Source organism: Lagopus muta, chromosome 2 (assembly GCF_023343835.1).
Source record: "Lagopus muta isolate bLagMut1 chromosome 2, bLagMut1 primary, whole genome shotgun sequence".
Lineage (NCBI taxonomy): Eukaryota > Metazoa > Chordata > Aves > Galliformes > Phasianidae > Lagopus > Lagopus muta.
Window position 1 is genome coordinate 103,632,529 of NC_064434.1, and position 288,358 is coordinate 103,920,886.

At 40.8% G+C, this 288,358-nt stretch overlaps 2 protein-coding genes across 4 annotated transcripts; one reads left to right on the forward strand and one right to left on the reverse strand.

The window, feature by feature from the left end:
• The first annotated feature begins 15,996 nt into the window (after positions 1-15,996).
• Positions 15,997-98,848, forward strand: BFSP1 (beaded filament structural protein 1). Of its 3 annotated transcripts, XM_048937069.1 has the most exons (15): positions 15,997-16,064; positions 45,637-45,773; positions 46,437-46,604; positions 63,969-64,095; positions 64,810-64,967; positions 67,246-67,352; positions 77,829-78,021; positions 78,727-80,248; positions 86,480-86,540; positions 90,657-90,752; positions 91,596-91,688; positions 92,342-92,449; positions 93,762-93,982; positions 96,027-96,112; positions 97,030-98,848. In XM_048937069.1, exons 8-15 carry the CDS (start codon positions 79,878-79,880, stop codon positions 97,965-97,967), a joined length of 1,974 nt encoding a protein of 657 aa, XP_048793026.1. In that variant the 5' UTR covers positions 15,997-16,064; positions 45,637-45,773; positions 46,437-46,604; positions 63,969-64,095; positions 64,810-64,967; positions 67,246-67,352; positions 77,829-78,021; positions 78,727-79,877; the 3' UTR covers positions 97,968-98,848. The 3 variants fall into 3 exon arrangements, with proteins under 3 accessions (XP_048793026.1, XP_048793027.1, XP_048793029.1); XM_048937070.1 differs by having other exon boundaries at positions 16,021-16,064; positions 45,711-45,773; positions 77,829-80,248; XM_048937072.1 differs by lacking the exons at positions 15,997-16,064; positions 45,637-45,773; positions 46,437-46,604 and adding an exon at positions 59,219-59,265 and having other exon boundaries at positions 77,829-80,248.
• A 2,196-nt stretch (positions 98,849-101,044) lies between these two features.
• Positions 101,045-193,073, reverse strand: PCSK2 (proprotein convertase subtilisin/kexin type 2). Its single transcript, XM_048935770.1, has 12 exons — positions 192,555-193,073; positions 175,794-175,898; positions 150,301-150,414; positions 148,558-148,666; positions 146,359-146,396; positions 127,459-127,535; positions 121,303-121,391; positions 118,803-118,978; positions 109,743-109,958; positions 108,355-108,455; positions 105,671-105,898; positions 101,045-103,322 (listed from the first exon to the last, which is right to left on the reverse strand). Exons 1-12 carry the CDS (start codon positions 192,747-192,749, stop codon positions 102,836-102,838), a joined length of 1,935 nt encoding a protein of 644 aa, XP_048791727.1. The 5' UTR covers positions 192,750-193,073; the 3' UTR covers positions 101,045-102,835.
• Between the last annotated feature and the right edge of the window lie 95,285 nt (positions 193,074-288,358).

Genomic DNA, 288,358 nt, shown 5'->3' on the forward strand with positions numbered 1-288,358 from the left:
GAGGAAATCAGATATGGTCTACTTGTTGAATTCTATCACAAAAAAGAATTTTTGAGGAAGAGACAAGGTAGGTCTTGTACATCAGAATTAGGTCTAAAACTTTCCTAAAATGGGCCACATACGCTGGAAATAGGCTGTTAGAAAAACTAATGCAAGCTAGCTTTTAATGTAGCTCCTGCAAGCTTTACATTAAGAATGCTCGTGTTCTCTTTAAGACTTGTTCAGCTGTCTCACATTAAGTTATCTAGTGGGTCACCCAAGTAACATGATATCTAAATATTTATATTCCTTTAGGCCAGAACCTCAGCTGCTGTAGAACAGTCTATCCCCATTGACTAAAGGCAAGCTGTTGTTGGAGCCCCGTTAACTGCAGCTCCTCCAGATCTACACATCATGCTTTATGTGTAGCCGCTGTACAGCTGTTCATCCACCACGGTCCAAATAATTGTGCTATATGTGTCAAGCTGTTTCTTAAAAAATACTGGTAATACCGTGAAATGATGCATTTGGCAAGTACTGTGCAAGGCAGCGTTTTGTGGTTGTTGAATTGAAATTGTTGGATAGTGAAACCAAAGGTCCCGAGTGCTGCCTTACAGATACACAAGTATGCTGAAGCTTAAAAATGGGGCCTAGGTCCCCAATAACTGCCAATAAGGCAACATGCCTTGCTACAGCAAAGGCTGAGGTGGTAGTAGAGGGACTCTAAAGCCACTGGGTGTGTGCAGGATTTCCCAGCTGCAGATGTGGTACAAGAAGTCAAAGGCCACCTTCCAAAAACCAGGGTCTTTGATGTAAATGTGCTCAAAGAGCAGCTCTGTGAGGCATCCAGGCTGCAATATGGGCAGCTATCTGTGCATGGACTTCTTCATCCCAGTAGCTTTGTAGCCAGTGAATCTCTTCTCCTAGGGAGAGAGCACTGGGAGGCTTTGGTGTGCCTGAGGGCATTCCTTGCCCACAGCCCATATATGATGATATCCATTTATCTCATGCTTACATTCTATTACGTTGTTTTTCAAAATCTGCACGTAAGTCTGGTGTTGGATTTCTGCATAAGAGTAGGTTTCTCATTCCTAGCTACTTCCCCAATGCTGCCACAACATTTTAGCAGCACATTTTCTGAGACCAATCAGTTTGACAAATTCAGTCAGAGGAAAAAAAAAGTCTATTCTTAAAACTATTATGTAAACAACTTGCATTCCTGGGTTTGGTTGGTGTCATTAATATGGTGGCAGTTTGAACGGGGAAATTGTTTGCAGGCTAAATTATGCAAAAAAAAGATTGCAATGCAAAGTACTTGTTTAAGGGACTTTCAAATAATGAATGTCTAAAGCTAACATTTAGCCTGGTAACAGAGCTAAGGACTCAGGCCTTTTATTTCAAAACAGCAAATGCACCATCTATTGTCCGAATTTTCTTAATTGCTAAATAAATTGGACTCGGAGCTATGTAATTAATCCCTGGAGACTTACATAAGCTTTGCATGAAATGTAACTGGAATATTATAGAGATTGCTAATACAAATCAGTTTGTGAAATGTGACAGGAACTCAGTAGAACAATAGCATCAAATATCCTTCTGGTATTCTGGAAAAATGAACAAAAGGTAGCAGTGCACATGGGTTACCACTGTCAGTGTATCTTTGCACAGCATTCCAACCAGACACTCAATTTAGGGATGTTAGTAAGAGTATGCATAATGAGCATACTGGTATGTTCAAGAAGGTTACGTTCAGGAGAAATTATTTAAGATATAAAGGGCTGACAAGAGTTCAGTATCAATCCAAGAAAGAGATTAATGTTGTGTGAAAGCCTTTCAGCAAGTAACGTATGCTGATTATTTCTGCATGCTCTTGAAATGAATCTGGGCCCAACAGAATGATGCTTCATGGCTGTTTCATTTGATGCTGCTCAGAGCATGAAACCACAGTCCTGGTGTCAAGATGAGTCACGACAAGCTGCTATCACCCATTATTTCTGCCCTGAAAAGGTTTTATGGTTCTTCAGTGTGATTTCACAACTCCAGGGTCAAATCAACCTTCTTCTCGTCATAGTTTTGAAGTCTGAGAGTATCACTATTGAAGTGATTGCACTGAGAGGAGACGAAAGGTATGTCTCTGTTCCACAAACTAGCTGGAAGTGAAGCAAATCCATCCCAGAAGGTACACATCCATGTTTTGATACAACAGCTGTGCCCACTCCCAGATACCCCAGGACTGACTGCTGTGTGAGCTACCAGGAATGTGGTGGAGCTCATGTGCTGTTGCCTGTCCATGGCACTCTGTGAATACATGCTGGGACTCCCAGTATCTGTAGGGACATAATCACAGACCTGTTGACTAGTGATATCAAAATAAATTGTTAGTTCATTGTGAGAAATAACATTCTGTGGCATATAATACAGAGACCAGCATAATGCTATTTGAGAATCAGAGCATAAGCTGGGAGCTGTGCAACTGGAGGAAGCAGGGTGATTGAGCAGATCACCAGACTGGCACGTTAGCTGCTGCTCTGGGGCTGCAGCAAGATGGCTTGCTGGTGGACTGCCTGCTTTTTTCCACGTTATTCTTCTGAACAAACTTTTATTTAAATGAGATTGAAATTTTAAGCTTGAAGTTTTCCCAGAGGAGATATCTAATGTAAGGCCAGCTGTCCTTTTCAAATGAAATTATTTATTAATCAAATTATTGTCATTAACCACTGGGAGGCACACCTGTAAAATCACTTTAACTGTACAAAAAAAAATCAGTTTCCCACTCTTGTAGTTTATGTAATCTTGCTGCAGGCAGTTCATTTTGAAGAGAAAAGGATGACAGATTGGAGATTTTGAACACAATTCAGGAAGATTTTTAAAGTTTGTTTCCTCTACTAACGCTCTCTTAAATCACCTTCAGATGCTTTTCTGTCCAGTATCTGACAGAAATACACATACCATCAAAGGTTTCTGTCTTATGGATACAATATTTTACCTTTCACTGTCAGAGATGGCTGCATATTCCAGGTTGATAGCTCCATGTTGAACCTGACCCTGCCGTTAGCCAAAGGTAATTGCAGTGAAAGGTGCTAAAAAGTTGTCCCCTCCTCATTACACAGGGACATTACAGTGGTTTTTTTCTTCCAGGGCAAATGGACTTTCTTGAGCTTTCTGTGTTTCTATGGGCAGAATACTTTTTGGCTGTGTTTTCCTTCTGTTTGGCCAACTAGTTAGGGGCTCATTTGCCAAAACCCACAGAAAACTAGACCATGCATGAGTTTACTTCAGCCCACTTAGGAAGGCACAGACACCATGGTGTGAAACACTGTGTGAAAGAGACTTTTGGGATGCAAAGAGCCTACTTCTGTCCCCATCTAAAAAAGACCAGCTTCAAGGCACACTTTGAAAGGACCAGTGCCCCCAGAATATCTCAACTGCCTTTTGTGCCTCAGGGCATAATTTTTTTACAGTGAAACTTGGCATCCTCCAGCCCCATCTCATGTGTACATCTGACTAAAGAGATTAAGTCAGAAAATTCAACATCAGCCAGATGGAAATGTGCCAGCCTGCTCCTGTGAATGAGAGTTCCTCCTCAGCTGCAGTTGTACCAACCATGAGGGAGTCTGGGTATGGCAGATGAGACAGATGAAGAATAAAATGCTGAGAAGTCTCAGCTATGTCAGGAGCAAGTCTTAAACATATTGGCACTTCTTGTGCACCAGAGCAACTTAGGAAGAAACTGCTCTAAGGTCATCTTGAACATTTTAAGGGTTCTTGCAGCGGTCCTTTGGAGTTCCTTCCTCTATCTGCAGGTTGACCAAATCTCTGCATTGCTACAGCACTGTCCTTTTCATTTTGCCCAAGGCAGCCTTTTTGCTGTCTTCTGATGCTGATAAGGAAATCTAAAGCTTGAACCATGGCATTGCAAGGCAAGAGTCTAGAACAGTTTCTGTAACTAAAACCACAAGCTGTTGGCCATTGACATCACTTTCCTGCTTCCTAAAGGTGAACTATAGAAAAAGATCTAATCAGAAAAAGATTTAAAAATTAATCAAAAGAATTGGATCACCCAGAGTTGCTCAGAGGTGGTAAACACTTCAGAACTCACATAGGGAAAAATGTTGCTTCTGAGCTGAGTGAGGAGGGAGGGTGATGCAAAGGCACTCTTCTGCTGTAAGTGTTCTGTGAGTGCTCCAGTACCATTGTAAGTCTGCCGTGGTAACTCTGTGTTATGAAATGATATATTTGAAGGCACATTGAAGCCCTCATTGCCTATCAATTCCTGCTTGACTCCTCTGCCAAAAGAAGTGACAATTCCTTTCTTTAAAAACATGATGTGATTTAACGGTTACAGAAAAGATATTTCAACTCTTGTCCAGCAAATATGACACAACACATTCCAAGAGTAAGATGTTATCCATGACATTATATGTCCAAAAGCAAAAAAAAATCCAAACCTTGAGTTTTCCACAAGTTTTTGCATACTGTCAATTCTAGATCAAGCATTTCTGTTTATCTCCTGAAAGGTCAATTTATTTTTTTTAATGTGAGGATTGCTCACAGTTCCTCAAAGATCATTTCAGTGGGTCTGAAAGAATTGGGCTTAATAGAGCCTGTCAGGCTGTAATACAAATAGCTGAACAGTTCCTTCTCTCCACCATTTATCATATGGTGAGTATGGATTTCCCATAGTACTGAATTAAGTATTCAGGTATTCATAACTTTTAAAAGTTGTCTTATTTTTATCACTCTTTTGGTGGTTACAAACAATGAATGATGGGACAAAGCTTGTGTTCCTCATTCCTCTCTTGCTCAGGGCAAACCACTAAACCAAGATTTCTCAGAGCAGCTAGTGATGTTGATCACGTTGAGCTTCAAGGCATGCAGAGGAGACAGACTTGGTAACTCTGTCTATGCAATCACTGCTCTAGGCATGTCTGCTCTCTGAGCAAGGATCACATCTTTGAAATGAGCTCCTAAAACAGACAGAGAAAAGCTGCTGAAACAATGACACATGTTTTTTATAACGTTAATTCCACCAACTCAGTGTCGGGACTCTGTAGGCTCTAAGGGCTCTTAATAGCCCTGACCAGCCTCACCAGGAGGCTTACATCCACACGTCCAACAGGTGTATGCAGGAGCCCAATTTTAGCTCAGTCCTATGCAAACCTCTCTGCCCTACCCCAAGCACACTACAGCTGTGTCCATTTCCCATCTTCCTCCTGGGTGGACCTTGAATTTATGCTTTTGCAAGCTTTGCTTTTGGAATTCTCTTGAGGTGTTCTGGCTTGCCTTTCAGGTTTTGTCTGGAAAATCATCCTTTGCTGAAACTCTTGCATTGAGAACTGTGGTTTACAAATGTGGATTTTATCTTGACTGTTATCTTCAGGCACAAGAAAGATTGAGGTGCCTGTTTTCAAAGCAATTTCATATGCTCTATGACCTTGTGCGTGCAATGTTACAAGCAAATATAAAGTCACATATATGTACCAGCTTTAGAAATTGTATTAGAATAGACAAGTAATAAAGTATTTTTATGGAAGAATGGTGAAGCTTAGGGGAAAAAAAAAAAGATATCCACAGTTATTTCTGAGATTAAGATTTAGCAATATTTTTTCTTATATCTGAGGAAGTTCAGTAAGATGCACTTACTTGATGTTGCTGTAATCTGTCATGTAATTTTGCCGAGAGGCAAAGATTCCTCCCAAATCAATTCAAAACTCTGCACAACAAAGAGGAAAAATACTAAAATATGCCCATGTATGTCTTGATACATGAATCAAATGTGTGGCCTGAGGCAGGGAACAGAGGTCAGAGACCCATGTTGTTAGTTTTACTGTTAGTGTTAGAATTTTCAAGTCACAGAAGGTGATGGGGACTCCATCAAAACTGTATTTCCAGTGGGTTCTCATCAGAGGAGTTTGGGAAGGGAATTTCACAACAGTTTATTCTTGGGCTGGTTACTGGCTTACTGAGTAGCTGTGGTTAATTTGTATGCTTTCTTGCTTTCCCACCCCTGAAATGAAAGGATAATATCAGTGTCCTGTGACAAATGTTTCAATATCTGAAGATGACAAGCACCATACAGGACATCATTTAAATTATGAGATTTCCAGCATGTTAGTGCTTTATTCCTTTTAAGTCTGTTTTAAGTTTACTGTTCTCTTTGAAGCAAGAGCGTGTAGTCTCAACTGGCTGAAAGTTCAGGGTAGTGTGTAACTGAGCTTGACTGATCTGTATTTAGGTGGTAGTAACAGCAACAAAAATGTGCAGTGTTATATGTATTATGATTAGGGATTTGTCTGTGCTGGTGCAGGAAAGCAGGGAAGTCTTGGGCAAACCTTGATCTGGGCTGGGCATAATTAGTAAACTAACCCATGCCATCTGCAGGAGAGAACAGCTGGCCTAGAAGGCAGTGGCTTAAGTGAAATGGGTTTGTATTTGGCAGCATATAGAAGTGAATACCATTCAAATATGGTTTTCAGATTGCTGCAGTATCAGAAAGGGAGATATTGATTTTTTTTGGATGATATGCTGAATCAGACCACCACTGACCAAAATGTGAATCCATCTCTGAACTGCTAGATCAGCAAATAAGGATGGGGGTAGAAGCTAGCATTTAAATTGATTTAACATTTATTTTCTAATAGGTATCATGGCAGACATAAATATCTTAGCAAATGTTTTTCTATAATTATTTTGCCTGGTACAGTAACATGCGTTATTCTGTCCTGAGATTGAAATTGGCTTGCACAATTCACAGAAGAAACTGCTTTTTCCTTTAGAAAGACTGTGGAAGGAAATTTTCAGAAGCAATTTTCCTTAAGCTCTTCAAGGTCTTTCAAAGTTTAAAATTATTATCTTTTTTTTTTTCCCCCTGATTGAAAAATAGCTCTTTGAAGAGATTTCTCTGTCGATGTGATGGCTGGCCTCTGGAACCACTGTAGAGGCAGTGAGATGCAGTGACAAGGTAACTGGATATGTAAGGTTGCTCAACCTCTGGTAGTACAGTGAGTAGCTAAAGTCCTTTGATATAAATGCCAAGGATTTGACAATGTGTCTTGAAGAAAACCATTGAAGAGGATGATAAAAATGTGAATTAAAAAGAGATTAACAGTAGATCAGTAGGTTACTTTGTTGTTCTACAAAGCTGTTCTCAACAGAAGGCAATTTTTAATGTTTTTCCCCACAGAATCACTGTTGGGGAAATTAACATTTTCCTGGTATTTTGAAATAAAGGAAATTATTTCATCATTTGCGAAAGAATTGTGATATGTAGGAATTTGGCTAACTTAACAGGAGAACTGAAATCTTTGGGAGGGGAAGGCACAGCAAATACGAGCTGCCAGTTGGGGACGGATTCTGTCCTTAATTTTATACTTAGGAATATATTGCTCACCATCAAAAATTGCCTTTTCAAAATGTGCTGCTGTGCTTTCATATTTCAGAGCCTAATTCACTGTTGGGTTGTCTTCTCCACTGGGGAAAGCATCTTCACAGGGAATTGTTTATGCTTGGTGGAAGGAAATTATAGAACGTTTTTTGCCTTGATGTTAAACCTTCTGCTTACAGAGTATTGTCTGTACCTTGAGAAGAACTTGAGCCAAAAAACAATGTCAGATGTTGATTTCTGGTGTTATTATTTTTATAAAGGTATAATGGGGAGTCCCCTCAGTTTGTGATTTGGCAGCTATTGCCACACAAACAAAATCACAGGCGATTGTCTTTATTGAGGCCAAGCAACTAGAGAGGCAGAACAGATGTAAGAAGGCCATCTGCTTTTGTTGGGATTCTGATGAACCTCCACACCTGAGGAGTACGGTAACAGGTACTGTGTTTTCATAATAGTCACTAGAATGTAGCTAAACACCTAATAGATTATCAAGCAAAAAGCAACCATCAGTGAGAGTGCTTCAGCTTTTGACTGTAAGTTTGGTATGGGGGACTTGCAAGTATCTAATTCTGTGTGTTAAGGTCAGAATGTCCTTTAGGTTGGTCTCTCTCCACTTGAAACTAATTTTGCTTCTCTTTGTTTGTCCTACCATGCACAGGATTTGGTAGTCCCTGTGCTTGTCTCCAGTGGTGGATGACTTGCCACTGATGCTGAGTAATGGTGCACATGTTTCCTGGGTAGCAAACATCACTGTGTGTGCTGGGGAGATGGGGTCAGAGCCTGGCTGCTATTGTCAGGCAGTGTCAGGAAGATTTTTGGAAAGCTGGCAGTGAAATGTGCATGTATCAGTGACTTAATAAGCCTGTACTATGTATATGAAAATGACTATCATTTTTTAAGCACTGGAAAAAGATTTTTCAGGGAATGAATTTGGCTTTAAATAAGACAGTTGGTCATATGAACGATGCTTAAACAAGTCCTGTTGGAATGAAGCAGTTCTTATCAATAGCATTTGATGGTGCAGTTGAAGGTATCTCCGAGCAGATCTGTTCTAGTGCAGTTAATGACAAATGCTGCTAAATGAGACAGTCTGAAAACAGTGTGCATTCTCTTTCTTGACAGAGAAAGTAAAATAGTGTCTGAAATCAGACCTCTGATCTGCCATACTTGCTCGGCTTCTCAACTGCTAGTTCTATAAGCCTCTTCACTGTGATGCAGCTCTCTCTTTTTGCCTGGAAGTTTCCCTTATATCACACAAGTTTTTATCAAGTAAGCATCTATGTGCTCTAGTGTGACTCCTTATAATTGCTTATCCCACTTTGCCTATTAATTTAGTAGTTACACTCTTGAAAAACAGGTCAGCAGTACAGGAAGAACTGAGAAGATTGGAAGGACATCCCAGTCCTGATCTCAAAGGGACTAAGGTCTAATTCAGTCTCTGCATCTGTTTAAGATGCCAAATAAACAGCTCTGTAGCATGAAAAACCATAGCAAGCCATTAAGGAGCCATTTTTAAAAGCTGAATAATGGAGAAATTAGTCTAGAAAGTGGCTTTTTGAAAGCTTTTCAATTGACAAAAGCAGCAAAAAAAAAAAAAAAAAAAAAAAAAAAAGCAGAAAGAGAAAATTATGTAAGCACTGTTAATCTCAAAGGGTGACTTGTCAGAACATGAATTGCTTGGGAGATAAACGTGGACAGTGGAAAAGTCAATGTACCATGGCAATGGGGACAAAGTACAGTTCAGCTGAAGATTCAGAACCCTACTGGGGCAGATAACCTCCAACAGAAATTTTCTTCAATTAAACTTTTGGCATACTATGAAGGTGACTTTGAAAACAGCAATCAGAAAAGAGGTTTTGTTCTTAAGGTGCTGATAACTCTCTTATAGGGACTGCATCTAATGGAGCCAATGTAGTATCAATCACGCTTAGGGCTGGTGGCACAATGTCAAGCTGATTGCAGCTTCTGTTCAGGTCATGTGTTGTTGTTTTTTTTTTTTCCCCCCAAGCTCCAAAATGTCAGATGAATCATTGAAGGATACATAGCAGCATTTAACTTTTCTTCTGGAGTTATCCCAAGACATAGAATACATAGAGACTAGAGTATAAGGACCTGCCGTTCTACTTGCTGCACCTCCTCTAGTGGATTTTTGGGGCTTTTTCAGCAGCAGTCAGATCCTCAGTGACCTTGCCTCTGCGGCACATTTATGCCTGTTTCCAATGAAGGTGAGCATTGCCCTGGCAGAGCAGCAGCTGCCTGTCCTCAGCTGCTGCTGCTGCTTTTTCTTGAGCATAATTAAACAGACTGCAGACATAGGGAGAATCAGCCTCTAGAGCCATACTTGCAGCTCTGACTTAATTTGCAAGATAAGAAACGAAATTTATAGAATCATTCCAACGCTCTTAGGAAAGATTAAGTAAATCCACGATGCCCTAAAGTTGAAGCAAGTTGCACTCTTCCCAAGGGCAGAGAGATTTTTATAATGCCTTCATGTGCACCCTGTAAAACTAAGATGGTGTTGGTAGATATGCTATTTAAAATCTCACTGGTAATTTTATATTAGGTTCAGTACTGCAGATGATTGGTTTAGCACACTGTGATCCTGAACATTTAATAGTGGTGCGGAACACAATTGATTGGAAGAGTTGGTGTGGAGCCATGGGAATAAGGAGAGGGTTTGGTCTGCTGAAGACTTTATCCCCATTTGCCTGTTTCAGAAGAGAAGGTTAAAATTCTCAAACATTAAGGCATGCATAAATGCCAATTCAGAAGGCTGCATGCGGGTTAAAGTAAAGGGAGATTAAGGCTGTTTGGATAGCATGTTTCTTCCCATGAAGTGTTTTCTGTGCCATTCAGAAATCTCATTGTCTTGATGTGACCATGTCACAGTCAGGACTCTCTTCATTCTTACCAACACCTGGCTGTGGTCTCTGTGTCCTTTCCTACTGGGTGAAAAGCTTGCTGTTATTGTCCCTGTCTTGTTGTTGTATGGTTATCCTGGGGTTTACTTCAGGGTACATTTGGAGGTATTAGAGTGAAATTTTTGTAGCTAATAAGGTTATCCATAATGCTCTGTCAGCAAGGCATCTCATGTTGTCTTATTATCACTGAATAGTTGCAGCTGGTTGCCTTTTGTTTCAGGTAGTGAGAATGGTATTTCTCTACACTTATATTTGTATTTTGGCATTGTTTCCTACCCGGCCTGGGAGTCCAGTTTGTGTGGATGCTCCTTTAATCTACAAGAGAAATGCCACTGAATGGTGGGGAAGCTCCATGGGACTTTCAGTGTTGTGTTTAATGCAATAGCCCAGCAATGCACTCAACACACTTGGTCATTCAACAGGACTGTGTGTGGAGAGACCACCGATTCTTTAAGATTTGGTCTATACGACTGTGGAGCAGACATTAGCACAGTACTTACAGATGGTCTTTGTCCCAGCTGAGCTACTGCTTTAGATTATGAATGTTTTTTTTGTTGCATTTATCCTTTCAAATGAACACGATTGTGTTATGACTGTGCCACGAGCACACAACTGGCAAAGTGGTGAAGGCAAGCCAGTGAAATTTTGCATTGAGAAACTGTGCATATGGGAAAAGTGCCTGAGGGAGTGCTTTGAAACCAATGTCAATCTCTTAAAGGTTGAAACCATCCTAACTTCTTAACAGGAATTATTTACCAGGATTAGAAAAGCTACTGCAAAAAGGAAACAGGGTGCAACATGCCTGCTCCTGTACGGTATCTTTTCTTTCCCATGGGCTGTGCATCAAGCATTGGAGTCTAGCTGTAGTTCCATATTCTGCACCTGAGTGCAACGCCTGTCCTCCATCAGCTCTGCTTGAGGCCCCTATGCTCACCAGATCCCAGTGAGGAAACTCCAAGTCCTTGGGCTGTGAGATGGGGCAGCATGAAGGGAGTTTATGAGTGATGATGTCTTTCTGTGTGAATTTAAGCACCTTAACTTTGAAGTGAGAGAAGCCTATGCAGGTCTTTGTAAAAACAAACAAACAAACAAACAAAAAAAAGCCTCAGTTACTTTCCTCAGCAAAAAGCGTGTGACTTAATTGCATGTTTGTAATAATTTGAGTTTGATGATTTTGTAATCCCTTAAAATGCTGTTTGGAAAGCAAATTTTGGCGGATTAACTCATTGAACTTCAAATTCGCTGCAGTCTTCCTTAAAGACTATTTTAAACCTGATTTACTAGATTGTTTGGAATGGCACATATCAATTTTGCAGGGCACAGAGCTGTGAATCCATTACTTTGTTCATTTTGCGTCCCTGCGGATGCTTCCAGGGATTGTTCATGTAATCAGTGCAGCCATTTTACACAGGGAGGATCTTGTGAATTTCATTAGATGTAAGATAAGCTAATCAGCCACCACCTGTGGCTTTTCCTTTGGTAATGCACCGTAAAAGCTAAATGTTCCACTGCTGTGAGTTTTATTTTGGGCACTAAAAATACCTCTGGTAACACTGAAGCAGGACTATTCATCTCAGGCTTACACTGTTTACTCCCGCTGCAGAAAAGAAAAATGTCAGTGTCTCATTCTCTGTTAATCTGATCTGTGTATTTGCTGCCTCCCCCATTAACTTTTGAAAGAAGTTAATGAGAGAAAACGTTTTGCTTTCTTTGTTAAGATAAATCCATTCTGTGTCTTAAAGCTGCCATCAAAGATTGCTGGATAGTTAATCAAAGCTGAGGCTTAACATTTCAAATCCAGCTGTTTTCAGCAGCAAATGCTTGCGGGTTGCTAAATGCACTTGGCCCCGATTAACAAGCCTTAGAGCAATTCTCTTTGACTGGGGAGGGAACAGTCTTCAATTAGCATTTATCTTCTGTTTATCAGTGGCTTTCTGTAGTTTTGAGCTAGGACAGTTGTACAGCACTCTCACAAGCTGCCTGGCAGGTAGCTTGCTGCCTGTCAGACCCGATGGGTTCTTATCATAGAGGGACAGGGCAGATCTGCTGATGGCGTAAAACCATTATTGATTTGTTGTATTCGCAGAGCTACCTAGCAGTCTGTCTACTCTTATTGACACACGTGACTTCTGCCATTTTTTTTCCATGCAATTTCCAGAAAGATGAACAGTGGAATTGGGCTTTGATTCTTCTGTAATGCAGGGTTGTTCACTGGAAAACTTGATATCTTTTAGTTAGATACTTGTCACTTAGTACAGAACAAAACTAGCTTTCAGCTTGTTAGCAAGGCAGTGCAGGGAGGGATTCAGCATTCACTCGTTTCCAACATTAGGGAATGTTAAGGCTCAGCTTGGTCACTTTTTATCCACTTGTTATTTGCTGGGTGATGGGAAAGCCAAACAAAATAGGGTACCAGTTTCTCTATGTTTTTTCATGTTGTTATAGCTTTATTCTGTTATGACTTGCTAACCAATTCCTAATGCTCTTATTCTCACATAGCTAAAAAGACAATGGTAACATCGCATGAAAACCACAGATAATGGTACAAATCCTTTCTTGCTTTTCTGCAACTGTAGTATAAAGTATCATGCTGCTCCTTGTTCAGCTGGCAGTGCTTCAGGTTACTGGAGTGAAAAGCCATAAAACAGATCCTTGACAGTGCATGCATATGAATTCAATGGTTTTGAGTGGATTAACCTTCATCCAAGGGGATTGACAACCTTGTCTTGATTTAGAATGAGTAGTTATGTTACCAAAGATAGTTAATTGGCTTGGAATGTTCTTCTCTATGTGTATTGTATTGCATTAGTTGCTAGCTATTCACAGAGAAACTGTCAGGATTTCTGTGACTAATTAGCTCGTGGCCATCCCTGAGATAGATGGCTGACTCTATCTAAAACCTCAGCATTTATCTCAGTGGATCATGCAATAGAGATGTGCAATAACTGCTTGTGATTTATTTCCTTTGTGAGGACAGTTATATTCAGAGCACCTGAGCTTTGTTGTTCCTGCTCTGACCTTTCAGAAATTGTAGTATTTTGATGATCTGAAATGCTGTAAATGGCAAGAACACTGCAAAGTTGGGGAGATTATGCTCCTTAGTAGTAAACAGATCATAATGTCTGAAGTACTCTCTTTCATTAACACTGAGAGCGTATCTGTTAACAATGAAGCATCACAGCTCATCTGTGCACTGTCATCACCTGGCAGCTTGAATGCTCAGTGAATTTTATGTGGATTTACAGTTTTTAAAAACCAAAATTACTTTGCTTAGACAGTAGTGCTAAGCAATAACATTTTGCAGCAAAGCACGGCCTCTCCACCATCTCTTCGCAACTGAAAACTGCTTTTCTTTCATTCTGCTTGAAGAATACATTGAGAAGAGCAGCAATAACTGGGGAATATCTTAAGTTCTGTGGATAGGAGGTGAGAAGCTGTTACCAAACTTGTAATAGGTGTATTTTCAACAATATCATTTGTTGAAGATCAGTGCCTGGCAAATTGCTGTAAAATAACAGAAAAGAGAATAGTAGCTATATTATTTTTATGGCTCTGTTCTCGCACTTTGATTTAGATTTTCAGTCTTATTAAAATCCAGAGGGCAAAGTAGCGTGTCTAGAGTTTGTTTGCATACTGTTCCACATTACCTTAAAATAAAATAGAGGATCAAGCCTATAATGTGTATATAAATAATTTTATTCACAGCACTGTGAGGTACTGGTTGCACTTCAGACAAGCTCACATTACAATTTCCATCCCTTCTTAGCAGCAGCTTACTTGGCAAGAGGAATTTGAAGTTACTGAATAGGTTTTTAACTTGGCTTTCCACGACCAGACAGATTTAGCAGGACTGAAGGCCTGTTCCTACTGCCTACTGTGAGATGTAGGGAGAAGCAGGAAAAAAAAATTGGGAGTTAATGGAAAATCATGGTTTGGTGGGGAGGCCTAAGGTACCCTCTAGGTTTCCTGACACTTAGAGGATCAGCATGTCAGAAACTCCTTTTTATGAGTCTGTTGATAGAAGATCATTGAGGACAAGGGCATCCCTCAATATCCTGTGTAACCACAGAAGACTCCCAGTCTGGCTTCCAACTAAAAAGCTCACAAATCCTGATTACATGTGGCAGAAAGGCAAAGGACTTCTGGTAGAGCAGAGTCATTTCAAACACTGTAGCGGTGTACTGAAAGCATCTCATGTACTTTTAAACTAGCAAGCTCTGAAATAAGCAGATGAATTAGTTCTTAAGTTTTCCTTATACGTTCTTCAACATGATTTCCTAAGGATGTCAGGCCAGTATGTGTTAAATGTTTACAATGCTGGATTTCTGTATTATGCATTTCCCCCTTTCCCTGTGAAGTAGTTGATGTATGCTTCTCTTTAGTACCGAAATGTTCAAGTAGCTCTTTCTTCCTGATCTTCTGTTAATTTTTTGGTTCTCCTGCATATTTTTACACATCTTCAAATTTCTTTTTTGCTTTTATCTGTGTCTAGCCATTCACACCATCTGCATCACACTGTATAGAAGCAGTCTGCCTGAGAGCTGAGCGCAGAAAGCCAAATGAGCTTCTTCATCGCTCACTTTGCAGCCTTGTGGCAGTGTGCCATGCCCCACAGGGATTTCATTCAGACATCAGCTGACAGCACTGATATTGCACTTGTTGCATGCCAGTAAGAGAGCGGTTCTGAGCTGTTTTTTTGCCTTCTCTGGAGAACAGACTGGAATAAATCAGAAGTGCTGTTGAGTTACCGAACACTCTTCAGTAGTACTTGTGTTGCCAGTAACTCTGTCATTAGAACTGCAGAAAAGCAGTTCTGTGACCACAGTAATATTTCTTCTGTGGGCTGGAGGTGAAGTAAAACTTCAGGCAGGTAGACCTATAGAAGGTCTATTTATGTTAGTGTCCTTGATAGTACTTAATTTTTTTCCGTCATCAGAAGAAAAACAGACTGTAAAAGGATGCGCAGATGGAACTGTCTCTCAGCTGGATGTAGGCAGAGCACAGTATGTTCGCAGTTCTGGTTGCCCATGCAATCTACAAAACATCTTCTGCCTCCTAGGGCAGGGCTCAGCTGCAGCCAGAGTGTCTCCTGTGGGCTGTGGCTCTGCCCAGCTGACATGCCCTGCAGTGGGGGGCCCAAGGATCTCAGTGTCCTGGCCGTGGAAGGACAAGGGTGATTGTGAGGTGATGCAGCTGTGCAGCCTTCTCTGTGCGGATCTGTGAGCCTCTCATCAGCCTTTTCTACTTGGCTGGCCAGAGCATGCAAGCATCTCATGTTCCAAAATGTCATTTTTGTGACAAAACTCATGAAAAAGAGAAGAACTTACTTTGTTCCCTTATCTACTATTTATTTGTTCCACCACAAGCATATATTTTCCCCATTCACTTCTGCTGCTGCCTCATAATCATGATAATCTTTGAAGTATGGGAAATGGTACAAATTTCTGCCTGGCTTTGAAATTGGAGGGATAAGGCATTTATGGGAAGAAGTTATTGTGTTTAAGATTGTTGATGTTGTAAACACACGATTCCTTGGTGTAGGAGAACTGTTAGATCCTGGTTTGAACTGCTGATTGCACACCTGGTGAAAGGCTGTAACTGCCCACGGAGCACAGACAAATTGTCTGCAGCTGTGCTCCCCAGGTGATCAGAAGGGGTGGAATCAGAGTAGGACCTCTCTGGGCACATATAAAAGCCAGCCACTGAAGGGAGAGCAGCTCTTGGACCTGGGCTGCTTCTTGAGGAGTGCTGCACAGCCAGAGAGCCCCTTTGCTATCTGGGTGAGTTTAGTTTTTCCTGTGTATGACTCTTTGCCTACCTGTGAATGCTTTACCTGATGATGCTAAGAACCTGTCAGAACCAATTTCCCTTCTTTGTGAGCAGAATCCATGTTTTCTCTTAAGCTCTGTGGATTTAACTGATTTTATGAGACATGGCTATGCCCTGAAAGCAATGACTAAAAGAGATGGAAATGAAATCTGGAAATAACCTCGAAAATATCCTTTCCAATTGTGCCTTCAGTACCTACACTTGCTAGTGTTACTGTTGGTGGGATTAGGAGGTGTTACTAGTAGAAAGCGTGCTGTTTGTTAGGAGGAGAGGACAGCCACAGAGGGTGCTGCAATACAGGAGCTTTCAGTGCCATCTCAGCAGTGGGCCCTCCACTTTAGTGGCAGTATGTTGATGGTTGCTCTCCTCTTTCCCTTCCAGTTAGGGTTCCCAGGCACTGGTATCTGTTTTGGCATCTGTAATTTCAGTATCAGTCTGAGGTTTCCAGTTGCTGCTGAGCGTAAGATTTGTAGAACTTGTGAAGAAATGAATTGCTTTTGCTAATTTCATATCAAATAAATGGTCTTTATTTGTGGCTATGGAAACATGAGTTTTTCATCAGGAAGGAAACCATGCTGAACTTTGCAAACCATGATAGTTCAATACATACAGCTTCCAGAAATCGTTGTGCGCTGACCCAGATAATAGATTGTCACCTATTCAATGGTAAATTTAAATAAATAATTCATGTAGACTGGGCAGTGGCATCCAAATTGCTACTTCTCTATTCTTTGACTTGTCAGATAATTACTTGGAAAATTGTTTAACTTTCATTAAACAATTTTGTTTAAATGCTGAGGGTTTCTGAAAGGATTAGACTAGATTAGGAAGGATTGGACTCAGTGATCTCTGGAGGTCCCTTCCATCCCCTACAATTCTGTGATTATACTTAACTGAATGAAGATGCATTATTTAGTAGGTATTCTGTGAATTTGCCACCCGCCTGACCTACAAAGATTTTTGCAGAGGAGAGAAGCTAGCATTCGATGCTTGTTTATCTTTGATCCATGTAGACGTTCTATTGGTGTTGGAGAACTTGTTTTCGTCTATAAAAAGCAATGAATAAACTGTTTCTACTAATTAAGCTCTTAATAGAGCAGTGAGGAAGATATTTTTTAATGGTCATTTCCTACCTGCTTTTCTTACTTATCTGCACCAATAGCTGTGAGATAACCTTTCAGGTGTTTCTCTCGAGCTTACCTATAGCGTGCATGGACCAAGAGATGAGGTACAGTACTCTCACTGCCTACCAGACCCCTGATCAGGTCACATTTTGGGGATGTTTCATCAGGGTTGAGAAGCCTCCACCAAACATCCTCAGAAATAGCTGATAGTGAGTTTGATCCTGAAAGGCATTTTGCACTCCTGTGCTCAGTTCTTGACAAGCTTCTGCTGGGCTTGCTGGTCACTGTGATGGATGCAGTCACACCCTGGAAGGGGCACAAAGTAAGGTTTTATTTCTAAAAAGACATGGGGCAATCCCCAAGTCAATGCTTGGTCTTGAAGTTTAATTTCCTGTTGATGCTAAAAACAGACCTTGGCAATGACTTGAAGTTCAGGCTATGCACTGAACATCTCATTCCCACTTCACAAAACACTTGATTTTTTTTCATTGATTTAGTGTTTTCTATTCAAACCACAACTTGTGTTTCAGGCCAATTTGCAGCTGAATGCAAGGGCTGCTTAAGTTTGACTCCAAATCTTGGTACAAACACTACTCTAAGCAGTTATCATGCCATTGTTTGCGCTATTATAAAACATTCCTTAATGTATGAACAACTTTGGTGAAATCTGATGTAACAAAAGCTTTTTTCAGACCTGGGCTTTGCAACAGTGGGCACCCAGCAGAGAGAACCAAAGGGAAGATCCAGTCTTCTCAGGGACACGCTGGGGCTGCCAAAGGTCAGAACATGTTTGCAGTCCTAGGATCATTTTATGATGTATTCTTCCTTGCTGAAAAAATTATGGGAAGCAAGATGGAATTTCTGACATGGTCAAGTTAGTGCTGGGCCTGAACTAAGGGCACTGGAGCTGTATACATAGGCTGAGAGAATGGGATTCAAGGAGGGGGACAAAGGCCACAGAGAATATAGAACTGAGAAGGAAATCTTCAGAAATATTCCCGACTATTACACAATAAAAAAAGTAGTGTTTCTTATGCATCTGGTAACAGGCATTTGGTTTCTGAGGGAGGCTGAATTTCAACACTTCCTATCTGCCTAGCCTGATCTTTTGTAATTATCTGATTGTTTTTGATTACTTGAGATTGTCTCAAGGGGTGTGGATACAAATAACTATTAACTTGTGCATTTTGTCACTTGGGAAAGGTAATCTGTTTATCTCTGCAGGCGGAAGAACGTCATCAGATAGTGAGACCTAGGCAGCCCTAGAGTTATGTCTGTGCTGGAAAAAGGCAGCTTGTTTTGTGCATTTGGGATTTGTCTGTCTTTTGTATGTGTGTGAAGAAAGAACTTTTTTTTCTCAGGGAGAAATCAACCATTTCAAGACAGCCTTAATTCTTCTCCCTCACCCATTTTTATATGAAACAGTGAAACCTTTGCTTGCAATTAGGATTCATCTGTGACTGGTTTGGGGTCAACATGAGCAGCTTTTGCTGCAGTGCTCCCAAGTTAGTGGGATGTTGCTTTGCCTTGCAAATCATTACCAGCCGGATTCACTACATGGATGAAGTTCTCCAGCAAAGTACAGGAGGGCCTCTGTTGACACTGATGTCTGACAGATGAGAACTTTCAGATCTTACCAGTTCAGGTGCAAGTATCTTCCAGGCAGCTCAGGCTGCTGTGCTACACGTTTTGTCTTAAAAGCAAATTTTTGTTTGTTAAGACTCCTTTAAAGAATCCTCAGCCCCAAGGAAGCTTTGTTTCATGTGTCTTACCTGTGCTAGGAAGGCTCCTTGTCGCAGTATTGCTGATAGTGACTTTGTAATCATTAACAAGATTTTTGATTAGGAACAAAAGTACTGCTTATTTTCCTCTTACAGGCACCAAATATTGCTACAGGCAACATCCTTATTTCCACCACTGTTGTTCTCTTCTGACTGCCTCGTTTTACCATTAATGAGATGGAGTTCAAAGAAATGTAGCCTAAGCTTTCATCTGGAATTACAGGGTGCTTATGTACAATACAGCAAACACCCTTGGTCTGAAACTCTTACCATTTGTAATAGTTAACAGAGAACAATTTGTGTGCTTGATTGTAGTTATTGTGTTGTTTTGGTGATTTTTTCAGTCTGGATGTCCCGCTATGAATGATGCAGTGCAGTTCTTGACTACAGTTAGTGCCTTTTTATAATTATGGTAGAAACTTGCCCCAGATTGATTCTGATGAGAGCAGCTAATTTTTATTGAATTTCTTTTTTTGTGTGATGTTTTTTTTTGTGTTCACAACTCGTAGCTGTGAAACGGTCCTGCAGTTCATTTGCGCTCACCTCCCATGTTTAGACAAGGACATCTTGTGCTCTGTACTCAGCTGCTACTATTTTAGACCTAAGATGGATGATGGGTGCAGGAGAAGAAGGGGGAGGGAACCTAGCAAACAAAACACATGTTAAAAGTAGTTTCATTTCTCAATATTAGCCTTTATTAGCAATACTGCAGAGTTCTTATAGCTTGGAGTCTTTTGCACAGAAGTTATAGGTTATGGGTATAGGTATGGGTTATAGGGAAGCCTTTCACTACAAAATGGGGCTCGGGATCTTATGGAGGTGTCCAGCCTCTCTGTGTGCCAGGTATGATGGGTGAGTCAGAAACTGGCTGTGTGATTTCTCACAGCTTTGAACACATGGAGAGGACAACTGTAAGGTGTGTTATTGCTGGTGGCAGATTTGTTGCTTTGCTTGAGGTCAGTGCAAGCACCTTTCTGCAGGCTCAGGATCAGAGGTGTCAAAGAACATTGGTGAAATAAGTGTTGCAGGGACTAAGGAAACACCTTTTGTTCTACCAAATTACAAAGCTGAAACAAAACTAGCTTTGCCTTTTCCTAATGGACCTGTTGCTCAAGTGAAATACATTCTTCTGTAACTCTACTTGTGAAATGCAGGAGCCAATTAGAAACAGCTGTTACACCTGTTGGACACTTTAATACAGCCCACATACATGCTTCAGTCACAGTTATGGGCCTGGCTTATTCTTCTTTAGCACTGGAACAGGCTGCCCAGGGAGGTGGTGGAGTCTCCTTCTCTGGAGACGTTCAAGACCTGCCTGGATGCCTACCTGTGCTACCTGGTGTAGGGAACCTGCTTTGGCAGGGGGGTTGGACTCAATGATCTCTGGAGGTCCCTTCCAACCCCTACAATTCTGTGATTCTGTGATTCTTTAAATCATCTGTTTTTGTATTATCGCTCAAGTATGCTGCATGATCATATAATTACATACAGATAAGCATTAATTAGTAATAATGCTACAGCTGATCTTTAAGTCAGTTACTGATATGCATTTTTCCACTGTACACATTCATTATTGCCATAATATCACTTAGCAATACCTCCACAGTCTAAATGACAGCAGTACAGCTCACTGGTTTGATATTTCAGATTTGTCTATGCAGGAAAACTGCTGGAAAAGACAGCCTATCATTTAAAATCAGCATTGTGGGGTTCCTACTGCATGTATCTGAAGTCACAGCAGAAATGCTGTGATGAGCAGCGCAGCTGAAGGCAGGTCCATAGCAAACATCAAAAGCCAAGCAGTCACTCAAGAAACTGTTGTGAGGAGCACCAAAACAATGTGCTTTGCAGACAGAAATACCTGTTGGCATTTGAAAAGACTGTTTTTATATTAATGATAAACTAATCCTTTGAATTACCTTTGAGTGTATTTGAAGGTATTCAGTGAAGAATATGCAAACATGGTATCTAATGACTAATGATGAGATTCAGTGATGTGTTAACACTGCTTTATAAAACTGAAATCTCAATAACAACAACCATTCTTTTTTAATTCTGTGGTCCAGAACACATCCTTTTCATCTACTGGATGTTGCTGAAAGTAGGAGTGTTTTCTTTATGCAGCCTATTGAAATGTGCTGGAACAGATGTTTCTCCTCCTAATTATTTAGTAATTACAGTTGCCCAGAGCATTAGTAGACTCAGTCTGTTTGACATCAGTCATTCATTTATAGGGCTGGGAATATCCGAGGGCAGAAGACTGTGAGATGTTTCTCAGAGATGCACCATTCCACCTTTTGATCCAACTGCATTTAAGTAGGAGTCAGTTGTTGTAAGTAATATTTATAGAGGGATAAAAGTAGATGTGGGACTGTCTTGTCAGCCTTTCTTTGTGCATCAAAAAGATAAATAAACACTTGTGTGCTGTGCTGTGTGCAGATCTAATGTTTTATGCAAGGGCTTCTAAAAATGTGATTCTGTCTTAGATTGTGCAACTTCTATTTGTTTTTTTTTCTCCCTGAGACTTCTGATATTTTGTGAATGATCAGATAGCGTGGTTGAAGGTATGAAAGAAAGTTTTGCTTAAAGGTTTAAGGATGTCAATGTGAGGAGGATGCACACATAAAATTACTTATTATGCTGCTTTTTTTTAATGAACATCTGTGTGAACAAAATCTGCTTCTGTATTTCTAGAAACAGGAGCCACGAGGATTATGTCAGAAAAAATGTGTGGTTGTGGATGTTTTTTATGCTTTTTAAATGTTTCTCTAAGGTGAGAAAAGGTATAGAAGAGCTTCTATTTGAGATGCTCACAGAGACCCAGATGTCCATTCCAACCTCAGTTATCCTGTGATTCACATTTAAGTGAGCTGAAACAGTCCCAGTGCTCACCAAGGTGTGTTGTCTAACTGCCACTTCATTCTGCAGTGCTGCTGTGATGTAGTTTTGTAAACACTTGAGTATGGAAATGTGTGTAACCAGAGAATCATAGAATTGTGGAATGGTTTAGGTTGCAGGAGACCTTAAATATCACCCAGTTCTACCCTCCTGCCATGGGCTGGCTGCCCTCCACCAGCTTGGGCTGCCCAGTGCCCACCCAACTTGGCCTTGGGCACCTCCAGGGATGGGGCACCCACGGCTCTGGGCAGCAGTGCCAGGGCCTCCCCAAAGAACTTACATAATTTCTTCACGTATGATAAGAAAGCAAGAGTTCACACTGCAGTGCTGAAGTGCTGTGATGCAGTGCATGCCTGTGTTTTTTTTCTTTGTATCACAAAGTTCCACAGAATAATGATGTTTGTGTGATGTAGGAAGTAACCCAGTGAGGCAAAGCACTTCCTAAGTGGAGGAACATATGCTGATGAATGTGGCCTTCAAACCTGTGTAAGGTGTCATTGCTACTGGAGCAAATGCTAATTGTGTTTCAGCCACAGTTGAGAAGTACTGCACTGGGTGATGGAGCATAAGGTCAAACTAGCTCCTGAATCCGTTTCCTTTTGAGGAAAGGAGCAGGTTGTTTCATTGTTTCTGCTCCCATCCCTCTCTGGCTGTGATGTGCGTAGGGCTTGTGCTGCATGTGTGCATAAGACAAGTTGGTGTGGGATGCTGTAGGATACCAGGATAAGATTATGGGGACTCATTCTGTTTCTTATAAGCTGCATGTTACAACCACTTCATTTGTGATTCATTGTCTGCTCCAGCTCGCTTACATCAGTGCTGTATTGTTGTCTGCAGTATAAATGAATTTCAGTTTTTTTTTGCTTTGGATGACAAGGAGAGCCCTGGTCTCAGATGAAGACCATGTAAGACATCAGAGTTGCAAAGCAAAGGAGATGTGACTTCAATTTAAGAGAAATAGTAAAGGAAAAAACAAACAAACTGCTACTCAGAAGAAGACAGTCTATTGCAGATTGCCAGTGCTTTCTTCACTTGCTTTTTAGGAAGAATGCTGATTTAACTCTGTTCCAGTCACTCGACTAAATGTGAGGTAGCTGTCATCTGCGTATCCTAATAATGACTCTGTAATGACACTGAGTCTGTTAGTTCACTGTGGGGTTTCCTGGCAGGCAATATCATGCTACATTAGCAAACTTCCTCTGACTTTAATAAGAAATTACCAAATTGTTTGTTTACAGTAGCTTTCCCCTCATTACTGAGTAGAATGTGCGGCTTCATCAAAACACATTTCTTATGGTCTTTCTCTGTCTTAGGCATTCCTATTTAAAACAAAAAACCACACAATGTGAGTCAGAGGGGAGAAGTGCGATTGACATGAGGAAGGAGAGAAGAAAAAAAAGAACAGAACATGTACTAGAGAAAAAGAAGATAGAGAAAATGAAAGAAGTATTGGTCTCTTAATGAGCTGGGTAGTACTGAAGCAGATGAGGGACTGCAGATAAAACTGAATAAGTTACTTTACAGCAGTGGATAGGATGAAGCATGTCAGAAAACTAATATGCCTTGACTCCCTCTGGGTTTAACTTCATACTGCAAAGCAACAGACCTGAACTGGCATAAATTAGTATGAGATGGGAGGTGTCACTGGTTTGAAGCTTTCAGTTCTAATTGTGTGCACTGCTCTGCTTACATCTCTTGGGAGTAAACTTAGTTATAAAATATGTGGTATTTCATAATTAGCTTTTGCAGGAGGAGCGGCTCTGGTCTCTGCAGGCTTAACACGTTTGGTGATGTAATGGCTGCATTGTCTGCCCCAGTGTTTTCCCTTTGGAATAAGGCATGGCCATTAGAGGTCTCTCTCTGAACCTTCTGGCAGTCTTCTGCCAAGCGTTGATGGTACGCTCACCTCTTCAGAAATGTGGCTTTGCTAAAGTGCTCTTTGGATGCGGGGAAGGTTCTGAAAACCACCTGCTGCTATCTGGATCGGTTTTCTGGGTGGAATTGTTCCATCCAATCCTTTATTCAAGTGATTTTATGATTAATCCTTTAAGCAAACATATTTGTTATTCTCCCCCCAAGAGACTTTAAAGAAGCCCTACTTCAGCTTAGCTCTCAAATAAGAGCACAACTTGTAGGTTTTTTACATGTTATCTAATGTACTAAATAAATAAATGACTGGTAAGTCTATAAATATTGCATTTTTCTTTGCTGAATGTCTCCCCTTTCCAACAGCTTTGCTGAAACTTGAGTGCTGTTTCAGTTTGGCTCTCACTTCTCGCATACAGATGGAGATATGCTATAAGATATTCAAACCTTCAGGCACCTCACCTTCTTTCCTGATTTAAAGAAATAAAAAAAAAAAAAAAAACACAACACCAAAATCCTTGTTAAACCAAACCAATGGGATAACTCTATGGTGACCACAGTTCTTATTCAGCCCTGTGGTTATCTGTTCATGTGTATTTATAATAAAAATAGATGTAGACACTTGAGGGGATTTTGCTTTTATTTGCCTGTGTGTGTATGGCATCTGATTCTCATGCCCTAAAGGCTCTTTATGCTACTCCAGTAATATAAGGGGCCTTTAAACATTACTACCTCATTTGAAAGGATTGCCATAAAAAGATTTGAGCGTAAAGGAAAATCAACTTTGTTGCAGTTTTATTGGGAATTAAGTCACTGTAAATTCACAGTAATGTTCTTCTGCTTAAATTGCTGTAGTCATTAAGAAGGGATATTTTCTATCCTAGAATGGGTTCTTTGCAGCCTCCATTATATGAACCCAGATCTGTGACGTTTACTATAAATGCTGGGCCCATGCAGTGCTCAGGGGAGATGAATTTTATGGCTGAGAGGGCTCTAAAATAGTGGGATCGCATTCTGGAAGCTCCTTGTGGTGAGTGAAATATTTTTCTACTTAGAAATCTTGCTTAGAAGGTGGCTGTCTCTTGATCTTTCCTCTCTGAGAAATCAATATGTTTTAGTTTCTTTCGGAAGCCATTAGTACAGTGTTGAGGATGCTGGCTTTGTTGATACAAGAGTAATGCATAAACTGGTCTCTCGTCTTTGCTGTGCCTTGATAGCATTGCTGCTGCTCAAAAGTTGATTCAGAGGCTGGAAGACTCATCGGTACACAAGTGTTCTGGCCTGGTAATAATTTTGGTACAATGTTCTTGGAAAAAATAAGACAGCAGAAGGTCAGTTTCAGGCTAAGTCGTGATCTCTAGGTTAAATTACCTGCTCCTTGGAGGGAGTGTAGCAGTATGAAAGGCAAGGGAAGAAACAGTTCTGCGTAGAAGCTGGGCACCATATTTTTGTTTTGGCATTGAATTTTAAGGCTTTGGCAGTGAAGTAGCATTTCATCATCACTTGCCATATCGCAGACCCTGAGGGTCTGTTCTTAGTTCTGAGGCACTGTGTGTTTCTGTCACAGTAAGAGCTATCTTTATATATCACACAAGGAGTAATATTCCTAGAAACTGCATTTCAAAAAATACAGATCTGTAAGTGTATTGAGAAATTTCATTCTCTATATTCTCCTACTTCTGTGTGGCAGAATAAAAAATGTAAAAGAATCCACATAAATAAAAAAAACACAGGTAAAAATCCCAAACATGATCTCTCACCTTCTCCAGTACAGTATTATTCATCTTAGTTTTTCTCTGTTGTTGTTCTTCCTCCTAGAGACCCGCGTAAGTTGTAAGATCTATTTTTCATTCAGGACTCTTTTTTTTTTTTCTTTTTTTTAATATATATCCATAAAATTCACTTTGTCATTATTCTGGAGAGTAGAGTTATTTAGAATGAAATTGGCCTCTCTTTTAAATCTGAAATGACAGATTGATGCAGGGAGTCCCGTGTTACAATTAACCACTGTGACTGCAGACATTGGTGTTTTGCCTTTGGGGGTGGGGGGGTTTATGTATTTATGTGACTTGGAGACCTCATATGTATCTTTTGTTTGTTTGTTTCCACTTTCCTATATTCATATACAATTGGAGGATAGGCCCACTGGCAATGAACCAGTGTGTGTTTGCTTATCCATCCTATGGACGTTGACTGTCTAGTGGGAAGCAGGGAAGCCAGATTGGATGCATGGATATCAGGCATCTAAAAATCCATTTTACTTAAGCAAAATAATCCTTCAGACTGGTCTGCAAAATGTAGGATGAGAAAGAAACCAGCTGAGGCTTCTTTTTGGATAAAAATTACCACCCCCCACAGACTAAAGGTTAAATGCTGGATTAAAAACAAAGACATTTTGAGGTGACTATCAGTAGTTTACCTTTCTGTATCTGGACTCAGAGTACTTCTGTGCATGGTTAGAAATTACATTTTTCACTGAAAATATCTATTTATCATCACCTTCAAGGTTCATGGTTATTTCTTACTATCCTGATCAATACTTTTTCCTGGTTATCTTTTTCAGCATTTTTGTACCTCATGCTATAGCAGTTTGCCTGCTGCTAGGTTAAGCTCAAACTGCTGCACTCAAAAACTGCGATGACTTTGTGTGTGCATCCTGTAATAATTGCGAAAGCATGCGGAACATTTACCTCACATCTCCTCTCCCCTTCCCTTTGTAAAAGAAAAATCCAGAATCCTAAACATAGAGCTACTGTTGTTTTTATTTCCCATGTACTTTAACTTTTGGTTAAAGTAAAGCACGTTTGGCTGAGATACTTCTAAAGGAGCTGAATTTCTTTTTTTGTCTGCAACTTGATATAAGCTTTCAGCACGTGGATACAGATAGTGAAGGAAAGCCAGGCTGCTGAGTGCAGACAATCACTGCTCTTTACTTTTACAGGAATGTTATATTTAATCTTTCTGAACGCTCTTCATGCTGATCTTAAGTATACTTCCACTTCTCTGATAGTTGCATCAACACACCTCTAGTAATACCCTGCACATTAAAGCCTCTAATCATCTAAACTTTCATAAATTAATCTAACATTTTGCATGGCTAGCACCCAGACCTGTTTGCAAATGTTTGTTTTTAATCTATTACATAAAATGTCATTTTTTAAAAGTAATAAATGCTTCTCCATCCTTTTCCTATATGCTTTAGAGGCTAGTGTCCTGAACTTTGCACTGACATTGAGGGATTTGTTATTGTTTTGATCATGACACTGACATATCCGTTGTGTGAGAACAGTAGCTTGACCACATGAGTACACACTGCTTAAAAAAAAAAAAAGTAAATAATTCAGTGCTAGACAATGATTTCCAGTGCTTTTCCTTCTGCTTTTATCATCTTTCAGAGGGTGTTTCAGCACATGTCTTTCACATTCTCAGTCCTTTATATTGAAGGAAGGAAATCAGTGATATTCTCTGTTATGGTTATGCTGAGCTGCCTCTAGTCATAAAACTGGTGCAGCAGAGCTGGGACTCTGCAAATCCTTTTCAACATCACTATTCTTCAAGAAGAATCAAAACAACCTTTCTGATTTTGGAGATACCCCATCTGTGCTTTTTGATTTTAAGCACAAATGTGCCACACTTAAACTACTGTCTGTCCTCTCAGTTCGGGAGTTTTATTAACAATTGGGAGGGAAAAATAGTGGCTCTAATTAATCCACTTTGTAATGGTGCTTAGCCACATTGAGAAGGTGATGTTATTGGTTGGACTGTTTATTTACTGAAACTGACAGTAAGATATTCAAAGAGCAGCCAGTGCAATTCCTTCAGAATCCATAGTGTACTGAAGCAGGCATCAGTTTTGCTTCTCCATTAACTACTGTTCTGATATTCTTCAAACCAATGCTTAACTTTATGTACTTCCCTGGCTTTGGGTGCTTTGAAATTGCCTTGTTTTACCAGCCACTTAAATGTTCGTGTTATCACCACCTTAAAATCATAATACTTGTGTTTAGCTACATTCTTTACTCAGTTTATTTGTGGATCTGCAGTATTGTTTGAGCAATTGCCTTCTACGGTACTCTGCGTGAGCAGATGTCAATCAGTTCTGGAAGGCTGCACTCATCATGCTGTGTCTGTGCTGAAGGCCTTCATGTTCTTTGTGAGTGCTGCGTTGAAAGATATGCACGAAAAATTGGGATGAAATAAATATTCTCTGTGGGGGTAAAAAAAAAAATAGAAGTAAATAATGCATAAAAATAGAGGTGTGGATGCTTTGAGCTTGATTATCAGGTTTCTGTCTGTGGTAATGTTTGGCTATTTTCTTCTGAAAATTTATTTCTAAGAAGTTCATTATCTAGCACTCAAACTTCCGTGGTTATATTTCAGGCACTGTTTTCATGTCTTGCAAGGGAGCCTCGGACTGCCTGTAGGGCTGGAGAGTATAGCACTGCTTCCTTGCTTCACAAAGGACTGCAGGTGCCTCATTGGCTTTCATAGCACCTTGCGATGGGGTGGTGACTGACGTCAGGTTGCTGCAGTCCTGCTGTCTGCTTAATGCTAATCTATCTCTTCATGTTGCAATGCTGAACTTAAAGATGTTAATGACCAAGTAGGCAGTAAAAAAAAAAAAAAAAGCCTCTGACAGTGTTTTATAGGGCAAAAAATTGAAAAGAAATAATAATAGTGACCGGCCTTTCTTGGGGATGTGGGTAAGCAACACAACAGCAAGTGCTGCTTTAAGTTCATGGTCAACAATTCCAGCTACTTCAGCACTTTACTGGGTGCTATGTATAACAATACCTACAGCATGAGTGGTTCCCTGTCTGGAAAAGCTTACTGGATAAGCAGCAGCCTTTGAAGAGAAACAAAAATGAGAGTGTGCATAAAGGATGGGAGGAAGATACCAGAGATCTAATGAGCTGAAAGTAAAGCATTTGAAATATAATTACATGAAGAACATTTGTTTTTCACCCTTGTAATTTTGTTTGAATAATGAGGACTGCGTTATCTGCAAAGAAATTGGGAAGTAAATAACAGTTACTTTCAAGAAAGACAAGATTTAAAGCTTAGTATTTGATTTAAATGATCTCCTTCTGAATTTGAGGTGCCGGGGAAATAAGCTGAAATCTGTTTATGTCAGACAGACCAGATCTCTTGTTTACACAACAGTGTAGTTCCAATTAATCTCATGGTAGCTGTTTTGATTTATTCCAGTATGTAGAGCAGCAGTTGCAGAAGTACTGGGCTGCCTTGCTTGCATTCAGTTGCCATTTGTGTGGGTAGGGTTTAGTAAATCATGTTCGTGCACCTCAAATGAGGGAATGGGACTTGCTGTGCATCCTTTGGATGGGAGAGGGGCCAGGTGTTTGGGGATAGATGCGTTTCTCCTTTTCCTCTCTCTTTGAGTCAAAATGTTCTTCCACCAACACGAAGCGTGGTTCTAACTGAAGAGCAGTTATCGAGTAAGGTGTGGACAGCCCAGGGGCTGCTGTACTGTGCACTCAGACTGGAAATTGCTGTGAGATTGGTTTAATTACATAAAGTATGCTGCTCTGATATACTAGGGTTGTTAAAGACCCGATATTCTCAGAAAAGAGGTTGGTCTTTAAAATCGAATGACTGAAAACAGCAATTCAATTAAAGTTTTAGTACTTCTGGGAAGGATTTTATGATGTAGCCAGAAAGACTGAGTTTACCACACTCCTGACAGTTTGCTACTGAGTGCCGGCTGGCTGGGACCAATTCTAGAGCTCCCTGCAGCCCTCATTAGGCAGCTTCAGTGTCTCCTGCCTGGATTCCCAGCTGTGTCCTAGAGGCCACACCAGCAGGACACCCATCGTGCTGATCCTGTGGGTGCTGCTGGTCAGGCCTCTCCTTTCCTCACCCATACCTTCTGTGTTGTGTGCGAAAGTGGTTTCTCCTAACCTTATGTGTACCTCAGTTAGATGTTCAACCCCAGGCAGGCTGCCCTAAGTTGGATGCTTCTTTCAAAAAAGGGGAAGCATCCTTTAGCAGGTGTCCTGTGAGGTGGCTGACCCCTAGAAGGCAGCTTGCTTGCTTTATAAAAAAAAATAAGCCAGCTCTCAGCTGACGTCTTTCTGCTGCAGAGCAGCTGAGCAGCAAATGTCAAGATACCTCCTTGGCATCCTTGACTCTTTTCTCTGCGTGCTTTCAAGTGATTGCAAACTGACAGTAAAGTACAGATAAAATAGGTCTGCTGGAAGCTTAAATGTGGTATTTAGCATTTAACGAGCATAAAGTCCTTTTTTTCCCCCTCTGAATTGCATGTATTCTATTTACCTCTTCTTCATTTCTAAGAAGGATGACACTTACAGGGAACCATGAGAGGCTAAAAGGGTTATTTTAAAACTAAAATATTTTTCATCTTCAATCTACTTGTTGGATGCTTATTCAATACAAGAAACAGATTGAAACGCATCAGGTCAAAAATGCCACCTTTAAAGCCTTGTTCAGTACGTAACAGCTCTTCTGTCTTTTGACTGCAGCACTCAATGTGGCTTTAAGACTGGATATTAGGATATATATATATTTTAAATTACTGCCTCTTCTCCATCAGAACAGGAAAGCTTTCAGCCACTGTCACTGAGGCTGGAGGCAGAATCAGTAACTAAATTTTTCTGGCAAAATACAGCATTTTTAACTTCTAGTAAATTAGAACCTTTCAGCCGTTTTCCTTTGTCAGTTCAGGATCGTAACATTTTATCTCTTATGCAAGGAAATGCACTTTGTCTTACTGCAGATGAGTACCAATTAATAATCTTTACTGGTCTTGTCCAGCCTTGCCATGGCTGTTTATTCTTGCAGTTGTGACAAATTAGAGTGGGAATTAAAGCATTTGAGAATGCCTGGTAGAAGTGAGACTGATCAGTTCAGGCATTTTCCCCCAACATTTGCTCCTTTTGTCATTCTCTATCAACCCCTCTGCAGTGTTATGCTTGTGTGAAAATGCAATCTTGTGATCAAATAGGATTTCAGTTTAGAAATATTTGTACCTAGAAATTGTATAGGTCTCAGATTACAATGATTAAAAAGGAAAAATAAAAGGGATCTTTATGAGGCTGGAATGTCTGGATTGTTCACTGAAATTTCTTGTGTTGAGTAATTAATACAATATTATGACTAACAATAATCATAGAATCCTTTGAGTTGGATGGGGCCCTTAAAGGTCATCTGGTCCAACTGCTTGGCAATGAACAGAGATGCCTACAGCTAGATCAGGTGCTCAGAGTCCTGTCTAGGCTGACTTTGAAAGTCTCCAGGGATGGGGTATCCACCGCCTGTCTGGGCAGCCCGTGACAGTGCCTCATCACCCTCACTGCAGAAGACTTTTTCCTTATATTCAACCTAAATCTCATCTCTTCAAACTTGAAACCATTTCTCTTTATCATATCACGCGTACCTTGCTAAAGAGTCTGTCCCCTTCCTTCTTACAGCCCCCCCCTTTAGATACTGAAAGGCTGCTCTCAGGTCTCTTGGAGCCTTCTCTTCTCCAGGCTGAAAAGCCCCATCTCTTTCAGCCTGTCCTTGGAGGGAGGTGTTCCATCCCTGGGGCCATTTTATTGGCCCTCTTCTGCATGCTCTCAAGCAGGTCCATGCATAATATATGAAAATGGTTTCAAATTCCATTAGATACTATCTTAAGGTGCTACCAGTAAAAAGTGAAGACTAAATCTCTCAACCAGTGATCCTAAAACAACAAATTAAGCACATAAAATACATAAAACACTGAATTTTCTGTAGGACTCTCTGCTGCCTTGTTTGATTCTTCTTGGTGGTGTTCTGGGCTCTGCAATCCTGCTGTCAACTCTGTTAAAATGAACAAGCAAAACTGTGTTGCTTTAACAGCAAAAACATTAAACATGTTTGTGTATCTGTGCAAGACATCCAGCAGGACTGGCGAGTGTTAGTTGGGCCCAATTTAACTTTAGTCCAGTCTGGCCGATTGTGTAAGCCTGAGTGCATGTTGGCACAGAGCTCTTGATGTAAGGGGCATTCATTGCTGTCTTGCAGTGTGCTCTTTACCAGACAATTGCTATCACCATACTCATTCCATTTATCTTTTCGTTCTACAAAAAATGCTGAGCATTGCTAGGAGGAGCAAACCATCTGAGCAAGTGGAAACGTGCAGTCTGTGAATTTGCATTTTATTCCCCTCTGGAAAATCACTTGCTGTACTTTTCCTGAATGCATTTAAAATCTTTTCTTCAAAAATTCTTTTACATAAGTACCTGAGAAGTGTTTACTTACTGTAGATGTCTGTTTTCATGGTTTTCTGCTCTGACACCTTTCAAAATATTAAGAATATTCAAAAGTTCTATTTTTCACTTACCTAGCTCTAGCAGATGTGCTAATCCTGCTTTGCAAATAGTTGTGGAGGTTCAGGGAAAGAACAACTTCAGCGTTTATCTACTGAATGGATACAGTGTCCTCTGCTCAGCACAAGTTGACCTTGATTTCTAAAATTACCTTTTAAAAATATTTATCTTTTTGTTGATATCAGCACTATGAGCACTTCTTCATTAATGGTAGTACTGGGGAGATAGTACTTTTGGCTTCCATCAATGGACAGTTCAGCACTCTTAGTGAGTGCATGAAATGGTAAATGGACTCTAGAGAAGCTACTTGTGTTCTTTAGTTCTCTGATTACTCATTAGTCTCTGTATGGATAGAGCAGGCCCTAGAAGTCAGGAGCTACCGTGGTATCTGTCAGAACAGTTACGTGAGATATATAATAAATCAGTGCACGGAATAGAAAGGTCAGAAAATTCCTTGCACTTGTGACTGCTGGCCACTGAAATACCTTTGAAATTTCAACCTCAGCCTCATCAAAATGCATCTTTTTCCATCAGCTCTTTGACAAAATGGAAAGTTCCACGGTTGTGCAAATTCACCAATGTTGCATCTCCAGTGCTGTGAATCCCTCATAGCCGCATCTGGGGTGGAGTTCTGCATCCTATGGGCTCAGGATGCTGAAGTCAGGTGTCAAAATCCTGCAGAAGGAGGTGATTTCTGATGCATCTCTCAAGTCAATAATTTTCAGAAACTGTTCCCATGCATATAGCTCTTGATGTGTTCTGTGAGTTGTAAAAATAGACTCCAAATTTCTGGAGCTCCACCAAAGCATATGGACCAGGATCAGTGCTCTCTGTGATCCATGTGTGATCAAGGCAATACTTTCTCCTGACTAAGCCATGGCTCCTTTTGTGCACCGGGCTGGTGAGGAGCTGGCTGTGTGCAGACCTGCTCGCTAATCTGAGTGAAATTAAAAGTGGGCCATGACATGTACTGAGGTGTGCATCTGACAGGCAGCCCACATGAAGCACTGTGAGAGCCAAGTGTGGAAAAATAGAGTGGTTTTTGTAGAGCATTGCAAAAGTGGGTGGCCAAGCCCATAGCTGAGGAGGATGTCAAAGGGGCATGGCTGTGGTGTATGATGAGATTGGGAAAATGTCTAGAAAAAGCAAAGGCAGAGCACTCTCAGAGGAGGAGGCAGTGTGAGTGTGAGGAGGTTGGTCAGGGTGCAAGAGTACAGCTCTGTGCCCTTACTCCTAATCTGCAGGTTTGGTGAGTGAGTCTTTATCCCAACTAATTTCTTCTCACAGGTAACTGAATGGTAACTTAAATGAGGCCTCACAGTACTCCCGTTAAGACTTTTGGGAGAGAGGGAGACTGACTCAGGGATTTTTGGCATTATTAGGATTGCTTTTCACATTAATAAGTATCTGAGGTCCATATAATGAATGCTGCACAGAAAATCTTGCATGGAAAGCAAGCAAATGAGTTTCCTTTCCACTAAGCCTGCTGCCCCTGTAAGAAAAGCAAGTCGACCTGGCTGGTGCATCGACAGGGAATTGTAAGAAACATCCCTTCTAAGCCAACATGTAACCCATCACACAGGGGTGCGCTTCAGGTATATTTTGCTGTTTAGTCATTGCTGCAGGTAAATTTATCCAGAGCTGTGTGGGGAGAAGAGGAAAGAGAAGAATTACTTCCATGTAATTCCTGCAGTGTGCTAGGGATACCGGCTGTGTTGTGTTTTATGATGTAGGTTCGGATCTCTCAGTACTGAAATACGGGGCGGCCGGGGGAGGGGGAAAAGGATACTTGCAAATCTGAGTGCCTGGCTACCGTTCCTTCCCAACTATGCCTGGTATGGAGCAGGTGATGAACAGGCTGTGCCTCAGCAGCAACGTGCAGCCACCAAACGCTTGCTTGGCTCAGGCTTTCTTGCACTGATGTGACCAAACTCAGACCAGAAACTGTCATTGAGTTGATGTGGGACTGTTCCCTTTACCTCCCAGCAGCTCAGCAGTCACACTGCTCTCAGGTCAGAGTTGCTCATGCCTACCTGGTTCAAAAGCATGAGTGTGACCGTATGCTCTCTTCAGTGTAGACATTTCCTATCTGCTAATGCAGATATGTGACCACAGACAGGCTCAGCTAAGTATGCACATCCCTCTGTCTCACGAGGGTGTTACAACAACCAGGACTGCAACTCAGTCCTTTAGCATTGCTTGTCTTCCTTTCTAGTCTTCAGTGAAATGCTTTTTCCAATGTCTGGGCATCTGCAGAGGGCTCTAGTGCAAATCCTTCATATTTCTTCCCAGAGATGAAGGTTACTCAGGCACATAGTGCCATACTTACAGATAATAAACACACTGACAATTGGCGTGATTCAGAGCTTGCTGTTGTTTTTGACAAGGCTCAAGTTTGGGCTTTTCTTTGCAGAGGAGATTTTCTCTGTGCTTCGGCTCCTATACACAGATGGTGCTTCTGTGAAGGAGGCAGTGACTTCTTATCCTACCCTGAGCTGGGGAGAAGAGGACTATAACAAGCCTTTGCATTCTCTGTGATGGAAATAGCCTCTGTTATTCTTGCAAGCTACGTTTCTCTGAGGGTCACTGAAAGATTATAAACGTATCACTTGCTGTCATTTGCACAGACATATAACAGCAGCACCCCATCTCTGTGGATGGAGTTAAGCTAATCTTTAGAAAACCAGCTTTTTGAGGAGTTGGAATTATCCCTAGCTAACATAATTATTGGTTTCAAAACTGTCACTTCATAACAGATAACTGCTTGTTTTTTAAAAAAATAATCTATTTAGTAAGTCCTCTCTCCTTTTGCCATTTCAAATTGATGACTTTCATTAACTTTCACTGCATTTTTTCCCCTGCTTATAAACGAATCAGAAGACAGATACTGTTTTCTCTGGAGACCTGTTAGATGTCTGAGAGCAAATCTCTGATCACCTGGTGGAGCTGTAGGTGTCCCTGTTCGCTGCAGGGCAGTTGGGCAAGATGGCCTTTAGGGATTCCTTCCAACTCAAATGATTGTATAATGTGTTCTTAGATTCATATGCAATAAAGTACTTTTGTGTGTTTTTAATGCAGTAGCCAAAAATATTTGTCTTGTTCTGTGATGTTTGTAATGGCAGGGAAATCTTGTTGCAGAACATTTTCACAAAATGAAAATAATAAAAATCTGATTAGATTTAAACATCTTCCTTTAAATCTCATTTCCAACATTTAGCTTTTGTATAAGCAAAAAGTGATTTAAGAGAAGCAAGAAAGCAGTATTTATCAGAAGTATAGATAAATTATTTCTATGGCTTCGTAAGTTGAAACAAGTTCACATGCAAAATTCCTCAAAACTGAATTTCACTGGGACTAATTTTGTTAAAAAGAGATGAACAACTTCCAGTGAAAACTATATAGTAAAAAAAGAGAGCAGCAAAAGTACTACAACTTTAGGCCTGTGTGTAGTTCCCTTGGTTTCTAGGGGGATTCTCTTTTTCCAAATGGACTCGTTCTGTGCGTGTTTCAGGTTCAGCCTTCATAGGTAGGAAGAGGCTGGGAGCACCATAGTTGATAAAAAATGAGGTCTGTTAGTTAGCATCTCGTTTAAAAGGCAATGAAGGATTAGTGTACTGGTGGGGATTTTCCATGGGCTGTGATATCTGCACACGTAACAGCATGTGCCCTGTGCAGAAAGGGCCAGTGTAGGCATTGGTGAGCGTAGGGTGAAGAGGCATCTAGAAGCATTAAATTAACTGGAGAGAGGAAAAACACTTAGCTTTACCTAGATGTCATTTGAAATTTCTGAGGTGTTGCAAAAACATCAATTAATCTTTGCATTTACAGAGAAATATTATTGCTATTATGAAGCCAGTGCTGGGTAAGAGTCGTGGTGCAGTTATTACTTTTGCTATCTCTCTTCCAGATGCGGGACTTATTTTTATTAAGCAGCAGCAGTCTCCATTAACATGAAACTTCATTTTTCATCAGAAAAATCGGGTGTTTAAAAACATCCAGTGTCTGTCTGGTCTGCTCCCACTGAAGTTCTGCCTGTGCCACATGCTTCAGAAAATTAACCTTGAATGTTTTGTACTTTGAGCATTTCAGATGGGTATGAAACTGGAAAAGAAAACAGGAGGGGAAGCAATGAGCTGCATTGCCTGAATAGCTTCAATAGAGATCGATAGGATATGCTCAGAATATTCCTGTAAAAACCTGTGGTAGAGATTCATATTCTTATTTAAGCATGGCAGAAGAAAAATTAAGCTCCCTGTCCTCATAGCTCCAAGCAAAAATGTCATTATTATTTTTAGAATAGTTTGTTCTATTATTTTTTGTTTGGTCAGTGTTATGGCTTCTGCGAGGAGTGCCCCTCCACTCTCAGAGCTGGTAATTACTGTAGAGAGAGGGGACAAAGCAGTTAGGTGAGCTCCTTCCTAATATGAAGAAAAGAGGAGTGTTGCAGGGCTAAGACTGGGAGGCAAAACTAGGAAAACTGAAAGTGGATAAAGTTCACTGACGTGGAAACTTTTGTATGCTGAAAACCTGTCCATATTCAGTAAATGCAAAAACTGTGTGATGGCTCCTGACTGGGTTTGGCCTTTTAATGGCAGTCTGGGCTTCAAAAGATATTTATTTTTTAACATCAAATCAGTGCAAACAGAAATCACCTCCACTGCTATATGTATGAGGAAATTTAGGTGTCGTTGAATAATGTTTTTGTGAGGCCCACTGTTTTGCTGCAAGACTGTTTTGTGGCAGAGTGCTGTAAACAAGAGTTGGAATTGTTTCTCTGTTTTCTATTTTTGCAATTAAAATTCACCAATAGGAAGATGAGGTACGTGAGCTCATGTTGGTGAATGTCCTGTTCCAAAGCAGAAGAGTACAAAGGGTCAACATTTACCTCAAGCAGCCCCGATACTGGTTACATCTCCAGCCTCTAGAAAGTAGCCCACGTCTTGGTTGTTTTATCCCTAAATTTAACAAATGTTTTGTGACTGGATGTGAAAGTTTGTATTTGTGCAAGCGAAGGCTTATGCAAGAATTGGCAAATACATGACTGCTAATATTTTAGCTGTCGTTATGACGAGGAGGGTGATGTTGTTTGTGTAATGAGGGGATGAATTGTATTCCCATCTGAGTGCATGTCCTAGGCACTCTGCCACAAGCAGTGACTCCTGACCTGTGTAGGCAGCTTACAAACCACTAACAACGCATAGATCTCAGCGCTCTCTGGAGCCACCTCTTCTCTGACAGCTGGTATTCAACATCCAAGGGAGCCTAAACTATCAAGCTGTATTTATGAAGTAAAAGAGTAGCCTTTTCCTCTGAAGTTATGTCCTCAAGTAATTCTTTGCTTTTCTCTCTTGAGAAGTTTGTTGCACACGCTGTAGTTTTGGCTTTCTGCTTTGACATCCTGAGATTAAATGCGCATCTCAAAGCAAACCTTTTTGTCACTCTCTGACAGTCCCAGGCAACAAATGTGCAAAGGATCCATCTGTGCTGTATCACCACGCTTCTACTGCTGAGAGCTCATTTTTTTGTTTGATTTCTGGTTTCTGTGGTTACCATCGAATGGAGAAAAACACAGCAGGAACAGAAAGAATAACATACAATAATGTTAGGAAAACTATTAATAGCAGTTATACAATTGATGCTTTCTGTGCCTTGGAAGTACCCAAAGTGTTAGTTTCCTCAAATGCTGAGGTTTACTTCAGAAATTTTCTTTCTTTTCTTGTTGCTTGCAACCTGCTCTGTCATCGCTGGGCTGTGGGTGCTTGCAACTTGTGGTTGTGAAATGAAGCAGGCCTTTTCCCTCCCACAGGACCCATGCAGTGTCTCTGTAGGGCCCTTTGACAGCACAGGCACAGTTGCCCATGGGCACCCTCCACAATCAGTTCCACAAGCTCCAGAGTCAGTGAAGAGCCCACAAATTTATTTAGTCATCTACACCTTCAATGAGAAACCTAAAACCTGATCAGCTTACAAGATGTGGACAGCCTATTTCTAGGGACAACCTATCACTTAACATTAGTCTGCAATGCTTTGGGTGCAGCATCCTTGGTGCATTTTGATCTTTTGGAGACCAAAATACTTTTGGAAGAACTTTCTTGTAAAATTCTTCCTAAAGTTACGCAACAGAATGCCTGACCCCAGTGCAAATAAATACTGAATGTATGAGAGTCATTGCTCTGCACTCCATTGCTTTCTAGGAGAGAGGGAAAGGATAGGTATCTCACACATCCGAGGAATCTTGCAGTTATTCTTAGCTGAAACTTCTCTGCTCCTCCAATGGGGAAATGTCAGTGGCAAGATTGAGAAGATGCAAACAAAATCATTCCATTTATTTATTTACTTGCTTCAAACTGAAGGAATAGGAGTGCTTTTCCTTATTTAGTTGTAAGCTGACTGTTTAGGGAGTAGGAGAGGTCATGCTGCAGAAGAAGCCCAGAGGATAAGAGAAACTTTCTGTATGAAGGAAAGATGAAAAAAATGAGATGCTGTCTATTTACTTTTTTTGTAATGTCTTGCAGCATGGCCCTCTACTTAACGAGTTGAGTTTCCAGTCTTTTCTAAATCTCATGTAATGCAAGAAAGTGTACTGTTTTGGATCATCTTTACTCAAGAAGAATGATTTGGTATGCACTGATCATTACATTATTGATTTATATATGTTTTCAGGCTTACTGTGTAAGGTCAAGGGAACCAGGAGTAACAGTGCTAATAATTGAGCTCCAGGTCCTGCTGTAATAACTGTTCTGCTGTCGTTTGCATGTAATTAACATTTATCATGGTATTTTAAAAGACTACATTAATCATCCCAGAAGATTTATGGTATTTTTTAAAGATCTTTACCATCAACATTTATAAGTAATTTTCTTTATATTTGATGTAGATTCTTTTACTAGGCAGATCAATAAGGCAAAAGGCTAGACTTCGGTGATGACCATTTTTCTCTCTCAGCATCTTTACAAAAGCAGAAACCTATGGAGCCAACTTGCCACTGACTGTTGTATTTTTGTCATTTCTTCCTTTAGCCTTCTAATCCAATCAGAAAACAGAGCTGCAGATCAGTGCTCATTTGATATGTAATACTACAGTCAGATTTCAAACCTGACGGTGATGTTGGTTACAACTCTTAGATTGTAAAACTGCTTGCTCCACTTTTATCTCTGATTGTCTTCTTTTGTATATAGATTTCTAAATTCAGGAAATTACCACCCATCCACGTATTTTGGTTCTTTATTGTACAGTTCCATTTCACTTACGCTCATTGCTCTCTTTGCAGTCTTCACTTTTGCTGGCATTTCTTGACCCTTATTCTCCATAAAACTGACAAAATGTTCATAATACTCAACACCATATGCCATAACTGCAAATACTGAGGTCAGTAGATTTATCTCCCTGTTATCTTCCAGGCACCACAAGACAGCTCAGTGTCCTTTGAGCACTCTTTAACATTTGTGCAGTCCCACATTTTCACATTCCAAATGAGATGATAAATCCAACTTAATGCGAAATTTCAGTGAGAAATGTTCCAAGATCTCATTTTTTCTGATTGCATTTATCGTACAGCATGCAGAGTAATGTGGAATTATTCCTTCAAGTCATAGCTTCCATTCATATTTCTTTACATTCATAGTACTGAACTTTTATATAGCACTGCATGAGTTGAGATGACTGCAGATGGCAGTTGAATAGTTTAGGTAAGGGAATATGATTTTTGGTAGTGGGAGCCATGTTGGAAGGGTTCCTAAGAGTAACGAATTTTAGCCAAATGTTAAAGCAAGGAGAAAGAGAGCATCTGGCCCACTGGTGTCCCATGTGGGACAATGTTTTGGAGATTCTTTTCATCGCTGACTCTCTCTCTACTTAAATCACAATTCTGTCTGGGGGACTTCTCCTACAGTGTTGTTGTAATTGTAGGTTGCTCACTGTGTTGAAAGCATCTACCCAAGTAACATATTTGTGATGTAAAGGAGTGCTAAAAATTCATTTTACAAACAGGGAAACAAAGAACCCACCCACACAGACAGATGGCAACAGATGCAAACCAATGACTGCTCAGTAGTAGCGAAACAGAGGCTGTTAAAAGCCTTCAGATATCAAAAACTTTGCAGGAGATACATCTGTGTTCAGCTAGGGGTTCAGCTCTTACAATAGAAATGCTGGATTCTTAAGAGAAAAGAACTATGCTTCCACTAATGAGAAGCTGTGCAAGGTTTACTAAGAAGTTGCAGTTAAAGCAATAACAAACGGAGAGTCTGCGGTGGATTGCATTCCAATGTTGCCAAAACTTGAGCCAGAAGAAACATAACCACGTGTAGTCACAGGTACCTGAGCAATTTTCTTCGCATCTTTAGTATCGGGTGTTAGGTGTGTGTAGCTGTTGATCGCCTTATTTTACCCATGGGATATTTCAGTGGTGGAGTTTCTGCCTTTTCATATCTGCTTCTGCAAGGCCTATTTTAGGACTTGCTTTTGAAATTTTGTTTTTCACAGTGTAGGGTAGAAGGGTGCTTTTCATACACCTGTCAAAAGGAGAACCTCTCTGAATTAACCACGTCAAAGAACCTCTGATGTGAAAAGAAAGAAAAATCACTTTCTAGTGTAGCAAATGGCTTCAAAGTTCACGAGAAGAGAATTCTCTGCACACTCAGCTGATCAAAATCCAGGCTCAGCATTGTCTGCAGGATTTGCTCTACGAGCTCTGTGAACTCAAAGCTAATTTCTAGTTAATTGACGTGCTAAGCAATGTGTTACTGTGGCTACACAGCCACTACCAGGATAACATGGGTATGTTTACTTCAATGGTGGCACTGTGGATATGCCCGATAAGTTTATCATAGCTGGGAGTGTGTCTTCCACGCTCTAAATTCAATCAATTTCTGAAATCTGAATACTTTTTCTTAGCTTGCTTCCTTTCTCATGACTGCAGCAGTGTAAGCTCTGGTGCTATTCCCAGGGAGTGCCTCCCTGTTGCAGTTTGACATTCATTTACTTAAATGATGGGGTTAATGAGAATGTAATGAGGATGAAAAGTGGAAGGGATTTTCATAACTGCTTTATACGTTGTTGCAAATGCAAAATAGAAATAAAGATCTATTTTCTGTTTTTTTGTTTTTTTTTTTACCTGATAAAAGTGACACATTTTAAGGGAGATAAGTATTTCTGTGAATTTTTTTCATTTCTTAGAAAATTATTCTCAAATGCCTTGATGGTAAGTCTTCAGACAGCTCCAACTATTGATCAAATGGCCGAAAGCCAAGAGTTATTTACCGCCCAAGTGTTACTTAGGGCAGAGCAAACAACCGAGGGTATTATCCCCATTATACAGTGATTATTTTGGAGAAAGAATATGCCATTTGCATCCATAAATAATGCACTTCACCATCTCAGCTTTGCAAAGGGGGGCACTTGTGCTGAGTAACTGCAGGCTTCTGAGAAATTGCTTTGAGGAGATAGTCAAAGATGCCAGCAGGGAGGCAGGCATCTGGTTTCTGGAAGTCAGGTGACAAATGGGTATCGGTTGAGTGTAAACATACCTGATGTTTGGTTCTTTCTGCATTGCTGCTTTTTGTTGAGGACTGCCATTGCTGCTTGGTGTTTCACTGACTCTGGAGCAAAAGAGGAACTTGGACCCAAAACTGGTGCTTCTAGGTAAAAATGAAAGAGAGCTTTGTTTGTGTAGATAAGGGACAAAGCTTTACTGCAAACTTACAAATTTCAGAGCTTGTGTTCAGACCTTATGTTCAGAAGTCCTGACCGTCCTCCAGCACCACTGAAATGAGTGGGAGCAGAGTGAAAAACAGTGAGAGAGATGCTTCATTTTTCCAGGACCCGAAATGTGCTTATGAAGGCCTGAAACGATACTTGTACTTTAAATCTTAGCTGTCTTTTTGCAGTTGGGTTTGAGCTGTGTTGCACTGAGCATGTGAGGGAGTACAGGAGAGCAGCAGCTTTGTGCCCTGAAGCACTCTCTTTTTCAGACACACAGCACAGCTGTAAATCCCAAGGAGAGTTTCAGAATAGTCTCCATTGCTGATATCTTGTTTTTAAGAGCTCTTTGATGTTCTTAAAGACATGTTGGTAGTTTTCTTTTTCTAAATTCCTTGTTAGTTGAGGACAGGTTTTCCATTTATCTCTTTTCAACCTCTCTTAACTAATATTTCTGTTGCTGGCCTCATTTCACATGGTTGGAAATTACAAGGAAAGTTGAGGAAATATCTGGGAAACAGAAAGAAGTGCTGCGTTGATTTACCATACTCTGCTTGTTCATTGCTCATGAAACATACAAGCCTACATAAACTGCATTCACAGGCTGAGTTATTACCTATTTCAACTAAAATATTCATAGAGTATTTCTGAACAGATTCAGAAATCATTCATTATTGATTAAGGTCGTGGTTAGCAGTTTGAATTTATGCTTGGTTTGATGCACAGCAGCACAACTTCTCTGCAGCTTGAGAGAGAGCGCAAGTAAACCCAGATGGTGTGAATGCTCTGTGGGTCGAGGTGTGGCTGGGACATAACCCCATGTGGAAATGTCTGACACTGTCTTTGCTCTGATCCTGAGCTCTTCCCTCTGGCCAACGGTCCTTGTTGGATGCTCCTCGTAGGGCCAGGTATTGTATTTCCCAAATCAGTGAAGTCTTGTGGGACAGGAAAGTGAAAAAACAAGTTGGAAAACAACTGATACCAGGAGACAACATATAGTAATGAAAAGCATACCGGACTGCCTACCTGTGCATTCATAATTAGAAAGATAATATTGACTTATGCAGACCTTCAGTTTGACCTCTTCTCTCTTAATTCAAGCCCTGCGTCTGGAGGTGTGTAGAATAAAACTGTACATTTCCTCAAAAAAAAAAAAGTTACCCTCTAAGGAAAGTCTTTTCCTAACTTCATGGAGACAAAGTGATGTAAATTTTGGCTGCGCCTGAAAAGGAGTGAATTTAATTTTTTCTTCTTTTTTTTTTTTTTTTACCTAGACAAAATGCATAGTCTTACCAATTGCATCCTTTTTTGGCAACTATTGACAACTGCTTATTAGAAGGATGTTGATTTTAAGAGTAAGTGGAACAAACAGTACAAGAGGTAGATGAAAGCTGTGCTCTCCTGTATGGACAGACTGGAAAAGAGAAGGGAGTACATCTACCCTTAGATGATTGAGTTGGCTGCTCTGAGAAAACAAGTGATAGATGTTTTCTGTCCATTTTCCAGCAGAATAGAAGTATTGTAGAGTAATATCTATAAATTTCCCTAATTCCCCAGTTTTTTTTCTCCTATTATTATGATTAATTATCTATTACTTTAAAAGCCAAAAAGCTTGTGTGCCTTTGTGCAAGATTCTGCAAGATATAACCAACCACAAAAGCTTCGATTAGTACATTTTAGACAGTTATTCCTCCAAAAGAAAATGAAATGTTTCTGATTACTTCTCTTCAGACACAGGTACTTTCAAATCATAAATAAGCATGAGAAGAAATTAGCTTCAGCTGTGGCATCTGTAGCACTTCGAGGCAGGTGATCATTCCTGATACCATGAAAGATCTTTATTATCTATATTATCACTCCAGCTGGGAGTGAGAGAGAGAAGCATTGTTGATTGGTAATGACAGAGATATGCCCAGCATTTGAATCCCATGCATAGGCTACAGTTACTTGCTTTTACCCTCTGCTTGTGGACCACTTCATACATGCTTGAGGTTATAGATGAAACAAACTGGTTTTCCTTGTGCTGGGAAGGCACTGCAGAAATGTATGAAGAACAGGTGGGTTTAGAGAGAAGTTGAAGATGCTCTTGTAGCACGAATGTTAGTTTTCAAGTGGTAAACACCAGTGTAAACTGTTTTATTCACCTGCTGCTGGATGATAAAATCAGCATTAAGAAATAGTAAGGCACCTGAGACAACTGTAAAGGTGGATTGAAAGGCATAAATGTAAGCTCTGTATGAGGATTCACTAACTAACCTTGAAGTGAATGCCTTTTACTAGATTTTATAAATGCTTTTTTTTTTTTTCTATCATTGCTTTGACTGTGATTAGCAAGGGCAGTAAAATACAAGACAGTTAATTAAAGTCTGTTCCCATGAGATAACCAGCTTTCTTCCTTCCATTTTGTCTAGTGTGGAAAAAACCACCTGTGCTCACTTCGTCATATTTAGTTGACATGTATTACCAAATTGCTGCTTACTGTTCTCAACAGAACTTGGTCCCTGGTGACCAATGCATCCATTTGTGTGTTCCAAATTCAGATCTACAAAAATCCCTAGATGCAGATAGTATAATCCATTATACCAGTGATTCAACCTGATGGAGAGGAGACGTTCTTGTTCTCTGATCTGTCTCTTTGCACACTTTCATGAAGCCCTGCTGTATATGTAATGTTATAAGCTGTGACCAGAGTTCAGCTTTACATCTCTCTCTCTCAAACTCATCTTGATTCCTTTCCTTTAGCAGAATACAAATAAGTTAATTGGTCATTTGACTTGTTTCTTGCAGAAAACCTGTTTGCCAGGTTCAAAGTGATCTATCACTTTGTTACCCTGTGATGACCTGACAAGAGAATTAGAGCTAGACCTTTCTCATGCATTTATACTTAATTAGAAATAGCCATTAGCAAGTTCAGGGCTCTCAATTTATCTATTTCCTGCTCGCATTTATTTTTTCTTGTGATTGGTTTCCTATAACTCATATATTAACCAGTAATGATAGAGTAATTGATTGTGAGCTTGTAGGTAGGTGGTCAGAGCTGGTGAGTGCTTTTGGCTCAATGAAGTAACAGCAGGGCTTCTGATAACTGAGAAACACCACGTAATACCAAATTTTTATGTGTTTACTCATACTAATTACACACTTTTGTTTTGGTTCTTCAAATGGCCTTAATGGACCCTAATAACTATCTTGGAATAACCTGTTTTTTCCTGAATGCCAATTAGAGTGTCAGCATCCTACCCCTCAGATTTGCCCCTTCTGAGAAGTTCATTAAAATCAATTCTCATAAATTTTAGAGTAGTGCACTTTTATTTCAGAAAATGCTAAGTATCACAAAGAGGTAAGTTGCTGTTAGTTACTCAATCAGATGAGCCTAGATACCCATCAAAAAACAATTAGTACTCACTTTAAAATAGTGTGATAATGAATTGCATTAATTGTTAATGTTCACTTTCAGTGTCATTACAGAACACATCCTAAATTCTTCCCCATAGGAAAACCAATTGGCAGAAAAGTAATGCAAGACTGAGTGCAATTGTTTGTAATGGCTCAAGTTCCATTGCTTACTTGTGAGAGTGATTTTGGTCATGTTTTCACCTGCTGGTTTTTGCTCGCAAACCACACTAATATCTGTTTCCAGGACCTGATAGTGTGGATCTTTTCATTGTAAAACAGTTTGGGATGGCTGGAATCCACTAAAATAAAATGAACAATGTTAAAAATGGTATCTGTTTCTGCTGGAGGTCTAAATTTTCTAAGGAAAATAATAGGTGAATGTTAAGCAACTTCTTGAAAACAGTTTAGGCTCATCAAAATCTTTTGCAGAGGTGTGAGATGGATCCCTGGTTGACTCTATTTGTCTGCCTGTTTGAATTTATGCTGGTCGTCAAAATAAAAAGCCTGGGGAAAACACTGAGTTGTGAATGTGAGAGGCAGCTCCTCCAGACTTCTCTGCAAAGAAGGTGAGTCATTTGGGAGGGTAAATGGGCAAGGAAAAGTCTGAATGACATTTGGAAAAGGAAGGGGGAGTGGAAAAATGATGCACTGAATAAAGAAAAATAAAAATGAAAGGTGAAAAGGTTGAGGTTCCAAGAGAAAAATAAGTGCCATGGAACTCTTGAAACAGCCAACAAATAGATAGATACCTTTAAGGCAAGGATTTTTGTCCCTTTGATTAGATGGCAGAGAGCTGTACAAAGTAAGAAAACAAGGTCTCTCTCTTCCCTATGGAGGAAATACAAGGGAAATTCACCTGCTAGTGAATGCCATCTGGTTTTATGAGGGGGAAAGATCAGGCAAATGCAGAAAACTGCCATAAAACAGCAAGTCTGCAGGTTACTGAGGAGGGTTGGCCCTCACATTCCCTCATTCTGAAGCTGGTCCATTTGCCAGGACAGAATTAAATGTTTACAGAGCAGGCCAATATAATCTTGCTTTTATTTAGTTGTTTATTATCATTTATTGGCTTTTATTAACACACATAAAACTTCACCCAGTCTGCAAGCCAGTTGACCCTGAAGCCACTCCAGTCAGCACTGCAGCAAGGCACAGTGGCTCACTGTTGGTGGTTAATGCAGTCATACTGGTGCCTAATTGCTTGTTATGGTTGAAATGCTGATTTGCAGCCTGCCAAGGAGTTACAGATGGGGACACCAGCTACCTGATCCCTGAAATACCAAGGTCTTGCTGCATGTCACGACAGCAGATGCTGGCATGGGTTGTACCTTGCTACAGGAATCTCTTCAGAGCAGGCATTCTGCAGACAGATATCTGCTCCAAAGAGAAAACTATGGGTAAGTGCATTTGAAAATCCCTTTGGTCTCTTGAAGATGCTTTATGCCACCTGAAAGCCTTCCACATTCTTGATCTGTATCGTTATCAGTGCTTATTAGGTTAAAGTTAAAATAGGGAATGAATTAGCTGAAAAAAAATGCGGCGTGATCAACAGGTAATGCACTAGCAAACCTTGACCTTGTAAATACACAGAAGTGACTCATGTAAAGGCATTCCTGCTTAATTTTGGAATAAGGATGCTTGGGAGACAATCAAATGAGACACTTTCAGCAATAAACAGTGAGCACTTGGTCCCATGTGTACTGTGAGCAGGTTTCAGGCAGGATGCAGCTAACCAGACATCATAAAGGCTTTAACAAAGTTGTAAGTAATGCTGCAATTCTGCACCATCAACAGTGTTTATTAACAAAGAGGTCAGTTGGAGCTGCAGGTGTTCAGTGTTACTTGAGATGTGGCTTTGGTGCAGTTTTGGAACAAACAGTCTGAATTCATTCAAGGTCTTGCTCTTTTTTCAAGCACGAAAGGCCATATCTTATCTTGCCAAAAGGCAAATTTCTGCTGCTTAAAGATGCCAGGCACACATAACATACAAGATACTTTGCTATTTGTAGTGAACACAAACGTGAGAGGACTGGAGCTGATCAGAATGCAGGTGCTGGCCTGCTAAAAAACTGTTTTCTGCTTGAATTAGCGTTGTGGAGCTTCAGTATGACAAGTTCCTGCTGCTTTTGCAGTCTGAACTCGGCATGAGTACGTACATATGCCTACACTGAAGCAGACCAGGGAGATATTAACTCCTGGTTAGTACTAACTGCACCTCAGTTTGACATCTAGACAGATTTTTACACCTCTTCATAAATGTAAGGCCTTTTCTTATGAGGTGCAAGTGAGAGCACTAGGGCATGCGTTCAAAATTTAGAAGTTCCAGTTCTTCAGCTAAGAGAAAGGAAATGGTATACAAATAATACCATTTCCTTACCTTGGCTTCATGAGGAACAACATAATAGAAAATTATTTTTCAGTAATGGGTGCTAACATCTCATTTTTTCTGAAGACTAGGGGCCATTCAGGTATTCTACAGAAAGGTGAACAGCACTGGTGAAGGAGCTTTTTGAAGCAATGAATGCTTAAATCTGTCATGAGCAGAGCAATGAGCTTAATGCTTCTCTCACCTTTGCTTGTTTAGAGGGTATCCCAATCATGAGGACCTCCCATTTCCTTTGCAATCTCAGCCCAAGGAGATCGTTATTATAGCTGTTATTAGATCTAATTATAAATTTAACTTGTGTGTTACCCAGAGATGCTATCAGTCCAAGTCTTTGGTGTACTCGTGTATCTTTACTGAAAAGAAAGTTTTCAAAGTCTGTTAATTTTTCAGCTGCCACAAGAAACCCACGTTTGTGCCCATCAGAAGGGTCAGCCTTGCAGAAGGACATATATTGAAAAAAGGGTTGGCTCTTTTTGAAACAGAGAGTTCAGAGGCAGTTTTATGAGGGTGGAGTGATGAAAGGAAGAGGCTGTAGTCTCCCTACCTCACTAGCACAGCACTTTACTGGGACCATGACTGCAGTATGCACTTACGTGTGCCAAAATCACTTTTATAGGTGATCTGAATGGTTGGTGCTATCCTCTGAAGTGGGAGACAGGCCGCATTTACCTTTTCAGAGAAGTCAGAATATATTGATGCAAATTGCCTGGAAACACCTTCAAGCTCTCAAGATGTGCTATTACCTGTTTTAATATTTATGACACCCTTCTTTGGTGACAGCGACTTATAATTCCACCAAGAAGTACTGGAGGGTAACAAAAGTATCACAAAGTGCCTGTTCTCATACTTTCTGCCAGCCACTGCTCTTTGTGATGTTTGGAATAACAGGCTGTTGCCCAGTGAGCTCTTTTTGCCCTTATTTGCACTCCTGGCCACACACGGCCTGGCTCTCTCGAGAACATCAATAATACTTTGCCTATTGACAGCAGCTGGGGATAGGAGTGGAGCAAAGTATGAAGTTCATGAAAGCACATGGAGTAGCAGGTAGATAAGCAATGCAATTCACTTTGCAGATTTCAGAGAATGACTCCCCCAGCAAGCTAGTGCCCACGCTGGAGCTATAGGATGAAACTATTTATTGTACACTGCATGTGAGAAATACAGGTTTTATAAATCAGATCTCTCCTATGAGTTGACTTGGTGGCCCTGTCCTGAGAGTTTTCCTCCAGAAGGCCCCCTGAGGGATATCTCGACTTTAACTAACAAGTCCTGACAACATTGAGGCTGTAGTTGTACACTTACGATTCATGGTTAAGAAATTCACTTTAGAAATAAGAAATTGCATATTCATTTCATTTCTCATTATGAAAAAGGTTTCAATTGGCTTTATTCCCTCTACTCCCTTGGATGATTGCAGCAACTGAAAATGTTCTGCCTTAGAAGTGACATATTCCAGCAGATAGGATGGTACTGCCAAATAATTATCAAAAAGAAGCCTTTGGCATGGATAAGGGCACGTTGCTGCACTACTAGCAAGACAGACTCATATGCCTTCAGGTCTGCTTTTGGTACCTTTTGACCACGTTTCGGAGAACGTAGCTATGAATTTATCACCAACGCATCCCTCAGATAGTGCATCTGGCACCAGCAGGTTGATCCAAGCCTGTGCAATTCACAGAAAGGGAAATGAAAATGCTGAAAAACTGATTTGCCAGAAAAAAAAAAAAAAAAAGGAGCCTCAGCATGGGGAGGAGGTCTGGGGAAACTGATGCTGTGTGTGCCAGAGCTGAAACATGAGCTATAATAAAAGGCAGCTCACTGAATGGTCAGAGTTACAGCGGCTGTTTCCTTGTGATTGCTGCTTCACATCTAATTAGTCCTCAGCAAGTTTTAAGACCATTCTCAGCTATGATGAGCATATATTTGAGAGGGATGAAGGAAACGTGATTTGCTTTTGCAGGACCTGAGGTGCCCTGCAGGCTGCACTGCTCACAGCTCCCAGTGATTTCAATCACCATCCTTTGAAAAGTCTGAAATTGAGCATTCAGGGAGTAAATTAAGGACAGAGTTCCCTGATCCCAGCTAGGCCATAGGAAAGCTGATCTGGGGAGAGTCTTCTGTCATGCGTATTGTAAAGTGAATTATGAAATTTTTATGCTGGAGAGATTTTGTTCTTAAGGTTGGCAAAGGTGGAATGTATTTCCCTGCTTTTTTATTTTTGACTCATTTGCTCTTCTACCCAAGTTGCAAAATAAGGTTCCTTGATCAGTTACTGGTGAACAAGATACTCTCTTCATTATAAAGTTTGGTCTCTGTAGGAGCTTATTGGTCTTTCTTCAAATGCCTGGAAATGATTTCTGGGCTCAAGGGAAGGATGAAGAAAGAGGAGCTTTGACGTGAGGCGTTGGCTGTTCCCTGCACTTCTCAGGAGGGAGGTGTGCTAATGCATTCTCAGCAGGACAGCCAGGAACAGGAGAGCGCAGTTCCTTCTGTGACTTCAGAGTTGTGCTGCTGCAAGCCTACGATTGAGGGTCAGTGTTGTCCTCTGCATTGGCTGTTAAACAGATACCTATGTAGTAAGTGCGAAGGTAGAGTAAATGAGACCATCCCTTCCTTCTCTTTCAGCCTATGGCTACTTTCATTTTGAGGGGATGTCTGTGCAGCTATGTCTGTTTAGGTTATTCTAATGCCCCTCTGCCTTTCAAGTGCATTAAAAAGCACTGTGGAAAACGAGGAGGTACCTGGAAGGTGTTGAGGACAGACTGTGAGCATGGAGTTTCCAATAGAAACATCTAGGAAGAGAAACTCATGACTAAATCTAGGCTGTGCTTTGGAGAAGGGCTATGTGGGTTGTTTCACGAGGATCTACTAACTAGACAGCAGTGCCTTTCTTTTCTCTCCTTTCATGCTTAGTGTTAGGAGCTGGCAATCCAGGAAACTTAATACCCATCCTATTCTTGCTTTCTCTTCTGAGAAAATGACCCCATGTGTAAGAAGCATTTTGTACACGAAGAATGAGAGCTTTCTCATTAGAGCATTGGTACGTAAAACCCAGAACAGGAAAGAAAGTCAGGAGTTTGCATCAGCAAGTGACAGTACAGATAACTAAAATACTGGCATATCTGAGGAAATATTTTTTGCCTTTTTCCCCCCCAAAAAAGATTCACAGAAATGGAAGCTCTTATTTCGTGCTCAGTGGCTGTCTTCTTAAGGGAAGGAAAGCAAAAGAGATTGATCCTTTATGCTAAGTCCTGTCCTTCAAGCTGTATTCAGTTGGACCTGAGGAAAGCTGATAAACCTTATCGAAAGTGGACTGTGGTTGTAGCTCAGATAGATCCATCTGTTTCTCAGCAATTATTAGCCTTTGTACCAATTTTCAAGAATTTTGCTGTCTAGGAGATATGAGACTGAAAATGACTCCAACATTAATTCATTTACTGAACAGTTCCATGCTTTGCTTAACACTGAGAGCATTAAAATGAGAGCTCCACAATGGAAAATTGCAGATGGTTAGCTAGCGTGGAAGATACAAGAGTGAAGGTGAAGTTCAATTTTAAATAATGCTGCCTTTTCTTGAGCCTTACTTTGATCAGGTAGTTTTGACAAACTGAGCAAAGCAACTTAATGCATTGGGCTCAAAAAGCTTGAAGTCCATTTCTCCTATAAGCTGTTGCAAAATAGCTCTAGGTATTCCTAAATAGCTTATTGGAGATGGTATTTGATGATGTATGAAGACAGATTTTTTGTGCTGTCTTACAAAGGTACCTGCCTTTGTCTTCTGTTCAGCCTTAAGGGAGACTGTAAGACTTCAAAAGCTCTGCGATTTTTCTGTGAATTATCCCTAGGCTTCAGCTTTCAGCTTTGCAAATCCAGTTATCCCATCAGACCTGCTGACTTAGCACAAAAATCTTCCTAAATGTGGCAAATTCTTTGTTGAAATCAATAAGTATTTTGTCTTAAAAGATGCTAACAGAGCCTGTCCTAATGGCTCCTCTGGATTTCATCTCTGTCCTTCCCCCTGTAAAAGCAAAATACAACAGAAATTTACTCCTATGTAGTTTTCAGTAGTTGGTATATTGAGTGATGCCTGAGTTTTCCACTGCCATTTTAAAATGACAAATACAATCTGTTTATACCATGCATCTTTACAGAAGCCATTTCAGCATAAGCTACCATATTTAGTGAAAAGTAGACAGGAAAAGACAGCTGCTAATAACTGCCTCCTTCTAGAAACAACAGCCAGAGATTCTGATCCTTCTCATCTGAAGTGGCTGGATGTTGATCCAGCATTCACTAAGATTCAGCCAATTCACAAGGAAAAAGAAGCTTAATGTATTGGGTTATTCACTGCCTTTCAGATCTCCAGACATACTTAAATAAAACAAGCAGACAAAAAAAAAAAAAAAAAAAAAGACCAACAGATACCAGTCTTTATTATTATTCACCACTTGCAAATGCTTAATATCTGTGTCTGGGGAATAGGACCTGCAGCAGTGAGTAAGATGACAGTCTGTCTAACAGAGTCATCTGTTTGACAGAGGTTTACAAAGTGTAGAAATGAGTGGGGGGATGCAGATTTCTAGGAGGTACTGGAATAGAAGGAGAAAAAGGCATACGAAAGACTTCAGGCACCCAAAGCAAGCCATTCGGAGCCCCCTTTGAATGCCTGGAAATGAATTTCCCAAAGCTGTAATTTTAAACCTTATGACTGCATCGTGCATCCTTTGCAAGACACGTTTTAATGCATCCAAACAAAGTGGAAAGTTTTAATTCTTTCTGCACCTGCTTATTAAAATATGAAAGGCTGGTTCACGTAAGTGTTCTGAAAAAATACCAGCTTACCTCATTATGGGCGACTAAGCTGCACCCAGACTGTTTTTAGTGCTACTTTCCAATCATATCCAGTTTTCCTACCAGGCCCTTTTTGCAAGGGCAGCTATTTCAGATGTGACAGTCCCTTTTGTTTGCACAGAATGGATCTGTGTGAGATGTGTTACGTGTACTGAGCAGTGACAGTAATTTTGCCGACAACAGAGAAGTGAAAGCTTCAAAGAAAACACTAGTGACAAATGTGCTAGAAATACAAAATACCAGCTGGCTGGCCCTCCCTGGAGGCAAACCTTTTATTTAAATTAAAAGATTTTTCTCTTTAGATGGCCTGTCTATCTGTCATAAATTAATAGGATATATAAATGACCTGAATTTATTTCTCAGAAGATAATCGCCCTGGAATTTAATCACCTAAATCTTCCTGACACTTTACTCTTCCGTTCTTAGGCAGGTTCTATGTCTCCCAAGCAAAGCAGTGCTTTCCCTCGCACAAGCAGTCACCTATTAGCTGCCACAGAGGGAAAATACCTGCTTACACGGGGAGGTAAGAGGAGAAAGAAATACAGCAGACAGGCAACGGAGCTTGGGAAACAGTACTTGTGTACTCTCTCTAGCACACTGTTAACAGTGAATTGAGAAAAATTTCTTTATGGCTTTCTTTGTTTGGGGAGGCATTTCAGTGTAGTGAGTGTCAGCTCCAGGGGTTGACCCGATGCTCTTGGAGGACTAGGGTAATTTGGTAAATAGTGTGAACAGCTGAGGATCCAAACACACTGGGCAATGTGCCACCACTGACCTGTGCAGGATTTGCACCATGAGGCAGTTTATTATGCAGTATTATTTTGCTATCCTAGGTTAATGCATTTTGCCTCTAAGTGATCCCCCAAATTTACATGTAATGGATATTTTACTAGGATTGTTTTTGACCCTTTTGCAGTCAGTAAGAGTTTGGTTTTCAGGTTCAATATATATATATAATATATATATATTGATATATATATATTATGTATTGATATATATGTTTATAGGGATATCTATATCTATATAACATCTATATGTATCTATAGCCCTAGAAACATTTTGTTTGTTATCTTATATTTGATTGCTCTTAGAAAAATATTTGGTGGTGGGTGAGGTTTGACATTCCACGTTGTTCAGATATTGTGCGAAAGGTTTGAGAATGCAGCAGAATTCACAGCAGTGCTTGGTTTTGAGCATCTGCAAGTGTACTTTATTTTTTTCAGAGGAACAATTGTGCTGCTCTGAAGCTTGACAATCTGGATCCTTTCTGAAATGCTTCAGTTGGTGAAGCTGGATGATGAAATCCCAAAATCTGGCTCAAAACATGCTGTCATTTTAGTTTTGTTTTTTAAAGCAAGCAAAGTCAGCGGGATTGTTTCAGTAAAGCAATGTTCTTTCAAAGTTGTAGGTAGGATATCAATGTTGGGAAAGTTCTAAATAAGTGCTTATGTTTATTGGTGCTGGTAGATGCTTAAGTTTCCTTATCGTGTATAACATCATCAGCCTTGTCTATTTGCAGATGCTTAAATCATTTTGGATTCCAATGCAAAAGCATTTTTGAACCTCTAGCCTGAAGAGTCAGTGAAAGTTGCTGGGATTCCTAGTCCTACCTGTTTATGAAAAACAAAATTCTTGAAAAATATGATTCCTATAATTCTTTGAAATACTTGGTGCCAATTGCACGTTTCCTTCTAAATTGTTAAAGTCTCTGTGTAAATTTCTGCTTTTCTGTGGGGAAAAATGCAAGAGTAGAATTCTGCATTTTGCCAGATCCTGCTGGGAAGCAGCTGTGTGTGTACTTTGCACATCTGTCAGAGCAGGCTGCTGAGATCTCCAGAACTCAAGACTGCCCCAGCTGATTTAGCTCCGGGACATTTTTGTAAGTAACAGCGTCATAAGTCTATTGGATAGCGGTGGGCGTTTATTCTTCTGCAAATGTATCTTGACCTCCACTTACCACTGTTAAAAATTATTGCTTTTGCAGCTTCTGGGCTAGCTTAGGGCAGTTCTTTGCAGGGCAGCTGACTTGAAGATTTAGATATGTGAGACGTTTATGAATGTGATGCACTGAAGGGATCCAGGGATCTTTACAGCTTGGGCAGCATCTGCTGCCTTTTTCATGCCAGCAAAGACATGAGGACTGAGAAGGAAAACAAACAAATGGGGACGCAGGGAAGGAGATAAAGAATTTTTATGGGAAGTCCTCTCTCTCTCTATTTTCTATTCCTTAGCAAAGAAATGGTAGAGAGAAATATTTTCATCCCGTTTGTGACGGAGGAGGTGTACACAGTAACTGCTAATTCTGCTCATAGTTCTTATCTCATTTCTTAGTAGCTCTACCAGGAGCTGCTGTGCATCCAGGCGGTGAGCTATCAATTTCCTGCTGCAGGACAAGAAGAGCATAAGAATAAATTTCATTTTGTGCAAGCCCATTAGTCAGCTGTTAGGGGATTTTCCCTCCTGACTACCTTCAGTGTAGCCTTTGACTTCTTTTTGTTGGTTTTCTCCTGTTTCTTCCATTGTGATCAGTAACAATTTCCAGTCTGCCCTACTGCTGGGAAGAACTCCCAGCCCAGGGTAACAAGATGCTATTGCTTGTTTCTCAGCCTCACCAGGGGATCTGTGCTGAAATTGAAGGATTTGTTTTCATCATAGTAGTGTGCACTCAAAAAGTTCAGCCTCTCCACCAGAGTGCAAAGGGACCAATGTCCGTCTGACCTCCTTTCTGTAATTTTTGATAGCATTCAGTTTTCTGATGCCACTTTAAGAAAAAATAAAAATAAATCCTATTATTCATATCCTATTATGATAATTATATAATTATCCTATTATAAATATTTTTCTCAAATTTCTAGTTTTTATAAAGATTTGCTGTTGATTTAAAATGATTACCACTGCTTTTATTGAGAGTATAGGGAAAGCCTCCTGCCTCCAAAGGTTTTAACAGCCAGGGCAAGTTGGAAGCAGAGTGACACATGTGGAGCACACGGCCGTGGAAGATGAGAGCCCAGCACGCAGTCCCTGCTTTCTTCATGTCTATTGGAGGGATTTTAGTCCAGCAGCAAGATCCATCATTGGTTCGTTATGACATGTTTGCTCCCCCAAATACCCTTCCTCCAAAAGGCAATTAACAGGTTGTGTTTGTGGATCAGCTTCCTAATGGGAGCGATGAGATGTTTGTATCAAGAGCAATTCTGCTGTTGCTTTATTTTTAGCAGGCCTCTGAGCTCCTGACTAATGAAATACATCATCTGTCATACTCCGAATTTATTTTTACTGCGAGGAACATTAATGCTGAAAAGACACCAACCCTGCACTTTGATGGTCTATTAGCACATAGTCCACGGTGTTTACCTTCTAGATCATAATGTACTTCTGTGAAAGAGGCTTAGATAGCACCATCCCTGTGCCCACCAGTACTTCTTCCAGCTTGGGGGGAAAATCCCCTGAGGTGATACTGTATGTTATGGATCAGCTGGAATGAGCAATGGTTAAGGTGGGGGAGTGCAAGGGAGGCTCATCTTCAAGAAATAAAAATACCTAGTTGAAACTGGCAGCTGTAATGTGGTGGTACTGGCCAAATGAAAACAGCCCTACTCAGAGATCAGTTCAGCTAACACAGCTGCAACCAGCAAAACAGCAGAGAGCTACTCTGCATGAGAGGGAAAAGGAGGAGCAAATTAGTCTTGGATGTCAGTAATTAACAGCTGGCTGGCAAGGGGGCATTTTGTCAGCCCAGTGGTGGGAAGCTCTTTATTACAGATAAAGTCTCAGCATGGTCCGGGCAGGGAAACCTGCCTCTTGTCATGGTGGAAGTGAGGAAGTCTGCTCCTGTTTTGCACTGATTGATGTGCTGCAATAGGCAAATAGCGTGTTCATTCCTCATTTTCAGAAAATATATTTCTCATAACTACTATATAAAGGATGTATCTCAGACCTCTAGCATGAGTTTATTAGGGAAATAGTACCTTTAGTACTGGGCTAGGAATAAGATGAAACTTCTAATCATACACACATGGGAAATTTGCTTTTTAACTTTGAAACAGATGTTGAATGCTAGAATTTTGCTTTCTAGATCAATAATTCTTTTGAGATCTCTTCCACGTGTGGAAGACTAATGTGGATGAAATTACCCAGGTTTTGCTTTTGCCTAACGTGATCTTACAGATGATAAGCTGATCAGAGTATGATTCTACCAGTTAAAATTACGGGGCTGCTTTTCCTTAGATTTTGATAAAAGATTAACAAAGTTTTATTCCTAATCTCTCAAAATATTTTGCAGAGCTTCTGTCATTGATTCCTGCTTATGAATAGGTAAAACAGCGTACTGAAAACTGCTGGGCAAAACTGTTGTGCTGAATTCTTGGCAAGTTTCAGAAAGACAAATGTGATGTTTTCAGACCATCACCCAGTACAGCTGCAGTCACCCAACAGGCCAAAAGCAAAATCCTGATCTTGGGCACCTACTTTCTCTTAAGCAAACCTTTCCTCCTTGTAAGTAATGTCCCTGGCCTTAAAAGCTCCCTTTGTTATCAATTGCCTCTATTTGAACCACATGAGGTTCTTTTTCAGGCAAGAGTTGATTGCAAGCTAGGCAGACTTCAGTCCTCACCAGCTTACTGTCTTTCTGCAAGGCAATTTTCTCTTGGTTGGTATTACACTAAATGTACTTATAGCAAAATGTACCTTCCTGCTTGGTAGAAAGAAGGATCAAAAGCATGTAGGTGCCTTTTCAAGTCTTGCCTCATTGCTCTGCCTTACTTCTATGCTTGGAAAATCCCATCATTTTCAGGACAGATTTACATCCTTGAAAGCACATTTAAGCACAAGGGTATATATCTCCAGTGATGCATCTCATGAAAGAAAGTGGTTTGGATGTAATATCAAGGATGAATTCACCTTCTGTCATCTCTTTATGAGCACATTACTTGCTGTTTCATAATTATGGAACAAAAACATTTAGCAGGCATTGTTCCTCACTGTTAACTAGCAAAAGGAGGAAAGGGACTCTGAGCAAACAGATCAAATCCAGAGGAGAAGATAGGATGGAAGGAAAAAGCTGGAATTTGAGGAATGAGGGATGTAGGATTTGGTTTGGCTTAGTTGCAGTTGCAGCAGCACCCCATTGTAGTAGAAGATGGCTTATTTACTTTTTTTTTTTTTTTTTTGTTAATGTAAACTGTTTGAGAGCCAGAAGATATATATAAATAAAATACATTTTTAATCCACCATGGTATTAAAGTACTCTTTGTAGAACTGTCCAGCGCATGCCAGAAATGAGCATTGCTGGGCACTGCTGCTTGCCAACTTCAGTCAGTTCAGTGGTAGTGGAGGAGCTGCTAACATGGTCAAAAGATGGCCCTGATGCCCATCTCTTCCTTTTACGTTTGGTCTCCTAAAACAGTTGAGAAACAAGAAGGCAGCTTGGATGATTCAGTCTGCAGGCCAACGGCCATGGTGTGTGCAGCATGTGTCACTTCTCAAGTATTGAAGCATATCGTGCTGTAGGAAAAGTCACAGACAACACGGGTGATCTTTAGTGTGTTAGGATCAGGACAATCTATGCAGTGAGGTCAGATATGGTAGCACTGAGGGCAAGCTACTTGAGTCAGGTAGATAAAAGGTTCTTTTAATTAAGGGATCTGCCAGAGAGAAAATACTGCTTTTAAGCCTTTGACATTCTTCTTATTTGGCTAAAGAATATTGGCTGTTTGTCAATTCTCTCTTCTTCTCTTATTTATATGATTCATAGCACTAACACCAGATAAGTTTTCCCTTCTCTCTCTGCCTCCTTCAGTTCAAGGGATGCTTAACAAGATTTCTGGTGAACAGACACTGCAAAAGCAGTGTGCTAGGTCAACACAGCCATCCCACTGCAAAAGTGACTTCTGTCATTCAGTAGGGAGATGCTGCCATCATTGAGATAAGTGGATAGTCAGGCTGAGGTACTCCCTAAGGCTCAGCATTGCACAGAAGTGAAAATCAGTGGGAGACATCCTGTAAGAGTTGTAGTCTTTTATAAGTTTGGGACTCCTGGTTTTGTACAGCTTATTTTGTAGATCGCTCAACTTTGTGGTGATGACTTTGGTGTGGGGAATTATTTTTGTTGATGTGAACAAAGCTTGTAAAGACAAAGCTTGTATCATAAATGTTGATGGATGTATATTCTAATAATTAAAAAGCTGCTTTTTTTTTTCCAACATCCAGAGCACCCTGTATGTCTGCAAGGAGCTGCTGCTTCTAAGCAGAGGCCATGTATGACTCCAAAGGTTTCCTGAGCTCAAGTAGTTAGTGATGCCAGCTGGAGCTCTGGAGAGGCATTTCTCTGAGTTAGCCTGGCCAAATGCAAATAAGTCATAAGCCTGTCTCTCAAGCCCAGCTTTAAGGCAGCCTCTGCAAATTACCAGCCTCTCATCACTGCGTCATGGCTTGCTTGTCTCTAGCACAGGGCTCAGCTCACAGCCTTTTACTGCTTAGTTTCTGCCATCAGTCTATGCCTCTAAAAGCAACTGCAGAAGCCAAGCTAGGGCACCATCAGCTTTGTTATCATGGGCAGCCTCACCTGGGGCTCACCCACACCTGCTGGCTCTAATTAAGATCAGCCCTGGTGTCATGGTTTTATGTTTTTTTTTGGTTTTCAGTAATCCGCATCAAAACATCATATAGTGTACTGGGAGTTAAAGTGTTAATGCTCCAATTCCAGGTACCTATCCCTGTACGTTACAGAAGTCATGGGATCTGGCCCTTCTGAGTGGGGCGGTCTCATACTGCCTTGCAGTGAGTGCTGGAGGGTGCTTTCCTAGCCGTTCCAAGCTTTTCAGGTTTGACTCGGTCTCAGGAACTCTCTCTCTCTCCTATCTTACTTGATTTATTAGTCTCAATTTTTTTAGATTATATTACATTGTGTTACCTTGCATTTGGATATCATAGTTAGTAAAACAAGTTTTCCTCCATGGATTGTTGCCGCTGTTTTTTCTCCCTTCCTTCCTTCCCATTTTGTGGGGCTGTGGTGTGGGGGAGGGCAGGGACCTACTGCCCCCCTGTCGTGGTCATAGATTGATCCAGTCAACTCCGTGACACCTGGGCATCTAGAACTTTCTTAGAGCTGTTGTGCTGCTCCTTCTCTAGACACGTCTCTTATATGGACCTCAGCCAGGCTGATGAACTAAGTCTCTTTTCTTTAAGCTTGTCTCTGTCCTGTAGGTGGTATCTCTGGTTGATGTGGTTTTGTCTGTGGTCCTCTCTCCTCAGTGCTTGGCCCCTGACCTGATGTATTGCATCACCTGGCTTACCTACCTTTCATCAAAGCATTTTGGCACGGAGGTTGTCTTGCTGGTACTAACTCACCTGCTTTAGCAGTAAAATGTTGTGAAGAATTTTGAATCTAGTAGGGGGGAAATATCCTTTTTCTGATAAGTCATCCATACCTTGTAGGCACTAAACAAGGTGCATCAAAGAGGATTGCATACATGGGCTGCTGCTGAACTGTGAGCTGTTATCTTTTAGTAACGTGTCTGGAATCCCTTTGTAGTTCACAGTGCGTGTTACAATCCCCTTAACAGGGTAAGCACATTTGTTGTGCAGCAGCACAGCTTCAGCAGCACAGAGTTTTAGTGCTAGTTCACTGATAAGCCATAATTAGTCTCATTTCATTGAAAGAATCCGTTTTAGCTTTAATTAATGGAAATAGGACGGCCTGTACTGTTTCAAGAGGTGCTTTTATGAGTATGGTGTGTACAGGACAGTGGGGGAGCATCGATGGTTTCTTCTGTGATGAGGGGTGTGTGTGTTTTCATGTGACAGCTGAGTCCTGTCTGCCCATCAGCAACACAGAGACTTTGGTCCCAACACAGAGTTAAGGTGAAGGTTTTCATTCACTTTTGCAGATCACCTTGGATAAATGCACATCATGTAATTAAGAGTTAAAGCCTAGGGATCTGAAAGTACTGATCTGCGGTGCTGGCAGAAATGAATCAACAGGAGGCATTTACAAAGCTAAAAATCACAGTGGCAAAGATGGGAAAAGAAGTAATGCAACTTGAGGAAGAAGAATTTGGTTTTTTTTTCCCTTGGGCTCTTCTGTGTCAAATTATTTCTAATGCAAAGTCTTTGGTGGTTTTTCTTGATCCAGATTTGTAACGATAGACGTGAAGAATTGCTTCTTTTCTCCAGTGTGTCTGGCAGGAGTCTGATTTCTGAGCATCAAAGGTCTGTGGTTGACCACTATGGTCAGAGCACATAGAGAGCAGGGTTGGAATGCTGTAGTAATTAACTATGAGTTAATCATACTTACTGCAGCTCTATTGTTAGAAGGTTCTCAAGCAATAGCTAAATTCAACAAAACTAAAAAGTACCAGATCTTAGCTGATAATATTGCTAAAGCAGTTTGGATGAGAGAGTCTAACCAGCACACAGCGAATGTTGTGAAAGTCGTGGTCAGTTGGAAGTAGAACTAAATGCAAGTCTTTGCTTACAAATGCTTCATGAGGCGTGAATGCAAACAGGGTCAGACCTCTGCAGAGGCCATAAAAACTAAAAGGAACAGCGGCGTTGGGGGAAGAGAATTCTGATATCTGGCAGCTGACTAATGTCAAGTGACATCTGTTAAGTGAAAGAGTTGCACCCTTGGCTGGTGAGGGCCAGCCACACAGCTGCAGAACTAATTCTGCAAGCTGCTGTGCCACACTGGGACTGGTGTCCAGAAGCATTAAAGCAAAGAACACAAATCTAGTCAGACAACATCACTGAAGTGTCATGAAACATGAAAAAGGCTGCTGTGGCCCTGCATGTGCCCAGAAATGCTCACTGAGGAATGTTTGAGCAGCTGCTCTGAAGCCTTACTTCAATGTGGGGTCAGTGACCAGCACTGGTTCTTGTTATACGTGTGCCTGCCTGTCTAATGGGTGGCTTTGGAGTGTTAATAATTTGCTCCCTGCTATGCTCTTTCTAAGGGATAATGCACTGCAAAGCTTCCTACTGACTTCTTGCCAGTGGAAGAAATAGGCTGTACTTAGCGTGATTTAATACACTAAGCTTTGGAAACCATTAGTGTCTGCAGCCCTCTTGCAACAGTGCCGGCCAACACGTTCTATCAGTGTCCTGCAGCTGCTCCCAAACAAGTGAGCGAACCTACTGCTGTCTGCTTATCCAGAACTGAGAGTTTGTGGCTGTTTGTATTCCTGTAATCGTGAGGCAGACGCTAAAGAGACTTTACAAAGAGAGATAGAGAAGAGTGAAACCAAGTGCTTTCTGCAGCTCTTGTTCCCATCAAATAATTGATGAAACAAAAGGGCAAAGAATACATCTCAAAGGCACTCTGAAATTGAAGTGCAAATCACTTGTTCAAATACACAAGAGAGCAGTAGCATGGGTGTTCCACGGATGGACATCTGCTGTTAAGCACTCTCTGGCTTGCTGAACTTGTGGCTGATGCTGAGATCCCAGTGCTGCTGTAAGAGCTAGAGATAAGAATGGCACACCAAGATGCAGATATCTGCATGGAAATGGGGGTGTGTGTATGAGGAGTCGTGCTGCTCTGCCATGAAGGCTGCTCCGAAGGGCTTTCACTACTTCTCTTCTTGTTCTGCTCCCCTCAATGAGCTATTGTTGCAATTGCTAAAGATTTCCTGTTATAATTCTCTAATTGCATCTTCTTAAAAGATTCAACCAAGCTTCAAGTATTTGAGATGAAATTCACAGTGCGGAACTCTACTATGAGCTAAAAATTAGATTTAAAAAAAAAAAGTCATTTGAAGCCAATTTTTTGGTTTTTTTTATTAAACTTCTTGATTTCCTTTGGCCTTGCACAGACGGGAGACCCTACGAAGAATACAGGTGCTCTCTTGCTGAAGGGTCTCAGCTTTCTGTTGAGACAGCTAAGAAAGCTCACAGTGTCCTTTAACACTTCAAGATCTATTAATGAAAAAGAGCGAGTTAAGGCTGAGAAGTATTCAGTTCAATTTAGCTGTTCTTCCATGTATAGAGTTAAAGCGATAATGAATCGTAATGCAATTATGAATGCTATGGCTTCTGGGTACCTGGTTTGTGACACTGTTAATCACATTGGAGATGGAGAGCACTCGGCTGCAATCCAGGACAATTTGTTACACAAGGCAGAGATGGAAGTCGTTATTCTTCTGGTGTCTCCGGTGGTTAAATCTGCTCTGTCAAATGATGAAGTGTGGAATTGTTAATATGAGCTCACAGATTTTTGAAACAAAAGTTATTGTTTTTTGGTTTGTTTTTTTTTTTGCACCTCGGCTGTGAAGCTGCAGATTTATTTCTAAAATCTTAATGATATTTAATATTCCCTAATATCTTCTTGGCTCTGTTCCCTCAGTAGTTTGGCCAGTGAACTAAATCTGTTGCCTGCAGTCTTGTCAGAAGCTTATATTAAGACAGCAGAGGCCAGTAATGTATTTCAATATGATACAGAGCTATCAGTATTGCAGATCTTAATACTGGAATTCAGCAAATAAGGTCTGTAATTCTAATCCCAGCACTGCAGGATCACATTGCTTTTGTGGAGAGGTGACTAATGGTAGTGAAAGCAATTAATTATGAAATGGAATTATGAAGCAAATGAATTTCCAAGTGAATTAGATCACAGTTCTTTGGGCTTCTTAGTGAACCACAACCTTAATGAACAGTGTCAATGGATATCACAGACAAAAGAAGCAGACAGAAGGCTTTTAGATGTATCACATCTCAGAGCAGAATTTGATATGATTCTTATTAGCTATGTATTTAGTGAATGATACCTTTTCTTCTGCTGTTGCCTTTCTGTTATGCTGTGATACCAAACCTACTTTGTGTTTCCAAAGGGAAGTAGAACTATGATAGCAATATTTTCTCTGAAAATATCTCAAGCAAAGATCTTAGTAATCATGCATCAGTGTTTTCATGTCCATTGCATAGCAGGGCATAGTATCTCAGGCAGCCCTGAACTTGGAGCTCTGGTGCTTTGCACTAATTTTGTTGCTATCATAACACCACGGCACCTGTAGTAAACTCTTACACACATGTGATCCCTTGTGAGACACCCAGGCTGTTGTCCAGGTGGAGATTTGAGCAGTGGAACACAAGCCAAAGTATGAGGTTGTGAAGTGTAATAGGAAAGGCTGAGTAATGTCAGCCTCAAACTAAAGTGAGGGGCAGTAAGAAGTGTAACTAGACTTGATTAGAAGGAAAGGCAAAGTAACAGGAATTAACCTCAGAGTTCAAGGGTTTTTTGCAAATTTGGAAGTAGACAAAGGGAGGTCCTTTCATATGAGGTGGTCAGATGTTCTTTGATAGGAAGTGTTTCACCTGAGCTGCTTAGAAGTGAATTTCAGTGACTTGTTTTGTGCAGTGGCTCATGAAATATTCACATTGACTGACAAAAGAGCTTTCTCTGACATATTGGCTAATGGCTGAAAGACTCAGCAACAGTGATAATCGTCAGACCTGAGCTGAGCCAAGGCATCTCTAGGGACATGCTGTGGAAAGTGGTAATAGCTGGTGTCCTTTCTAATACCTTTCCTAGAGAACGGGATGAAACTGCCTGGAGATCCTACCACATTGAAGGGAAAAGCTCATTCAGAAGGAGGGGAAAATGGGCAGAAATCAGATCAACTTCACCCTGAGAAGAGAACTCGCACCCTGCAGAAGAGGTGGGTGGAAACAAAGATGAGGAGTGAGAGCTGGGAAGGTGTAGAAGGCAGCAGGTGCAGAAGGGAACTGAAGACCCTGTGGAGCAAATTTGGTTCTTTTTCATAAATATTAAAAAAAAAAAAAAAAAAAATATCACTACAGGGAAAAAAGAAAAAAAAAAAAAAACAAAAACATTGCAGCAGACAAAAGAGGAGTGAGAGGGAACAGAGGACTGTTTCAGCAGTGGTCTTCTCAATGGATCACACAACAGTTTCTGACCATTTAGTTACCAGGAAAATGTTGACAGGGTAAAGGATTTTATGTGAAAAGGAAAAATTACTTGGAGAGGGTTGGAAAGGTAGGGGAAAATGAGCAGAAGTGAAGGCCTGGGGAAGAAGGGAGGGAGGGAAGCAGATGCCAGAATCTAGATCAGGCCACCAGATCTGGGTCCACTCTGGATAGGAACATCCTCCTTAAACACAATCTCTATTTTCTTTACTGTGGATGTACTGAAGGGGATCTGGGGCAGCTGTGGGGCTTGGGATCGAAGTATGAATGGCCTGGTTTGGGGTTGGGAGCCCAGCAATTGTGCTGCATGGACATTCCAAGCTCCATGGGAAGCAAGAATCCTGGCAACAATGGCACTGGGAGCTGTACAGGCTTCCTATCTTTAGGACACAAGGTGTTTGTGCTGCATGAACACACCTCAACAAATTGTGTTGGTATCGTTGCAGGAGGTGGACATGGTGGCCCTTGGGGGTCCCTTCCAACTCAGGATATTCTGATTGCTGAACTGCTACTTACAGCTTTTCACAACCTTCCTGCTTGTTGTTCTTCACTGCGCCTGTTTGAAAGTGTCTTGAAGATGAAATTATTTCCTGGAGGAATTCTGGTATGTTTTTTTCCCCCAACAGTTCATCATTCTTATCTGCTGTATTCATTGTCAAGAAGCAGGTGTTATTTATTGTACGTATACTGAGTAATTTAAACCACTATCTTTTTTCTTTTTTCTGGAAGTTTTGTTATTTACTAACTCCTGCCAAGTCGTGTCTTTTTACTGTTCTAGAAGTTTGACTTCATGTCCCTTTTTACTATCATCCAGATGTGTTGTTTTTTATTTTTCCCTACAGAAATTTTTCCTTAATTCCTTTCTCAATGTTTACTTGACTGAAAGGATACGATTCCACTGATTAGTCCATTTTAAGTCCCTACTTCTGTATTGAGAGAAAACAGAATGTTCTACTTTCTTTCCTTCCACCATTGGATAGCAAAGGAACCAAAGACCAGACATGAGTTGTTTGGTGCATGTCCTCTTGTAATGACACATCCATCATATGAGCTGCATGTCAAGCCAGGCAGTAAGCTTCTTGTATTTCATGTGAATGTGGGAGTTTCCTTGCCCCTGTTATGGGGTCCTAGAGAGGACACAGAGATCAGATTATTCATCTGCCCTACAGACACCCATTTAAACATGCCAATTATTATTGGATGCCCCTCACTGCTCTAAACACTCAGCACTCACGCATCATGTCCCAGTCTGATGCTTATCTCAGTTACAGATGTGAGGATATTGCTGATTCCTGGTGAACTAATCAGCCCTGTTATTACCATCAATTCTTCTCCGCGGAACTGTCATCTTCCTAATTTCTCCTAATCTCATGCTTAGGCAGATCGTTATTATAAATTAAATGTAGGGGCTCTGTTTTCCCTTTCTACTCTTCAGTTCACCCCTGTGCCTTTCTAACTGTTCTGAATTTTGTCCTAAATAGTCCTAGGAAAGTGTGTACAAATTTGCATTCAAAACAATCTTTGTGGAGATTCACCATCACAAGAAAATCCAGTTGAGTCATTGTTAAGGAGAAATGGAGAACCCAAAAAAGAGGCTAAGAAACACCACAGCTAACCTAATTAACCAGGGATTGTGCTTGATGAGATGACATTTCATCAATAGTGATATAAGTAGAAAACAAGAGGTAGCAATAAAAAAAAGTGAGTGGTCACAGGAAAAAGAAATCAAAGCTACAGTCATCCGCATTGTTAGATACTCATCTGAAGTGAAGGAAACAGAAATACAGGCTCAGCTGATAATGGAATCTGTACCTGGAATGAATCAAGATATGAAAGCATCAGGAGAGAACAACATTGCTGAGAAATCTATGTATCTTGGCTTTGTTAATGAAGTTTGGAGTCACGGTAACACCTTTGTGCTTTGCAAGAGTGTGCTTGCAGTGGCTATTCTAATTACAATATGTTCAGCTATCTCAGTAAGCAGGCACTGGGGTAAAATTGCAACTCTTCTGATATGTGTTTATTGACAGCAGTGGAGATGTGAATTTTGCTATTGTAAGAGGGTTGAGTCTTAGGCTGTATAGTCAAGAGTTTGCTTCTGAATGAAAAGAATGTACTGAGAATGTTGTTAATTTTTTCTAACCACAAAAATAGATGTAGATAACATGTCATCGTGTCTGCTGGACCACTGATGTTGTTGTAATTTGACTGCACAAAGTTAGTGTGTCATATAATATTTCTGTCAATGTATCTTTCTATTTTCTAAGCAGATGGTGCAATCTGCCCTTTTTCTTTAGCTGAAAAAGGACAGAGGAAAATTTCTGGCTTCTGAAATCATACAAACTCCCCACTGATATCTATGTGAAAAAAGGAAGAGCTGAGTGAGATGTTTACTGGCTTGCAATTTCTAATTTATGAGACTAAAGGCTGTTTATTGTTGGCAGTATTTATTACTTGTTTTCAGTCAGTTTAATTTGTTGTGATTTGGGGTTTGTTTGTGCTTGGACAGGAATTGTTATATTAGTCATAGTAACTGGAGAGGAAGAAACAAATGAATGTTTCATGGAAAGGCTATGAAGCAATTTCTTCTGTAGAAGAGCTGCCTGAGGCTCATGGTATGCCCTCGAGGACAAGCTTCTGATCTACCCTTCATAGCACCTCTTGTTTTTCTGTTCTCTTTTCCCCATCTGTGAAGATGTGAGCAGCCTAGGAAAACACAGCTCCAGAAAAAAATTATTACCTTCATTTCACCTGAGACAGCAGAGTACCAAAATTACGTTACTTGGAAAATAAAGATATCAATAGAGAGAGGTGCTTGTGATACTAAAGAGATGCTGCTAGAGAGGGCATACTTAAAAACAGGTATGGTTTTCTCTTTGCAGAAGGCAACAAGAAGCATTTTCTCAAAGAGGGGAAAAAAGCAAATGCTGGAGTGACTTGTCCGTAAATCCTGGAGCAGAACAGAGTGGCGACCAGGGCTTCTTACCAGGTAGGACCAAGCAGACTTGAGTGCATGTTGTCCTGCAGTTTATAAGGAGTGAAAGAGATAGAGGTCCTTTTGAGATTTACTTTGTCTTCAGCACTGCAAATCTCCCGCAGTAACAAAGAATCGTTTCTTCTCCTACCCGCTCCAAGACACGATTTCTCTCCCTTTTGCAAAGGTATGTGGAAGGGTGGGAGCACCCCTGCTTCATTAAGGCTGTTCAGTGACAGTTCTTTGTAAGTTTAAAGGGAATGCTAAGCAATAGGGAAACCGGTCAACTAACTCAGCAACATAAACTGCATAGACTTGTGATGAAGGGCGCAGTAACTAAGATTACAACTTTTAATTCCAATGTTGGTGGGCCGCTAAAACTACAGGTGTAGCTTTTAGGAGGTTCAGCCTTGACTTTGTAACTGATAAGAGGAGCGAAGCAAGATGAATAGCAGGGATGTGGAGTACTTGAGTGGGAACTGTCAAGCTATGCAAAATATACGCATACACACAGTTTCAGTCTCCTTGACTTAGAAGCACTTAAATCTGAGTATGTTATCATGAACAGCACTAACCATAAAAAGGGTGTTGGTGATCAAAGATGCCTTGTGGGTGCTTGTGCCATCAATAATGCTGTGTATCTGTAGGAATTAGTATGTATTTACATGCAGAGTGACTCGGTCTCACCCTTTGATTTGATTGAGCCCTGCTTCTGAAATAGCTAATAAATCAAGAGGAAGGGGAATACAATCTGCTGGTGTGGATGTGCTGCTCATTTCAAGTGCATCAGGCTGTAGCCTCAGCAGAGGCGCAAAGACTGCGATTACCTGAAACATTGTGCTGCTTTGTGCATGCTGGGTAAGGCAGAGGGAATAGTGGAACTTGGCAATTGCTGCCATGGATTGAATGCAGAACAGTTCTACCCTTCCTAAGGGAAGATTCCACATGTTGGTGTATAAATACTATTTTATGTGCACAAATAGACCTGGGGCAAAGAGAAATATCCTAGCTTACATTCTGGTGGAGAACAGAACATTTAATTCTTTCTAAAAGCAGAGGTAGCTTTGCACATACAGATTTTCCTTTTCCTAGCTTTCATTCTTAAGGATATAAATGCTTGTGTTAGCCAAACTACACCACGCTAACATTGTACTTACACTTTAACTTTAGGTGACTGTAATAGAAAATAGCCCTGCAGGTTGCTTTTTGAATATTCCCTCACAATTAAAAATAGAAAAGTTTTAAAAAGAGCAAAAATCAGGAAGGAGTGCCTATAGTTTTTCCTGCTGAAGAGCTGGATGGAGCGGGATAAGCCTACGCCTGTTGCCCATGCTGCAATGACCCAAAATGTTGAGCAGGAGTGTGGTCCCATGCAATGCTCACACAGCTGATTTCTTCCAAAAACCAGGGCTACAAGCAGCTACGCTGCTATTGCCAAAATGCAATTCCTGTTTTGTTTTATTTTACCCCTTGATGGGTAAAATATGATTGCATTCTGCTGAACCCACGGGAGCAAACTGGGACGGTGTGTCTGAAATCTGTGTGTATGTTCAGGCACATTTTTCCATCCAGCAGCTAGACTCATTTACAGTATATGACATTACCTTGGAGCTCACTGGACATAAATTGACAGTTAAGCATAGCTGTGGGCTACTGCTTTTGGTGCACAGTTGCAGTAAATAATTTAGAGTAATTTCTTTAGCTATTTTGTTATGTTGGTTTTTTAACATTTGTAAACCATTTAAAATGAAAAGACATACTAGGGAGTTTGTTATGAACGTGCCTCAAGATGCCATTTAAAATAATTGTGGTGCTTCAGCCCTGCACAAACCTTTCACAGCGAGAAGATAAATGCACTTTATTAAACAGGAAACATTCACAGTGAAAGTCAACATTTAAATGACTGCAGGAAACAAAATAGAAATCACTTCTTTTGAAATTCACTACTGTTGGTGGAAACAGAGCCTTCACTGCAGCTCAGTTTTGACTGAAGCATTGGATACTGAACTCAAGAGTTAACAATAGGTGAAATTTGCAGTAAAAATAAAAAATACTAATGCTAATAGATAGATTATGGTAGCCATATCTTTATATATATATATATATATTATGGCAAGAAGTCATTTTTTGTATAAAATAGCTTGCAAATGTGAAAGCAGTTGTAAATTCTGGGAGCAAAAAGCAGAATTTGCCACATTAGTTTGCTGGGAACACTGGGAATTACAGCACTGCTGTGGAGGTGACAAGAACAAGAACAAGCACAGGAAAAATGCATGTGGAAAGTTGTGAACGAAAGCAGTGAGTCCAGCCTTGAGCTAGGAGAAGGCTGAGCTTGAAGTTAGAGAAAGCAAAAGATAGTGTCAAAACAGAAATTGTACGATGTTAGAGCAAAGAGCGGATGGGTGAGGTGGAAGTGGATGTGCTAAATATAAGCGATGACAAAAGGGTAGATTGGTACAGACACTGTAAGACAACTGGGAATATGTAACTTGGGCACAGTCTGTACGGATGTGAAGCCAGAGCTGGAAGACAAGGGAAATGCAGATAGCAAGTGACATGTTGTGTTCCCTTTCCCAGCTTGCAAGGACAGCGGGTACAGTAGTGACAGCCAGGGCCAGGAGTCAGCAACGGGAGCAGCACAGGCATCTGCAGCTTGGCCAGATCCTTCCCCTGGTGGGTGCGACTGGTGGTAGCCACTCCAGTGGAGTGGACTCCAACAGGAGAAGGCTTATACCATGTGCCTGACTGCCATCAGACTATTGAAAGGTTCCTCTGTCCCATTATCTCCTGAGCAGATGGCATTGTAACAACCACTTATAGAATCGTAGAATGCATTCAGTTGGAAGGGACATCAGAGCCCCCCCAACTGCTGCCATGGGCTGGCTGCCCCCCACCAGCTCAGGCTGCCCAGGGCCTGTCCAACCTGGCCTTGGGCACCTCCAGGGTTGGGGCACCCACAGCTCTCTGGGCAGCAGTGCCAGGGCTTCACCACCCTCTGAGTGAAGAATTACCCTAGCATCTAACCTAAATCTCCCCACTTTTTGTTTAAAGCCATTCTCTCTTGTCCTCTTGCTATCTGACCATGTAAAAAGTCTCTTTGAGACAATGAATGTGAAGTCAATTATAACTGTTTTGCTTTTGTCAGATAGTAGGTTCTTCTCAATCCCAGTGTAGTTTAGGGTGCAATCACTTTTTGTGTTTCAGACAGGCTGTTTGCAGCACAAGCCTAAGATAAAAACCTCTCCTTGAAAAAAACCCTCTGTGTTCAGGTTGAATCAGAGCAGGAGGCCATCAAATAATGCTGCGTTGAGCACCAAGTGATGTTTTTCTTGCTTTGAAAAGCAAAGGCCACAGTGTCAGGAGCGAAACTCTGTGTGATGGTGCCCCAAAGTCAAGCATGTCTGCTTTGGTTCAAGGGTGGCAAGAGGCAAGGTCTCCTGGGGCAGTGTGGCTCTTCCAAAACAGGACCTCCCCTTGCCAGAGACCTCGGCATTGCTGCCCTGTTCCGGTATCGTCTGCGCTGTATATTTATTTCAGGCTGCACAATCCTGACATTTTGGCTTTCTTAAGCCATGCCACTCCAGAGTACTGAGGACTACAGCCTTGTTGTTGCTCAGTATCACTGCTGGTGTCTCTTGCATTAATTTGGGAGGATGCTGGTACTTCACCAGCTGCGAAACGCTTTAAATTGACCCCAGGATCTATTTGCATAATGATCTGATCCATTTACTGCTAAAATCAGTAGCAGTCTCCTTGGAAGTTAATAGCCCATTTGGGCTCTTTGTGCACCTTGTTAACTTCATGAAGGCACTCAGCAGAAGACATTCTGTGTTTGTGTTTGTAGTCTCAAGCTGCATAATTTGTTGTGACACAAATGGTTTCTGTTGTAACATATCGGCTGTTTTCTGCATTCTGGGAGATTGATGATTAGCAAGTATTCACAGAGCAACTTGTGTTTTAGTCTAATCAGGGAAACAAGTAATTATTTTTCTCAAGAGTGGAACAGTGATTTGAGTGTTTTCATAGTGTGACAGGCACCTTGATAAACCCTATTAGTGAAAGACTTGTATTCTAGTATTCTACATTCTTCACATTTCTGACCTTTTTTTTTTTTCTTTCTTTTCTTTTTTTTTTTTTTTTAATTCCCAAAGACACAATTTTTGCCTTTTTGTCTCTCTGGGGATTCTTAACAAAGAAGGAAAACTGCGGTGTTACTGCTGGGAGGATTTTTCCTGATCTTGGGGGAATCCATTCTGGAAGCTTGATCCAAATGACAGCTGCCTCCAGTTACCACTCTGCACATTGCTGTGGGTATTTGGTTACAATCAAGACTGGAGTTTTGATGACAGCCGAAAGTACCAGCAAGGAAACCTCAGGTGGTTCAGGCTACAGCAGCACAGGTGCAGGATAACCTGGATGTAAGTCAGCAGAACACTTACAGGGCTAATTAGGAACATGACCTTGTAAAGACATTTTCCAGTACTGTTCACTTTGGTTGAAGCTAGAGACAGAGGGAAGGTATGCACTTCCCATTATGAATGCTAGTCCTAAGTTTTCCGAAAGTGCCAAGTATGGTGGCTTTGAAAAGTATTTTAGAGAGTTGACAAAGTGTTTAAAGCAGATGATTCATAACAGGCTGTACTAAAACAAACAAACAAAAAACCAATCGGAGTGGTCATTAATTTGTGAGGTGAGCAGGCAGCACTCACCAAGCAAGTGGTGCACTGCCTGTTTCCCAGCCTGCCTCCAAACATCTGCACACCTCAGAAGCAAGTGTAGTGTTATGCTCCCTAAGTGACCTCCTGCTCTGCACTGCAGGAGAATGATGGCGATGTTACAGGCTGGAATGGAGTAGGGGAAGGTGAGTTAATGGAAGGTGAAATCCCATGCTTAAAACTACTTCTGATGTGCTTTCTTTGTGAAGCCCTGCAAACCCACGGGGTGGCCTTTCTCTTTTCATTCCTCTGCCTGTATGCTTGGCTGAACCCCAGTGACTGAGCTGCAAGAAAGACCTTACAATTTGCTGGGATGGAGGAGCATCCAGAGAGCCTGAGAGACACCGAATGTCCCCAGGCACTGATGTACTCTCTCTAATACCCACAGATGAGTCAAGCAAGGCTCATCTTTCCCTCAAGTTCTGAAATAGCCATGGGAGCCCTTCATGGCAAGCTGCCCATGGCAGAAACCAGTCAGAACGTGCTTCTTCTTGATGCAGGCAATCAAGGAAGAGATGAACAGGAGACTTTGCAAATGTCTTTATAATAAGGAAAACTTGGGATTTATGGTGCTAACTAATGTTTTCAGCAATATGCGTCAACCTGATTAATTTCTTTCTAAATTTATAGCTTGCATGTCCTTTAATCTATCTTGTGCCATAGCAACAATAACAAGCTGATTGCTGTACCATTTCAATCAGCATCAGTGGCAGTGAACAGATGTATCACTGCCTCAACAATAGCATAGGTTTTGTTTTTGAAAAAACATTACTTAGGCCTTTTACTCAAGTCACAGACATTATCTTTTTGTTTTCTGAACTTCTGGTGAAGGAGAGCTAACAAAGTGCTATATAATGCTTTGTGTTTAATGGAACTTGTGGTAAGGAGGATTGAAAAGCAATACAAGCAGAAAGGGAAATCATCTTCTTTTCAGCTCTCATTCCTTCATTTGTCCTTCTACATCCATTACTATGCTATAACATATCCTCCTTCATTTTCAATGAAAAGAAATCAGGGAAATGGAAGAAAACATCACCCATGTGCCTGCTGTTTTCTTGTTGCACTTTGTTTAGTGGTGTTTTCAACTTTTTTTTTTTTGTTAGATCACTTTTGTTGCAGTCGGTGAGTTCTCAGTTTCCTGTTCCCCAGACGCATCTCCCTGGTTTATTTCTCCCTATCTGGGTTTCAGTTTGTTGCTAGACTGCCCTTGACAGATCTGTGAGGCTGAGTGGTTGTCCAGAAAGACAGTGCAGGTTTCCAGAATTGCTTTTTGAATTAGAAGCTGCCTGGTCTGCTTTCATGAAGATACACTGAGGACATGATCCTGTAGAAATCAGCCTGGCTCAGTACCTTTCATTACGTATTTGCTATCAGTGAATTCAAATATCCTATCTAGTTTTATTAAGTTCCAGAATTCCAGGGCAGGATTTTTAGCCATTCTTTGCTGAATATTCAAGGGAAGAAAAAAGAAAAATCTTTGGTAAGTGTTTAAGATCTCCTTTTCTCAGTGCTTTGAGTGTGTAGTGCTTAGTTTCAGGTCTATGTATTCAGCTCCAGACCAAATATTGCTGAGAAGGAGCATCTGCCATGAACTCTGTGAGGCAAGCAGGCACCTCCGTGCATGGGAGCCATTAGGAGAAAATCACTGTTTGCCAATGGTCAGACCATGGTTTCCTTTGCAGAATAAAGGAGGGACAGCTGCTCTGGCCCATGGTGGGGAGGAGTGTGCACTGCTGTGCACACCGTGGTGCTGCCTGGCCTCCATCCCATCATTTTTTTGGTCCTTGGGGGCAGGAGGAACTTGTTACACCTGAATGTTAGATTAACCCAGAGAATAGGTGACTTTATTAGCTGTAAGGACCAGAGATAGCTTTTTGGATTTGCCCATGCTGGAATGCGTGTGACTTCTTGTCCTGCTTCTCTTCCTTTATGAAGGTGGCTGAAGGCATCACCTGCCTGCATACGAGGCTGTTTCACCAAGCCACCCCAAGGACAAGGGCAGGAGAGCAGTGGGGCCTCCACTGTCCCACTCTCCTCTTCCCACCTGTTGGAGGCTCCTGGTCCTTTGTGTCGGGTTGGACATCCCATCAGCATTGCTTCTGAGACACAGTGAGCTCTATGTCTTCATCTCCATGAGCATCACTCCCCAAACTGCCAGGCTGGCATGGCCAGACACCTGCCATGTACCACCCCACCACTGAGATTCCCCCTCTGGACCCTTTTCCAGGCTCTTCTTATTGCCCTTCCCTAGTTCTGCTGTTTCATTCATTCAAGTTGTAGTCTTCATTTCCCCAGAGATCTCCTCGCACTCCTGCTTTCATTGTTCTGTCGCAGAAATGCAGATTATCGTCTCAAGGGCTCAAGTAGAGTCCAAATTCACTCTGACTTCATTTCCTCAGGTTTGTTTGTTTGTTTCTTTTCACCAAGCACTCTATCAGAAAACTCATCTTCCTACTCAGTTTCTTCTCGGTGAAAGGAAAGGCCATATGGTTTATCAAGCACACCACATCTTCTATCTTCCCTTGTATTACAGATTCTCTGGGGAAAAAATTGTCTTTTTTCTCTCTCTTCTGTATTGTAAAGTATTGGCCCCATCAAAATTAGTTATTGATTGCAGTGTTTTTCCCTAGAAAAGGGAATGACAAACTTTAAGCTTGCATGGAAAAACGGGGGTTGAAAAATGAAGTTTCTGGGAGACATTCTGAAAGATAAGACATGTTTAGATGAGTTGGTTTTTGTTCTGCAGTACCAAGAAAATGGACGTAATATTTTACTTAAGGTCTTCTGAATCCTAACAAACAAATGTTATTTCAATAAGGAGAAAAAAGATACTTCTGATTTTCATCAGTTTTTGGATGAAAACATGCAAACATATGGATATACCTCCAAAAAATCCTATCCTCCTAAATCAACCATATTATTCAGTAACGATGTAGAGACATGGGGGATTGAAGGTAATTGTAGGTAGTGATCTACCTACCTTTTCTTTTTTTTTTCAGAAAGGAAAAAAAAAGGTCTAAAGCAACTGTTATCTTCCAGAGATCTCATGCTTTTGATGATCTGTTGTCCCTTTGCTGCATTGTGCGTTGTTCAGAAAAAGAAACAAGTGAACAAAAGCAAGTGGCTAGATTAAGACTAAAGTAGAAAAATAAGAATAAAGAAATAAAACCAAAACCCGGAGTATTTACCCAGTTTTCATCTTTGATCTTCTATTTTACTCTTTTACAATGGTGTGCTTTTTTTTTTTTTTCCTGAATGATGGCCAAAATGACAGGAAAAAAAAAGTAGCTTGGCTTCTTAGAGTTTGTCTAACGCTGCAATTTCACAGCTTGCTACAGCTATGGACTTGCTAGGAAAAGCAGGCCAAAAAAGTAAAGCTGGTTTTATTTTTGTTTATGATTGCCATGGAGAGTTGTTGGTGTTCTTCCCCTTGATTCCTCGTGGTATGCCCAGCTCTCAATAATTCTGTGCTGGCCTGACTTCACAGGGACAGCTCAGCGGAGGATCTGTCCCTAATGTTTATTAAATTCATGGTGTTGACCTGAGCTTGCTGTGTGTCCTGAGCAGTGCAGCATGTACACAGCTTCACAGCTGCATGTTCATCTTCATCAGGGGCTGCCCCAACCTTGGTGATGTTGGGTCTCCTTGACCAGAAGCAGCACGTTTTGTTCAGTACATTCTACTGTTGCAAGAAGGACAAAGTCCATCTTGTTTCAGAGCAAATTCTCTGTAGGAATCACGTGTTACTTCTGTCAGATGCTGGTGCTTTTGGCACAGGATCTCAAACGCACAGCCTGTTCCTGCTGTTGGACTACAGCCCTCTGGTGGTACACGACCACTGCTTAACCACCGAGCTGAAACAGCCCTGGGCCCTGATCTTTCTGGTGCTGCCTGCAGGGATAGCAATATCTCTGCTCTCTAAGTTCATACATGAAACGTGGCACAGCTATTTTCTAAATTCCCTTAGAGACAGCTGCCCTGATTTGGGGTCAGGAAGAACAGCATCTGGACAAACCTCCTGTTTTTGACAGCAGTAGTATTTAGTGTTATGTGGTCCACTGGGCTAGGCATGGTGCCCTTTGCTTCACTCAGGGTAAAAATAAACAGGATGTCAGCATCCAGCTGTGCTGCAGTGTGCTGGACATCATCCACTAGAGATCAATTTCTAAAGCAAATAGGAAGACTGCACATAAAGGTGCTTACAAGCGGGAGTGTATGGCTCTGACAGGATTGGGAGAGGTCTCAGAAGTCACTGTCACTCGTTGTGTCCCCCTGGAAATCAGCAGCAAGCTCTCATCATTCCTATGGCTGGATGAATGAAACCTCTCTCAGCCCTGAGTGGTGTTTGCTTAGTCTGATCTGTAAGTGCTTCAGTGACAGATTTTGAAGCCTTTTATTCTGGTGCTTCATTATTCATCCTGTTAGACCACTTTCCGCATAACTCGTTTGTATCTTAAATTACACAGTTTAAACCCATTATTTCTTGTTCTATTCTATTCACTATGGATGTGGAAAAGAAACCTCTTTTTTTTGTTTTTCCTATATAATGGACTCTTTCTTATTTGAAGTTACATCCCTTTGAGTCTTCCTTAAAGCTAATCAGCCTCAATTCATCTCATCTCTCTCATTAGTCATGTTCATGTTCGCGGAGATGTGCCCTGAATGCCTTGCACCACCGCTCTTTTCAGCCATGCGATGTGACGTGGCCTTTTGAGCATCAATTCTCTACATGAAGAATAACCTCAATTCTCAGCATGAAAAATAATCTCAATTTCTGCCTAATGAGACCTTGCCATGAAATGCACATTTGGAATTTCATTAGCATGCCCTGCTCTGAAGTTTCATTCTGGACTACAGGAACAGGATACTTTGGGCTATTAGTGTCAGGCTCTAAATAAAACAAAACAACTTCAAAGGACAGCAAGAGAGAACAGAGTGTAAAGCCCTACACTGTGGGCTGGGATCAGTTCATGTCAGCTAAGTAGGCAGACCAATGAGCTGTCATGGTCTTACTGAGAAAATAGCAGGAAGAGGTTTTGTTTGGATGGTTGTGTTGTGTTTTGTGTGTTTGATTTAAATTGGTTTGATTTAGCATTAGAAACTTGTGTTGGTGGAGCTGAATAGCAAGGAGTGCAAGCAGGTTGGTGGCATTGGTAAAATATGCTGATGTTGTACATAAAGGTTATAGCCAATTTAGATTGAGAGGGAGTTCATGGCAATACAAGCAATTAAAGAGGAAGCAAAGCACCCACTGCATCAGGGCTTTATTGAGCTGTGCAGCAGTAGGTAAACATTTGCTCTGGGGCGATAATGATGTATCATAGAACACATTTAGAATGTAAAGAGCCAGCCTTCAGATTTTGTTCTCACAGGAACAAGACACGTACCCTGGGAACAAAGAAGGAAAGATAGGAATCATTTCTTATCGTTACTTTTTATTGATATTGTGGGCAATGGGTAAAAAAGATTCTCTATATATAAGTGATTTTTTGATACATGCACACTGATAAAAATCTAGGAAGCTTCCAAGCAGCAATTTGCCAGACGTTTCATTAATGTTTATTGATAATCTTTTGGGTTTTGAGCCATCACTTAAGCAAAAAACAGCCTTCAGGATCCCTTTGTATGAAATTCACCTTGGTGGTCCATTAGATGAGCCAAGTAATTTGTGCACAGCAGGAGTAGATTGATTTTTCCGTGTTGCTTTTGACATTCTTGGTTTCAAAAGAAACAGGGTAACATCTGCAGTGTAGGCCAAGCTGTTTTTGTCTTTCAGGTTGTGTCATTCTGGTTTGCTGCATTGGATTGACCGCGAGCTCTCTGGAGGCCAGAATGTCTCCTCATGCTCCCTCACTGAAAGTCAGAGCCTCTGTCACAGGAAGCCATGAGCACAGAGCATGAGCCATGCATACTTGCTTCGCCCACAGTAAAGCAATGTTTGCAGCAAGCCAGCAGAGAAACAACCCAAGGTGAGACTTTACTGAGTCAGGAATCCCACTTGGAGAAATGCAGCCTGTAGCAGAACATGACATTTTTGTGTTTATTGCCTAGAGAGTTAAGGTTCATGCCTAGTGTGGAGTCAGCACTGCTTCCAGCCTCAGGAGGAGGACTGGGAGAGTTCCCTCAAAGGCTATTTCTGTTCTGATAGGATACCTAAGGGACGTGGTTTAGTGCTAATGGATAAGGTTTAGTGAGGAGATACTGGTGGTAGGTGAGCAGTTGGCTGGGATGATCTCAGGGGTCTTTTCCAGCCTTGGTAATTCTATGATTCTAAAGCTTAAAAATCTCTTGCCATAAAAGTATGGTGCCCACAGTTCAGCAGAATCTGCTTTCTGATCTCTTCTGGAAGACTAACTCTGTAAAAACAGCAGCAGCTGCTGCATTGTTTGGCTGGGCAGGCTTGTCTCGCCACAGAGCTGCGTGTTGGTGCTGTGTGTAAGGCTTTGCTTTCTGTGCAACATGCAGATGCAAATATATATATATATTTCTTTATAACTATCTGTTTTATTGTTTAACTATTTCAGAGGCTGTGTACAGAGGTGAATGATATGTGCACAAGCCCTACTTTGATTTTCTGAAAGATCGTTTGATCTTCCCCTATTTACATTTCCAAATAATGTGAAGCAGAATAGGGAAGATGCAGAAAACCTCTAATGGGCTTTTTATTACTCTAGATACAGATTTGATTAAAGAGCAGCTGAATTTCAGAATTACCTGAGCACCCAGCATCTTTCTTCTCCTCTGCACCTGCTGTCAGTAGGGCCACTCTCTGTTAAGGTTTCAAGACATACGATCTAAATATCCACACTGGATGCGTCCATTGAAAAAAAGTGACTTAAATGTAAATAAATTATTAACAGAGATGTCAATATTGGGCTGTCCTGGTGTTGGGCTTCTTGGCTGTGTGAGCGCTTCTGGAGGAACAAAAAACTGTGTACGAAGAGGTAAAGACTTCAAAAGAAAAAGTTACAGGAAGTACATCTATCTCTATTAGAGAAACTAGAGACTCTCTGGGAATGGTGGCATGTGAGGGGGGTTAAAGGGATGGGAGGGAAGGATGGTGATTCTCCATGAGGTAACTTACTGTCCGCCACGCCATGAAGGGAAATGGCACTTAGCTATTCCTGAGTTGGACTACCAATTCTATAAAGTATGACTGTGATCCTCCTGCTTTCATGCCTCTTGTGCTTGGTAAACTTACTGCACAGGAAAGGCTGATGTGATGAAGTATGAGGTGAGAACCAAATGGCCAAATTTTGTATCTGGAGCAGGAGCCATGCTGACTTTTTTATATACCATAATGTAATCCCAAACAACTGCAAAACTGCCAAGTAACAAAAATCAAGCTGTTCCATCCGCTCAAACCAAAATCCTGGCTCAGCAGGAGGCCTGTACACAGTGCCTGGAGACAACAACAAGGGACAAAGCTCTCCCCTGCAACACAGCCAGGACAGGCTTTGAACTCAGCCTCTGAAACTGCAAAGCGCTCATTTTGTTGTCCATGGATAATCCACCAGGCAAAAGCTGGACATTGCTCTCTTTTATTCTGCCTATGCAATTGCAACACTCGAAAAGAAAGCTCTTCTGAACTGCTGACGCCTGGATGGGCAGCCCCAAGGCGGGGCCATGGGGATTTATTTAGTTCACTGCTGCAGATGATGCCTTTAGTGCCACAAACAGCCCTGGAAGCAACTCCTAATCATCTGGGGGGTGATTATGGTCAATTCTTCCTCCCCAAACCCCCCAGATACAAATCAGATCCAAACTGGAGAGACAGGCAGGCACGGAAGAGGGGACACCGGCACCACACAGCCTCCCCGAAGCCATGTACAGGAGCAGCTTCCTCCGCGAGGTTCGCAAGGAGAAGTACGAGCGCTCGGACGCCTATGATGAGCTGCGGGGCTCCCCCGAGTTTGACAGCTTGGCCCAAGCCCAAGGCCTGGAGAACCTGCAGGAACTCAACGAGCGCTTCGCCAGCTACATCAACAGGGCGCGCGTGCTGGAGCAGCGCAACACCATCCTGCGCAAGCAGCTGGAGACCTTCCAGCGCATGGATGAGCTGGTGGGCTTGGATGAAGCCTTCGCTGGGCAGATCGAGTTCAACCGCCAACGAATGCGGGAGCTGGCGTCCGACCGGGCCAAGCTGGAGCGGGAGGAGAAGGATGCCCAGCGCATGCTTGATGAGTATCGCAACAAGTAAGGCTGGAGGAGGGAGGGAGGAGGTAGTATTGCTTCTGTAGTTGTGTCCTAAGGATAGGTTTGGTCGCTGGCTGCTTCTCTTGCGTGGTGATGTCTCTCCTCATGTTTCAGACTTGTAGCCATGGATAGCATGCAGTGTGTAGGGAGCACCGGCTCTGCTCTTCATGCTGTCCCTACTACTAGGGGGGCAATGTTCCTTCACCATGGCACACGCTGTCATTTCTTAGCTTTAGCAGTGCTGTGCTCTGAGCTGCCAACAGGGAAAAGACCAATTAGAAAACCATCCTGGCACAAAATGAGCCAAGCGTCTGAATAGCAGAGTTACAAGACTCCAAACACTTCCTGAAACGTTTAGGACATCTCTAAGAAACTGTTATTATTTACAGGTGTTGTAAATCACCTGGACCAGCCTCTACGGATGCAGGATGAAAAGAGAAAATAATTATTTTTCTTGGTATGTGAGAGGGATTTGCCTAGTTAACTTCCTTTTTTTCCTTGCGTCCCAATATTTCTGGCACGTGCTACTTAAGCAATACCTGTGAGAAAATTTTCCTCAAACTTCATTTCTCTTTAGCTTCATTGGTACTTTAAATAAGAGCAAGAGAATTATGGGTTGAAGCATGCAAGAGCCTCCAGACACACGTAGTCCCTTCTCTTTAGCAGCAGCCAGTTATGGCCATGTTGCCTAATTACTTCTACAACAAGACCTGGAGAATGTTGCTGATAAAAGGGCCGATGATGGAAAAAAAGGGAAAATTAGGCAGCAGTATACAAGCTGAAGTAAAACTTTTCACTTCCCCACCAAAGGATGAGAGAAGAACACCATGTAAGCTACTTTGGGTTAGAAACACTTACTGACAAGGATAGGAAGGAGGCAAATGAAGTATTTTCAAGAAACAGTCTTGATAGAAACAAAGCTGCTCCCACGCAGTGCCCACTGGACTCACCAAAAACACTTTTAAGAAGGGAGGAGGTGAACCAGCTGGAGCAGCACTGTCTTGCTGCTGCAGGAATATGAGTCACTCGACATTTCATCCCTTGTCACCACCACAGACTTTGGTCTGACCTTAGCCAAATCACATAATTTTTCAGTCTGTTCCACTACGGATTTCCCACTCCTCTGGACTAGTAAGTATAAGACTGCTTGTGTTTCCCTTCAGTTTCTACAATTGTCTCGGTTTGTTTGGGTTTTCTTTGAACAATTGGGAAGAGCCAGAAAGCAGGTGTGAAACAATTGGCGATGTGACCATCTGCATCTTGATGCTGTAGTTTGATGATCCATCGCTCCCAGCAGCCATAACCACCCTAACACATGCTCATCCTGCCCTCCCGAGCCCACCATGCTGCTCTACAGTGCTGCCAAAGCTGTTCATGGGGCAAAAAATGAGCCAGCCAAAATAAATAAATATCAATAGCTCCAACCCAGTACCAGCGAGCTGCCACACAAAGAGCTCGTGGGAGCTGTGGCACAAATAAATTCCTAACCCTCGTCTCTGTTTCTGATCTGCAAAAACAGAGAACAACCCATGCAGGTGCACTGAGGCTAAATGCTGGAAGTGGTCAGAAATTCATGACTCCCTGGCTGTGAGTCAATGAGTAATGAGTGCCAGATTAGGCAGTTCTGTATTCCAATAGCCAAGAGCAGGAAATTCAGCTAAGAGCCAATGGTGTAATTTAACTGTCAACTTTGATACTTTTTTGTATGTTTTATTTAAGCAGTGTCTATGAGATTTTAACTAAACTTAGTGCCAGCTGTGTATTAGTTAAAAATATGTGCAAAATGGACAGAAATACCTTTTGATAGATTCCTGCATCCAACTGCATGCTTTGTGGATTAGTGACCTGTACAGCTCCCCATCAGCAGGATCTGACACAGCATCACTTGCTTTTTGTTAGCGCTGTTTTGCATAGGTTGTGAATGAGTGGGCAAGAATGCAAGGCTCTGGAGATCATAAATACTCATAGAAAGCACTTTGCTTTTAGAAAATGAGGTTTAGGACCTGGTACAGTGGTAGTTAATGATTTTTCAGAAAAATTAGTGGGTATCTCATCACACTGCCCTGGGATGTTCACTCAGTAGCAGTAAAAAAGAAACTCTGGGATAATCAAAGGCAATTTGGTCAAAAAGCAGCCACTGTCATTCCATTGCAATGGCCTTCTATATCTGTAGCTTTGAACTTTAAATTTCTGTTGGCTTGGATGTAGCCAAGGGACTTGATTTAGCGGAGGCTTGTTGAAATAGTATGGTTAGGTTGTGGTTGGACTCAATGATCTTTAAGGTCTTTTTCGACCTGAGCAATTCTAAGGTGAATTTGGGCTTTGTTTTTCCCTTTTTGGAAGCTGTTGAACTTGACTTGCAGAACAGGTGTGAAAGTTTTTCAAAGACTGGTTGGATTTAAAACAAGGTCAGTGCCCCAGCACTATGCACCCTCAGTGCTCACCTCACAGCTATCCATGCCTGTGCTTTCTGCTCCCCAAATATGGAGTGATAACCATCTGTGCTGTGTTGGGGCTGTGGAAGAAGAAATCGGGGCTCCTGCTTTGCAGTGCTCCAACACTCCTACCTGCCTATGCCTTCAGTCAGCAGCACAGCATAGGGGAACATTTTGGAACATAAAGCACTGACTTCTGTGCTAGGATTGATAACATCTCCTGGAGAATAATCATAGAATCATATCATAGAATCATAGAATGGCCTGGGTTGAAAAGGACCAAAACGATCATCTAGTTTTAACCCCCGTGCTACGTGCAGGGTTGCCAACCACCAGACCAGGCTGCCCATATCCAGCCACATCCAGCCTGCCCTTTAATGCCTCCAGGAATGGGGTATCCACAACCTCCTTGGGCAACCTGTTCCAGTGTGTCTGTGCTTTTCACTAAGGCAAAGAGTTTTAGCTCTCACAACACGTTCTTTTGCTCACATTCACCATTAGAGAAATAGATTTATAATACATACAGTACACCCTGGGACCACTTTGTCTGTAAAATTAGAGGTATGTGAACCACTGGAAAGTATATCCTAGGTTTAAATTTATTTTTAAACCCTCTGTAGGCACGTCCATAGCTTTTCACATCAATGTGAATAGTTCAGATTGTGCCAGAGGAGAATTTGTTCCCTTGGAGTTAGAAAAAAGCACAGTGAGGAACTGTTTGGATGCAACTCATCAAAGGGCTAATTATGCTAATTTTTATAGAGCATCGTTATTACAGCAGCAGTACATCTGTTTGTGGGAAAGGACTGCATTTCTCTCTCTGTGATATCTGGAAAGATGCTGAAAACCAGATTTTAGCACCCGTGTCTGAGCGGAATTAATTAATTTCAGGAATTAAAAGTCTTGCTAATCGATCATTCCATTTAAAATTCATTCAGTGCTAATATTGTGGGTTTTGCATGCTGCGTGATTCCCTGGAAATCACCAGACACAGAAATGGGCACTTGGTTCTCCTACCTGCACAGTGATGCTCAGACAAGCTGACATGCGATGGGGCTGCAGCATAGAAACTACACCGATGAGGGGAAATGAAAGCAGGTACCACAACACCAGGGCTGGGACCTGCTGAGCTAATGATGGCTGATGAACACTGGCAAAGCTGTCTTCAAGCCTTGTCAGCAGGGGTTGTCTCTGCACTGCTGCCTCTACTCTGGCCGTAGTTTTATCCTGCAGGTGAGGAGGCCCAGTCTGCCTCCATACACTCCTCAGAGGGCTGAAGTCTTGCACTTTGGTAGCAGCTTTGTAATAACGCAGGTAGCAATCTGCTCACAAATCAGCAGAGCGGAGCCCACACATGGCTCGTCCCAGCCTTCAGGGCATGAAATACAATCCTTATTAGCTTGTCTGTCATCCTCATAGGACTGGTGTTTTGCAGTTTGTGCTCTCTTTGGTGCTCAAATGACTGCTGTTTCTGTTGAGAAAAGGCTAGTAAAATGCCTCAGGGAAACTTATACCTAGTAGTAAAGTTTTGTCTTGCCTTGTGATGTGCCGGGAAGCTTCCTGTATTGCTGGAAGAAACTCAGTAAGGATCAACAGAGAGGCATCATTCCCACATCTCTGTATATTAAAGGCACAAACTTGACACCAAATTGAGTCTCTGTCCATTGAACCTCACTGTGATGTATTGTGATTGTTTTCTCTGTGGAGAGAAGGCAGCCCTTGCATTGCATCAGAGACAAGGTGTGCATGAGAGAGGCCTTCCCTGCCACATCTTTCAGGAACGGTCTTGGCCTGGCAGCAGAAGATGGGAAAAGTTGTTTGCAGCATTGTTTTCCAGCAGAGAATGAAGCCCAGAGTCAGGCTTCCCTCCTGTATAGCCATTGGTCACACAAGGCTGATACCTGTAGCTGTGCAAGGGCTCAAGATATCTGTAAGTACTCCAGCAGGGAGCTGCTAACCTCAGAAAGGTGAGCTAATGGGATCCTTTACAGCTCTGTTCTGCTGTGTTTGAACCTGGCGGCCACCTCCACTCCTTTTATTTTCTTCTGTGCAAAAAACGAATGAATAATGCTTTTTCTAAACAGAGTCCAAAAACATTTGTTAAATCTGTAAAGCTATTTGACTGCATGAGGAGGATTTTTTTTATTTGTTTAAAGAAGCGGATGAGTCTTATGGCTCTTAAGGGCAAGCAAAGGTCAACTAGCAGCTATCTAAGAAATACAGACCTCCTTTAAACATTTCCTGCTAATTGTTTGAACTTGGACATCAGGTTGGAAGTGTAAGAGCATGCAGCTTATTAGCCACTAGCATACGTTTCAGCAGCACAGAGGCTTGCATGTTGCATCATGAGATCTCTGAAGCATTTCTAAAAGGTCCTTCATCCTTTTGCACTGAACTTATTGGAGTACATTAAAATCCCTTAAAGGCAATCCTCATTCAGAGAATAATAATAGATATCCACTGCTCATGACTGACAGGTGGATTTCTGTGTGACACAGCAGAGATTTGGGTTATTTGAGAGGCAAGGAAAATGCAGCTGAGCGTTGGTCTCGATGATCTCTAAAGGTCCCTTCCAAGCCCTACAATTCTGTGATTCTGTGATTTTAGTCATTGGAAGAATTTTTGACTGAGGACCTCACAGCTAGCTAGGTTAGAAAAGGCCTGAATGGCACTGGGGCTGAGATTTAGCCCCTGACACTGTTGGAATTTTTGCATATTATTAGGAGTGCAAATCCATCTTTATATTGTAGCCATGCATGTGATTTTCCCAAGCTGGCACGATCAGCTTTATTCTTGCCCAGTTGCCAGAAAATGTCAAGTGTCCACAAAATATTTATGAGATAGAAAATTTGTTGGAGGTGACTTATTTAATAAATAGCAGAAACAAATGCAGTCTTGCTTTTGAAGTTGAATATTCTTGGTTGTACCCTTGGAAGTGAAACTTGTGTTCCTGCAGTTTGGCACAATGACATTGTTTTAGTTTTGTTAGAAAATTAGCAATTAGCCATTTCATAGCATCACGGAATCGTTGGAGTTGGAAGGGACCCTTAAAGGCCATCCAGTCCAACCCCCAGCAATGAACAGGGGGCAATGAATAAGCACATTATACATCCATTGCTCGCTCTGTATAGAAATATGCACACTAGGCACTCACTGAATTTTTATACACGCACAAGAGTTGTTGGCTAAATGCAGTCCATACTAAGACTGATGTGATTTTGACTAAACTACTGTATGAATTGATATTGAAGAGGACATAAAACTTAATCCATCAATGCATTCAAATAGAAAATCATTATTCTTACGCAATCAATGTACAAAATGCAACTTCTGTTTCACGTTTCTGTTATTTTTATTGAACAACACCAGTTAAAAAGAAAATCAAGTACAATGTAATTAAATGCTAATGTAATTAAATGTGCCAGCATAGCAAATACCCATGTAGTAGTCACTGATGAGAGGTGATCACTGTAGCCCAACATCAATCCATTATGTTTTTATTGTAAACAATCTAATTCTTGGGCTTCCTGTGACAGCGTGATAGCAAGTATGTGGCTTTCTGTTGCCTGTTTCTCTACAAGCCAGATACAAGAAGTTGGTCAGCTCTGGAATTATACTCAGCAGCTGGGGCAAAAAAGAAAAAAGTAATACTAACGCATAAATAAATCTTCTGGGACTTCTCAAGGTTTGTATTTTGCATTAGTGTGAAGCACATATTGTGCATGATAGTGAAGTTAAAAATACAGTTTGTAGAAGGATGGGCCGCTGAACTTCATATCCTTCGTTCTATTTGCAGGTACCGAAATGAACGTGAATATCAGCAGAAGCTAAAAGAGACCCTTGAACGCCTGAATAAGGTAAACCTGGGGAAATGGAAAAGCAAAGGTCTTTGTCAGTTTTTCTCTTTGATTTTTTGACTGTTAGGAACCTTTGAGAATTCCTACTGGTGCCTAGCTGCTTTTTATCTGAATTTGTTTAAAGCATCAGTGTCAGCAGAATGGAAAGTTCCACATGAGCACAGTCAGAAGGAAGGTATGGGTAAAGACCCAGCAAAGTGGGAAAGAAAAAAAGAACTTTTCATTGCCATTTTTTCTTCCATTTCTAGTTTTAAAGTATCTTCTACCCAAGAGATCTCATGCACACCCTGTTTATACATATATATATATATATATTTGCTTTGTGCTGGCTGTTAACCTGTCATAGCCAGCCAACCTCTCCATGGTGGGTTGGGGCAAGGATAGACACAGGAAAGGCTGACACCACCCACCCAGCATGGCCCTACATCCTTGTTCTGTACATGGAAAAGGAGAAAGAAGTATTGCTGTCCAGAGCCCATAGTCACCATGTCCAGCTGCCATCATGCTGCAGTGCTCTAAGGAGCAGTGCAAGGATTTATTTTAGCTGTCATATAACTACTTCACAGAAAATCTCTTGAACACAGGAGGCTCTGTCCAAATTTTCCTTTTATTTAAGGTTATATGTCATTTTAAAGTTATTTCTAGTGCTTTAGAAATAGGAAGAGGAGCACCGTAGTGGCATGCATACGGATATTCAAAGCAAGGATGTAGTGTTAATAAAGCCAGAAGGTGTTAAGGCAAGTAGGCTGAGGCAGAGCCAGGATTATAACCCTCATCTTCTGTTGAAGTCTTAATTAGTTTTGTGGTCTTAATGACAGTTACCTTCTTGATATGCATTGGCAAAGAACTTTTCCAGTCTAGCTCTTGCATTTACGTTCTTTGCCGCTGCTTACAGACAGTCATCTTAATATAGGGCTAAATATGTGTTTGCAATGATGCTGGTGTCCCATTTTGTTGAGTTTGTTCAGGCCGAGGATCACTGGTGTTTAAGAATACTCCAGTGGGTTACTTAGTGCCTATTTCTAAAGATGTAGTTCAAAACAGGTGCTGTATTTTGCATGACGGAAGATTTCAGATCGGGAATGATGTTCTAGAAATGTTACAGAGCCTGTAATAAAACAGAAAGTTGTTGAATTACAGGGGAAAAATGTCTTAGAGGAATACTTCAGGCAAATGCTTATATGGCTAATCTAACCAGATGGGATGGCAAGGAAAGCCTGATTCTGGTTATACAGCACATGCTGTCCACAGCCCATAGCCTTGTCCTCGGGACTTCGTGAATTTTTCAGTAAGACCAGGGACTTGGAGGATCTACTGTCTAGCACACCTTTAGAGCAATACCAGATGGCTCCTGCATTCATTTTGGGACCTACTGTTGAAATTTGTGTTGATTCTTCTGCATTCAGTGTGATTTTGCAAATTCATGTTTAGGTGCATTTAGTAGTTCCATTTAGAAGACAACTCCTCTCTGAATTTGAGTCTACACACAGGGGCAAGAAGAGCCCATTTATCATTGTTATGGAGAGTGAAGATCATACAGCCCACGATAAGACTGGAGAAAATATGTTTGTTGCTAAGTACATTCAGGTTTCTAAACAAAAAGAAGGCACAAAAGATCATGATTTGTTCCTTTCCTAGTGCAACATGAGAAATGGTTACGCAGAGCTGCTGTTTCCTGAACTAATCTCGAAAGAATATTAATAATAATAATAAAAAATGGTCAGAGAAAAGATAAAAGTTTACTAACGTATTTAGGAAGTTTCCAGACCAGGTCTGTGGGACAGCCCAATTCATTCTCGTTTTGCTAATAGCTTTCACCTAAGTGTCTAAGTGAAGGAAGATGCAGTATATCTTTCCCCAGTTCTGTTTGTCACAGCTTACCCTTCATCTTCTGTAGTGAGAAACAATTGGCGGTGGATTTTTTCCTCCCCCAAGATAAATGGGAGGAGATGTTTTGTGTGAGCACAGTCACAATTGCATGTTCTTTATATATAATTAAGAAAATGTGTTTTAGCTTTTCCATCTCCAATGAGCTGTAGACCTCTTGCATCAATACTATTTTTCAAAGTGCTAGCAGAGCTCTCATGCACCCTGTGAACTCTTAAAAACATTGGTGGAGGTCAGTATTTTGTAAGGCATAGCTGGAGCGGCTGGGTCCATCTTCATTTCTCCTCTCAGCTGATTTGTGGCTGAAGAAAAGAGGATTGACGGACTGCTCCGGGCACAGCCAATGTGATCTTGAGCTGCAGGAAGCATTTTTAACCCAGGCTACAGCTAGGCTGCTCCTTGCTTGCAGCTGCTCCTTGCTTTGGGGCACCAAACAGTGAAGAGGACACGGTTGACTGTATGCATAGTGCCCAAGATATAGCCTAGAAATGTGCACAAGCAGATGTAAGCATTTGCCTTTTCAGAGAGAAGGAGAATCAGTTTGGAAATCAGCAAACAGCGGCTCTGGTGATGCTTCTTTATCACTTGGATCAACTTTTTGGAATCAGCACCTAAGGCAGAATGGTTTTTGCTTGGAAGCGGAGCGAATAGCAAATGCTGCAAAGTTCAGGAGCAGATCTGTAGGCGCTGTATTGTTTTATTATAAGGCATTGTCAATGAAATAGTCTGTTTGAAAGAAGGAGAAAAAGGGAGAATTTTTTCCCTTTAAAGGAGTGTTTGGAAAGCTGACCACTGCTTTTGCTTACTACTTGCAGAAATATGTGCTTACCTAAGGGCCGAGGGGCTTTTTTGGCTGCCCACAAGCCTCCTAACATCACCATTGTTGCACTGATCTTCTACTCAATGGGATGCAGAAAAGCAGGGTGCAGTCATGATGACTGGCGAACGTGCTGGTCTGAGTGAGCTGCTGCCTCACAAAGCAGAGATGGCTCTGGAGCAGAGTGGGTCCATGGGCAGCCTCCCATTGCGTCAGCAGGCCTGGCTGGGAGGCTTGGCAGCATAATGAAACAGCAGCATCTGCGCATTTTTGGAATAGCGCGTGCTGTGCATATTAAAAAAGAACAATTCCTTTCTACCAGTCACATGCTGTGCCCGTAGATTTTAGCATTTTATCTTCAACCCATGATCTGCTCACTGAGACAGAATTACACAGTAATGGCACGTCCATCGTTTCAAAGGGGCACCTTTTAGTCTTGTTATCTTACTCACAAGAGTCAAAAATCTCTTGCTCTCGAAAAGCAACATGAGGGGTGACACTGGCTCAGCTCTCCTCCTCTTTAAACTTTCCCTTTTCTAAAAAAGTTGGAAGCTGGGGAAGGAATGCATACCCTCATGTTTTGGTACGATGGCTTGCTGCTCAGTGGGGATTTTTCAGCTATAGTAGTCAGGATTTATATCCACCACTTTTCAGTCCAATGAGCTATGCAGTCAGAGTCCTGTGAGGTATGGCGAAGTTTTCTGAGAAACAAAAATTGAGAAACATCAACTTTGGGACTACCATGAGTGACAATGATGGTGAAATTCAGGTTTCTTGGTCTGATCTTATCTCTAGCGCTGAGGATGAGTTTGAGACTTTGACATACAAATAACAGAAAGTTCTGCAGCAGACCAACTTTTTGGGGCTTGCTCATCTGTCATTTTTAGTTCCAGAAATGGCTTCGAGTCTGACAAACATTTGTGATATATGAAATAACGCCAAAAGGAGAAGTGGAAATAGTTTGGACCAGTCTGTTTGTTTTCAAGGGGACATTTCACTGAGAATATTAAAAATGACTCAAGATGCCCTATCATAAGCACTAGAGAAATCAATGCTTTACTCTGTTGATGTCATCTGTTTAAGATTCATGCCCCACTGCAGTCTTTTAGCATCACCAACCAGTATTTCACTGTGTCTATTACTAGGATCCCAGCATTCATAAAGCATACAGTAAGCATATTTTGACACTGCCTATGCTAAATTGTACCATAAATTATATTTATGCAGAAAAGCAGTGTGTACAATGTGTACACGATATATAAAATGCTTATTGTTCATTGCTTTCAAAATATTTTTATTTCTCCCAGTAGACTTTAGTTCTCCATACACCAGTGAAGCGACTCACATGGTGGATCAGTGGCACTCCAGCCCTATGTACTGTCTGCATGTCCATGTCTCTCTGTGCGTTGTAGGAAGCGGATGAAGCCCTGCTGTGCAACCTGGAGCTGCAGATCGAGTCCCAGTTCCTGCAGGATGACATTAATGCCACAAAAGACAGATATAAGAAGGTAACTGGCTGGATTTGCCATCTTTTTTAGAGCTTTCTTCTAGAGACTTGTGTGAAGCTTTATCCTTCTCCGTGGTCTGTTCTAGTGGCCAATAAAAGGAAATCCAGTTTGTGTTTTAATGTGTAATTTATATATAGTCAGTGATCAAAACAGCAATAACTGGGTGGCTGAAGGCATTTGAGTTGACTTACTCAGAATCCAGTATCTATACCAGTAGCAATGTTTTCAATTTCTTGACCTGTTACCATGATGTGGGTCCTTTCCAGCTGAGGATATTCTGCGATTCAACCCAACAAGCTGATCAGGCTGTCTTACATTTCATGCTAGGAAGCTGTTGGGTTTGCAAAAGGGAGGATCCTGATTTTCTAGGCTAGAACATTCTGGTTAGTCAGTGGACATTATCCTGTGGCTGTATGATTAAGTTGCTGCCAACTCTAATACATGCATTCCCCTTCTCCTTGGGAGGGCAGTGGGGTCTTGCAGCAGGCCAGAGTCTCATCTTTGCCACTTTTGAAAGAAGAAGCTTCTCTTTTTAGATCACATGCAAAGATATTGTTTGATCCTCATTTTGAAAATTTACTGTAAAACTAGAAGTCACATCGCCTTTAATTAAGACTGTACTACATTGTAACCTAGACACATACCTGTAATACCCCAAGCACAGTAAAACTATAAGGACACAAGCAGTTTAAACCAAGCCTAAAATTACTTGGCAAAAACAAGTCTTAACATGATCTGAACTTCCATGTGTTGGAATAAATAAATATCTAGCAGTAAGACTCAGAGTAGAGCATTACAGGCAGCTGTGATATTTTCTGACAAATGTCTTTTGCCTTGCCATAGAACCTCATGGAAATCCAGACCTATGTCAACATTTTACAGCAAATCATCCAGACAACCCCTCGCGTGTCCCCTATAACTACTGGCATATCTGAGGTAAGTGTTGCTGTTGGTAAATGCATGCTGCAGGGTCTGTACTAAGTGAAAAATAATCCATGTTGATTCTTAAAGTATACCAGATCTCCCAGCTAGTTAGATGAAAAGTGCAACAAATGTGGTTAAGTACTGAATATTGATTATGGGAAAAAAACTAATTGTAGCTTTGGGAAACCAAAGTGAACAAGAGAAGGGACAACGTGTTACAGGTGCATGTCAGCATGGGTGTTAACTGCAAAAACGGTAAGATCAAAGGTGGTGGAAGTAGTTGTGCTTCTGGTGTGAGCTGGAGCTGGCAGGATGTATGCACATATACAGAGAGAGTAAATCTTGTGACGAGGCATGATGTGAATAACTGTAGATAAATAGCTACAAACAGGATGAAAACTTGGTAATTCACACCAATCTGAGTAGCTGCCTGAAGGACATTTATTAGAAGACACAAACAGTCTACTTTCAGCACAAGCTGTGCTTTTACAGCACCGCTGTATCACAGCTTTTATTTTTTGTCATGCCAGAAGGGCTTTCTTGAGGTTCAGTACCCAACTTTTCAGTTGTCTGTTGTCATTTTCTGTTTGTGTTTATGGATTATTTTCAGTGGTAACTTTATATAATTGAAACTTAAATTCCTGCATATGTTTTCTTCCAACCAGGAAAAACTTGTAGCAGAAAGGAGGATCCCTGTTCTTCAGAGCCAGCTGGAGGAATACAAGAGCATCCTCTGCCAGCTACAGGCTCAAAAGTACAAGTTGCAGACAGAGGTACTGCTATTGTTAGACATAAATGCAACCATGACTCTACGGTTTCTATGGACACATTAAAAACTGAAAGGTGAAAGAGGAGAGGACAGAGGGGAAGGAGATGGAGCAGCAGGAAGAGGCTACAGTGAACAGAAACCAGTTATGTAGAACTGCATATGGCACATCTGTGAAGTGGAATGTTTTCTTTGTAGATAGATAGGACTGGAGAATGATCACCACATCCCCTCCAGGTGCAGCTTCTTTTAGGCCTCAAGATGTGAGTCCTCTGTATATGTGAGTGAGGATGATTGTAGTGGCATAAAATAGCTTTTGGTGGGATTTTGAACTCCTTTTTACAGCCACAGCAGCAGCTGAGTGTATTTTTTCTCACCATGTTACTCTCGGACAGCAATACCCCTGGTCTTTTCCTCAGACTCTTTCTCAAGTCTGATGCTTTGGTGGAAAGGACACATGGGCTCTGGGAAGGGCAAGAATCAATAGAGTAACAAGTGAGACTGTAAGTCCATGTAGATTTGAGGAGAAAATCAGCCATCTCCTGGCACCTGAAGAAGCATGCTGTGTGGAAAATTAATCATGCTGCTTTCAAAATCAAATCTTCATATCTCATTACATCTTAATTGATTTGTTCTCAGGCCTTAAAGTTAAATAACTTTAGGTGTGGGAGTTACTTGTGACAATGAAGGCTGGATCTGATGGCTGAATTGTCACTGAGGTCCTTTGCTTTCCATTTTCCTAACATGACAACTGTGTTGCAGTGAGTTTATCAGTTCCACCTTCTTAGCACTGAACCTGTACACTCATCAGCGCTCTTACACCACAGTATAACTGAATCAGTGCTAAGGGAATTAGATCCTAAATTTATTCTCTTAAAAGGTTTCTGGAAATCCTGCCTGTAAAATGCAGAAATCATTCAATTATTAAAGAACCCATTAACCAGTTGTAGCCCTGTCACATTTTTGTGCATCTCTTTAATAAAGGATGCTTGCAACGGGAAAAAATCCCAAGTGATAGATGAACTATAGCAAATAGCCAAACAGCAGATGAAAATGAGAACAGATTTGGTGAAACAGCCCACATGTTTAGTTCCATCCCTTGCTTTGGAAGGACCTCATCGCCACCTCCTGGTTAGTGTACATCTCAGTGACTGGCACTTCAAACTTACTGCACATATATTACTTTTGTTTGCCTCTATGTGTTGGCAGCACAGCTCAACAGATCATGTCTTGCCTTGAATCGCCTTTGTAATAATTATGAGATGGGGATACCCAATAATTCAGAGCTGATTCTGTTACTCACCATCTTTGTTTGCCAGACAACTATGCTGGAGCAAGCGATAAAAAACACCCAGGAGAGTTACGACGACGAAATTCAGCTTTACAACGAGCAGATTGAGAACCTCAGGAAGGGGATAGAAGAAGCAGAGAGGACCTTGGAGAAGTACACGACTGACTGCCGCCAGCTGGTGATCTACCAGCAGTCCCTGGAGAACGAGCTGGAGCGCTACAAGCGAATCATTGAGAACGAGGACAGCCGGTAAGGCTGGGTTCCTGCACTCTGTTGGAGGGCCCAGGGGTCTCTCTTACTACATTTGGAAAAAAAAACAAACAAACCCAAACCTGTAGTATTTTCAAGGGCATTTGATCTACCTATGGTCATTTCACATCTTTCATTGGTATTTTTCCAACAACAGTCTACATAGATGCAAAACCTGCTCACGTCCCTACCAAAGAGTCAGGGCCGTTCTGTGCTTCTCCTTTCAGTGTGCAGAGGTCAGAACCGTATGGAAGCCAACTGAATGCCCTCTCTGCTGCCTATGTGCAGTCAACCTTGCTGAACATTCTGGGCAGGCTCATGGGGCCCTGGGCAGGGAGGGCAAACATCCTGCAACGCGAATTTCTCCTCCACAGCAAATTCATAGCAAGGAGGGGAACAGAGTGCAAGAAGTGTGCAAAGCTTTGGATTGTGTTGAGGTCTACCGAGGAGCTCTGGCACCCTCTAGTGTCAAACGTCAGCCTCTCCTGAGGCTGACTTTCCGCATCTCATGTTGGACGGTGCGTTCTGATGAGGGGTATCCGCTAGGGTCGTTTTCTGCACCGAAAGCCTTGTCTTGGCCCTCTCTCCTGGCTGCGGGAGGAGCTGCAGCTCGAGGCTAGGCACAGAGATACCCATCAGAGTGTCTTCACATCCCCCCAGCAGGCGGAAATACTCTCTCAAATTCTGGCAGAGCAGACTGGTAAGGCCATGGATGTGATTTCATATAAGCCAGCCTCTCATTGTTTTGTTGTTTTCTTTTGTTTTAATTTTTAACCCTTAATACAACCAACTCCACAAATATTTTCCAAAAAAGACTGCTCAGTTTTCCTCTTGCCCTTCTGAAGTCAGGCATTAGCAGGCATTAGTCTATACATTGTCTGTTGTCTAGACTAATGTCTAAACATTACCAAAATTCATATTTTACTGTCCAGCTTTTACAAAGTGATGATATCATTTGATGAATACAATCTCTGACACGTTCAGAGAGCTTGTGCTGTTCAGGAAAGATTTGTCAGTCCTTCGTTCTTTGAAAAATCACATCTATTTCAGTTACCTCAAAGAGAAAAATCCCCACTGCACAGAGACCTCCAAGAGGTTTGGCTGTAGGAGAACTTAGGTGATACCATTGCAGCCATTATTTTTTCCTTTGATACAAAGTTACTTTCATACTGTAGAGATTAAATAACGTATATGAACATATCTTGGATACGAGATGCTAAGGCAAAGGATAGCATTTTTTCTCTGAGATACTCAGCCAGCTCCAGGGTAAACAGAAAAAAGCTGCCTTGTTGCAGAGGGTCACTGAGGCAACTGATTGAAAAAGCTGCATGTGCAGTTTTGCATTTCCTTCACAGGACTGTACTGGGGACTGTTGTATAAGTTGGTTTCAGTTGAAGCAAATTTTATGGTTCAAGACTTCTCCCATGTACTGACAAGCTCAGAAACCATGGCAGCTGACTAATCTTGTGGCTTCTGATTTCTTTGCCAAAGAGGAGTTCAGCATGGGAACAGCTCTTTATCAATAGCTTAAATATTTCTGACTTTTCAGTACTTAGAGACTTGCTAAGGCTTTTTTCCTCTCCCATGACAGAAGAAGCCGCTCTTAAATGATATAAAAGGAAAAACAAACCTGTGCCTGTTGATGTGTGGCTGTCTGCTTTCTCATTTGCATCATATTGCCCCTTCTTCTGGAGCAGGTCTCGTTGTCCCTGTTTTGTCCCAAGCACTGCTGGAGGCTAACATACAGCAGCTCTTGCAGAGGCACAGCTTTGGATAGGCATAGATGGATAGTTTGCCATTCAAATCTTCCCTTCAAGATGTTATGATAAATTACAACCTCATGCTGCAGTTCTTTACTATCTGTGTACATCCCAGCTCTTGTGGAGGCTCTGTAGCTGTGCTGCTCTCACCACTCTTTTTATAACTCCTCACCGCAGAGAAATATATTCTTCCTTCAGTCTCCATGTTTAGTTTTGCACAATTTCACTTGCTCACGGTGGAAATGAGGGGGAGAGGTCTGACTGTTGCGCGTCTTCTCCGGCAGGTTAAACTCTGCTATAGCAGGAACGCCAGTCACACTCTTCACGCAGATCTATAGACCTGTCCAGCCTCAAGCTTCGAGGGGAAGAGGTAAACCTTGACATGTCTTCCTGTGTCTGTCATGAGCAGCATCACTGTAATTTAAGCTGTTTTTCCATTTGTCTTTCATACAAACACCAGGTGTGACAACCTGACTTCAAGGCTTGCTTGCTAAGTGAATGCAGCAATTTCAGCTTTCCTCAGCAGGCTTTGAGACAAGCTGTCCAAGGCCAAAACTCCAACCAACTAATTTCTTTGCTTATTTTTGGAATTTTCTACTTAGGCCAATCAACAGAACCCAGTCAAAAGGCACCTAAAACTACTGAAGGACTGGAGTTTGTTTTGCTGACTTGTTGCAAATTGACTTCAGCTATGTGGAGACAGTGTCAGCAGACTGGCAGAGAACACTTTTTGGTCATATGTTTATGGGCCATAGCAGGTTAAAAAGACTGCAAAGATCTCCAAGTCCAACCCCAACCTGTCCCCTCCATGCTCTCTAACCACATCCCTCAGTGTCACATCTCCACAGATCTTGACATGGTTACTTCTAAATAAGGTGTTTCTATGGTGTTGTGGGATTGCCTGTTTGATTTAGGATGCTTGTAACCTTGTGACTAGGGACAGGACCAAATAGAAAGGACACACTTTACAAGAAGAGAATTTACAGGTGTAAACTAACTGTTCTAACTGTTCTGTGAAATGTAGCTCTTCTAATGGAAAGGGATCCATAAAGAATGAGGCCATACGCTCAGGTTACAGATGTGGTTATCTCAGATGAAAAATGACTGCTTGGCCAAGGGGGCCCCAGCAAAAGAAGAAGCTGTCAAATGTGCTAGTGGGAAGTGTGCTCATGTTTGCTGCTGCATTCAGCTCTCTAACTGAGGCAGTGAGAGGAAGAGATGGCTCCAGCATTTGCAGCAGCTGTGTTCAGGACTGTCTGTTGTTTGCTTTGTTTTTGTTCTCCCTAGATATCACCCAGGCTATGCAAGAGATTGCCAGTGTAAAGCCCAGACAAAAAGCGCTGACAAAGAAACTTTCCAGGAAAAAGGAGATCATGTCTAAAGACATAACCGACGGGCTCTCACCTGAAAAAGTGTATGAAAGAACTGTGGAAGTTTTTGACCAAGATCAGCTGGAATTTAGACATGAAGGTTCAGTCACATGTGAACCTGGGCAGGAGGAATTAGAACTTGTTGAAAAAGAAGCAGTCCCAGAGGACGTACCGGATGGAGCCCAGATAAGTAAAGCCTTTGATAAATTGTGTAACATTGTGAGGGAGAAAATCAGAGTTTACAAGAAACCAGAGGCTAAAGCTGATTCCCACCCCAAAGGGCGTTATGTGCTGGTAACAGGGGAGGAAGGCTATGAAGAACCTTGCTTCGCATCCATCCCAGCTGGGGGAGGAATCACAGTTTCTACCAGCAATGGGAAGGTAACGATTGGTGGTGATGTGGAGCCCATACCGGAGCTGCCTGAACCTACTGAACCATCAGAAAAAGAGAAAAGGGACATCTGTGAAAGGAGAGACGAGACTGAAACCCAAGATAAACTGAAAGAGGAGGAGAAAGAAGATCTGTTTGAATGGGGCAAAATAAGGGGGAAAATTGAGCAAGTCACAAAGTATCCAGACGTCTCCGAGCCCGAGGCAGTTCCTTGCCCGGGTCTGATAAGCCCTGCTGAGCCAGGAGTACTTCAAGAGACAGAGCATGACCGAGAAGATAAACAGGGCCTCTTGTTCCGGGAAGCAGGCTTGCCTGGCTCCGTGAGCTACGAGAAGGTGGAGGTGGTGGAGTCCATCGAGAAGTTTTCAGATGACAGAATTCAGACATATGAAGAGACAGCTATGATTGTGGAGACAATGATAGAGAAGACAAGCAAGAAGAAACCGGGTGACAAAGGCTCTTAAATGACAAGCAGTCAACTTGTCTGGCATAGTTATTAAATGATGTAATTTTTTTTTCCTGATCGAATGATACAATAGTGAGATTTTTGCTGTTTGGTATGGAACAGATTGATACTTTGGTGGCAAAATTCTGTCTGATGTAGGCTCGGCTGTGTTGTAACGAATGTGAGACTGCTCCAGGACAAGAGTAATGGGCAGATCCTATGCAACTTATTTTCACAATAAGGACAAGTTGAAATCAATTACAGAGCTGCCTGACTTTCCGAAGTATCCAGGGCAGATTTGCCAGTGAGTATTCCTCTACTTCTCCTATAGCTGCCACAGGATTCCCCATCTATCAGACAGCTGCAAATGTTAACTTGTGACACCCGATTCATTAAATAAAAGCTTTGCCTTCTACAGAAAGTACCCACTGTGGCTGTGTGTTGCCTTTACTGTTGAATAACAGGCTGTATTGCTAAAAGTTAACAAACAGATGTGCAGGAGTCTTTCCAAAGGAGGAGCTGGAAATTGAGTTCTCTAACCCATTCCAAATCTCTCTCACTCGCTGTCTTTAACTAGAGGTGACCTTGGGCAGAACACTCTTTTTGGATTTGAAGACAAACCTGCTGTGCTTGAAATGAGCTCGTACTGCACATCTACTCAGAATAGAAATTGAAGTGCCACCAAAATAAAGCAGGGGAAAACCCTTCTAAAATACTCTAAAGGTGTTATTTTTTCCTTCACCAGTATGACTGAGGCATTTATGAGAGCAAACAAGCTTTTGCGCAGACTGCAGGCAGTTCAAAAGACTCTTCATTTTGTTTGTTTCATTTTTCTTGTTGCTTATTTCCTTGGATTGTAGCATTGTACAGAGTCTGATGCTGCCACGTGATCCTGTTGCATCCCGGTCACTTGCAGTGCCACAGAGCTCCATGGGAACAAGGGCTCCTTGTCCATGTGCCTGGAGAAGCATGAAGCAGCACTCCTGCATCAGATTCTTACAGCTTCCAGAAATCCTTGACTCAGGAAAAAGACAAGAAAAAAAAAAAGGGAAAAGAAAAAGCAAAAGAAACCTTTGTGCATGTGCTAGTGTAGAGCACTATCTGAAATAAGGCCCGAATTCTGTTATGCTCTCTGAGCTGCCAGCCACAACCATGGCAGCAGACAGTGGGCAGATCGTCGTATTTCTCTAAACATATAAAGAAAAAAATACTGGGAAGTTATTGTTCATAATGACAATGATGCAATGTGTAGTAAATCTCACGATTTATGGATTATCCACTGCTTTAATGCAGACTCTCAAACACTAACGCTGAGACATAGCAGTGAAATGTGTGAGCATTTATTCAGGAAAGCCTGGGATAAGACATAGGTTACTGCTGACACACTGTCACCTCAGTGATAAGAAGAACTAGATGAGGAGATTTCCAGCTGTCTTCTACTGCTGCAGGAATGGTAAGAAATCACAGCTGTGGTTATTTTAAAATCACACATATGCTGCACTATGGGGGCATGTGTGCTTAAAACCTACTCAGAAAATATGGGTCGGAGGTAGAGGGAAATAGGATTTTTTGTGGATCAAAGTGCTCCAAATAGTAGAGAAAAATACTGCTGTGGTAGATCCTATTACTTCCTCCGGGCCAGAACTGCCACTGTGTATGAGACAGTGCAAAATTGTCAGTGTCTTCCTTGAGCATCCTCTTCCCCACTGATAGCAGCAATTCAGCAATCACACATCTGCAGAGCTTCCCTTGGAGCCACTGGGTTTGAACCATGTAAGCAATGCCCAATGGTCTTTCCAGCCTGCATCCTTGATCTTCTCTATCCCACCCTGACAACAAAGTTAACACCAGGCATGCTGCTCTTCTCTTGTTCCTGTCCATTCTTGCAGGATCGTGTTTGTTTTTTCAGTAACCAAGGTGGGATGTAAATTTCCTTATCAGTATGAGAAGCAGGAGGTTAGGAAATCACCTCGCTGACAGCACAGTGCCATCAGATAAGCAATGATGATAGGATGTGCCAATTTACAACAGCTCTTTATCTCACTTGGATTAAACAATATTCACCTGTTTCAAGAGTGTCAACTTCCCCCTGATTATAAAAGCTAACAAATTAACTTTATTTCCCATCAGCAATATCATGAAAACTTAGTTAACTTGACATATTTTTCAGTGATTCCCCTGATGCAAAAATTCTGAAGAATCTGAAGTAATCTCTATGTTGCATATACAGGTAGCTTTAGATGTGTACCCATAGCAAAACCCACCATTTCTGTTTATCACTCATTATTGTGGTCTTTCACTTCACACAGTATGTCAACATTAGGAAAATATGATCAATCATAGCATTTTGCTGCTAAATAAGTTATTTAATGATTGAACGGAATTGCAAAATTACATGAATGCAATGGAAAGAGATGCACACATTCATTTAAGATTTCCATGTGGACTTTTCTTATTCCACATTCCAGAAATCCATAAATATCTTCCAGTTTTATCTGTTTCTTTGAACACACACATGCAAAAGGTAATGAGGTGTGAGTATGTGTTATACATTACGTACTGTATGTATTCTTTAGGTATTTATAAGGAAATGTATGTAACATACTCTGAGTATACATATTGTATGTAATACAAAGGTACCACAGGGATGTTCTATGCACCTAGACTTACAGGAGTATGCATAAATACACATATATGTGGTAAATTCTTCCCTCTGATATGCATATGATGCTCTTTCTGGTGCCTTCCCTGAACACCTCCTGCTGTCAGTGTGGGCCCTTCAATTCCAAACAGACACGAGCAAGCCTGTCCCCAAGCCTTTTGGGTTATGCCTCCCAGTCATGGTTTGAAGCAGGCCTGTCTTGTCCTTGGCTTAATTCTTAAATCTGCAGGTTAAACACAGCTGACACTGTAATGTATCAGAACAAATAACAAAGAGTGCTTTAAAAACAGAAACCACACAGGGGCTGGTTCTTGTCCTTCTGACACCTGTGTTATCCAAATATGACCCTACTGTCTCTGCATGTAGTGCAGAACCTCTGAACAGCATGAGGCTGCTTGTCTGGGGTTTACAACGTAATTCACAAAGACTGTGAGTAGATTTAGCTCTTTATTTTGCATTTGTATTTGGCAAGGAAAGAACAGGCCTGATGGAAGGATAGATGATGGATATTCACTTGAAGTAACAAGAAGTTATACATTTTTAAGTGAAACGTACGCACCATATAACCTTTGGGTTACATTTTTAATTTATTAGATAAATATTTATTTGCTTACTATGTTTCTGCCACTGCACACCTGATTAACCAGGAAAATTCTTAGTAAAACAATTTAGATGAATACTCTGTATATTAAAAATACATAATAAAACTCTGAAACCAGTCACTGCCAAAACAGTGGATGTCTAAGCAGTGGATGTTGGATCCTTCCGACATCTTAAGCACCTGCTTTACATCAATGCTTCAGTAGGTCTGCTGCTGTTACTGTGAGTGCAGTACTTGCAGAATCAAGACCCTTTATTTCTCAGGCGTTCAGTTTGGGCTCTCACACTTGAGAACCTGTAGTGGTTGTTACCTTGAGTCCACACAGAGGGGAGCGTGATGTGGCAACAGCCAGAGCAGACCCCAATGCAGGTGAGACAGACTTGCATGTGAAAGCTGAAGGTGGGACTGACACCAAAAGCAAGAATTACTGACAAATCTTCCCAAATGCACTATATTTTATTTTCCGAAGAAGGCCAACGTTGCATTACACATAAATTACATAGGCATATTTTTCTCCTTAAATATATTTGTATAACACAAAAATAACAAATCTCTATTTTTAAAAGTGAAATTTGAATTAAAATGGTTTGGGGACTCAAGCTGCGTTTTTCTTATTTCCCACAGCAATTTGCTGACAGCCAGGCTGAAAACCCCAGAAAACAGGGGTCTGAGATTGGAAATGCTGACACGGCTGCATCTTCTGCTGCTGTAGTACAGAGCATTAAGTATAGAGGTGGACAGATGCACTTTGGCACACAGGTTGCAAGAAACCTTACAGATCATTCCCTACGTACTCATACCACTGTAAGATGGTAAGCTGATCTAAATTAACAACATAATAATAACAAAAAACAACCCACTCTGAAATTTGTGCTTCTAGAATGCCCTGACTGTTTGCAATGCACTTCCCTTTATCACCTGGCCCAAGCATTGCCTTGCCTTCCTGATCACATGCTTGTTGCAGAACCATTCTGTGGCTGAAGTGCTAATGTGTATACTGTCTATGTGTTTATACTAAAGAAAACTAAAACCGGTTTCCAAAAATTGGACTGAAAATTTTTCATCTCTAGCTCATCTCTTTTTCTAGGGTCTAGTGCTATTTTGGTTGAACTCAGTGGGGAAGTTCCCACAGAAGCCCATGATTCAAAAGGAGCTGTTAGACATTCAAAGACCTCTCCAGCCAACCTCTTTGTAAATTCCCTCTTTCACAATAATTTTTTAAAATGCACCCATTATCATCATCAACAGCCAATATTAAAATTCACTTTTTTTGTTTTTTTTTTTTTTAAATACAAACAACAGATACCACAAAAATATGAAGGGAATAGCTATTGGTATGTTTACAGGTATTACCTATTTGTATGACACAAAAGAAAAATCATTTACAGTCACAAACTGTACATAGTTATTTGGTGGGGGACAATATATTTGTGGTTTAGAGTAAAAAAATGATTGCTTTGGTGGTGATTAAAATAATTATTGACAATATATAAGACTTTAAAATCAAGAAAGTGATAATTTGGCTACAGAGACGATCATTGTTATATGTCTAACACAGAGGTTTGGATAGCAGAAAGGTGAACAGAAGGATCTGGGAAAGGAAAGACACTCATGCAGAACAGCTCTAGTTCTTGCTCAGTATACTCTTCAGGCTTCTCTCCACTGCTTCATCTAATTCTTCTTCCAGCTCTTCCTTCTTGGACATGGCCAGTTTGGACTGATAATCTTTTACTATTTGGTCTATGTATGGTGCGCTCTGGGTCCCGTGCAGCATCAGTGTCCACTCCTTCAGCACACCCCGCTGCGGCACACCGCCAATAAACCCAATCTCTAGAACCCAGGTGCCTCGGGGGTCTTCTCCCCAAGTGTGCGTGGTCATGAAAGGCCATTTGTCAAAACCCACCTTGGAGTCATCATCCCTTGGACGTCGGCTCAGTAGGATGGACTTCGTTCCCATTGGCGAGGTCATGTTGATGTTGAGGTCTCCTCGCCGAGTTGAATTCACAGTTATAACTGCTTGGACGTGTTCAAGGTAACGGACAAAATTCTCCTTCCCCTCACAAGCATCAGTTGTAAGTGTGAGGACTAACTTGCCACTTGGTGGTATCTTTCTGCAGTCAAAAGATAATTAAGCAAATTAAAAGGATATTTACAGCACAATGGCTTATTCTAAAACCATTATTTATTGATGCCCTAGAGAAAAACCTGTACTGTTTGCCTCATTAATATATGAAAAGGTAAGGAAATAATAGCTGCAAACCTAACCAGAAATAAAACATTCTCTTTTTAGAAAATGATAGTAAAACCCTAATTTGAAAATACATTATGAAATGTACACCTACACAATGAGAGAAAGAATACTATTAAGAAATGCATAACTGCTACTTAAGAAACATTAACATTTACTTAATAGCTGCCTCTACTTCTCACCGCTATTATTGGGTATTTGCATAATAATGTGTTTTCAGTTAAAGAGCCATGAGTAGTCGTTGTGTCAGCCACCTCAAAAGACAGCAGCAAACTACTCTGGAGCCACTTGCACAAAAATTCAGTGCAGCAGTATTCAAGTCTGTATCCTTGCTGTGATTCGGAAACCAATGCAAATATTGAACCTCATTTCAGCTCACTTGAAAAGTATGCTTGCAAGAAAATTATTGGCCTCGAGCTGATCCCAAACAGGAGTGCTCAGGAAGGAAGCACACTTGTTTGCTGAGCTGCCAAACACGCATGCACTCACAGCGCTGTTGCACCCCACACAGCTGAGGAAACCTGGGGAAGCATTAACACTGGCCCTGTGCAAAGCAGGTTGCACACAGCACCTTCCCAGCACTCGCAGTCCTGCTCAGGACCTAGGTTTTGCAGTGAAATATGGAAGTGTGTCTCTTTCAAGGGGCACTGACTGCACTGTGTAAGTGGAATGCCTTCTCTTGAAAAGAAATGAGTGTAAATCCAACCTTTCCCTTTGCTACTGAAATAGTGCATTCTTCAGAGAGCAGTGAAAGCGTTTCATTCAAGCGTTTCCTGACTTTCAGGAAATCTCTTCCTGAGACAAGCTCTAAGTCTCAGACTAAGTCTCTTTAAGTCTCAGACTGAGACAGTCTCTAAGTATTGTTCAGCACATCACTAATACCAGCTAAGGCCTGTCTCTGTCCTCCTCTCCTAGAAGGTTGATTTCTTGGGACTACTTGCAGAGTAAATACACATTTGTGCCCAGATCCTCAAGGCATTCACTTACCTTAAACGGTCTAAAAATGTAGCATTCTGAATTTTCAGGATGTGCTACTGCAGAAGCTATAGGTATAACATAAATATTATATAGCTAAAGTATTTGAACACCTCAGTCTGATTCCCTCGAGATGCATTTTGTGTTCCTCAGCACAAAGAAAATGCGCTATATGGCAGCTGGAAGTGAAGGACATCATCTCACAGTTGCTATCTGCTTTAAATTTCTCTGCATGGGAAGCAATCTGATTTGTTATCATCTGATACCTACTTACAGTGCTTTGCCATGCTTATACCCCTGGCAGTGAATGAGGGAGGACCTCACAGTGTGAGTCTTCTCTATCAGCACCAAAATATGGTGCCCTGTTTCTGCTAATGGGTAATGCTGCTGTGGTACACACCCCTGTGCCATCACTATCTACCTAAGTATACAGGGAAAATAGATACACAAATATATGTATATATAGACATATAGAACACATATAGCAAATGCTGCTGCTGCATGATCAAACTGGAAAAACAAGTGGAAGTGCAGTTATCAAATACAAACCCATCTGGACGATGGGAGCAAACTCAATCTTTGCTTAGTAGAGCTATCTACAAGGGAAGCATATTGGATTAATTTCTTCTTATGACAGAATAATGATGCTTTCAGAAATGGCACCGAAATGTCAGATTTCAAGTGTTTCAAGACATAAATTGGCCATCATTAGGTCAATTTTTCAATAATTGAATTGAATGATAGCTGTTGTAGTCAAGTAGTATTAATTCACTTGTTGACTCATTCACTTTAGCACGCAAAGGTAATCAGAAAATAATTTGACAACCTAGCCTGCCTGCAATTAGTGACTTGAAGAACAAGCCAAACACAATTAAATGCTGTAACATTCAAACTGAATGTCTGGTGCCTATAGATGACTGTTTCTTCTGAAGATAAATCTGCCTGCTAAAATAGGTCAGCAGGACTTGGCTAAGAAGTATTTCATGCGGCAGCAATTTGGGCAATTTATGGGGCCAGCCTCCCAGGTTTTCACTCATGCACAAACTCTTTATTCACACAAACTTTGGTGCAAACATACCAGTAAGCACTTACGAGAAATGGGTGCTGCTATTGACACTACTGGTGTTTATTATGTGTTCATTATGTTTCTCTGCTTATCGAGCTCTTTGTCAAGGTATTTGCATGCCTGTGATCTCTTCAATGACTGAAAAAACAAAACACATATACTGGACTTACTCAGGTTCCTGTATTGACCCCCCAACACAGTGGAATCTCTCGGGAACGGTCTTCCAGTCTTTTGCCATCTTAACCATTGCTCCTGCATCTAGGACACCATAGCCAAACAAATGATTGAACTCCAGCCCAACACCATTCCTACGCCACCGATGAACTTCATCATGAAGCTGGTTCCTTTTGGAGGTGAGAACTGTCAGATGCTGCATGTCTCTCCAGGTCAGATCCAAGCTGTGGAAAAGTAACAGGGAAAACAAACAGTACAGTCTTTTCCCAGAGATATTAAATAAAATAACGTAAGTCCTTTGCTGAAATTTGCTTCTGTGAATCTCACAGAAATTGAATCTATGCACATACCAGTAAAAAGCTTCTGTTGATTTCAAGGGAGCAAGAATAGTTTCTGAAAGCAACTGCTTTCAACTAGACATGAACTATCTACTATCTACTGGGAATGAGTAGGATAATATACCAGATCCTGAAAACAATGCAAAAATAAATAAATAAATAAATAAATTATGGACAACTTTGTGAAACCCTTGTCTTAGATGTCACTCTCTTCTCCTTGCCCACTCCACCTGCTTTTTCCATGGACCTCCCAAGGTTCATCCAGAGCAGCTCTGCTCAGATAGAGCTGGTGAGCTCTAACAATCAAGGTCTCGGTCATTTCAGCAGACTGCAAATGTGGATATATGAGCTGTGGGTGGCTGCAGGTTTGCATTGTAAGTTACTATAGAGCTTTATCACCCGTGATCTGCTAGCACAAATGGATGCAGTAAAGGAACATTTGTCTAGATTTTGTGATCATTTTTCATCATCAGCTCTTGTCCTCCTAGCTTTGCAGTGATTATGACGATAGGAAGGGCACTTATAAGTTATTATTCTGGAAGATTCAGAACTGACATTTTAATTCTACATAGCTGAAGCTATTCCATTTGTTTTATGATGAACTCTTTCAGCATTATAATATGTCTGATTCAAATCATCAACCGAAAAGGTTCTGTTTTTCAGCTTTCTGTGCCCTAAGTAATGCATGCATGCATGCTGAATGTACACCAGAATAACTAACTGCTTTCATTTTTTCAAGGTGACACGAGATACAGAACACCAAAGATCACTTGCAAAACTTTTTAAAATGGAACTTCCCATCTCACAGATTAGCTTGTTTTCAGAGACATGTCAGATGCACACAAGCTGAGAGACATACTGCAGGCAAGAGCAGCCAGCATGGGAAATTGCTAGCCATTCCTGTGAAGGCAAGTGTTACTCATCCAGGGAAATTCTGCACAATACAACAGAAGTTTATGACAGCCAGAGTGGTAGGAGACACAGACAGTTCTTTCTTTCTTTCCTTCTCAGCAAAGGCTAGAGAACCAGCTGCAGACCAGGGGGATTAGTCTTAATTTCTACTCACAACAGTTTGATAAGATTTATTACCCGCTTCATGGGCAGCCCAGATAAAGAGTAATGATCATTATTACTGAGAAATTAGGACTGTAGTCCAAGTTAAACATGCAGTGGTCAGAAAATTCATTAAATCCTTATTTGTATGGCCATATTAATTTATTACATTGTGGCTGTCCCACTGAACAAATCTGACAGTGGAAGGATTGATCGTCCAAAGTTAAGATACTTGGCACGTTTGTTTGACACACATAAAATCTGAAAAATGAGAACTGGCCCAAGTTGTGCTCTGAGCACAATAATCACTGCTCCACTGGTGATATAAATTTTGTCTCCTCTGCTAAATCTTCATTCTTCTACATACTGTCAAAGAGAACTATGTACATAGTGTTCAGTTCATGCTGAGATTACAGCAACTGAAGCTGTATAGCTGAGCAAATGCTCTTCCATTTCATAAAACAGTTCAACACAAAGGAAAGAGATGGTGTAGATTATTGTAAGGAAAACTCTTCCTAGTCATTAGGAAAGAAGATAATGAGGCAAGATATACTAGAGGTCTCCAATGTTATAAATAGCATGAAGAAGGTAAACAGACACTGGATATTTGTTCTTCCACATAACACAGCAATTATATAGCACAAAAGCAGATTACCAGCCATGGGATAAGGAAGGACAAAAGAAGCATTCCACACCACTGCCAACAAATATTATTACTGTGGAATTGATTGACACTGGATGATGCAGATGCCAAATCACTGACAAGCTTAAAAAGAGTCAGACAAATTCGAGCTCTGCCTGCGGCTGTTAAAAGGGATAGGCTGATTGCTCCCTCCCCAAACAACTGATTGCCCAGGCTGCTTACATGAAAGATCACTGTTAATCCCTGCTTCTTACTCACTCTGCTATATATTTTCCACTGTGAACAGTCTGTGGGACAAGATGAACTCCCATCAGATACTACAGATTCATTATTTTGCTTTTGTAAGGTGGGTGCTCCCCACTAAATATGTGGAGAAATGAAGTAACCTCTCCCTCAGATAGTGCTGGGAAGACAAACCCCTGGATGTACAGGACACACAGAGAGAAATTCAATCAAAATGTATCTGCCTGTGGCTTGGGGAAGACCACAGGTCACCCTGTAAGTCACCAGCCATGTCTCTGCTGTATCCAACAGTGCATCAGCTGCTCATCCTGCTTAATCCAGCAGCCATGTTCATATGATGAACATTAAACAAACCCCAGGCCCACTCCTCTCCGAGCTCACAAGGAATGCCTTAACAGCATACTTAGCCTCCAGGGCCAAGGCGAACACTCCTGCTGCTTCAGGGGCAGCTGCAGACGTTCCTGAGTGACGCAGGGTGCAGTTGCCATACAAGTCTGTTGTAGCCTGCAATGATATTAGATTTAATTAATGAAATGAGTTACTCCATTTTCCTTGCAGCTGCAGATGTAGAACAATATAGAGAGTGGAGTTTTGCACTTCAGAATAATTGTGCATTTGTTCAGAGGATCTGTCTTCTTTGGAACTGTGTATGAATTTAAAGTATTGGGGGACATAGTTACAGAAGGTAGGAATGCAAGAATAGGTTACGATGTAGGAAAACAACTTTCACTACCACTTAGGTCTCAAACTTAAACAGATATCAGTTATTTCCTATAAGCAAAGTTTAACCAAACTTAAGTTTCGCCTTAAGTTTCATTATGGTTGTCATGAGTGTTGGAAACTAGAATTGTTAACAGTACTGAGATTTCTAAGGCTTATACAACTCCAAAGCCAAGACTGGCTGCAGTCTTCCATGCAGACCTAAGGAAAACCTTAGAAGTGCATTTTATGGCAATAATTACAAAGGTATCACTTCAGCTGATACCAGCACAATGCTGACACCAAGACAGAAAGCAGTATTTTTCTATCTGCTATTGCACACAGGCATTTAGGATGCTACCTAAAATGAATAAAGTCTTTGGAGCTTGAGATAGAGTTAAGGAAAACGTATAATGGTTTTTGGGAAGGGCAGACCTTGAGTTACTACACCACAGTTTTCCCTTCTGTGAATCAGACTACATCCTGGCTAGTCTGGAGGTGCTGAATAGCAGTATCAGTATAGTGGAAGGGAATCCCAGCTAGACTCGAACATAAAACACATATTTTCCACTAGTAAGTATGGCCCTGTAAAGGACTTGAGTATGGTGCTCCACAGTGCTCTCAATGCTTGACTGTATCTCTGAGGGTAATCTGAACATCCACATTTCCTCTAAGGCAACTGACTGTCTGTTTGCCCTGTTCAGCTCTTAGTACAGCAGAAATCTGATTCGTGACTGCTCTGCCAGAACAATTAAGGATGATTTCAGATATCAAACCCTTTTTTTTTTTAGCTTTAAACAGAAGCCTTTTGTCAAATTGTCCTCTGGAAAGAGGGCAATTGAACTTCTAAATCTGGTTTCTGATAAAGGAAAGCACGAAATATATGAATCTCTAAGATATGGAAGATCACTGTTGTTCTCAATGTTAATTCCACATCTCCTCAGCTGACAGCCTTGGCACAATCACATGCTGCAGACGAGAAAATATCCATCTCAACAAAGGACCATCTGGAGCTCCAAAGCAGTCAGAGTTGTAATGGGTCGTGGGAGTGCAAAAAGACAGCAGCAACACCACAATAATATCTGGACTCACCACGCCAGCCTCCGGATTTCTCTTCCTCCCATTACTGAATGTGGAGGCTAGGGTTGAAGAGCAGCTTTCATCATACAGAGCTGTCCGTCCATCATTTATTGCAGAATTGATGGAGATTGTCCACATACTTGATGCATAACCGTCACAGTTGCAGTCATCGTAGCTGCCCCCATCTCCAGAGGCCCAGACGTAGATGCTTCCTTTCCCTCCCCGGCCCTGTGAAAAGGGAAAGTTGGCCCTCCTGGATTAAACTGCAAATAGAAAACAGCACCTATGCTCAACAGCACACGTAGTTGTGAAACTAAATGTCTCTAAAGGAGAAAACTGGTCCAAACAAAATATACGCCAGCTGTAAGCTGAAATAAAATGGGCTTCTGCAGGTTATTAAAATTGGTTAACTGGCAGCCACAGCCAACTTTGCAACTTCATGCACACGGAGCGTTTCCATTTATCTCCTGCTTTGTTTGATGAAGGTTTCTGTGCCATATGCTAAGACATTTTATAGATTCATTAGTGCTTATGTCAAGGTCTAAATGCTTTAACGAAGGTGTTCTTTTAAAAGCAATATAGGTCATCTCAGACACTGGCTTTGTAAAATCTAATTAGGTTTGGACAAGGGCTACAAAATCTGTACAGCCGGCACCTTTTTCCTCTCAATACTCTCAATAGATTTTCTCTTAAGTATCACTGACACAGAGCTGTTTGGTTTTTGTTGGTTTTTTTTTGGTAAGTCAGCTTCTATGACCAAGCAGAAAAAAAGAAATCAAATGAATCATCTACAGAAAGATGGTCTACCAAAACCACTGCAAAGTCCAGAGATGAATGGGAGATACTGAAGCTATGACCTTCCTGTTAAAAAAATTTGTATCCTCTCTCCCATTTCAGGTAAGCAAGGACTGGGAAGGGATCAACCCCACTCCATCTTCTCATGCCATCCTAAGACTGGAGGAAGGTAAGACCTCAGAGCCTTGATGCTTGGAGGAAGATCAATGCCACTGAAACCAAGCACAGATCTCCCACTGATAGCAGCACAGCCAAAATTTCTCTCTGTTTAGTCTAATGTCCAGTGTTTACTTCCAGCAGCATCACTAGGGTACAAGGCCTCAATTTAGCATACTGTTTGTGTGTGCACTGGGTAGAAGATGAGAAAAAATATTTTCTGGTCTTTTCATTGTCCAGCAAAAAATGGAAATTAAAGCATATGCAAACAAAGCAACTTGCAATGGTATTTTAATAAGAACCTTTTCTGCAAATAATTTAGATAAAATCTGAACTCTCAGCAGTAGCTTCTATTTTTCATCATACCTCACTGAACAGAGCAACCTCATTATTTCAAGTATCTTAGAGGGTTACATTATAATCCACTGAATTGCACAGCAGGTCTGCTGCCACTGGGGTACGTAACACCTCAGGACAGAGATTTTCATAATTAAGATGATGACTATGAAATAAGTGTACTGAAATCAGTCTGAGAACTCCTACCAGGATCTGAGATCAATCATTTTAGTTTTAAAGGAAGAGGATGCTGTGGCAAAAATACATAAAATCAAAATAATGAGCTTATGCTAGACTGCTGCTACCTGGGCTTTGGACTCGGTTCCCAGACTACATCACAAGCTTGCTGTCCTGCCCACATGCACCATCACACCACCGTGTCACCATCTGTGCCTTTTGGACAGCCTCAATGACAGCTAGAGCACCCACCCATCCCCAGAAGACACACTGCTAGTGCCAGGAACAGGATGTTTGGCATGTCTGGGACTGATCTTAAACAAGCCTTTCCTTCTAGCCATTCTGAAGAGAGATGAAACGCTTAATTTTCATGTGACAAATTCAGGAAAACAGTCTGGTGCCAGGCAGTTAGCATTCATACAGTGTCGGGAAGCAGACTTTGCCCTGCATGGCAAATGGCTCCGTGCTGCCAAAAGCGGGAACTGCTGCAAAGCAGCACAGCCCACAGATGGCATTTGTGGTGGATGGCAGAAAACAGGTAGAACAGATTGCTGGTGGGTTCAGGTGGCATCCACAACGGAACTGAAATTTGGGGTTGGGTCTGTGGGTGTAGGAAGCCTGCTAAGTGCTAGTGAGGGCAGGTATAATGCCATCACTGTCTATTTGGAGAACAGTCAAAGGATATCACTTCTATGAGAGTTGCATCCACAAGTGTGGCGTAATGGTGTTTTATGCTGGTTTGTTTGGTTGTTTTTCTTTTTAATTACCTTTTAATACTCTAATTTCTATTGCATTTCCCTTTCAGCCAGAACTTGAAAGGGAAAAAGCTGATAGCAGCCCTAGTGCAATATTTGCAATGATTCTTAGGGCGGGTTTGCAGATGCAAACTGCTCATTGACTGTCCTCAGGCATTACTCCAAGTACCATGCAGAGATGTATGGCTTCAAAGGAAGTTAATTTTCAATTCCCTGGATGGTATTTGTGCAAACCAGAAAAATCTCACTGGGGTCAACCAAACATCATACTTAAAGCCAACTGAAAGCTCCTTTTACATCTCAACTTTTATGAACCTCAACAATTTCAGTGGTGTCGCTCAACTTAGACTGCTGTAAATTTAGGACAAAAACAAGATTGAACAAGATGCTAGTAATAGGCACTAGAAACACCAGAGGGAGCCTGAAGGAAGATCGAGAAATAAGAGGGAAGACTGCAAGACAAGAAGGTACATTTTAAAGAGTATCTTTTCTCCACAATCCTGTTTAAATCTGTTCATTTTCCCCAAAAGCAATACAGAGCTTGTCACTCACACTTCGGAGCCATCTGAAGCCACAACTCGCACTCACAGCTGAAAATGGATCTCAGTGCATTGAGGAGCAGCCTAAAAGAGTCTCACCTCTCAAATCACACTAATCCGAATGAAATCCTGAGCAAGGCTATATGCTCAGAAAGTCACAGACAGCTACTGAGAAGTTTTCTTGGCAGAAACAGCAGGTTTTCTATTTCCAGTGCTCTTTGTGAGATGTTGTGCTACTGGCAAAAAATATCCCAGAGAAGTTTTATTATCCATTTTCTCAACTTCTAAAGACCATAATCCCAGGAAAATTCCTTTACTGAACAACCTTGCAAAAGCGAGCAGGCAGGGAACTGCAGTCTAATCCATTTTATGTAACTTCAGGTGAACTCTTTTTCAGTTTTTTATTGTGTTCATACATCATGCTTGCTGGGCTAGTGCCTAAGCCAGTATTCCTCTAAGCTTTCACTCCTGGATCACACTTTCCAGATAAAAGCTGGTGGTATTGGCAAATAAATCTCCTTCAGCTTCCCCTGGCCCTTCTTGTAAAGACTGTCAGGTGTTCCTGTAACAGCTGGGCCCCTAACACAGCTCAGCCTCTGCTTTAGCTCCTGTAAGCTGCTCATTCCAGCCCAGCCATCATGGTTGCTGAAGGTGGATGGAAGGAACATCACAATCTTTACAGCCTGTCTCTGGTACAGACTCTCTGGCTTTGCACTTTTTTTTTTTTTTAATGACACAATAGTAATTCTGCATTTCTTCTGAAGAAAAAAAAAAAAGAAGTGTCTCACAGCACCTTCTGTATAGTTTAGTAGCAATTTTTGTGCCTGCTATGGTAAGACATGAGCTATTTTTCCAGGAAAGGCAAAAGAATTCTACAGCTTTTTCAAGTCTCTGCCATTGGTCTTAGCAATAGGATAGGACTTGACCAGTTACCATTCTTTATTATTTTCCACTTATTTCCTCCTTAAAGAGTCCTTGTTTCTCTTTCAACAGCATCATTAGAACTTTTGGCACTGAATTATTTGGAAACCCTTACATGTTTTGTAATTAAGAACTGTATCTTTCAATAACATTTGCTAATTATCCTGCAAACTGTGGTTTGCAGCCCAGGGCATGGCATATCCAGAACACGCTGCTCTGCCTGGAGGAGCTTTGCAGCACTGGAAATTTCCATCATGTTCCCCAGCTGGGGAACCCCAAGGCAAGGAAGGATGTGGAAGAGCTGCAGCACCATCTGCCTGCTGTTGGGACCTGGTGGATGTATTGGGCTGGGCTCTCCAGCCATCGAGGAGCTCTCCCCACCTCTGCCTTGTGCAAGTAGCCCAGCTGTGTGGTTTAAGCCAGCTGGAATCAGCAAGACCTTGGCATCACCAAGCTGTTGCTGTTTTTATTTTTGCACTGCCAGGGTTTTCTGGAGCCTGCCTGTGTTCTCCTGCATCTCTGACCTGCTGCCAGCTAGCAGCCCATTGAGCCCTTATTGACTTTGCTAGCTGGCTGACTGGTTCCTCCTAGCAGATTTCTAAAGCAATTTGGGTCAAGTCATAATCACCCAAGTGCATGAGATTCCTTTATGAGATTCTCAAAGAATGAGCCCTGGAATTGTCAAACCCTAACAAAATGCTTTATATAACTTACTCCAGTCTCTATTAGGTCACAGAAGAATACTGAACTCCCCTCCAACAATCCCCAATTAACTGTGCAATTGTTAATACTTCCTTTCACTAAAAATAGTGCTTGAGCTATTTTCTATGCCTAAATTATTGTTGAAACTAGATGGGCTTCTGTTAGCCAAGAGAAATGAGTGGAAAAATACAGTTTTGGTGAAAAGAAGCAGCATCAGCTTTCAATTATGGTTCACCTCAGCAGGAAGGGAGCTTGGAAAATGCCAAGAGAAAAGCTTCTATTTAAAAATAAAATAATTCCGCCTGCTCAAAATCAAACATTTCTTCTTTCCCTTCCAAATTTACTCTCCAACATAAATTTGATCCATTTTACAAAAGAAAAGAACTTGATGATCAGTACAAAATAAGCAAAATCCATCAACTGAAATGTTCTGGCTCAGCCTAAACTAGCAATTCCTTTTTGTTGGATCCTGAGCTGCACATCACAAGTGATAACACATTACTATAGCCCAACAATTCTGCACATATAATTCTGATATTGGTAACATCTGTAAAAAAAAAATCAATCCCATTGCTCCATGCTGGTCCAAGCTACTGCAGTACAGCAGTTTTCTACTCCTTATGTGACAGTCATCTGAATCTTTGTGAAGGGCAATATTGAACGTTGTCGCAGGATCAGGTGGAGCACAAGCCTTACAACAGCCAAGGTCTTCAGCTGACCAAGGCATGCCCGAAGCAGCAGATATCACAACAGAAACCAATGAGATTTGGGATTTACACCTGTCCTGTCCCCCAGATATGTGTATTCATTCCCTGAGCTGTGGCAAGAAAGTAGATGCTCACAGACTGATCTCCAAATCTGGAACTTGTTCATGGTGATGGGGCGTGCATCCCATCACTAGGTTAGAAAAGCTGTTCATGCTGTTTTACTGAAGCCTGAAAGTATCCCACTCAGCCAAATGGGTAAACATCAGAAAAGCTGACATACAATATACTCATGTGGGATTGTAATTTGGTTTGATTTTAGCTTAAATACATAAGACAAGACTTGTAATTGCAATGCATATTCTAGACACAATAGCAATACGATAGTAAAGGACTCCAGAGTTACAAAGAAGCTTGTAAGCTTCCTTAGAAATGAAGTAATCAGAAGGCAATGTCATAAAATAATTTCCCTATCCTCACTTGGCGACTGAGCCAACAAAACAATGTTAAATGTAGTTGCATATACATTAATGATGTACCAATCTCAGCATATTTCAAACAGCAAGAATGCAACGTGCTTGGCCTTGGATGGAGGCAAATGAGAAATATTTCATTTTCCATGCTATCCTTTCTTCTTCTACTATTGAGCCCAATTACAGAGCCATGATGAGACTATAAATTCTTAGTATTGCTCCCTTGGCAATTTGCACTCGTATAGCATTTTCTTAGGTAGAACCATATTATGGAAGCAACATTTTCACCAACACAGGCATGAATGGATCATGTCTTATATATCCTGGATGAGCTGGCAAAGTCTCAAGAAATTAATTCAGTCCATGAGCAACTCCTTGCAACTCACTAATACAAAAGCCTATATCATAAAAATGCAATAGATAGAGACTATTCTTTTTTTTTTTTTTTTTTAATATCTGCCTTAAATTCCAATTGCTGAAGCTGGAAATATTGAACTCATAAAACAGCAAGTAAGAGATGTTTACTGGATATTGCATTAAAGATGGGTTATATCCGTAAAGTGTGGGTGGAATAGTTCTTGAGCTAGTTACATTTTTCTTACCTTACAGTTTAAGATGTCTGATGACATAATCCTGATTGAAAGGTACCAGTGAACAAAAGATACATAACTAAGAGAGTTGTGCTACCACTGGGAAACCACCTGTCCCTCCAAGTTGTATAGCCCCCAAAATAGGTAAGCACAGGTCACACGAGGGATACATAAATCACACAGCATTGCTCTGTCCAGCCATATTTTTTACAGAATGCTACTACAGGCTCACACCCCTTCTCTGAAATGAAAGTTCCTCTCAGCCATGATACAGCTGTTACTCAACACTGGGCTATTTATTCCCAAATCTACCATGGCAGTTTCTGGCCCTGCTCTGCGTTTTAGTTTGTAGCTCTGCACCTGGAATAACCACCCTCCATAGCTCACTGAAAAAATGTATCTGTAAACATGCAATACATTAGGGGCAATGCAACTGAGCATATGGGAAGGCTGGTTGGTACAGGTGTAAGGTATTTCAGGACATCCAGAACAATGTTAGGTCGGTGACTTACTGAGGCTGTAAAGAAATATGACTCTTTTCTCCCTATATGCCACAATATGCTGCTGTCCACAGATGATGCCTAGAAGCCAGACAGTAACATTTCATTAAATAAATCCGTTACAGCTCCTGGCAACTGTGTTTAAAGAGGGAGCAACAGAGCACATTCACCAGACAGAATCGCATTTGTCCCTTAGCCCATTGCAGGCTACCCTAATGAACATCTGACTCAGGCACAGTCTAGCACAGTTGCCTGCCCCAGTGAGCAGCCAGCATCAGATGCCTTGCAGCTCAGGGATATTTGTGTACAAAACTACTTCAACCTCTACCCTCAAGTGCCTGCTAATTCAGCAGTGAGCTCATACATCTTTGCAATGCAACTGCCACTATTCAGTGACCCAGTCACACTGCTGACTACTGCCCCTAAACAAAAGTCCTGAGATAAGACAGTGAAGAGCAGATTGTATGAAAAGTGAGTGAATTGTGGCCTAGCCAAAAAACAGCTAACTACTTTCTGATTACATGTATTACACTTGGTTATGAATGCATGGCTTCAAACCACACATCCAGACACACAAACTAGAAGTGTTATCATCATGTTACAGTTGTCAGGCAAGTGCTTGCAACAGGCATCCCAGCAGGTTTGGAAGGAGGATGCCAAAGACAAGACACCAGAATGGAGTCTGGGTAAGAATGAAACTCACATCTCTCCTTGAGATAAATTCCCAAGTATGGCAGCAACAAAGCAAACGTTACCAGTGTTTGTCAGTTCAGTTAACTGCATATTCCCTTTAAGAATTTAATCTCATTCCCAATTTCTTCTTAGTTTATTGCCTTAGAGGCAAGGATATTAATCTTGCTCTGTGCAAGAGATCTTCCATTTCCTTCCAGGATATTTGAAAGTATTGCTTTTAGTTCAACAACACATTTTTATTCTTAGCATGTTGCTTCCTCCCTGCCAATATTTCAGCTTCATCACTAATTTATGAACCACCACTCTGGTGAGAATCAGCCCTAGACTGAGAAAAAGCGTTCCTGCATTTATTTGTCTCAGTTTGTAAAATATGCTACTTTTCTCTTTAATAGGAAGAGTTGTTTTAATATATATATATATATATATATATAAATTCTGAAAAGTGAGGTTTACATTCGTACACTCAGTAGAGAACTTTGTGCGTAGATTGTAGACCTAAGATAGGTAGAATGGTATCATATCAAAAGCTTGTTAATCTTCCCTTACATGCAGGGAAGCCTGTAGTGGGTTTTTCAAAGCACCATGGAGAGTTCCCAGCATCCACAGAAATGATGAAATGCCTTTGGGAAATCTGGCTCTCCATGAAAAGAAATCAGAACAAATTATATCCCCAAACCTTTCTGTGACAGGAAATGTAATGAACATAATTAGGATAGATAAAGCTATGCCAAAATGCAAAGGGAGTTATCTAGAGGGGAGCTATCTCTTCTTTCGTGCATGTATTGCCAGGAGATATCTAGGATACTGCCACTATAAAATTAAGTGTAATTGTTCCTAGACAACAATATCTTTCTCAGGTACAATCCAATACTATTCCTTCTGCCCTCCAACTCCACAGTGGTTGTTTGACAGAGCTGTTTCCTAATTTGAACTCTTCTGTTCATTTCATGCTTTCTGATACGGTATGAGAGCTATCTTTCCCAGAAAGCACCTCACCAGCACCCTTCTCTCTCTCCTTAGCAAGCAGCCTAAGAGATCTAAGAGATCCCAGATCCTTCCTCACCCTCATACTGTAAATTACTTCTCTAATGTTTGTTTTGAACCAGATTGTTTTCTCTCTGAGCTGTGGTACACATTTTACCTGAATTTATTAATAAAGTACAGTTTTACAGATTACAGGATGATAGTGAGTGTCTTTGAAAGAAGTGAAAGGATAGAAATAAAACAAGGAGGGACCTGGTATTGGAGACTATTACTCCACAGACAGTGGTGGTACAATTACAGCTGTAATAAAGACCATGCAAGTGACCTTAAAGACACAATAAATTCAAAATGACAATTAAACTGGCAGCACATCAAAAAAGACAATGTGACATCAGTAGTATAGCTAGCATCTTTTAAGTTAGGGAACATTTACAGGGTTCTGGAGCCAGGATGTGATCAGGCTTTTCAATTTTGACTGTGATGGCATATAAAAAGCCTATGTAAGCTGAACAGAGATGAAAACAGTTCTGTGCAAGAGGGCACAGTATCTTGAGACAACATGATTAAAAAAAGAAAGCCAAGATATTGCAGAGAGAACATCAATGGAACCCACTGAAAGCTGAGACAATTTACATAATTGCACTGTGTTCTGCAGCACCTATCACATATACTTAAGCTCCTGGTGTTACTGCAAGTGTGTACATATCCCCCTGACCCAATACCTCAGTTATTTAATAGGATTGTTACCTTGTTCACACCGTCTGCCATCGCTTGTAGTGTTAGCTCTCTAGGCCCATCCACAGTCTTTCCATTATCAGTTGGTCCCCAGCTGGCACTGTAGATATCTATGACCTGAGGCATGTGACTGATAGAGGAAGCCTCAATAATGTCTGTCATAAATGGCTGGTCAAGCATCCGAATACCTGTGGATTTAATCAGCATAAACATGACATCACCTAGCAGAAGAGTAAACATGATATTACCTAGCAGCACTTGAGTAACTCCCCCAGACCCGTTGGCAGTTTTGGTCACTCAGCAGTTCTGCACTCACCATACACTTTGCATCATGGTGTGCAGCAGGATGCAAGCACATACACACCCAGCCATAGCAATGTGGTGTGACCCAGAAAGAAAAAACACTTCACTGCTTTCTGAGTACATAGCATCATTCATCTGCTATTCAAAAACACTTGAAAAACACTCCTGTTAAGAAATCTCAGCATTTTATAGTAATGAAATACTAAAAGTATGTAGATCACATTTTTTATATAGGAATTGAGTCAGAGTTTCAGTGATATGATCCAAGGATGTGTCAACTTTATAAAACCTCAGAGCACTGTCCCAAAGCAAGGCAGAGTGTAGGACAGAGGCAGTCCAAGCCCTTGCATCTATCATACTCCCCTATGCAGGACAGTGCTGCTGACAGCCAACCTCTGGACCTTTGAATGAGACCTGAGCAGCCAGGGACACATTTCAGATCTCATTACGGCCTTGAGTTGAAGTTTTGTGTTTTTCCAAACAGCTTCAGGACAGAGATGTGGCAGAAGTCAGCACCACAGAGCCAAGCAGTATGAATGGCAGTGGGAGCTTGATTTGGAAGCCAGTGCTTTCACTGTATGCAATACAAAATCTATGGGCCAAACAAGGCTGGAAAGAGTGGTATTTGGAAAACTGACCCAAGCTGGATAATCCTGATCTGCTAATTTAGGCTAGAAACTACAAAGTTTCTACACTGAACCTCAGTGACTGAGAAAACCCATGATGTGCTTGTAAAATGCAGGTCTGCACTGAAACCACAGAATTGATGACTGATCCTAGGGAAATGAGGGACAACAGACAGTGCCAAGCCATCTGGTTTGACCCGAGGGGAAAAAAAACAAAAAAAAGAGGTAAAAGAAACAAAGCACACAATTCCCCACATCCTTGCTTACCAACTTCTAATCCAACCTGCAAACACACCTTTGAATCACGTCAGATGCGAACTACCAGCTCCTATTAATTTTCCACTGACCACACGGTGGTGCTGCAGGAGCACACTGTCCTCATATACAAAAGCACCATTCCCCCAAATCACTGGGGATCTTGCTACAGAGCAGGCAAATCTGGCAGGCTGTTTGTCTTCAGAAAAGGCCTTCAGCTTTCAATCTTTAAACAACCAGTTTGATGCAGTAGATTATACTACAAATAAATATGAGGTGCTGTTAAATTCCTATGCCTCAATTCACAGTCCTCTAAAAGTGATTGCCAGAATGCACATTTCATGAAACGTTGCATCCTTGGAAGACACATCGTCATTACTGGTGGAGAAAGGCAAGCACCAGACCTCCTTGGCCAGTTACTAATTCCTAAGTGACATTTATGGGGGTAACTGCTTAGCACATATAGCTTGGTGTCCTGGAGGTCCTGCTTTGGAATGTGCAGGTGACAGGCAAAATGTGGCCTTCCCTTACTCCTCTGTGTCAGCAGTGAACCAGGCCAAGCAGAGGAACCAACGAGTGCATTTACGATGGAGTTTTCTGGAATGCACTGGGGAATTAAATGTAATTCCTAAGCACCCATCTCTACTTGCTACTCCCTCCCTAACATTGTGGAGCAACCATACAGTGAGGAAAATGGATTTCTTTAGGATGAAACTCAACTGACATATCCTGTTCAAGAGCTCAGCTCCAATCTCTGTACTCAGTCCATCAGGGCAGAAAAAAAGCTACCTCAAAGTAAAAATATCCAGCACACCTGAGGAGAGAATGTTGAGTGCTAAGCACCAGCCAGTCTGCTCTGGGCATCTGTTCTTACCACTCCACATTCTTCATTAGAAGGGAGGAAAGCAACAACTGCAGAGATTTACAGCACTGCAGGGCCTGCACTCTGAAAGCCTAAAGCATACAAGCAGCATAGGATTTGCATTTTCAAGTACAGGTTCCAAGCGCAGCAAGAATTTGCACCTTCTCTCCTGAAAAATAAGATTTGCCACAAACGATTCTGCCACGACGCAGGGAAGGAGCACTGAAAATGGTAATACAGAGGTTAACAAAAGGAGGAAGAGAGCTGTTCCTTTGCAATGTCATTGAAGAAGCTATATAGGGCCCTCAGTGAAGGCAGCAGAGACTCTCCACAGCTAGTGTGAGAAGTAATAAACACATGGCCCAGTGCCAGCCTGCAGTCCTGGGCTGGGCTATGCTCCCTGTCCCTGCAGAGCAGTGCTGCATGAAGCACAGTGCTGTCAGGACTGCTAGGGTTGGTACTGTACCTGCCACCTTGGAGTTGTAGGCGACTCCCACACCGCAGATGTTGTTGTTGGCAGCTGCAGACACCTCTCCTGCACATCGAGTCCCGTGGCTGCAGAGGGGAAAACAGAGACACCACATTAACCCCAGCTAATGCAGCAGTCACTCTGCACATGCTGGACAAAGGAGCATCACTCTGGTCCTGCCTTTGTCTCACTGCAGTCAGAGCCCAGCCCTTCAGAGGAAAACTCATGGCAAACTTGAATGCTGCACTAGGATACTTGGATGAGTTCATTCCATCCTGAAGCAGCAAATAATCAGTTTCCCCTCTGCAGCATGAATGATGCTTGCTCTGAGGTTAACGCAGAGACCTGTGCTTCATTTAGCTGTGAAGTTATTCAGCCCATTCCAACTCTGGCTGTCAAGCAGCTTCTGCCTTGTGACCAGCTACTAGACAGAGGAACCATTCCTGGAAACAACAGTGTAAAACTAAGATCAGCACCAGTTCCTGCATTTTTGCGACCAGGCCACATGACGCCTATTACTTTGAGCCCCATGAATACGTTTTTCTCCTCAAACACCTATCAGATACGTACCACTGCCCACAAGGAATGCTACAGAAAGAGGTGGTGCAGCGTCAAGCTGGAGTAGCAGAAGAGAACCACAAAGACCAGCACATTCCTTGGCAGCAGAGCTGTGGCCAAGGGCATCCATCCCTTCCAGTATCCAGCTGCCAGGAGAGCCACAAGCTGGCATAGAGCTGCAGCTGTCAGCGCCCAGATAGCCTGCAGTCAGCTTGAATGTGAGATGCTCCTGCTCTGACACCGAGGTCCAGGCTCAGCCTGATGTGCAGCATTTCAAGAACACTCGGTGTCTCTGAAGTGCTTTACAGCTCTTAGCACAGACCCTGCTGCTGTTGGGGGCTGCGAGGCAGGCTTACAAGAAGGCAGATCGCAGATCGTTTTTCTTCCTCTTAATTCACCACAGAAATTAAACCGCAGAGAAGATAGAGAAGGGCAATATAATCTCATTTTAAAACAAATAGCAGATATAGCAGAGAAACAAGCGAAACCTATGCAGCTGTCAGTTTGGTTCCTTTGAGATGCATCGATATCAATCTTTTCCACCCCTCACATCCACCCACTCCGTGTTCCAGCTGGCATTGCTCCTACAGCATGCTAAGGACTCGTGCAATTAGCAGTGCTGTCTTCTAGAGGCTGTGGAGAGTCCCAGACAAACCATCCCCAGGGGCAGCAGGATTGTTTTGTTTTAATCATCTTTTTTCTCCCTCTGTCCTTTTTAAGCACCTCTGGCAAAGGTGAGCGTAAAATTAATCAAGGGGCGAGAAGGAACACATTCTTTTTATTGCCTCACTCAGAAGAGGGTATTTTTCAAGGTAGCCTCCAGAAAGAAAACGACCGCTCTCAAATGCACACAGTGCTGTGATCACAAAAGATCGCAGGCAAGTTCCTTTTAAAAAGGGGTAGAGAGGTGAGTGGTGAGGACTTCTTCAGCTGCTGGAGAAATGTCTTTCAATAACCAAGCAGGTTTTCCCTCGTGCCCTTGTTCAAGGAGCTGTGAGGAAACACACCGTTGCTAGGCATTCGTTATCTGGTGGCCTGTGGACAGCTACAAGCCACAAAGTGGAATAAATGGCTTTGTTAAAAAATTGCCTTGACTGAGGCTGGGGTGCAAAAAAATTTAAATAATATGGGTGGAATCATCAGGTGGACTCTGTCTCAAAGAGAGAAAAAATAGGAGGACTGTTGGAAGGTCCTCTCTCCTTTCTCCCCTCCACACTGGCCCAAATGATGAAGGCTGCCAGTAGCCCTGCTCCAGCAGCTCAGGGTTCAGGTAATGTGCTGCTGAATGGAGGGGAAAAAATAAGTCACACGTGAGCTACTGCAAATGCATTTGGTTGAATTATTAATGGCAAATAGCAGACTTTTCTAATTTAGGCCTATTTGCTGTTCATGTATCATTGATAAATCCATTGCGGTTTCTACGAAGTGACCTGCCTCATGGGCACAGATCACAGCTTCCTTCTCTAATGTTCATCTCTTTGCTACATTCCAGTCTTTAAAACAAGGGGATAAAACACATTCGAGAATATTTTCATCTACGAATGAGATACATCAAAGGCAAAGTGGATGTTAGCACATAGAGCAGCTTTTTCAATGAACACTGTATAAATGCAAACATTTTATATGAACACACATGAAAAATTATGGTGGACTGGGAAACAGCTTTGCCTATCTGAACTAGTTATCAAAATTTGACTCCTTGATTTTGGAAACCATTTCTATTTCTGAAGCCCACTGCCAACCCTATTGACAGTCTCTTCTATTTAGATGTTTTTGAGAAGAGGTGGCCCCAGTTTTCAGGGGAGGTTGTTTTTTTTCCGGCTTTGAAATACATCAGCAAACAGCAAAGGACAGAATTCTGCCTTCCTGATGCCAAGTGTCTGTAAGAAGGGCTATGCTGAGCTACAGGCTCAACAGTGAGGATAAGCTGCCTGTCCCAACCACCTCAGGTGCTTGCAGTGGGCAGCAGTCAAATATGCAGAGCTCAAAGGAACATTTTTGTAAGTCAAATGCTCTCGCCTTTTCATGTGCATGATGCTCTCAGCCTCTGAGCACTGGGAGAGCATAGCATAGGGGAGGATCTACTTGTGGAAGGCGCCCCTCCACCGGCATCTGAGTGTGCAAAGAACCTGCAGTAATGCTGTGGCTCTTTCTTCCCTTACAAGAAATGCTGCAGACAGAATGAGCTGCTGGATATAAGAATTCTCAATTAGTGCATTGTTTGCAGCGTATTGATTGGGAAAAAAAAAAAAAAGATGAAGAAGAGGGGAGCAGGTGTTTTTGCTCTGTTAATGAGCACTGTCTGGAAACCAAAGGGAGACTCAGTGGGGTTCTGCTAGAATACATAATAAATAACAGCCCTTTTTTTTTTTTTTTTTTAAGCCTCTGAAGAATATGGATTTCCAAGACAGGCAATATTCGAGAACATGGATTTCCAAGATAGAATAACAGCAAACTCTCATCTAGAGAATATACTGAATAAGAAGCTATAGCAGTGGAAATAGTTATTTTTATCCTGACAGAAAGCTGTGATCTCAGTGCTCTAAGATGGAGGGCCTCGTGCATGCCCACAACATGAAAAGAGAGAGCTGTACAGAAAGGCCAAGCTACTCCTGACTCCCACAGATACCTCTGCACCATGCAACATGGTACCTACCACATCCCAAACGTTATGCAGGATTAGGTGTTAAAATCACTGCCAGTTCCTAAAACGGGTGCTAAAAAGCCACTCTGAGCTCTGGGGGCTGCCTCTGCTTTTGGGAACTGGGCTTGGTTCAGGTTTGTGCACTCGGCATTCCCCACCCCAAAATGGTGACCTCCATGGTCCCCAAGACATGGGTCTGAGCACAGTCAAGCAGACAGTGCAGTAAGGATGGCAATAAGTAACTCTAGTGCCCAACCATCTGTATGCCTCTGCCCTAACAGCAGCCCAACTGCCTGCCTGCAGCTTCCTGCCCACAGCACCGAGTTGTCCCCCTCTAAAACCCACTCTGCTTGATTTCACAGAGAGCCAGTAGCTCTCAATAAAGGCCAGAGTGCCTCCAGCAACCTTACAAAGAACAAAGTAGAATCTGTGCCTATAAGCAGAGCAGCTGGAATTAATGAAATACTCCATGCAAAAACCTCTTCCTTTTTTTCTTAAAGACTAATGACACTTTGCACATGCAGCTGGCAGCTCACAAAAGCCCCTTGGTTCATCTTTCTAAAAAACAGTCTTCTGGTTCTTATTCTTGAATTGCTTACAGAGAAACATATTCGTTATGGAAAAAGGGATATTATCCTATTTTGAGACTGATCTCCTGCATGCATAAAATTCAACGGGTGATACAGAACTTACTGCAAACTGAGCAAAATGGAGTCTTTATTGTAGGTTGTTTTGAATGTTTTCTTGTGTAACTGTAGTCTATCCAGAAGCACCTGTGCAGTTACACACATGCATGGACTGTCACAGGCAGGCAGTTGTAAGCACCAGGTAATAATAATTCAGGAGTAAGGAGTTATGGCAATAGCTTATGGGTGGGCACATCAACATAATTAACAACACAGTATAGAAATATGCAGAGAAAAACATAGCTACAACTACTCCTGAACAACTGGGTACAAGTTGAGGAGTTCCTGGATTGTGCTGGCAAGAAATGGCTGCTTAATTGATGTGTTGCTCCTTGATTTACCTTGCAAGGCAGAAAATCACCTATTCCACCAAAGAGATCTCATGGTTCATGACAAAGAAGGTACTATTTTTCTGGAAAAATTAATCAAGAAGAAATTCAGCAAAACAATTGCTACTTTTCCCCTCCTGACTATCTCTCTTCCAGCTGAAGCATCAAAGCAGAACGCCATTCTCAAAATTTACAGATCAGGGTGCAGATAACCATGCTTCTTACTCTCAATTCTTCCCTTGTGTGCCCAAATTCAGCCAGAAGCCCTGAGGCCAGGGGCCCTGCCACATCTAGGATGCTCAAGGCTTCCCTAAGAGAATTCAGGAGGTACCTCTGCCTCTGGTGCTACCTTGCTGAACACGTGAGGACTGTAAATTGTGCCCTACTATAAAATATTTGATAGCAGCACAACTGGTGTTAATGGGGCTTGGCAGAGCACACATAGTTTTATGAAGTTCTACGCTGAAAATGACACAATCAACCATTACCCACTAAAGCTAAATTTAATTTTCCTCTGTGCCGCTCCACAACATCCTTCTCCTACAAAGATCCTTCTCTTAAATAAAGCAAGAAAGGCAGTAGACCTTCACAAATTAGAGCCCCAGTCTCTCTCTGACTTTCCATTCACTAACTGGATTCATGCTAGTTTAAAAGTGTCAGATGTCCTTTCCTGAAATAAAGGAGAAATATCATTGGCATCTCAATTCGGCTGAAAAATAGCCGGTCTCTGAAAGAGGTAATCGGGGACATGGCAGCTCCTAAATCTGTTTGATCTGTTCCAAGAAGCCTGTGTCTGAGGTGGAAGCACAGTTGCCCCAAATCTTTCTTGTGCTACCTGACTGAAGTAACACTGATTTCTTTAAAAATAGAAGCCAACAAAGCAAAATGAAAAGAAGACCTGCACATCCAAAACTCAGAGGCCATTCATGCAGCTGTACTAAGAGATGAAAAATACATCAAATAGGCCTAAAGTATTTCTGTAAGTACTGTGACCGAGCCGCGATACTTCTATGAGTTTCCAAATCCTCACTGCTGCTGCTATATAAACTCTGATGACATCAATTATATTTATATCCAGAAGACCTTTGCAAACTTCCTTGGAAATACTCTGAAACAAGTTTTACAAATCTAAGCCAGAACCTATCCGAGACCTTGGGGAAAATGTGGCTGAAGAGCTGAAGAAGGAAAAGTGAGTCTTGGGCAATCATGTGTTAGAAGAAACTAAGCAACAAACAGCTGTGCTGTTGATTCCAAGCTTACAACAGAGCAGGTTCCCAGCTAGTGTACAAGGACTTCAATTCCTAGCCTGAAATGCTACTCCATCACAGTCCTTAAATTGCATTGAAAAGGCAGATGATTCAGAACTTATGTAAGACTTAATTGTTTTTAAGCTGGTCATTCTACACCACGCTGCTTTTCAGCCTCCTTAGTTTACAATCAAGAGAAAATATCATTTCTTCCCACCCCAAAGCCTTTTTCTGTCAGGCTCCAATCTGCATAAAATTTCTTCTTCCAGCTTACTCTCTTAAAAATTAAACAGCAGTCATACAGCATTGGATGCAGTAGATAGGAAACCCATCAGAATTATATTAAACTTACAGAGCTGGCTTATTATATTGTCATAGGATAGATGACAGAAAATTTTATGTGGCTATCACCCATAAAAGCAATTTAAATATATACTCTTTTGAAGCAGCATCTTCATTTGAATACTACAGTGAACCATTTTAAAACCATCTATGAAATGACATTATCTAGAGATGATCTAAAAAATGAAGTTCAGAAGTAACATCCAATTTTATAAACTGTAGTGAGATTGAAGCTACCACTTTGGCCAGCACAGAATCTAGCAGAAAGTCTTCCACAAGTCTTAGCAAATACTTTTAATTTCCTATGCAAACAGAAGTGAAGAGCAAGCCACTCGAAATCCACTTACCTGTTGAACCAGTCATCTGTATAGCGAGGGTAAGGGTAGGGATCATTGCTGCTGAAATCGTAGCTAGCTTGGGCATTCTGCAAAACACAAAGCTCAGTGAACACGTAGGAAAGCAGATATGGTGGAACACTAGGTGAAGCAGGACACACGTACCCACAGAAAATCTCATTAGGTATTGGGTTCTTTTTTCTCCCCTGGAAAAGAAGATGTCATTCCTTCTCTGTGAAATTCTGCTTGTTTGTGTTTCAGCAAACACCATTTTGGATGCTCAACACCACTCCCAAAAGTGCTTTATTAGAGGATTTAGGTCCTGTTTCAGCTTAATTTGATCACCCCACCAACATTTTCATGAGCTATTAGGCTACTTAGTATGGCAGGACAAAGATTAAACAACATTTTCCAATCAGTTTTAGAAATGGCCACACACTTGGGGTCTTCCTTCTTACTAAGAAAAATAGTATGGCTATGAAATTTTTCTCAAAATTCTAATGTGAAAACTGTATTAATGTTCAGGACATACATGTCAAAGTTCTCTCTGCGTATTTTCTTGATCCTTCAGTTGTTTGAACAGCTTTATAAATGTGGCTGTCGGACCCTTCTGAGAATTCCATCCCAGCCTCTCCTTTTTACACAATCTAAACCACTCATGATTTTGCCCCATCAGCAGAGCTGAGGACACTCAGCAACTTTTTGATGCTATATTTGAGAAGCAACTGGAGAGTTTCAGAAAGTCAAGTGCATCTTCTTTCTTCTCTCTCAATGAAAAGAAATAAATTAAGGGTGACTGAAAATTAAGCCTTTAAAAATATTTAGAAGCTTCCTCACAACTGTATGATCATAGAGTTTATATTTTAATAAACACCATACACAAGGAGTAGAATTATGTTAATTCTTAATTAATGTACATTCTTTTTAAGATTTGGCTGAGCATGCTATTGAAGATAATTTGAGTCTGAATAGCTTTGCTCCTAAAAACATTCCTTTTCAGCAAATTCTCAGCTCCAGGGGTGCAGGAATAGGCAGTCCATTAGTAGCACCAAAGTCTTTGGATTTTAGATTCAAAATCCCCAGCTCCCAAAAACTCTTGTGCCAGAATGAAACAGAGACAATATTGTCCTTGACCCTTGGAGGGCAAATTGAAGTATCTTTCTGGTTGCTGTCCAATGAGTTTTTGGGTCATCATTCCAGAGAGCTTGGTTCTTTATATTCAATATGGACACTAAATATTCTGCAGTATTTGAATGGAGTCCAGGCTTGCAGAATGCCAGCCACATGGTTCAGTGCTGTTCTCCAGCTCAGATATAGCCAAATACCTTTATAAGTATCTTTACTGATCTCTCAGTATCTCTAAACTTAGGCCCTGATTTTCAGCCTTAAGATGCCTGTTTATAATTTCAGCTGTAGCCACAGGTTCTCAGTGCTTCTGAGCCTCTGTGCCCAGGTGCATGTTTAATTTACCTCTTTTAATTATCACAGTTGCTTATACAGCACTTTGAATGGCATGGATCTGTATGAGCAAAGAGTAAATAGAATATGACTTTTCAGCCGGGGAAAAAGGGGAACTTGACAGTTGTCTATAAATCACAAATAGCACAGAGAAGGTGGACAGGGAGTTATTTACTACTTCTCATAATGCAAGAACTAGCAGGAATCCACAGAAATTACCAGAGGGAAGATAGAGAAGCAGCAGAAAACAGCAAGAATTGCTTTTCCACAGAGTATGTAATGAGTTACAAAATTCATTGGCCCCCAGCAATACAGAGGTCAAAAGCCTGAAAAAAAAAGAGGTTAGACAAATTAATAGAAAATGAATCTGGAAGGGGCATTAGATGCTGTGCTTTCTCTCTCTCCAATAGTCCAGAAAACTGCAAACACTGGAAGCCAGGATGCCACAACCATGTAGGCACCTGATGGCCTCTGGCCTGGTGGCTGTGCTGCTCCTCCAGCACCCACTCCTGGCTGGCTGTTGCTGGAGACTCTTTCTACTATTGCAGGAATTTCATGAGTAACACAAATCGTTCTGTGAGATGTGGCAACTCACACAAGAGATGGATGATGTACCACAACTAGGGTCCTGTGTGACAAAAGCTCTGGGCAGCCTGGTCTGATGGTTGGTGACCCAACACATAGCAGAGGGGTTGAAACTAGATGATCATTGTGGTCCTTTTCAACCCAGGCCATTGTATGATTCTATGAAAAACCTTGTGGCACATATAGCCTATCTCAGTGATACAGAGGAGGTTTGGATTCTGCAACACCCAGGGGAGTTGCAATAAGGATTTGCACAAGGGGCCAAGTCTCATCCCACACATAAGAAGAAATGAGCATCAATAAAAACAAGTGAACGTGTCAACAGTCCTGTTCTTTATTAACAAGTTGTATGGGGCTGCTGAATCATGGCCTGAACCTCTAATTAATCACCTGAGGTGAGCAATGAGTCAGCCACGAAGCACAGGTGCAGGCAATTCACCTGTGCTGCAGGAAGGGGTGGAGCCTGGCTGCACCTCTCCTAGACCTCAACCAAACTCCTGGATATACTATATCATCTGTATATTCACTGATTGTACACAAGTGCAGTATCTACTCCTAGCAGAACAAGGTGGAAAAATGCATCTTATGGTAAAATTAAAACAGAAATGATGACTCTCTGAGCAATTTAATTAGAAGACAAAATCTACTCTGTCAGTCTAGACTTGGAAACCTTTGGAGATAAATGAATTCCAATCACAAATTAAATAAACTTCCTTATATTGCTGCCTTGGACTAGACATGGCCTGGAAATAATGCAGACTGCAGATAACTGAGCTTATTTCCAGGGATTTCAGATCTTTTTCACATAGCTATGAGCTCACTGGGTACTAAATGTAATCCAACATATTGCCAATTCCTTACTCAGTTAGAACTTCTGGTTTCACTTCATTGTATGGATGAGAATTGAAACTCAGTTGTGAGTAAGCTCAGGTTTTTTTCTCATAGGGAAGGAACACAGTTGTACTGACATGGGCTCTGAGTTGACAGGAGGGCTGCTGAGGCTGATTTTTTCAGGAAAACATGAGACATTCAAGCGCATCATGAAAGCTATCAACCACTCCTGACTCTGTTAATTTCCTTGTGTAGAGAATTATAGATGGAAAAATCCTTCTAGCTGTGCAGACATACCACTTGTGTCTAGAATGGTGATGGGAAAATGGATTCCACAAATGATTCAGCCCACTCTGCAGAAGACTGAAGCTCTGCTCTATGTCCCATGTAACCAACAGCCAGACTATGGAAAGGTTGCTTTAGGCAGGCTACAAACCAGGTTGCACAACGCTCTTCCAAATCTTTCAGTTTTTACTCACTTGATTTTGGATAGCTGCACTCGGAGGAAAAAGATATCTAATTTAGCAGGAACCATCGACAAAGTGCAAAATTAAGAAGAGTTCTTGGAAAGAAAACAACTGCTGACTGCAAGATTTATCTTCATTAAGGTCTTTGGAAAAAGACGGCAAGTTTCATCTTCATAAGCGAACATTCTGCCCACGCTGTGAAAGCTGTGGAACTGGAAATGAAACAGCACTGACGAGTACAAATGGACTGCTTCAAGTCCCTAATTTAAAGATCAAATTCTCAAATATCTAAGCTAGAACATATTTTATTTTTCCTTCCCCGTTCCCCCCCCAACCCCTACAGCACTGGATCAAAAAAGGAACGGCTTCAGTTGGTAGCCAAAATGAATCATCTTGTGTTCTGGGAAGTGAACGCTAAAATCTGTGACCTGCCGTTCTCATCCACAGGCTGGCCCTTCCAGCAGGCAGCAAGAGACTGTTTATCACTAACTCAGAGATGAGGTGGCAATGAAAAGCAGTGCATGTGAAGATCTGCAGCAGAACAGTGAAATAAAAATATATTGCCTTTCAACTCATGTAATTTGGTTTTTCAATATTAATGTCCTACCAGTAGGTATTTCTCTTAGACTTGATTTGTCTGTCTGATATTTGGTTGTCAGTATCTGATGTAGTTGCCCAGTCTTTCGACCATCAGTGGAATGATCAGATTCAGGAAGCAACTCAGTACTGTCAGTTTTAGGCTGGAGTCTAGACCTGGATGAGTCCTGAAGCATGGCATTACAACAAGATCAATCTTACCCCCTGTGTTCAATCAATACCAGTTCCTTATTGTAAAAAGATTTGAACCTGACGTTCATCAATACATAATTACATGTAAATAATTTCAGCTGTATAACAGAGAATGGCTGTTTTGCTATGAAAGAGAGCAATTATCTTGTATTTTAAGGCATATCTCTACTTCTGCTATCTAGTTTTCTGCATCTTTATCCCAAGTAAGATGCTGACAAAAAATGATGATGAGATTCTTTCAATCATTTACTAAGTAATAGTTTATATACTAGGATACAAATTGATGACTTTTACCTGGGTATAAAATTTAGCTTTCCTTAAAAATAAGCTTTGCCTACCCAAGAATTGCCCTGTACTTTTAAAAATATATGCAGTGCCATCTTCTCTGTAAAACATTCATTCTGTATAATACAACAATAACAGTAAATCAATTGTCCCATGTGTTGCTTAGATCTGTAATAAAATTATGTACCTTGAGTAATGCAGCAAGCCCATAAATTTTTATATAGCTTTACAAGCCTCTAAAGAGTAATTCACATATAATTCTCTTTTCCTCCTTAACTCATGAAATTTGCCTATGCTTACATGAAAGTCCATGAAAAAAAAAATTAAAGAGAAACGTCTACTGGCCACAATCTGATTCTATTAATGATGTTAAAGCACTGATGTATTTAGCCCAGAGATTTAAAATAAAAGAAACATTTTTAACACAAATGGCATTTGCCTTACCCTCTTCAAGAAACTGCAATTCTTTGTAGATCTGACACAGTGAGCTACCTTTTACTTGTTTGAATTCTTTACTCATCCAAAGAGGGAGCAAACTCCTGAGCTCAAATTACAACGTATGACCTCTTTGACAAACTGTATTAAAATAACACTGCATGTCATACGGTGGGAAATGAAATTCAGCTTTGTAGACTCAAGCCTAAGAAAATAGAAACGCTTCCTATGAGGCAAAGAAAAGGAGGCAACGTGATATTTTGCCTAGGAGGAATGCCATAAAGCTTAAAGGTCATTAATGAAAAAGAGTCACAGCTGCTGAGTCAGTAGTCATACAGTAGCCATCTTCCTCCGCCATGGGAACTATGCTATTCTAGATCTTGGTTGGATTTTTTATTTTGTTTTGTTCAGAAAAAAAAAAAATATCTGCAAATTCTTAAGCAGCTTTGCTTTTCCATGAGCTAATTTACCTGTCCATACTTTTACCCAGCAAATCCAGAGCTGAATTCAGGACCTTGTCAACATCAAGAATACATCCACAAATGGGTTGTATTCGAGTATATTAACCACAAAAAGTGAATTTGCTGTCAGAGTGTACTTTCATCTCCCTCCAGAGACATAAGCTTTTTACCCAGTTCTTACAGGTATATTATAAAAGAAGGAATACTCAGTCATATCTTGAATAATTTATAAGACAGCAGCACACTTTTCTACCATCCTCCTTTTCAAAGCAGTCACAGAAAAATAAATACAAATCTCATTTGAAACAGATGGAGAGGCATGCCAGGTCCTGAATACTACCCAAGGTGCCCATAAACCATCCTAGCATTCTGGATTCAGGTATTCATTAGAGGCTCTGCTTGTCCCCAAAGTGAGCAAGTACATAGCACATCACAACGTGATTTCACAACGCAAAGCAAACCTGCTGCACACAACAGATGAGTGGAATAAAACACCACAAAATAAGGAATACAAGTAAAAAGGTGTGAAAGATTACTGAAGTAGGGATCTTTGAAGCCATTACTTCATGAGAAGCTAACATCATTGCATTGTTCTTGATCAGTTTGCCCTATCTATACAGCAAAGTGTGGGTTTTCTTGCAATATTTGCTGGTTTGTTGAAATGAAGAATTGGGAGGAAGCTCTGATGTGGGGGAAATGGCAAATGACCCATTTTGTCCCCTCAAGTAACTGGTCTTGCCCTTCAGCAGCCTGTTAGCTGCTAAAGAAACCGCTTTCCAGCTTCCTGGATCTATTAAGAGGCCAAGAAGTCTTCTTTTAACTGGACAGATTTGAAGTTACAACTGAAAAATCTCTTACCTCAATTCTCTTAAAACTCAACATTTTAGGTTTAGGTAAAATACTAGGTAAATTACAGCCAAAAGAGTAAAAGCTGACTATTATCAACATTTGGCTAATGCTCATTTTATAAGAGTAAAGGCATTTGGGGTAACAGATGTTACCACTTCTAATAATCCAATTGTCAAAATTTATAGGAAGACATGTTTACTGTGTCACCTGCAATATTGCTTCTTATTTTGCAAAGCAGAAAATCTGACACATCTTAGGTTTTAAAAAACAGAACAAACAAACCAACAAAAAAAGCCCCATGCAACTGAAAAAGAGATGGGGCTTGCGTTTACATTTATATCTATCTGTGCTTCAGTAGTATTATTTTTAAAGTAACAGCTATGATGAAAAATAGCTTAACAAGATACCTTAAACTGCAATCTTTCTTTAGATTAGACAGATTTCCTTCATCAAGTAACTGATCAGCTTCTCTTCATCTCACTTGGCACTACCTCTTATTTACCACTTATCTTATTTTTTTTACTAATTTCTGTTCTGCTTCCCCTGCAGATCAAAAAAATAAATGAATCAGAAAACCCAGATGAGTTACATTGCCAGCTGGCACTTTTTGGCATGCAATCATCCTCAAAGTAAAGCTTGCAGCTAAAATTGACTCATTAACCATTTCACATGGGGAAAAAGCACCTATGTAGTAAGTAAAGCAGTGAAACAGATCAATCTAAGGACAACAAAGTTTTTCAGTCTTCAAATAATAGAAGAAATAATCCATTCCATTCTTAGCTATCAAGACTGCTGAGTGTTTTCCCAGTATAGTAAATCAAATGGAAGGCCAGATGCATTCAGCTACATGCAGTCTAGCTCACTGTGGCTGCTCTTTGCTGTTGCTTGGCTCAGAGGTATACAGTCAAACAAGACAGAAAACAAACAAAAAATAATCACAGAATCTTAGAGAAAAATTAAGTTGAACTTTTTTTTTCCTTAATTTTGAAGAATGGAGCACAGTTTTGATTCTTCCTCCACACTTTTCAGGATGATGTGGAAGAAACCTGAAGTGCACCAAAGCTGTTAATTACTTAGAATGAGAGCTCCTCAAAGCAAGTTAATTTAGAAAAAATGAGACATTTCTACTCAGCCAAGCACTGCTTAAATTTCAGAGCAGATGCCAAAAATCTCTGAGACATGCCTCAAACTTACTAAAGAGTCACTGAATGTTCATAGGTAGGCACATTACTGAAGACGATTAATAAATCAATTACAGGTAATGAGTTCCAGGGCAAGTGGCAAATTTAAAGCTATAAGTCTTCAGCTCATGAAATGAACTCTTTGATTTCTTTAACTCAGGGAGAGGGTATTTGTGAAGAAGAAACATGGTTTCTGAGTAGCCAGAACCAGAGAAGCCCTTGGACCATTTCATGATGTTAGCAAATATAAAGAGCAAAATGAATCTTACTGAAAAATACTGTGAACACACACTTGGTACACCAATATCATGTTGGGTGCTAAGCTGCAGTAAAGGTTGTGTTTGCAGAGCTGTGATAGCAGCCAGCACTTTCAGCCTCTGTCAGGGATGAGCTGGAAGGAAAGGGAGCTAAGCTCTCTCTCCCTCCTCTCAATGGGCTCAACTCAAAGCCTACCAAAACCAGCCACAGGCTTTCCTACCATAATACCACAGGCAGGATTTGGATCATATCCAACACAAAGGCCTCATTCTTAAGTGCCACGGGGTGGATAAGGGACATGTTTCTCCAACGTGGAAGAAAATCTGTAGCTCAGTTTTTGCAGTGTTCAGCAGTAACTCAAGAACAGTTCTGAAGCATGACAGGGCAAAGAGAAGCCGCTTGTGCTGGCAGAGCAAACGCTGCCCTGCAGCTGCATGGAAACATGCCCCTCCATAATCACAGAGGCACTGCAGTCAGAGTCAGTAAAAACTGATCAGTTATCAGCAATGCTTCCAGCGAAGTGCACGAATACTGGTCATATGGTTGTAATAGCACTCATAAAACAAAACTGGCAGACTGTTGAGGCTGGACACTTAAAACCAGTTACACTAATTGTGCTTGTAAAAGACAGGCAAAGTGCACCTTTGCAGAAGATGGAAATCAAGTGGCTTAGATGGTTTGGTGAGGTAACGACAACAGACAGATCTAGTTGATGGTGTTTGTGGAGAGGAAGAGGAGGACTGGGAGAGCTACCCTTGTTACACAAGAGCACTGAAAGTAACAAGGGGCAAGACAGTAAAGTGAATGGTTTCTCCTTGTTCTGAAAGGTTTCTTAGCTGACAAGAGAAGAACCAACTGTTAACAAGCACTGAAGCAGTTTCACCTAAATTGCATGAGTATGGATGATGACAAAAGGACACAAAAAAAATGACATTGTAAGTGGATCAAAAGGAGGTGAACAGTTCAGAGAAGAGACTTAGAAAACATAATGCAAGCCATTATGTACATTTATTTCATCACAGAAGCAAATAGAAGCTGATTTACATGCCTTGGAGTTACAAGGTCTTGAAGATCTACTCTTTTATTCCAATTGCATGCTGACCTCATTAGCATAGGTTGAGTGCATTGCAAGAGAGTATTCCTGTCACTAAAATCTGTCAAGTCATGCTGGGTTCTCAGGGACTTTAATGGACTAGTTTATATGCTTTTCTATTAATTAAAAATAGTTTCTTTGTTTATTCTATGTGAGAGACAGGGAAACCATTGAACAGCTAGATCCAAAATTTCAGGGAGATAATGTGAGATTGCAGAACAATCTCGTGTAAGTCTACATGTACTATGTACTGTGCCACTGTTTATGCTTTTAAACAGTACATATCATTCCAGACTCTTCTCTTAAATTATTCTGTTTGATTAACAGCTGATGTTTTCACAGCAATTTATTGGATGCGTAAATTTAAGAGATGTCCTAGACATCATTAGCTGACAATGAGAGATTCACAATTGTATCAGTCAGACACGGTATCGCTTTTGACTAATTTTTCAACTAAGTGCCTCTCACTGAATTAAAGTGATCTTGTTTCTTCCAGTAGGTAACAATTGTTAAAACATACACTAGCATTGAAATTGCAAAGTCCTTAAACATAGCACAGATTTCTGTACTCTTCTTTGTACATAGTCAAAGAGAGGCCTTTAACAAAATGCAGACCACAGCCTGACTGCAGGACATTTCCAAAGAACTTCCATTTCAAAGTTTAAGAGCAAAGAATAGGGGGAAGGTGTGACTGAGCTGTGCACTGGCACACCTGTGTGCACTAGCACACCTTTCATACAATTGCTACACAGAATGGGAAGAAGCAGAAGCTTCATCAAATACAAGCTCCTGTCCTGTAGTGAAAGACGTTATCCTGCTTGGTCATGTTTCCACAGCTTTTGGGATCCTTATTTGCTCTGATGAAGCTATAAAGCCTGTCTCTTGTGATGACTGAAAAAAGCAATACGCAGTAGAATAAATCCAATAAACCTGCTGTTTGTACAGTCTGCCAAATTTCTGACTGCCCTGGACTTAATGCAAGGGCTACTGGTGACTTCAATGAGACCAACATTTTATCAGACACTGTGCACTGCTATTTTGTTCCCCTCTAAGAAAGGCTCATTATTCTTACTGCTTCTGTTGGGAGTGCAACAGAAAGTACATTATTTTTAAATCAAAGCAATGTGAAATTGGGCAGACATTCAAAAATATCTTAACAACCTACATACCACACTAGTTCATCTACCAAGAGAAGAACTATTATATACAGAACACATGAATGCATACAGCAGTGTTAAGCAATGCAAAGCAAGTAGCTGCATCAAGATGAAGTGCCAAACAGAAAAAAAATGAACTAATTTCAAATGAACCAAAATAACTTCCAGGCACAGTGAAGGAGAGGTGTTTAAGTACTGGAGTCCTTTTGCATCTTTCTCTACTGTATTTAGGCTAGCATTTGTTTGCACAAGATAGCAGGTTCTTTGTGCCTTCTTGCTTTTCTCTACTGGAGGCTTACCCAAGGGACTCCACCAAAATCTCCTTTTTGCATGCCATTGTTTGTCATTAGCACGCCCACTAATAAACAGAGGGTTTGAGTCCTTTTTGCCAAGTCAACACTAGGTCTGAAGGTCCATCCTTGTCACCTATCAATTTTTTACAAAGCTTTTTGAGGGATAAGCATTCTCCACAAACGCCGTCTAATTTAGACTTCTCTGCTAAGACCTTAAGTAGACAAAACGTAACTACAACATGAAGTTTAATGAAGTTCCATTTCAATGCTGAACGATATTCAGGGATTTCAACATCAGCAGTGTCTTAAGCAGGATGAGCAGTTAAAGTAATTATTTTCACAAAAAACAGGAACTTCCAAATGCAAAAAACTGCAAAAATATGTTTGGCTTTTTTCAATTAAAAATGTGTTATTTTCTCTTTGGGGAATTAGAAGCTCCTTACTTAATTTTACTGGACTTTGGTTTAGTATTACATGGTAGGCACTGCCTCCAGGAGGATCTGCATTTGAACCTGTCCTCCTTAAGCAGACCATAAACTAGAGTGGCATTTTGTTGCTGCTGATTTAATTCAGAAAGTTCCAGCAGACAAATATTTAAAGTTGAATCGATCCAAAATAGAAATATTTTATTTGTATTGCCCCATGGACACTTACAGTTTATAAAAAGCTCATCTTTGCTGGCAAAAGATATTGTTCTATTGCAAGATTTCTGGCCAGTTCCAAAAGCTAAACAGTCTCCAGAAAAGAATGTAATATACAACCAAAACAGAACAGTATCAGATCCCTTCTTAGCAAACAGTGAGAACTGATAACTTTCCTCTACTTGCCTTGTCTAAATAAAAGAAGAAATTCATTTAAAAAAATTTCTTGGAGAACTCAGGAGAGAGGCACAAGCCAATTTTAAAAGTGCCTGTCAGATGAAGAAATGTCCTTATCTGCTTTTCCACCTCTGCACATTTCTCATTTCAAGCCCTTATTTATTTTCCTTGAACGATGCCTTAAGTGAAAACTAATACCACAGCTTAATGATTAAAGTGATTAGCCACCTTACACTTTCTCAGTGTGCGGTTGATTAATTAAATACATGGATTACAGGGAAAAATAACTGCTGCGGACAATGTGTGGTCCTTAGCTTGCAAAATGAGTATCTTTGGCACCACGCCACATTGCTTGCACATGAAGCATGCATTTAACATGACAAATATCCTTTTCAGGTGGTTATAATACAGCAGAAAGCCGAAAACGTTTTGCAGCATTCACTGTTTGGAAATAATCTCAGGTAAGTGCAGCTACCATACATGAATCATTCTGATTCTGGAAGAATTGTACTTTGAGGATATTTTATAGCCAGCATAGATTAGTTGGCCTGAAGAGGTCCACATCCATGGAACAGTGCCAACTTCAGCTGAACACAGTGCACTTGGAAACAGCCAAGTATTTGGAGTCTAGATCTCCCCCAACGGACTCTGGCAAATGCATTATCATAACATCTTTTGACATGAGCAATCCTGTTTTCAGCTATGAAAACAGCTCTGTGTGTGACACAAGCTGTCTCTTGCTAAGGCAGTTGTGCCTCCTTCACAAGTTACTGCCTCCTCTGCAGCAAAAGCCTCTTTCTATGGCTCATGGCCACACTTAATGATCCGAAGGAGAAATAGTTTTAAATTCTTTCAGCTCTTCTATTTTTAATTGAGTTGAAAGCTATAAGGCTTTGATAACATCTTTGGTTACAAAACATTCTTGTTTTTCATGAAGTAAGAAGACACTGATGTCTCCCTTACACAGCACTGTGCCTTCTCTCTCCCAGCAGCAGTGACTATTTTAGGTAGCTATGAGATAGAGAAGAGGAACTGTGCAGTCATCTTTAGTAAGCTGCAGCACGTGAGCTCCAGTGTAACATGTACCTGTAAAAGCAGGTGCTGCTGGGAGCAAGGGCAGGAGGAAAGGACTGTTGGAGGGGCTTCATTATGTATTACATGACATTAAGCATTTTCTGTACGTGGTAAACTCAGGCCTTCCAAGTATGCAAAGCACCCCTTTTGCCTGGCTGATCTTATCAGAGGAGGCATCAGCTCTTTTTCAGCTTTCCATATGTTCAGAGAAAAAAAAACAGATTGCCCAGAACAGAGATGAGTCCAGAAGCTGATCCTGCACATAGTAATAGAAGAAAACCTGCCAAGTCTGACACAGAGATCTTCATTCCCTTCCCACTAAATTCTAATTCATCCCAATGAAACCTCAGCGTCTTGCATGTCCGTAACGACCATCTTCCAAAGACTGAAAACCAGCTTCCTAGCTGCTAGAAGTCATCTGAGCAACATAAGCAGCTGACAGTAGGCCATCAGTTTCTGTTGCTAACGCATCAGCCAGCCTGCATCCTTTTAGCCTGGCTAAAGAGAGGTTTCATTTTATCACTCAACAATTTCTTGATGAAAATTCTGACACAATCTACTTCAAGAACATCTATCACAGCATGCAGAGTGAATGTGCAAAGTGTTAGCAGAAGGATGCAATTAATCCCAGATTTTGGTGGATAATTTTTAATTGATATGCTAGCATTTATTTTGGAAAATCTATTTGCAAAATACCCAACCCCACAGCAACGCATTTAAAAAAGAAAGAAAGAAAGAAAGAAACCAAGCAATCTAAAATCCAATTAGCAATGTATTGAACTATCTGAAACAGTTTGTTCTTTATCTTTTGATATGGTAATGTTACTTCAACATTGCAATTAAAAATAGGTACTAGCAATAATGACCAGGGTGTAGAGTTTGCCCATAAAATACCTTTGATGTATTAGCAATAAAGCTGTATTGACATTAAGCGCACAGTGTATGCACTCAATAAACCTTTGAAATGCAGGAGGAGCTGCAACTGTGCAACTGTGACAGGCTCTTTTGAAGTTCTCTCCGTACCAGATCTCCTCAAGCAAACTCAAATCACTCACTGATGCCAGGCAGGGTTTTCAGACAGTTTCCTCCAAGTTTTTGTCTTAGAAGGGCAAAGTTTTTCTTGCCACCACTTACAAGTGAATTCTGTTTGACTCAGGCATTGTATCAGTTGGGATTTCAGTGAAGTAGATCAGCAGGGTCATAGTAGCATGGTTCAATAGCTGTCAATGGAGCCCTGTCAACTTACAAAATCTCACCACTAGGCTGAGGAATTTTAGGGCAGATGCTGATGATTTACAGTGCTAAATCATCACTGACATACAGCCTCCCTCTGCATGCAAGGGAGGCTAAGAAAAAAGATCCTTTATGCCATAGCTAACTTTACTGCGGATACCACAGTATATAATTTATTGCCTGCACTACTTATTTCTCTTCTGGCTGTAAAAATTATTCAGCAATGCATATGTTCCTCTAGTAAACAATGGAAATTGCAGGTCATAACAGAAGAACATTTCCCTGCTTCTCTGCTTATAATTATGCTAAAAGTATTCTGTGTGCCTCTTGGCAGGACAGGGGGACCTGTTAGCACAACTGCTGGTGACAAGGCCCCAAAAGTTGAGAGAGAGATTGCTTTGCCTCTTGAGCTGTAGTCAGTCGGAGAGAGAAGACAGGCAAGTCCAGAAAGGAAGTAAGGAAGTCACCTTACCTGAACATATTATATTACTACTGATCACTGAGAATGGCTGCATGATTCCCATTTTACAGGTACAATACTTTTTAAATAGTTTTCTGCTCAGTCACTTCTTGTTCTTCAATAACAGATGTTAGACATGCCCTCTTCCTTATCCCTCCTTCATTTTTAAAAAAAAAAAAGCTTTTAGCTTCAGGCATTGAAACCAGCAATTTTTTACTCCTGGTCTGAGTGCCTTGGTGGGACTCTGATTTTGTTCACCACTGCTAATCAGGGATAAATCTGCTTACACAAGATGATCAGCTCCCTGCTGCTGTAAATGGGATAATGCAGCTACACTGACCTTCAGCAGCAGACACGAGACAAGTGTGAGAGTTACAGAATACAAACTCATGTGAGGGAGAGATCAGTTCATATTTCTGCTCATGGCACAACAAATCTGCTTGCTCCCTTAGGCTTTTCTTTAAAAGAACGTTCTAAAGTTTGTACTGCACAACCCCCACTGCTGCTTCTCCTCTTTTACTAGACACATCTAATATGCAGCCCTTGTTACTTTCCTTCTCTTTCTCACTCAGATGCTGTATCTCAGAGAAGTCCTGAAAATTGCTGGCTTTGTAAGCACAGTCTGAGTTGAAAGAAAAGCACGGAGTGCATTAGGCTTCAGCTTTTTAATTATCAGTTCATAATGAAGGGTTCTCTTTGTGGGGAAAAAAAATAATTTCCTGAAGGCTGAACCTCTGCAGGGTTTCCAAGGCATGGAGGAAAATATCGATCCTTTGACAATGAGTCTCTGCATTCACAGTGCAGAATGGAAAATTCCAGCTTTGCAAATAACCCCCAAAACCCAGAGGAGCAAGTGCCTGGACTGCAGCTTGCTGAGTGGGGTACAGGGGGAGCAGTCCACCCAGACTGTGAGAAGGCATGTTCCTTTTCATGTCTATAGGAAGGTTGTCAGGAAGGAATAAAGGTTCATAATTCTCTTGGCCAGCTAAAAAGAGCATTTGGGGTTTGGTTGGAGTGAGCTGGATACAAATGGAGAATGTATTTCATTCACATGCAAAGAATAGATGTTACCTATTTGAATTCTGAGGTTTCTTGGGCTGTTGTAGGAAAAGCAATGAAATATTTAACTTTGGGAAACGTAAAACATCTTGAACAAAATTATTGAAACAATACATTTCCTCATTCCCCCATCCCATTTTTGCGGCTGCAACGTCAATTCTGCACTCCAATTTGGGACAAAACCAACTTTGACATATCAGACTTTCTAAAAGAAAAGATATCCATGACATAAATCAATCCTAATTAGAAAGTTTCATATGCATAAGAGTAATCTTTTACACTAACTCAGGCATGTCCAACCCATGACCACATAGCACACGTGTCCCAGCCCAGCCCATCCCGCCCCACTGAGTGACCTGGCCCAGCCCGGCTTTGGGCTAAAACCAGGGCAAAGGGAAGATGCTGTGCAGTGCTGATAAATGGCAAATAACTGTGTGCATTGTGTTATACTGGCTAAACACAGTCCTGTGAATAGCAAAAAATATGCAGCCGTGCTTTCTGTTTTGATAAAGGAATTTGAGAATAGTTTTCAAGATTTCGGGGAAAAAAAAAATCACCAATTTTTTGATGTACTTGAGATTCCATTTTCAGTTGACGCAAATAGATCACCTGCAACCTTTCAAATGCAATGGTTCAAGCTGCAATCAGATATTCAACTCAAAAATCTGATTACGTCTGTATACCAGACTTCTCTAAAATATATCTTAGCAGAGAGAAATACTGTTCTGTTCACAGTCTGCCTTATTCCTGTCACTGCTTTTTGGCAGTATGTACTTCTGTGGACAACTGTTCTCCAGGATGAAGCACACAAACAGTAAAATGTCATCAAAAATCTCTGACGAACACCTGAGAGCTCACTGAGAACTGCAGCCACTGCCACTGAACCAGCCTGATGTGTCTGTCATAAAGACAGGGTCACAAATCACACTGGTTTCTGGTTTTGTTGCTCTCTTTTGTTATAATAAAAAACATTTAAAAATAAAATGTTTTGCTACTTATATACATTAGCTATATCATATATTTTATATGATATGGCCCAAACAATCCCCCTTCATTCAGTGCAGGCCAAGCAAGCCAAAAGGTTGAACACACATGGACTATGTGATACTAAAAAAGTGAGATTGTGTGAGTGCCTTGCAAGACAGAGACAGATCACATATCATTGAAATTAAGGAAAAAAAATACAAAATGGTTTGTTTTTCTTTTAGAGAGCTCTTTCTCCTCTCTGATCCTCATTATATCTTAGTGCTAAACCTCCGCTAACCTGGTCAAGCAAAATAAAACAGCAATTCAAAATGTAAAAGCCAACCGAAACCATTCAATGGAAGCCAAGGTTTTGTACTTGAACAATGCTAACGTGCTGAAAGCATCACCTTTGAGAAACGTTCTAATTGTTCCCAGTTTTTCAAGAAAATGAACAGATATTGCTGTGATATGCAAGCATTTGTGCACTTGAAAAACAAACTTTTAATTTCCTAAATATAAGCAGTGCAGCCTAAAAGAAAGCTGTCCCAAAGTGTAAATGCCATGAAACACTAAACATGTGGTACAGGAACTGTGCAAGGGTGACTGCAATTGTTGAAGAGAATTAAAGATCCATTCCTAAGAGACTGACTTCATTGCCTTTCCAGGTCTAAACTAATCTTTCCTCCAGGTTGGAGTTAAATTCTTGCCTTTAGTTCATGCCCAAATTACTACCTACAGGGAAATAATGCCCTTGTGGCCTCTAAGATGCAGCAGAAGCTATCAGAGCAGGGTCTCCTAGGACTCAGAGGCATGTGCAGCCTTGCAGAGAGAGGAGGAGAGGTAAAGCAGGGGTGAACTGAGGCCTGCAACCGCTGTGCTGTGCTTCAGTGAGTGAGGAGATGGAAAATTTAGCAGCAGGAGCTGGACTTGACCTTGCCCTTCAGCAGCCACCTCTCAGACAGGGCTACTGCAGCCATCCCTGCGAGGAGGTGCCAGCATCCCTCCTTGCTTACCCTGCACATAATGCGCCAATTTATCAGCACTTTTTCTGGCAGCATCCTCTGGCATATTCAGCCCCTGTTTTCATATTTCTATATTAAAAGCATTGGGTTTGTAATTACTGTAAGTCTGTGATCTTTCAGATGGAGTTTCTGCTGCTCCTTAATGGTTATTTATCAGACCAACCCCTCGTTCCTCAGCCTTCTCCTCTATCTATGCCTGGCTATTGACCTGCCCTGTCCAAGCCAGGCCGAACCCAGCACTTAGCACTGCTGTTCATCCCTCAACAGCCTGATTACTGCTTCACAACCAGATCAATCTGTGTTTAAATAAAGCCATTCCTACGCAGCATTTTTAAGATTCTCTCTTCAAGATCAATTTCTTCACAAGTCTTCCACGCCTACCGCTAAAAATTTGTTTTCTCCTTTCCCAATCAGCTTGTCTTCTGTTTCAGCCCAATAGTTCTTTGTCTATCTCCAGCTCCATTGCTTTCTGACTTCTAGCATGATATCTTCATTGTCATGATATTCTCTACTCTATTTTCCATTAGATACTAAAATACTCACTATTGCCACTCTAAGCACTCACTTTTGCTAAGCCTGATGAGTATTTATCCATCAGACAGAGAACATTTTTAGAATTGAAAGACAAAACACAGTATTACTAAACATCTATTTTTAGTTTCTGGGCATGATCCTAGGTTCACTGCTAACAACAGAAATGTTCCTACTTTGCATTAGATCAGATACAGGTACACAGTTGTAGCTTGTTTATTCAAAACACGATTATTTTAGAAACAGGGTATTCTCTTGTGCTTTGTTCATGCCTGCTGCTGCAAAAGCAAGTAAGTGAGCAAAAAGCACGTTCTGGCCCTAGATCGCATGCTAAAAGCATTCATGCTGAGAACAATTCCTGTGATGACAAAGGCTATCTTCTAATAACATTTTTAATTCATACAAACTTAGTGAAACATCCTACTGAGTTATTCTTCTTGGGTGAGGGTTTTGCAGTTAGGGCAGAAGGTTTAATTAGCTCCTATCGAGTTATTAAGCCAGTTCATAACAAGTGAAACAGGTTATCTTGCACTTCACCTCTCCAGTCAGCTATTTCCCAAATCCTTTACCCAAAGTCTCTACCCATATATTCTCCACCATTAGCTATTTAATACAAGGAACAGATTTTCATCCTGTGTGTTCTCTTTTACTTTCCAAGTTGTAACAGCTAATATATAAAAGTAATTGCCCTACTCTTTCTAATTTTGGAGCTATTCTTTCTGCATGGGTCATTTTACCAAAATTTCCAGTTGCTTTTGTTCTTTTCATTTAACTGCAGTTGAAAACCAAACCACATTGCTCTACTGAGGAAGCCTGGGTTACTGAAAGAAAGCTGCTGACTGCAGTAAAGGAGCAAGACCTAAAGCTGAGACACTGCAAGTCATCAGGCAAAGAGCCACAACTTTTCACCCTCAGTGCCTTAAACACAGTGTGAAAGCTTCACACCACAAAAGCAGCCTGAGGGTGCTGGGAGCCCTTCTAGACACCTGGGGACACGAGTGCTAGTGACCACGAGGGGCTGGGAAGAGTCTGGAAGAATTAAGAAAGATTAAAAGCTGCAAGTCTAAAAGTAAGCCTGAGGTATGTATGAGGAACAGTCAGTTGACACTGTGTGTGCTGATAATACACAATCTGCCCTGCGCATGCTTTGGAGCACCAGACCAAATCACCTGTTATAAAGGAATTAAGCTGTTCCAGGAGGTTTCAAAAGCTAATGCATGCTTGAGCCATGGTGAACAATAGCAGCCTTGCAACAGCCCACAGCTCCACGGCCTTCCAAGTGACAGGTGTGTTCTGCATCTTAATAGCAGGATTTAAAGCCAATTCCCAGGTTACTCATTTCTGTCCCAAATCCAATACTGCAAACTGCAGCTTATTTAATGTGCCCAAGCACTGTCATTCCTTTATAAAAAGCCTTGTCAACCTTTTCATTCCTTGCACAGGCAGCCCCATTTTTAGTCTGCTTATTTCAATATGAAATGTATCATCACTAAGATCAGCAGTTCAGCCCAACCGTTAGCCTCTTCACTGCTCACAATTTTGTAACAAAGAAGGGCAATAACAATAAGAAAATTCACATTTTACAGAAAAGGTCAGCATGTACTTACATAATTAGAGGCAAGATCAGGATGCAGATAATCAATTCCTGCAATAAGATAATGAGAGAAAACAAACTGAAGGTTAAGAGTTCCAAAAATATTTTCTAATCATCACAGAAAACAAGAAACTAAACTCCCTTGCAGCTGTAGGAAAACAATCATGGTGAATAATGCCATTGATAGAAATGAAATTTCAGTTTTTATGTATTGATTTATAAACTGGGACATCACTTCTGATGCAGCCCCAGCTAGGAGATGTCAATCATTTGTGCCAAAATTCAGGTGCAAATTGAGAAAGCGAGCTTGGTGATGACATTTATTGGCCTGCTTTGTCAATTGCATCATATCTGTTTAGTAAGACTAGCTTAAATCACAGTGTATCTATATACAAAGAGCTGCCACATACAGCAAAGTGTACCAAATCTGTGAACATCAGTGAACACTAGATCAGTAGAGCACACAAAAATGGATTTTTTTAACCACTGATAATAGTAACCTAAGTAGAGAGAAAATGTGGACTAGACTGTTCTAGCAAATATCTGAGCATAGGTTGCAGTCTGAGATCTGGGCTTTATGAGATACAATAATGAGACACTTAGATTCTGAGCATTCCCATACATGGCTTCAAAAAGCTGACACAAAACTGAAATCCCAAACAAGCTAAATGTCCACTGGAGCTCATCTGGTTTGTGCTTAACACTACAGACACTGAAAATGCCAGAAGGAACTCTCAGATCTCTGGAATTCTAAGCAAACCAGACACTTAGGTTGCAGCTCAGAAGAAAAAAAAGAATACCATATCCAAAGGATCAAGGAGATGCACAGAAAATAGTAACCCTGATATTTCACAAAGCATGAGTTTAAAATGGAGGCTCCACACCTCAGCAGTTTGCTGAACCCTGGAACAAGGCAGTGGTGTGGAATATGCACACGCAAGAATTATTTCCAAAGCTGATAAATACACAAATCCCCATGGATGGAACAACAGAAGTGGCAGATCTACACTCAGATGAAATAAATCAACCTATTATATATCCAGTTAAAATGTACAAAGAAATGGCCACCAATTTCATGTTTTGCTTTGAACATTACCCTGCCCTATGCTTCCAACTAACGCCCATGCATTTTACTATGTGCTTAATTATATCTGCAAGTATAATGGCATATTACTGTGATCATCCTGATGAAAATATTACTTTCCATCATGTAGGGTCCTTAGCACTAGATTTGCAAGAAGGGATCCTTGCATCTGTGGAGGCCCTTGTTGATTCAGAAGGGATTTGGGCAACAGAGGACTCAGTGAAGAATCATTTCATGCAGGAGCTCCATTCCATACTTACTGGAACTGAATACAGATCAAATTACTCCCTTCCCTAAAAGCTACATCTGATGGACTAACACTTCTCAACAGCTTTCTTTGACTTTAAGTTTAATCAGTTTGTTGTCAGCTCCATGTCCTAATCACATCCAGTCATTCTGAAAGCAAATTCCTGCCTCTGTGGGAATAGTAAAAATGTGATTTCTCATGACATCAATATCAATATGTCCAAATCTACTGTCTAATTTCCATGAAATCTTTGTCTTAGGGATGAGCAAACTAAAAACAGAAATGAATGAGGACCCATGTCAGCTAATCCCAGAAAACATACGTGGATCCAGCCTCTTTATTTATTTTTAATATTATTCAGCCATCCTAAAAGCAAAATATTCAACATCTAGTCTTAACAGCTGCTGCAACTTCAGCTACACCTGTTATGTTCATCTTCCTTGAACTTAGCCTCAAATTAGTAATATGTTTAATATGCAGGTCTTTATTGACATTCAGCATGAAAGTGTTCAATTATTTCAGCTGTAGAAGTATGACTTTGAGAATAATGCAACCCAGAAAATGTTTCTGTAAGTACTTTTTGCAAGGCAATTAAGTCCCCTAGTCAGTACCTACAGAAGTCAAGGGGAGTCTTTCCTTTGGTTTTATGGTCATTATAATGTGCCCTCGAAAACTGGTGTTTGATAATTGCATACCACTATGACTGCTTTGGATATCTGTGCTTCTCTGTCCCTACTGGAGACTTCATAATGTATTTTCCCTGAAGACTGGTAGTCTCAGCACTATAAGCAATTCATTATTACTTTTTAATCTTTTTTTGACTTTGATTGCATGGAAAAAGCTACTTAAAAATATTAAAGTAGCAGGCAGGCCTCACTTACCATCATCCATAATTCCTATGGTAACTCCTTTCCCTGTGTATCCCAGCTCCCACGCCTCAGCTACGTTAAGATCAAGTCCAGGCGTCCCATCTGCTTGACCAGTGTTAATCTAATAGATCAGTGAAGAAGAACAGTTCTTTTTACCTCATAGACACACTTCCACAGACACCGATTCTGTCTTTATGTCTTTGCATGCATATTTGGTATAGAAAATAAATCCCATCTGCTTTGGAGTATTAGTCTCTCTGTAAGCTTATCTACTGCCTTAAGTTTTAAAAAAGAGTTACAGTGGTAAATTCACTTCTTTGCGGTTTATAAGACTTGGTTGAACTCTGAATCTTTGCAACGCAAAGGAATATTTTTCTCATCAAGTGTATCAGGGTAGTGGTTAAGCTAGCAAAAGTTGCACCAGTAGATACTACAGAGGACTCTTTATGAGCAGGTAACGGTAACAGTTTTTAGGGAAAGCAGGGAGCTACTGAAATTCAGTCCCACTGGTTTTAACATCAGAAATGACTTTGTGGATTACAAAGTTAGGTCTGCTTTGAGCAGAAAGGATCACTAATTGGACTTTATGGGTCTCTGTGTGGGTATGACTCCTAAGGGCAATCCCCTGCCTTCAGACAGAAGTTGTGCTTACCAATCTCATTCACAATTTTCTCAAGTTCCACATTGCACAGAATATTTTGCTATTCCAGACGCAGAACTATTCAACTTTATGTCAGATACCATTTCTCATTTCAAATTGCACTTCTGTGCACTTCATAACCTAAAATCTGAAAGTATAGCTTGATTTTTAAAAATGGTTATTGTCATCACTGTGATATTTTGATTGATTGAAGTACAACAACGAAGTGAATCGATCCACATTTTAGTTCACCATTTCACCAAGGGTAAAAAGTCTCAGACATGCTTACACACCCTCATTCATCTGGCAACTCTTGTCTTGGGAAAAAAAAACAACAGACATATCTGATAGATTCACAAAATGTAGGAAATGCATTGGAAGGAAAGAGATTGAGAAATACTATTCATAAACAAAGAGTCAACTTAAGTGAACAAGATGATACCATATTTACAAAATTCTACATTTGTCACAGTGTAAAAATTGAGGAAAAATACTTTATCAAAGTTTTAATAGAAGGACGTCTTTCTTAGTTACTTTTATGCAAAAAAATTTCTTTCAAGACTAAAAACTTCTCCTGTAAAATATGACACATTAAAAATGAAACAATTCAGTAAAAATATTAATTTCTTTTGACATCGGCTTAAAGCCAAAATTCTGCTTTTGACTGAAGAAAATCAATTAAGCACTATTCAGATTTGCAAAAGAAAAGAAAAACCTCATTTTTTTTTTCTAGCAAGTATACTAGAACTTTTTGTTATAATTCTGTAACTGTTTTACCTAGCAACAGCTCAATCAAAGACATGATTCACATGCAGTTTTAGGGGTCACATCAGCACACCAGGAATGCCCACAGGACAACAAGTACAGTTCTCTTTTAAGTCTTCTGAGGATCTTTCCATTGACTGGAATGAAATCTAGCTCCTGAAATTTGCTGGGTCTTTCCAGCATAAAAAGAGGTTCAGTTAAAAAAAAAACAACACAACAGAGCCTTGGATTCATTCCCAAATTCTTATAAGATAATTGGAGAGAACTCTTGCAAGACATTGTACCAGCACAAAGTAATTTGAATGCCAATTACTTAGTCAAGCTTACTGTGATTTTCTTTCAGAACTTACCAAGTACCACTGCTTCGTAAATAAAGGATCATTCATGTTGATGTCAATGTCATTGATGTCCCTATATCCTCGCTTTCTTCTGCTGAAGCCTTCCTGCTGCACAGCCTTCTTGACCTGGAAGGATTAATTTTTACATCTTTAGCTGAATGTTCTTCACCATAAAGATGTTTTTGGCTTTGTTTCCTTTCTCTCCAGGAGAGATAAGGGTTCTGAAATCACATTAATTGTGTCTGCATCACTCACTAGCAACCTGGGGCAGATTTCTGTCAAAATCTGCAGAAGGAGCTCAAGGAATAATGTAATTCTGGGGAAGATGGCTGTGGAGAGAAGAGAAGAGACTCTCAAAAATGCCCTAGCTGGAGAAATGCATTTTAGATAATAGAGGATTTGTGCAAGAAAGAGACCTTACTCTTATATCATTGACACAGACCTTCTTGCCATACTTTTCTTCCTCCGAGCCATCAGAATCAAAACATCATTATTAGATGACAAAATTATGTAACTAATTCCAAGTATGAATATTCCAAGCTGCATTTGATAAAATGAGGCCTCAGTCACACTTTTTTTCAGACTTTTCTCTAGGGCATTTTCAGAGTATTAGATAGCTGGGAGATTAGATTTGCTGGGAGAAAAGTATGGGGCTATGTGTTCTCATTGTACTCCTGAAGTTCCTGGAAACACATCTTACAGAGAGATGCACTTTCAGGGATTATCTCTGTTATTAATAAGTGATAAATAAATGCATTGGCAAGAAAAGCTAGAAGGCAAAATGGCCACTAAATGGACCAAGCTGGCAGTGTAAGATGTGAGAATACTGGCTGTGCAAAACAAGCTGCCACAGTTTGAGATCCTTTTCTTTATAAACAAACAAACAAAAAAACACTAAAATATATTCCTATGCACTATAAAAAACAAGAAAAGTTAGACACACAAGAACCTTTGGTGGCAGAAACTACAAATGTCAGATCATAATCACCTTATTTGCAAAAATATAAAAGGACACCACTGAATGGTTCTAATCATCATTATAATATGTGATAACATTCAGCCTAACAGAAAGAACCAAGATTGCATAATAGTCCAAATATTTCATTTATACCTCTTAATCAAAGAGGAAAGCTTAAAACTATACATTGAGTAAACTTTGAGATGCAGAAACAAGGCAGCAAAGAAACGAAGATTTTCTTAGGCATTTTATTTAAAAGAAAACAACACCACCACCACCACAATGCCAAAACAATCCATGGTTATTAAAGAAATCTCATAACTTAAGTAGCCGTTTCTACAAGCGTGGCTTCAGCATTTCTGATTAAGAAGATGTATACCCTGATGTGTCACAGTAACTCACGTAGTGTCAGACAGAATTCAACAGAGGAGAAATTCCTCCAAAGGCCAAATTAGGCCTTAGAGGAGTTGAGTCATTCTTGGAGGTGTCCTTCCATCTCCGTTAATTAAAGCAGGAGCGTCAAAGGACAGGGCTCAGCGAGATGCCTGTGACCAAGATGAAACTGAGATCCAACTGACTGGGGCTAAAAGCTATTTTCCTCACAGCTACATTGCCTCATTATAACCTTGAGAGCTTAATGCCAGTTCATAGTGAGCAGGATGAGGCATATGTGACGCACTCAGAAAGAGGATATCAGAAAGAACTGATCTGTCCTGAAGAGGCAGTATCAATGTTTCTAAAAACTTACTTTTATGAATTCCAATTCCTTAACTAGAAGTGCAAAGTGATAAAATATTGCACTGGTAGATGCTTTCATTTCAAATTCATTAAAACCAAAGCAGATGGAAAAGAACGTGAAAAACTAATGCAAAGTAAGCTGAAAAGAAGACAGTGACTAAATAGGAACCATACCAGGTGTACTTTGTGGTGCCAGGTACCCGTATAAAGAAAGGTATGAGCACACTGTTTGATACCTCTAAGATAAGGCTCACTGATGCCATGGAGACAACAGAGCAATCACCTGTCATTATCCCTTACTCCGTTACCACCCCTGCATCCATGCTTGCAATTGCAAACCCCAAGCTGTCACCACATGAAATAATTATGAACAGAAGCCAACTCTCAGTTAGAGGGATGCCAGAGAGAAAGATTCATGCATTTATGTGCCCACGCAGGCTTGCTGGCTCTGTAGGACCTGCTGCATTAAGGCACTGAATTAGGATTTAGTACAAAAAGAATTCCACTAATTAAAAAGCAGTGTTTTGGAGCCCTGGCTTTTCTTTAAGACAAGCTGAAGAAAGTGAGGAGCAATTTGCAGAAACAGCACAGACTGACTTCACTCTTCAGGATCACCTCATTTCTCTGATTTGTTATATCTGTACAATAAAATATAATTGGTATCTTTTATTATATTACATTACACGATATTGTAATTCCCCGAGAGGTGGAAATATATGTGAAAAGGATGTATAACCCTCTCTGAACTAAAACCACTCTTAACACGCTATTTTACATGGACATGAGGCATGCAAGATACTGCCATTCAAGGAGTAACTATTTCAGAATGTCTGAAGCCTCCTAAACCCTACAGAAACAAGGCTTTTCTCATTAAGTTCAGTAATGATAGCAACTTGCAGAGTCACATTCGAAACAGACCAGGCTTTCTTGCCATGAAATGAATTGAAAGGTTTGGGTAAAGCCTTGGCACCTTCCCCATCACAGAAGCTACAAAATGCCTCATTCAGTTGCCTTGTGCAAGAATTTTACCTGCCCAAGAACACATTTGCCTGATGAAAATGCTACCCTAAGATCAGAAAACATTCATACATTCCAAAAAAAAAAAAAAAAAATCCCAGGTGGAGTAAATTTATGCTTGATGTAATTCCAATGATTTCAGCAGAGAACTGCCAATTAGCAGATAGCTGATGGGAGTGAAAACTTGTCCTCTTGCCAATAAGGTACATCTACCAGAAAAATAGTATTTTTCCTCAGCTGTAAACTTGTCCTTGACCTAGTCCAGATCTGAAGAGGAACCACATCTTATTTTGCTTCTATCTGAAGGATTTCTTTTTACAGGCTTCCCTATGATATCTGTAACATAAATGCGTTAAGTATCTTCCTGCAGGTAGTAAGCTTTTAAAATGCATACAAGAGAGAACTTGGGATCACATTTTTGCATGTGGAAAGGTAGAATATCACTGAAGAACATTCTGATCTTATAATAGACACAGTATAAAATAAAAGTATAATAAACGTATTTTTTTCCCATGTTCAGACTTGGAATCCAACCAGCAAAGAAATCCATAATGCATCCTCATGCCATCTTCTAAATACTTATTTCTCTAACTGAAGCAGGAAAAGCAGTGTTTGTAAGACAGACTTTTGATAATAGCATCTTTAAAGGCTTTGAGCCTGTTAAGCACGACACTTATTAGAAATTAGTGGAGGAACAAGACTTCCTTTCAAAATGAGCCTGTTTTTCACTGTCTCAAATTTAGACTTGTCAGCAATAATAGCTTTTATTTATTTCATTCTTAATACATTTATTTCTTCATTATGATAGAGGAGTGAGAAGTGAGCATGTATTTTATTAGCATGTGGCTAGATCATGCTAAAGTTAGTAGGTGTGTTATTATCAGAAAAAGAAGGTCATGCATCAAAGAAGGTGCAGTCCATGGATGATGGGAAAGAGGCTCAGGTATTGATTTTTAATACACTTGTACTTAAGCATGGTGCATAAAGCCACTTGGATGATAATAAAAGAGCAGGATACTGATGCAGAACAAATTAACAAAATAATCAATTGTCTGCAATACTGCTCCGGGAAGGCCAGCAACCACAGCACTCTAACTGTGCTCTATGCTCCTATGAATGCCAAGACAATCAGCTCCTCGTTTTGAAGAAACGGGGTTAATTATACTGTTGAGTTCTTGCAGTTAAATGACTCCATTATATTGAGCATAAATGACAGATTTACTAAATTATACCAGTGGGTATAAAAAGTGAAACAGTACACACAACCCCCAACCTCAAGAAATAAGAACGTGACAACAGGAGAATTTAGGCCAAATTCCAGTGGAAAAAGACAGTACTAGTGATGACATCTAGTAAGCATGACTTGCATGGCTTTAAAAAAAAAAGCAACACAGCAGTAAGATGATCAACCCAAAGAAACTGTGGATCTTTTCTCTCTGAAGACTGAGTACAAAGTAGGTCTGCTGCTGAAGGCGAAGAAAGAAGTTGGAAGCCATTTCTCCACATTTTTTAAGAAGTCAAGACAATGGTTAGTCTTAAGTCCTACAAATTGTGCAGAGGAGCAGCCTCTCATGAAGGTGGCTTGGAATAGCATGTCCACATACCTGAAGGCATCAACCAGCAAAGTGTTTCTGTCTACTGGAGAGCTGTCCTGACTGGTGCTATTAAACACAAATTGTGACAACAAAAGATGGAGACAGAAAAGTTCAAGTGAGTCTGTGAGATCCTCACACCTGATAGCCTTCAAAAAGGAACGAGAATGGGATATGAAACACCTACAGCACCTTGTCAGGGTCTTAGCCACAAATGTCACTCTCTCTCTGATCCCAGTCTCCAAATGTTGTCTGTTATTCATCTCTGATTTCTAAGTAAACACAGATGAAAACATTTAATTTTACTGTCCACTCCATCCATGTAAAGAGAGGGAAATACCGATTCCATTCACAGAGTAAACTCTCAAACACTCTCATTGCTCATTACACTCACATTGTCCAGCAGCAGTTTCACAGACCACAGAATCACCCGGGTTGGAAGGGACCTCAAGGATCATGTAGTTCCAACCCCCCTGGCCTAGCAGGGCCACCAAACACACACGTTTAGATTTGCTGAGAAGAAGCTCAGGAATGTCTGAAGAATACCCATTTCACATTCTTCTACATTTTTCCTAAAGCCCCAAAGTAATGAAGTTTAGTGAGACTTTCCACTGCAAAGTAGAAAGAATAACTTTGACCATCCTCACTAGAGAAAAGAGAGTACAGACCTGGCGTTCCTTGAACTGCAGCCGAAGTCAGATGAATCAAAGAAAACCAAATGACTTTTAAATGTTAGCACAGGGGCTTCCCTGGGAGTGTATGTGACTAAGTACTGCTTCCAGGCTATGGTGTGTTACCCATTCTCAATCAACCGTTCTTTCAAGGACTTGGCTTCCTGACAAATAGAGACAATTCTCAGAAGCAGAGAGCCTGACGCCATACGACAGGCACTTCACTTTTCAACCTAATGGTTGATTCTCCTGTTAGCAATGGGAAGTTAAGCTCTGAAATACAGTTACAGGAGCTGGATGTGGCTGAAGGCGCTCTGGAGGACAAGGCAGCAGTACCAGAGCTCCAATACAGAGACAGGACTTCAGCCATTCTCAGCTTAGAAAACACAGCATTTTTCTTCAAATTACACTTTACACCTGGCAGTGAAAATGCCTGCAAATTATTCAGAGAAAAGTACAGAGCACCAATAGCAAAATGTTCCTGCTGCCATTTCCAGGTCGATATATATTCCTGTGAATGTAAATACCCAAAATATCAGTCAAACACTAAAAGCAGATATTTGAAAACAAATCTTCAGCAATCTTTTCCCATCTTCTACATCCTCACAAGGAGGGATGTTCCCCCCAGCATTTTAAATAGCTGCCCCCAGTCCATGAAAAAAAACAATTATTTCCTCCCAATAATAACAAGAGATTGGTCTCCAAGCATAGCTAGTTAACGTAGCCATTTTTCTTTCCAATATAGCAGCTTCTCTTCTACGAAATTATCAATCTTCTCAAACTTCTCCCAAAGAAAAGAGGGACCATCTCCAGCTAATTACAGCTTGTACGAGTGCCTCCAGAAGTACTGTCAGCAATCAAGTTTGTGCAAGTCAAGAGGAGGTAACTGGAAGGAAAGTACTACCTGATTTAAGAGCTGCTCCACCTGGCACCAGAAATTCACTTAAGCTGGCAGCTGGGTTCTTCCCCCATTCTACCGTTCTTCCCTATATTCATTTATGATTCACCTATGATTCTAATTGTAGTTGGATTCCTGACATCTGCTGTTGAATTAATAATAATTAATAACCTGAGGTGGGTAAGGCTAGGAGATTTTGTCCACATGCAGAAAATAGATGCCATTTACTTTGATATTTTGATTTTAAATATTCTGAGCCTATTTTGAAGGCCAGAAAGAGTAAGAAGGGATGTCAGGGAGCTTGGGTGTGTCACTAATCACCCATTATTTACTAACTAAATGACAACCACTCTCTTCAAGCAAGCTAATTACTTCAAAGATTCTCACAAGTCTCTCTATATGTAGGAACAAATCCCTTTTGGTAACCATAGGTGTCTGTTATTCATGTAGGAGTCTCCAAGTGCCTTCTCCACCTTCATCAGTCAATGGGGAGTTTTCTATACAAGGATTCTTTTCTCCAGCTATCCTGTCCCACCTTGATTGGTGCAATCAGAACAGCTACAACAAAGATAAAGCAGCTGTTGAAGGACAAAGTATCAAACAAAGTTTATCAGCACAAATGTCCCTGCGATTTTGAAGCAAAAGACACAGGAATAAAATTGTTGTTGATTTGAATGATTTCATGAAAGTAAAAATCCTTCCATTAAAATTCTTGTATTACTGCTTTGTTTCATAAATTTAATAATATCTATTCAGTGACTAGCATAGAAGCACAAGAATTTCTTCGATTCTAGCAAACCTCACATTCACTACAAAATGTGTCCATCTTTCTCGTTTGTCTTTATTCCATTGTTCTTGTTTACTACTTGTATATCTTGCTTCCTTTAAAGAAAGGCTACTAGCTGAAATAGTGTCACTGAATATCAAGGTGCTGCTGATTTTTCTGCTTATTAAACTTGGATGTTCTGTACCAGCCATAGTTTTCCACTTTCTCTAATAAGCCCCACATGACTGCTCAAACACTTCTAACTTCATGTAGACCATCAGCAGATTTCAAGCCTTCTGGACACTGAGACTGCCTCCAGCCATCCCTCTTGAGACATCATCTCAGTTTTCCCTGGCTTCAGCTTGTGCCTTTTGAACTTTTGTCTCCACTCTCTGGACACGATATTGAAAAAATGTCATGCTCCCAGTAAAATAAAACAAGGGTAAAATATTACTACTGTTGAACTCTATGGAGAAAGGCTGTTTCTTGCAGAGCCTTGCTGTGTCTTGCACAGTAAAATGTAGCATAGCTGAGGCTGGTCTTTAACTTCTCACTGAAAAATCATAACACCAGAGGTATGGCCATTTAGGAAACTACTACAGAAGTTCAGCATCCATCAGACAACAGTAAGACACGAAAGTAAACAGCCTCAGCTCAAAGGTTCCACTCAGGCAATCAACCTTTTCTGACAGAAACATAATGTAAAGAACTCACATGTCAACCAAGTTCATGTAAAATAAAAATAAAGTAATGCCAGAACTGACTTGCTTCTGCCTTACTTTGTGACCTTTCATTTTCCCGATACTAGTTCAGTGCTTGGTAAATAAGGAGCTTTCAAAAATAAAAGAAAGGGAAAAGAAATCAATATTTTTGTCCATTTAGCAGGTCTCTCACAGTTCAGTGACATTCAGGAAGCAGTGAGTAAAGAGACAAGGAATCAATGTGTAAGAGGAGGCTTTGGATCATATTCAACCAGCTCAACTAAGAAATCAATAGTGCTCCTCTAGATTCTACTTTGAAATGCAAGTGAATTGTTTAGGCTGCAGTGTAAAATGAAAGCTGAGTATAGAAGGCCCACGGAGGAAAATGCCAATTTGGTAAAACTGAAATTTTCATAGGATTGTGCCTTTTTAGATGGCAATTTTTTCTCAGAGTAGAATTTATGAAGGAACAGTGAGACTGAGAAAATGCCCTGAATATCAAGATATCCAGTGTGCAGCTTTCAGGAGCAAGCAAACTGATTCATGTCTCTGCTCTCCCTTCAATTTGGCATGAGGGTCACATCAAGAATTGCACTATCACAGATGCTGACTATTCCAGGAATGCTGTCCTTATTTCCATTTTTTTCAGTGCTTAAAAAAAAAAACACACAACACAATCAGAGCAGAAGCATTTCTGAAATCCTAAGGTGTTTCCAAAGGAATGAAAAACAGCTTGTTATTCTACCCAGAGAAGGTGCCATTACGCTTTATGGTGTATTTTGAACAACATCTCTTTGCAAGACAGCAGGACAGCTATCCCAGTTACAAAATCAAGATCGCTGTGAGAATGAAATTCCCTGGAGATGGGATGCAACTGCATTTGTGAGTCTCACCAGTGGGTCAGAGTGCAAACAACAGGGACATTTTATCAGCAGCATGTGGGCATCTTTTACTACTTTGCAGTCTCAGCATTTACATCAAGCCACACAAATCAATCAGAGGAACCACATCTCTGTGCAGGTGTAAACAACATCACGTCTGGTGACAGAGAAAAGAATTAGGCCCCATGCACGTAGGGCACTTTATTGACTGCACACTCTCCCTTCTTAGCTGCCAGATTAGGGGCTGCAAATAGCAGCTCCCTCTTCCCTTACAACCCTTGGCCAATTACTGCAAATAAACCTTTCTAAAAACATCATGTTTGAAAAAAGACACCTTGTTCTTCCTCCTCAGCAGTAAAATATCTTTCAGGGAGTTATTCTCCTTTATTACTAAGGCCACCAGCTGATACAGGAGACCCAAAGTACATTTCAGTTATATTTGCACTCTCTGTGGCATAAAACGATTGTAATTTAAATGGAAATCAGGTGTAGCTCATTTTTAAGACTGCAGACCACTTGGCACTGGGAGTGGTTTTAGGATACAATTGTGCAGTACAAAGAAGAATGGTGCTCGCTGGATCTTCTAATTTAATAATTCTCTCTCTGCCATCATTTCATCATTTATTGCTTTGGTCTGTTTCTTAAAATCCTGGGCACTCCTCCATCAAAGGACTTTTCTTCCTGCTCCACAATAGTTCATTGGTCCTACACAGACAGAAATACTAAGAGCCCACCTCTGTATCACTTCCTCTTTGAAGATTCTATTAATATGGTTGCTGCTCCCACACAAGCAATGAATATGCTATCTGATCCATCCCAAGGGAAGAGAACTGCTCCAAGGCTAGAGATTCCTCTAATTCTGTTGATTTTAAGTTCATTTACTTCATGAAACAAGCCTCCAGATAAGTGGGGACAGAGAGAAAATATCACTAGAGAAAAACCTGTTCAGTTTGGTCCATATGGGAAGAGTCAACTGTCAGATAAAATTACTCCCTTTGCTGAAGCATACCCTTGACCCATCCTGAGGGAGAAGACACTTCTTGCAAATATGTGAATTTCTGTCATAATGCCCAAACACATTTCCAGTCATAAAGCATCATTTGTAGCAGCTCTACTTCTAATGTCACGCATTTTCTTTCTAAAGATGCCAAGTTGCTTTACAGACATTAAGTGTATTCCATATGGAGCCCTGCCATCCGCCTGCATCTTATGGAAATCAAGTCAGAAGAGAACGAGACCTTAAAGCAAGTCAGTAGCCCATATTGAAAACAGATCCTCCTTATCTCCAAACTGATACCTAGATCTGCACTTAAACTCTGGCTTCTGAGCCGTATCATAATTCAATATTGCCGCTTCATTCTCCACAGCCCGCTTCCCACACAAATTGTACCTAACAGCTCATCATCTGCCTTGAAACATCTGCCTGGAAAAATACAGTACACACTTCTGTCACGGAATTACTGGCATGGATTATCCCTTTCTCACGTCAGCAGTAAACATGCCATATTGTCACACTTGTTGAAGAATTACATGTTGCTCTGTGATTTATGTAATCATTTTGCTTTCTACATATAAATCTCTTCTAAATGGATTCTGATCAAGTTAAAAAATACACATTTTGGTACAGCTGCCCCCAGAGCTCACTGACCGTATTCAGATGTGGTAACAGTATTGAGAGCTGTCTGCAGTTCTCTCATGCCGTCGGGCTTAGAGAAGTTAACTTCAGATCCCTCTGATGCTCATGGCCCTTCCAAGCAGATTGGCCCTGCTGCACCCAGTGGTGGCGAAAAGTTATCATACAAAAGCATCACCAGAATCTCAGCTAAAGGGCAGGTTCCCAGAGTAAAACTGCCTCATGGCATTAGGAGTAAAGAAAGGTTAACTAATGTCAGTGCTGTTGTCCTGTGCACAGCGCATGAACCAGGCCAAAATCAATTTGCTTTAAGTCTGGATTAAAAGTAACTTAAACTAGTTGTGGCTCCTCAGAATCTGGAGCCATGAGATGAAAACGAAGAAAAGGTTGGTTGAATCATGTAGAATACAGGAGTTTTCAATCCTGAATTCAAAAAGGGCACAAAGACATCGAGGCCCAAGGACATACTCAAAGAAGGGCAACAAAGCCATGAAGGCTCTGGAGCACAAGTCTTATGGTAAGCATCTGAGGGAACTGGGGCTGTTCAGTCCGGAGAAGTGAAGGCTCAGGGGAGAGCTCATCACTCTCTACGGTGACCTAAAAGGAAGTTGTGGTCAGGTGGGGGTCTTCCTCTGTTTCCAGATTACCAGCAACAGGATGAGAGTTAGTGACCTTAAATTGCCCCAGGTGAGGTTCAGATTGGATATTAGGAATAATTTCTTCTCAGAAAGAATGGTGAGGTACTGAAACAGGCTGCCCACGGAGGTGGTGGAGTCGCCATCCCCATTGGACCACAACAACTTGGTAGCAATGATTGCTGCCCAGCCAGGTGGGAAGGACATTTGCAGAAAATCCTTTTAACCTTAATAAAAACAAAAAAAAAACCCACAAAAAAACAAAAAAAACCCAAAGCTTATTTTTACAAAGGTGCCTTCCTGGAGTGATACAGCACAGCTGCCAAAAAAAAAAAAAAAAAAACCCTAATTTTGTTCTAATATTTCAAACTTGCAATACTTCAAGGTTCACAAAGCAGTAGTGATCTATTGGTGAGTCTTTCTTGTCCATTTTTAACACCTTCAGAGATCTGTTGCTATCTCAATGGTGATGAGATATGCAATCACAGAACACTGCTCTTCCTGAAGTGCTGCCTGGTGGGAATTAGATAGGCTGCACAATGTCTCCTCTCAGTAAACATCATATTTAGAAACCAGAGACAAAACAGAAGCCAATCTTATGACAGAGGGAAGCCACAATTACGCTGCTGCTCATAGTCATGTATCTGCTCTTGCAGCCAGCAGCAGAGTGGCTGGGTATAGCGCAGCTACCTCTTTGTTGTGTTACCGTAAATACTCTGGACAGAAGAGACGAAGGATTTTGCTCCCTTGCATTCCTTTCCCAGCCCACTGGGAAATAACTGGAAATTGCACTGATGGGGCTGTATACTGTAAAGGTTGCAAATGCACTTCCTCAGCTCCTAGATTCAGAGGCTGATGGATCCCTGTCACAAAGCACGTTAATAAAATCAGCAGAGGTTTGTGCATCGCTGCTGCACAGTATCAGGTTAGCAGTGTATAGCTGCCAGTGCCAGGCCATCTGCCACAACAGAAGCACCGAAACAGAAGGGTTTCCACAGAACAATTTCTGTATCAAGAGGAAAGATAGGAAAACCTGGGAAATAAGGGATTGGTTTGCAGAAGGAAAAGAAACAATCCATGCCCTTTAATTCTAGCTTTTACCCAAACAGGTCTTTAACTTGATACTTTCAAAGGACTAACCTTGATGGTTGTCATGACATTCTGTGTATCAGAATCCTTTATTTTAATCCTTGAATGTTTTCCTTCAGTTTCCATCAGGGAGCTTGCAGAGAGTGCAGCTGCTTAGCTCCCTGGTGTGGAAGGGAGCACAACCAATGATGCAGGCAGATCTCAATTAGGAGGCATTTCCCATTTCTTTCCAGAATCTTTCTGCCATAGATCTTTACAGAAATAGGACACTAGAATGTTCCCTATGGGTTTTCTTGAAAAGCCTGTAGCTGAGAAGCTTTTTACATACGTGTCCATGATCTCCAGCAGCCTGTTCTACCAGCTGCTGCTCAGGCCTCTTTGCAAAGCGCATCTGCACAATTAAAATCATTTTCAAGTACCTTAGAATCAAAGGAGTTCTGGTTAGACTTCATGGGACCAGGACGTTCAGCTGGTTCAGGTTATGTCACAGGTGCCCCTGCTTATCCATTGCCTGCAGCACTGAAAAGTAGACCCCAAAGACTACAAAACTCATTATTAATTGCACTTACATGTGCACTACTGTGGATTTCGGTGCCAGTATTTTCCCTTGTTCCCACTGGACCATAGAACAGGCTGGTTTAAATGAAGTGCTAAAATGATCATGCTGCTCCAAAATCTTTGAACTGCTTCCATATTTTTTTTGGCCAGGGACAAGGAAGTATCTTTGCAATTTAGTTATTAGCATAAAATAATTAGGCTTTGGAGCATATTTTCCTCCCAGAGCATACACATAATTTGCATTGGCATTTATAGGAACTTTTCCATTGGAAAGAGGCTGGACCCCAAGGAACCAAGAAAATCTAAACTCTAAATACACTTCTTCCTATCACCACAGATTTCCATTGAGTCCTGTAAACTACTACCCTCATTACATAGTTTTTACTCTTCCTATTTGCTCAGGCTTCACACAGCAGGCAATGAAAAAATGAGCTGAAATTCACTGAAATGAATGGAGTGAGTTTGTATTTACCCTTGGGCAAGAAGAGATGGAGCCTGGTTCTTCACACTTCTGGAGAACTGCAGAGATTGCTCTTTGCGTCCAAACTTTGAGACCTACTTCATATTACAATTCCACACAATAAAAAATGAATGCAAAAGCCTCCTCGATGAAATTACATTTCTTTGATAAAAAAGTAATGAATCTCTAGTTAATGCCAACAGTGCCTGCTGCATGCACCTTTATGGATTCTTCCTAGTTCCAAATAGCCAACATTAACCTGTGGTGTGCCAAGCACTGAAGAAGCAATTTGAGAGCAACAGTACCTCAAGGAGAAATGAAAGTGAGTTTTGGGAAAATAAGCTACTAGAGCAGAATGATCATCTTTGTGACAGACTGAACAGACACTTCCATATCCTGGTGTCTCAGAGAAATGCAAAACATCCAGTGCTAACATACAGAATCACAGATTATACAAGATGTTGTCAACACAATGGCATCAGACATGATGTCCTTTCCTTTAGAAGAGAGGTGAGCTGTACCTATAAATGACTGTAACAAAGTGAAAACTGCTAGTGAAGCACTGCCAAAGAAACAGTAAGACTTAAGGATTTAAATTGCCAAAGACTTGGCTTAAAACACCATTTTATAAGTCTGATGGTAACAACAGTAGCCTGCAAAACAGGGAACACTTAACAAAAAATAGAAGAAAATAAGAAAATAAGTCCTTTTCAGGACTGAAAAATTAAGATCACTTCCTTTTTATCAAGGGTTTAACCCAGTTTAAGTTATTCCCTCTTATGTTACCTCACCTTGTGCCACCCCTGGTCTAAACAGCTGATGAGATCAGAGAAATGATCTAGCTTGGAATCATTTTCTTTGCATGGTATATTTAAAATGCAGTCAGATTCTTTCCCCAACAACAGCTGTTCCTTCAAGAGGTGGGAATGGTGTCAGAGGAACAAGCAATGAGGACAGAGAAGGCAGGAATACCTAAAAACATCAGGTGAAACCACTGTAGTAGAAGAACAGTGCGTATTTGTTATTAGCTTCTTGGCTGACATTCAGTTCTCCAGAAGTGTGAAGACCCAGGCTCCATCTCTTCTTGCCCACAGGTAAATACAGACTCACTCCATTCAGTTCAGTGAATTTCAGCTTTTCACTGCTGCGAATTGGAGTAATGTCTACCTCTTACATTTAATGCCATTCTCCTGAGCCTCTCTGCAGTTCAACTCGGGTTCAATCATGCTGGGCTGAACTCGTGAGGACAAATTATGATTCTCTGCTTCAAGGGAGCACGTCTATTTCCAAAGAAGTAAACAGATCAGAACAGAACCTGGTAAAGAAAAGTTGCTGAATTATTGAGGGGGAAATAAAGAGCGAAGTGCTGAGAGCAGCGTGCAGAGTCTGGTGAATTGGTACACACAGCACTGCAAGCAGCAGCAGCACTGCAAGCAGCAGCAGCACTGCAAGCAGCAGCAGCACTGCAAGCAGCAGCAGCACTGCAAGCAGCAGCAGCACTGCAAGCAGCAGCAGCACTGCAAGCAGCAGCAGCACTGCAAGCAGCAGCACTGCAAGCAGCAGCAGCACTTGAACGAAGCCTGGACGCTTCCTTGTGTACGTGCACTGCTGCTGTACAAATGAACCCCCAGTAACTAGGAGGTGGCTTTGTAAGTACCTCCTCTCCAGCACATCCCACTGGGAGGTTGTGGGTTCAGCATAAGTGCCTATGCACACTCAACACATAAGTACTGTGAAACGTCCAGTTTGATCCCCTCTTGAGGCATGTGTTGTTCCTGTGCTTCTCCTCCCTCCTGTTTAAGTCAGGTACTTTCTTCCTCTGCAGGTGCCTATAGATGTTGAAAACTCCAAAGCAATTTCTCTTCTTGTCACAACTCACAGCAAAGGAAACTCTGAGGTAGGAAGGAGGAAGGAGGCAGAAGTTCTTTGTATCTTATACAAGTATGCAATGGACTCATAGAATCATAGAATGGCTTGGGTTGGAAGTTGTGATTTAGTCAGTGATGAAGGAAGCAGACGGCAATTTTGTTTGTCTCTTCTTGACATCTGCTACGTGCACAGAGTTCTGGAAAGCTACAGTCCTGTCCACTAAAGCATTTGTTCCCTGAAGTTCTTGTGGAAAATATACCAAAGAAAAAAAATTCCTTTTCTACTGCTAACACTTGGGACCAAAAATAAAAGTAGAACTGAGATTAAGCCCCTCTCCTATTCCTTTCATTTTATGCCCTCCCTCTCTCCAACTCAGAAAGTGATATTAAAAAAAAGCACAAATCTGCAGGAAATCATTGATCAAAATCACTAGTCAGATCAGGTAAATGGCTGCTATTTTAATTGGACAAAACACAGTATAAGAGGCTTCAAATTATCTCCTAAAGGAGATGGAAACTATTTATCATTTCATTGCACAGCTCCATCTAAGAGCAATACGCTCAATGGAGACAGAACATCGGCCTGGAGGCAGTGCTGTACTTTGAAGATGCCTTGTCCTAGCATTACACTGATGCTCCTGGCAGCTGGGGCCAGATTTCTCCTTGCAGAAACTCCAGAGATCTTGCAATTCCACAAGCAAGTATTATAATAATACCTGTGCTACACCTACACAACCCTAATTGCTGAGACATTGCTGACACATCTCCCTGAAAAATCACTCTATTCCCTGCTGATCAACAGTAATCTGGGGAGCCTAAAATAGGTCTATCTGAGAACGCCAGGGCTTGGGGGACTGGCTTTTACATTCTGAGAAATGCTGCACCTACATATTATATATGGATAAATTGCAGCACGTTCAGCCATATAAATTGTGCATAATCTATAATTAAAAAACAAAACAATTAGTTATTGTACACCAAAGAAAGAAATAAGGAAAATGTTGTTCAGGTTAGAATCTCCTGAGCACAAAGACCTCTTACTCAACACTCTATTAATGCTAGAGAAGTAAATGTTCTTTCTCCATCTGCTGCTGCTACTCAGGATGAAGAGGCACAGCCCTGGGAAAAGCTGCAGTGAGCCATAGGGAAGCAAGGGTAGGAGCAGAGGCAGGACCACTAGTGCCATAATATACCCAGGGACAAATGCCTCCATGCAATTCTGTTATTATTTTACGCTTAGATAGCCTCTAGCACAGTAATTTCCCTTGAGCTTCCAGATCATGCATGTGGAAACACTAAATGACAACAGTAATTACAGTTTAAGGTTACTGTCGTTTGTCTAAGTCTTCTGGGCTTCAGAGGATCTGCACTAATCTCTTGTTTTTATTTTCTCCCCTCTGTTCTCATCTCAGGTTCCTCATTGCCCAGGTACTGTTAAAACCACTGAATACCAGAAATGGCCATAATCCAAATTCTTGTTGTTTTTTTCCCCCTTCTTTCATCAGATTGGACATCTGGAACCTACTCCTATTTTCGCTCTTCTCTGCTATATATCCTTTCGGAAACTTGAAAATTCCCTCTGTTTATTGCCAGCATTTTGCCAGTGTTCAATTATGGTAGCATCCACTGCCCTAGGAGAATAAGAAACGTACTCCAAACTGTTAAAGGTCGTTTTTGCCCCTACAGTCTCAGATCCATGAAACGCGAGGGCCCGGCTGCTACAAGAAGAGTTCAGCCTGTTTTGAGTTGAAGAAAAGCCATAATAACAGTACTTACAAAAGGCATTTCACATTTTTAAGATGCCCAGCGTACACTGAGTACAACATAGCTTCAGCAAGCAGAGGGGCTGGGATAGCAGCTGCCAGTTGGAGCTAAGAGCTCCTCATTTCTCCAGGGAGAAAATGCTCCCAGGCACAGCAACCACAACTAGGGTAGAACCAAAGGCAGGACAACAGCAGCCCAGTGATCCAGGAGCAGCACAGGGGAAAGCTGGCTGAGCACCAAGGAAATCAGCAGAGTAACACATAAGATGGGATCGAGACAGAGCTTGTCATATTTGCCCCATGACAAAGCCAACTTAGACAGGAACAAATGCAGTAAATCAGTCTGCCTCAGCTTTCAAGACAAAACAAGGCATCTTCTAGCCACAGTGGCTTCTCTTACTTTTCTTTTTGATAAGGATGCAACCAACGCGTCTGGACTTCATCCAAAGAAAAAAGAGAGCGTGTGCAGGGTGGATGAGGAAGAAGAGAACCAGCTATTAATGTTCAGAGGAGCACTGCAGTGTTACATAAGCCAGAGTCAAGCAGTAATCAGCTTAGTGATATTGCTGAAAGACCAGGAGCATAAAAGAAACAATTACATCTGGCAATTCTGGATCTTCTGTGAAGACTTCAAGTTTGCAAGTCTTGTGGACCCATTACTGCATATTCCTCAGTATGAAAGAATAATGGTTGGAATCAATGAAGATTAAATGAATGGAGACAGACTATTTACAAGATATTAAGCCTGTATGCAAAATAAGTGTATTTCTCTCAGCACTCAGACAGTAGATGAGTATCAATGCAGAACATGAAGCAGCATCTTGATAAAAGCATGTCCATTCAGATGTTGTCTAATATAGCATAAGCAAAGTTGCAATATTGAGCAGAGTCCATTTGTGACAGCGTAGAGCTGATATTATGCAACTAAGGGAACAAATTTCAGCTGGAGATGGTAACGGTATTTATTAGTCCTTCCACGATGCTTTATTCTACCCAATCTTGTTCTGCCTCACAGGATGGAAGTTCAGAAGGCCAGGAAGCATTATTCAACTCCATCACCCCCACGACGCGTGTATTTGCATTCTAATTACTACTGGCTATTCTCAGATGTTAGAGGCATCATTTTACTGAGAAGCCATGTTCTAATGCAGCATCAAATCGTTGCTGCAGAAAATTCTTCAGAAACAATTTCAATTCGAGCCTTTATTTCATCTTCATTCTGTCTCCAAATACTGCAATCAACTTTCCCTGACCTTTATAAACTCCTTTTTGTATTCACGGAATGCATCATGCATACAGGCAGTGATTTCACAGATGTATTTATAACTCCTTGGTGGCTCCTGGGCTATTGAGTTTGTGGCAAAATAAATTAATATTATGCCTGGGATACTGCACACACACATTCAAGATCTGGAAACACGGTACGCTTGTAGCAGTGGTGCTTTGGAACAGATTGCAAAAAACCAATAGGCTGAAATACTGTTCACAGAGGAAATACTCATCAAATTTTAAACAACAGTAAAGCATATTAAATGGCATGAGTGCATGTACTACCTAATACTTCGTGAAATAACTTCTGCCATTGCATCTTGTAGCTCAAGTCTCATAATAAAGAGGTGGTGATTTGTTGGTGTTTTTTGTTTTTTTGCTTTTTTTTTTTTTTTACTATTGTTTTCTAAATGTCACAGCCCTATGTGCAAATCCTGGCATACTTAAATACCCTAGAAAACCATAACAAGCCAAAAAGTGTTCCAACCTCACGCTGCTTTTGATTTAACAGTACATCCTTACCTGTACTGCCTTGTATTTATTGCCAGTGTCTTGTAAAGTAAATGGTTCTTCACATCAAAAACCCAAGTGCTTTAACAGTCAAGAAAGAATCAAAATGAACTGTTCAAAATCCATTTTGTTCCATTCTAACTCTACCATGGCGTAGTCTAAAATATGTGGGCATCCTATACAGTCAATGGTACCCAACCAGTGCATTTCCAATCTTTTTAAAGGGTTTAACTCAAATACAACTTTCCACCTTTCCACACACCACTCTATACCTCTTTTTTTTTTTTTTACTTAGGGATTTGCCTAAAGAAAATAGATACTGAAATGCTTTGCACTGTTTCCAGGGAAGTTCTTTTAGCACAGAACAAATTCATCTTTAAACCAAGAATGTATAAGTGAACAATACAGCAATTTTCTAAACTCAAGGCAAAGCTAATGCTGAAAATGGGTTTGAATGTGGCAGGCTGTGTCCTGCCATAACTCAAACACTGGAACAGGCTGCCCAAGGAGGTTGTGGATGCTTCATCCCTTGCAGACATTCAAGGCCAGGCTGGATGTGGCTCTGGGCAGCCTGGGCTGCTGGCTGGTGACCCTGCACATAGCAGGGGGTTGGAACTGGATGAGCATTGTGCTCCTTTTTGACCCAGGCCATTCTGTGATTCTATGAACTTGAGAAGGGAGACAGCATGCTTTTGCACCCTACAGTTTCTGCCTTCATCCCGTCAGCACAAGGCATATATTCTCACCATGGCCACTGCTCGCATGGTAATATTAAATAGAGCACATCAAAGAGCAAATTGCACAGTAAATAACAGAGGCAATGCCTGCTCTGCAACACAGACTGTTCTCAAGACAGGAAACAAGAGGTAGACAGAAAATGCAGAGGAAGACTGGAGCACGAGGCTGCTGTCAAGAGAACAGAACTCAACAATAAAGCAGAGATGTAACTAATGCCAACTCAGCAATTTACAGGCAGCAGAGCAGAGGCTGAATGAGGTCAGCTGTCTCAACAGTTATTCACAAAATTACTGTACTTTCACATAGCTACAAATATTTCTGGGGAATAAACTCCATCCTAGTGCCTTTCCCTGACCTTATCCCAAGCATCACCTTCAGCCATGAAAATGACGTGACTGGAAGCAATGCAGTGCTGCAGCCCATGATGGGTGCTGCCCAACCTTCCCTCAAACCACAGCCCCAGGATGGCACTGCATTGCTGTATTTATCTTCAGAAAACTCCACGTGGATCTGCATAGTGCATTGTCTTCACAGTCAATTACCTTGCAGCACATCCATTTACTCGTTTTCTAACGTTCTAGCTTGCCCTGTAATTTTAGTTATATGGCATTTCCATAAAAACCACATACATTTGACTTCAATGTCATTTTGATAGCCTGTTATTTTATTATGTGGAGCTAATGGTCCTTTTATAGACAACGTAGCTATACAAGATTTCCAGCATTCATAAATGCTGATATTGCTGGATTGCTTTTTGCTTCCCCCCAGTTATATTTCTAGTCACAAAGTAACTGATCAATTCAGCCTAGCTTTTACATTCTGCTGGATATAACAGCATTCTCTCCACTAGCAAATTGCTCAAAATACTTGATTTTCTACACTCTGTAGTGCTGTGATATTTTACTTTACAGTACAATACGCAGTCTAAGTAAACAAGCCAGCAACACAGCACATAGTATCAGGAAATCAAGCTTGGAAACCAAGAAATCCTTCAGCACCTGCTCAGCATGTTTCCCTTCAACCTAAGTGACAGATTAAGCACCTGAGTGACTCGAGGCCTCATTACTTTTATATCAGAGTTCTTTTTTATTCTTATTATAGAAGCTGACTCCTATGCAATAGTTGTGATATCTCAATTAAAGAGCAGCTACGTGCTTTGAAGCTGGAGGCGCTGTCGGTCAGCTGTGCCAAACAGCTGGGCAGGGCTTTCTGCTGCCTGTTTTCACCAGCCTCTCCTTGGGCACATACAGAGCTTACAGAGGCCAGGGACAGCTAGAGATAGGATCACCTCAGAGAGAGTTCTCCAAAAACAATCACAGAGATCTGTGGAAACCCTTCCTCACAAGCATTGGATAAAGTGCAAGACATCTTACTCCACAAATAAGACAGTGACCCACTCCTGGAAGATGCTGTTTTCTACACCATATACTTTTTTTTTTTTAGAATGATTTATGACAGAAATGTCTCCAGTTCTTGTTTGGTGATCAAACTAGCAATGCAGTTTTAACAAATAGCGTGCAGGTTTGAGGGTGGCTCATTTTGTTTCAGCATTGGAAAGAAGACATTTCCTCTAATGAGTTTTCCTTGGCTGTTCAATATTTATTACAGGTACTTAAACAGAGCTTTTATTACTTAATGTTCCATTTCCTTCCAAAAGGATAACACCAGTATTTGTGTAATACTGCCCAACAATCTCATAAAACCGATGGCTACTCCAAACTTGTCTCAGGTATAATCCTACCAGCATGCCAGCCTAGGCACATTGTGTAGTAGAGCAAAACTCCAAACAGCCTTCACTGGGAATTCTATCATCTCGACCAGCAGCAGTACAGATTTACGTAAGAGTTGAAAATGGAAATTGCTTTTTATCCTATCATTTTCTCCCCTCTATCCTCATGCACTCATCCATACCTCCTTGTGCGACTAGGAGACCAGATGCCTCCTCCATAGCTTTGAGATGGGGCAGGGAGTCTTGGGACTAAGTTCATTTTATATAATGCTGCTCTGTGGAGAAGTTGAAAGTTTTGGACAGATCTGGTGCCACTGTGAAGTGCAAGGAAATTAATCCTTGTGAGGGCAAAAAGAGTAAGCAGCAGGAATGCTGAGAGCACAGAGTAAGTGCTGACCCTTTCTATGGGATGGATTTTGGTATGGCTGCTTCTCTGCTTCTGGGAGCGAGCCAGCTTTCTTCTCAGAAAGACAAAGCACCTCAGGAAACCTGAGCTTTGATCAGAAGCTTAGCAGGGAAAGAAAATAACCATCGCTGGACTGGAAGTTAGGAAATCAAGATGTGGGGTATGGAGCAAGACTGAAGATGTCAGATTTTGCCATTTTCACAGAAATAACAAAAATATGCCTGTTGCTATGTTTCAGGAACAGAACTGCCTGTCACCAGTACAGAATGCTGGTGAAACAGGTTAAACCTTCATCAGCAGTTACAGAGATCTGATCAAACCCACAAGGAAAGATACAGACCAATGGCTCCTGGCCCCTGAGGCCCGAGGTCACCTTGCTCTACATTGGCTGGAGAACTTGGGAAAAATGGCTTCTTCTGATCTCACTGGGAACATTTTTACTTCTACAAAGAAGCAGATCTGCTGGCAAAGGAAGTAGGATAAAAAGCTCCCTCCTTAACTTATCTCAAGCCTCTCATTAAAGCTGCCAGAAAGGGTACAGGAAATGGCTTACAAAGGCTACATAGCCACTGCTGAGGGCTGCTGCCTGCTAAGCAGCAGTAGCTCTCCCCAAGTTGCCAGCCCTCTTTCCCCCAGTCCAAGGTGACTGTGTGAAGGCACTTCTGCCTTCACACTGCAAGCGGTGGGATAGCAAGGGAGCTAGGGGCTCAGACCACACGTCCCTGCATGTTGAAAACCAAAGAAGAAAGGAAAGTAAGTTAAAAGATGGCAAGATGATGAGAGAACTGACAAAGGTTGATGAGGTTGGCAAAGGTAAAGCCCAGGGCAGCACCCAAAGTTACTGTAATTGCACCTGAGGCAAGGGTCCAATCAAAAGCCAGTCACATTAAGGGGCATGAGAGGTATCTGAGGTGAGGAAGAGTAGAGACGATAGTGATTTGCTTTGCTAAAAGCACAGATGTTCTGCATTTGTAGCGTCCTTCTCTTCCGTTGTCTCATGACAGAACTGGCAGCTCTGGGCACATAAGGGTGACATCTTGAAGCTGTGCACCTGCCCTCCCCAGACAGCTGTACCATCACATGCATCAGTAGAGTTCCCCATTCTAATCTTTGTTTAGAAAACTTAACAATTGCCATCACTGAGATGTTGATAACCAAAGAACTCAGCAGCTAAGTGTCAAACTCACTCTCAGTGGAAGATTCTCTTTTCACCTCCTCCCCCCTCCACGCATATGTATTTACTCCTCAACACCAAAACAGATGCACTCAGATATAGATATCAGTAAGTGCCTCTGCTCTGTACATTAAAGCCTCTTTCTGGACTGGAATTAATCTTGGCAGCTGTCTGACAGAAGAAACTGTGTGGGAGGAAAATGGTTTTATCTAAAACTTGAAAGAAAGCAAAATAATCTTAGAACAAACTGTTTCAACTCTTGCTCCTTCAGTGGAAGATTATTTACTAACAGAAAATATCCAACAACAGCAAAAACACAAATAGCTCCAAAAGGTAACTAAGGACTGTGTATTTTTTCTTTCCATTTATTTTTGTGGTCACTTTTCAAATCATGTATTAATAATCCATCTTAGGTTCTCTATAGGATCCAACAATCCAAATCTGTTTTGAAAATTAAAATGAAGGAAATCCCATGGCTTTCTCTTAGCTATGGTGAAGGAAAGGGCTCTTGCTTCAACCTGCCGCAATCATTCTGTCCTCACCTTCATACTGATGGCTGGTCCCATCCTATTTGGGCTCCTCCTGGGCTTTATGTCACTCCTGGCCATTATCCCCTGCTGTCACCCTGCTGTTTCTACTTCCCAGTTGCCCATGACTGCAGATCACTGCAAGGACCATCCCACTGCTTGAAGCCTTCAAAGAACAGCAGGTCCTTAAGTGAAGTTTCCCAAAGCAAACCAATATTAATGGCTAATCTTTTGGTCTGACAAATTAAAGCTGAAACTATTAATAAACAAAGGCAGATGAAAATGCAATTTCTCACGGTGAGTACTGGTTATCTTTCTGCTATGCCTCGTGTCATTAAAAGCTCAGTTTTAACACAGAAAAATATTAGAGGCCTTTTGTTTGTTTGCTTTCCAAAAATCTATTTGGCCTCAATGGTACATGAGGAAAATAAAGTACAGGCACACCTGGAAATTATGGAAATTTGCAACTGATTACAAAAGAGGGGTTTCCAAACCAACCTGTCCTAGAAGGTTCTCTGTACGTCAGAGACTCTACTTTCAAGAAAAAAAAAAGCCTCCATTTGAAATAGTTCAGCTCACTCTGGAGTTTGCCATCCTGAGTGAGAATCCCTGAGAGGAAACCAAAGGCACAGTGCTTTCATGAACCTGCACTGTTCCCTTAAACAGTTCAACAGCACAACACATGACACTATTATACGTGCCTTCACCTGCTGCCAGTACTGCTTCAGGCCTCAGTGACACTGTTCTATAAAATAATGTCAAATTAATCATATTTGAGGCTGGTCCTCTGAATAAATATTTGAAGTTATCTTAATAACATTCCACTCCTGCCCTCTGGAAAGCAATGACTTTTATCATGGGACGGCTCTGTATGCTTAGCATATCTCCAAATTACTTTGGTAAGACATACAGTAAATTTTATGCATAAAAGCTTTTTGAAGCATTTTAAAAGACAAGTAGAGCCTGAAGATGATGCAGTAACCTGTTTGCATAGTGCTCTGCCATCTATCTCTCCAGACTCTTGAAAAACTGACATGGTTCCTCAAGGGACTTCCTTGATTAAAGAACATTAATTAATTGAGTGAACATCTGTGCTGTTTTTCAACTAATAATTAAGATTAGTGAGGAATTGTAATCTCTTTAGAAGTGAAAAGTATACAGAACAACTGCAGCCCACTATGTCACAGAATTTGGGTAGGGCTAAGCAACTACAACGTTTGCTGTAGTCGTTCCCAAGAGATTTGGAAAGCTGTGTGGTGGAAGCAGTCAGTTTGCTTCCTCGCTAGCCCAGCAACAGGAACATTTTATTTTTGGCTTCATGCGTTAACAGATTAACCATGACAGTGCTGACATCTGTTGCTAAACAAAATTGAGTATAAATGGTCCAGAAAACTGCCGTTAAACTCAGAAATTATTTTTGGAGTTTGAAATTAAGAACTGTCAACACAACTGATGTTTCCACTTACGCACAAAGATGACAAGAATTTTAATGATTTCCCCAAGTTCCACATGCAAAAGAAAGAAGGAAAATAAAAGTAACGATTTTAAGTGCTCTCCAACTCTATTATAAAAACCAACTGACCTATATGGTACCATCAGAACTCAAAGACTACTTAACAGGGCTAGATGAGAAACTGTCCTACTACTTATGGAAACGAAATAGTGCTTCTATTCCACTTCCATCTCAGTGCAACCCACACGGCTGAGGCATACCCAGGACCATTCTTTTCCTCACAGAGGAAATAATCCTAATTGTTGTAATATGGGGCTTTATTCACTGAAACCAAGGAGAGCAAATCTTTGGTATGCAACACCAGGAAGAATTAGAGAATCACAGAATTGCAGGGGTTGGAAGGGACCTCAAGAGATCATGGAGTCCACCCCCCTGCTAAAGCAGTTCCCTACAACAGGTCACACAGGCAGGCGTCCAGATGGGCCTTGAGTATCTCCACAGAAGGAGACTCCACCACCTCTCTGGGCAGCCTGCTCCAGTGCTCTGTCAACCTTACCATAAAGAACTTCTGCACGTTTGTATGGAACTTACTAAGTTCTGTCTTAGGCCATTACTCCTTGTTCTATTGCTACACAGCAAGAGCATGACCTCATCCATTTGCTTTCCACTTCCCTTTAGATACTTATAAACATTAATCAGACTGGGCGGAGATAACAGCAAAAATGAGATTTCATTGCACACGACAGAAACCAACTGAGAGTCTAGAGACCACAAATATTGGAAGACTGCAAAAGAAAGTATTTCTGAAAGAGAAAATAGACTCATTAAAGCTCTTTCAAATACTTTCTTAGACACACTTGAGTCTGAGATAGCTCATTAAATGGTCAGTCTGGAACAAGTACAGGAGTGCTCAGCTCGAGGCTGAGGCTGCAGTGAGCACCAGCAGACTCAGGACTGGCCACACACATCCCTGTTGCACATTGGTCAAGAACTACTTGAAACTCCCGCAAAAGTGGGAAAACTAAGTTGGGAATTCATCAGATCTTGACTCCTGTGGTGTCACAACAATTACAATCTTATGCAACCTTTTTTTCCCCCCCTATTCATTTCTTCATTCTCTTAAGTGTTCCAATAACATATAATAACTGGCAATAAAATTCTTTGGATAAAATTATTCTCTCCTCTTTTTTTTGCTTGCAGCACAAAAAGTTTAAAGCCTACTGAAGGATTAAAAATTAATCTATTTGTTGTCATGATATCACTCCTCAGGCTTATCTACTTTACTTGGGCAGCCAATGCACTTTCTGTGTCACTGGCCCCACTCCAGTCCAGTGTTATTCTGGTGTAGCAACTCAGACAAAAACAAACAAAAAAAAAGAATGAAAAAAAAATACAAGCTATTGCCAGCTTGTAGACTTCAAAAAATAAAATACAACAACTTGTCAGTTGCAAATAATGTAGATACACTTACCCTGGAATCCTTTTCCAGATGAAGCTTATGGTGAAGACTTCGTCGCCTTCTGGCCTTGGCAATGCCATTGTGATAGAAGTAGTAACCAGTATCTAGAAAAGGGAGCTGAGGAAAAGAGAGAAACACACAGAGCTATCAGCCACTAATAAGGATGCCATGGAAGACTTTACCTGTGAGGCGACTCAGGTGCCAACAAAACAAGACTTGTGAGGAGTTACACCACAGTGCCCAAATCACTCTTGAGAACATCAGTTCCAAGTTATTTTTGAAAGGTGTGCCCAGCAGCATTAAGGTTATTTGCTGCAGTTTTACCGTGTATGACTTGTATGCATACTTCATATTATTTTTGGCTTAAGCTTAAGGTTATTAGCACTAATATTCTGAAAGGCAATCCCTTGCTTCCTGAAAAAGATGGAGTAAAAGAACAAAATAAACTGCAAAATGATTTGAAACTACCACAAACGATCCTCCACCAGTAAGCTGTTACACAAGTACGTTTCCAAGTCATTAGAATGCATCAGAGGCAATGCCATAATTGCCAAATCCTGGGATGAATAAGGGCAGCAGGATCCTGTTATCATAGATGAGACTCCATACCTGTATACAGGTACATGCAGTTCACAGATACAGTTTTCCTACTATGACATTATTCCCTGTTTCATTACATTTATCACAGTATCTGTTGCAGTTCTGCAAATGTATTCTGGAATTTGCGTGGAGTAGCATGGGAATGCAAGTTTCTCAGGGAATTCTGAAAGTTTAAAATTTGATCACACTACAAAAATGACTGAGACCTAACTTCTTTTTTCCTGCAAAGTCTTCTTTTTATGCTATTTCTGTGTCAATGAAATAAAAAAATTCCATTTTTGCTTTTAAAATCCCACTGTGTGTGATACAGTAATGCAAAGGAACTTTAAGAAAAAAAAAATCAAAGCACTCCGTTCTGATACAAGGACCTCCTTCTAACTGCAGGTTAAGCAGATTTCATCAAAATCATCGTGGACCCTTAGAGCTGAGTCTCAGCTCTGTCTGGAGAGCTTTTCTGGGCAAATAACCAGAATATCTTGTATCAGCTTCATACACACGTGAAGAACAACACAACTGTATTTGAAGGAGAAACAAGACTACAGAAAGCTCATAGCAGTAGCCACAGAAGTCCTCCCATCTACCCACATAGCTATGCCTCTTAAGGCTCCAATTCTGTTCAGAAAGGGAGCAATAACTGAAACATGGCATGATCAAACACCATGAGTTGTGAATAACAACAGAAATAGCAATATGCAGAAAATCTAAACTCTTCAGGAAATCTTTAAACTATAGGAAGGCAGGAAAAGTCAGATGCCAGCAAAGCGCTTAAGACAGTGCATGCATTGATGAGGGTTTTTGCAGTGAAATCCATGAAGCCACTCAAGTGCTTCATGTTTGACACACTCCTGTGACTGACTCCAGAACTCCAAACACCAGGATGCTGGTACCTGACAACTGGGTTGCTTTTCCTGCCATTAGGTTCTCTGGGAGCTCAGTTCCGCTTAGGAGCTCAGCATGACCACATAAACACTGCACGTAACAGTGTGAAATGAAAACCAAAGGGTTCACATGCACCGCAAGCCCTGAAGATCCACCAGCAGTAGCTTACTCCATAATACGTTCACTGTAAGCTGGAACTGAATTGGAGTAGAATCCTATTTCAGCAGCAGACTGTGCACAAAACATGAGTGAATAATTCACTCGATCTTGTGGCTCCTTCTGTAAGAAAGAAACAGAGCTTCCTGCCCTCACACAAAAACTAGCAATTATATAAAATTGTAATTACTGGCAAGCACTTGAAAATTAAAGTAAGAAGGATTATTAAGAGCGATAAAAAACAGGCCTAATATTGCCTTGATGTATAAATAAGGCAGACTGAGAAACTCAGGAATTATGTAATGTATTAACTTGTATGAAATTACTGGTGAAAAAGATGCGAGCAAAAACAGAATCACTAATTGAACACGGCAAGGAGAGCGAGCCCTCATCCATCAATCTGTGCCAACCTTTGCTTTAGCTTTGCAACTGCCTTGATGAAGTACTTAACCTCCTTCCAGAAAAGAATGAGGACCAGAAAATTACTTTTGAAATTTTGGTGTTCAACTAAGTGGAGGAAAGAAAATAACTCTTTAAATGGAAGAGGCTTATCTAGAAAGGGAAATGGCTGGGATCTCTGCTTTTATCAGATTACTGCTGCAAAAGAGCAGTACAGGTGCAATTAGTACTGAAATAAAAATAAGATAAACTCATGGCCCACAGCCTTCCTGCACTCCCCTTTCATATGCAGTCTTTCCCATGCAGGAAATCTACTTGGCGCTGTCCTAGATGCAGAACTCAAGAAAAGGGGCTGTAAATAGGCAGCTAGGATTCGACCCTGCTTGCATTGCTTCTGGGCTCACGGACTCTGCTACAGCCTGTCAGTGAACAACTGCTCCTAATGGGGGCACAGGGGTTGTACCACACAATTGTGGAAGGGACAAAAGGGAAACAAAAAGCACAGCACACTGCTGAGCCTCCAGAAGCAGATCTGCTCCAAGAAGGAAAAGCAGCCATAGGATATCGTCTTCCTCACAGGCACCTGTCCAGGTCAGGGTAGCAAGCAGCTCCCTTGGAGTGGATGTCCATCCCGCTTTGTCTGCTTGACAGGGAAGGTCCAACTTTATTTCCTTGTCAGTCCTGTGTTGGACAATGCATAGCAGCATCAGATCTAATTTTGTCTGTCTGAAAGCGCGAGACATGAAGATCAGCTGCACAGCAGTGCAGGGTTTGAAGAAAAGAAGCCACAGAAAGACTGAACTGCAGCTCTGCCCCTTATCTAAACCAGTAGCATCTGAGCCACCTTGGAGAGACACATTGGTGGGGAAAAAAGGTACAATCTAGCCAGGAGTTTATGTTTGCAGCAAATGTGCTATAAAGCACCAATAAACACCAACATTACAGACTCACAAAATATTGAATAAAGCCATCAGACAGATCACTATTTCACCTCGACATAGCGAGGTCCAGTTCTCACAGCCTGTCTTTAGATTTAAGAAATGACAAATGCAATGCAAACCCAAAGAGGAGCCTTGGTTCCCAGGCTTATCTTTCCCATCAAATGGCACTGACTTGCTTCAGGGCTCTATTTCCCATACATCTCACAAGCAAATTATGGCACAAACAGGAAGCAAGAACAGACTGAATAGCTCTGTCCTGTTTTAAGGAGTTTTCTCTCTGCCTGGGCTTCACATGCAGCCTGTCCTGCTGCATCCTTTAACACAGCATCCCTGAAATACTCTGCTGGGTTTCATGTCTCATTTCCAGCCATTCTTCCCCGATACCAGATTACTCTAAAACAGTAAATAACAGATTACTTGAACCTACTGCTATGGCTCCTTTTCCTAGTCTGCAGTGGAGACAACAGTCTGCAACGACTTCTGTAGAGTAAAATAATTTAAAAAAAGCAAAAGCTGCTGTGTTTTTTGTTTTTTCTTTTTAAACAGTTACCCTTCTTGATTGCCACTGAAATCAGCATAAATGGATCTGTCAGTAAGATTGACTGAAATTCCTTATCTAGAGAAGATGGCAAAGACCTTCTTTGCGGCTTCTTGCCTGCACAAAGATGGGACTGGTACATAGGGTACAAACCAAGACTGGTGCTGAAGAAACCTTTGATCCGCTCTAAGGAAATAAAAAAAACACCTGCCCTCAATTAAAATAAATAAAACATACTAACACAATCTCTCCTCAACACAGCCTTAGCACAGCTCCTGCCTTTAAAAGGAGCCATAGATCTCCACAGGTGAGTTTCATCCCATTACTGCTCAGTAATTATACAACCCAGACCTGGCACAAGAAAATGTGTTTGGAGCCTTCACGGCCCCTCAGGCCCTGCTCCTTCAGTTGCCATTACAGCTGAAGCACAACGAAGTGCCTCGCAGCAGAAATTAGAAACCTTTTAGAAACCTTTTCATCCCAGCTTCCCCAAATGCACCGAGGATGCTTATAAATATTCAATATGAATTTTTAAAACTCTCTCTCTCATTTTCCCTCACCCTGATTAGCATTAGAAATCGTTTTACTTTTAAATATACAGATGGGAGCCAAATCTGAAGTCAAAGGCACTCACTCGCTATAGCGACGAGGACCACATACAAGTAGAGCCAGCTAGAAACTCAGGCAGCTCGAGGCATAGAAATGAAACAGAACAAAGTACAAATAAGAAAGGATTAATTCAGATGGTGGTAGAGAAGTGCGGAATAGCACAGAGGCTATAGCTTTGCCAGAGGTTGCTCAACGTGAAACTCAGTCCACAGTGTGCCCAAGGCCCCAGGCAAGGATTTCACGCTTTCTCATTAGTTCATTATAATTATTCAAAAGCCTCAGCAAAAGGAGCTCAGGTAGAATCTGCACAAGCTCCAAACAGCAACCAGGCTCCAGGATTGAATGGTTCAATGCTCTGATTTGGTCTTCCTGGCCCACTTCACACTGTACTTACTGTGCTACGTGTTAGTTGTCTCCATCCAAGTAATAATCAAACTTAAACCTATTTAGCTTGGCAAATTTGGCAGGTGGAGGTGTTAGCCAAAGCTTTAACACCTCCAAAATGTAAATCTCATTAAAACATCCATTATACACAACACGATCCCTGTAAAGTCAGCTGAGATTCACACAGTTCAGCATTTCTTCTACTGACGAATTCAGAAGTGCCTGGCTTAGCTACTTGCATATGTTCTTATCTCTGTTGTACGTTCTTCCAATCAACAGGCAGTAATACAACATTACATTATAAATAAAACATTATAAATGCAGATGTGGTATCCAAAGACTGCCAAACAAGATTTTATTTTATAAGGTTTTTTCCTAGTGCCTTTTGAATACAGTGAGCACAAGATTAAAAGTAAATGCACAATGTAAATGGAAGAAAAGGGACCAGCTTTTGGCTGACTAGAATTATGATTACATGTCCAGTGTGTCCATGTGAAATTCAGAATTCATGTGAGCTCCCCATACAATTCACTGCAAAAAAAAAAGAAGAAAAAAAGGCACTTTCAGAGCATGATTCATCTGACCTATTTTAGGTGGCCATGCTAGATGAGCAGAGCTGTGCATCAGGAGCACCTTTTTTTTGCTCCAGAGACTGTAAGAAGAGCACATCTACCCATATTCGGATAGGGTCAATTCTGATACCAAAAGGACAACTCTCAATTTCTCATTAGTATTGTTCTTACACTGTCACACACAGTGCTTGCAAGAGCTTACAAGAAACTGCACCATTGGTTTGGTCTCAAGTTCACAATGTTTGGAATTTGATTTACAATTGAATGACTCTAAGCTTTTACGTTTTATTGTGCTCACATCACTTAAGTTTGTTGCTGAAGAGCTTTATCCTGAAAGCCTGCAACAGTCGTGTAAGTCATCAACAACAAGGTTGTGGATTTGCTGTGAGTTTTATCAGTTTGTACACGCCATTTCAGGCTTTTAAAAGAGACATTTTACTTTAGATGAATGGATCTGTGCATTTTAGAGTTTTATCTGTTACTCCTCGGTAACCACAGAACACATTATTGATTCTGTCACGTGCACTGCTGAATACAGCCAAAGCAGGACAGTTCTCGGATTTAGAGATGAATGTTCTTGCTTATGCACCAGCAATTACATTGGACTCTATGGATTGATCCAGATCACCGTTACCTTGAGTTGGTGATTGTTACTGTTGGATTGAAAGCCTCAAGTGAAGGCTCAGTAATCATCATTATGTCCATTATACACAGATGCTGAGGATCCTATGAGAAAAAGAGCACCAACAAAACAAGCAAAAACTAAATAAAAAACTCATACCCAAAAAAGCAAACAGAAATTAGACTCCAGACATTCTTCGGAGAAGTATCTGTAACTTAACTTTCTTAACTTGGTCCTGCTAGTAGCTCAGCTGTGCGCTACAGATTACATCACACACAGAAAACTGGTCAGAATCTGACCAGGTTAACTAATTAGTTCATTTAACACATGACATTTAACACTTTAAGAAGATGGGGGGGAAAAAAAAGATGGTGCCCTAGAAGTGGATCTGCTATTTTTATTTTACAACTAAAGAATAACAAGACTAATGCTATTCACAATTATCTCCTAACTGGAGAAACAAGGTGCTTCTGGGTCTCTTGCTGCTCTTTCAAGGCCCTTCTGCATTTTCAAAGCATCTCCCAAGATGGTAATATTTTGTGAAATTTTTCACACCTCAAATATCCTCCCCACCACTATTACCCCGTCCAGGAGCATTTAATTTTCCTACTCCCTCTTGGCTCTTCCCCTCCCCCCCATGGCGGCACTTGTAGGACAGAACCAAAACTAAGACTCGCAGGGCATGATTTTCAATTATAGATTAAATACTTCTTGCAGCTTAGCCCTGGCAAGTGCTCTGAGATGCTGGGCAATCCCTGTTTCTACTAATGCTAGGAGAAGCTTAGGCAATTACAGCTGTTAATATTCTTGTTTCAGTTGCATGTAAAATAGCATAGTCTAATAAGTACTTGTTTACCTATTTTTATTTATTGATAGAATTCATGTAATTAATGATTGCACAGCACTACTGAAACTATGAAATGCTAAGTGCCATTGTCAATACTTATTAGTGGGTAAATCTATATGTATATATCAGGTATCTCTTTAAAAACTGAAATTTGGTAAATATTTTAATGATTAAATAATACATGACAAATCTCTTCTATCAGCGTGCCATAGAGAAAATTCAAATTATAATAAATTTAGTTATAGTCTGCACATTTCAGTGATCACGGTTTATTTCTAACAAAGGTCGATCAATATTGACAGCAATTACTACTAACTAGTTGTTTTCCCTCTCTTCTGATCTACAACACAATTCTCTGTCCTTTTAAGGATGTAACTAAAAAGATAGACTCCTATTGTTACTCCAAGGTCCACTGTGACATCAGCTCTAAGAATATGAAGATAGAACACTTGAAATAAAGTTTGTTACATTTGAAACACGGCATTAAGATATAGCTTAACCCTGCTAAAAATAACTGGTATCTGCATCTCAGAGATGGAGAGGGGTTCAGACAGCTACTCAAGGACACTCTGAATTTCAGCAAAGCGTTATTCAGCATTATGTTTAAAATCAATGTCCACACAGTAAAGTGTGTAGGACAAGTGTGCGCAAGTGCTCCGCTAATGTAGTGCCTAAAAGCAAAGTCATGAACTCAAACTCTAAGGAAATACAGCTATAAAAGCAGCTCGAACCAAAATAAGCTGGCTACTGACAAGAACTACTCAAGAAAGCACAGAAAAGGTGAACCGTACTAATGTAGAGATGCTGGCCTTCCCCAGCACTTAAGAAAGGCTCGTAACTCTTTCTTTACAAACCCTTTATTCTCCGTGTCTATTTAGTGCCAGGCTGTCAAGCAATAGCTGATGGATAGAAAGTTCTTCTCAAGGAAGTTCAGTATGGTTTAGCAATAGAAACAAGTCTGGCAGGTCCCAGAAAAAAACTCAATTTCTGGAGAAAAATAGATGCTGTATGGGAGAAAAGCTGATGGGCAGTAGTTAAAAACAAAACTGCCCCATTGAAAAAAAAAGAAAAAAAGAGACAAGATACTAGGTTTGAAAAGAGCAGTGCAAGGAAGCTTCGAGAAAACATTTTCATTGGAGCCAAGGAAAAGTAACATTTCAGAGCATTGCTGTTTTCCTTGCTTTTGTGAAGCTGCTTGACTGTGGTAGCAGAAAGTCATGGACATTTGTCCATATTAATAGAAGACCATGTCAGAGATGAATGGGTCCATTACTCACATCATCATGAACTGGAGACAACTCATCTCAGCTCCAGTATGTCCTGTACGATCCTCACTTCACAATGGAGGCTAACAGCTGTGAGTGGGTTCAAGAGCTCTGTGTTAGATGGTAAATAAAAGATAAACAAAATCTGCCCAGATGCTAGCAATAATGATGAGAAAGGAAAGCAAATTGTATCACCAGCTCTTTCCCTTCCTCGCTGACCTTTCAGTCAACTATGAAATGTCTTCTTACTATTTGTTGCTACAAACTGATGGATGACAAACGTTTACTGCTGACAGAAATTGTGGTCAACCCAGTATGTGCTGATCTTTCTTTATTACATCAGTTAGGCATGGAAAAATATAGGTTTTTAATTAATTACTTAAGCATGCTTCAGTTTTTGGAGCTTGGAATATTGGTTTCTCTACCAATATATTTAATGTGGATAAAATGTCTTCAGTTAGAAGGGGAAAAAAAGGTATTTTATAAGGAAATTGAGTATTTTAATCCCATCAGAAAGAAGAGAGAAAACAATCTGTATCAGTTCTGTCTAGACTTCATTCTGAACTATATCTGAATTGCATGAGAAATGGAAAGGTCTTAGAACTAGAAGTACAGTGACCTGTAAAGTTTTAGGGTCTAAATGGTAATGCAAAAATCAATAGACTGAAATGCTGTAAAGATCAATCTTCAGATGGTACCCAGACTCACAACCATCATTTAACCAGCGTAAACAACTGATTTTCATCATTACCTTTTTTTGCTCTAGCCTGCAAGTATGTTCAGGCCCCAATTTGTCACACTTCTCCACCCAAACTCAGAAATGACAATTATGCATAACAGTTGATTCAGAGTGACTTCTAAGTTGCTAAATTTCACTGACAGACATTTTTTAGATTAACTGACATGGGAAAGCACAAGGTCCCCATGGGGACAAGTAAAGGTTATAGCTAATTCACCACATCTCGCATGTAACTGGAAGCCTTAGGCAGAAGCTTCAGCTGTACTCAGCTCTGCACAATGAACACTGAATGCAGGGTTCAGCTACAGAGCTATTTCAGACTTGCACCAATTCATTTCACCTGTGTTTCATGAAGGATGAATAGGCAGAAAGGAGGATACTCTCATCAAGAAAGCATACACGATACCCCATCCTCTCCTGTTCACTCCTCCCCTCCCCTTTTTTTAAAACTACTTATTTAAGAGTTTCAACTGCCCAGCTCTAGTTTGATACTGAGTGCATCCCTGATAACAGGGCTCTCTGCTTTATCATTAGTGCATACAAAGTTGTTGGGTCTCAGTTTTCACAATCTCGTTGCACACTCTAGGAGAAGCCAGGTGTGACACAGTACGTTTTACTCATCAGGTAAGCAAATAATCTAACTCACTCATGAGCACTGGTAATGCACTTTTGCTGACTGGTTTGATGCAAACACTGAGGTCACTCTTTCCATTTGCTTTCTGTGGACAAAGAAATTAAGGATGTAACATTTACACAAAGGTATTGTTTGAGAAGGTAGATAATACATGATGAAGAACATTATGTCCCTGTTCATTTCTTGAGTGACTAAAGTAGCAATGCTGCCGTCCACCTGAGCTGTTTACAGCCCTGTATATAAGCGGTAAGACTGAGCTAGCTTGTACTCCCTAATTCCAGGTATAAGCTCACACTACTTGAAAATACAGCCAGGGCTCACTCCAACCAGACTCAGAGTGACTGTTATAACTTCATGGCCACATCAGGTTTCATCATGCAGAACAGCACAAGGTGGTTGTGCAGAATTTCACACAGCTCACTCCGTCCCAAAGCACAGCCCAGGAGCATTTCAATGAACTTACAAGAGTTAAACACAGAGCTCGCATTGATTTAGAGCAAGACCAATGCACCAGATTACTTCAGGTTTCTTGGAGAAATCCCATCTTTGACAAAGAGTCAAGCAGTTCGGCTTCCTCCCACCAGAGGCCAGTGATAGATGGAAGCACCAGGCTGCTCGCTGCAGTATTTATAGCCACCATCCTGTAGATGCAGCCAGCATCCTGTAGAAACCTGACCTATTCATTATTTGAAAAGCTAAAATAGAAAAGAACAGAACTTTCTGTTGACTAGGACAGCACTGCGTGGCAAAGGTAACTTCACATCCGTACAGTCCAGCCATTGATTACTGCAGCCCTCACAGAAATTAGCCACTTGTCCTAAAACCAGACCTGCACAAGATGGCTTGCTTGCTCTATTATTTTAACAAGAGCTGGCACAATTTATCTTTCACTTAATCATTCTGGCTTGATTTCCAGCTCGCAGAATTTTCCATGAACACGCTCATGTCTCAGAACTCACTGATTGAAACTATCTACCAAATAAATCCCACATATATTTCAGCAGCTTCTTTGTAAGTGTTTAATTACGAGCATTTGACGCTTGAGTCGTACAGATTCATTTTAACTGGAATAATTCCATACATGGATGAAGAAAAGGATTGCATGCAAACTTCCACTTAACTGCCACATCAAGTGTTACCACTATAACTGTTCCAGGAAGTCTGATATATTTTATTTATTTTTAAATCAGCACAGGCTTACTAGTAAAAGTTCTAGTTTAAATGAAATTTGTGCTGTTATTGCTCTGATCTGGCATTTGTTAAACATGTTAGCACTCCTACATTGATGATAACCGCTTTGCAGTTGGGTTTGCTTTCCCATTTTAACCACATTAGTATTGTTAAAACAGTCTTCTAAGATGGATGGGCTATTATATCTTATTGCCTGCACATTTTGAGAGGAAGACACAAAGCTATCCTCCACCTTCACACAAGTTGGCTCTTCTAAAAGATAACATCTAATAAATTCAGGAATCCTACAGTTATCTCCATGCTTCTTGAAGGCACCCAGCCTAGCAGCACGGTCAGTCTCCAGGACCATTTACCTGCTAACAAATGAATACCAGGGGACTCCTCGAACTCTCACATGGAAGCACTCTGAGCTGGGAGAGCACTGACAATTTATTTTGGTCTAGAGGTTTGATATGGATGTGAACTCCCAAGCTGGAAACAAAATGTTCTACCTCATGCAGAGTAACTGAAACCATCTGGTTCTGGTTGTCACATGGCAGTAAGATCTGTCCATCTGCTCTGATACCAAACAACAGCCATCCAAAACCGGGTTCTTTTACAAAAGCAGTTATCCTTTTGCTGCACAGATTTGGGACTGGGGACAAATTTGACTTAAGCATAAGTAAAAGCCACAGATACCCACACTGCTTCTAAGGGGAACAGCCAGACTGCTCTCAACATCTGGAAAACCTGTTCAGAGGAATTATAGCACCAGAGTCCCAGACTGAGCCACTGCTTTTGGATCAGAAAGCTTTAGTGCATACAGGCAGTTAATATACCCATACGATGTACCATCCAGAAGCAGCCTGAAAGTCACAAAGGAAAACTGTGCGGGCAAAAGGTAGGAGATGCTAGGCTGCCAGCAGGGTGGTATATTCACAGGCAGTGACACCATGCTAATGGTCTTCGTTTATCTAGCACCAATATTAAAATAACTATAAATTCCACAGCAGAGGTCTGAAATAGCCCAGTGGCAGACTTAAAGCAAAGGGGTTATTTCTGTATACCAAGCCTGTCTCTCTTGGCACAGAACACGAACCTTACATGCATGGCACTGAGATCTCCATGTAGCATCATGGAGATAAATAATCTGAGGAGCTGAAGTCACTGCATGCAATGCTGCATGCAGCCCCAGGAGGCTAGCTCAGGACTGGGGGCAGTTAGGAACTGCCAGAGCTGCTCTCCTTGCCTGAGGATGAAAGGGAGCAAGCAGCAGGAGGCACCCAGCTGCATCCAGGCTTCAGGAACTGGTGCTCCTTAGCAGTTTAAGGCCCTCAGACCCTGGAGCTGCAAGCCATCCCTGGTGCCTTGCAACACACTGCTGCACAAGTTTTTATCAGGCAAAGGCTCAAACTAGACCTCAACGTACCTTGTTGTTCTGGTGTGAGCACAGTATCTGGAAATGCTGGTCACTTCTTTGTGCATTTTCTCTATTTTTCTCCTTGACACTGGTAAAACTAATTACAATGTAAAGAAATCACTGCATGTCCTGAGTTGGGCTGCAGCTTGAAGAAAAAAAGTGAAAAAAGTCTGTTGGGGCATTTCCTGGTTCTCTGTCACATAAGCAATTTTGCCATTGAGTTCAGGCTGTATGGAATAAATAAAAACACAAGCAGCTTTACAAGCAAACAATTTTTCATTTGAGCTGTAACACGTAAATAAAACTTATCTGTAAAAGTAAGGTTTAACTTGCATGTCTTGCCAGGAAACAGAACTACACCATGTATTGAAAACAGTAATAGAGCAATTACAGCAGGGATCCATAGCAGGGGAGTCTGACCTTGTTTTGCATTCAAAAAATAGATGCTACAGAAAGCTGACAAGGTAATTATTTTAAACCTCAAACAGAACGCTCACCGCCAGCAAGCAGCCAGTTTGGGTCTGTGACAGGGAAGGAGCTCAGCAGACACTGGCTGAGGGATGTGCATGAGCATTTGTTTTCTTTATGTGGATAGAGTCCAGCTTTCACATGTCTGAGCAAGTGCACTGAAGTAACATGGGACCTTTTGTGCTTAGCCAGCTGAAGTGTTCACTACTGTTGCTGCTCTTATGTCCAAGTTGGAATTTCAAATAGAATATAACAGCAACAACAAAAAAGCACCATTTTGAAAGGAATATATTGTTTCACATATGAGGCAAACTCCCTGCTGCCACAGTATAACTGAATTAATTCCTCTAACACTTCTCTAGGGTGTAAACAGGAGCCGGTGGGACTTCCCAGCCAGAGCCTGGCCATGCACTGCCAGCATTCTGCAGGCATGGAACTGACGTGGGTCCAGAGCCTGGTGGCTGCTCCCTCCACACCTCCAAAATTACTTTCTTCCAGGGTCTTTCTGGAAAAATGAGCTATCCATCATCCCCCAGCAGCACATCTTACCACAGCAGGATCAAACTTTCCCTAGCAGTTGTTTTTTCCCCCTTAACTTGAACACATCAGCTCAGATTTACTCTCGAAAACTGAAGCATTTTCTTTTATGGTGAAACCTACTGAAATCTTGGTAGCTGCACAATCAGTATTTGCAAGAAGTTTCTGCTTGTCCTAGTTTCTTTGTACATTTCCTTAGTAACATTGTACCTTCCAGTTCTAGAAAGGCTTTTTCTGTTTCTACAATGAAGGATTACTTTGCGCAAACAAACACCCTTCCCTCTAGGCCAACATAAAATGCAAAGCTAATTAATTATTAAACATATTAGCGCATGGAAATACTGCAGTCTGAGACTTGACATCAAGTCTTCAGACTCCAATGGACTCATATGGGGAGGACAGGCTCCCTGACTCCCCTTTGCATGGGATGTTCCATTGCTGCATCATCTGTTTCCACATTAGATGCAGACAAATTGGGCTGCCCAAGTAATTCTGGCTTATTTATGGGTAAGTTTTGCTTTAGGCAAAATGGTGTCTGCACTGTGTAAGTGCACATGAGCTCCCATCATTTCATCCATAAAGTCACAGGCAGCTCCATAAAGCTTGGTCCTAAACTGGCAGTCTCCTAAGCAAAAAACTGAAAGCAGAAAGTCACTTTGGGTGACATAAGATTCCCCATGTTCTGAAATCTGAGGCCACTCAACACCAACTGTTATAAAACCTTTCACCTCAGTGCTACAAGCAGCAGAATATTTAGATATGGTGGCATTTTGTAGATTGTATCTGCATCAGCGTTGCTGGTGAAATGGAAGAGATACCTGAGCTCTGATCTCCAGTTATGAGACCTATCCAAATGTTTCTTTCAGCTCCCCTTGGTAAAAAGGAATAAGAACTGCAGTGCAAGATCAAAAAGCAGCTTTTTTTCAGCCCGCATTAAGAAATGCATTCTGGTGGTAAGGTGCCAGAAGGCAAACAGAAAAAAGGAAGTTGTTCCTTTCATAGTTCTCACAATTTAACATGATGTAGCTATTAGGGGGTTGCCTCCTGACTCCTGTTTGCTTGAAGATGGCATAAGCATTTTAAATAAGAACATGCTTTATCACAGCATTTGTTTCATAGGGAATATACAGAAGTACGCACAGACTGCAAAACTGTAAACATTAAAAAAAAACAATCAACACCATTAGATTTGCAGAAGTCCGTATTTGAGGTCAATTCAGGAAAAGTTAAAGAAAATTGGTCAGCATTCTTGAGACTCTGCCTCATGTTAGGGCCCGAAATCTAAATCAGGCAGCTGTTTATGTGAGCACCGAGCCCTCCTGAAATAATTAAATGTGCACCACGTTTAAAGCACATATTTTCGCCCACCTGTAGTCTTGCAGAAGCGTTGGAATGATGGCAGGGAACACGGCCAAGGAATCAATTAGAAAGCACAGCACACTGTTCATGACATTAATCTTCAAGGCAATGTTCTCCTTCGCATTCCTGCAGAAGTTTGTTGTTAAATAACCGCAATATGCACTTGTGCACAGTTTGTGTGTTATCAGGGAAAAGCCGTGAGCACTAAAAATATGTAATTTAAAAATCAGCTCCCGCAAAGACATGGGAACACACATCTGTGATATATAACAAGTATAAAAGCAATCCCTCTTCTACACATCTTAAATCCTTCCAGAAAAAAAAAAAAAAAAAAAAGCTGTACCTGCCCTTTACTACTGCCAGGAAAATACCTGCACTGAAACAAAGGTGACCGCTTTCAGACAGCAGTATTTCCTCAGTATTGGTAAGGGTAACTGGATTTAGTTTAAATAAATAATGCAGTGTATTGTCCAAACAGTACATGTGAAGCATGGAAAAAAATCACTTCTCCTTGCATAATTTTTTCCTAATTTTCCAAGAACGCAGACAGCACGTTCTATAGATGGTACTTTCACCCGGAGAGTTTACCACTCCCAGCTCTGTTTGTATGCTCACACACGTCCGCGTTTAACTTTTTGCACTGCTGTTATTACTGTTAAAGTGAGGCCTGCAGACTATAAACTGAGATGCTAGATAAGCCCAATGAGAGCAAAACAGATCAGGAGGCTCTTCTATCCAGCAGTACTGAAGAGACACTTGTGTAGATGGCACACGCTTTTACTGACACCCACCTGTCTCCCCGTTCAGATTTCCCCTGCAGATTGCCATCAGACTCTGATGGATTATCCTCAGCTAAGTGCCAAACTCTAGGAACTCCTCCCGCTCCCTAAAATCTCTGCCTTGCAGAGAGCAGGGCGGTATTTTCTCTCAGATTTGTAGGCACAGGGTGGGAGGCTTTCTAGCTTTTCAAGGACTAGGATGATGTAACCTGAAAACCTCTTGGGACAGCACGTGCACAGTACAAGAGCCTCTGCCACCTCCTCCTCACTGTGAGCACACACAGAAAGCACCGCAGCTCTGCAAGGCTTTGTTCCATGGGACTCCAGCATCCAAGGGACACAGCATCCCTGAGATAGGCACAGGAAAGCAAATCCTCTCCTTCCACATACCTGGGGGATCTCCCTCCAGTTCTTGCCAAGACGAGCTAAAAATCCAATTTCCATGTGGAATCAGTATGCATCTTAACAAGCACTGGGAAGACAACTGTAACAGAAGCTGCTCTTCTTCATTCTACAGTCGTTTCCCCCCCCCCCCCCCCCCCCCCCCCATCTCTTCAAGCATCTAGCTAAGGTAAAAAGAAATTCAGCTCCACAGCAAGGTACTCTTCCCTCCTCCTGAGGCCTTATCAGACAGGTACCCCCCAGGATAGGACAGAATATGAAGGAAGGAGTGCAGGCAGAGAGCAATAACAAGGGAAAACTGTTGACCAAACAACACTATTTACAAAGTTTCAGGTAACATGACCAAATCCCTATAACAGCTCCTGTCCCAAAGGCAGCAGGGGAGCAGCCCCACCATCACCAGGACAAGCCCAAAACAAAAGCATCTTATCAGCAGCAGGCAGTGGTGGTGTTCAAAGCAACAAAGACACTGTCCTCATTTCTGTAACAAGCCCCCACTGGAGTCAAGGCAGCCTGAGGAAGTGAGTCTCACTTCATAGGACAGACACACAGGTATCCCAGGGGATTAAATCATTTCACTTATTCAAGTTCAGCACGCAATTTCCATTCCTTGGAAGTCAGATCAGGATCTCATTGCATAACTACCAGGGAAAGAAAAAACCCAAATAATGCTCACAGAGCTCTATTTCCCTCCACACCCCTCCAACCAAGTACTGCCAGGAATCATCCTGACCAGTACACTGTATTAGACCCACTGATTGTACACTAAACTGTTTAGAGCTCTGATTACTATTGCAGTGTTAGAGATTTCTAGCACAGCAAGGCTCACCAGGAGCTGGGCAGGGACTCCTTGACACAAAAGCTACCGAGGACTTTCTAGGACCTGAGGAGAGAAAACAGCCTCCAATGGAACTCGAAGTTTCCCAACTTACATCGAATTGCGATGTGCACTGATTGCATACCACGCTTAATATCAAGTGGATTCTCTGCCCTGACAATGTCCTATTTCTCCACGAGAATAACAGGGACACGAAGGAGGCTGCCAGCCTCTCAAACTTAAGTGTCAAAATCCCTAAGAAATCTGCCATTTAAATCGTGTGCGAGCTTCTCCATGGAGATACAGCTTTAATTATTTTCAGCGCTCGGAGCAGTTTTCAATTCCAGCCGTGCTCAGGAAGCTCTCGGGCGGCCCGGCCCCCGCTGCGCTCTGCCCCACACCGCTCCCGAGCCCCGCAGGATGAGAGCTCAATTGGAGGATGTTTACGTAGCGAAGTCCAAAGACGCCGCCGAGCTACCCAGCATGTGGGAAACTCCTCACCTCCCAGTCCGAGCAGAACGCCCTCCCGGGAGACTGCCGTGCAGCGGCTGCGGGAAGCGGACTCCCGAAGCCGTGCGGCTGTAGGACGCGGCCGTGCTCCATCCCCGCTCCCCAGCGGCTCCGGGCAGCCCTTACCTTGCGCACCCCTCCGAAGCCGTGATCCGCCGCCACCCGCTCGGCCTCCGCCTGGTCCCCGCCGTGCAGCTCCACCAAGAACTGGTTGGTGTAGACGGCTGCCCGGGCCGGGGAGCCGAGGGAGAGCAGCAGCAGGACGAGGAGGAGGAGGAGGACGAAGGCGCCTCGCAGCAGCAGCGCCGGCCCCACCGGCATGGCCCCGCGCTGAGCGCCCGCCGAGGCAGCCCGCGGGGAGGGCGCCGGGCGGGCGAGATGGGGAAGCAGCCAAAAGATGCAAGAGGGGAATATGCGAGGTGGGGGGGAGGGGGAAGGAAACAAATAACAACCAAAAAAAAAAGAAAAAAAAAAAATTCCCAGGCTAAGGAAAGCGGCGGGAGCGGCCGGGCTGCAGGGGCTGCTCAGGGCGCGGCGGTGTGCGCGTTGCCGGCGCTGCAGCCCCAGCCCCTCCTCAACGCGGAGCCGGCAGAGGGGAAGCACCAGCCGGGAGGGGACACCGCCGCGCTGCCAATCACGGCCGGGCAGGATCGCCCCGCTCCCCCCCGCCCGCGGCTGGCGATCGCATAGCCCGCAGTGCCCCCCCGGAGCCAACCTCGCTCAGCATCCCGGCAGCCCCACCCCGAGCCCCAGCTCTGCCTCCCTCGGCGGGGGGTTGTCCCGCTTAGCGGGTTCTGACTGCCAGCAGCTGTAAGGCTGGGGGGTCGAATGCTCCAGCAGAACGCACCTGGGCAGCTGTCGGCAATTTGCGCGGTCCGGTGCCAGCACCTGGCTCCCGTAGCCAGCCCGATAAGCGGCAGGTGCACCCTGCCCCAGCACGGGGTTCCCGTGCCCCTTCTGGCACAAACCGACGCACAGAGAAGCATTCAGGGGAAAAACTCTGGGTCCGGGGCCCCCACAATGCTGGGAGCACCGAGTGCGGGGCTCTGGGCTCGAACAACAAACTCTATGCGAGATGCAAGGAAAGCAACGGCAGGATTGCACCTGTGCAGACAGCCTGGGATGGGGTCTGTGTGCTGGGGGGATTTCAGAGAGGTGGCTGTGCCTAAGGGGAATGGAGCTCTGCTGAATAGAAATCTTACCCTGTTCAAAACTCCTAGGGGAAATGAATAGTACAGAGTATTCACTGTTCCATCAAGGTATATGATAACCTGTTCCTACGACTATGTTTGTTAATTTGTCATGCAAAAAAAAGTTAATCCTCAGACTGATCCCTGAATGGAGCCCTGGGAACAACCTAGGACACAGAAAGCACAGTGAGGCAGCACTGCCTTTAAAACAAATTGTGATAAATTTACCACAATCCATTCTACAAATGGCCCAGTGGAGTACAGTACCTAAATCAATTGGGGAAAACAAAAGAAAACAAAGATCACAAGGAAGACTCTTCTTCCATTAACCTCCAAAGCTTTAGAAAACGACAGAAAAGCTCACCATGTGATTGTGGTTCCAAATGAGTGTTAGTTTGCCATGACAAATTATTGATTTCCTTCCTCTGGGTAAAAGAAAATCCCTCTTCAAACAGAAGGGAAATGGTAACTCGGAGCCTGATCCAAAGCCCTTTTAAATCAACAGAAGTGCTGTAAATGAAAGCCTGGTGTTGGGGAAAAAAAAATCAAACACTGGGGAAAGGTAAAATATGAGAAATGGCACAATAAAGAAGGAAAACATCTTTGCAACCTCATTAAGACACTACATCAATAGAATCCTGATTTTAGATGCTTGTTCTTAGCACACACAGTTATTAAAACAACTTTATATGATATTTCTTTAAGCCAAGGTGCTTGCTTTCATCAATATTCAGCAATACCTCTCCTCACAACATCTCTCCCAGCATTAAAGCAGACCCTGCAGTTTGATTTGTTTCCAGGTGACTCAGGGGCTGTGAGGCTCTCAGATCAGTAACAGCTGCTGGCAATGTCTCACCAGCCAATGGAGGCCCCTCTGGTTTCCACTCACAGCTGTTCCTCAGGATGAGAAGCTGAGGGAAATTAAAACAGAAGCAGCCAAGTGGGATTTTCTCTACTATAAAATTTCCTATATGTGAGAATACATGTAAGACTTTCTTCCTCCTAGTCACTCTTCTTTTGCTTGCTATGTATCCATTTTGTTAACAACTCAAAGGAGGAACCAATAACAAAGGCAATGGAGCAGCCCTCCTGGCTCCATCAAACCAGCAAGACAAGATCCTGCTCATTTGGAAACTAGGGCCACATCACAGATCTGGGCAAGCAGTCTGACTTAGTCACAGATCTTCTCTCATCCCTTGCTGCCAGCTGACACTGCTGTTCTGCAAGTCAGTGCTACCAAAGAACATTTTGGGGTGGGACATTACACTGATGAAGAGATGGAGCCAGCTGGTTCTAGCTTGTAAACCTCATGCTGCTGAGCTTGGATGGTTCCAATTATGTTTACAGAAAAGAGTGGGGGAAAAAAAAATATGAAAGATTGAGTTAAAAAGTCAAATCTGAATAGCACCAGGAAAAGTCAGTTCCAATATGTCTCTCTGAGTCGAAGTTTATAGCAGTTTAAGATCAGACAGCATCACTGGGATTTCTAACCCGGTGCTTTATGTAAGCTGTAGAACTTACATGTATCCATTTTTGCTTCTAGTCCATAGTCCTTTTTATTTCTACTTGGTGTGATAGATTTGAGTTAAAAATCAAGACTGCTCCATTACAGCCACTGTGGAGATGTTATAGTGATTGCTTACAGTCATTTGCAGAAAAACCTGTAACTCTGCCTCTTCTTTAGAATACTGATTGGTCCTGCATTGACTACTGGATAGTGGTTTTATTATGAATTTGTGTGCTGACATGCTGAAATTTTACCAAATTTCTCCTCTCCTAATAGTAACTTCAAGGTAGTGATGATAAAGACATCTAGGTAGCACTCCCTCAATTACTTTCAGTGAAGCAGCCTTTCAACAATTCCCATTTAATCTCCTCAATTTGTGAACTATAACTGCTCCAGATATTTCAGCTCCAGATATTTCAGGTCAGGCCAGTGCTAAATGGATGTTATATAGCTCTCCTTTTCTTAGTGGATACCCAGTATTTCATCAACCAGGGTGTCCATTCAGTCTCCTCCCCACTGAGAATCCCGGTTGTTTAGCAGACCACCCCAAGCCAACTTATACATTTCTCATCTACCTCAAACCTTTTTCAGGACTGCTGTTATTACATACAGTGTGGCTGATGATCTTTGTTCCCATATATATGTTACTCTACTTTATTGAAATAGATGTAATTTACTATGGAAATGTACTTTGGAAAGTAAAATTTACTTTCCAAATTTCCAAATTTACTTTGGAAATGTACTATGGAAATTTACTTTGGAAAGCATGGGGCTTTCCAAACAACCCAGATCAGATCAGTCAGCACTCCACTCTTTTTTTGTTTATGACTTCCTTCTCTAACCTACAAACTTTATCAGTACATTGATGTACTGGATTTAGCAAGGTCTTACAAAGATGATTTCTTGGCCCCAGTCCTCTGGAATATCTCCAGAAACAAATCACCTTCAACAATGATTCCCACTTTGTAATTATACTTAAGCATTTAATCATGTTTTAGTCTGCTTCAGAAATGCCATTTTGACTTTGTATCCAATTTACTCATCAGCGTCATGCAATATCAAATGTCTCCCAGGTACAACCAATATAGCAGATATGATGGATCAAAAAACCTGCATATTGTTTTTCCAACTACATCAGTTCATCCAGTAAGAGAGACAAAGCTTCCCCATACATCTTGGCTTATCTTACAGAAAGCTAACAAATAACACCACTGGTTTTACCAGTTAAAACTACAACAGTGATTTAAAAAGTGATGTAACATTAGTTTAACAATTCTATGTCCCATATGGGTAGCTGGCTACATCTCTAAGTAACCCTTAAATCATATCATTGTGACTATTTTACAACAAGTAGTTGGCTTTTAGTGTGAGGTCATCAAAGTACTAACATGATAAGTATTTCTCTTATTGGGAACTTCACAGGGTAATGCCATGCCAAAAAGACCAAAAGGTAAGAAGTTGGAAGAACTCGTTTCCTCACTGCGGAAGTCAACTGAGTCCTAAGCACAAGATTAATATTGCTTATATCTTCAGTTGGTCATCCCAGCAGGTATGCAAGCAGCAGCATTCTGAAGAGATGGACACAATTTCATGTACTATGAGTGAATCACGTGAGCATCCTTTTGCACAAGTTTTATTCTCCCTTAAACCTATCCTTGTGAAGCTGTGAACTAAGTGTATAACCAGGCTGTAACTGGATTCTGAAGCAGGCTTATGGATAATGCCTGCATTTGGAGCAACATAAATGAGGCTAAAAAGACGAGGAGAGATTTAAAGGAAAAAAATTGGTACATAGTTTACAAAAAGAAAAACATGGCTTGGAGGGCAGGAGTATTGCTTGACAGTCTTGTTTAGAAGTTACTAAGACAGGGAACAAGTAGGTGTATCTGAAGAAAAGCAAGTAGAGCCCTACTTTCTCTGTATATCCAAAACAATTGAGTATCTGTGTAACTGAATGCACACCATAAAGAGAATCCAGTACATGCCACCAGAAACTTCCCTTTGACCTACTGCTGTGAGTTGGCCCACTTCAACTACAGGATTAAAGTCACTTAGAAAGATTCCTGCACAAATATCTTAAAGGTATGATGACTGTGCATCAGCCTTCCTGCAGATCATCCCATGACAGCCTTTAAGAGCAGGCTTTACACTGGTTTATTTTGATACTGAGCAGCATCAAGATGAGGAAAGCAAAGCAGACTACAGTAAATGAGTTGAGGGAGAGCACAGCCACTACTGCTCCATGTTGGGCTGACTGCCAAATCAGCCATGGCTGTCTTACAGTGGGTTTTCAGAAAACACATCTGGGCCATTCAAGCACAGCAGTAAAAAGATTGCAACATGATGATGCTGAGGAAAACATAGTTTTGTGGCGAGGCTCTAGGTTAAAGAGCTTGGGATACAGCTATCTTAGGCAATTTCAAGATCTTCTGCCCTATTTCAAAATACCCATCTGAACCTTTTCATTGTTTTATGCTATAGGGACATTACTGTTATAAACACATTAATGATGACAGTATCATTTGCATTCAAATAGATTCTGATTGATATACTTTATGTTAAATGAGTTTTTTGGAGAGAGAAAGCTACAGCAGGCACCACTTTCTATGTAAGTTATGTGTACCCAGAAGGGTTGGCAGCTACCAGACACAGAAATGAAGAACAGAGTTGAAATGTTTCATGCCATCACTGCATGGGACTGTATGGACATTGCAAACTTAAGGACACCAGAAACCTAGTCCACACTTTCTAATTAGTTAGACTTCAAGTTGCAGGCATAATCCTCACAACACACATTTTTCTATTTAAATTTTTGCTGCCAAGCACCAGAGTAGACCAGAATTATAATAATTCTACTAAATTAATGACATGATAATGCAAATAGTAGAAGACTATCAGAAGTGGTTTTCAGAATACATTGATTGCAGGGTTTGTGGGCTGAGCAAAGAGAGGCATAATTTCCTTCCCAATCAGTTTTTATTTTATTTATTATGTCTAGGTGTAAGGAGCAACAGAAGGGCTGCTGCATAACACGGTGTCTGATAGGCAGAAGGTGAAAGGCATTGAGACAAGCAGTGAAAGCAATCTCCCATGCTTACTTTACAAGTCTGCAATTCGAAAAAAGACAGAGAGAAATAGCTTATGTGTAAAATTCACATTCACAAAACAGAACAATAAAGTCCTTGGAAGAAAATAGCGTTTAACTGAGCATTTGAGTATGCTTAAATTTAGGCATGTGCTGAAAGCCTCACGGATTTCCCTGGTACTACAACGTGTGCGTCTGTTTACTAAATGGGAATATGATTACCCATGTGCTGAAGTCGTTTCCTGAATCTGACTCTTAGCCACTGCTTAATATCCTCATAGACAAACGTTCAGCTCAGGCAGCCATGGCAGAGAGGTACTAAAAGTAATGAAAATATGTGGTCCATTTATATTAAAGGGATGCGTTTGTCAGGTTTACCAGGCTTGTTTGGGTATTATGCTACTGAGTTCTCTGCTGAAGACGGAGTCTGTCTGGAAAGGATGTCTGTGCAAACAATGTTAGAGAGCTACTGTTGCTCAGCAGAGCCAGCTTGAAGCAGATGGTTTCAGTGACATTTTAGGAGATAACAGTGGTGAAAGAAAGCTCCTAAGCAAGGCCTGGAAAAACAAGCAAAGAAACAAACAAACCAGCAGACTTGAGGGAAAAGGGCAGAAGAAAGTAAAGGTAAACAAGATCTCTGAACAGTGGGAATGACTGGGAGAAAGGAAAATTGCCAGATGTGTCAATTTAGGGCAAGAGATCTGCCTCGAACAGATCCCAACGGTGTCCCAAGTGCATTACAGAACGGCTCCGGGAAGGTAGGTAGAGAAGGAGGTAACTGCAGTTCATCCAGCTTTCTGTGCCCTTGTAATTGTTCATCCATTTGATAAGAGAGGAATGGGGGATGTCACCCAGAGGGTGGTGAAGCACTGGAACAGGCTGCCCAAGGAGGCTGTGGATGCCCCATCCCTGCAGGCATTCAAGGCCAGGCTGGATGTGGCTCTGGGCAGCCTGGGCTGCTGGTTGGCGACCTGCACATAGCAGGGGGTTGGAACTGGATGAGCATTGTGCTCCTTTGCAACCCAGGCCGTTCTGTGACACAAGTGTGGCACATCTGATAACCAGCTCTTCAGCACTTTGTTGGAGCACTAACATGTAAATGCGTGGCTGCTGAATGTCTGAAACATGGGACAAAACAGCAGCTCGTTACAACTAAAACCCATAGGCAGTGTTGACAGTTGCCATGACAATTTTGTTGGTAAAAACCAGACGCTTGATTCTTAATTAAATAATGTTGAAAAATTTTGGTTTTACTGTTGTCCATTTCATTTTAGATTTAATTCATTTAATTCATTAAAATATGTTATGCTCCCATAGTATGCTTAATAATTTTCATTTATTAGTTAGCAATCATCTGTTGAAACAAAGATATGTTTTCGGAACCTTGCTTTTAATTTCCATCTACTAAAATTGGGGGCTTTGTTTCCAAGCGAGAACAAAAACTAATTAGGAAAGCTGTGGTTTTGTGTGTTTTTCTTTTCTTAACTCAAGTGCTAAAAAGGAGTTATGATCACAAACTAACTCGTAAAGGCAAGACTGGAAATGAAAAAAAGATGCTCCCATCTGAGCTGAAAGTTCTTATGTGGGCAGAATTAAAGTTATTTCCATAAATTACAGATGTGGCACCGTATATACAGATAGGGTTGGTTGTTGTTTTTTTGTTGTTGTTGTTTTATCTTTGAGATTGCAAGTTTCTAAAGGGTAAATTGAACTCTTTCATTAACTTTGTTCTCATGTTGACAGGAAAATAAGAAGATTTATTTATAATATTTATAATAAGAAGACTATTAGAAGACTTAACTGTATAGCTGTCCTTATGATGGAACTTAGACAAATTCTGTATATTCTATTTCAAGTTAAAGCCTCCCACCCCACTGAAAAATAGAGGCAAAGGCAGAAAAACAAACACCTCCACCATATCTGTTGAGCTTCCTGGATCACTTTTCTCATAATTCAGCTGCCAAATACTGCCAGAGCTAAGTAGCTTGATATGAGACTGAAATGAACTCATCTGTGCTCTTTATTGCCCCAATTTCATACGCCTACAGTTCATCCCCCTCCCTAGAGAAGGCTGCAGACCAGCAGTTCTTCCTTCATGTCACCATGAAAGTCTTAATCATCGCCTTAAAAAAAAAAAAAAAAGAAAGAAAAAAAAGAAAAAGAAAAAATCCCAAATAGCTTAAAGCATCTTGCCAAAATAATAGTTAACAGCTATTTACCCGTCATGATTCACTTCCTACAGGATCCCTGCATGGCTACCTTTAGATTTTATCACATTCAGCTGTCACCTTTTCAGGCCAGGTGATAAAAGCTTTCTCCTGGCAATCAGTAGCTCCCTCACACTCCTGGCCTGGAGGTTTTGAAGCTGGGATGCTGCCAGAGGATAACAGCTGGGACACAGAGATCAGAGGATGCTGCATATATTCTTCATTCTTCTGCAGATATCGGCTTGGGCTTTGGGAGGGTTATGTCCCAGCACGGTGGCACTGAGTGCAGGCTGCCATCACCCAGCAGCCCAGTGTTTTGCCTCCCATCATGTGGCACAAGGAGCTGCTTCCAAGAGGCTGGAGCACAGAGGAGATAGGTTAGCAATGGGAAAGGCACAGGGAAAATGGAAAACTTGAATGTTTCCTTTCCACTCGTTGGTACCTCATATAATAATTACTGAGACTGCTTGCACAGTAAAACCTAATTCCAGTCTGAGGTTCCGCTGCACTGTAGACAAGAAGAATAAACTTTTTTTTTTTTTTTATAAAGAAATATGAAGGGTTTTCTAAGAGGCAGGACATTTATAAGCCTACTGAAATTGAGTGGGAGATGGATGACAAAGCCTTTCTTCTCTTTAAGATTCTCCCCTAGCAGAAACAATTTTTTTACATCAAACATATCTATTCCTATGCCTTCTTTTCCATAGTGATGTTCATGCCCAAAGCACTCTGAAGACTATATATATACATATTGTTACTAAGCGTACACAGTACTAAGCAGTACTGTGGTTTCCCAGTCACTTCACTGACAAAGTCACTGGACAGATTCAAAATAAGAATACAACGACAGATAAAAGGCACTTCTTTCAGAGCAAGACAAAAAGAGGGGAAAAAAAGAGCAAAGAAAATAATTAGGACAAACACATTAGGATTGCTCCAGGGGACAAGTCATTCTCTTCATGAAGAAATTCATTATTTGCTATTACTTCTGCTGTGAGATAACTGTAATGCATATCCCACAAGAAATGAGCTCAAGAGCTCATCTTTAAGGCACTGAGAAAAAATGATGCTTGGCTATATCTTAATTTTACTTGTAGCCTGCAGTCTTCAATAATGAGTCTTCAGTAATGATCTTGAAACAGCAACAATTAAGTTTTTAAGGAGAGTTTAAGGAGTGAGAACCTTTTTGCCACCAGAGCTACAGTCCTGCTAAGGGGAGATGTTCAAGAGACTTCTCAATAATTGGGTGATTCTTTGTGACCCTTAACTCCGGTCAGTGTTCAATGGGTGCAGAGCAAACAGTTCAAAACCCAATGGAAGGACTTAGGATTCTGCAAATATTCTGTTTGATTTTCACTTTAGACAAGAGGGTACAACAACATCAGAGAATTGAGGCTGACTCTTCGTTTGAAATCAGCAATTTCAAATTCAAAACAAGTGGCTTTTGGTGGGAAAGGAGAAAACAAAATGTCGAGTTTTTACTACAGATTTTCCATATTAAATTTACCTCACCTAGATAATATGATAGGGTACTGGTTTTGCTGGATCTATTTCAATAACATCAAAAAGTAAAAGCATCTGGGTCCCCAAATATATATTGCTGATTTGTCCAAAAGTTTGCTTCAGCAGGTTCTTTTAGCCATATCCTTAGGCTGCTCTAAAAATGCACTCCCTTGAAGACACAGGAATAGTTGGCATGATGAAATAAAGCACCAGGATCATCAACTTCATGAAGGGTATCACAGACAAAAATAATCTGAGTGGGAAACCTATCAGTTCAGTTTTCTCATGGAAGTTCATAATATAGGACAATCCAAATAATTTTAGCTATTAAAAGGTTACAGTAACAGAGTTTAGTTTGAATAACTGTTTCTGTTACCAGGAAATCCCAGGAAATAATGAAAAGATATATGAAGACCAAAGAAAAAATGAACACTGTAAAAGGGAAAGAAGTGCCTGCAATGTTCTACTTGCAGTGCAACCATCATGCATCTTATCAAATCATGCCATTGTATCTCTGTATAGACTCCTCTGCCTGACTATTGCTGTCATGTGGGGCAAAGTACATCCTATACTCAATTGATACAAACTGCATAACACTAAGCACTGAATAAAGGAGATATATATATATATATATATACATATATATATATATTTTGTAACAAGGAACAGATGGTCACGTTACTGAAGCAGCTGTTGGGAAAAAAAGAAAAGGAATTTACTATCAGGCAACAGAGGCTAAAAATGGTCAGATTCAGATGTTCGTCCTCCTGCTAAATAGTGGTATCAGCATTTAGCAACTAACTGGTGTAAGACAAGATAAAAGAAGCGAGCTGAAACAGCTTCTCCTGGTCAGTTCTGCCTGCTGCTTCTGGTGGCATATGAGCCATACCCACAAATCTAAACTGTTGCTGAGCACAAGGTATGCCTCAAAGCCTTTTTGCTGTCCAAGTTCAATGCTAGCAAGTAGATTTGCTGGAAAGTGCAATAAAGGAAAAAGAATGTTGAAATCTATAAAATTAGACCAGTTATTTCAAGAGACTATATTCTATCACTAGGTGGCATTGCTCCAAATCTTTCAACAGCTGTCTCTGGAGCTCTGCTAAATGGGTAGTACTGAACAGTTAGTAACACACGCCAGCCACAGACATGGTGCCATGCTGCTCAGAATGTGTACAACACTCCAGTGAACCCCTCTGGTTAAGAGATTTTATTCTAACTCTAGACCTCATCTCTTCTGTTTACTACTACAGAAATAAAAACAGTCCCTAACCAGATGTGCAGCTATTCCATGTTTATACACTTCATATTTAGAAAACACTGGATAAGAAATAAGGGACTGATTAAGGGACTAGGCCCCAGAGCTCCTTGTTCTTAGCTGTGGACCTTAGATGTCAACTGAGAAATCACAATCCTTACGTGTTTGCATTTGCAAGACATGCCAAGTGAAGGCATTCAGCCTTGCACAAGAGACCCCTGCACATTCACTGTGTTAACAGCTACAGACTCAATCCCATTGCTAGATTTTCCTTCTTGTCCAAGACAGACCCTTTAATAAAATGCATTCCATGCCTTGATGTTTCTGTCCACTTCATTGCTGTGATGAGCTTATTTGTATTGCTGTCCATTCCAACAAATTAATTTCACTGTATGCACAGTGATCCTTCCTATTTTCCTGAGCTCAAATCAGTGCCAGGAAGTCAGGACAGCTCTCCAAACAGCAGTGCTCATTTCCAACAGTTTTAATCATAGGAATACAATTATCTGTAACAGTTACATCATTCCTTTTTAGGGGGAATATATGACCATTTAGGTCCTTTAAAACAATTTCAGAGCAAAGACAGAGTAGAGTAGAGTAGAGTAAACCAAATCAGTCAAAAGAACAAGAAGTTTTTGCACTTTCTAGATTACATAGTTATTTTCCAAAAGTCCATGAACTATTTTAAAATAGGTGTTGTTTTGTTCCCTTTTACACCTCTCCTGTAATGCCCTCTTGCTGTCAGATAAACACACACTCAGGTATCTTCCAGCTCTGACTAATGACTCTTGCACGTACTGATCAAGGCACTTTTCCCCTTATCTGAGCCCCTGCAGCCTGAGTCTCATTCACCAGGTTCTCCAGCAATTGCTTCAAGTCTGTAATTGGGTATGCATAGCTGTTAAATTGGATAACACTCATCCTGGCAAAGCACTTGAGTAATAGGGATGAAAGAAGTTTAGCACTAATGACAAGTGTTGTCTTTAGCCTACTATGGCCTTGAACACACAGCAAGAGGAAAAAACAGTAAAAAGAGTTTCATCAGTTTAACTGAATCAATTTAGAAACAGGTTAGGTAAAATCATTGAACCCCTCTTACACTGGTTGGGAAATGTTGGTCAGTTTCTGAAGCAGTTGGTAGGAGCAGGAAGCACTGTGTGCTGAGCTCTCAGCCCGAGGTGCATGGCCCAGCAGTGATGTCCTAATAAAGCAGTCCTCCTCTTGTCTGCCTTCTGTTCATTAGCATGTATTTTGCAAATCACATGTTCAGCCACTGTGGTTAGCAGGTGACTATTGCAGCTTGACACTGATGTGTAGACACAGACTGAGTGTACATATTATGTCATTGAGGAATAATTGGTTAGGCTGTTAATAATCTTAAAGATGAATAGTGATTTATATTAATATGTTAGTCATCTTAATAAATGTACCCACATATACATGACAGATGAGTATGCTGACAGAATTTTAAAAGAAAACACAATGCAGCGATAGAATGTATTCAGCAAGGGGAGGTGAGCTCTGTGGTTCAAATGCATTCATTTAGAAACTACGTTAAGAAACATACATTAAGGCCTTCTTAGGTCTGCCATTGATTTCTTGAGGGTACAGGATAAGGGACCTCTCACTGGTAAATCAGCCTCAGTGGGAGTCCAGTTCAAGTGCCTGTACACCAGTGTGTGGAGCATGGGGAACAAACAGGAATTGCAGGCGTGTGTGTGCCTATGGGGCATTGATGTAATTGGCATCACTGAGATGTGGTGGATGAGTCTCACAACTGGAATGTAGAAATAGACATGTATAAATTCTTCAGGAAAGACAGGCAGGGGAGAAGAGGAGGAGGGGGTGTTGCCCTCTACATCAATGAACACCTGGATTTCATGGAGCTCCACCTGAGGATAGATAAGGAGCTGACAGAGAGCTTACAGATTAGGGCTACAGGAATAGTAGGGGAAAGAGACATCATAGTGGGGGTCTGCTATAGGCTGCCTGATGAGGAAGACCAGCCTTCCATAAACAAATAGGAGCAGCTTCACATTCACAAAACATGGTCCTCATGGGGGACTTCAATCACCTCAGTATCTGTAGGAGTGATAACATGGCAGTGCACCAGAAATTGAAGATGCTCCTGGCATGTGTTGATGACAACTTCCTCTTCTGAATAGTACAGAAACCCAAGAGAAAAGGTGCTACTCTGGACCTGGTCCTCTACAATGAGGAGTGGCTGGTGAGTAATGTGAAGCTCAAGGGCAGTCTCAGCACGAAATTTTGGAGTTCAAAATCCTTAGGGTGTCAAAGAGGGTGAGCAGCAAACATGCTACTCTGGACTTCAGGAGAGTAGACTTTGAACTCTTCAGGGAACTGCTTAGCAAGGTGATGTGGGACAAAGCCCTGGAGGGAAGAAGGGCCAAAGAAAGCTGGTTGGTATTCAAGAACCATCTCCTCCAAGCCCAGCAAGAATGCATTTTGAGAAAAAGGAAGGCAGGCAAGAATGCCAGGAGGTACGTGGAAAATGACAAGGTGATTAATGGTAACCAACATTGCTACACCAAGGCAAGTCATGCCTGATAAACTTGGTGGCCTTTTATGATGGAGTTACAGTGTCAGTGGATAAAGGAAGAGCAACCGATGTCACGTACCTGGAATTGTGCAAAACATTTGACACTGTCCTGCATGACATCCTGGTTGCCAAACTGGAGAAAAATGGATGTGATGGATAAATCACTTGCTGGATAAGGAATTGGCTGCACAGTTACACTCAGAGAGTTCCAGTCAATGGCTCAGTGTCTGAGTGGAGACTGATGACGAGTGGCATTCCTCAGGGATTGGTATTGGGTCTGGTGTTTCATATCTTTGTAGGCAACACAGACAGTGGGATCGAGTGCACCCTCAGGAATTTTGCAGACAACACCAAGCTGAATGGTGCAGCTACATGCTAGAGGGAAGGCATGTCATCCAGAGGGACCTGGACAGACTTGAGAGGTGAGCCCATGCCAGCCTCATAAAGGTCAAGAAGGCCAAGTGCAAGATTCTGCACCTGGGTTGGGGCAATCTCAAACACAGATGGGCCAAGCATGGCTTGAGAGCAGCCCTGAGGAGAAGGATTTGGAAATGTCAGTTGATGAAAGACACACCATGAGCCAGCAAGTGCATTTGCAGCCCAGAAGGTCAAGTGTTTCCTGGGCTGCATCAAGAAAAGCGTGCCCAGCAGGTCGAGGGGGGCAATTCTGCCCCTGTGCTCTGCTCTTGTGAGAACCCACCCGGAGTACTGCGTCCAGTTCTGGAGCCCCCAACACAAGAAGGACACGGCGCTGTTGGAGCAGGTCCAGAGGAGGGCCATGAAGATGATCAAAGGACTGGAGCACCTCCCCTGTGGGGCAGGCTGAGAGAGCTGGGGCTCTTCAGCCTGGAGAAGAGAAGGCTCCAAGGAGATCTTATAATGGCCTTTCAGTACCCTCTCTGGAAGCATTCAAGCCCAGGATAGGGGGCTGTGAGCAACCTGGTTTAGAGTGAAGCGTTCCTGCCTATAGCAAGGGTTTGGAACTAGATGATCTTAAATGTCCCTTCCACCCTAAACCATTCTATGATTCTATAATTCTTAGCCATTTATCCCTATCCATGCAGCCTGGTTAAGGTCTGGCTTCTCTCTGCTTAGGAAGCAATTCCTCTTATTTCTGAAGTATCCTTCATGACATTGCCAACAGGCCTGGGCACTAAAATGAAAGATCACCAAGAAATCAAAGCAAGAGTGAGCTATGATATCACAGCAGCAGGAGAGAAGGATGGCATTGTGGCTATAGGCACATGAGCTAATTGCAGTTTTCTTGACCTCAGAGGGTTTGACTAAAATGTCAGAACTGGATTTCTCTTATTGAATGTAAAAAGTAAAATCAGGCAAAATCCAGAAGGTAGAATGCCTTCTGGAAAGAAGACATAATTATAACATTGTGGGAACTGCTCAGACATATCTAAAGGAAACTGTCTTAAAAACAGTATTTTCTGCAAAGTTAAAGAGTATTTGAAATTCAGAAGTATTTACCAGCTTTCTACTGACAGTCGTGGTAATTATTAGTTACCTCCTATTTCAGTCAAAAGCAGGGTCTCCCTTTAGTCAAGCATTTGATGGGCTGCACTGGGAATTCTTTGCAATGAAGTGAATAGTTCTGGTCAGACAGATTAAAGAAAGACTGAAACTGATGCAGGTATTAAAAAAAGACAGAGAGAGAGAGAGAGACAGAGAGAGGAAGGCAGGAAGGGAGGAAAAAACAGATTACAACAACAAAACAAAAAAATGAACAAGAACAGAAGAACAACAGCAACAACAGTGATGACAGTCATAGGAATAAAGAATCAGCCCCAAATTTGCAAAATCTGGCTGTTTGTTTTTTTTTCCCAAGCAAAGCAACAGAAGAGTGAGGGCCATTCTGAAAAAATCACAGAGTTACAGAATCACAGAAAATACATCTCAAGGAAAACACGAGAAGGAAAGGACATGAGACCAGGTACAGTATTGTTAGAAGAACGAATGAGTATTGAAGAAGTATAGAAGAACGAAGGAGTGAGGAATGATTAAACTAAAAATTAAAAGATTAAACATTAAATGAAAAGCATTTAAAAAAAAAAAAAAAAAAAGAAGTTCATAGTTGGAAAGTAGGTTTTAAGTCTAGCTTGTTAAGGTTATGAAAAAGGCTGTGATGTAGTGCTTTCAGTAATAAGGCCTACCATTACTAACCTGGTAGAGCACTCTCAGCTCTTATTACCAATGTTTCTTTTAAAATAAATTAGAATAAAAAAGTGGGGTCATATAAGGCAGGTTTTTTTTTAAGAAAAATACACATAAAGCAATTTGCACAGAACCTTTGTTCCCCTTGCAGACTTGCAAAAAGTTTGTTAAACTTTATTTTTCCTTCATTACGGTTACAACTGCTGCTGTAACTACATGGTGAAGAAAGGCAAAGATGTAAGAGCAGGCTTTTTATCAAAGGCCTACAGACTTCTGAAAGTCTGCCAGCAGGGCTTGGAGGCTTGTGGATAAATTACAAACCCATGTTAGAGCATAACTAAGTTCTGTGGGTTGAGCAGATGCCAAACATGGCAGCCAATTTCTTTAGACTACAGAAAGAGGCAGACGGTTTGCAACACAATGCATTACTCCTTTGTTCCTAAGGCACACACTATAGCACACATGTCTGTGGCAGGTTAACACCAGTACCATTCCTAATGAGGTTTATCAGTTCTGTCTTCATTAGATTGAGGATCACTGCAGCCAAAATTCCCGAATACCTAGTTGGGTACCAGGTATTTGATACCTGATTGGCTATACAAAACAATATAAGAGACCTAAATGCTTCTAAATGAGGCCCTGATCTGAACACAGCTGTTCAGTCCTTACTGCACCATGAAGGTCTCACAGGAAGGGACAGCAATCCTGGAGCCTCTAGAAAGAATAAACTGAGCTGCCCTGTACAGCGGTGTTACCTGGATCTGTTAGAGCAGGAAGATCCATGTGCTGGTTCTCTTATTCCTCAGAGGCAAAGGGAACGTGTAGTATGCAATAGTTTAAGATCTCAAGAGGCTTGCAGCCCTGTTCCCATTTGGATACGGCCACAGTGATTGCATCCCATCAGCTGGACACTGCACTTTACCCAGGAAAATGTAGGGGCCTGTGTAACAAGGGTAAAGGGACTAAAGAGAAAGAGTGTATGAAAGGGAGAGAAAGGAAAAGCAAGGAGACAAGGCAGTGGGAATGCAGAGAGTCATGAAGGGGGGGGGGCTAAAGAAATTAAAGATGGAGAAAACAAAAGTACTATGCAAAAGAAAGATAGCATAAAAAATGGAAGAGACGCACAGACAAGAGATCATGCCAAAACCCATGCAAAGCCTTAACAGAATACAGTGAGAAACTGTTGTGGGAAAAAGAAAGCTGAGGGGACATGTGAATGAAGTGTAATTCTCTTTCTTATAGCAAAAGGAAATCCACTGCCTCCTTCCAGGTCACTTCCCTGCAGTATCTTGCTTTTCTGGTAGCTGAGCAGTATCCTAAATATTCATCTCCACATCCATTGATTTCAGTATTTGACATAGCATCTTGCAACCAGTTCTAAATACAAAAAGCAGTACTGCAGCCATTAATCAGCTAGTGCAATCCTGCACATCTGTAAGGGCTGCAGTGCAGCACCATTACAATGAATGTCTAAGCTTTTGGGTGAACAGTTGCTAATTTATCCTGCAGTTCCCTGGAGCCACAATAAGGTTGAATCTGCCTACTATATTCACCACACAAACTTCTGAGAGGTGACTTGAATTATACCCAGTCTTTGTTGCAGTATGAAAATGCCGAAGATGCTTCCATTCATTAAAATGAATTAAACTGCCCCATTTCTGAAGGATAGGAGGTGTTCAACCGTACTACACAACACAAACCCTACTGATATCAACAGAAACGTCACTGATGCAATGGAGGCACAAGAGGTTGTAATGATGCACTGTTTTCATTTGCTAGTAAACATCTATAAAACAGACTGTGGCTTAAAGTGTGTTTTCACATAGACCCAGAGTTCTCCAGCAGGGCTGCTTAAATAAAGCAAATTTGGCATTTGCTGTCTAGGGTATGAAGGTGCCAATTTACTACTCATAAGACCATTTTATTTCTCCAACACTTATTTGCTCCTGGCTTTTGAAAGCAGCCATAAAACAGACAGAAACTACAGCTTTTTTTTTTGAGCGAAGTGACAGAAAAGCGGCAGTCCTCCGAGCTGCAGAGCTGTGAGAAGATGATAGTTGTTAGATAGTTTCTTCTTTCTGACAGGTTTTTTACAGTAGGAAATTAGTGTGAGCATGCACAATCCAAGGGCACTTCCTCAAAGATAGCAGTTGAAATGCAGCATTGGTTGAAAAGCACAAGAGTTCTCAAGCAGAAGCCCTCCCTGTTTCACAAAACAAACAAACACCACCAAAACAATGCTAAGTCCCTAAGAGTCATTGCTACAGACCCCATCCTTCCTGGGGTATCTGCAACTGACAATATGGAAGTAGACGTATCTGAAGATGCTAGTGGCAAGTATCCCTTGGCTCTCCCTTGGGTTGAGATAGCATCATATTTGGCCTAGGGGTGTCATGAGAGGAAACTAAAGAGTTTGCAAATTGGTTTGCTTTTAGTAACAGAACTAGTAGAATGAAAAATAAAATTCTGGCATGAACATTACCTAAAAATGAAAAGTTACTTGGAGCTGTAAAAATTGTTACATAGGAAGTTTAAGTTCTTATTGGCTTGTTAATCTGAAAATATATATATATATATAATCTCAAATACTTCCTAGAATTAGGGACCCAAGTGCATTAGGGTACATGAGCAGTTTGTCTGTCAAGGGATCCTTTCCAAGGGTGACAGTGAAAAAAGAAATTTTCTATCTATTCTCTGAAAAAAACTTTATGAACTAATGCAGTCTGACCAGCCATTTTAATTTGAAAAACAGAGCACGTACATCTGCAGAGATGGACAGATGCATAGTGGGCCGGTAAATCCTTTTTATGTAGAATCACACTGTGTTCTCATTGCTAAGTGATCTTCCCACCTTACAGTTTGCTTGTTTGCCTTCACCCTCTGGCACTTCTGAGCAGAGTGACTTACAAAAACACAATGTGTCTTACATTTAATCAGCAAAAACCATTCCATGGACGTAGGGTAAGATGTTGACCAGAAGTGTTTACGGTTTAGAGTTCCGAAACAGAGATTAAATTTAGCACTGATTCTGGCTCCAAAATTCCTAGCACTTATCATTGTAAATGCTACATTGCACTTCAGTGTGCAGCTAACACTCAAGAGCTTTCAGAAACATTCTTCAGAAGAGGTTCCATCCATAGATAAGAAGGCTGACCCCAGAGCCCAGGGCTGTGACTAAGACTGTTAGGGTGAGAGCTGTGACTGCTGGAGACTTCAGCATGGAGCAAGACGTGGCAGTGATACACTCTAAGTCTACTTATGACACTGCTCAAACCACCAGCCGTCCCATTAAAGCACTGTTTATATCAGAATGGTTTAAGACATCAAAAGTGGCACAGAAGAAAGTACAAAGCACTGGGCAAAAGAAAAAAAGGTGAACGATTTAGGTAGCCACTAAGGTCTGATGCCATAAAATTTGAGTCCTTGCACACAGCAGGAGATATTTGACATTCTCAGAGCAGGTATTTATTTAAAACAGAATCTATATCACAACTGTTGTTTTTATGGAGGGCACAATGAGACACATCAGCAAGAAACTGCCAGGCACACCATCCTTAATCAGCTGATAACTGATTTCACCTTAAAAATGCAGGTTTGTCTGGAACAGTAAAATGCATGCAACTAAGTGGGTTAGCAGGAGATGAGCATTCAGTACCATGAAATAAAAATAGCTACCAGAATAGGGTGCCATAGGACAACTTTAAACCTCTTGGTCTCACTCTGGAACAGATTCACAACTCACGTTACCTCTTTTTAAATCTTATTACGTGGTTTGGATTAGAATTCAAGTTTCTTCTCCAACACAGAACTCTCCATGCCCTTTACAGAGCACCTGAGAAGGCTGACAGGCTAAATTCTAAATACCTGACTCACTTACTAGATGCAGCCTCAAGTAATACATCGCCCCTCTCTCGACCCAGGAGTCTTCCATTAGGAGAAGCAGGTTTAAAGACACGCCGCAGAAAGCAAAAAACACCCAGTTCTGTGTGAATTGGACTTGATGATACATGCCTCACACCCTCTGATTTTCAAGAAGAGCTGAGCACCTAGATTGTTCCCAGTACAATCTGCCCAAGTGACTTGCAACAGGCTTTGTCCTTTTAAATGTTCTGAAAAATCCCACTTGCCTATTTCACAGCTACAGAAAAAAAAAACACTAGTCAAGTTTATTTCAATTACAAAAGATGAAAATTGCAGGGAGAAAATATTAAGTTTACTGCTCCTCTTACTGCTCCTCTACTGCTTACGTTTACTGCTGACCAAACCTCTAAAGCAATAAAATGGATGCCCCTTTCGCTGCTAAATCTTAATTAAAAGATGCTTTCCTGTTTAGCCTGCACCAAAGACTGCAAACAACTTTATTCTAAAAGTTAGAGGTAGGATCATCTGATTCTTCCTAAGTGAAATGGATTTATACCTACACAAATTATATCTCACCTGAGAAGATGTAAGCCTTCATGGCCCTTTAGTGGTTACGTTGCCCTGATAAGACAGAGCAGTTTGAGTTAGTGTCAGATTCAGACAAGTTTAGCACAGCTTTTCTTCATTCTCTGCTTGGATGAGCTCAAGTAAAGCACAATGCTGGTGCCTATGAAGAGCACACAATCTCTTTGGTAAAGAAAAATTTGACATTGTGTCTACAATTAATCAAAATTACACAACTGGTTTGTTAATACATAGAAGCATCTCCCCATCATGCCACTTGAGCTCACACTGCAGATTTAAAGATGACCAAAAGTGTTATCTACTATTAAAAGTGCTGAAAAGTCAAGGCAGATTCTTGGTGAAGGTCAGGGGTTTAGACACACGTAGCCTCAACTGGGTCTGCTGCTGCAGCTCTGTAGAAGATGTTAACTGACCCCTAAAGCTGGGCCTGTGGTCATGTCAGCAGCCAGATCAGGATCAAGATTCCTTATCATGTGGCAAATGATTACGGAGGCCAGTTTGTGCTAGGTCACTTATATCACAGGAGTTGGAGAGAAAAAGAATAGAGGAAGGGCTGGCACAAAGACACAGAACCTAAGTGGAGCAATTGGAGAAGTGGGTGCAGCCACAGTTATCTACCACTGCAAACAGCACTACAGGGGAAACTTCGTGCATTTATTTTTCTCTGTAGCCTATAGTTTGAGAAAGCCACTTATCTACAGCTGTCCAGTAGGAAGCTCTCAAAGGAACACTGTCAAAATGCACCATACCACCATGGTCCAATGAGGCCAATTTATGATAGCTGAGGATCTGACCAGACAGCTTCTCTCATTTCTGTGCTACTCAATCTGTATTCACAGTGTTCTGCTATCAGAGGTTTATCTTATGAAATATTAATACCGTGGTTTAGCACCAAGGTGGGGTTAAGAGCTGGCAATGCATTAATGCTCCAGGTAATAAGCTCAGCAACTTTCAGCTGTCAGTCACAGCTCTCTGAAGTTATCCTGGCAATGGTACATGCTTTCAGTTATCCTCATTGCTGATGCATTAAACGCAGTACCAAGCAGATGTGAAGACTTTTCTGTGTAAACAATGTGCTGAAAATAATACCAAAGATCCAACCAACCAGTAAGAAAATAATATTAGTTTTTGTATAAATACCAATTGTTTAAGCGAGGATACACAGCCAACTTGAGGAGAACCCAATAAATGTTTTAACATTAAATAAAGCGTTACATAGTCTAACTAGGAAATGAAGACTACTGTTGTGCTCAAGGAAAAAAAAAATCTGCAAAGAGATGAAGTTATTATTTTATGTTTATTTTAGTAAGGCTGTACTTTTAGGTAAATGATGCATAATTTACAAGAGTAAATTCTATGAGAAGAGGATAACATAGCAAATAATGCAGCAAACAATCCAGACCATGCAACCCTCAGTAGATTTAATCTACAGACAGCTCGAGGTTTCATTACAGTGTGAAGAGACTGGTCAGCTCTAATTCTTACATGAAAGATATGTCAATCCAGCTTTAGAAGAAAATTCCTGTATTAACAGGACTCCCCCTGCAGCACAATTAATATTTCCTTGATCCCTCCCAACTGCCAAAACAGTTTATGGGTTTCACTGTGTCTCAGTCCAAGGAAATAACAGCTATAGAAGGTTTAATTGTGATGGAAATACACTAGGCATTGTGATGGAGAAGAGATCAATATAAACAAGAAAACAACTGTTCATAGATTTTTTCCCCCTCATAGGTGCTTATCCAATTACCAAAATCTGCTATGTTTTCATATTCTGTAATCTAAATCTAAATCTTTCTGTCACAGACATCTAACTGAAATAGTATTTTACAAAGAACGATTTACAGCATTGCACTCCCTCAGCAGCTGTCTTCATCCTGCAGAACCGTCTCCTTTTATAAGGTTTTCTCCCATTTTGCTTTCAAAGTACACAATCTCACCCGACACTTTATTCATCAGCCACTAATGGTGGTGAGTGTGAATGTGCCCACATTCCTGATTTGTTACTCTCAATGCCAAGTAGAAGAACCAGACCAAAGGTAACAGTTTTTGAAGGACCAAATGCTAGCCAGAAAAAGGCTAACTCTATTTAGGTTAAGACTACTTGAATTTCCTTACACATTCCTCCCAGGAGTAGGATGACTGTTTTTCAGTGCTTATCTTTCGATTACCTGCTTCCAACGTCAGCTCTGCAAGCAACCTACCATTCAATGAAAACACACTTGTTTTCCTTTGACGTGCACAGTTAATATGTCCCCAGACCAGAGAAGCCCTCAGTGAAATACTAATTTGTTTTGCTGCTTGAATTACAGATCCAGCTAGGGAAACCAAAAGGTCCACTGTCTAAGGAATGTGTTTGTTACACTTCATTTTGTGTCTCGCCCTCTTCCCAACTCACCAGAACTATTGACGTCTCTGTGTAACTTCAAAACATCAGAATCAAGCATCAAAGGATAACCAAGTTAAAACAGAACAAAAAGCCGTGTGCTTCACCACAATCACATATGATTAAAGAGAATGTAAGAATGGGCAGAATAGCCCCAGGGTCAGTGACGTTGGTATTAGGCAGGAACGGGCAACTGGGGAGCTGCAGAAACTGTTAGTACATGGAAAAATCGTGCAATTTTCCACAGTGGAAGGTGATGCAATTAATTTATGGACTTGATCGTCCCAAGAAAGGAGAGAGGATGTGCAAAAAGTCAGTCAAGATCTGAAATTTATGACCTCTGGGCTGTCTCAAGAAAGCAGATTCCAGGAAAGCTGGTCTCAAGGCAGCACTTGGAACTAGGATCCAGGACAATGGGATTTTACTGCTGTCTCTGTTCATGTAGACAAAAAGACATTTTATTTCTGATTTCCTACCCTTTTGTCCATTCTGTCATTTTATATTGAAATGTTTTGTGTACTTGGCACAATGATCCAGAGCAAGACTGAGAAGAGCAGCATATTATAAATAAGTATTTTGTTATGAAAGTGACATTTGTTTGACAGGTCACTTCTCCTCTCGTGTCAGAGGCATCATTCTGAACACACTTCAGGATAACAGCCTTTCCACAGGTAGGCTCCCTTCATTCTCTGTTAGCCAAGCACACCTGACAAAATGAGCAGTAGGGATTTGGACTTTTATTTAAAACACAAGAGTCGCTCACCTGTGAAATAACCCTGCTGCCATCTGTCACACAGCAATGAAACATAATGGAATATTGGTGGGAAGGTTCAGCCTCTACTGCCATCCCACCAATGTCTGCCTCTGACTTTATGGACCAAAAATAATTAAATAGGAGGCATTACTTTCAGAGCAGCTGTCAAATTTCAGCAAATCCTGAAAAGCAGGATTTTTCACTTCTTCTTAATTTGTAATTAAAATTGAAATTAATTGACAAGGTGAAGGAATGAAGAGGAGCTGTGGACCAACTCCTTACGTCTGTTGAGGTAAACCCATTGTGGCCAGATAGCAAACTCCAGTCCCCCACGTGAGCACAAAATAGATGTAGAAACCTGATTCTAAAATCCTCTTTTCTGAAATTCTCCAAGGAGAATCAGAGCTCAGCCAAGCTCTTTACTGAATAAAAACATCTATTCAGGAAACAGTACACTGTCCAAGCTTTTGTATCACATAATATTGATTGCTGGTACTGATAACTGAAGGTGAATATTATGCTCAGTTTGCCTTTAATATCCCTTGGAAACCTTTTGTAAAGAGGTAAATTATTAAAGAAAGGGACTCTGTTATGCTGAGGCCAAGAAAGAAGCGTGTATAAAGATGCAGATACATGTTTATATCTACCTAGAAATATACAGCACTGATATTTTCTCCGTTTGTTGAGACTGCTAATGCAGGCAGAAATTGGCACATATTCAATATATTATTTTTGGGAGCATATCTGTGTTACATGCACCATCAAAACAACTGTACTTCAAAGGTAAAAGAGCCTATAGGACACATTTGGTGATGCACTACAGAAAATGGTGGGAAGGTTCAAATCTGCCCAGCTGATTTATAAATAGTTTTTCTATTCAACACAGTAAAGGGTCTTAGATTCTGTGTTTTAATGAAGGAAGGAATTAATTTTCAATGGACTCACAGAATCACAAGGTTGGAAACGACCTGCAAGATCATCTAGTCCAACCACCCTCCCATTCCTATTAGTACCACAAGCACTAAACCATCTCTCGTAGCTCCTCATCCAGGCAAGGACCCATGTAAAGATTACCTAAGAAGGGTACATTAGAAATTTAATTTCCATCTCCTCCTCTGATCTCATGTTTTTATTCATACATTTCAAACCCCCTCCCTATGTCAGCTTTTTTATCTTTCTTCTACATCTTTGCACAAAGCTGACTTCTCTTTTAAATCTGGTTCATTTCTTTACATGACACAAGCCGATACGTTTTAGGTCCAAATGCCCAAATTATTGCAGTTGGTTCACTAGCTATTCATCAGCCTATTAAGAAAAACAGGACCCATTAAAAGACGCAGGCTGAAAACTTTGCAAGTTTGTATTAAACAATTTATCCAGACCAATAACAATACAACAAGATCAATAGCAAACCAACTTACAGAATCAATATCCATTCCTCCTCCCTCAGCTCTAAGCCTGGATCTGCCATGAGAACAAGCCATATTAAATTTAAAGCTAACCTGATCTAGGCATCACTCTGTCCCTCTAAGGGCATAGAATTCTATGACATTTGGAAATGGCAGCTACTTACACAACATTTTTCAGTAGCCTCCATTTCCAAGTGATACAATGATATGAATGAGCTCTACCTGCTGCCTATGGAGAGCTTTGCCTGCGCTGGTTTTGTTTTTTCCTTTGCCAATGACTATATGGTATAAAGCTCTGAATAGCATGCATTTATGAACATGAGAATAAGAGTGCTGCTATTTTCAGAGGAAAACTGCTATTATAAAACCAGCCAGCACAGGGCCTCGTAGCACTTAGCTTCATAAGACAGTTTCATGGAGAGAATACCAGCAGCTGCATTATCAAATAACCTGAAGACTGAGCTGAAGAAAACAATAAAAAAAGGATCTCAGTGTGGAGATGGAAAGAAATTAATCTTTGAAGCTTATCTTTGGAACATCAAATAATATAACTGACCAATGAAAATCCAAACTGAAGATCTTAGAGCACTTGAAATCAAGCACCTATTTTTATGAGATGAGGTAAACACACCCGTAAGCACTAGAGGAAGGATCTTACCTCACAGCTTCCAGACTTAGTATTTAGCCCAAAGCCTTATAAAAGTATGCCCAAATTTCATACATTACAGAATATCTGCAGCGAAAAAAAGAAAATAGATGACCATAAATATACTGAAACCCAATAAAAATGCAATGTTCCCAACCGTATACATATTTAACAACCACCACAAATCTTTTCGATGCATCCTGTATTAAAAAAAAAGAAAAGGTTTCACTTACTTGCCATTACAGCCATGAATATTCAGCCTAATTTGCTGCCATCTCTAAAAAAAAATTAAGCTCTGAAAAGCAGGATACTTTAGAAGATGAGTAACTACTTATCTCAAGATATCTTGAGATAATCAAGATATTTAACTGTGACCTTGGTTCTTTGTTCATCCTGAACTCATCTATTCTGCCAAGGGTTCATTTTAGCCTGCTGGTAACATCCTAGCCATCAATCCTGCTTAATTATTTCTAGCTAAAAACAAACCAAATGTTGATTTGGCATTAAACAAAATTCATTTAACAAAGCTTCCATGAAATTAAACCTATTTATCCCTTTGTCTGCTAACTGAACCATCCGTGATGCTTTCTCCAGATATTGCATAAGATTTTAGCTATTATTCTAAGCAAATGAATTCAGAACAAAAATAGAAACATCCATTAAAAGATAATGCTACTGGATAATTCTTGCTTCCAGTTCTGTCTGCATATATAAGCTTAAGATCTTCATGATACCCCAATCAAGCTGAATTAAAAGCTAAGCATAATTTTGTTCTATATAAGGTTGTCTCATTAAAAATTGGGAGAAGAGGGGGGGAACAGCCTTCTGACAATGAAATAAAGTAACTCTGATAATGCCTTGTGAGAATCAAGCAGTATGTTTGTACTCTCACACTCCCTGTTTTTACAAATGAAAGAAAGTTGTAATCAGGATTCAGTACATTTATCTGGAACATCCGAAGCAGAACCTTAAAGAAATAATGAGACATCAAGCTGGCCTTGCACAAAAACCTCATGCTCCCAAATGCAGCAACACTGGCTGTAGTTCAAAGTGGCAGAAAGCGACCCTTCTTCTGTACAATAGGTGCTTAATGTGATTGTTCTGACAAGAGCAGCTAAGGGTTTAGAAATAATCATCATGTCCAGGAAGATGTTTCTTACATGCCTCCCACTTAACCTTAACTGGATTATGAGGATGTGCAGTGGTATTGCAAACAAACCTTGGTGATCTGAAGCACTGCTCTGTACAAAGAGGTTTTCTTTCCCCAGTTAAGTGAGCCTGGCACACAATTATTCTGAGGCTCCTTTTCACTCCTCAGCTGGCAGAGTAAAGTTACACAGATTCTGGGAGCTGTGATGCCAGTTTTCATACTGCTACTGAAAGCCCCACACCTGTTAAAATGGAGCAAGTTCCTCAAAGCTACAGTTCGCTCATGCCAGGAAGGGTTTGGTGTACAGAGTATCTGACAGTTATCACACCATGGCTGTAGAGCAAGATGCATGCCCTACTCTGACAGACAGAATAGTTCTGAGATGCAGAAACAGTCAAGAACTGAACAGATTTACACAAAATAGCTGTAAGTCAGTGTGGGAGAAATAACCCCATCTTATGATTCTCTTATCATTTCCCTTTCAGAAGAATTGAGGGCCAGCAGAGCTTTCCCTGATCCTCATGGCCACAGGATACCCTTAGAAAACATATCCCATAAGGGGAAAGTACTAATCCCATCATGGCTATGTCAAAAAGCAGGGAAGTAGAACAGCAGGGTAGGGCAGTAAATCAGGACTTCGAGCTAGCAGTGCATCTTCTTTCCTTTTAATTAGCTCTAAAACAAGAATAACACGTTAACATGTTGATTTCTTCCAATCTGCTTCATACTGCATCTAAAGTTACAGTTACGGCTAGCATTCTTTGTCAGGATTTTCTGTTCTTTATTTTAAATGTCACAGTCAAGTCAAGAGACACAGTCAGGAGAATGAATGTGCAGTCACCTGTAGAAGAGTTAGCACTGACAGATCTTCTCTGCCCATTCTTTCACCAGAATCATTTCTCATCTCCCCATTTAGCCCTCAGGGATAATGCAATCTACAAAAATGTCACTTCCATAGCAAAATATTTTTGAATAAAAATACTCTGCCCAGATGCAACAAACCCAACCAACCACAGGATGTAGTTGTGACAGAGTAAGTAGGTGGGGAATAACATCCTATTTGTTTACTCTTTTTCAAGAAGTGGCTGCTCTTAAGGTGGTTCCACTTTGCTGGCCTCCTCCAAAACCTCTTCATACTTGGCAGTTCATACAGAGAACCAGAAAACCATGGGGAAGGAAATGCCTTTGGGTGAGAAATGGTGTCAGATTAACAGCATCAGGTAAAATGGTAACTACACTCACTTTTGTGTGTTAAGTGAGACAAGAACCAGAGCCAAAGAGCAGAGGGGTGTTTTGATACCAAGTTGGTGACCGTAAAGAGGATATGTACAATGATGCACAGATGCTTCCAAGTCAGCCTGTCCTTTCTTTTCTTCCTGTTTCTTCTGATTTCTCTGATCCAGGCAGGGAGGCCCGCATCAGCTACCTGGCTTTTGTAGACCAGTAATTGAACTGTGATACCAACACGCTATCCCACATAGTTCAGCTGGTCAGGTAGGTATCACCAGCAAGCTTAGAAAAGACATTCAGAGCACTCTCCTCCTTACAGCCATTCTCCCCTATGTTTACCACTTTACCTGTTCACATATTGCAGCTTAGTTATGGCTTCCCAATGACTCTCACAAATTCTCCTCTAAAGAGCAGTACAGGCTAAAGCAGAAAGACAAAAGGATGGTAGAGAGTATAGCTTTTCCATGCTCTGCACACTGTAGCAGGGCGCTCTCAATCTCAGTGGACCAACCACACAGTCACAGTGCCCACTCGTGCCTGCCACTGCCACTTTTGATCACTGCTTCTCTGCATACAGATGCAGTCTTCAAGCAGGAGCCCATGTCATAAGAAGGAAGAAATGCCCACTTCATTGCCTCATCAGTGCAGAGCTACCACCTGCACCTAGGCCATCCATCAGGGCTGTACTGTGTATTTGCTATATGCAGTAACAATATGCTCAGCTTCTAAGCAGCTGTGTTTAATTAGAGACTGATCTCTAAATCTCACTTGCTGTCAGATGCACTAAATCAATCACTAGAAGGCAGGAAAACAATTTGTAGAAATGGGGTTTCTCTTTCCATGCTGAACCAAGGGGCAGATTTAGCTCATTTTGTGGAACAGCACTGTTTAGACCAGCCAAAGGTCTGGTCCAGTTTTTCTGATCATTGGTTTCAGTTTAATCCCTCAGAGCTACCCTGAGCTGATGGCATCTGAGGATGTCTCCCTTACATTTGCTGTCGGGAACATGAGGGCATGGCCCTACGGCCACACTGATAACAATGTCACCTGTGATAACAGCATGATTAAGCAGGTACAGGCATTGTAGCTTCCTGACAAACTGACTTTTTCCCTCATGAAAGCAAAGCACTTCAGCTATTATCTTCAATGCATAAGCTTATCATTTGCTTTTTCCACGTTCTTTTCTATTTCCTTGATATTTACAAACAAAAGCACCTTTGGCCTTACCAACTCCTCCTCCACACTTTTAGTACCTGACACACAGCTCTGCTGACTGGGCAGACGACCTTCTGCTCCCCTGAAATTAATTGAAGGTTCAGAGGTTTTGTTTCCAAGGCAACTCCTTGATGTGTATATGAAGTTATATGCTTTGGGGGGAACCTGCAGAATCCCCTGCAGGAACAACACCCACAGCTCATTCTTTTGGGCTCACATACAAAGGATTGGATCCAACATGGGTTTAAGCTCTTCCAAAGTCCTGTAACAACCTGACTGGATGAAGGTGACAGTGTAAAGGAGGAGCTGCACTATGTGAAAATAGCAGCTTGCTTATTGGTAGAGTAGATGAGAAATCGCTGCTAAACACCATGCCTTCAAAGCCACTTAGCAAAACAGACAGCACAAACAACATTTCTGCAGCTTGAGTGAGAGCACTGCCAGCCTGAGCAGAGCAGCTTCCCAATTAGCAATGAAACTGCAAGAAGCATCCATGTCTTAGCTGCACATGGCTATACCTGAGCTCTCATGGGAGCAGAGGTTTCCTGGACACAACTCCAGAGGGCAATGGGAACTTTAGTGACGGCATCTTTGAACTGTCTGTGGAGGAAAACTGAGGCAAACATGAATAAATTACACTGAAGTGATTGAATGCCAGAGTGCTTGGGACTTGACAAGGGAAAACTGACTGCTAAAAAAAAAAAAAAAAAAAAAAAAAAATCTTATCTACAGAAAGCTCAAGTTCATATCACTGAAATGTCCAGGGTACAGCAAAGAGAAAGAGCCCCTGTGGAGAGAGATGGAAGGCAGTTGCATCAGACACCGCTACAGGTAACAGAAATCATGAATGTGAAAAACAGGTGAGATCTCCATGTCTGGTTGTTTAATCCCTGCATAAACTACACAGGTCAAATTAAATCTGTGAAACCAGCAGGATTTTCTATTATTATAATAAGAAGCCATTGTAAATTAGTTGTTTAATCCTGTTATTATTGTTCTTACAAGGGACCGTATACTAGTTTACAATTACTTCAACTAGAATTCACTAACATTTCCCATTATAAATAGTTGATTTCAGTTGTTCACAACTTTGTCAAATTGTCAAAATTGAGCATGCAGCCTTATTCTGGTATTCTCAAACGCGTATTTTGCACTTAGAACATCAATACTTTATTTTCTAAGAAAAAACTGGGCTGAGTTTCGCCAGAGAAGGTTCTGGCTTTGTCTGAGAACATAATGGCACATCCACTACACAATCAGCAAGCTCAAAGATGCACAGGATGGATGAATGCCTGGTTTATGTGAAGTTTTAGTCCTGATTCTACAGCAAGGCTTCTGTGCAGTTCTGCACGGGGGAAAGGATTGGACTTGCCTGCTTTCTCGTGGTGAAATGGGGCAATAGTTTTTCCTTCTCTACCAGCTATTATCTGTGTGCGTCCAAACAAACATTTGTTTCTCCCTTTGTGAACTTGTGAATCCCTATAGCCCACAGAGGGTGAAACAAAAAGTGGTTTGGGAAACATCATCTCAGCCATAGATTTGCCTCTGTGACAAACATCAAGATCCAGCTCAACACAATGAAATAATCAGTTTTGTGCTGTAAATCTGAAACTGTGATTTATAGTCTTGGCAATGCTGTGACCAGCAAGAAAGTTGTAAAACTCACTGATATCTGCCAGCCATGTTACAGAAAAGGATAACAGTTATGCCATGTTGGTACCAGATGACAGCACAAGCCACCTAATGGGAAAGGTGGAGGATGAGGGGCAGAGAACACTTCAACCCAACACACAGGGCAAGGGAGGCTGGAGAAACGGTCCCAAGGGGTGAGACAGCTGCGCTCCCATTTTCCAGAAGCCAGCTGGAAGGAGCACATCTCAGCAGTGCTAGCAGCAGAGTGCTACAGAAAGCATCCAAAAGTGGCTGCAGGCAGCACTGAGACTTGTAGGGTGGTTACATTGGCAGTATGAAAGTCAGCAAATTCAGAAAAACAACATGTGCACAACACTCAGAAAGGATGAGCAGACTTGGGAGTCTCGGATCCAGCCAGAAAAGGGAGAGGGCTGCTACCAAAGTCTGCCCAAGTCCCCGGGCTGATTGTTGGTACACTCTGCAGGTATGGCAGACGTAAAACAGCGTATCTTGGCTGAGTAACAGACAGCTCAAAACCTGCACACCTTGCTGCCATATACTTACATACTTCTTCAAATAGTGTTGCAAGGCTTTCCAAATGATCACCAACACAAGTGCTCCCAAATACACAGCTCTATTTTATGCTGAAAAGCACTCCAGACACATGGAAACCTGCCCACCTCTCTTGAAATAAGATAAAGCATCTTAATCAGTTCTTGTTCAGAACATACAATCTTGATTATCAGTTTTCTTCTTGACAGTTTTGAAACATTATAGATATCTTCATCTCCGTGAACTGACTGTATTGAGGCCTCAATTCAGATACATATGAAAATATATTCTCACAAAACACATTGTTCCCTAGCAGAGGTTTCTGACTTCAAGGACATCTAGAAACAACAGCACCAAGTCATCTTATGTTACTGTGATTATTATTATTTTTTTAATTAGTAGCATTTTTCATCTACTCCTACAATAATCCCTGAAAGACTTTTGAAGTCTAGGTAAAAAAAAGATACGCAGCTACAGAGCAAAACTGAATTCAATTGAGCCTATCTATCCTCTGCTGCTGTTAGCAACCTTCAGTCATTCTTTCAGTTTTCACGTTGCTTTCTCTATTTAAAGGAATAAAGCCAGCATTGCTCACCACCAAGGGAAAATATTCAGTAAATGCAGTAGCCTCCAGCCTAACTAAATCCTAACGTTAGTTCACCCCAGCAGTGCACAATGACCATCATCACTGCTCCTGGTGGATTGTTAATTGGGTTCTCTGCCTTATTATACTCATTACAGAAGCAACTGTAATCAAATGGTTGTGTACAAAAAAAATACATCACTGACCCCCTGCATGCAATTTTTCCTGAGATACGCTCTTGTTCTTTCACCATCAGCCACTATTCCCTAGAGGCAAACACGCAGAATCTGTACCAGCTCTCTGACAGGGAGACCTGATTTAAAAAAACAAAACAAAACAAAACCACAAGTATTTCTGAGGGAGAAAAGTAAAACTGGAATAGGAAAAGATAATGTAAAATTAAACAGTGATGCTTGCATAATGAATGGTGTGACTAGTTAGAAATCTTTAATTGCTTTTGACCATTTGGCATAAGTATTTTCATATATACAATCAACCTTCTAAACATCTCCCTCAAGAACTCCATGACAGAGCCAAGGTTCCCTCTTCCCAGTACCAGAAATACTTGCAGTGTCAAAGTTGCAGTGTTTAAAGCATGGATGCAGGCCCTAGCTTTAGATTACACTTAGTTTCTGGTACTACTAAACACAACCATTTATTGCTCTTCGTAATCGTACGTGAAATTTTATCATTGGGAAGGAGGCAGATTCAGCCTAAGAATGAAATAAATCTTGAGAGATTTGAAGGGCTCTCATTTCTGGTGCTCAGATTCAAAATTACTTGGCAGCAGGCTGAAAAACAAACAAGATTTTTTTTCTCCCCTTTGCAATACACGGTTTAATTCCAGAGCTCTCCACAACAGAACGTTGCAGAAGCCAAATTATAAATAGGTTGAAGAAATTAGACTCATTCATCATTGGTGGAATTAATCAGGATGGTTCAGCCACAGTCTCCCAGTCTGGAAAACAGTATTCATGAGGTTGCCAAAGGATAGAAAGCATTATATATGGAAAGGTACTGTAGGGACATCCTGTTCTATACAGCACTTTTCCCCCAATGTAGCTACTGGTTGAGACTATTTACTAGGCTGGATGTGCTTCTGGATAGGTCCAGAAAAGAAAATATAAGCCTCTAACACAGAAGAGCTGCAAACTACAATGGCTTCCATTTCATTTGTCTGCTTTCCAAAGTTTAAGCACAGAATGTGATCTGGAATTCAATAAAATGTACCAACCTTTTTGATATTTGCATGGAAATTGTTTTGATATTTTACAGTGGAACCTCAACAAACAGAAGATCTCAGTCTTTCAAGTTAATCCATCCTTAATAAAAGAGTTTCCCAGAAGCTAAACTAAATATGAAGACAGGTGTTCTAGTTCATATGCATTGTAGAACTGCTATAAGATTTGTATGAAAGAAGCAAAACCAAAACTATAATCATGAAATGAGTTCCTTTCTATTTATCTCCCTTTACAGCTGCAAACATGCTTCAGCAGTTCTTGAAGATTTGCCTTTTGCCAGCTGCTGTAATGGCAATTAAAAAACAGCTGTAAGAACAGCATTTCCTTGTGTACTGCATTTCTTTTGCTGCATTTCTGAAAACATTATCGAGTCACAAAGGGGAAAAACCTCATTCAAACTGCCTTTGAGTTGGGCTGCATATTGCAGTATTACTCATCTCCAGTGTCCGATGAGAGACTGTTGTTTAATGCATTTTATAACACCGTTCAACGCACATTGACAGAAAGACCTGAATGCAGATCCCTGAGACAAGTAGAGATGCCTCCATTGACACGTATCCATTTCACCAGCTCAAGACCTGACCTGTGGACTCGAATGGGAGCTTGATTTGGATCATCCTTCTTAGAGACTGCTTATATTGGTGGCAGGCAGCAGTTGGACTGAATCATCTTGGAGGTCTTTTCCAACCTCGGTGATTCTATGATACTAAATGGGTACATCCAGAACTGTGTACCAACAAAGGGCCTCTGGCTGTTGTCTCACATAATGAAACACAGTCCTTAACACCCAGGTAAACAGACTACCCCAAATTTCTTACCTTCCTTGAAGGTATGAATTGTATTGACCATTCACCTCAAGGCAGTGTTCCACAGGATGAGGAACCAATCCCTGCAGCAAACGTACATGGAAAATATGTCTCAAAAAAAAAAATCTCCTGACACAGTGACACACTGTTAAAACAACTGACTTTGACTTTTTTTCTGGAATTTGATTTGACTTTTCAAATGAAACTCGGACTCCAAGAGAAGTATTTCTGTTTTTCTCAAGACTGACTTTTTACTAGTAGTACAGTAACAGCAGACTGATGTTACTTGCCTCTTCTGCAACTGCAGATAGCCCAGACTTTCTCCTGTTCCACAGCTGGACAGGCATGCTCTGATTCAGCAAACAAGGAAAGAAGAAACAGCCATAAGGGAACAGCAGAAAAAGCCCAGACAATGAAAAACTTTATCAGAAAACCTGCATGGGCAAATACGAAAGACAAAGAAAGCAAATAATATAAAAGCAGTAATACAACTAAAAACACTCCAGGCAAATACTAGCTGGAATTACTGCAAACTGAATGAATAAGGTAAATATTCTGAAGAGTGTATGGAGACCTTCCCATGGCTGTACTCCAGGGAGAAGAAGGAGAACAACCTCTCAGAGATGAAGCTCTTGTTAATGGCAAGTCTGCCAAATATAACCTAGTAAATAAAAGTAAATTCACCAGACGACAATGCGAGGCCTTGCTAAAAAGCCAAATGGCTTTTTTCATGAAGACACTGGAGAACTATAGAGTTTACAAAGCAAAATTACAGTGCTGTGGAAAAAAAAAAAAAATCAGCATTGTTAAGAAAATTGTAAACCAGTGGCATGGGGAAAATCTTGCAGGGAAAAGAGCTGAATGGAAGTCACACAAGATTTGTAAGAAATATCACTTATTCCCACTGTAAGTATTGCTATATTCCAGAACAGATGATGGTGTACACTTCTGAACAGGCAGCGGTGAACTGATCTAACCCGTGTAGGTAGAGATGATGTAGGTCCACTGTCTTATTTACAGTCTTCTCACCAAACAGATGATAAATAAAAGTGCATTAATGCAAGCATACCGTGGATATGACCCTTTTGTATCATCACTCTCAAATTTCAACTTCTTTTAGATTGATGACTTAGAATCACAGATTTTTTGTTGTTGTTAGAAAGAAACTGATCACAATGCTCATCCAGTTCCAACCCCCTGCTATGTGCAGGTCACCAACCAGCAGACCAGGCTGCCCAGAGCCACATCCAGCCTGGCCTTGAATGCCTCCAAGGGATGGGGCATCCACAGCCTCCTTGGGCAACCTGTTCCAGTGCAGCACCACCCTCTGTGTGAAAAACTTCCTCCTCATATCCAACCTAAACCTCCCTGTCTCAGTTTAAGACCATTTCTCCCTTGTCCTGTCACTATCCACCCTTGTAAATAGCCGTTCCCCCTCCTGTGCATGTTTTGCACAGAATATTTGTTGTATTGAGCTTAAGCTCAATACATCTTGTCAGTCCTGCTCAGAAAACTCACGTACAGAATAAAAAAAAAAACAAACCTTTCTTCACCACATTAAGCAGTACAAACCAAGACAGGGCAAGTTTTATCACAGCTGTCAAACTTGTGCACAACAGAGTATATAGCTCGTATTCAATAAAGTGATAGACAAAATTAGAATATGCTTTAAACATACATATGTCTGCATTTGATTATAAAGAGATTACTCATTGTTTAGCTTAAAACAGATGCTGCCATTGTACATACCGACCCACTCTTAACACTTCATGAGAGATACTGCAATTTTGCAAATCATCTCTTTTCCTTGATCCTTTCTATCCATTTTTCACTGGCTTGGACCAAAGTTGTTAACGCCATGAGGGAATATCTCCATGGTCAAACCCCTTGTGGCAGGCTTAGCTTCCACATACAGATACCACTTACAGCACCTGTCTGTTTTTCTCAACTTCCCAAGGTCCTTCCAGATACACTACTCCATTTATTCTTCTGACAAACTTTTCCTCAGGACTTCTACATGATACTCCTGCTCTCCAGGCTCCCTTTACCCAGTTCATCACTGATGTTACAAGTTTGCAAAGCTTTTTTAATTTCTTTTCCACTCTCCTATCTGCACCCCCCGTCCCCATTCTTTATGGGGAAAGAAGGCATGGATCCTCTCCTTGATCCTACATAAACCATTGTTCTTTTGCCTCAGTTCCTTAGCTGTTGGATGCCACGGTGTATATACACACACACACACACAGAAGGAGACTGTTTTTCAGTGAACTTCACATATTATTGGCATTGGCCACCAACTGTAGCAATACATCACTGGGTGGAAAAAGGAGTAGAGAAGGTTCAGCCTAAACCCTGCATGCACCTAACGGTCCCAGTAAGGGCTAGGATCAGAAGAGTGTACAAGCTGGCTTTCTTCTGGATCATCAGAAGCAATGCTTCTTTTATCCCTCTTTCATTCAAGCAAGAGACTTTACAGTATTTACACAAGTGCCAGTTGCAGCTAAGGCTGAATTGTAGCTCTGTTTAATAACATCAGGCTTGTTCTTCTCTATTACCTTTTCCTGGATAGTAGGACAAAGGTCTCAAAAGAGCTACCACTACACCAGGGCTTTGCACTGGCTTCCTGGATGCAGTTGGATGGGGATCCATCGCTATCTTTTGACTGCGAAACAGTCTGAATAAAACTTACACTCCTCTGTAAAATGCTTTATAGGTTAGGGATCAGAAGTACTACATGACAACTGAATTTTAATTACCTTATCATTCTACCTTTTTGGTGCATCCGTCCACTTGCTCTGATACACTGCAGTGGGCTCCAAGTCATGAGCTTAAGCCAGAATGTAAAAGCACAGTAACTGTAGACAGCTGGTGACAGATGCTGTCACTATGACATTCTTGCAATGACCACAGCACTGGACAGAGCTGCCTTTTCAGTGAAATCTCTATACTATGCAAAAAACTGCTAGAGAAGTTGATAGCCTCCACGTATTTTCCTAGAACTCAACAAAGTGATAAAGGAAATGTTTCAGTCAAAACCTGTGGAGTTGAAGAGATATGCCTAAATACTATTGCACTGGAGATTTTAAATCATTTTTTTTTTCCCCTTTTCATTTTAAGAGCTGAAGATTATCTTCTCTCTCCTTTTCCCTCTCCGTGCAATTAGCATTCTGCTGGGACAGTGGAAGCCTCAGCATGGAAGGATTCAGGAACATGACTGATTATTTTATCATTAGTATCTTGGGATAAGGGAGTAAAAATCTTACCTGGTTATGATTTTGGAACCATCAATAAGCTCCATAGCCAATAGGTTATTATAAGACATATACTGTTTGCAAGATTGGACTGAACAGTGGCTACATAGAGAATAAGATACAGACAGATGAAAAGATGTAACATTCAGAAAGATCTGGACTATATTCAGTTAACTGTTCTTCTTAGCTATCAAAAGCATTTATTGCTGGACCTACTGAGAGAAGATGGGCAGCAGAGGCCTCGAAAAATACACGTTTGTCCTTCATAATAGTAATAGTTGTTTTCCATGTGCACTCTGCTGAACAAACAGATCTACCACATCTTGATTGTGAAATGTTAACCATTTATCACCTATTTATGCTCTCCAGTATTAGCTTTGATCAAATGCTGATATCTCTTAATGACATCTTAAGCTATTACTCTTAAATAATGGTTTGAATATCTACAGACCAGGTGCCAATTATTCAAGGCCCATTTACTTCTGCAGACATTAGATAAGATTACTTTTAGATAGCAGTTCTTGAAAAAGGATTTTAAAACAACATTTCATATATGGTCAACTGTAACACTGCTGAACAGCATCAGTTAAAAATGGAAGACCTTGAGGATAAAGAAAGCAAAGGAACAAAGAGCAGAGAGGGTGGAGAAATAGTTTGCTTTCCTTTGTGAAGAGGTATAAGTAATAAATGATTATAAAAATATAATTATTCTTATTTAATCCAGTAAATGTCTTACCTTAGAATGAACAAATATGCACAGTAAAAATGGTTAAGATCCAGATTATTACTAACCCCACTGAATGCTAACTGCAGAATAATGTTTTCTTCTTCTCTGTCTGGTATAATAAGTGTTATTTTGCCTACTAAAGACCTGACAACAAAGTACTGTTCACTTATCCAACAAATACAGCACATCTCCGAGTCCCACAAAGCTCTGGCACCTACAATTCATTTTTATTTTTTCTTTCTTTAAATTAGAAGATAGCATCCCAAACTTCAGCAGCTACACCACAAACACTGTAAGCTTGTCAGGTCAACGTTTCCTCAGTAGGACACACTGAGTTCCCCAGTGGCAGTGGAAAATTTACTACTGCATTTGTTTTCTTCAGCTATTCTTCTGCCCACCTGTCTCTATTTATTTTATGGCAACTTTAATTGAATCTAAGGTCTAAATTTGTGCTTAAGCTACGCCCACATCTTCTAAGAACAGTTTGCTCAGCTAAGAAGTGGGCAGGTAAGAACTACAGTGTCTTATCAATACTTAGCAAGCACTAACCCTGTTCACTTAAACCCTGAAATGACCCTTGCTCTGAACATGCTTTATTTTAATTCAGAAAGATTGTCCTTTTCTTCTTTTAGTTTCCACACCAAGTTACAATGGGACATTTTGCCCAACTGCTCTGTCTAGTCTAGTAGCCACCTTCTTCCTTTGCAAATGAGAAAGCTGTTCCACTTCACACAACATTTCTAGCCTTCTGCTTCTTGTCTAACATGCAGTAACGCTTCAAATAAAATAGTAACACCTTCTTCCACATCAGCAAGATTTTTCAAATACGCAGTCATTTTTAAGATGTGAGACAATAAGGGTTGGGTTTTTCTTTTGTTGCTGGTGCTGATGTTTTTTTCTTTGTTTGTTAAAGCAGTTGCAGCTTACATGCCGTAGCAATTGTACAGATCAATACAGTGGGAAAGATGTTACAACAAAGGTGTGATGGCAGAAGGACCAGGGCCATAGAAAGGTGCTATAAAGAAAGCGAAGAAGATTGCTCACCCATATCAGAAGAGTACAGGTTCACAGGGGAGAGATTCGCCAAGGAGAAATCTCCAGAAAGAGAGCCTTCCTAATGGCAGTCAGCCCTTAAATGAGGTCTAAGAGAGGTGCAGCCTCTCTCTTAAAAGGCTGAATTGCCTTCACCTGTGCTCCCAAGGCTGACCAGATTCTTTCCCCAGGTGCTCAATCAGTGGCTCAGGCCATGACTCAACAGTTCCCCTGCAGTAGGAACTAGATAAAAATTATTCCAAGTAATGCAGATAATTGTGTTGAATCTGGTTAAGTGAAGAGCACCAAACCTCACTGGAGGAGGCTTTGGTTCAGCAATATCCTGCAAGAGGCCTCTAGTATTCTTATAGATCCCCTTCAATATTTTATCCAAAAATTCTGGTTAGCTAACCCTGTCCCATGGATATATATCAGTATAGCAGCTAGTTCATGTTACAGAATCATAGATTTGTAGGGCTGGAAGGGATCACAAGAGATCATAGTCAAACCCTGTGCTAAAGCAGTTCCCTACAGCATGTTGCACAGATAGGCATCCAGACAGATCTTGAATATCTCCAGATAAGGAGACTCTACAACCTCTCTGGGCAGCCTGTTCCAGTGCTCTGTCACTCTGACAATAAAGAAGTTCTTCCTTGTGTTAGTACAGAACTTTCTGTGATCCAGTTTCTGCCCATTGCCCCTTTTCTATTGTTGCTCGCCACCTGGAAGAGTCCACCCTCATCAACTTGACTCCTTACTTCATATATTTCTAAACAGCTGTGAAAGCCCCTCTTAACCTTCTCTTTGCCAGCCTGAACAGCCCCAGGTCTCTCAGCCTTTCCTCCTGAGGGAGATGCTCCAGGCCCTTTATCAGCTTTGTGGCCCTCAGCTGCACTCCAGTCCCTAACCTGTGCTGGTGCATGCAGTTATTCCTCACCAGATGCAAGACTCCACACTTGCTCTTGTTGAACTTCATCAGGCTCTTGTGTGCCCAACTCCCTAGTCTGTCCAGGTCTTGTTGTACAGCAGCACAGCCTTCCGGTGTGTCAGCCACTCCTTCCAGCTTTGTATCATCAGCAATCTACCCAAGGCATCACGGTGTAAACTCAGCATTCCATCACAAGAATAGTAGGAAGAATTGAGGGTGAGGGGTGGTTTTTAAAAACTGATCTTTGAACAAGCTAGGAGCTGGGAATAGAGAAATTTTAATCTGAGGAATCAGATTAAAATCCCACTAAAATTCATTGATAGTCAAAGTAAATAAAGCAAATGTTGAGAGAAAATGTGTGATTTCAGAAAGATATAGACTAGAAACTAAGAAGCTTAATTAATAATGGTGGACCTGACCCTAAAAAACCCCCAAATATAACACCGTGTTCCCTGGTTTTGCTTTGTTTTCTAGACTCTCTCTCTTTAACATGAAATAAAGCATCTGATCAATTTTGGTAGACTATACAGTACTCTGTAAACAACACAGCTACATTATAAGGAAATTCTAAGCAAATGTCAGGATAAGGAATAAATTGTATGACTGGAAATGCCCCATGGGGAAGTACAGCCATCCAAGTACTGAGGCTGATTTGATATTCCAATTTCTGTTGCAGAGTATCAAAGCTGAGAATCATACTGTCCTCTGTTTAGATCACGTAGCAGGCTGGGGACAAGATGAATTTTCTACTGATACTATGTCTGAGGAAATTGCTTATTTCATGTTCCCTCAGGCTGGATGCCAAAAGGAAATTAAAGATACATTGGCTAACTCAGCTGATGTGCACTAACAGTATCTGAAAAATACAGCACACAATCTTTGCCATGTCAGGGCAACCTCTCTGCAAATGAAAGCTAATAAGATTTGGATTGAAAGGAATAGCGATAAGGAGTTTCTGTCCTCCAGGAAAGACTTTCAGCTGCTGGCATGGCTGTAAGAGCCAGTATAGAATGCTTGCTGGTAGGACCCACAAAATTGCTGTATTTATCACCCTCCATTCTACCAATTCATTTGCAGCATGAAAGGAAAATGCTACAGCTTGCTGAGGAGCAAGATTTTGTCAGTAATCAGAACAATGCCAATGTGTTGTAAGTGGGACCAAGTTTGAGTTTTCCAACTGTTGATTTCATTTGGGCAGGGCTATAAAGGGACTTGAAAGGGAAGCAGTACTTTTCTTAATTTCCACAGTTGCAAGCTTTGTTTTTAAAAAATCCCTCTCAGACAGATGTGACTGGACAATCTACTCACAGCTCTAAACAAAAATGTGGTATTAAGCCAGCCAGCTGTTGAAAAAGCAGCAGGCCACAAACCACTACATTATGCATCCACTGAGAAGAAGGATATCTGGATCCTCCTGTTTTCACATCACTGCATTCCGCTCACATGCAAGGCTTTCTCTGTCACACAGATATTCAGAGAGGTCCCTGCCCTTTGAGATACTGAGCACTGTGTCCTAATAGCAAAAAACACTCACAGATCAGAGTAATTTTATCGACAAATTCGCATTTCAGATACTCTCAGGGACAAAGACAGAACACTCAACAATATCCAGGACAGAGCCCATGGTCATGCCATCCTTCCATCGTAGTACCACTAAGAGCCATCACCTTTTGTGCTTCTCTCTTGCAAAGAACAACAGAGTTATTTTAGCAAAAGGAGAAAAAATCCAAGGTATTTTTGTGCTCACTTGGAATTAGCTAGACCTACCTTTCTTCAAATGACACTGCAGTCGTTTGAATTTCCCCTTCATATGTACTTGGCCATTATACATGAGCAAGGATGATTTGCAACTGTAGCCCTTGTATAATTCCAGTGTATCTATTCATCAAATATCTGGAGTTGGACGAGATCCACAAAGATCATCAAATCAAACTCCTAGCTCCACAAAGGACAACCCAAAGTTCAAACCCTATGTCTGAGAGTATCGTCCAAATGCTTCTTGAATTCTGGAAGCTTGGGGCTGTGACCACTGCCCTGGGGAGCCTGTTCTATGCCCACCACCTGCTGCTGAAGAACCTTTCTCTACTATCTTCCTCTGACACAACTCCATGCCTCAGCTCCTGTCACTGTCACTAGAGAGCAGAGATCAGCGCTGCTCCTCCGGTCCCTGTGAGGAGCTGTAGGCTGTCATGAGGTCTCCCCCCACAAAACATCTCTCACAAAGAAATACAGAAGTGTGAAAATGAGGAGGAGACAGGTTATTGTACAGTACCTCCTTACTATTATAGCCACAGCACTGCAATACGCTCATACAGTGATGCTTCTGGGTTGGATGCATTGCCTGTAGAAGACACACCACTGACTTGACAGAAGGGTTGGAAAAGCACAAGCTCTTCCTTCTACATTAGAAGGAACAGCATCAATTTCAGACATTCAGCGACAGGATGGAATTTGTAGCCAAGAAAAACCTTTTGCCTCACCCAAAAGAAAAGGTCATTTTCAGCATAAGTTAAGGCCACTGCCAGTATTGTCAGGGCTTGCTAACAATAACCTCAATGAGAATGGGTCTCAGAGGCAGAGGGAGATGTATAAGCATTCTCCATGGTTACAGATTTCAAACATAGCCATCTGAGGAGTGACTGCCCTTCTATGCCATTTAGTATAACAAGAATGGAAGTATCTTCAAAAGCAATTTGCAGATCCTGTTTAGACCATAGCCAAAAATTTCTGATGAAAAATTCTGATGCTTCCCAGAAATGCATCATGTTAATAATGAGACCAGTAAAATGCAAGTGGAACATAAAGAAGTTAATATTCAACATGGGTGAATGCTTGATTGATATAATATGACCAGTGACAGAAACTGTGTCATCAAAAAGGCATGGACCATTTAGAAAATGTCCAGAATTCTAGAAGATTTGACCTCTGAAAAAAGATTAAATTAATGTTCAGCCTACAGAGCAGTCACCTGGAAAAGGACACGATATGTAAAAGCACTCAAATAGATAACAAACAGTTGCAGTTAGAGAAAAATCAAACCAATGGAAGAACAATCCATTGCAATTTGGTGACTAGAGAAACCACAAATGGCTCAGAAAATCCTGTAAGCTATAATGCATCTGGCCATGCTTTTTTTCTGATAGCAGTACCATGTATGCATGGCTTTGACTGCTGTTGGAAACTGATTGCTGCGTTAAAAAGACCTTTGCTTTGGATCACAACAGCAGCTCTTGCAGCCCTCAGTGATCTCCATGCCCACAGAGAATACAGACAAAATGATCAGGATTAAATCTACACAAAGGAAGAAATAATTTTTGTGGGGTTTTTTTTTGGTTTATTTTTATTAAAGAAAGAAACTCTTGTCAAGAGGAACACAGATCCTGCCTTTGGAGAGAAGAATGGACTGAAGGACCATTAAATCTTCACTCATAATATGATATAGGGATTCAATATCAAAAGTTTGTTAACTCACCACCCTCCCTCCATAAGTTCTCTAGAGTGGTTTCAGAGACCTCAGCTAGCTAGAAAACATCTGGTTGGAGAACACCTCTTCTGTAGTGCTGCAATGCTGTTTCCTAGGTGGATCGTTAATTAAGCAAAAGGCGAGGAACACAGTTCAGCTGCCCACGGCTGCCAATGGGACACTCACTGAGCACGAAGGAATGTACATCTGCCAAAAGGCTTCGTGAACCTTCTCTGCATGCTGAAAATATGTTGCAAACCGGTTGCTAGGTGCTCAGCTCCTTGACATTTACATGCTTGAGCAAAAACACATCTGCTGTTTAGCAAAACGTCATAATAAATGTCATTTTTAAACACTGTCTGCTCCAATTTTGATTAGCTTTTAAGCAAAACATGAGTATCATTTCAGTTCTTGGAGGTAAGTCCTGTTATGTGATGGCCAAGTTTTAGGCTTACAGGCTTTTTAAAATGCTGGTGGCTGTTGCAGCCACAGGTAGAAAGTGAGTTTTAAAAAAAAATCTACATTGTACTGACAGTAATATCTCAACTTAAAAAACTCAAAAGCTTAACAAAATATACAATACTTGAATGATGTGAAAAGATTCATGCAATCTATTACTTAAAAGAATTCTAGGTTAACAATAGCTTATTCTCCCTATATGTGTTTTTCAGGTGCTGGAGGAGTACAATGCTACTTCTGTCTACTTTAGCTGTTGACAGAGATGTCTCTTGCCCTTGGTAAATGTTCTGGGGAACCTGTGTGCAGAAGCAAGCTGGTAAACAACTACAGGTGGCTTTCAAAGACTGAGTCCTATAATATTGCTGGACCAATAACATTCAGACTCAAATAAGAGAATGTTGTGAAGTGTTTCCCTCTTGATGACTCTTTCAATGATTAAAGGCCTCTCTTGCTGGGTATGTCAGGGATTCACAGCTATTAAGGCTGACTGTAGCAGCAACAGCGTGAGAAGAGCATCCTTGGGCAGCACCACTTCAGGGAGGAGCTGGGATGAGAATAGTTAGTCCACATTCTATCAACTGCTGCTGAGCTGCAAGAAGCTGTGGAAAAGGCAAATGGAAGAGCTGGTCCTTATTTCATCCCTGCTGCTATTGTTATAAAAATAAATTGATAGACAGCAGAGGTTTTCACCTCCAAATCCAAGTCTGACTGACAGTGATTGAAAGCCTTTATCAGGATGGCTGTTCAGTGACAAGGCATGAGGGAAAGTTTGAGCAGTGTGACTCTAGCTTCTAGGAGGTGTATGTCAGCATCACAAGAGAGACTGACAGCTTCCACCTGACAGCTAAGGAATGAGTAACAAACATACACTTTATGTAAGTTTTGGGTACCTCAAATCCACAGCTTCTGCAGTGCTATTCTAAGAACAGTGTGCTTGGACTACGTTTGTAATGTTCAGTCAGTTCTACAGCCAGAGAATAAAATAAAAAGATCTTGGCTCATCTTGGCCTTTAACATGGCCCTGTACAACATTTTTATCTCCAAGATGAAAAGAAACAGATTCAGTGGTTGGACAGTATGGTGGGTAAGGAATCGGTTGGATGATCACAGCCAAAATGTTGTGGTCACCAGTTCTAAATTCAGGTGGAGGCTGGACACAAGTGGTGCTCCTCAAGTGTCTGTTTTGGGACCAATGCTCTTCAACATCTTTATCCGACATAGACTGAGGGACTGAGTTCACCTTCAAAAAGTTTGCTGATGAAACCAAGATGAGTGGTGCAGTTGATCTGACAGAAGGAAGAGATGCCATCCAGAGGGACCAGGACAAGCTTGAAAAGAATACTCACATAAACCATGGGCTGCACTCAAATGAGGGGTGGCAGCAGAGTGAAGGAAGGGATTGTTTCCTTCTACTCTGTCCTCATGAGGCTCCATATGCAGTACTGTGTTCAAATCTGGGTCAGCACAGGAAAAACATGGAACTGTTGGAGCAGGTCCAGAGAAGGCCACAAAGCTGATCAGAGGGAGCACTGCTCCTATGAAGAAAGGCTGAGACAGAAGAGAAGCGGAAAAGAAGACCTGATTGAAGCCTTTCAGTATTTAAATGGAGCTTATGAATAAGATAGAAACTAACTTTTTACATAGTCTGATAATGATAAGACAAGGGGGTATGGCTTTAAACTAAAAGTGGAGAGATTTAGGTTAGATATTAGGAAGACATTCTTTATTCAGAGGGCGGTGAGACACTGGCAAAGGCTGCCTCAAGAAGCTGTGGATGCCCCATCTCTAAAGTCATTCAAGATTAAGTTGGATGGGGCACTGTGTAACCCAATCTAGTTGTTGGCAATCCTGCAGAGAGGTTGGCAGTAGATAAGATAGCTTCCAACTCGAGCATTTTATGATTCCATGATGTTATGATCTGTCTTTTGAGAGAACAAGGTGACTTCATGCAGTCCATTATAAACCAATGTGAGAAACTCTCAACAGCTGTTAATTATGCTTTCTGTGCTAGTTTTGTCTTCCCTAACCAAAATCTTTCACACTACTGTGTGCATCAGAAAACCCATTAGTTGATCAGATTTGAATTTAGCAATATTGCAGAGACTGAGCACAAGGGACAGATTTCTCATGGAACACAGGTTAAGTTGAAGAGTCCTCCTACATACTGAAATGTATGAATGTACATCTAGCCATAAGACTGCATGCAGTATAAGGCTGGAAAACACAGAATGGGGAAAGTGGTATAGAATAAGTATGAATTTGGGTTAAAAGGGAGGAACAGAAAAGTACAGAAGTAAATTAGGGATTCTGAGAAGCTGAGGTGGTCAAAGTTAACAACTCTGATTTAAATATGGAAGGACTTAGATAAAATACTTGTCGCTGCATACTTTGGGATTTCCACTTTATATCTCACAATACTTCAGCGCTGATTTCAAGATGAAGATCTTGGAGAGAGGAGCCAATGTAAGAAATTCAATTTGTTTCTTGCAAAGAAAAGCTCAAAACTTGGGCAAACTCTAAAAGTAGCCCATGGGTCTAAAAAAAAAAGAACCTCTCATAACATGCAGAGTGGATAAAAAGTAAAATAAATATAAGTATGATGAAAACCCACCAGCATTGAGAGGCAGCCATTGTTGTTTCTGGTTCAGATATTCTGCTAATTATGCCTGGTCACAATGCCTAGCCCAATGAAGAAATACTCAAGTATCTTTTATTCATCCTTTAGACACTATGCACAGACCCCAAAATGTATGCTTCAGACATATCAAAACAGTTACTCTGAATTATTGTAAAATATGCTTCTACAAGAGGGAAGAGATAAAAAGGCCACTCTACATGTTCAGTGGATTCCAGCATTGACAGAGTGATAAGAAGAACTTGCTGAAGGTTTGCCCATCATCCTGAGACTGAAAATTCTCCACTGGTGTTTGTAAAGCAGGCAGACCACCTGTTATTCTTAAGTGACGTATTTGCCCTGGAACTTTCTGGCTCAGTCTGTTGTAAGGAATATAACAATAATAATGAAAACTTCCACTTCTGTCATAGCAGATGAAAAAGAGGAAATGCTGATAACGTGAGAAAAAGGTTTATCCATACATCTGACAACACACATTTATAAACAATACACATAGTGCTAGGAGGCATTCGAGTGACTTGACTGTGTAAATCTCTGTTAATTAGAACTGCAAACAGTTAGCAGGGGAGGTCTGTTCCACAACATCTGATGCTTATGCATGTTTGGGGGCTATTTTTAAAAAGCTGAAGGCAGAGTATGATTATTTCAGAAACATTGCAGTGTGCTGTTTCTCACAAAGCCTAAGTGATCAATGCTGAGGGTAATTTGTGTAGAGGTGTTTATCACATTTGTGCTGGTATTTCTTACTGCAGTTTTTCTACTAATGCAACAATTTGATACCCAGGTGACATACTGAGGGCTGGTACAGTGGAAAAGCAGAAATAATATTACAAGTAAAGAGCAGCTCAGAGTGACAGCACTTGACTGAATCTGTGAATCTACTGTCACTGAGACACAGTATGGCTTTTCTGGCTACTTTCTGGAAAAACAATTAACAGTAGACTGTTATGGTAAAACACATTTAACTAAACATACCAAAATCATGTTAAATTTCTACCAGTTATTCAAGGCCAGGCATTTAATAAGTTGGATTGAAAGGAATGGAAAAAAATTCAGATTCATGATCCTGTTCTTACCTTATGCCATATTTTTTCCTTATCACTCTCAAATTTCATACAAACAATTTATTCAATTATGTGATTGAAGATTGATAGTTTTTTTCTATGCAGTAACAGACTAGGAATCTAGCTCATGTTTAAATGTTAAGAAACATCCATCCTACTTGGAAGAAGAATCTTGTATAAATTTTTGTTAGCTTAACCCAGAAGATTTTCTTTTTATGAGAAAGGGAGCATAGGGAAGTAAGAGGTAAGTAAGAGAGATAAATAAGAGAGATAAAGTAGCTTAAAATTAGGACTCCAACTTGAGAGAATAACATTAAGTTCTGAATGATACAATGAATAAAGATTCATTTTAAGCACTCCTCTTTGGAGTTAATGGTAATCATATCATCCAACAGCTTTTAATTAATCGTAAGATGATTCGAGTAAACCTTTTAGACTAACGTGAAAATGAAGGCCTTAAGGAACTGACCTCTATAAGGGAAGCTGACACTTGGATCACATGAAAAAAGAAAACATCATCTGATATGTTTTTCTCAATATGAAAACCAGCCCCATCATTTGCGAAAAGGCATATATATGTTATAAAGCTGAGTCCTGTAAACAGCTTGTCCAGTTACAGTAACATATCCTGATGTTTATAACTCATTCCTCCACACCACCTATGGAGAGAATCTCACGTAAGATGGACACAACCAACATTCCATCTGTTTTAGTGGAAGCACAGAAATTATTACTGGGATTCTGCACTGTTTAACACATGCCAGCTTTTTGGTTGTACTTCTGGATTATATTGCAGACCATAAGTTTTAGAAACTGGGACTACATTGCTCAAGTGTTGGTTTCTATTTAAAGCATTCATTCTGAGGTTAATTTATCACACATGCTGGCAAATTCCACTTTGAAACAGCATTTGCTGTTACAGAAGATCTGCATCTCTGTTTCTGTTTGTAAATAATTCTCTATAATGCAGAGTTCCTTAGAAATAATTCCAGAATTGACTACTAGACTTTGTAAAAAAGAACTGTGATTTGGAGAGATTTCAGGCTGGATATTCAGTCTGGATATTAGGAAAAAATTCTTCTCAGGAAGAGCAGTGAAGCAGTGGCACAGGCTGCCCACGGAGATGGTGGGGTCACCATCCCTGGAGGTGTTCAAGAAACCTTTAGATGTTGTACTGAGGGACAGGGGACATGCCCACCCCACTAAGTGGGCCATGGGATGAGACAGACAAATGGGACCTTGATGGTAGGTGGGCAGTTGGACAGGACGATCTTGGAGGTCATCTCCAACCTTGGTGATTCTGTGTTTCTAAGATTTCTTATGACTTGGGAATTAAAAGGGAAAGAAGAAAAATAAAGACTCCTTGAGTTTTTCATATAAAAATATTCACCTTCAAAAATATTTTACATGAGCTTCCCTATCCTGAATAAATCAGAGATATGATATTTTAAATAAATATTTTAGAAAGTGTTCTGCTTTAGCAATTTATTTTTCTAATTCACTACATTAAAATAGAGAACAGGTCAAGTTGTCAAAACCTAATTTGTAGTGCAGAGATCACAGTAAGTAATCTTGCTTAATGAAGCTCTAATCAATGTCTGAGCAACTCCATCATTAGTATCATTATGTTATTTATTTATGCTCTGTATTGCTAAACTCTTCTCTATAAATAATCCTCAAAGGCAAAATCTGCATAAGTTGAAGTGTATATTACTCCAGAGTTTTGCAAACAACCTCTTGTAGCTCTCATTTGACACGCAACATGAGATCCAGTAGATCAAATTCAGACATTGGTTTAAGTCAGCCCGCCTAGGAGGTGTCTGACCTTTTAGCAACACAAGCAATTAGAACAGATAGAAGATGCTAACAGCAGTTTGTGCTGTGCTGGAAGTTCATACTTGCTAATGGTAATTGTGACAGCTTTCTTTAGAATCATCACTGCCTGGACCACTAAGTAAGCCTGTGGTTTCTCAACTTGATTTACTAAGCCTGGAAACTCGTGTTTTCCTTAATTCCCTCTTCAGTTTGTGGCAGGAAAGGAGCAGCTTTGTCACAGTAGTTCATCACGTACCAGCTACAGAGTTGTTTCACCAAGTGGCACCTGTAAGGACTTAGAAGAATGACACCCAGAAGACCCAACACCTCTCCAGCACTAGGAACAAAATACAAAGACAAGGGATGTAAAAGTCAGCTCTGTGCTGAAACTCCAAAATCAATTCTTCTAAAAAGATATAAACATCAAAACATTTCCATTTATTTTGTAGCTCACCCCCTTTTATCAAGTAGAACAGATGCAGAAAAGTTTGGTTTATATATATAAAATAGATGTTTTTATTTAAAGAAAAGAATTGTTTTCATCAGCTTTGGTACCAAAGAACCAAAGTATTCAACAAACAGACCATGGTCTTTAAAAAAAAAAAGACACAGCTATCCTATTAGTCTATGAAAAAAAGTAATTAAATGTCTTCCTCAATTAACCTCAGTCATGAGAGATAGTGCTTATTTCATGAGACTGCTGCTGCTACCTGGTGATATGGGGGCAAAGCAATATTTCATAATCTCCTAAAAGATGATCATCTTATTCCAGTATCAGAATCTATATCCTGTCCAGTGATAAGAAAATTAAATGTTATGCTAGGAATACAGGCTTCTTAATAGTACTGGTCTAGATGAATATTAAACAAAGGCTAACAAGAAATGGAAAGCAATTACAAAGCCTTGGAGACAGATCCCTGTTATACGCCACTGGAATAAGTTAACTGGTTTCAGCTGAAGAATACCACGCTGCCTGAATTTCACTTCCAAATTTCACTTAAAAATCAACTTCTATTGCTGCTTAGAAGTAGAGAGCACTGTCATTGCTTATATGACTGCATGACCCCAGAGCTTTATGAGAGCATGTGCATTCAGTACATCTCAAAATGTTAACCATTGTTGCCTTTATAATTTGACAATGTAAGCTTTAGATATCAATTACCACGAGATCCTGTATTGTTCCAAACTAAATCTGTAAGGTGTTTATCTGATCATTCTGTGTATCCTATACACAACCTTAATGTTTATGCATAGGCTACCGGGACATGCTCTGACTCCTTCAGACTCATAGGAAAAGAAGGAATTAGAATTGGAAAATTAAGGCTTTAAAATTGAAGCAGAGGGTCAGATCATAAATTGGAATGGAAGAACTCAGCTCTGATGACACAGATTAACTGTATCCAGTTAAACAGTGAGAAAATGCTCCATAACGCTTCTGAGTTCACAAAAAAATGTCAGATATGAACGATGGGAGAAAAAGCAAACCAACAAAAACAAACCACCCTCTCCTTCCACTCCGGACAATGCCATATGTGAACTTTGTGTTCCTTTACTTCACATAAATAATTTTGAATTATTATACATTATTTTAATGTAACAGATAAATTCTCTACATCTTTGCATTAATATGCATTAACCATACTGGCTTTTTAATGCAAGCAAGACACTTATATTCTGTAACTTGCCTCAACAAGGCAATGAGGAGAGATGCTACGAAGTTGGAGCATACATAAGTAATCCAGTGTGAGGAGACTCATTCCATCTATGCAGTACTGTTTTATTATATGTGAAAGGGTAAGAGACAATAAGAAAGCGGCTAGCACTGTCATTGGACAGCAGGTTGCTCTCTTTGAGTAAAATTCCCCCAGTGCATGCTAGTGGTTGTCCCTAATGTAAACATCATTAGGATGGATAAAAAGATACCTTAGCTAATTTAGCCAAACTGAATATGAAGACATTGGAAACACATCAAAAATTTTTACCATTGTCATACCATCAAGTTGCAATGAACATTACAAACAAGCATTTTATGGCATGAGATTTTAATCAGAAAGATTTTAAGTAAACAGACCATAATTCCCTTTGGTTGGATTAGGAAATATTTGGTGGCTTAATTTCATTACCAGCAATGCTTTAAATGCTCTTCAGAGTCTTCCACTGCACCTACATATATATGATATTTGACTCAAATAAGTTGACTGCAGAGGATGGAGCACACAATTTTACTACTGCTAATGACTATGATAGAAAAGCAAAGGCAGAGCCAAAGAAAAATTCAGATCAAACTAGAATCCAGCTAAGGCAAAACTGTTTCTTTTATGAGGTGGGAAACTGCTTTGAACCTGCTGTTTCAGGTGGAAATTACACTTCTATAAATTGACAGAATGATTATGCCAATTAAGCCTACTTAATGCAATATTGGTACATGCTTTATAACTATTGATGCCAGTAACCATAACTGGCCCAAACACATTTCAGTCAAATGTTAAACTGGTGCAGCAGAAAAATGTTTTTAAATGCCATTAATTCCAATAGACGAGTTCAAAACAAATGTGGTGGTGAGCAAGCGCCCTCTTAAGGGTATTTGATACTAATAGTGTTCCTTACATTCACTTATGTAACTTGGAAGTTCAATACTGACTGTTTCCCACAAATAAAATGTCAGCTTCTGACATTCCCCAATCCCAACGTTTCTGAAGTGTTATGAAAGATTTAGAAATATTGTCCAGATTTCTAGTCACTTCTGTTTCTAGATGAAACCATTGGTCACTGCAGGTACTGAATGATATGGAATGATAATGAAGAATGATATTAAAATAGTCTTTCCAGCCTACAATACTTCCTTGTTCCATTTCCAAGACCATACATGAGTCTTACTAGCAAGAAAGTTTTCTTTAGACTTGCCCTTACCTGTTCCTAATTATATGCCAGCCTTTTCTTCCTGGTCACATTACAGTCTTGCTGTACACACAGGGCTCACCTCACTCAGGACTCCGCACAGACTTGCTGTAGCCAGTGAGACAGTAGGAAGAGGTAGTGAAACAAAATTAAGAAAGCAGTTATCTCTGTCACATGGGTGCAACCATACAGACTGAGTAGTGCTAGTAGCAGAGGAGACAGCCTGCTAGCTTTGTACCTTCTCTCTCATGAATCTCCCTCACAGCTCCTCAGTTGCACTGCTGTAGAAAATCTAGTTTTATTTACTTTATTACTCTTTCCAGTTTCTTAAGTTGGAAAACACAGCGTGTTTTTCTACAAGACTGTACCAGTTGTACCAACATAAATCACAGTACAGATTATTTTTAGAAAGATAATAATTGGTACAACTAAGTCTCAACACTCAATTTCTTAATGTCTTTCCCTGTGAAGTGCTTGAGCTGGAAAGGAGTGTGATGGAGTACTTTATTGTTTGTGATATGAAAATTGTTCTACCTGTTTCTCTGTAAGAGGACTTGAAGAGCTAATAATTACTGGTGTCTTCTCTGTGGAACAGAGGATAAACCATCAGACACAACTGTCTCTTAATAACAACGCATCCATTACTGGAACGGTTATGTCCATCACAGGCAGGAAAATGGTGCAGACCTTGCCTCCTCATTTGGAAACATGGATTAATTCTAATTAAATGTCTATTCAGTAGGACATCACCAATGACCTAACGTTATGCCTTTAACAATTATGTACAAGCTTGGGAGATGTAAGTAAGAGAGAAAGGCAGCTGGAACAGCAATAGTAGGTCCAAGTGACTAACGGAAAATTTTGCTCTGAATATTTTTTCCGAGGAAATTTTCTATTCCTGCTTAAATTTGCTCCAAGAAATGACATTCTTTTTCACTCCTCCACACACTCATTTGCATTTCACACACAAGTCTGACCAACAGAAACTGAGGAAGAGATATACTGTTATAGACAGCAAATGTGCAAACCCGACCTTTTCTCTAATTGGATAATGTCTCCTAAGACATTCAGAGTCTGAGTTTTTTCTTCATTTCGTGGATGTAAATCAGGATGAGTTTCTTCTGAGATCAGAAGAATTATATTCTTAGCCTTTATGCCTTCTGGTGGTCTTCTACACAGAAGCATGCTCATCCTTCAGCCATGGATAGATGTGATTCTTGGCTGCCTGTAGCACATTGGCACTAGATGTGAGGTGAACCACACAGGGTCAGATAGCAATAGATGCTGATAGTAAAATCTGATTTGTGCCGTCCTCCTATCACTCGTACAACAAGAAGATGTAGGTGACACGGCATACAAGAATGCTGCAGTGTCAAGGAACATATTCATGAGCGTTCGCATTCCTTAGGCCAACTTTTAAAGAGTAGGTCCTGAAGGCAATAGAAAACTAAAACACTTTTTAAGAACTGATGGCAATTAGCCCATAAGTCATCTGTACTGCCTGCCATGAAAGTTTATCTGTATAATTACTTGCTATAAAATGAGTGCTATAGTTTCAAACAGAATTCCCACAGTTTCCTTTTGGGAGGAAGCTACCTTCTGGCTATAAAACTGACAGCACACTAATGAGAGGCTTGGGAGCAACATGCAAGAATGTTTCCAGAACTCAGAATTACCTTCATCTCAGTTTTCACCTAAAAAAAAACCAAAAACCCACTTTTGAAAGAGTGTTCAAATTAATTCAAAAATCCACCACAACAGCATTTTTGATCAAATAAATGATAAACTTTGACACTTTGATGGCACTTTTCCTAGCTAGTGCCAGGAACTGTTTTGATAGTTATTTTAATGAGTGAAAAATAAAAGATTTTGTAGAAGCAGATATAAACCACTGACAAAAAACGGAGCATGACTGAAATCCTGGTCTATAACCTTTCAGAAAAATAAACATCAAAGTGGTTTAGGGCACTAGCAAATGAAGATGGATTTAATCAAAAGAATATTTACTTATGAATAACATAGCTTGTTATACATTTATAGCCTATCCATGGAAAATTAAATTAATTTGCAATGCAAACCAGCTGGGTTAGCCATCGAACGTCAACACTGATGAAAGAACTGTAGTTAATTGGTTAAAAAAAAGGTCCTGTTTTTTTGTGGGGTTTTTTTTGGTAATTGTTTTTTGTATAGCACAAAGACTTTCTGAAGTCACTGAGCAACTGGTAAGGAGACCATTAAGAAAAAAAGGTATTACAGCATGTTATGATCTTAATACTCACTTTTTGTAGAAACAAGGTTTAACTTAACCCACAAAAAAAAAAAAAAAAAAAAAAAAGATGTGGAAAGTGAGCAAAATGCACTGCATCATCAGTAGTACCTTCTTTTATCTGTTCAAAAAGGGCATCATTGTGTGGAGATGGAATTTGTCTGGTGGCATTTCTGTACAGCTAGGAGCAGCCCAATGATGATTGAGAAAAGAGAAGAAAAATAATCAACTCCTACCTTCCCTTCTCCACCTTTTTGTCTTTCCCATTTGTATGTTTAAGGTATTGAGAGCACCATGATGAGAAGTTTTTTCTAATACGTGATGGAGCACAAAATTACAGAATAAAGTATGAGATGATTCAATTGAGGTAGGGGACAAAGAGGAAAAAGAACAATCAAGCAATCCATCAGATAAACAGCCTACCATGCAAGCACATTGGTGCAAATACCTCAGAAAGAGAGCGCACTAAAAATTATAAACATTGTTAAGATCAGTCTCCTCCTCATCTTCCCCATTGCAATTATCCATACATGCTGATCACCTTTCCTCGGATGGATCCAACAGAAACTTGATAAATGTAAGCTGAGAACGTTTACATCAAAGTCTGCTTTTGATATTGCTGCTCCCATTTCAGGCCTACTGAACAACAACACCTCTAAACACATTCAGCAAGTGAATTCCCCAGCTTTATTGCTACAGAGGAGTCTGAATCAGTGGCTGATCCTTTGGTCAGCTTTGAAGCCTATTTGGTTCAGAAGATCGTGCTAAATCTAGACCTTAACAAACTTCACAAATATCAAACAGAATGGAGGAAGAGGCCCCAGTACCAACTGTTTTTACTGACTTGTTCACTGCTAGTGAATCAAGCTTCTACCATACAGTTATATAGCCTAACAGCAACAGACAAACAATAAATTTCTTCTTTGAAGCTTTACTACATGTTGCAATGTAACAAACACCAACAGATTCATGAATTCCTCAGCATGCCCAGAACTATGATTTCAAACAGTTTCAAGAAATGTGCAATGAATATAGCCCAAGATTACTCTTTCATTAAGATTTACAATAAGACTAATATAAAAATCAGCACATTATCAAACATCTGGATGTAGTTTATACTTTTCACATTGTAGATGTAAATATGGCCCAAGATCCATTGTACTAAACAAGTGATTAATAAAAATATTAGGATTTCCAGTCACAGCCCACTGGGGTTGTCACATCTCTCTTACAAGGAAATCCACCTTGAGAAACATTCTCCAAAAAATTGTAAGAAGCAAGGTACAAAGGCCCAGCTTAATAGGAAGTGGTACAAAGATATGTCAAGTTTTGATAATGGTTTATTTCATGTTTACTCATGAGGTGCTTTCTAGACATTTTTACAGGAAGGAAATAAAGTTCCTGGTGTGTTCACTGCAATAAAAAACAAGATTCAAAACACAAGGAGGGAAAGTAACTGAATATACTGAACACTTCGACAACAGAACAATGCATGAGGTTCTACTACATTTGCCCAGAAGGTACTACATAAAGAAACATGAGCTAACACATCCAACTAGAGAAATATCACTTTGAAATAATAATAAAAAATCACTCTCCCCCTCTGAATAATTACAGCTTTCATTCATCAGTGACATGCAGTGGGTAGGATTCACAAGAGCAGATCAAGGACAAGGAGAAGGCTGGGGATCACGGAAGATGATCCTCTCAGAAGTTATGCTAAGGCATACAGAAGAGGGAGAGGTGACATGGGATAACCAGCATGGATTCACCACAGGCAGGCCCTGCTCAACAAGGGAAGAGCCACTGATGTCCTTTATTTGGACTTCAGTAAGGCCTTTGACACAGTCCTTCATAACATCATTCTCTCAAAATTGGAAAGATATGGATTTGATGAGTGGACTGTTCAACAGATGAGGAACTGGTAGCGAGATTGTACCCAGACAGTGGTGGTCAACAGCCTGGTGTCCAGATGGAGATCAGTGATAAGAGGAGTCCCTCAGGGATCAGTACTAGGACCAGTGCTCTTCAACACCTTCATCAATGACAGTGGGATTGAGGGCACCCTCAGCAGTTTGTGAATGACACCAAGAAGCTGTGTGGTGCAGTCAACCCACTTGAGGGACAGGATGCCTTCTAGAGAGACCTAGACTGGCTGAGCAGTGGGCCCAAGTGAACCTTATGAGGTTCAACAAATCTAAGGGCAAGGTCTTGCACATGGGTTATGGCAACTCCCACTATCAGTACAAGCTGGGGGATGTAAGGATAGAGACAGCTCAGCCAAAAAGTACTTGCAGGTACTGGTGGATGGCAGCTGGACATGAGCCAGCACTGTGCCCTCGCAGCCCAGAGAGCCAATCACATCCTGGGCTGCATCCAAAGCAGTGTGGCCAGCAGGGCAAGGGAGGGGATCTGCCCCTCTGCTCTGTGCTGTGAGACCTCACCTGGAGCACTGCATCCAGATGGGGAGTGCTCAGTATAGGAGAGACATGGAGCTGCTGGAGAGTGTGCAGAGCAGAGCTGCAAAAATGAGCCCAGGGATGGAACACCTCCCTGTGAGGACAGGCTGAGAGAGCATGGACTGTTCTGCCTGGACAATAGAAGGCTCCATGAGATCTGATAGCAAGATTTCAGTATCTAAAGGGGGGCTATAAGAAATAGCAGGGCAGACTTTTTAGCAGGGTAGATTGTGACAGTACAAGGGGAAATGGTTTCACAATGAAAGAGGGGAGATTTACACTAAGGGTGGTGAGGCACTGGGGAACAGGTTTCCCAGAGAGGTGGTGGATGTCCCGTCCCTGAAGACATTCAAGGTCAGGCTGGAGGGTGCTCTAAGCAACCTAACCTAGCTGTAGGTGTCCCTGTTCATTGCAGGGGAGCTGGACTAGGTGGCCTCTAAGGGTCCCTTCCAATTCCCTTCAGGAATCCTCATGCCTACTTCATTATTACACTGCAGTGCTACTTTGCTGTTATTGTTCATTGTGAGGGATCAGCAGGTAGCACAGGTACCTGCATGTGATACAAGACACCTCCTCCCTTCAAAGGCTCCCCTTAGAGGAATACAGGAGCTCAAACTGTGCATGAAGAAGCAAAATGAAATACATTTCTCTGCAACAAGTCATGTGTGAATTCAATACCAGTTTCACCCATCCATGGTAATTCAAAGTTTCTGTGAAGAACTGTTTGCCCAGCCCTTTGGACACTCAAGAAGGAATACAGAATTCCAACTTGTAAGATATGTTAAAAAAAAAGCAAAATTTTGCAGAAATGATGATTTTGTCAAAGCACCCTTTGAGTAGGGAAAGAGGGATAGTTCTGCTCAAAATCTATAATGAAATTCCCTCTGGTTGAAAAAAACAACTCAAGAACTGACGCATTTAAGTAGCTTGAGACTGCCAAAACAGGTAGAAGTGCAAGAAGAGTGTAGTAGTTCATATGAATCTCTTGATAGAAACACTGTTGCCATAACAACAGCATATTAGAAGGTTAGGGGGAAAAGCCAGAAACACATAACTTTAATAATGTAAAAAATCTAGTTTCAGGTCTTCTCTATAATATGCTACAGCTCATTTACCACAGCTAAATAAGCACAGACTGCAAACAATGCATTTCAAACCAGCAAGCATCTATTTTCTTTGCTACACTCCTCACCTTTCTCATATCTACACGCTTCAGAAAGCATTAGTCATTACAGTACCCTTGTGAGAAAAGTGGCTTTATCACTGTTGTCTAGCACTGGGGTAAGTCAATCAGAAATTACCAATTAACCCATCTAAAGTTCTATTAGAGACCTACTACACAAGAACTGTGGTCCAGGCTCTGACACAGCCATACATGACCCTGCCTTTGGGATGGCTCTGTTCCCAGCACTGCTCAGCAGATAGGTCAGCCTCTTCCTGATACTCAGAAAAAAGGTATTTTGGTAACAGAAAAAGCACCATATGGAACAACTGGTGTGGTGAGCATTAAGGATTCCCTCCCGCATTTGTTCTGATTACAAAACAGACTCCCCAGGTTCCATTACAAGAAGTAAAGATTTCTTCATTTGCACAAGAAGTACTAATGTGGAAGCAAATGCCTGGAATGGGATCTCCCTTTAAAGGGACAATGGTCTCCAGAACAATTTGCAAAGCATAAATGTATTGTTTGCATGAGTTTGCCTGGGAAAATTGTCCCTCAGTACAACAGATATAGAACTATAGGTAAATATCTTCTTTTTCTATTTTTTGGGTTTTTTTTTCCCTCCTCTCTTTCTTCTCTCTTTTTATTCCCCCGAGGACTAAATTACCATAGTTCTTTATTTCCAGAATTCCCACATGCTATTATTATTCCTTGGGTGAATCTGACTCAGAGCCCTGTAGCTTGCTTCCTGACAAGTTTCAGTATAGCCCTGCAATTCTGACACAGGAAAGAAAAAAAAAAAAGTCTTATAAATGCTTTTTAATTGATTTTAAGAATTTTACATTGGGCATAGAAGGTGCTATTTAGCCTATTCTACTTCCTCAGTCTTCTCCCCTCACATATATTCAGGGTGCCATAAGGATTTAAACGAGCTATTCACTACGCTTCTGTTGAATATTCCTTATGGCCACAGGAGCTTGAACTTCTGCATATCTGTCTTGCAGTCAAGAAACTACCTACCAGATGGTGTTTAAGTCAACTCCATCATGCATTTCTGTTGTTAATGCTGCTAGATATTAAGACACTGGCAGATAGTAAAAAGGGGTAAATAAATCCTTTTACCAATAACGCTACTATGCTGCTGCTTCCCAGTCCCATCACAGGGAATTATTAGTGATATGGCCTGTAGCACCCAGGTACATGTCTCCAGGTTCCCTGTTCCCATTCTTCAGAGCAATGGCAGGTCCAGGTACCAAGTATGTACTTTTGGCCATATGACAATGTGAGGAAGGCAGCTGGCAAACACTGTATTCTGGAGTAGCATAACCTTCAAATCACAACTGTGAATCACAAGCAAGTCTTTTGTCTTTCTACACAACTTTTGTAACTTTGAAAAGATTTTACCAAAGAGAAAACAATTTCTAAGTGCATTCTTCTGTAAATGGTAGCAAGTCATTAGTTTCTTCCTTTCTTGCATCATTTACTTAGTTCATCTGGTCAACATCTGTAAGTGATTCTTTTGAGAGCCAAGCTCTATTATTTTACTAGAGACAGGTTCCTTCAGACTGAAAACATGTAAAATACTCCATTTTTCTTCAGTGAGAGTTCCTTGGGAATCTCTAAGGCTAGATAAAACCACCCACACAAATCTCTTTGCAAAGACATTTGGACAGAACAATCTGTTTGAGCCAACATAGCCTCCTTTTTCTACAACCCTGCTCTAAGGACTTTAAAATACCATCTTCACAATATCTCTCTGTGACTTCCAGTCGTACAGTGATTTGGCAGAGGGGGCTGTTTTTAACTCTGAATAAGATTTGGTCCAGTGTAAATTTTGTAGCTACTGCTACTATGCTTGAACTTATATGATTTGTGACCCTAGGTTTTTTTCCTCTTAATGCTGATAAAAATAATTGAGGCATGTTGCCACAGTTTATATGGTCACAGTCTAGATAGCTATTTCATGAAGTGTACTGAGCACTAAGAGGCTTCCTCAGAATTACGTGCTGTCTGGGATTCCTGGAAAAAGGGAATAACCTGCACGTTGCTTCAGCATCCTTATTTACACGCATTTGTCAGCCTGGTAAACAAGATGCAGTGGGAAGACAGACCTCTGTGCAATGAAATAGTCTTTCCAATCCCTTTCAGCTGGAACCCAAGTGCCAAGAGCAGCAAATCGTTTATCTCTTCTTGCCATTTCTTATGCAGCATTGTCCTGGAAGAACATTCTCCTATCAGCCAGTAACATCCCCCCTGGAGCTCAGGCACAGCATGTTTCCACTGCAAAGAACACTCTTCTCCTGACCCCGATGAATGATTACAGAGTAGCTCTGATTCAGCACTACCTTTGCTGCACTGCATCATTAAGCTGGAACACAATAAAATTGCCTCTTGCCATCCTCCACAACTCTCCGCAACCTCCACTCTGATAAAAACTTGTTTTCTGTTTTCCTCTGTTAAAAAACAGAGTTCCGCAATGGTAGCACACTAGCCAGGTTACTCCTCTCCATAGATTCGTAACAACCTTACCACTAATCCAACAATGAAAATCTTGAGGTTAAGTATACAATCTTGCAAGCTTTATTCATCTCCAGAACAAACTTTATTATTTATCTAACTTTGTTTCACTCAGCAGTGACTGAAGTTCCCATATGAACCCCTATCACTCCAGAACAATTAAGTCAACATATGTTAATCACAGTTTTGCACCCCCTCTACCTTGACTCCATCTATAATACTGGCTTTGTGAAAGATTTCCTACAATGACGTAACATGCAACGTACAGAGAAGATTAAACATCCTATCATTATATGGAAACAGTGAGCAATTATTACTCACTTTCAGAGTCTTCCCAAGGGCAACCCATAAGTAGTACAAGGGCTAAAAAAGGAATGCACAGGTCCTGAATTTCCATACACAGGCTCTCCAAATTTACATCCACAGCCCCACTTTCTAATATAAATTCAACTGGAAGATTTCATAACAGCTTTCATGTAGATCACAGAAGGTTGCCAACAGACTAAATTAACTCACATTTGTCATGCCTCCCTCATTTACACCTACTCTGAGCTGGAAGAACTTTAAGACTTGTGTATTGGTGCTTATTGTAAATGTCAGTCATCAGCAAACTGTTCTACTCTGTTCCTAGAGCAACGTGAGACTTTAAAACACAGTGCATTCTAGGCTCTTGTTTTCCTTTGTATCTTTAAAGGCCATAAATTGAGCGCACAAGGCAGTAAAGAAACACAAGGTCACAGTCAACAAAAGGATGGCTCAAAACTATTACTTTATCATTATCAGCACTTGAAAGCAGCACTGGCATGAAGCAAACAGTAATTAGAAACATCCTTTCCCTATCCTTCCAAGAAGCTGATTGCCACTAGTATGATGAAGGAAAGGCATGAGATCCTCATTTCACAAACACATGGAACAGAGGTCAGTAAATATGTTCCTAAACAAGGAAATCTGTGCAAAAGTTAAACATATTTGTCAGTTCAATATACTAACAAGATCTGTGAACAAGAGCTAGTAGTTCTCATGGAATATTTCTTCCCACTGACTCCCAGCTTTCATTTTTTTTCTGTAAGGAAAAAATATATATATTTATATATATATATGGATATACACCGGGAGGCATTCTCAAAGCTTAGTAAACATAGACAGCAAAGTATAATAACAACACTTTAAAAATAAATCACTTTTTCATTCCTATTTGTTGTCTTGCTACGTGATATAGGCAACAAAGAAAGGAATCAAGTTACAGTGAGGGATGCATATTTCACAACCTTAAAAAGATGCAAGTGCTCTTCCAGCTTTGCAGGAAGAAACTTGGTTATTTTCTCAAAGTTTTCTTTGACAGAAAAAGAGAGATTGGTGATTTTCCCTTGTAGAGGTTTGAGTCTTGTTTCACCAATGACTGAATTTTACAAGTTTCAAAGAACTTCAGAAAAGCAACATAGAAAGGACTGTGCAGGTAAACAGAATGAACCGCAGGAGAATTTAGAATCATAGAATTACCAGAGCTGGAAAAGACCTCCAAGATCATCCAGTCCAACTGTCCACCTATCAACAGTGTTTCACCACAAAACCATGTCCCTTAGTGCCACATCTATGAAGTCATTGCTTGGGATTGGAATAATGGGCATGGCATCCACTCCCAAATCAGCACATTAGATGTCAAAGATTTTCTGTAAACTATTAAACCTGCACAAAACAAGATCTCTGTGACTGTACCTCTTCCTACTCATCTTATGGCACTGTGGCTCCCACCCAGATCTGATCTTTCAGACAGCACAACCGCAGCTATTCTGGAAAATGTCAAAAACATTTCGTATCTCCTTAACTTCAGTAAGTATAATCCGCTATTTAATGCTGTGTCATTATGACCTGCAGATCCAATTTTGTAGAAGAACCATAAATGGAAAGTTTAATGCTCTAAAAAATCTTTGGTTGTAATTTGTTTCAAGTAAAAAAAGGGGTTGAACTCAATGACCTCTAGCGGTTCTTTCCAACCCTTATGATTGGATGAATGCTTGTGGCATGAATTACTTCAGGAGGTCTCAGTTAGGGACTGGAGGACTTAATATCTGACCTATTGTTTACACTGAAAAAAAGTGAAACAGAAAACGTGAAGGTTTCACTGAAGAGAAAGTTTACCTTTCTGCAATGGAAACGTCAGTTCCACCTTTTGCTTTTCAAAAGCTACACAGCAGAATCTAAAAACTTTAAGGAAAAAACACAGACCAAAAATAAGACTTAGTTTTTAGTTGTTTTATAAACAAAGTGATCCTTAGCACTGTGTTTTTCAATTCAGAATTCTTCTAAAGAGACTCAGATAAATTACATCCTTACACTCAATGGGAAAATGGTTTTCTTGACATCTGCCACAATAAAATATACTCTTCTTAACCGCTTCTCTCAGAATTCCCACCAAAAACCCTGTTTGAGTGTCAGAGGATGTCATGTAGAGGCAAGTTTCATGCAATCTACAAAAAGCTGGAAGAGCTTTGCGCCACTGGAAGTGCTGCTTCACTACAGAATATCAACTGAATGGAAGAGAAATAGTGATGTTGTGCCTTGGTATAAAAGCATTCATGGCACACCACTGAAAGTGTTATACAGGGCATAACAATGTCTGTAAATGCCAAGTTCAGTAAAATCTCAAACATACTGTTATTTGCTCCCAATTTCTGTAGTGCAGTGCAAAGAACTACTTGAATGCAGTTCCATGCGCAGAAAGCTACGTGCAAAATAAGAGCCCCATGTATAATGGGAGGTGAATTGCAGGGAATAAATAGCAGCAAGAAGGGTATTAGTATTCTGTGCAGCTGCAGTAGAAGTATACTCTGTTATTCCATTAACTTGATGTTTTAGAACTGTTCCACTGTTAACCAGCACAGATGTGCCCAGACCAATACATATCCCGCTATAAGAGTTAATTATAAGAACTTGCATTTTCAGAAAATAACTTTACTGCTTGAAATAGTTTGAATGACTACTCTGCCACTTCCACGTTGCACATCAGAGTTGCATTTGCTGAACTGAGTTACGCCAATATTTTCACTGACACAAGAGCTGCTGCTGTCACACCAACACAGGCTGCCTGTATCCACTCAGATTCTCCCGTGGTACAAATTTGACGTACTCCACAGAGAAGGAATGGAGCTAGATTGATCTTCATTAGCTATGCACCAAGGTCTAGCATTTTTCATATTTGAACTGGAAATAACTTAGAGTGCTAAACAAAAGCCGTTCCCTCAAGTCACTCTGGATTCTAGCTTCTGCTAATTTTCTGTTGTCTTTCCTTACTAGCTTAGGTCTGAGGTAATGCTTTCTACAGAACAGGATAAAAACGCAGCCCTTTCAGTCCCTTCTTTCAAAAATTGCCATCGTTACTAATTATGATTGTGCACATATCAGCATGTTTTCTTAAGAACATTTTCTATGTAAAGAGAGAAGCTAGGACTCTAACTCATGCACTCACCTACACTCCAACTCCATTATGAAAGCAAACATACATTTTTCAAGCAGCTGATGAAAGCCTTGTGTCTCATTCCCTGGCAGCCACACTTGATAAATTACCAAATCACACAAGCTTTGCCTAGTCTCTGTTTGCTTTACTGAAAGTAGTTTATTTTTAATATTAGAGAAGGAAAATATGAAAAGAAAAAAATCTCTTATTAAATAAATGCAACCTGGAACTTGATTATTAGCCCTGAACAGAAAAGATAGTTTGACATTTCTGTACTCCAGATTGGAGACCCACTGGTTCATACAGTTATGATTGCTAATGCCCAATCTCACGTCAGATCTTATGGGGAAAATAGGAACTTTGGTACGGAAAACAAAAATGTTCACTTAGAAGCCCCATTTTTCACATCTATTCCCAGTGAAACATCTGGTTACAGTAATGTCTTTCAGACCTAAGAAGGAAAAAAAGAGTACTTAATGTATGCTTTAAAAAAAAAAAAGAAACAATAAATAAAAACAAACATATTGAGATAAAAAACCCCAATGGAATGATCTAAACAGTAAGGGAAAGATGTCAACAGGAAAAATGCTGTGGAAGAGGGAAAAATCCAGGAAGGTTTGGTAGTTTGAAATCATTTGATGTGAAATATTGCATATGTGTGCAACCATTTTCAACCTAAATGTCACTTTTTAGCACAATTCCACACTTGCACAGAAAGATATATCAGTGTTATTACTGGAAATGGTACTTACAAGTGAAAGCATGTGTACAGAAGTATAACTGAAGTGATTTAATGTATAAGGCTTCTGGATTCAAGTCAGAGACTGGAAGGTGTTTTCCCTTCTACTTTGATGAGGCAGGGCTCGCTGTTGTCCATGGGTACACACTGATTTGTAGGTTGGACCCAGTGGCCAATGAATCATGAGAACTGCAGCAGTGCAGTATATGCTATAAGACATTCTTATGCATCATTTACAAGTTTTAATTGAATCTTCCACTTGGAAAATGGTGTCTACATGTGCTGCTGAAACAAGCAGAAATAGAACATTAACTAAACCAAGAGCCAGGTTCTCATTTTGACCTCCATACAAAAGTGTTTGCTTCTCTGCATGTAGCAGAGATTTCTCACTGACTTACGAGCAAATAGTGAATTTTCAGAAGCTGCCTTTATTTGCAGCCCTCATAACAGCACCGCAGGGATTGACTCTCACAAATTGCCTGGGGCATTTATACCTTCACCTAATCTTGCTAAGGGGACTGCTTTCATTATGAGACTGCTTCCTCACGCCCTTTCCTCTGAAGCAATAGGAGTGGTTTGGTTGTGATATTCAGCTTTTAATACTGGAATTCACCAAAAAATTGTCAACACAGGGCCAAGCTTTAGCAGCACTCACCTCTTCTGCTTTGTATTCTTTTAACAGAAAAGGAAAATCCAAGCTAATGTTTGCTACGACACATGCTTACCTGGAATTGTTTGTTTCCTCAAAGTCAAGGGGTTCAAATGGATTTATAGGAAAGCTGCTAAAAACTAAGGAATAACAACTCAGAAAATGTGAACAACAGGTCAAACTTCTGAACAGGAGACCTAACAGGTAAGGAAGTGTTCTCTACTGGAATCTTATGTGAAACTCCAGTGATCAAAGACAATTTTGCCCTTTACCTTAAATGCCTTGGAAATAAAATTCAGAGGACAAATTTGAAACATTGTAATCTACAAACAAGAATGAATTCTGCTGCCCTGAAACACTCTGATGCTGCACAGAAGCGAACAATCTGACTTTTCAGATTAATGATAGTTTCCAAAAATTTTAAGATGCGTGGTTTGGCAGGCAATGCTGTTTACCAAGTCCTGAAAATGCAATATAATGCTTACTGAATAGAAAAATAACCCAGACATTTACTTCACTCATCAAAGGCTGGATGGATTGTAACATTTGTATTTGACACAGCATTCACCACTGCAGATGCTTGCACCTCTTCTGATGAGAAGTAAATAGATAAACCAAAAAAGTACCTCTACTTCCAAGTTTCTTTAAATGAAGCAAAGTTCCTAAAAGGGCAGAAAGAACCTGCACTTCTTCCACTGACTCTTCTCAGAATAGCGGAGACACGGTTGTGTGAAAAGAATACATCATTCATTGCATGGTCTCACTTGCATTTCCAACAGCATTACCTAAATTCTGATCAAGACAGCGTTGTTGGGTCTTCGTTTTCATTCTCTTAATCTTCTTAACTTGTTCTTACTCTCCTCAGCACCGTAAATTAAGTCTCTTGAGTGGATAAGACTGAGGAAAAGAACATTGGTTACACAGAGATAGGTAAAGAGTAACTGATGCTAGAAAATAGAGAAGATGGTGCAAAAACAGACTGTGACAGTAATAAACCACAAGACAAGGACAGAGTAAGGCATACTGAATGCTGGACCAGTTTCAAAAACTGCCTGTGGCAACTGCAGCTGACACTGCTGGTTGCATAGCTGGCAGAAAGATGTCTTCAACAGACCAGTGAGCTGGAGCAGGTCCTCTCCTCTGAGTCACAAACCAAAACACATACCTGTCCCCTATGCACCTGGGCACTGAAAACCAGCTGGCACCAACCAGCTTCTCAGACTCCAAAGTCAGTAGCCCAGGATGTGTACATCCAGCAAATTAACCTGGGAGGGGGCTGAAGGAGGGAAATGCAACTGATATTTCAATATCTGGAGGTTGGCACAATATCCTGCACTTAGCTGATTATTTTTGTAGAATAAAAAGTCATCTGTCCATTTAATAGCTGAATTCTCCCCTAGTTCAACCCTAGAATTCTAAGTGCTAGAATGCTACTGAAGGCATTTTAGGTGTTGCAGATGGAGGAAAAGAGGATGGTTTTGTGTTGACACAGGAAGAATATAGATACGACTTTTTATTTTTAAATCTGCCATCACTGACATGAGTAGAAAAGTAGATTTTAGGCCCTGCCTGTATTATTCCACAGTTTTCTATACGCTGCTTGTCCACTGAAAACATTTGGGGCAGGTCTGGGAAGGCCAAGAACTAGAAGATTTAGGGGCTCATTCCAGCAGCTGCTCTGCAAAGGCCACATCACCATCTAGCTGAAGACATTTTAGACTTTCCAAAAAAGGCTGCCTATGATCCTTATTAAAAATAAGTAAATCCTGCCATGTAAGAAATACAATCATAGGGCGATCAGGCTGACATTGGAAACTCCAAAGCTATAAACAACTCACCAGTGGGCAGATTAAAAAAATGCAAAGCTGGGAGCTGAACAAAACTGGTTTTAGGGGTAATGGAAAACAGAGCAATTATCTAACAAGTGAAATACGTTCTATACAGTAAATTGGAACACAGTGTGAAAATGAAAAACAGTCAAAAAAAGAGCAATGTAGAAAAGCCTTTTAGAAAACAAGAAAATATACCATGTTCCTCCTAGCAATGTGTCTGAGAAGATCACAGGTCCCAGTAAACCCTTTCCCCTAGCCCAAGTCAACATGAAGACCACAGAGTCTGTGAAGGAGCATGGGGCAAACACTGAGAAGCATCAGTTATTTGCTTAGCACTTACTAAACCACAGCACACAGGTGCTCTTGTGCTTCAAAATTGTTATTGAGAAGAGACAACAGCAGCTGTCTATGCAGTGTGGATATAAAATATTATTCCTCAACCAACATGCAGCAGAGTTCAGAAAAAAACATCTGGGAAAAGCTTCAAAAAAGAAAACAAAAACAAAAAAAAAAAAACCACAGAAGTGAAGCTGAAAGAATGGGCTGAAAATCATTTCTCTGTGATGAAAATGACATCAACAATAAGATGTGAGGAATGGAAGGCCATAACCTCAAGTGCTAAAGGAGACCTGCAGCCATTTCTCTCAGCCTAGTAGTCTGAGAGTCCACATGACAGAGAACTTGCAAACTGTAAACAAAATAAGCACAAGGCTTTTTTCTTCCCTTTGAAAAAAAGACACTTAAGAGCAATTAACAGAAAAAGAGATTAACTGATGAATGACAATTATAAGAAATCTCTTTCAAGTATTGTACCAGCCATTCTCCATTTCATTTATGCCAATTACCTTCCTTATTCTCAGGATCAAGCAATTTCATAACCAATTTCTGCTGAGTGACTTCATGGTAGCCAAGTCAGCAATCTCATCTATGCACTTTCATTTCCCAGTCTGTGCTCACAGTAGTTTGTTATCAGCAGGGCTTCAGGAGGTGTAAGACCAGCACGTGTAGGGCTCATAAAACCACAAACAAAAAATCAGTGAAATCTTATTCAGCAGCAATGTAAGCACTGAGCTACTGGAACAAAAGGGAAAGGCAGCGTATGCAGTCCTACAAGAAAATCCCAAAAGGAAGAAAACTGGTACACCTGGTTACGTGTCAGCCATCCTTACTAAAGTGGCCACACAGCATTTCTGTGAGAACAGCAAGGACTGTGACAACATACAGCACTATAATTCAGATTACTTATGATAAATACACGATAAATAGATGCAACAACTTCAGGGTTTGCAATACTTGATATGCTGTATTTAACACAGAAAAAAAGACTGAAGCCCCTCTTCAGGCTACTAGCAGATTTATTGCTTTTCTGTGCACAAACCTGCTTTATGCCTGCTAATTTATTACTTTATAAATGAACCATTGCCAGGGCACGAGGAACATTTTTGCATCCTCTATAGAAAACAGCACAACTGCAAATAAAGGCAACGAGCCAAATTAAAATATAAAAGAACTCATGTAAATGTCATGGTGTCATATCAGCAAGCTCTGTAGGAAATACTTAGTATTTCTAAGCTGCTTTATGTTGCAGCTTGATTATTTATTAATACATTCTAGTACCTTCATTCCTCTGAACTAAAAATGATTATTGTTTTCATTTACTGAAATCTCCCTCTCTCTCTCCCTCTCTACTTTTACATACAAATGTATGGAATGAAAAATATTACCTAAAAAATTTACAAAACCCTTGTTTATAAATATAATTAAATGAACTGTGAGGAAGCATACCTATTCTGAACAGTATGGTATATTTAAAATAATTTCTACTGCACGAACATTCAGGGAGCAGATCACACCATAAAAATAAGACTCATTAAAGGAGTTGAAAAGCAGATATAAGACTGGCAAATACCCCTTCCTTACATCTCAACACACAATAAAGCTTAGGATGAATCCACTGGACTTCAAGGAACTTCTACAAGTCCCAGGACACAATGAACATTTTCCCTCATAATTCTGTGAGGAGTAGTAATAGGAAAGTTAAGTTTTGAGTTAGATAACATTTGGAGCTGAGCACATCTCTCTGGACATAGATACAGCACAGGAGCATCTGTGATTCAGCTTCATCTTTGGAAATTTAAAAACTGCCTACACGGAGAGAAATGGTAATGCTTTTCTATCAATTAGATCTCACTTTTCTGAGGACACTGATCAGAACAATTGACCAGATGTTCAGATGAGCCCCATCCGGTTTGGATTCACTGGCCAAACAGAAGTAATGCAGGTAGCATGGCGTTTCCTCTCATTAAGTATAAAAAGCATTATTCATCCAAAACATCTACCTAATTTTTTATCTTAATATATTTTCTTCATTTTGCTAAAACCATCTTACATTAGTCTGACGTCACACGGCCTGTCATCACTACAGTTTTTACCATAGCAACCCATTATCCTACACAGTCACATGAACTAAAGCTGAATGTGGCACTGTCCCTATGCATATGAAGTTTCAATTTAGGTCAGAATTCAGCAGTGCCAGCTAACAAAGTGCAGTCAAAGACTGTCTTTCCTATCCAGAGCACAAGGAGGTACGTACAGCGCGTACCAAGGCAATTGATATACGGAGATGTTTTTGCAATGTCATTGGCTAGGAAAAAAACAGCAGTTATACCTCTGAGTTCAAGTATTTCATTACATTTTCTTCTCAACTCTTGTAATCACACTGCCATTTGTAACAGAAGGGTTTGTGGAGGAGCCTCAGAGAAACACCACGGACATCTGTGCACATAGAGCTGGAAGAGCACAGCTTCTTCTTGGACAGCAAAGCAAAAGGCTGCAAGCAAACCCTTAAAACACTCCTGAAAACCCAGCTGCCTATTTCTATTGCTCGACAGGAAGCAGAGTCATTTTTATAGCCCAAGGTACATATCCGGTTTGATCCTGATGTTAAAATGCATGTCAGTACAGAAAACAAATCCTGAATCGGAAATGTAAATTTTGTGTATTAGAGATCCTTTCTTTCTTTCCTGGCATTTCCATAAGAGCACACAAGCGCTCATGTGTTCAAGGTCGATGTGAGATAGAGGAGCAGTGGAATAATTTAAGTTCAGCACAGGCGAATAAGTAGAGCAGAATCAGGTGTCTTTGTTTTTAACAAGTGACAAGGCATTTGCTTGAACTCAGCGTTGGGAATATCCCCATCCACCTCACAGAAAATCACTCTGCTTCCAGTGGGCTTCCTCACTGATGGAAGATGGGGTAAAAGTGACTCAAAGGACAGCTCCATAACCCATGGATACCTAGCCATGAAAGAAGTGAGTGCAACACAGTAACTAAGACTGAATGTCTAGTAAGTACCTGGAAATGGAAATTATTACACAGAAACAACATTAAACAATGAAGATATTTTCTTCTGGCTCCAGTTATGAAAAGTAAAATGAGTGTGGATTTCATATTTTGTCCACAATGCAAAGAGCTGAACCACTGAGTAAAGAACATCACGTTAGAACTTATCTCTGAGGACTTAGGTGGGAGTAGAAGGTTAGCCAAGCATGACATTACAGGTCGGTTAATCTGACCTGAGTGTATGGTTTTAGAACAAAATTGCAGGAGATGAAAAAAAATACAGAATAAGCAACACAAAATATAATAGGACAGTTAATTAAAAGGTGAATGCATTCCTAGAGGATCACCGGACAAACCAAGGGCAGAAGGCTGAAGTCTGAAGCATATGATCTCTAGAGAGCATCTCACCCAGACTTCCATTCCACATCATACCTGGGGCCATTGAAATTACTTTCCTTGCCCCAAAGTGGAAAGCAAAGCATTGATTCTGCTTTTTGGGCAAAATCTCAAAGAACAATCTCACAGTACAAAACTCTGTAAATCCCTGTTGCCAAGGAACCCTAGGGGCTTTTTGCTCTTGTTGTTTTTAAGCTTCATTTCCTTTCCAATTTCTCTTTCTCGATCCTTTTAATCACAGTACAATCCATAATTAGCCAAGTGGTGCAGATGAGTGCTCTGCACTTATAGGGGTGGGAATAAAAAAAAACAAGAACAGAAAACCCTCCACACTCAAAACCTTTGCTTAGATTTCCAATCCACAGCAACAGTGCCTCACTGCCTAGAGTTCTCAGTAAGCTTCAGCTGTTTATCTATAGTTTATCTACAGTTTATCTACAAAGCCAGTCATATTGAGATCAGAGCACATGCACTGAGTAAAACAGAAGATTTAAAAGCTGAGCGAATGCTAGAAAAGATTTTGTAAATATTGTAAGATCCAAATATAGCACTGAATTACACACTGCATGGGAGCAAAGGCAAGAAAACCTTGCTGGTTTTATTTTCAGCTATCTTTGGCACTGACCATAATCACACTCCAAAACAGCATTTCAATTAAGCTATGTAGACTTCAACTAGGATCCAAATTGAATACTGTTCATTTTCACTTGTGACTAGAAGTTGTTTCTAATCAATCTCTTAAATATCCATAATAGCATTAAAATCTATTTGTCCACAAAAAAATAAAATTAAAAAAAATCTCTTTATTGGTTGTTCCTATAGGTTTGTATTCATCAAAACTCTTCATGACACTGCCAGAAATTGCTGATGCTGAAATTTAAGATCAGTCTTTCCAGTTCTGAATTGCATCGTAACTTTCTGAAAGTGATCCCTGTAGTGCTGAATAAACTCTTATTGCTCTTCTTGTAGTTCACTACTTCACACACACACAAAAATGCTTTATTTGGATAATGATAAGCCCACGCTTAGTGGTTAGAGATTTTGTTTGTTTTATACAGAAATGATTGTACTGAAATGATTGAAGGAATTCTTTTATGGAACAAATGCTGAAAGTTTATCTTGAAAGCAGTCTCTTAGTACTGACTAACGATGACACCTCTCTCCTGAATAGCAAAGACATGCCCTGTTAGCTCCTTTTAAAGGATTGCACACTGCCACAAATTTTAAGACAAGCAGATCAAAGTGCCCTTAATAAGCCACAGCATTTCAGCACTCCTTGAAGCTGAGGAGAGCAAGGCTACATCTTACAGAATGGTGGCATTACTGATTTAGACTCATCTCCACTAAAGAATGATTTGTTACCATCCACAGGGTATTTCTGCATTGTGAAAACTTGTCTCAGTGAAGCCACAAGGAAAAAGGAAAGATTAAGACTGTGGTAGTTCAACCTAGCAAACTGCTAAACACCCTGGAGTGTGATATAATCAACCCACCAGACCCCTCAATATTTATATTTCAGCCATTGTCTTCCATTTCCAACAGGCTTTATCTACTAGGCTTGTTTAATTGCTGCGCATGTTTTGCATTCGTGGATAACCTGTGCAATAGTGCCCATGGTCAAGTCCACTCCTCAGACCTCAGCCCATCTATATGTTACATCTCTTCCTTGAGGGCCTTGAAGTGTCATGAGCTCATCAATCCTAGCAGCCTAATCCACCTCCTGGTTGTTTTTATATTCTGCAGTGGTGTATTTCTTCTCATTTCTTCTCATTTTCTGGCAGTTTACTGTATAATGGAGTCTTTTCAGTATGCATCACCTCCTCCTCTGGCAATATTCTGAAATCTTTTCCATTAGGCTCGTTCATGAACACGCAGTAAGGAGTTCTACATTTAAGAACTATTTGTTTCCTCGTGTAATTCAGACTCAACTATTGTTAAAGGGCACCACAGTGGTACTTTAAAAATCTTTTATGTTTATAGACAGTGAAAACCTACTCTATGTGTAATTATGCTCAAGAGATTAAATGCCTTTGTTTAGTCTGAGACCACCCAAGCTATCACCTAAGATTGGTATTGTCTGGAAAGTTATAATTCCTAGCTAGACCTCATGGCAAGACACCAGAGAACCTCTGTGAGACCATAGAAAACACTACCAATAATACAACAGCCACTGGCACATAAGGGAGGGAAATGCCTATCAGTAACTAGGCAAAACAGAGTGACTTGACACTATGTTATGTTAGTGATAATCCACACTCCATTTATTTTAAACTTATCCTAGGAAAAAAAAATCTATAGAAACATAGTTAAGATCTTGAATCCACTGAAGTCAGTGGTAAAGACTACTGGAGATCAAGAAGCTTAGGATTTCATCTTAAGTTGCCCACCGATGTTTTATTTTTGATGGCAAAAATGATAAACTGACAACTCTTTGGAACACTCCAAAGATTTGCTTACTTTCCATTTTCCCAACTCTTGAGTTTGTTCAATGCTTTTGTTCCACAACACTCAACCTCTAAAACCCTTGCAGCTTTCACCAATATCTTTCTTAACTACTCTTAATTCAGTTTCTTTGTTTCTGTGTTTGGTTCCTTTTCTAACTGCAGAATGACATGTAATAATCTTACTGAACATAGCTGCAGCTTAAACCAGTACCAGATTTTAGAGGCTCATGTCTCTTCTCTCCTGTACACAATCTATTTTATCAATACTACACAACTAAAAATAAAATAAGGAATGAGAAAACTGCCTCATAGAAGTACAAACTGTACTTTCTTTGGGCTTGAATTTTTCTTCAGTTTCCAAAAATGACATTAAATATGGAGAGAGATGTAAAGAAGAAACGTAATAAAGTTTCAATTTTTTTCTAGAAACAAGAGGCAGCCTGATACCAGAGTACTGTGGAATGAAGCCAATCTAAACAAAACAACAAAAAAAGAAGGTTTCTAAAAGGTGACTCCACTGCTTTTTCTTTCTTCCAAATGAAGAAAAGCCTCAGATGGGCACTAGCATTAGACAAGGAATGAACCTGAGGTCAAATTAACTACGTAGACAGCAGATTTTACTGTTCCTTAATAGAGCTCTACGTTAGCCAGTGTTCTTGTAAGTCAAAGCTATTACATCTGTACGAAATGAAATCCAATTGTATAACCAAGATGTTATAATCACAATACAATTGTGTATAATCAATAGATATCAAGATGTTATAATTGCAATATAATCAAAAGAGTAAGGCAAAGCAAACAAGGATCACAAAAGAGAATAAGTAGAAGAGCTTACCCTTGGGTTGAGCTCACTAGAAGATACCAAAGAGGAGGATCTCCAGAAGAGATCCTTCCCCTCTGGTAGCCAGCTCTTAAATAGGTCCAGGAGGGGTGGGGCCTGGCTCCACCCCTTCCGGCAGCACGGGTGAATTGCCTTCACCTGTGCTCCTCTGGCTGACTCATGGCTCACCTCAGGTGATCAATCAGAGGTTCAGGCCGTGACTCAGCAGTTCCCATACACCAATCCTGACAACCACACATCCCATATTCAAAATTCTGTCTTTAGTACTCATTTCTGCAGCTTAATCTTCTCAGTATGGGACCAAAGTAACAGGAAGGAAGAGAAGAATACAGTCATCTGACACCTAAAACTACTAAGAGCTACTTTAGTCCCTTTAGCAGATCAGAGGATCCCAGTACTAACCAACTGCAATGAGCCTTAAATCTGTCTCCTCAAAATCCCAGGAATGTCCGACATCAGAATGACCCCCCTATCAGGAAGGAAAAATTCAGCTAACCTACAGCGTTATTTTTTACACTTCCTTATTGACACCAAGGGCATGGGTTACATGAATTGTGTTGACAGCAGTGGAAATAATGCAAATTCTCACTAATATCAGCTGATGGCTCATTACCTAGCACTGCCCTTGTAACCTAACATCAGCAGTTCTGCCAGTTAATTGTTAAATCCCATCTACCTGTTTTTGGATTTCTATACAAATATGGCCATGGCACATAAATAATGAAAACCAAATCACAGCTGTCTTTGGCCAGCTTTTCTTTGGGTTAGGGAGTAAAATATTTACTTTGTTTGAATTTTTTTAATTATTATTATTTCTTAAAAAAAAAAAAAAATTAAATACTGATAGTTTCCCAGATTCATCAGAAATGGCTTACGCTTTAATCAGTGTAACCAGGGAAATGGTAACCTTTGTGAGGACAGAATGAGAGACTGGCATTACTCAGATCTGCTAAATACAGAACAGCCATCTACAAACACAATGTTTTTTTTCCCTATTTTCACAGAATCTGCTCTTTTAATAAGCGCACTTTATCACACACTCACGTGTGCTGTTGCTGCAGTAATATCTCATCTTTGCTCAAGACACTGTGATGACAGCTCTGTCACACACTTTCCATACTAATAAGAATCACTAAGAGGTAGCGCATAAAATAAAAAAGGCAGGAGTAGTATTTTGGATATTTTGTTTTCCTCCGTAAGTATATCGTAAGAGATGTACACGTTAATTATACATAGATGAAACACACACGTGTTCACTGAACCTGAACAATAATATGGTCATGATCACAGAAAAAAATATCAAATTTATTTTTCCTATGGATTTTAATTCATAGTTTAGTTCCTTCAAACTATTTGGTCTAATCCTGGGATTATGAGATGGCAATGAACAAATTTGGCAGCTTTACCCAAGACAAATCCAAGCTACAAGAATGCCTATTTTATTAGTTTATGCAATCAGTGAGCAAATTCTTTCCATAGCTTCTGGCAATTAATATAGCATAGAGCCTGGTTGCTAGCCTTGGCTGAACACATGATTGTGAATTCTGAAAACATTCAATTATACACCTCTAATCATACACACTGAAATAAAGTTACATACTGTGACAATCTATATGCCTGCCTACAGCTTTCTGCATGGATTAACAGACCAATGATTTTGCGTTCCATTGCCAAGCCAACATTTTCAACATCTTATACCTTTAGACAACACATGTTCTAACTGAACTTTATGAAAAGGAATCATTCTTCAGGAATGCTGAGAGTGTGCAGAAATTTGGCCAGAAATGTTGCATGGGCCTCAAAGCAGTGACTCAGAGATGTAGTTATATCCCACCACTGGGCCCCTCATTACTACTGTGCAAGGAACAGGACTTACAGCAGGGTGCAGACAGACCCAGAATATCGTTTTATTGGTTTATAGAGTCCTAATCTACCAGTAACTGGTCATGCTGAGAGACCTAACTCTTGTTAATTTTGATCTGGAAGCTACTCACTACTTTTAAGAGAGCACAGACAAGATGATGAAAGTCATCTGGAGGTCACAGATCAAATTGGATCAGGCTACTGTTACAGATGGTATTAAGCTGCTTTGGGATCAGGATCTCAAAACTACAATAAAATAGCAGTAACAACTTGCTGAACAGTCTAACAGCCACTACTGCAAGTCAAAGCAGGGCAGATGGGCTTGTTTCAGTATAGATTCAATGCAAGACCACTGATATGGCCATAAATGAAACTCTAGCACAGAAGCTTGGCTCTTATTAGATCCTGCTGCAAGAATAAGTTCCCCCACCTTCTCATCAATAAAAATACAATACCAATGTACTCTTAGACTTCACACATCCTGTCTTAAAAATATAGCAAGGATGCCATTAACTACTACCCTCCTCTGTTGCTGCAGATTAGTTTTAACTGATAGCAAGCATAACATTGACAATTAGCCTCTATTTCTTTCTCCTTTTGTACTAAATAATCTCTAGTCAAATGCCATGCTACCAGTGTTCAGGGTAGCCATCTTACCCAGGCTGCCAAGCAACAAGCACATGTTACATGGTCTCTCTTTTAAAAATAAACAAACAAATAAAAGGGCGATAGCTCTTCAAGGAAAACCTCCATAGCTCCTTCCCAATTCCAGGGAGAGCTGGCTCCCTCCCCAGGGACAGGCCCCTCAAGCTGATTCTTGCTCACTTGCTTCCAGCATCTGCTAGCTGTTTGCAACCACATCTGTTCATTCTAGTTCGTTGGAAAAGATCTATCCTTCCACAGCACAAAGCAATACAAGGCAGAATGTAACTGTATCTGAATTAAGGCTCTAGTGCACTTAGCTAAGATACGTACCTAAATTGCAGAGAACAGAAATTATGTTTTCAATGACATATGCTAGCTGCCCTCCTCACCCGGCTCACGATAAGCACTCATCACAAACAAGTTTACCTTCCTCCCACAAACATTTACCCATTTGGTATCTCTGCTCTATTGCTTTCTGAGAACCCAGCACAAATCGTAGCTCAGCAGCTTGCAAGTATCTGCCCACAAATTTTCATCACATTTACCTTCTGATACTGCATGATCTCCATGCATGTTTTGGGGCTAAAACTCTGTCCGTGTTTTACACATGTTTATAACTCATTTAAAAATAAGCAGCTTTTTGAAAAGCTATTTTTTGCTGCATATAAAATTATTTTATGTCATCTAGAATGCTTTAATAAAAGTAAAGTTTAATAAATAATGCAAAAAGGCCAATCATGTCACTTATACTTTATCTAGCCATGCTGAAAAGCAAGGCTCAAGAAATTCTAACTTTGGACATCCAGAAAGAAGCCACCAGACCTACAGGTAGAAACTTACAGGTAGGCACCTAGAAGGAGACACCTAGATGGCAAGCAGCGAATCTGTATTTTGTCAAGTGAATCTCAGTCTAAACAGAGGATTATTGAGAGCAACTTCTATTCCCAATGCAACAAGGTACTCAGAACAATACATTTCCGTGACCATGTTCACAGGAAGAAAAGCAACAAGGGTTTAAAATCACTACCTGCCATTCTGCCAGTACACATTGTCTGGCACACACTGTACCCTACTGCTTGGAAGCCTTGCACCAACATACAGTCATCAGTTTTCTCCCCAGCCACTCAAATGTTTTTGCCTGTTTGCCATTATACTTACATTTGTTAACATAATTAACAACCATTGCTGACTAATTGTGGTATGTTAGCTCAGAGCTTTTTAAAAGTGAGCTGCCCACAGTCTATGTGGGACTTGCTCACAGTCTCTGATTCAGTGGAGATTTTACCTGATGTTGAGATTTACGTTTGTTTTCTATGTTCAGTAAGTAGCTCCTGCAGAGATTTTGTTCCAAAGAAGACACTGTCTCACACAAAGAAAGAAAATGAAGTCATACAGAGTCCCAGAGCACCAACAAAGCTGGAAAAAGAGTGGAGAAAACTGTCTGGAACTCAAACAGCTTCAAACCTTTGGGGAGCTAATGAAGTGAACGGTCCTTAACAAACAAAACCAGATGCTACCTTAGATGTGCTCCAAAACAGCACCTTTGCTCTGATCACATTTTCTTCCAGTCACATGTTTCTTTGTAGTTCATTCTGAAGTCAGAATAACCATTCCTTCCCAGGTTCATGCAGAGCTGCAGCAACTGCCAGTCATATTCTGAGAGAGAGGACACACTTTAATGTTTCATCAAATGCCAGAGCAACACATTTTTTTTCACACATTTCTTACATTCTCTTGCAAGGAACAGTAGATCCCTTCATTTAACAGAACTGATTTTGATCACAGGCTGCCCAGTATCGTATTCTGCCACAGCTCCCTTAATTTCAGTGGAATTTTGCTGATTTACTCACAAACAATCAGATTCATTGTTCTGTAAACTCTTATTACTGTTCTCAGAGTTTGACAGATGAAAGAATGATACCTTCGCATGGAAAAAAGATCAAAATCAAAACAAATCAAATCCAAAGAATCCATAAAAAATGTTAACCCTGAACAATGCTCAATGCTCAGCACAGGAAACTAGATATTGTCTAAATATTGTCAGGTATTTTACCAGCAAAAAGAAGAAAAACACAGACCTGGGTCAAATATTCTTTTTTTAAATTATTTTTTTAATTTCAACACAATTTGACAACCACCACCACCAACCCCCACGAGAAAAAAAAAACACTACTTGATAACAATCAAGAAAAACACAGCCAAAACAACCCACCCTTAAACAAGAGGATGGCTAGGATCTAAAAACCCTGCAAATTTCACCCGTGAAGCAGAGTTGAAAAAGCGCTGCTAGAGTGCAATCTGAGCTGAAGCTCAGAAAAGGATGATTTTAAGATGTTTACACTCATAACAATGTTTGGATTGTAACTCAGTGGGGTAGGACAGTTTTCTACATCTTTAGGTCTGATGAACGACCCCTGCTGCAGAGTTGGAGTCAGTTCCATGGGGTTTTTTTGTGTCATGACTCATACAGTGAAGGTAGGGATGACACCATAGAGAAATGTCTTTGCCTCCTTCTCTCAAACTTTCTTATCCACTGCCTGATGGCATGACTCATTTTAAGATCAAGTACAAATATAATAAGAACTTTTATTCAAAGAAAAAATGTTGTATTTCATGGCTGCCTTTTATGTCAAAAGAAAATGGGAAAATCTGACCTGGTGATTAGCTTATTTATGTAGTTATGCAGAAGTTGTGCTCAGATCTCCATGTTTTTGACCTTTGTTAGAGTCTGACATGTAATTTCAACACCAGTTGTGGCACAGAACAAGTTTTTACTTGTATATATAACATAAACATATTTTGCTCCTGGATAAAGTACCAGTACTGTATTCTTCCCATACTCAGTTTTTCAGAGGTAAATCAGAACTGTTTACACCGAATGAAACGGCAGGCTCATTGTTGTGGATTTAATTCATGGATCTTGCTATTTGTCCTAATTTATGAGGCTCATGAGTCAGCCTGTCGTGAACTCAGCAACAGGGCAGTCAAGAGACAGATCCATCTCTCTAGAGCACAACACAGGAGAGATCAAAAGAGGGGTGTAAAAAGACACAAAGTGAGCCTACCCTGTTCACTTGGGCTGTTTCCTACAGTCTTCTCTAACAAAAACAGCAAAGCTCTGTAACTCATTTCAGATCTGGTCAGTTCCCATCAGAAAAAGAGTCCATAACTTTGGCAGTACCCAGTCCTTGTTACATGATGAAGGCACTCAGCAGAACATCAATGCCTTCAAGTCCTACGAGAGGATCTTAAAGAAAATAAGCAAAAAAAGAAGACAGAAAATGAAAGACACCGTTACAGTTGCCCATAATGTAATAAAGAAATCAAAACGAGTCACTGTGAAAATATAGTTTTAAACAACCTGATCTGCGAAAAGAAACTACCCACAAACTTCTCAATATTTAATGGAAAAATAAAAATGTCACTAAGCCGTTAACCTAAAACACTGGAGGGACATTTGAAAACAGTTTTCTGGGCTATTTCAAGGAAAATGGCAAAAAGAAGCAAACTTTTACTTTTTTTTTTTTTAGCATCTATGCCTTCCTGGAACATTTCCTCTCTCAACAGAAACCACACATTGCTGCAGCTCCCAGCAGAAAATAGAAAGTCCCAGTACAAAAGCCGAGGAAGGAGCAGCCATGCCTTCTTTAAGAATGGGATATGTATGATAAAAATGAAAATGGTTTCCAGGAAATGGCTCTTCAGAGTGCACTGCCTATGCTACACACTTCATTTCTCTGTACTATAAAAATATTCTTCTGCCAGGCTACAGCAAAGCATCTCATTTGCTTGAATAGCTACCAGTGACAACCAGAGTACTCGCGTTAACATTCACTCTAACCATTTTTCATTGCCTACCCTTTCACACTCTCTATTAGATTTTTTTTAACCTCCCAAGATTAATTCCATGAAATGATCAATGACATTTGTAATGTTTAAACAAAGGAAAAGTGCCTTGATGGTTCTGTGCCTGTTTCTACTTCTGCAGCTTCAATGGAAAGTCTCCAAGCTGGCTTTTGTTTGCTAATTACTTTAATTTGCAACGTGGAGTGAAGAAGGGTTAGCACATGGAAGATAAGCTTTATTCTAAACATGAAAGGAATCACATGGCAGAGCATTCAGGTCTCAGGTGAATGGTTTCCATGCTCTTCAATGAATCCGAGAACAGTCACAGCCATAAATTACATTTCCAGAACAAGAATGCTTGTGCATCACAGGCCCTATCTGCAAAGGAAAACATGGGCTCGTTGACACTGTACCCCACTTGCTTGCCTTAGAAAACAGCACACATTGGAAATTGTTTCAAAATACAAAGCAAACAATTTTTTTGTAACACCCATGTTTCTCAAGAACTAGGACTGCCTACATTTCCCCTGGTATTTGATTTCTGTACACAGTCATGTAGGAAACTGTGCTGCCTGAAAAAAAATCTAATAAAAAAACAGGTGGCATTCCTGCCAAACCTTCCAAGGCAGCTGTTGTTAACCAGCCACATAGACCCCATACTTCAAAGTTTTAGCTAATTAACAGTATTCCTCAACACAGCTAGAAATAAGCTTGATTATTCACTAGCAAGAGACTAACAGGACTATATTACTGACATTATTATGTGCTGATTGCTGTTTATCTACCAGATACTGCTATATTTGTGTACGTACCTGTATGTGTGTGTGTGAATATATATAATATATATATGTGTATAATATATGTACGTTTATATTGAATAAAGTAGTTTGTGGTAAGCTAAAGGTGCAGCTTTAACAGAACTCAAGGGTGGTATTCCAGGTGCTCAGTTCACCCCATGGCCTGCAGGAAGAGCAAGAAAGGGACTGTGCTGCTGCTTCCACCAACCTTGCTCGGGTCCCTGGCAGTGCTGCAATCAGACGCCTCACCTCATCTCCCTGGTTCATGGTGAGCAACTGAGTTGCTGGATGAGAATTTGCTGGCTGTGGGCCAGTGCAGGGATCCCAAGAAAAGAACCGTGGCTCACATCACTGACTGCAAGTCAGGGAAAACCTAATTAAAGTCAATTGAGTGAACTAAGCATGAGGTGAATTAAGAGCTGTTGCATTAAGGTAATACTGATTCCAATCTTGAAAACTTAATTTTACCTTTTTCATTTTTTTCTTTTATGTTTTCAAGCTATAAACCTGAAGTCCCTGCATAACCTTGTCACAGTTAGAACAGTAGGGTGAGAGACAGCAGAGTTCAGGGTAACAGGTCCCACCTTCAAACAGTGGGAAAATGTTACTATCTTACTGAAGAAAGACACCAAAATTTATGCATCCAGTACAGTAGAGAAAGGAAAATAAATCATAGAATAGAATGGCTTGGGCTGGAAGGGGTCATCAAGCTCCAACCCCATTGCCACATGCATCAGATCATACCCTCCCACAAATGCAAGTTTTCCTTGTTTAAAGTAGCCAGTAATTTACCTCTTGGATAATAAACAAATAGGAAAATAAAGGTCAGCAGTTAAAAGCAGATGCTGCTTTTGATCACATTCAAAACCTGTCACACAGACGTGAGTTAGATGATGTTAAAATTCATCTACATGGTGCAGCAATTCAAGTGCACCACAGCACAGTTAGTTCTACAGCAATCTATTTCCTCCTCACTGGTTTTCCAACTGCTGACAAACACACTAGAAGATAATAGCAAGGAGGTTGGCTACATTCTGTCTGAGCTCTTCTCTATACTTGATGGAAGGCAAAACCAAGCTGAGTTGTTGTGTGGTTCAGTCTCATCTGCCACCCAGTGGCTTCTCACCCATCTTGCATCTTGTTAGCGCTCAATTTCCCGTTCAGGTCGGCTCTGAAGAGCGAACATTTTTACCCACACGGATAAGCCATGACACCATGTTACTGCACTCAGATACCAGCCCACAAGGATTCAGAATCGCAAGCCCAAAGTTTGGTTAACTCCTCCTACACATGTTCTGCTTCACTCGAAGATTCCCAACAGAACCTCAACTAAGTTTCACCTAAGAAATAACCACAGGCCACAAAAAGCCAATTATCACCACAAAGTTTCTGAACCACCTTTGCACAAGTCTCTAGTGCCCAAAAGACAAACACGCATCTGCCAACCATCACTTCTCTAACAACTCCACATAACTTTTGGATCTCAGACTCTGATGCTGGAATATATTACAAATCCTACTGTGAGCAACAGTTCATAGCTTGCATATACACTGCCTGGAGCCTACACTGGGCAATTTCTCTGCGTCTGCAGTACTCCAGCTAGCTGCCTCACCGACAGCTAGGGTCAGAAGCAGGCCACACCAAACGTGAAAGGACAAGAATTTGTCTCCAGGATATTTCCCAGTTGGTAGAGGTGGCATCTTTTCTTATCGTGGGGAGCTGGTGATCGCTTTGTCAGCAGTGTATTCCCCCACCCCCTAGTCAACACATCCTCCTCATAACTGGTCTACTGAGAATGCCACCACTGTGCTGGGACATCCCATCACGTATCTGGTGACACAGGGCCCTCCCCTAAGCTTTCTGCAGATTTTATTCCTTCTTCCATTTTTTTTCCTGATGCCTCTGTTTCTTCCCTCCCTCACTGAAACAAACAAACAACAAACAAGCTTACGTGTAAGAACCTTTATTTCCCCTACTCCTACTCCTCCTTCACTCAAATCAAAACCACGCTCGCAGGGCACTGAGTAGGGATACTTGGCAAGCTAAAAGTTGGAAGCCTTTGATGGGAAAAAAACATCAGAAAGAAGCAGCCCTTCAAAAGCAGGGACAACAGCACTCAGCTGGCAGCTTTGTAGCTTTGGGAGAATGTTGTACACGAGGGAGCTGTTTTGTTTCAACATAACCAAACTGTAAGAGATTTTACTTTCAGCTTGGCTGATGAGACCAAGCTCATTAGTTTGTCAGAAATGGCAATTTCGGTAAATGTCTCTTTTGGGGCTCTGAAGAACAGAGAACGTTTATTTAACAGCAAGAAAATGGCAGTTTACAAACAGGATTCATTAGAGACAGAGTGGTACAAATAAATTTTAAAAACGTTTGCACTTATCAGTTTGAAACATGCTGTGCCTGGAGCACTGTGGTGTTTCCCTGTCTCTGCTGTGGCTGCACAATTAGGGGAATGGAGCATCCTGACGTTTTAAAGTATGTATCTTGACTTTAGGAAAGAGTGAAGGAATGAGGCATTTCTCCCTGGTAGTTATAAGTACACATAGTGAAACCCATCTAATTTTTCCACATTACACAAGTTAATTGGGATCAGCATACGGATGTACCATAAATACACTACTGAGGATGCTAGCAGTGTTCTAAAAACTAAGCAGAGGGGACAATACCAAACAGAAACCACACATCTTTCTTCTTTAGAAGATCTGTCCCACCTATGATTGGCATCACTGGCTTTGAACTCACACTGAACTTGAAAGGAGGCTTCTAGATCCTAGATCCTGGTCACACCACCCTGCCTGGATAGCAGCTGATGAAGGAAATGCTGCAGGATGGCTCCCATCACTCAGCAACAACCAAAGATGTTCCGTGTTGAAAGCAGGACAGCAGAGCATGCATGACAGGAGCCAAAGGAGACACTGACATCCTAGGGCTGCTGATCTGCATCTGCTTCTGGGAGGTGTACGGGGACCAGGGAAGCACCAGGTCTGTTTCAGACACACTCATACACATACTTAGGTTAAGGAGCTGTAGAACAAGTAACCTCAGAGAACCAGGTTCAAGAGAAGCACTTTCATGCACATTCTCCAGATGCTCAATAGACTGGAAGTCAGCCAGATTTTTGACAGTTACAATGGCTTTGAAGGAAAATTTTTCCTCTTCTTCCTGACCAGATTCTCAACCAGTACTTAAAGCTGTGACTTTGCCTCAGACTTCATACTGCATCCCAACCATCTGAAATAAGGCTTTATTGATATGTACCAAATTCCCTTTTTGTTTTGTTTTCTCATTCAATATTTGCTCTCTCTCAGGTAACAACAGATAATACCTCCTATGCCAGGGAAATGCTTTTGCAAGTAGAAAAGTCCTTGCTCTAAGTCACCACTTCATAGGATCATCTGTACCTTGACTTGCATAGCTTGCTGGGACAGGATACCTTCTGATAGATGACCATAATCTGGCCTGTATATTTTAATCCATCACAGTAACTACCTGTATTATCACTGCAGCCTATCTGTACAACACATTCTTGTTCTGCATGAACTATCCCACAGCCTTGGTTGTGAAGTGAGCATTTAAGACCTCCTTTTCAAGTTCCATCCTTTTCTTCCTCCCTTCCAAATAAAATGCACCCTTCCTGCAATGCTATCAAGAAAGCCTTGTATACTCGACCTTCCTCAATATATTCTAAATATTTTATGCTAATGAAGTACCTGCATTTATGCAGACATGAACACAGCTGAAGAGACCTCCAGAATCCATTAAAAACAAACAAAAGAGAATAAAAACCCTCTTCTCTAAATCAACACGTTGCAAATTGCCAATAAGATTAAAATACATATAAATTGCTGAAAAGGAAATGAGTGCTTAATGGGTGAAATCCAATCTACCTAAAATCTAGAGTGTGGCAGAGACAAGAGTTAAAACAAGGAGCTAGCAATGCCATTGAGCAAAAGCTACCCTGACATGGATCTGCAAGTGACATGAGCTGCTGCAATTTGCAAATAATGAGGCAGAGAAGTAAAGCTAGCACACAAAGTCTTCTGCCACTATCTTATCCATATTTATGAATCCCCAAGTCAGAAAGGTTTGCTGCATATTAGTGAATTTGTTACCTATATATAGCAGTTGTTTTTCTATGGCAAACTGAGCTTTCCAAACCAGCCCACAGAGCAAAATCACATCAGGCACTCTATGATTTTAATGTATTTTTAAAGCCTGTATTTTCAAAGCAGATAAACTTTTCAGTTATACACAAATTAGCACTTACAAGTTAGCTGTGCAAATAAGCCAAATTTCAACAGAAGAAAAGTAAATAGCACTAAGTGGAAATAATATGCATATCAACACCATTAGCTCCATGTTCTTCACATGCACTATTTGTATATCCATGCTTAGCAGGTTTAGTCTGTAGACGTACTGAAAAGTCATCTTATAAAATTCAGTGTGTGATCAATAGCTCAATTTTATACAAAAAGAAAAAATAAAAAGATTATAAGGATCTTCCCATCCTTATGGACGTAGGAAAAAATCAATATACTGACCACAAACAAAGTACAACAGAATTTCATTTATTTTTCCCCGATTTTCTATGCCTCTTCCTAATTTTAGCCACTCTCAGAAGATGCAAGATACTACTTCCGAATGGAGTGAGCTGGTCTTCAATAGCTGTACAAAAGAACAAGAGTAGGGCTACCACTGTGCTGAAAAGACAGTTTTGAAGAATGCATTTTTAAGAAAATAATCTTGCAACTCACTCAATTAACACCAAATTAGTTATATCACTCATGTAGTACTTGGATGTATTAGAAAACACGTGAAGACTACATGTTAGTGGTAGTGGAAATAGTTTCTGAAAGTCCCCTGCTATGTTTCCAAAGGTCTCACATACTTTTCCCTTACATCTCCCTCCCCAAAGAAGTTTAAAACAGTGAAAGAAATACACAGCCTCATTGCTTCAGCCATTGTGACGGTGTTTGACCTTGCTCTACACTGATAAGAATGCAGTAAGGCCTAGCTGTTTGTTCAGCATCTAATCAAATGAAACCTACCAACAGCTTGCAATTTCTCTTAGAGCGAGAATGGCTTTATTTACGTGAAGATTTTCATGGCCATTGAACTGAAAACAGAAATTACTCTGTAATAGAAGCATTTCTGCAATAGCTCCAATTCTTTGGTCTGGTCACCTTCTGCCTCATGGGGAGCAAACACAGATTTATGTCATTCTCAATTAGCATTCACCTTCCCAATGAAATGAGACAGAAATCATCTTCTGACATAGCTAACATCTATCACAATCTCCCTACCTCACAATCAGCCAGGGCTCAGTAGTGATCCTCTCTTCTCCAGGCCAACCCAGAGCAATACAGACTGAGGTCCTCTGCAGACTGTGGAGGGTAATACTCCCAGACTCTTCCAAATTCATGAAGTGCTGCATGAGTTCCCCCTAATACCTGTCCCTGGTAGGAGAAGAATAATAATAAAATAAACCCACTCATTTAGGCTGCACAGTTTGTTTGTCCTGAGTACAAATTAAACTTGGTTCCTTCCAAGACTGCAGAAAGCAAATACTGTCTACCTCATCCCACTGTTTCCCCCAATTTCATTTTTATGTGACCATCTTTATTTTCAGCACTTTTTCTCTCCATGTCTTGACTCAGCACGACAGAGATGACTTACCCATGATCACGTCTGTTCCCTTTTCCTGATAAATGCAGGTAACAACACACTATTGTCACTGAAGCCTCCTTTCTCCTTACATTTCACTCTAGATCTCAACCCCACATCCCCACTACAAAATTCTTATCCATTTATTTCTCCTCTCAGTTTCCAAGATAACCATCTCCCATCCTTAATTAAGGAAAACAAGCAAGCAAACAAACAAACAATTAAGAAAACCTGACTCTTTAGCAAATAATTATACAGATCTGAGAAGCCTCTTCACTGACTTTCTTGTCACTCCACTTCCAAATTCATACATAGCCTAACTCTCACCCTTGGCATGTTGATACCTCTTCAGTTAATAAAGTTTGAACTATGTATACCACCCCAACTATTCAGGTCCACTGATGTGAGTACAAATAAAATACAATATTCTGGGTTTCTTCCTGGAGTTTTCAAAGACAGCCAAGCCACATTTTTCAATTACTTTAATTCAGCTTGAGTAGATACCATATGTCCTTGAAGAACCATGTTTTGGACCCACTGAGGGAAACATTCTTATGAGACACTGGCTTAATCATTGGCTTAAGCCCAAATAACCTTAAGAGGCAATGATACAATTGGTTTTGTCATGCCCTACATTGTTGTTTTTTTTTTTCAGTTTTCATCTATAAAGTAAAAGCAAGTGCAAGAATTCCCCAAATTAATTCACTGCTTTATAATTACTACTTAAGACTCTCTTTGAGATGAGGGGGGAATGTACACATGCCTATCTCCAGAAAAAGAGCTTATGTGAAGAAACCATTCTTCCAGACTGCAGAAAAAACTATTCTTCAGGCAAGCCACATTGGATTTATTTCAACTACATCAATAAGCACATTTTAATTCTCAGGTTTGTTTACATGAGACTGTACAAGCTGTCAAGGCCCATCAGCACTGGATGGAAAGCTACTAGCCACCCACTCAGCTCCATGCTGCTGACGTATTTGGTATCACCTTATCTAATGAGTCTTGACAGCCCTGGAAGCTGGAGACCTTCATTTACCCATATGTGCAAGAGGCAGCTTAGGTAAACAACTCAAGATAAGCAGAAGAAAGCTTCACCTCATCTCAATTTCATGTTTTTGCTCATATGGACTACTTCAAATGCCTGTACAGAAAATGAGTCAGAACAACACTGTCTTGGCCCTCAAACATCTATGACATTTTATTCAAAACTGTTGTCATTGTCTGCTTTTAAGCCTATATATGACTGGTGGAGCATTAAGTCCAAGATGAATCACTCCCTTTCAGAACATGGCTGACGTATTTTCACGCTGAGGGGCAGCAGCATGCAATATTACAAGGAAAAATTTCTGTGGAGATAGGTACAAGACAAAGAAGCTCTTCCAATATACATTAGATACTTTGCAACTGCAAAAGGACGTTCTTTACCCATACACAATAACCTACTGCTGCTGAACCACTCGAGATGAACTGGACTTTGTTTGAAGACCTCTTCCATCTAGTGCACTGACAACTGACAGATTAGATTGAGATAAACAAGCTCTTAGCTGAAAATGAGTTCAGCATTCTAGAAACACAGTAATTAATTGTTTCAAAGTCAACAGACAGCAAAACCTTACATAGTCACCAAAATGGGAGCAGGCGATCACAAAGTCCACGTCCAACCCAAACCCCCAAGAGGCTTCACATACAACTCTAAGCACGCTTTTGCACAGAAGATGGACAGTGGCAGAGTCCAGCCTCTTTTTTCTCTCTCCAAGGTGGCAAAGCTAGAGCCAAAATCTCCCCAGATTCCTGCCTTTGTTTTAATCTTTCCTTTTTGGCTGTTCCCTGTCGATGGTAAATTCAAGGAATTGGAGGTGGATGAAGGAAAAAAGAAAAAAGCAAGCACTGCAGCCCTTCTATTCAAAGTACCTAACAAACACCATCCAGCACCTTGGTAACATTCAGCAGATCCCACCTGCAGTGCTGGTAAGCACACGTGCTGGGATGGCAGAGCAGTGTGTGAAATAGGACTAAAAATAAAATCTTCACAGTAGTGGCTGCCAAGCTGTACCACAGGCAGCTCCAGCTATCCTGAAAAGGGCTCTGCTTTCTGCAGTGCTGAATATGATGAGAATATAGCCCCACAAGCAGACATGCATGCAAAGTAGTCACTTGGTAGACTTGGTAAATACAGCTTGACATGTTCAAGAAAAAGACATTGACAACAGATGGGTAGTTAAGCCCACTGTAGCCTTTTCACGTTATCTGCAAGAGCAGATTATCTATTTCAGCATACATTGACTCGTCTTTAATTTGGTAAAGAAATATGAGCAAGTTAGCAACTAACGACTTCAGCTGAATGTTTCAATCTATTAACCTGACAAAAAAAAGAAAGAAAAAAGAGCAGTAGTTTTTCTTGTGTACTCAGAGAAAATCAATACTAAGCTAGCTAACAGTCAGTGTGGGATAAAGCATGTGTAAAGACAGAAGACATGGTAAGATATGATAGAGTGATCTGGGTTGCAAAACTCAGTTGCATTTTAATTTCACAGTTATTGACTATTTTCAGAAAAATTGAAGTGATGTTTCTATTTAGTCATAAATACTGCTTGTATGCATGTCAGCTTAATTTCAGCAAGATATCCACAGGGCAGGAGGATGTAAGTACATAGAATACTGCAGGGTTGGCAGTTCCCACATGTTTAACTTTCACAGCTGCCAAGCCTTAAGAAAGACAACAGGCAAGCCTGAAATATAGATTTAGACTAACAAAGGAAACAAGGAAACTTGCACTCTCTCCTAGGATACGTAGTTTAATTTACTTTTGAATTCTTTTAAAAAACAATTAAGTAAACTTCAGCGCACTGCAACTGATTGTACTTTCTCCAGAGCATCAATCCAAAAATTTGCTGTTTTCACTCACTGGACTAACTGGTAAGACTAAGAATTAGTGAGCCTTACCCTACCAGAGACCAGTGTAAATTTGCATGCTGACATTTGGACTCGAGGTGCCAGCTCTATCTGCAGTGACCACTTCTGCAGTACCAGCACGCTCCTGTCCGTGCCATACTCAGCATTGGAGGGCCTACCTTAGCTGCTTAAGCAGCTCAGACAGCCCATCAAACTGTCTGATGTGCTCTCAAGAAAGCAAAAAAGCACACAGTGAACCCAAAGCTTGGAATTATTTCATTTAGCTGTAAATATTTGACACTAAATAAAAAATAACCCTCTCAATAAACGTGTTGCACCAAATGATAGCTTAGATTACAAAACAAACAAACCACCCCTGAAAATACTATGAAAGAAATACTGTCTTCTCTGCCTACATTCATAGGACTCCGACAACACCAAGATCAATCCTTTTTTTTTTTTTTAACAGAACTATTTCTCAATGTTCCTCCTCCAGATGCAGTTGTTATGTGCTTTGAAAAAAAAAACCACCAACAACAAAACTTCGAAGCCTGTTTAGGAATTTCAAGCTCCAGCCTTAAATAAAAACAAAAATGTTTGTGAATGAACCAGAAAAGAAGAGGGAGGGTTTCCTTTTCTAACAGTTTATTTTTCTTCATGGTATCTGATAATTCTGAATGTTTTATTCCTTTTCCCTTTGCTATTCCCTTTTTATTATCTTTGGTTTGGGATTGGATTTTTTTAATTTTTATTTTTATTTTTGCATTTCTCAAGCCCTATAAACTTGTCTATCTTCCTCCTTTCCTGCATCTTCCCCTGAGCCCAAGCTTAATAATTGCTCTCTACCTTGCGAGCAATATTTTTTCCCCTGGAAGTGCTAAACAAGTGCTTTTAATCTGCTATTATCCTGATTTATTTTAAGCAGGAAGGGCAGCTGAAGGCTTCCAAGCATTGTAGCTGATATACAATAACACGTTCTAGCTAAATACAACCTAGTCTAGGATTAAATGCATATATGGAGATCTGTAAATTTAAGCTATCCTTTAGTGAATTTTACACTGGAGACTTCTAAAAACAGAATACAAGTTATTTGTAAAATGACTTCAGTGACTTTTCCTTCATTCATTTTGCCTCCCCAGCATCTACAGACCATCCCTTTGGGAAAATGATTTCCATTTAGCTGGCATGCAACAACAGCAACAAAAGTCAGGTTGCTTGAGTGTGCAGAATCTCAAACAACTACAGATAAAATAGAAAAGGATTTTGAAATACAACCAACTCTCAGATGGAAACCCGGGTGGAAGGATTGTTAAGAGATCAAGATCTTTCCATCTGTTGGCCCTTACACTTGCAGATGCCAAATTAATCTGTTTGAATTAAATCAATACAGTAGCTGAGACTGATGTTATGACATAATTGGTACAGTCTGAAAGGAAAAATATAGGCTGAAAAGGGGGGAAAAAAGCATATGCAACAAAGTTACCCAGAATATTAAAGAAAGTGGCAGATACCGAGGCCTAAACATTTTAAACTGAAGATGTCAAAATCCCCTTCCCCTATAAATAGATAAGGCGAGACAAAGCAGGAGGCTTTCTCTGTGATTTTTAAAAGCAAAAAAATAGTGCAATGCTAAGAATTATGGGGCCATTAACATTACAGTTGCCTGCAAAGTGTCTTTCTTGAGCACCCACAAGTTCAAGCGAAGTGACAATGAATCTTCAGCAGCTTGCTTACTGTAAAAGGTTAAATAAAAAAAAAAAAGCAAAACAAGCCTTTGCTAGTGGAGCGTTGTGCCCAAAGGTACTTTGTATCTGTTCTCAAATACCAATCCTAACTGATTTCAATTGTCTTGAAAGCTTCAGCAACTGCCATTTCCAATTTCTCACAGAGAAAGTTGTCTCTTCAGTTCCATCAAATTCTATTGAACTTAGAAACTATTTAACCCCAGTGGAAAACAAGTGATGGGGAAGCCTCTAGAAATAGATATGAAGCTGTGTATACTATTAAATCACTCTGAGACCCAGAGTACCGACACAGCTCTGTGATGGTGCTGCAGGCCTTTATGCTGTAGCCCTTGCTAGCACATCTCCTGGGAAGTCTGCTGTTACCCTTAACACTGCATTCCTTTGACAGATCTTTGCAACAGGGATGTCAGACCAATGGCAAGAATGATGAAAATAGAACATTTCATTGGGTTGAGTCTGGACTTGGCAAGTACACAGAAAAAACAACCGTGAGGAGTCGCCATACATCTGCTGATTCCCAGTCCTTGCAATCAGGAATCCTTGAATCAACACTGAGCAAACCATCTGTTGCAGCAGAAACCCTTTCTCCATGCTAGGGCTCTACTTATCAAACTCACAAACTAAGACTTCAAAAGTTCATGTGATCAATACTGGCTCCTGAACAATATCAAATGGAAGTACCTTGACATCACAGCTTGTTCAAAGAAAACATCATTTGTATTTATATAAAGAAAACATAATTCTGTCCACACTTTTTCAAAGGCTTTGAGTTAGCACTACAATCTGCAGTTAAGTAAGCTTAGAACTTCGTTTGCATTAAATAAGATATTTAAGCACCTAAACTTAAACAACAAGGCCATCTAGAGCTCAAGGCAAGTATTAAATCCAGTTCCTCTAATGAAAACACATTTGGCTATCTGCTTTCAATATGTTTTTGTGTAAGGTTACTCTGTAGAGGATAGACATCTTATATTTCAGCAGAATGAAGCATTTTCTTTGTAGCCAAGTTGGTAATAATGATGGGAAACCCAGAACATTCCTGTATTCCAGTACTCAAAGTAAAGCTGACTTCCACAAATATTACTAGAACAGCCTCTGCAGCCACTTACAGCAAAAATTTAGCAACTGGCAAATTAAGAGCTGTAGAAATAAAAAGCAGAGCCCACAGAATGTGTCTTCAAGGCACTTCATGCCAGGTACAATTCAGAGAAACAAACAGCCTGCTTAATGAATGCTGTGACTCTTCAGCACAAGTGGAGAATATCCCTAGATTATTCTGGTTCTGGCAAATAACCTTGTTCCATTGCTTGAAGTAGCCTTTAGGTCACAGCTGGACAGGGATATCAACACATGTTGAAACAGGACAAAAATTAAATGAATAGTTTAACTCCTGAATTGAGTTTCCTTCAAAGATGAGGGCTCTTTCAACCTATTGTTGTCATCATCAACCAAAAATCATAGAGACAGAATATCACACGTTGGAAGGGACCCATTAGAATCATCAAGGCTACCTGGCTCCACATACCACCCAAAAATCAGACCATATGTCTGAGAGAGCTGTCTAGATGCTTCTTCAACTCTGAGAAGCTGGTTGCAGGTACCCTTTCCCTGGGGAGGCTGTTCCAGTGCCTGACCACCTTCCTGATGAAGAACTTCCTGATATCCAATCTGGGCCTCCTCTAATCTCTTCCTAATTGTGTATAGCTCACAACTTTTTCAGAAAATCATAGAATCATTTAGGTTGGAAAAGATTTCTGAGATTATCTAGTTTAATTATCAACCCATCACCACCATGCTCACTAAACTATGTCCATAAGTGCTACATCTACACATTTCTTGAATACCTCCAGGGATGGTGATTCTACCACTTTCCTGGGCAGCCTGTTCCAATACCTCACCACTGTTTAGGAGAATAATTTTTTCCTAATATCCAACCTGAACCTCCACTGGCACAACTTGAAGCATCACCTCTCATTCTATCATTGTTACCTGGAAGAAGAGACCAACTCCCACCTGGCTATAACCTCTTTAAGGGAGTTGTAGATACTGATAAGGCCTCTCCCAAGCCTACTGTGCTAACTGTGCAGGAGGCTTGGGTAGGAGGAGGTCACTACCCATATTTCTCAAAGGAGATGAGGAATGGCTGAACAAGAGGCAGATTCTGTATCCTTAGTCCAGGATAGAGGTGTCATTGCAGCTCCACCACAAACACTGTCTGTGGCAACAAACCACCTAAATCCAAGAACAGCCACAGTAAGGCACGCTCTCTGAAGGACTTGATTAGCAGTTCACAGTGCAGTGTCAAGTTACTCATGATCCAGCTCTTACTATGACTACAACCAGGTAGTCCCCAAAAATTAGAAGCTTAATCAATAAAAGAAGCTGATTGTATTCCCACAGCAGTTCAGCCTGCAGAATCTACAGATGACAGTGATATTCAAGCTTACAAAGAAGGGCTTGGCAGGAAATTTGTTCAATATGATGGCATGCATAACAAGCTATGCCTTGAAAAAGTCAGCTCTTGCATTTTAAGGTGACTGAGGATGGTTCTGTGAATCTTGACAGTTCTTCTTAAAAAACTGTTGTGGGATAGGACAACACACCTTCCTTGTTTGTGGATATCAGAGAACATGCAAAAGAAGTAGAACAACAGGAGATTCACTTACAACATGTTTTTAGTGTTATTGGAGAAGGAATTTGATAGCACTGTCAATTATGATGAGAAGCTAGCAGTTTAAAGCACAAGCTAGCAGAACTGTTTAGGATTGCCACCATTCCTGTCAGCAGTTTTCTGATTACATCACTGCAACCCCAGTGTCACAGTGCAAGATGTGATCTGCTGCCCACTCTTCTCTCCCCAAAGATTGTGCCAAAACCAGCAGGGGGTGATTTTTACATCTGGTCCCATGGATATCAATGGGAATGAGTGGCTACAAGCAGCTTTGTCTTGTTTATGAATAGCTTGGGAAAAAAAAAAGTGAAAAATTTTAAAGCAAGTGACTTCAAAATTTCAGAAAAAATGAAGAAAAAAAAAAATAGACCCGGCTGTGCCTGCAAGCAGATGAAGAAACCAACAAGGCTGGCTTATGAGTGGGAACCTCATGATGGGTCACACCGAGAGGACCATGGTATCATGCATTAAGTACACAGAACCCTGCTGCTTTAAGTTGCACTGCAATCAATGCCAACTGAAAACCAAAGCAGTGAGTTCTGTTACATCATGAAGACATCAAATCCACGGTGAGCTGCACTTCCCACAAACAGAAAAGCTTTAAAAGCTGCCAATCTTCCCATCGCACCAGCTGGTCTTCACACAATGCCAGCCATCAGCAGCCACCAATTTAAACAAAATGAGAAAGCCACTACTACCTGCACCCTGCAGTCAGCAGCCTTTACACGGCCAGATTTAAGATGCAGCACAGTTAGAGCATGTCACAGTCAGCTGCAGGTAGAACAGAGTAGAGCTGCAGGGTTCACAGTATGAAGAGTACTTGAAGAAGCCTCTCCATCACTCATTTTGCAACAAACATTTTTATAGTGGTATGTATTTGACAGATAAGGGGGGAAGGGGGTGGAAATTAGTATATATACTTGGAGAAAGAGTCAAAACAAGGATTTTTTCACTACTTTTTTTTTTTTTTTTTTTAACCTTTCCATAAATTCTACTAGCCAGATACCAGTGCAGTATTGCTTTTGTGAGAAAGTTCCAGGGATGGCCTGCAAAACTCCTTATGTTCACTGGGCACATTCAAACAATTCGGAGCAACTCCAGTAGATGTCAAAGCACACTAACATTTACTTGGAAACTGTATAAGCCTTGAAACAATTTGTTATTTTCCTGGGCTGTGGCTTTGTCTAACCCACACAAATGAGAAGGATCTAAACGCATGCAGGGATTTGCTCAGCAGCACATTATGACTGCATGCATGCAGTAAACAGCAAAGGATGACCTAGCTTAAAAGTCTGAACCACAGAATTATTAACTTGATGCCATGGTTGTTCTGAGTATCCATGAATAGCTGTTTCCTTCTGCATTTTCTTCTCACCTCAAAATGAATGGAAAAAAAAAAAGGTAAGGTATTTGGAAAAGAGCTCTGGAACTGAAACAAAAGGTAACAGTTCAAACCCTTAAGAACACAATGCACCTGCTTACACTTCTACATTACAAACAAACCACCAGCCAGCAAGGGCACACTGAACTTGTTCTGGCAGAAAACCATGCCTCCCTCAGGGAAAGAGGAGGTGGCAATGCCTTAGGGACAGAGATTTTACTGTCTTCCCTCTGTCAGTCAGGTTTAATGACATAAGGCTTTCTCTGTACATGTGGCTTTCCTGTTGAAAACATGACACTGTGACCACAGCACTCTGACCTTTTCTCCTGTGCAAACAGCAAGCTCTACAACTTGATCTACAGTGTAAAAAGCAACATAAAGAAGACATCCTTGAGCTAGCTAAAAACATACTGCGGATACTAGTGTTATAACATTACAGTCCTCTGCAAGGGCCATTTATTGAGTTGAAAAAACAGGTTAATTTACATTAGGTACAATAAAACTCACACAGCCAAGCACCTTTT

Excerpts from the sequence above, each read along its gene's own strand:
- BFSP1 (XM_048937069.1), top strand. The coding sequence starts at position 79,878 with ATGTACAGGAGCAGCTTCCTCCGCGAGGTTCGCAAGGAGAAGTACGAG. Across the intron at positions 80,249-86,479 it reads CTTGATGAGTATCGCAACAA|GTACCGAAATGAACGTGAAT; the intron begins GTAAGGCTGGAG and ends TTCTATTTGCAG. Across the intron at positions 90,753-91,595 it reads CAAAAGACAGATATAAGAAG|AACCTCATGGAAATCCAGAC; the intron begins GTAACTGGCTGG and ends GCCTTGCCATAG.
- PCSK2 (XM_048935770.1), bottom strand. The coding sequence starts at position 192,749 with ATGCCGGTGGGGCCGGCGCTGCTGCTGCGAGGCGCCTTCGTCCTCCTC. Across the intron at positions 146,397-148,557 it reads CATAGGAATTATGGATGATG|GAATTGATTATCTGCATCCT; the intron begins GTAAGTGAGGCC and ends ATCTTATTGCAG. Across the intron at positions 109,959-118,802 it reads TGGCAGACGGTGTGAACAAG|GGCCGGGGAGGGAAAGGAAG; the intron begins GTAACAATCCTA and ends CCCTTTTCACAG.